The 255,068-nt window shown below is 52.1% G+C and overlaps 74 protein-coding genes and 2 non-coding genes across 84 annotated transcripts in view; 39 read left to right on the top strand and 37 right to left on the bottom strand.

Moving 5' to 3' along the window:
* The window catches only part of NCU01388 (alpha-1,2-mannosyltransferase), a 2,537-nt gene extending 1,820 nt beyond the window's left edge, over window positions 1-717 (bottom strand). The window contains exon 1 of the mRNA XM_955852.3: window positions 1-717. This exon is cut by the window's left edge and continues 114 nt beyond it. Coding sequence (XP_960945.1) covers window positions 1-31 — 31 coding nt within the window. The 5' untranslated portion in view covers window positions 32-717.
* Window positions 718-906: 189 nt separating this feature from the next.
* On the top strand, window positions 907-4,266 carry NCU01387 (hypothetical protein). The gene is made up of 2 exons (XM_955851.2): window positions 907-1,320; window positions 1,382-4,266. Exons 1-2 carry the CDS (start codon window positions 1,252-1,254, stop codon window positions 4,079-4,081), a joined length of 2,769 nt encoding a protein of 922 aa, XP_960944.2. The 5' UTR covers window positions 907-1,251; the 3' UTR covers window positions 4,082-4,266.
* A 3,643-nt stretch (window positions 4,267-7,909) lies between these two features.
* NCU01386 (hypothetical protein) lies at window positions 7,910-11,174 on the bottom strand (the record flags this gene model as incomplete). The annotated part of the gene is made up of 2 exons (XM_955850.2): window positions 7,910-10,120; window positions 10,210-11,174. The coding sequence occupies 2 exons, from the start codon at window positions 11,172-11,174 to the stop codon at window positions 8,077-8,079; spliced, it is 3,009 nt and encodes a 1,002-aa protein (XP_960943.2). The 3' UTR covers window positions 7,910-8,076.
* Window positions 11,175-13,516: 2,342 nt separating this feature from the next.
* Window positions 13,517-14,003, bottom strand: NCU01385 (hypothetical protein; the record flags this gene model as incomplete). The annotated part of the gene is made up of 2 exons (XM_955849.1): window positions 13,517-13,762; window positions 13,935-14,003. The coding sequence occupies 2 exons, from the start codon at window positions 14,001-14,003 to the stop codon at window positions 13,517-13,519; spliced, it is 315 nt and encodes a 104-aa protein (XP_960942.1).
* A 12,241-nt stretch (window positions 14,004-26,244) lies between these two features.
* NCU01383 (hypothetical protein) lies at window positions 26,245-26,647 on the bottom strand (the record flags this gene model as incomplete). The annotated part of the gene is made up of 2 exons (XM_955847.1): window positions 26,245-26,338; window positions 26,541-26,647. The coding sequence occupies 2 exons, from the start codon at window positions 26,645-26,647 to the stop codon at window positions 26,245-26,247; spliced, it is 201 nt and encodes a 66-aa protein (XP_960940.1).
* Window positions 26,648-27,851: 1,204 nt separating this feature from the next.
* NCU01382 (hypothetical protein) lies at window positions 27,852-32,198 on the top strand. Its single transcript, XM_955846.2, has 4 exons — window positions 27,852-28,135; window positions 28,194-28,551; window positions 28,606-30,122; window positions 30,188-32,198. The coding sequence occupies exons 1-4, from the start codon at window positions 28,084-28,086 to the stop codon at window positions 31,912-31,914; spliced, it is 3,654 nt and encodes a 1,217-aa protein (XP_960939.2). The 5' UTR covers window positions 27,852-28,083; the 3' UTR covers window positions 31,915-32,198.
* Window positions 32,199-32,353: 155 nt separating this feature from the next.
* On the top strand, window positions 32,354-33,549 carry NCU01381 (hypothetical protein). Its single transcript, XM_955845.3, has 3 exons — window positions 32,354-32,574; window positions 32,723-33,166; window positions 33,283-33,549. Exons 1-3 carry the CDS (start codon window positions 32,472-32,474, stop codon window positions 33,324-33,326), a joined length of 591 nt encoding a protein of 196 aa, XP_960938.2. The 5' UTR covers window positions 32,354-32,471; the 3' UTR covers window positions 33,327-33,549.
* A 2,819-nt stretch (window positions 33,550-36,368) lies between these two features.
* On the top strand, window positions 36,369-38,177 carry NCU01380 (hypothetical protein). Its single transcript, XM_955844.2, has one exon. It carries the CDS (start codon window positions 36,694-36,696, stop codon window positions 37,933-37,935), a length of 1,242 nt encoding a protein of 413 aa, XP_960937.1. The 5' UTR covers window positions 36,369-36,693; the 3' UTR covers window positions 37,936-38,177.
* A 501-nt stretch (window positions 38,178-38,678) lies between these two features.
* On the top strand, window positions 38,679-51,587 carry stk-18 (serine/threonine protein kinase-18). The gene is made up of 4 exons (XM_955843.3): window positions 38,679-38,921; window positions 39,380-39,524; window positions 39,597-50,539; window positions 50,606-51,587. The coding sequence occupies exons 2-4, from the start codon at window positions 39,473-39,475 to the stop codon at window positions 51,296-51,298; spliced, it is 11,688 nt and encodes a 3,895-aa protein (XP_960936.3). The 5' UTR covers window positions 38,679-38,921; window positions 39,380-39,472; the 3' UTR covers window positions 51,299-51,587.
* A 404-nt stretch (window positions 51,588-51,991) lies between these two features.
* On the top strand, window positions 51,992-55,276 carry NCU01378 (acetoacetyl-CoA synthase). Its single transcript, XM_955842.2, has 4 exons — window positions 51,992-52,478; window positions 52,684-52,898; window positions 52,964-54,820; window positions 54,904-55,276. Exons 2-4 carry the CDS (start codon window positions 52,788-52,790, stop codon window positions 55,060-55,062), a joined length of 2,127 nt encoding a protein of 708 aa, XP_960935.2. The 5' UTR covers window positions 51,992-52,478; window positions 52,684-52,787; the 3' UTR covers window positions 55,063-55,276.
* NCU01377 (anaphase-promoting complex subunit Cut9) lies at window positions 55,146-57,811 on the bottom strand. The gene is made up of 2 exons (XM_955841.3): window positions 57,353-57,811; window positions 55,146-57,287 (listed from the first exon to the last, which is right to left on the bottom strand). Exons 1-2 carry the CDS (start codon window positions 57,468-57,470, stop codon window positions 55,441-55,443), a joined length of 1,965 nt encoding a protein of 654 aa, XP_960934.3. The 5' UTR covers window positions 57,471-57,811; the 3' UTR covers window positions 55,146-55,440.
* A 1,116-nt stretch (window positions 57,812-58,927) lies between these two features.
* On the bottom strand, window positions 58,928-61,542 carry pho-2 (phosphorus-2). Its single transcript, XM_955840.2, has 5 exons — window positions 60,790-61,542; window positions 60,598-60,716; window positions 60,454-60,542; window positions 60,315-60,393; window positions 58,928-60,255 (listed from the first exon to the last, which is right to left on the bottom strand). Exons 1-5 carry the CDS (start codon window positions 61,313-61,315, stop codon window positions 59,062-59,064), a joined length of 2,007 nt encoding a protein of 668 aa, XP_960933.1. The 5' UTR covers window positions 61,316-61,542; the 3' UTR covers window positions 58,928-59,061.
* Window positions 61,543-61,608: 66 nt separating this feature from the next.
* NCU01375 (hypothetical protein) lies at window positions 61,609-62,225 on the bottom strand (the record flags this gene model as incomplete). The annotated part of the gene is made up of 3 exons (XM_955839.1): window positions 61,609-61,881; window positions 62,065-62,077; window positions 62,149-62,225. 3 exons carry the CDS (start codon window positions 62,223-62,225, stop codon window positions 61,609-61,611), a joined length of 363 nt encoding a protein of 120 aa, XP_960932.1.
* A 97-nt stretch (window positions 62,226-62,322) lies between these two features.
* On the top strand, window positions 62,323-62,396 carry NCU15113. Its single transcript has one exon. It is a non-coding gene; the product is annotated as a tRNA-Asn (tRNA).
* Window positions 62,397-62,626: 230 nt separating this feature from the next.
* NCU01374 (CutC family protein) lies at window positions 62,627-64,130 on the bottom strand. The gene is made up of 2 exons (XM_955838.2): window positions 63,646-64,130; window positions 62,627-63,546 (listed from the first exon to the last, which is right to left on the bottom strand). Exons 1-2 carry the CDS (start codon window positions 63,809-63,811, stop codon window positions 62,750-62,752), a joined length of 963 nt encoding a protein of 320 aa, XP_960931.2. The 5' UTR covers window positions 63,812-64,130; the 3' UTR covers window positions 62,627-62,749.
* Window positions 64,131-65,660: 1,530 nt separating this feature from the next.
* Window positions 65,661-67,233, bottom strand: NCU01373 (hypothetical protein; the record flags this gene model as incomplete). Its single annotated transcript, XM_955837.2, has 2 exons — window positions 65,661-66,811; window positions 67,041-67,233. 2 exons carry the CDS (start codon window positions 67,231-67,233, stop codon window positions 65,661-65,663), a joined length of 1,344 nt encoding a protein of 447 aa, XP_960930.2.
* Window positions 67,234-68,235: 1,002 nt separating this feature from the next.
* NCU01371 lies at window positions 68,236-70,051 on the bottom strand. 2 transcript variants are annotated; one of them, XM_011396219.1, is made up of 4 exons: window positions 69,764-70,051; window positions 69,369-69,707; window positions 69,143-69,302; window positions 68,236-68,429 (listed from the first exon to the last, which is right to left on the bottom strand). In XM_011396219.1, the coding sequence occupies exons 1-3, from the start codon at window positions 69,995-69,997 to the stop codon at window positions 69,219-69,221; spliced, it is 657 nt and encodes a 218-aa protein (XP_011394521.1). In that variant the 5' UTR covers window positions 69,998-70,051; the 3' UTR covers window positions 68,236-68,429; window positions 69,143-69,218. The 2 variants fall into 2 exon arrangements, with proteins under 2 accessions (XP_011394521.1, XP_011394520.1); XM_011396218.1 differs by lacking the exon at window positions 68,236-68,429 and having other exon boundaries at window positions 69,027-69,302.
* A 217-nt stretch (window positions 70,052-70,268) lies between these two features.
* Window positions 70,269-72,514, top strand: NCU01370 (hypothetical protein). Its single transcript, XM_955834.2, has 2 exons — window positions 70,269-72,092; window positions 72,177-72,514. The coding sequence occupies exons 1-2, from the start codon at window positions 70,396-70,398 to the stop codon at window positions 72,289-72,291; spliced, it is 1,812 nt and encodes a 603-aa protein (XP_960927.1). The 5' UTR covers window positions 70,269-70,395; the 3' UTR covers window positions 72,292-72,514.
* Window positions 72,515-72,629: 115 nt separating this feature from the next.
* NCU01369 (ATP-dependent RNA helicase ded-1) lies at window positions 72,630-76,349 on the bottom strand. Its single transcript, XM_955833.3, has 2 exons — window positions 75,771-76,349; window positions 72,630-75,696 (listed from the first exon to the last, which is right to left on the bottom strand). The coding sequence occupies exons 1-2, from the start codon at window positions 75,956-75,958 to the stop codon at window positions 73,818-73,820; spliced, it is 2,067 nt and encodes a 688-aa protein (XP_960926.3). The 5' UTR covers window positions 75,959-76,349; the 3' UTR covers window positions 72,630-73,817.
* A 2,186-nt stretch (window positions 76,350-78,535) lies between these two features.
* On the bottom strand, window positions 78,536-80,029 carry pcb-4 (proteosome catalytic beta-4). 2 transcript variants are annotated; one of them, XM_011396216.1, is made up of 5 exons: window positions 79,898-79,981; window positions 79,799-79,836; window positions 79,585-79,742; window positions 79,261-79,510; window positions 78,815-79,174 (listed from the first exon to the last, which is right to left on the bottom strand). In XM_011396216.1, coding segments are annotated over exons 2-5 (612 nt in total). In that variant the 5' UTR covers window positions 79,801-79,836; window positions 79,898-79,981; the 3' UTR covers window positions 78,815-78,972. The 2 variants fall into 2 exon arrangements, with proteins under 2 accessions (XP_011394519.1, XP_011394518.1); XM_011396217.1 differs by having other exon boundaries at window positions 78,536-79,174; window positions 79,799-80,029.
* A 344-nt stretch (window positions 80,030-80,373) lies between these two features.
* NCU01367 (rRNA processing protein RRP9) lies at window positions 80,374-82,766 on the top strand. Its single transcript, XM_955626.2, has one exon. It carries the CDS (start codon window positions 80,561-80,563, stop codon window positions 82,448-82,450), a length of 1,890 nt encoding a protein of 629 aa, XP_960719.1. The 5' UTR covers window positions 80,374-80,560; the 3' UTR covers window positions 82,451-82,766.
* A 68-nt stretch (window positions 82,767-82,834) lies between these two features.
* Window positions 82,835-88,024, bottom strand: NCU01366. 3 transcript variants are annotated; one of them, XM_011396214.1, is made up of 6 exons: window positions 87,596-88,024; window positions 87,319-87,474; window positions 87,182-87,232; window positions 87,068-87,122; window positions 85,964-87,012; window positions 82,835-85,910 (listed from the first exon to the last, which is right to left on the bottom strand). In XM_011396214.1, the coding sequence occupies exons 1-6, from the start codon at window positions 87,640-87,642 to the stop codon at window positions 83,261-83,263; spliced, it is 4,008 nt and encodes a 1,335-aa protein (XP_011394516.1). In that variant the 5' UTR covers window positions 87,643-88,024; the 3' UTR covers window positions 82,835-83,260. The 3 variants fall into 3 exon arrangements, with proteins under 3 accessions (XP_011394516.1, XP_011394515.1, XP_011394517.1); XM_011396213.1 differs by having other exon boundaries at window positions 87,319-88,024; XM_011396215.1 differs by having other exon boundaries at window positions 87,068-87,474; window positions 87,657-88,024.
* A 185-nt stretch (window positions 88,025-88,209) lies between these two features.
* NCU11280 (hypothetical protein) lies at window positions 88,210-88,887 on the bottom strand. Its single transcript, XM_001728262.2, has 2 exons — window positions 88,678-88,887; window positions 88,210-88,589 (listed from the first exon to the last, which is right to left on the bottom strand). The coding sequence occupies exons 1-2, from the start codon at window positions 88,858-88,860 to the stop codon at window positions 88,413-88,415; spliced, it is 360 nt and encodes a 119-aa protein (XP_001728314.2). The 5' UTR covers window positions 88,861-88,887; the 3' UTR covers window positions 88,210-88,412.
* Window positions 88,888-89,119: 232 nt separating this feature from the next.
* On the top strand, window positions 89,120-93,358 carry NCU01365 (ATP dependent DNA ligase domain-containing protein). Its single transcript, XM_955624.3, has 5 exons — window positions 89,120-89,840; window positions 89,945-90,537; window positions 90,586-90,679; window positions 90,736-90,818; window positions 90,873-93,358. Exons 1-5 carry the CDS (start codon window positions 89,496-89,498, stop codon window positions 92,974-92,976), a joined length of 3,219 nt encoding a protein of 1,072 aa, XP_960717.3. The 5' UTR covers window positions 89,120-89,495; the 3' UTR covers window positions 92,977-93,358.
* On the bottom strand, window positions 93,069-94,861 carry NCU01364 (oxidoreductase). The gene is made up of 6 exons (XM_955623.3): window positions 94,557-94,861; window positions 94,412-94,483; window positions 94,306-94,350; window positions 94,228-94,244; window positions 93,380-94,108; window positions 93,069-93,287 (listed from the first exon to the last, which is right to left on the bottom strand). The coding sequence occupies exons 1-6, from the start codon at window positions 94,722-94,724 to the stop codon at window positions 93,239-93,241; spliced, it is 1,080 nt and encodes a 359-aa protein (XP_960716.1). The 5' UTR covers window positions 94,725-94,861; the 3' UTR covers window positions 93,069-93,238.
* Window positions 94,862-95,392: 531 nt separating this feature from the next.
* Window positions 95,393-99,474, top strand: NCU01362 (INO80 chromatin remodeling complex). The gene is made up of 2 exons (XM_955621.2): window positions 95,393-96,862; window positions 96,924-99,474. Exons 1-2 carry the CDS (start codon window positions 96,346-96,348, stop codon window positions 98,657-98,659), a joined length of 2,253 nt encoding a protein of 750 aa, XP_960714.1. The 5' UTR covers window positions 95,393-96,345; the 3' UTR covers window positions 98,660-99,474.
* Window positions 99,474-103,626, bottom strand: NCU01361 (hypothetical protein). The gene is made up of 2 exons (XM_955620.3): window positions 101,648-103,626; window positions 99,474-101,593 (listed from the first exon to the last, which is right to left on the bottom strand). The coding sequence occupies exons 1-2, from the start codon at window positions 103,366-103,368 to the stop codon at window positions 100,093-100,095; spliced, it is 3,222 nt and encodes a 1,073-aa protein (XP_960713.1). The 5' UTR covers window positions 103,369-103,626; the 3' UTR covers window positions 99,474-100,092.
* Window positions 103,627-103,917: 291 nt separating this feature from the next.
* nuo11.5 (NADH:ubiquinone oxidoreductase 11.5) lies at window positions 103,918-105,234 on the top strand. Its single transcript, XM_955619.3, has 3 exons — window positions 103,918-104,128; window positions 104,311-104,450; window positions 104,615-105,234. The coding sequence occupies exons 1-3, from the start codon at window positions 104,101-104,103 to the stop codon at window positions 104,762-104,764; spliced, it is 318 nt and encodes a 105-aa protein (XP_960712.1). The 5' UTR covers window positions 103,918-104,100; the 3' UTR covers window positions 104,765-105,234.
* Window positions 105,235-105,253: 19 nt separating this feature from the next.
* NCU01358 (hypothetical protein) lies at window positions 105,254-107,053 on the bottom strand (the record flags this gene model as incomplete). Its single annotated transcript, XM_955617.3, has 3 exons — window positions 105,254-106,400; window positions 106,459-106,804; window positions 106,864-107,053. 3 exons carry the CDS (start codon window positions 107,051-107,053, stop codon window positions 105,254-105,256), a joined length of 1,683 nt encoding a protein of 560 aa, XP_960710.1.
* A 480-nt stretch (window positions 107,054-107,533) lies between these two features.
* On the bottom strand, window positions 107,534-108,935 carry NCU16999 (hypothetical protein; the record flags this gene model as incomplete). Its single annotated transcript, XM_011396534.1, has 4 exons — window positions 107,534-108,307; window positions 108,370-108,462; window positions 108,684-108,702; window positions 108,874-108,935. 4 exons carry the CDS (start codon window positions 108,933-108,935, stop codon window positions 107,534-107,536), a joined length of 948 nt encoding a protein of 315 aa, XP_011394836.1.
* A 1,021-nt stretch (window positions 108,936-109,956) lies between these two features.
* On the top strand, window positions 109,957-111,198 carry NCU01357 (hypothetical protein). Its single transcript, XM_955616.2, has 2 exons — window positions 109,957-110,382; window positions 110,438-111,198. The coding sequence occupies exons 1-2, from the start codon at window positions 110,180-110,182 to the stop codon at window positions 110,931-110,933; spliced, it is 699 nt and encodes a 232-aa protein (XP_960709.1). The 5' UTR covers window positions 109,957-110,179; the 3' UTR covers window positions 110,934-111,198.
* A 213-nt stretch (window positions 111,199-111,411) lies between these two features.
* On the top strand, window positions 111,412-113,452 carry NCU01356 (hypothetical protein). The gene has a single exon (XM_955615.2). It carries the CDS (start codon window positions 111,656-111,658, stop codon window positions 113,279-113,281), a length of 1,626 nt encoding a protein of 541 aa, XP_960708.1. The 5' UTR covers window positions 111,412-111,655; the 3' UTR covers window positions 113,282-113,452.
* Window positions 113,453-113,473: 21 nt separating this feature from the next.
* NCU01355 (hypothetical protein) lies at window positions 113,474-114,968 on the bottom strand. Its single transcript, XM_011396212.1, has one exon. The coding sequence runs from the start codon at window positions 114,961-114,963 to the stop codon at window positions 113,512-113,514; it is 1,452 nt and encodes a 483-aa protein (XP_011394514.1). The 5' UTR covers window positions 114,964-114,968; the 3' UTR covers window positions 113,474-113,511.
* Window positions 114,969-116,276: 1,308 nt separating this feature from the next.
* Window positions 116,277-122,701, top strand: NCU11138 (hypothetical protein; the record flags this gene model as incomplete). Its single annotated transcript, XM_001728263.2, has 3 exons — window positions 116,277-119,732; window positions 120,188-121,379; window positions 121,566-122,701. The coding sequence occupies exons 1-3, from the start codon at window positions 116,709-116,711 to the stop codon at window positions 122,699-122,701; spliced, it is 5,352 nt and encodes a 1,783-aa protein (XP_001728315.2). The 5' UTR covers window positions 116,277-116,708.
* A 1,205-nt stretch (window positions 122,702-123,906) lies between these two features.
* gh16-1 (glycosylhydrolase family 16-1) lies at window positions 123,907-127,101 on the bottom strand. Its single transcript, XM_956346.2, has 3 exons — window positions 126,444-127,101; window positions 125,876-126,383; window positions 123,907-125,811 (listed from the first exon to the last, which is right to left on the bottom strand). The coding sequence occupies exons 1-3, from the start codon at window positions 126,591-126,593 to the stop codon at window positions 124,292-124,294; spliced, it is 2,178 nt and encodes a 725-aa protein (XP_961439.1). The 5' UTR covers window positions 126,594-127,101; the 3' UTR covers window positions 123,907-124,291.
* A 2,573-nt stretch (window positions 127,102-129,674) lies between these two features.
* Window positions 129,675-130,846, bottom strand: NCU01351 (hypothetical protein; the record flags this gene model as incomplete). Its single annotated transcript, XM_956344.1, has 2 exons — window positions 129,675-130,601; window positions 130,664-130,846. 2 exons carry the CDS (start codon window positions 130,844-130,846, stop codon window positions 129,675-129,677), a joined length of 1,110 nt encoding a protein of 369 aa, XP_961437.1.
* A 712-nt stretch (window positions 130,847-131,558) lies between these two features.
* NCU01350 (hypothetical protein) lies at window positions 131,559-132,386 on the top strand (the record flags this gene model as incomplete). Its single annotated transcript, XM_956343.1, has 4 exons — window positions 131,559-131,689; window positions 131,816-131,830; window positions 132,189-132,283; window positions 132,343-132,386. 4 exons carry the CDS (start codon window positions 131,559-131,561, stop codon window positions 132,384-132,386), a joined length of 285 nt encoding a protein of 94 aa, XP_961436.1.
* Window positions 132,387-133,183: 797 nt separating this feature from the next.
* Window positions 133,184-138,383, bottom strand: NCU01349 (hypothetical protein). The gene has a single exon (XM_956342.2). The coding sequence runs from the start codon at window positions 137,471-137,473 to the stop codon at window positions 133,784-133,786; it is 3,690 nt and encodes a 1,229-aa protein (XP_961435.2). The 5' UTR covers window positions 137,474-138,383; the 3' UTR covers window positions 133,184-133,783.
* Window positions 138,384-139,859: 1,476 nt separating this feature from the next.
* NCU16998 (hypothetical protein) lies at window positions 139,860-141,272 on the bottom strand. The gene has a single exon (XM_011396533.1). It carries the CDS (start codon window positions 140,557-140,559, stop codon window positions 140,251-140,253), a length of 309 nt encoding a protein of 102 aa, XP_011394835.1. The 5' UTR covers window positions 140,560-141,272; the 3' UTR covers window positions 139,860-140,250.
* Window positions 141,273-141,722: 450 nt separating this feature from the next.
* On the top strand, window positions 141,723-144,136 carry NCU01348 (agmatinase). Its single transcript, XM_956341.2, has 6 exons — window positions 141,723-142,415; window positions 142,479-142,575; window positions 142,639-142,729; window positions 142,806-143,422; window positions 143,515-143,630; window positions 143,698-144,136. The coding sequence occupies exons 1-6, from the start codon at window positions 142,281-142,283 to the stop codon at window positions 143,818-143,820; spliced, it is 1,179 nt and encodes a 392-aa protein (XP_961434.1). The 5' UTR covers window positions 141,723-142,280; the 3' UTR covers window positions 143,821-144,136.
* Window positions 144,137-145,240: 1,104 nt separating this feature from the next.
* On the top strand, window positions 145,241-147,041 carry NCU01347 (hypothetical protein). The gene is made up of 2 exons (XM_956340.2): window positions 145,241-145,592; window positions 145,717-147,041. The coding sequence occupies exons 1-2, from the start codon at window positions 145,461-145,463 to the stop codon at window positions 146,737-146,739; spliced, it is 1,155 nt and encodes a 384-aa protein (XP_961433.1). The 5' UTR covers window positions 145,241-145,460; the 3' UTR covers window positions 146,740-147,041.
* A 5,053-nt stretch (window positions 147,042-152,094) lies between these two features.
* On the bottom strand, window positions 152,095-152,689 carry NCU01346 (hypothetical protein; the record flags this gene model as incomplete). Its single annotated transcript, XM_956339.1, has 2 exons — window positions 152,095-152,347; window positions 152,655-152,689. The coding sequence occupies 2 exons, from the start codon at window positions 152,687-152,689 to the stop codon at window positions 152,095-152,097; spliced, it is 288 nt and encodes a 95-aa protein (XP_961432.1).
* Window positions 152,372-155,954, top strand: asl-1. Of its 2 annotated transcripts, none has more exons than XM_011396210.1 (3): window positions 152,372-153,078; window positions 153,317-154,553; window positions 154,611-155,954. In XM_011396210.1, the coding sequence occupies exons 1-3, from the start codon at window positions 153,048-153,050 to the stop codon at window positions 154,927-154,929; spliced, it is 1,587 nt and encodes a 528-aa protein (XP_011394512.1). In that variant the 5' UTR covers window positions 152,372-153,047; the 3' UTR covers window positions 154,930-155,954. The 2 variants fall into 2 exon arrangements, with proteins under 2 accessions (XP_011394512.1, XP_011394513.1); XM_011396211.1 differs by having other exon boundaries at window positions 152,372-153,129.
* Window positions 155,955-156,720: 766 nt separating this feature from the next.
* NCU01344 (hypothetical protein) lies at window positions 156,721-159,535 on the top strand. Its single transcript, XM_956337.2, has 4 exons — window positions 156,721-157,369; window positions 157,473-158,387; window positions 158,458-158,623; window positions 158,688-159,535. Exons 1-4 carry the CDS (start codon window positions 157,288-157,290, stop codon window positions 159,121-159,123), a joined length of 1,599 nt encoding a protein of 532 aa, XP_961430.1. The 5' UTR covers window positions 156,721-157,287; the 3' UTR covers window positions 159,124-159,535.
* Window positions 159,536-159,545: 10 nt separating this feature from the next.
* Window positions 159,546-160,950, bottom strand: NCU01343 (TPR repeat protein). The gene is made up of 2 exons (XM_956336.2): window positions 160,538-160,950; window positions 159,546-160,450 (listed from the first exon to the last, which is right to left on the bottom strand). The coding sequence occupies exons 1-2, from the start codon at window positions 160,779-160,781 to the stop codon at window positions 160,029-160,031; spliced, it is 666 nt and encodes a 221-aa protein (XP_961429.1). The 5' UTR covers window positions 160,782-160,950; the 3' UTR covers window positions 159,546-160,028.
* Window positions 160,951-160,960: 10 nt separating this feature from the next.
* NCU01342 (endoplasmic reticulum vesicle protein 25) lies at window positions 160,961-162,562 on the bottom strand. The gene is made up of 4 exons (XM_956335.3): window positions 162,222-162,562; window positions 162,000-162,123; window positions 161,610-161,913; window positions 160,961-161,551 (listed from the first exon to the last, which is right to left on the bottom strand). The coding sequence occupies exons 1-4, from the start codon at window positions 162,423-162,425 to the stop codon at window positions 161,533-161,535; spliced, it is 651 nt and encodes a 216-aa protein (XP_961428.3). The 5' UTR covers window positions 162,426-162,562; the 3' UTR covers window positions 160,961-161,532.
* Window positions 162,563-162,838: 276 nt separating this feature from the next.
* NCU01341 (U1 small nuclear ribonucleoprotein C) lies at window positions 162,839-164,438 on the top strand. Its single transcript, XM_956334.2, has 3 exons — window positions 162,839-162,993; window positions 163,050-163,157; window positions 163,229-164,438. Exons 1-3 carry the CDS (start codon window positions 162,984-162,986, stop codon window positions 163,759-163,761), a joined length of 651 nt encoding a protein of 216 aa, XP_961427.1. The 5' UTR covers window positions 162,839-162,983; the 3' UTR covers window positions 163,762-164,438.
* On the bottom strand, window positions 164,428-165,518 carry NCU01340 (hypothetical protein). Its single transcript, XM_956333.2, has 2 exons — window positions 165,163-165,518; window positions 164,428-164,995 (listed from the first exon to the last, which is right to left on the bottom strand). The coding sequence occupies exons 1-2, from the start codon at window positions 165,372-165,374 to the stop codon at window positions 164,560-164,562; spliced, it is 648 nt and encodes a 215-aa protein (XP_961426.1). The 5' UTR covers window positions 165,375-165,518; the 3' UTR covers window positions 164,428-164,559.
* A 665-nt stretch (window positions 165,519-166,183) lies between these two features.
* On the top strand, window positions 166,184-168,129 carry NCU01339 (hypothetical protein). The gene is made up of 3 exons (XM_956332.2): window positions 166,184-166,952; window positions 167,030-167,211; window positions 167,272-168,129. Exons 1-3 carry the CDS (start codon window positions 166,537-166,539, stop codon window positions 167,784-167,786), a joined length of 1,113 nt encoding a protein of 370 aa, XP_961425.1. The 5' UTR covers window positions 166,184-166,536; the 3' UTR covers window positions 167,787-168,129.
* Window positions 168,054-169,133, bottom strand: NCU01338 (DUF218 domain-containing protein; the record flags this gene model as incomplete). Its single annotated transcript, XM_956331.3, has 2 exons — window positions 168,054-168,863; window positions 168,937-169,133. 2 exons carry the CDS (start codon window positions 169,131-169,133, stop codon window positions 168,215-168,217), a joined length of 846 nt encoding a protein of 281 aa, XP_961424.2. The 3' UTR covers window positions 168,054-168,214.
* A 150-nt stretch (window positions 169,134-169,283) lies between these two features.
* On the bottom strand, window positions 169,284-170,754 carry NCU01337 (dihydrofolate synthetase Fol3). Its single transcript, XM_956330.2, has one exon. It carries the CDS (start codon window positions 170,632-170,634, stop codon window positions 169,396-169,398), a length of 1,239 nt encoding a protein of 412 aa, XP_961423.1. The 5' UTR covers window positions 170,635-170,754; the 3' UTR covers window positions 169,284-169,395.
* A 322-nt stretch (window positions 170,755-171,076) lies between these two features.
* Window positions 171,077-173,742, top strand: NCU01336 (hypothetical protein; the record flags this gene model as incomplete). Its single annotated transcript, XM_956329.2, has 3 exons — window positions 171,077-171,510; window positions 171,730-172,312; window positions 172,403-173,742. The coding sequence occupies 3 exons, from the start codon at window positions 171,077-171,079 to the stop codon at window positions 173,099-173,101; spliced, it is 1,716 nt and encodes a 571-aa protein (XP_961422.1). The 3' UTR covers window positions 173,102-173,742.
* A 499-nt stretch (window positions 173,743-174,241) lies between these two features.
* cdc15 (cell division cycle 15-like) lies at window positions 174,242-181,540 on the top strand. The gene is made up of 11 exons (XM_956328.2): window positions 174,242-175,616; window positions 175,992-176,126; window positions 176,186-176,215; window positions 176,269-176,333; window positions 176,392-176,830; window positions 176,888-177,248; window positions 177,301-177,755; window positions 177,826-178,467; window positions 178,536-178,814; window positions 178,876-179,086; window positions 179,147-181,540. The coding sequence occupies exons 1-11, from the start codon at window positions 175,452-175,454 to the stop codon at window positions 180,898-180,900; spliced, it is 4,536 nt and encodes a 1,511-aa protein (XP_961421.2). The 5' UTR covers window positions 174,242-175,451; the 3' UTR covers window positions 180,901-181,540.
* Window positions 181,541-182,203: 663 nt separating this feature from the next.
* NCU01334 (hypothetical protein) lies at window positions 182,204-184,073 on the top strand (the record flags this gene model as incomplete). The annotated part of the gene is made up of 2 exons (XM_956327.3): window positions 182,204-183,098; window positions 183,826-184,073. The coding sequence occupies 2 exons, from the start codon at window positions 182,204-182,206 to the stop codon at window positions 184,071-184,073; spliced, it is 1,143 nt and encodes a 380-aa protein (XP_961420.3).
* Window positions 184,074-184,435: 362 nt separating this feature from the next.
* Window positions 184,436-187,965, top strand: NCU01333 (Delta(24(24(1)))-sterol reductase). The gene is made up of 4 exons (XM_956326.3): window positions 184,436-184,860; window positions 185,073-185,211; window positions 185,664-187,368; window positions 187,478-187,965. The coding sequence occupies exons 1-4, from the start codon at window positions 184,644-184,646 to the stop codon at window positions 187,487-187,489; spliced, it is 2,073 nt and encodes a 690-aa protein (XP_961419.3). The 5' UTR covers window positions 184,436-184,643; the 3' UTR covers window positions 187,490-187,965.
* vma-3 (vacuolar membrane ATPase-3) lies at window positions 187,960-190,018 on the bottom strand. The gene is made up of 5 exons (XM_956325.3): window positions 189,740-190,018; window positions 189,505-189,517; window positions 189,242-189,371; window positions 188,898-189,161; window positions 187,960-188,840 (listed from the first exon to the last, which is right to left on the bottom strand). Exons 1-5 carry the CDS (start codon window positions 189,751-189,753, stop codon window positions 188,776-188,778), a joined length of 486 nt encoding a protein of 161 aa, XP_961418.2. The 5' UTR covers window positions 189,754-190,018; the 3' UTR covers window positions 187,960-188,775.
* A 296-nt stretch (window positions 190,019-190,314) lies between these two features.
* NCU01331 (small nucleolar ribonucleoprotein SNU13) lies at window positions 190,315-191,234 on the top strand. The gene is made up of 3 exons (XM_956324.2): window positions 190,315-190,620; window positions 190,687-190,766; window positions 190,834-191,234. Exons 1-3 carry the CDS (start codon window positions 190,487-190,489, stop codon window positions 191,004-191,006), a joined length of 387 nt encoding a protein of 128 aa, XP_961417.1. The 5' UTR covers window positions 190,315-190,486; the 3' UTR covers window positions 191,007-191,234.
* Window positions 191,235-191,489: 255 nt separating this feature from the next.
* Window positions 191,490-195,292, top strand: NCU01330 (SacI domain-containing protein). The gene is made up of 3 exons (XM_956323.2): window positions 191,490-192,058; window positions 192,115-193,945; window positions 194,006-195,292. Exons 1-3 carry the CDS (start codon window positions 191,854-191,856, stop codon window positions 195,003-195,005), a joined length of 3,036 nt encoding a protein of 1,011 aa, XP_961416.1. The 5' UTR covers window positions 191,490-191,853; the 3' UTR covers window positions 195,006-195,292.
* Window positions 195,293-195,322: 30 nt separating this feature from the next.
* On the bottom strand, window positions 195,323-196,762 carry NCU01329 (hypothetical protein; the record flags this gene model as incomplete). The annotated part of the gene is made up of 1 exon (XM_956322.2): window positions 195,323-196,762. The coding sequence occupies exon 1, from the start codon at window positions 196,721-196,723 to the stop codon at window positions 195,323-195,325; it is 1,401 nt and encodes a 466-aa protein (XP_961415.2). The 5' UTR covers window positions 196,724-196,762.
* A 51-nt stretch (window positions 196,763-196,813) lies between these two features.
* On the bottom strand, window positions 196,814-197,611 carry NCU14077. Its single transcript, XR_897948.1, has 2 exons — window positions 197,487-197,611; window positions 196,814-197,362 (listed from the first exon to the last, which is right to left on the bottom strand). It is a non-coding gene; the product is annotated as a ncrg141 (non-coding RNA).
* A 1,004-nt stretch (window positions 197,612-198,615) lies between these two features.
* NCU01328 (transketolase) lies at window positions 198,616-201,779 on the top strand. Its single transcript, XM_956321.3, has 6 exons — window positions 198,616-198,961; window positions 199,210-199,256; window positions 199,336-199,431; window positions 199,521-199,605; window positions 199,668-201,326; window positions 201,398-201,779. The coding sequence occupies exons 1-6, from the start codon at window positions 198,905-198,907 to the stop codon at window positions 201,512-201,514; spliced, it is 2,061 nt and encodes a 686-aa protein (XP_961414.2). The 5' UTR covers window positions 198,616-198,904; the 3' UTR covers window positions 201,515-201,779.
* Window positions 201,780-202,028: 249 nt separating this feature from the next.
* On the top strand, window positions 202,029-204,259 carry NCU01327 (hypothetical protein). The gene is made up of 2 exons (XM_956320.2): window positions 202,029-202,271; window positions 202,344-204,259. The coding sequence occupies exons 1-2, from the start codon at window positions 202,218-202,220 to the stop codon at window positions 204,096-204,098; spliced, it is 1,809 nt and encodes a 602-aa protein (XP_961413.1). The 5' UTR covers window positions 202,029-202,217; the 3' UTR covers window positions 204,099-204,259.
* A 1,157-nt stretch (window positions 204,260-205,416) lies between these two features.
* Window positions 205,417-206,288, top strand: NCU01326 (hypothetical protein; the record flags this gene model as incomplete). Its single annotated transcript, XM_956319.3, has 1 exon — window positions 205,417-206,288. Exon 1 carries the CDS (start codon window positions 205,497-205,499, stop codon window positions 206,286-206,288), a length of 792 nt encoding a protein of 263 aa, XP_961412.3. The 5' UTR covers window positions 205,417-205,496.
* A 1,062-nt stretch (window positions 206,289-207,350) lies between these two features.
* Window positions 207,351-208,145, top strand: NCU01325 (hypothetical protein; the record flags this gene model as incomplete). Its single annotated transcript, XM_956318.1, has 1 exon — window positions 207,351-208,145. The coding sequence occupies one exon, from the start codon at window positions 207,351-207,353 to the stop codon at window positions 208,143-208,145; it is 795 nt and encodes a 264-aa protein (XP_961411.1).
* Window positions 208,146-208,913: 768 nt separating this feature from the next.
* On the bottom strand, window positions 208,914-211,764 carry NCU01324. 2 transcript variants are annotated; one of them, XM_011396209.1, is made up of 2 exons: window positions 211,250-211,764; window positions 208,914-211,164 (listed from the first exon to the last, which is right to left on the bottom strand). In XM_011396209.1, exon 2 carries the CDS (start codon window positions 211,066-211,068, stop codon window positions 209,344-209,346), a length of 1,725 nt encoding a protein of 574 aa, XP_011394511.1. In that variant the 5' UTR covers window positions 211,069-211,164; window positions 211,250-211,764; the 3' UTR covers window positions 208,914-209,343. The 2 variants fall into 2 exon arrangements, with proteins under 2 accessions (XP_011394511.1, XP_011394510.1); XM_011396208.1 differs by having other exon boundaries at window positions 211,286-211,764.
* Window positions 211,765-212,514: 750 nt separating this feature from the next.
* On the top strand, window positions 212,515-217,131 carry NCU01323 (cohesin complex subunit). Its single transcript, XM_956316.3, has 4 exons — window positions 212,515-212,953; window positions 213,037-213,130; window positions 213,196-216,844; window positions 216,919-217,131. The coding sequence occupies exons 1-4, from the start codon at window positions 212,923-212,925 to the stop codon at window positions 216,934-216,936; spliced, it is 3,792 nt and encodes a 1,263-aa protein (XP_961409.2). The 5' UTR covers window positions 212,515-212,922; the 3' UTR covers window positions 216,937-217,131.
* On the bottom strand, window positions 217,088-219,304 carry NCU01322 (transcription factor TFIIE complex alpha subunit). Its single transcript, XM_956315.2, has one exon. The coding sequence runs from the start codon at window positions 218,844-218,846 to the stop codon at window positions 217,785-217,787; it is 1,062 nt and encodes a 353-aa protein (XP_961408.1). The 5' UTR covers window positions 218,847-219,304; the 3' UTR covers window positions 217,088-217,784.
* Window positions 219,305-220,093: 789 nt separating this feature from the next.
* NCU01321 (high-affinity nickel transporter) lies at window positions 220,094-222,793 on the top strand. Its single transcript, XM_956314.2, has one exon. It carries the CDS (start codon window positions 220,533-220,535, stop codon window positions 222,339-222,341), a length of 1,809 nt encoding a protein of 602 aa, XP_961407.1. The 5' UTR covers window positions 220,094-220,532; the 3' UTR covers window positions 222,342-222,793.
* A 216-nt stretch (window positions 222,794-223,009) lies between these two features.
* Window positions 223,010-224,095, top strand: gst-3 (glutathione S-transferase-3). 3 transcript variants are annotated; one of them, XM_011396207.1, is made up of 4 exons: window positions 223,065-223,145; window positions 223,252-223,330; window positions 223,401-223,558; window positions 223,660-224,095. In XM_011396207.1, exons 2-4 carry the CDS (start codon window positions 223,296-223,298, stop codon window positions 223,911-223,913), a joined length of 447 nt encoding a protein of 148 aa, XP_011394509.1. In that variant the 5' UTR covers window positions 223,065-223,145; window positions 223,252-223,295; the 3' UTR covers window positions 223,914-224,095. The 3 variants fall into 3 exon arrangements, with proteins under 3 accessions (XP_011394508.1, XP_011394509.1, XP_011394507.1); XM_011396205.1 differs by having other exon boundaries at window positions 223,065-223,149; XM_011396206.1 differs by having other exon boundaries at window positions 223,010-223,330.
* NCU01319 (hypothetical protein) lies at window positions 223,945-227,219 on the bottom strand. The gene is made up of 5 exons (XM_956312.2): window positions 226,327-227,219; window positions 226,182-226,262; window positions 225,786-226,124; window positions 224,980-225,712; window positions 223,945-224,888 (listed from the first exon to the last, which is right to left on the bottom strand). The coding sequence occupies exons 1-5, from the start codon at window positions 226,490-226,492 to the stop codon at window positions 224,303-224,305; spliced, it is 1,905 nt and encodes a 634-aa protein (XP_961405.2). The 5' UTR covers window positions 226,493-227,219; the 3' UTR covers window positions 223,945-224,302.
* Window positions 227,220-227,636: 417 nt separating this feature from the next.
* Window positions 227,637-231,063, top strand: NCU01318 (protein transporter sec-23). Its single transcript, XM_956311.3, has 6 exons — window positions 227,637-227,953; window positions 228,114-228,409; window positions 228,476-228,606; window positions 228,663-229,437; window positions 229,500-230,597; window positions 230,662-231,063. The coding sequence occupies exons 2-6, from the start codon at window positions 228,317-228,319 to the stop codon at window positions 230,890-230,892; spliced, it is 2,328 nt and encodes a 775-aa protein (XP_961404.3). The 5' UTR covers window positions 227,637-227,953; window positions 228,114-228,316; the 3' UTR covers window positions 230,893-231,063.
* A 294-nt stretch (window positions 231,064-231,357) lies between these two features.
* Window positions 231,358-233,335, top strand: NCU01317 (60S ribosomal protein L12). Its single transcript, XM_956310.3, has 5 exons — window positions 231,358-231,469; window positions 231,541-231,574; window positions 231,680-231,800; window positions 231,901-232,225; window positions 232,329-233,335. Exons 1-5 carry the CDS (start codon window positions 231,466-231,468, stop codon window positions 232,340-232,342), a joined length of 498 nt encoding a protein of 165 aa, XP_961403.1. The 5' UTR covers window positions 231,358-231,465; the 3' UTR covers window positions 232,343-233,335.
* Window positions 233,336-237,231: 3,896 nt separating this feature from the next.
* Window positions 237,232-237,828, top strand: NCU16997 (hypothetical protein; the record flags this gene model as incomplete). Its single annotated transcript, XM_011396532.1, has 2 exons — window positions 237,232-237,241; window positions 237,470-237,828. 2 exons carry the CDS (start codon window positions 237,232-237,234, stop codon window positions 237,826-237,828), a joined length of 369 nt encoding a protein of 122 aa, XP_011394834.1.
* A 562-nt stretch (window positions 237,829-238,390) lies between these two features.
* NCU01315 (UDP-N-acetylglucosaminyltransferase) lies at window positions 238,391-243,427 on the top strand (the record flags this gene model as incomplete). The annotated part of the gene is made up of 2 exons (XM_956308.2): window positions 238,391-242,653; window positions 242,723-243,427. 2 exons carry the CDS (start codon window positions 238,391-238,393, stop codon window positions 243,425-243,427), a joined length of 4,968 nt encoding a protein of 1,655 aa, XP_961401.2.
* A 3,905-nt stretch (window positions 243,428-247,332) lies between these two features.
* On the bottom strand, window positions 247,333-247,817 carry NCU01314 (hypothetical protein; the record flags this gene model as incomplete). Its single annotated transcript, XM_956307.1, has 2 exons — window positions 247,333-247,619; window positions 247,733-247,817. The coding sequence occupies 2 exons, from the start codon at window positions 247,815-247,817 to the stop codon at window positions 247,333-247,335; spliced, it is 372 nt and encodes a 123-aa protein (XP_961400.1).
* Window positions 247,818-250,390: 2,573 nt separating this feature from the next.
* NCU01313 (hypothetical protein) lies at window positions 250,391-251,116 on the bottom strand (the record flags this gene model as incomplete). The annotated part of the gene is made up of 2 exons (XM_956306.1): window positions 250,391-250,465; window positions 250,910-251,116. The coding sequence occupies 2 exons, from the start codon at window positions 251,114-251,116 to the stop codon at window positions 250,391-250,393; spliced, it is 282 nt and encodes a 93-aa protein (XP_961399.1).
* Between the last annotated feature and the right edge of the window lie 3,952 nt (window positions 251,117-255,068).

Here is a 255,068-nt window from a genome sequence, read left to right as displayed (position 1 = left end):
CCAGGGCTCGTACTGGGCGAGCAATCGCCATTGTGATAGGAGGTTAGGAGACTGGAGAAGTCCAAGTGTCCAACCGGAATGGTTCGAGGTGTCACGGCCACGGGGTTGACTACTTCATCTATCAAACGGTGATATACCTAGGTTGATGGTGGGATCGCAGCGCGGGGCTCGGCGACGTGCCGACTCTTGTACTGCGATGGCCAAGCTCGGGGGTGGGTCGAGTGGTGATGGCCTGGAAAAAGGGGAAGACAGGAACAAGGCAGAATTCAGGAAGGTCAAAAAAGATGGAGAAGATGCCAGCGCCGATGTGAGGTGCCCGTGTTTGCTTGTCAGGCGCAGATGGGCACAGATACAGCTGCAGGCAGGAAAGGCGGAAAAGGGGATCACTAACAGTTACAGCGGGCGGGCAGCGAGGTCCCACGCTGGTGGCTCCCCACTGCCCGCCCGCCGCCACTATCAGCGCTGTCCCTATCGGTGCGTCCAGACGACCGGGATTCGCGTGTCTGAGGCGGATAGCGCTGCCCCTGTCGCATTGGACGGACAGGTGCATGTTTGCCTTGCTTGGCACCACTTCAAAGGCTCAAACAATTGTTTTGGTTCGAATAGGGGTTCATTGAAACTCTGACCACGGCCACACTCTGACTTGATACCACCCGATTGGCGACGTGGTCGAGTTGGGTGTGGCTTGTTGCTGTACCTTTGGACGGGAAGTAGTCCTGCCTGCCTGGGCTTGTCGTCGTGGTGACCGGCAGGCTACCTTATCAGGTGAAAACGAAGGGATGTGGCTGGTCCGTGCGCCTGCCTGCTGTTGTTCGGTGCTGCCCTGGAACATGGCCGCTGCAGTGCATCAGGGCAGGTGCGTGCCCGTGAGGTCTTGTCGACAACATTCACCCAACTTTTTGCAATCCCATTTCTTCCCTTCAACGAAAGCTTCTTCCTCTCAGCTGCTTCACAAAAAAGATGATCCTGCTTGAGACGTCGAATGTTCTCATTGAGTGAATTGACATTTGATTGGACTTTCCTTTATAATCGGAACTAGTGCATTACCACCTGTTCCCAACTTCACACACTGCTAATTCCCCAGCAAGAGCAGCTCGGTAAACCCAACCTGGACGTCAAGCGATGCTAGTGGATCAAGTCGCGTCTAACACTGCTTGCGACGAAACACCAGTTTGAGCCGGGCAGTAGACTTTCACTTCTCGTGTTTACTCATCCCATTCTCAGGATGCCCAGTCACTGCAAGGCGGTAGCATGTCATACCTCTCAGAGCTCGCGGCGTTGACCGACGAGCTTATTGATGCCGTTGCCGCCGTCCCAAAGGTCTGTTATTTTCAATCCCCCTTTTCCGGCCATGGCCTGCCTTGACTGACATTGCCATCAGACCCAAAAACGAAAACTCCAGTCTCTGAGGGAATCAACAGTACAAAGTCTGCTGAACCAGAACTTTCTTAGGACGAACCAGTTCGAGGTGCAGAACCGCCTGGCTGGGCTTGTGGAACGTTTCCGCATCATCAATCGAGAACCCCTTGGAGACGCCCTTGAGCAACGACTGGATGCACTCAAGCCGCACGTCAACGACTTCACCCCAGAAGTATTGCACCTCCTCCTGGAGCTGTCCGACAAGCCTGCGCAAAAGTCCAGGCTGAGCGATCTTGAGCGCCTGAAAGAAGCAGAGAAGGATGCTGTACCCAAACTGACTTGGCGACAGATTGCCAAGGAAGATGGCTGGCATCAAGAGCGCGCTCTGTGGAAAATTCTTGACCATGCTCCGAGTTCAGACGAAGAAGACTATTACGAACGCGAGCATGTGACTTCCGATGTTTCCATTGCATCTCCAAGCACAGCTTCCTCAGTTCCAGACGATGCCCCACGCACAGCACAGGACTTGGCCATCAAGCTCTCAGGCGGTGAAGAGTTGCTGAGACGGATCCTAGACAGCCAGGACTGGAGAAATGCTACCCATGATCTTGACCCCGATGGGCGACAGAAGAAGACGCCCATCACAAGTCTCCAACTTCTCCGCGAAGTTGTATTTATGCTCCGCGGCCTGCCAACCTCTCTTTTTGATTTGGCATGTAAGCCTGTTCCCGACTACGTGCTGGAGGGAGTTACATGGCAGACGTACGATGCTCTGGTGAACACCTTTTCCGAATGTGGCCGAAAGCTCGCCCCGCTGCGCATTTACGCTAGCAAAAAGGAAAAAGAAGAACCACTTCTCCAGGTGTTCCAGGACTCACTTCAAAAGGCTCTTCAGTCATTCGACCAGGAGTTGACTGCTATTCAAGGGCGGTTTGTTGCCATTCACAAGGACGTGATTGTCAGCCTAGTGGCCATGTTGGCAGAACTAGGGCCGTCATTAGCCCCCTTATATGTCCTTTCCGGTATCGTACAGCAAGTCCATCGGGAACGCAATACCAAGGCATTTCATTACCTTGAATTGCTTTATGACGCAGTCGGCATGGCACAAATGGAAGGTAGCCTTGACACATATAGGCTTCTGGGGACCATCTTCCTTGATTGCTTTCAAGTGTACCTGAAACCTATCCGATTCTGGATGGAAGAAGGGGAACTCCTCGCCGGAGATCGGACCTTTTTCATCGGCAAGTCATCTGCGAGGCCCCAGTTGCACCAAATATGGGAACAGCAGTTTCACCAACTCGTCAGCTCGGAAGGAGTCTTGAATGCCCCACGGTTCCTGAGTCCTGCTGTTGATCGGATAGTCCGGGCTGGAAAAAGTATTGTGGTCTTGAAACATCTCAAGCGATATTCCCCCGTAGCAGACCGGATGAAAGCAGAGGAACCACCCATGGAATTTGCTGCCGTCTGCTCAGATGGCACTAGCTTTGCACCATTTTCGGAGCTCTTTGGCAATGCCTTTAACAAGTGGATTCAAAGCAAATACCACTCAGCATCCATCACGTTGCTTGATATCCTGTTCGACTCATACGGGCTATCGCGGGCATTCGGCGCTCTCCGATGTCTCTACTTGATGTCCGACGGCGCCACCTCGGATGCCTTTGCTTCGACCATCTTCAGACAACTGGATAACTTCAGTACGAGTTGGAACGATAAGTTCACACTGACCGAAATTGCTCAGGAGGCATTTTCACAGTGCGTGGCCGGGCATCGCTTGTCTGCCGATATCGACCAGCGGTATATCGCCGACAGTCCAGCCGCTTCCCGGGCCTCAGTCCGCAACACCCTCCCAGCTATCCGCCTCATCTACCACTTACCATGGCCTATCCAGATGATCATCAGTCCAGCCGAGGTCAAAGGGTATCAAACAATGTTTGTCTTCCTGCTACAAACTCGCAGAGCCATATATCTTCTCAAGCACCCGCTCTTGGGAACCACCACCACGCCAGCCCGCCACCAATCTACATACTACCTTCTCCGAACTAAGCTTCTCTGGTTCTGCAACACCATGATGAGCTACCTCACCACCCTCGTCTTCGCGCCCAACATTAACAAAATGGACGAAGCCTTACAACATACGCTGGACGTTGACGACGTCGGCGAGGTGCACTCCAAGTTTCTCGATCGGATCCTCAGCGAATCCTGCCAAGGGAAACGACTTCGTCCCATCCGCGACTGCATCCTGGACATATACGACCTGGCCATCAAGCTGGAAGACAGCCACCAGGCGGAGATAGCCAGGCTGGAAGAGGAGCAGCAGGAAATTTCGAGGCTGTCGACATTCTCGGCTTCGCAGCAGCAGCAACAGCACAAGCGAAAGACTAGAGCGGGGAGGACGGCCTCGTTGTATAGCAAGACAGGTTTAGGGGTGGGAATTGATGGGGAGGATGACGGTGATGATGATGAAGGTGAAAACACTGCTTGTGCTATAAGGGAGGAGAAGTGGAAGAAGAGTATCATGGAGGACGCCCGTGCAAGGGGAAACAATAAGTCGACTGCTGCGGTCATGAAAGAGATGCACAGCGACTTTGAGCGACATCTTAGGTTTGTCGCGAGCGGACTGAGAGGTGTGGCGAGGGGGAGCAGGGAGGATGCGGCGGCGAAGTGGGACTTGCTGGCGGAGATGCTTGAGGGGGGGATCAAAGAGGCGAGGCATGTTTTCTGAATAGGAAAACAAGTACCCGGGGGTTGCTATATGGAGCTGGAATGTCATCAGTAGTTGTATGAAGTTGTTAATGCTATATAGAGCGGTTCTGCGTTTCTTCATTGTATCCTGTTCATGAGCATCGTATTAGATCCGGCTGACGTTCATAGCAAGGCCGTTCATTGAGTTATCCAAGATTGTAAACCTCGTCATCACTCAAACCCTCTGCCTCCCCCCGAAAAGCCATTAGGCCATCGCGACAAGCGATTAACGCAAGCAAGAACCGCAAAAAGGCCTTTCCAATCCCGCCAGCAAGAAGAACAGCAGCATGGTGGACTACGGGGGTGGTATGTTTCTATCTTGTCATGGACTGGAGCATCGCGCAAGGTCGTTTGACACCATCACCCTCAACACAAGCCAGCATCACTCATGACTCCAAACCCAGTAATAAGAGGCATACCATGGCACCCGGTTTCCATTCAACTCAACCACTCCCTCAAATAACCCAAGAGCACTCATCCAAGCTGCCCGATTCTTTCACAGCAACTGCGAGAACTTCTGTTCGCTTCAACTCGTATCTGCTCCATCAACAATGCATATATATGCATATGCACACCATGCATACCTACCTCTCTCTACCTTTACCTTTACCTTTACCTTTCTCTACCTACCGTAGAAACTCGCCAAGTTGGCAAACTTCTAGACTACCCCTCTTCGAGCGCTCGACAGTAGGTAAGCACAGGCAGCAGCATACTTCTGTACCTATATGATGTCCGCTAAGGTCGTGAAAATTCCTGTATAAAAAAAAAAGCACAGGCTCGGACTTGGGCGCTGCAGATCTACCTCTGTACTATGTCCCTAACCCCCTTCTTTTTCCAGTCTGGCAAGCTTCTTCGGTCTATTGGTAACATATGTAGGTACCATGGGGTCCTGCAAATCCCGACGGTATCACGCCGTCCGCAACACCCATTTAGGGTTGGATGTACACTAAATAGGTAGGTAGGTAGGTAGGTATGCTTGTGCCACTCATCTGCAGCGAATAGACGGAAGAAGTTCTATGCGTTTTCCATGCAATGCAATAGAAGGCAATGAATGCATTCGAAGGATTTCGGGCATGGGCAGCAGCATACAAGCTTTTCCAGTCTACTATGTACGCAGTACCTAGGTACTTATTCTCGCATTTCATCCATCCATCCATCCATGTAGCATCTTCCATCATCTGATCGGACCTTGTGAGTGAGTCCATTCGCAATGCCTCTTACGTTCCAGGGCATCAAGAATCATCCTTTATGACCCCAACCCCAACCCCTCGGGAAAGTAAAACCTTCCGTGCTGCTTCTAGAAGGTCATTCAGCCGCTGTCGGGTTGCGGCGTAGATCATGCATGTCAGATTGTCAGATTGTCGGTCGGGGGCGTTACACTGTATCATTATTGCGTGCGAGGATGACGGAAGCACGGCAGAAACAGAACAAAAAGGAATGGAAACTAAGGGGACAGTAAGTAATAACGGAATAATTTCCGTACTTGCATATTGTACAAGGTGCAGCGATGATGCGTCCCACCTTGGGGTACCGACCGGCAGGTATGGGGAGGGGGGCGGGCCACGGGGATGGAAGAAGGGCAGTGGAAGGGAACTGAAATGGAAGAAAAAGCAATGACAAAAAAGAGGGAAGGAAGGAAGAAAGGAAGGCTCGTAATGTGGGGGATGGCGCGCAATATGATACTTCCCTTACGGTCCCGGGTCAGCTTTGGGTTCGCGGTGTGGAAGTGAAAAGTGATTCCACATGTAATGACGGTTGTGATCTTGGCTTCAGTTTCCGGTCTGCATGTTCTATCTCTTCCTACCGACCGGTACATTCCAGTGTTTAGGTAACGTTGATCATTAATGAATGCCATGGGCTGTTGACAAGGATGAACACATGCCTGCCTTCTGATTTTAGAACAGGAAGTGATGATTCACGAGGATTGAAAGTCCAGATGATTCAAGCTGACAACGTACCTAGAGGTAGTCAAGCACTTTCTCAAGCTCCGTGCCTTCTCACTCGCCCTGTCTCAACGGCCAATTACAAACGGTACGGCTCGACCAAGCAATAAGAGACACAATATCAATATTTGATATGGCCGTGCTCGAAATGCTACCTCATCTGTCTGCAAAGGGACAGAAAGAAGCCAAGACGTAAGCAGAGAGAGCCGCGCATGACATGAATGATAAACAGAGGAAGGAACCAGGAAAGAAAGAACGACTGGGATGTCGAGGTACGGTCGGGTTACATGCATTTTGCGAGTGAGTGCGGAGGAAGTTGGAAAGTGCAAGCTGGAGTTCGTTGAGAGCGGCACTTACCTGTACTACAGTAGACGTAGGCAATGTAGCAGGTACAATGAATGGGTGGAAGTTGTGTTCTTTCCTTCCTTCAGATTTCCAAAACCCTTCTATCGCACGATCCCGTCTGCTCTGCATATCTATCATAGTATCATCGATGATACTTGTCGTGTCGTATCGTGCCGTGACACGGTGCAGTACCAAAGGTGAGACACTTCGGCCGTATAAGCAGAGGTGGATGTACGTACATTACTTCTAGTGGCTGCTGCCTGTACGAAGACCAAAGTACCGGAGTACATACCTACAGATTGGAGGGCCTTGCGAAAAAAACGAATCGGAGAAACCCAAATTATTGCCTGTCAAATGTGCAGTCCTTATCCTATGGCCGTGGTTTACCTGCCTAGAGGTATGTACATCGCCTCTAGAAATGTCTAGCTACCTACCTATGCACAACAGCTGCCGTAAAACCTCAGCTCCAACGGCATATCAACTACATATCACGGTACATATGTATTCCAATCTCGTTTAACTTTACCGAATCGAGAGCGAACCGCTCGCTGTGAATGGCGTGGAAGTTTTCTGGAAGCAGCTTAAGTGAGTGTTGCATGCAAAATGTGCGAACTGCATTGCATGCATGTGCATACATATAATGTGATGACTTGGAGGTTACATGGCATGGAAGGATATCGCATGATATTCTAGAAGCAGCCAAGAAGCGAAAGCATGAATGGAAGCCAAGAGGGCTGACGACCTTCGTTACTACCGAAACAACGCAGTGCGCAATGGCAACCTAATTGGGAATAAAATCCAAGCTAGGAAATGATGAGCCATGAACTTCATTCGGTCTGTATGCTACCTACCTTGTGTCTGCTGCATTTGGATACAAAGGGCCATCAAACGGATCGTCGGCTCGATAAGTGGCTGCGCGCACCCAGGTAAAAACAGGTTTATTGGAGGATAGATGGACAAGCAGATTGGAAAGATGAGGTAATGAGGCAGACGGGTCATCAATTCTGATCGGCTGTGTAACTGTTGATAGAGCCAGGGAGACCGAATCAGTGTCTCGCAGTTGCGAGAGCAAAGCATCTTTCTCAGCCTCTACCTCACCCCGTTGACCCTATCCAAGCTCCTGAATCCTGGTACACTCATCGAAGTGAGGTAGTCGCATCACCTTCTGCTCCAAACTCAAATTCCGGGTTATTTTACCGAGCCACACTCTAAGGACAAAAACGCCGAAACCAATTTTGCGCATGTATGTGATAATATGAAAACATGTTGATGATGGTCAACAGGAGAAAAGAAACCGAAGAAGCATCTAGCCGCCAAATACACCCAGACACAGCTGTCTTCAACAACATGCTTGAGGGAAGATGATTGTACATGTTGTGAGAAGTGATAAAGGGAAAAGTCAAGATCGAGATATCCGAAGAATGGTGACTCCGAGAAGGTCCAAATCAAATCGATAAGAAAACAACCAGAATCGAACAGGTGGAAAGTACATCGACTGAAACGCCGTTACTGCTTCACTTCCACTCACGCAGCCACCCATGCATATAAGCCGTGCTGCATAACCTTCTTCATTGTACACATAACTCATAATAAGAAAAAGTAGCACGCGTATTCTCGTTGCATAATCCAGAATACTCTGCATATCCATCATCATGGAGGAGCCCTTCAAGCCCGGTGCCTCCCTTGTTCAGTTTGTCATGATCCTCGGCGCATGGGTCGTTTGTAGTCCTGCATAGATGCAGTCCATCTCTCTTGGAAACCTCGTCTCAAGCATTTCACCCATTTGCCAGCTGAGCACACCTTCTGAAAATGTAGCCGCGACCCGTTTCTCGTCTTTTGCATCACAAAGGGTGCCATCCTCTCCATTGTAGTAGGTCCTGTCAAGGCTGTCGTCGGGATTTGCGACGTAAACTCGGGTTCCCCCAAACTCAAACTCATACTCTGACATATTCCCCCTTCCTCTTCCAGCAAGGGGTACGGCAAGAGCATCGTGCAGACCCTCAGTTTTCTCCCTAAGGGCTACCAGCCTGTCCAGTCGGTGATCCAGTATTGTCTTGTGCGCCCTTGCATCTTCCCACACCATACCCAAAATCTCCAAGACACTTCGTGCAATGGCAAGACTGTCAATCAGTTCTGGAAGATGTTGTATGCGGCCCTCCGCCGAAAGCACATCCAATGCCTCAAGGACGGCGAAGCTGGTAAAGGGTGGTGGCATACTGGTACCATCTGGGCTAGCGTTTCCAGAAGCTTCGATATGATTTGCTGCTGTACACACGATGTCCAGTAACTGATGGGCATTGGTGCGGGCTATGCGTGCATGTTCGAGTCTCTGCAGTGACGAAGTCGAGAAACATGAGTGAATGTGTCGATGCGCTTTAATCATTGTGAGATGGTAAATAAGATGCATTAGGATAAAGGATCCCTTATTTTCCCTTTGCACCTTGTCGAGAGCGGCGGCAGAGAAAAGAAAGCCTGGAGAGAGTGAACTTCTCCAGCTTTCGAGCCGCGATAGTAAGCGTTGATGGAACCCGGCCATAACATCCACTTCGCCTTCTGATAGGTGACTACCAGAATGCGCAACTCGGTATATCAAGGCCATGACCTGTCCCCAGAGGGCCACCACTTGAATCAGATAGCCCATCATCCCTGCTTTCGTCCCCTTGTCGACTGTCTGCATATCCCGGTGCTCCTGATCTGGCTCAGGAAGACCAGAAGAGTTGATATTCTCGAATGTCGAGACCGGTACAGAGACGTCCTCTTGTTCTTCGAACGAGCGGATGTCCATTGGAAGTCGGAGAAAGATATCGGCTGTATTGATGACTGCCATCCGGGTTGGAAACAGGCCATTCAGTCTCTCTAATAAGAAACATGACCAGAACGTCCTTCTTCTGCACTCGGAAAAGCCAGCCCTGGTCAATCCATATGGGAATGAGTTGCGTCCTACGTCCGGAGACTGATCCAACTCTAAATTTAACTGCAAATAGGCCGCTGCCGACATAGCGCTGCTAGACATTTCGTTGGCATCGATAGGCTTCGAAACAGCCATATAGTAGAGGGAAAGGAGAATTCTCGCCTGGACAAGCTGTATTGACATCGTTGCGTGCTCTGTAGCGTAACGGGCTACCTGAGCGTAGTGGTTGGTTTTCTCCGTCTTATGGTCGAGCCGGCTGGACCCAGCAATCGATAGGAGGGAACCGAGAGCAAGGATGCTATAGACGAGCATCAGATCTTCTGGGGACTTGTTTTTATGGTGAGCGAGGTTCTGTACCCAGATTTTGAATGCCTTTTCGGGGAGGAATCGGAAGGTCGTGGCATCGATGCACACAAAAAATGAGGCTATGGTGCTGATCACGGACTCAGGATCGGAGACATACGGGTCTGTTTGCCATGCACGGCACACTGTGTCCTCGTGGACGCGAGGAAGTTCAGGCTGACGGTGCCAGGACATGTTGGACCGGATCATGTGGTCCGCTGCTGGTGCCATAAGCGGTCGGTGCTCCCCTGCGGGAGCGTAGTTGTCGTAGCCCACCCGTAGCCGTTTCGACGGCACGGATGAGACCATCTCGGGGCTTGCTGGGCGAAAAGTGGTGCGTGGTGAAACAGATCCGCTCGAATGCACGCTCGTCCTCGCGTGCTCGTGCGGTGGTGGCCGAATTATGCTGGGCAACCGGCGTGCATCGTCGACTTCGGCGGGCGGAGTCGAAGGTGAAGTATTGTGTCCACCCCGCGGCCTGTATCACATAAGTTGAATATTAGATGTTGATCTGCTATCACACAGAACACCAGCGGTTACTGGGCGAAGGGGACTGATAACACTTACGCATTCTTGAACCTGCAAGTACGCCCAAACTTCTCACATTGCGCGCATCGAGGGTAATCTGGATCACACTTGATCTTCTTCTCCCGGCAAGTGATGCAGGCGATTGCTAGCCTCTTTCTTGGCTTCCCAGCTTTTGTCACTCCCCAGTGGGCATTGACTTTCTCGCCATCAATAACATCTTTGCAACGGGTTCCATCGTCATATATGAAATACGTTTCGCCATCGACCTTTTCCTCCCTGACAAATCTGGGCAAAAAATGCGTTCCTGTCCAAATTTTCGGGCCCAATCCATCCTTGCCCACGATGACCTCGGAGGCACCAGTACTAACTGGTGTTGGTGGTTGCGTAGCCGGTCGCTCGCTACGTAAGCCCAAGTCTTCCTCACGGCCCGGGATGCCGTTCGAAAGCTGACTATGGGGTCGCTCAGTGGGCGATGATCTATACGGTGCGTACTCCCGGTTTCCTAGCGCGTATTCTTGGCCAGTTTCGTGACGCAGCGACCATTTGTTCCCAGCGCTGAAACCGGACTGAGAATAAGGCCGTTGGAGCTCTGACTCCCTGACCATGGGTGATAGGGCGCCTGGGAGCGCCCGTGACAGTGGCGGAAAGTGGGGCCGTTCATCAAGTCTGGAATCCGGTGTACTGCGAGGCTGCGAAGTCAATGATGGAGCGGGGAAATAAGGGGACGAAGATGCCGAGTAAGGTCTATCCCAACTGCCAGCTGGTCCTCGGGGATGATCAAGCGCTGGCGACGATGTTGTGTACAATGCTGGACGGTCCGAGAAAGTCGGCGAACGCAATGGGCGAAATTGCGATGTGGATGGGCCAAATAGGCTACTCAATGAAGGCAACTGCTGCCGCCCAACGTTTTGGTTGGTGCCGACGTCTCTCGAGGCTTGTGCTTCGTCGGGACTGTTCGTGGAGGGCACATCGCCTGTCCTGGATACGTGGTCATAATAGGACATGGGCGGTGAAAGTGGAACAACGCAGTTCCGTGATCGTTCTTGGGGTATTTTGAAGTTGAATGAAGATGTGTCTGAATTCGACAGCTCGGGTGGAGTGGTGGGAATAGATAGCCGGTAACGAGTGTCGGGGCAAGAGGTAATCCCCATTGAGAATAATGTTGGTTCAACTTTGATGGATCGGTGTCCTTGTTGTCATATCACACCTCAAGAAGCAGGCGGTTAGGGGCAGCCGGGGAACTAGCGAGTCCTGATTCCTAGTGTATAGCAAGCCCAACGGTCTGCCGAAGCACACAAAGAGTCGAAGAAGGCGGCTGGTAGCTAGATGTTGGCCGTGGAAAGGTGCATAGGCGGCACAGTTCACTCACAAAGCCCTTGTATATGAGCACATGGAGAGAGCTACTTCGTCGAGCGCTTAACTGGCTGAGCATAAAGGGAGCGCGTTGGACCGTGGGCAACGATGTAGGTAGTGATGATGATGATGATGATGATGATGATGATGATGATGATCAAAACTTGCGAAAGATTGGATCGAGGCGCCGACAGGGACAAGATTCTCGGGAGAGATGTTGCTGGAGCTGATATTCAGACCGACAGAGAGAAGGAAGGATAGAGATCGAAGTGGGAAGCCGAATGGGAAGCCAGGCAGAGCGCTTGTGGCTGAGAAGGCTGTAAGTGGAAAAGGTTCGGATCTTGTATGGGGGTCCCGTGCATCTCCCGGCAAGAGCCTAGATGTCTGGTCGACCCCAATCTGGTGAAGCAAGCCGCCGCGGGATCCACAGACAAGGCAGGCTAAGAAGAGGACCACAAGACAGGGCTAAAACTGCTAGTGCTTTGTAGGGTCCACGAAGGGGGAGAAGGGGGGGCGTGGGTATGCTGGGGTAGTGGACCCAGTGTCCAGGAAACCAAGTAACGGGAAGGGATACCGACGGGGGCCGCAGTGAGTGGTCTGCTGCCTCGCTGCAAGACCTATCTGGCCCGGGGATTTATTGGCGTGTTCTATGTGCTTAAACGTCCACACGTGCCTCTGGCTTGTACCGGTTTTCGTGGCCTCTCTCGTCCTGTATGCCAACGTGGAAGCTTATTCGACGGAGAACGATTACTTGAAGCTCGTGTCCGATGGGTTCCGGCACAGCAGCGGCGTGGCGTCTTGTCCCTCTTTGCGTGCAGAAAATATGCGGAAGATGGGAGCATATAGCGGACACGTAGACCAGTCAGTGTACAATTGGTATTCGGTATTAATCTGTTAGTCTCGAGTAGCTCGAGAAGGAGCTAGCAAGGGGAAATGAGCAAGTCCGTGGAATGGTCTGATATGACGAGAAATCAAGGCTTGGGGCTTTGTCAAACCAAGGGAACAAGGAAGAGAAACCAGCAAGTTCCCGGCATCGACTTTGGCGACCCTGCCTTTGCAATCCATCTGCCTATTCCTCATCGAACTGCTAGCCGCATGGGATTATGCCGCAGTCTGTAAAGAGGAGGGGCGTGGGGCAAGCATGTAAGGGGGCGTCGGGGCAGACAACGGGACTTGCACGGACTGAAGTTCTCGGCAGTGGGTACGAAGAGTCCGCGCACGGCGGAGGGAGATGTGATGCCATGATGGGCTACCACGAGGCAAAAGAGGGTTCGGGAAGATAAGGGGCTATTGGGTGTAGTGTAGTGGTTGAGGTTCGTTAACGGGTGGTGGGAGGCTTTGGCTTGGGTGATCCGGGACGACAAGGGACGGGAATTGGGACCGGGGCCTGCCAATCCAAAGTCCAAACAGGGGACGCAGCCAGGATCAGGGGAACGCTACTGTGTAAGATGCACGTCCAATGCCCAGCCGCTAAGGAAAATGGAAGGCCGTAAGAAGACTTTTTTTTTTTTTTTTTTTTTTTTTTTTTTTTTTTTTTTTTTTTTTTTTGGGCTTCTGTGAGGTGACGCAGGATTGGAACTTGAACTAAAGCCGGGGATGGGCCGAGAGCCGGATGGAGCCACTGGCAAATACCGTACCGTGATACTAATCGCGGGAAGACCGATTCATCTCTTCAAGATGATCTATCTTGTCTCGAGTCTGTAGAAGGTGGCCCGCGTGGGTGATGAACCTCGAGATTGTGTGGGTGAGCGGGAGCAACGGGCCTTGCAACGACCCTGATGATTTCTGAGGTGTATCGATACCTGCCTGGCCCGTCTGCACTCGTACAGCGTAGCAGTGTGTGCGGTACACTACCAATTTAGTAGGTACCTCTACCATCCACTCTCTGTGCTGGCCAGGGATGATACCCTGGACCAGAAGAACAAGATGCCGGGAAGGGCAGGTAGGGTAGGAAAACAAAAAGCGCCTGCAGCTGGAGCCAAATAGCGAGTGATCATGACAATCGCCGCCTGTCTGCCCCGGTCCTCGTCGCATCAGCCTGCCACCCTGCAGTAGGTGGAGTGGCTCCCACACGCAGCTCCAACAGGACGGCACTTGCAGCCATTGTGTGCTTTGAGATGTGTTGGTTACGCAGTCGAGGTAACCGTCCGCGTTGGAAGAGCACTGAAATCTCGGCATCGTGGTTCCGCACTGTTTCGGGACGAGTAGGATGGTGTTCGTTATGCCTTGCCACGAGAACCTGAAGAAGCATGAAAGATTACCGTCCTACTGCCTCAAACACGCCACGCAGCGGCAGCGTGGCTCGGCGAACAGTGATTCAATGGACGGATAGGACAGGCAGGGCGCAAGGGAGAGGAAGGGACATGGTATGGATGGATCATGTCTGGGGAATCGGGAGACGGGGGGCATACCTTTGGCTCGCTTGGGCTTCCTCGAAAGACTGCGGGAAAGAGACCCATGAAGGAACATGCGAGGAACATGAAGGGGGCATTGATCTCTAGCGTAGGGATGAAGCCGCTTCTACCGATGAAAAAGGGCACCGTTGGTGATTACGGCCAAGTATCCCCAAGCATTCCCGTCCGGTACTTGCAAAGGAGTGTAGTCAGTCCCACCCACCACAAGCGGCGATGCTGCCTGCAACTTTGCTCGTAGTAGTGTACATCAGGCCGGCAGCAACATCGATTGGCAGCCTGTGGTTTGTTTCTCTGATGAGCTTGCTTGATCCGTGCCGCCGCATCCTCCTGCTGGAGCTGCGGAACAGTGTAGGTACCGGGACTCGCAACTGTCCCCACGCAAAGCAGAGCGGAGCCGAAACGGGATGTGGTTTCCTGAACGAGCTGACACTATCCCGACCGGCGATTATAGTGCCAATGGGGTCAATGGATGCCCCGTCCAGGCAGGCGGATAGCTTTCGTGATGATGGATTCCGCCAAGCCCAAAGCTCCTCTGTCTGTCAGACCAGAGCATTGCGGTAAGCTGTAGTGTAGTGTAGTGTAGTGTAGTGTAGTGTAGTGTAGTGTAGTGTAGTGTAGTGTATTGTATGTCTTGCCTTTGGCTGGAATAACCGGTGGCGGCTTTTCGTCCATCTTTGCCTGGTCGGCATGTCTCTGATGCCGTGCTGTCACTAGCGAGATGAGACAAGATCATGCCGCAACACACTCGACATCCGACGATTTTGTGTTGCTGGTCCAGTCTGGTCCAGCCGATGATGGGTGATCGGCTCGCTGCCATCTAGTCCCGAAATACGATGATTATGACGCTGACCTGGCTGGCGATGCCGATAATGGTGCAGCAAGCACAGTGTTGAGGACGGCCGGTGTGGCAGCCCGCCGTCTGGAGGTGGTCATTTTATGGAAGCCTGCTGCTGGGTCATTGCAACGAGAGGTTGGCTCGGTTGAAATCAATCCATCCATGAAAAGTTGTTTTTCAAAAAGTCAGCCGGGAGAAAAGAAAAGTGTCCCCGGCTGTTCCCCCGAAGAAGAGAGGGGAAGTGGAAGCTTTGGCGGGGCTCTCACTGAACCGCGCCAACAGCTCCCTTGCTAGTGTATACCACCCACGTAAAGGAACACTAGCTTAATTAGCCGTAGCATAGAGCGAGCTTTGTTAGCGTCTTGTTAACAGTTCAGTTCCACTGCTCGTGTCCGAGTCTGACCCTTCCAGTTCCATTCCGCCCAGATCCCTTCAACAAAAGGGAAGGAGAACCTCGAGAAGCCCTCACCAACCTCAAGTTACCTTCCCCACTTGGCGCACTCTCAGCCGGTAGGTGAAAGGTACCGGGAGACTGTAATCGTTAAAAACTCATCATTTCATGCATGGATCAAGTAACATCGTCAGTGGTGGAGGTACATTGCTTGCTGCAGGTGTTCCGTCCCTTCAATTCCCGAGCTGCAAGGCCAAGAGTTTCCTTCCTTCCATTATTTCCGTCATTCCATCGAGGTGAACAGATCGGCTTCCCTCCTTCCCCAGACACGCGCACAGAGAGGCCAGCACTTGCTGTTACATCACACTGAAAATGATATCCAGGACGCCTGCCTCTAGTAGTGTAGTGTACAAGGCCCTGGAAATGCTGAAGGCAATGTACCCAAGTACATCGAGGTACTAGTGTATGTATTCGGCTCTTTTTCCATCGATTCCACCTTTTCTCCCCCCACAACCCGACGCCAAGTATCGGGACCGCGCGATAACCATTCTTTGTTGAGGTACCTAAATGTACCTATCTCGACGACATGACTGCGCCATGAAGATACATCTTTCCAGAAAACCATGCCACAACAACGCATATCAGAATGGCCGACAGGTATGTTTGTGTTCAATCACGCTGGACGAGAATGCCTTGCGTCTCAAGCTGCTCTTGGATATACCCTAAATGGCGGCAAGGCGTGCTCTCCATGCCAGTCAACTCACATCTCAGCCTGGCACCCATCTGCCTCTTAGATCATCAAATCCACCTCCCGGCGGCGGAGGTGTTCCCGCTGTCGACAACAGTGTCAGCATGCAACTACTAGTGTAGAATGCCGAGGTAGGACGTCTTGCGTCTGGGTTATGTGCAATAGTCTACCTCACCATGCCCCGCGCGTCTGTTGCTATCAGCTCCGGGCTACCCACAATATTGCCGTGGTACGCTGTAGTGTACACTGCGAATGGACGGAATACGCAAAGACCCTGTCCTCACCGAGGCCCGTCCTCCCTGTCTGAGCCGCTGCCTCGAACGGTGTGCGGTCACGATGCGATGGCAGGATGGGTTAACCTTGCGGAGGGCATGGATATCCGAGGGACTAATGAAAAAGACGGGTTCGGCATTGGACGTCCTCACCAGCATCCCAATCTCCTGGGATTTGTGGAAGGCGGAGAGCCTGGATACACATTGTGTTGCCTTGCCTTGTGTGTGCACAACATCCCGGCTGGGGACGGACGGACAGTTGGACGACAGGCTCAACAAACAGGCAGGGGACAATAACTGCCGTCACCCGTGCTGGCACACAGAAGCTGTGTACTGTAGACATCACTCCTCCACCAAACACTACTGCGTACACACACGATGCTCGTGGCAGAGATCGAAGCCGGCGAGAACATGTGCCTCACTCTCGCATCACCTCTACGGCATACATAGTGTACATACCTCGTCTCGTCTTCGGTTCTTCGGTCCCCAGAGTACTCGGTCTGGAAGGTCCCTCTCCATCACGGCTACGTAGCCCACAAAGTCGTCACCAGTTCGTGTATCCTGAGTGATCATCTCGTCCTGTTATCAGTGAACAGCAGACCCATTTCGCCTTTTGTAAACTGTGGGGACAACTTTTGGCAAGTCGGCTAGAAAACCCGATCAGAGCGGCTCGTCGGTTCTTGGTGGATTAACCCTGGAGTGAAAGAAAGGCGGCAAAAACTGCGTTCCATCTCATCCGCAACAGCCTGGAACAGAAATGTTTCCGAAACATCGAAGCTTTTAAAAACCGAACCAAATGGCACCACCGACGACGACACATGACAAAAGTCTAGGCCCAAAAGCCTACCTACCAGCGACTAGCTAGCCGTCGTGTTCGTTGCTGCTTCTACTTCTTCTTTTTCATCCTCCCAAAAAATGCAGCCATTGTCGCTAACTAGAAGTACCTACCTATGTGGTCAGGTTTGGTCACGCAACCAATCTGTTATTTGCCTTCCGTATTCTTTTTCTTTTTCTTGTCTTTTATCTTTTTCCTCTTGTTTCTTGTTTTCTCCTTCTCTTGCGCCGTGGCTTGCCGTACCATGGTTGGGTTCTCCTGCTCAATTCTCCGGTTGGTGCATCCCCAAAGCCGCCGCCGCCGCCGCCTTCTCTTCCTGAATCTTGGCGTCACTAGACTAGCGCAAGCGCCGGGAGGAGGTAAGATGCGGTAGGTCTTGGTTAAAAAGAAAGGCGGATTGGGTAACAGGGAGGTGGGAGTATAAGCGCCATCCATCATCCTTCCATCTTTTCTTTTATATCACTACTACTAGGCACCAGCTTTTTGTCGGACTGGGATTCTGATCGCTGCACCCACAACAACAATGACATGATATTGATCACCGTCGGAAAACTGTACGCAGCACGCAGTCAGCCGGTGATGGGTTTTCTTCGGAAATAAATTACCAGGGCTTGTTTTCCTAGTAGGTTTACTCAGGGAGTGAGTCCATCAGCGCGAGATGTTCAACCGATCGATTAACGGCGCCGCCGCCTGAACCGGGTTCCAGTTTCCTGTCACTAGTGTACTTTATCATAGTACCATACCTACTGCATAGTATCGTCACCAATTTACCTAGTCGTGGGCGGAGTTCCAGTCGTAGGGCAGTACACTACACGTGTACCAGACTGCCTATGTACTGTGTAAACAACTGCCGGGCGGAGCCTAGAGAACTTGGGGGTTGGTTGATCGCTTTGATCTTCAAAGCTTGGACTCTATCGGAAGTTTTGAAGGTGGCAGGCTCAGCCAGGTACATACCTCTAGGGTTGAAAAAGGCGGAGACGCTTGTTTGCATATCCGAGCTTTCCACGGCAATGACTTCCTAGTCCTGAATTTGCATATGTACCGGAGAACCAGTTATGTAATATATCCACCTGAACGGGATTCTCCGTCAGTTAATTAGCAACAGGAACCACGACGGAGGAGTACATGCAATTATGTCAGGTACCATCTTGTGGTTTTTTTTTTTTTTTTTTTTTTTTTAATCGTCGAGTTACCTACCTACCACCTGTACTTTCTTTGCAACCCAATACCTATCCTACTAGCCGAGAGACTCAACATATCTATTTCCTTGTTATACAACAACGAGAAATCCTGGAATCTAAAGCAGGCCGGAGATCTCCTTTACAATTTCCGCTAGGACTCCCTCAGACCTAGAGGGCCGCATTCTGCATGATACTATCTGTTTGAGAATGTGGTTGGAAGAGAAAAGAAAAACACCGACACCGTTTTACGAAATTAAAAGAACCGCACTAACAGATTTGGCTGTGTTTTCATAAACTAATAAGGCAGTAGCACTGCCGAGTCCGAGCGAGCCTCATCGCGTACATACCAAAGTGCCGAGGGTCAAGTGCGAGGGATTGGGGTTCATTCAGTTTCACGGGACTTTACTAAACGTCCCTGAGAACGCCTAATGAGAACTGAATACGTAAAAGGGCCGTGATCTAGTACACAGGTAGGTAGAGGCAATCTATGTCTGCCGCGGGTGATAACGTAATAGATTTTATTAGTGTTTGACCGGTATTGTTTTGGCGCGCTTAGCACAGACGGGAGCCACACCACTTACCCATACGATCTAGAGGTAGGCTAATAAGGCTAGTTTCTACACTAGATAATATACAGAAGTGTGTAGAGGTTAGCAACCGCCTGGTGAAAAGTCTTCTGAGCAGTTCGTCAAGACCAACCTAGGATGCTGTGTGCTCCGTGAAAGCATCTAAACTTTGTCTCGCAGAGCTTGTGAGCCCTCTAAGACTCTGTTAGTCGCCAGTTCCGGGGTTCTTTACGACATTATTCCTTCTAAGGCTCTGCGGAGCTATGATAGCAGGTTGTCTTCGCTCTTATCAAACCATCAAGTCTCGTACCGGACTTTACTTTCGTCGGTTCAGATTGTAGAGGAAGGTGTCTTCAGTCACTAATCAGAAAACCTTGCCATCTGTACGCCTCATGCTTATTCTCGTCTTCACAACCATGCTTCCAACGTGTCTCTCCCTTCCTCCCGGAAGCATACCTTGGGTAAGAACATCAATGGTGCAGGCAGAGTAGAGATATGTACCCTCTGTAGGACAATCACTTCACCTACATGCTTCGACAGCAAGGGTAAAAAGCGCGAGGTAAATGAGTATCTACCTATCGTATCATGCCTCTTCTACTTTGTCTTCTTGTATGGCAGGCATGAGGTCTCCATATTGTTGTGCCGCTGATGAACAGGGAGAGATGAAGGTGAATAGGTATGCATAGAGTTAGTAAACATCAACAACACATGGGGATAGTGGTGTTAAGAGGCTGGGTGCTTGAACGCAAACACCCAAATACTGAGAAGTGTTTTCTTTGTTAAGAACTTGGTAATCACATCCCAACCTAATGCTTTAATAGAAAGTATTCAGTACTACAGTAAAGCTTACCAAAAGGCAGCCTACCTCGAGTAGTAACATGCCTAAATGTGATGTCAGTCCAACTGTGTATAATCTGGAGGCAAGTTAGCAGAAAGTACCTACCTATCTGTGAACACCGCATAGAGGTAGTTACAACTAGGTATGCAACAGCAACAAGCACGATCCCGGAACTTCAAAACGCAAGCAGTCTCATCCGGTCTCATTCTCTCCACTCGTCGAGTCCCTATGTCGTGTGACATGACCACCTCGGAACTTTCTTCGAGACATGCCGATGGTGGGTAACACCTTCAAGTTTTGGAGTTGGACTGTACCTACAGCACTGTGTGCCAAGTTTCATAGGCTGACAGCGGTATGTACGTAGCCTTTGCGGCTCGCAGTTAGCTAGGTAGGCAAAGCAATTCAGCAGGCAAGATCCGATCCCTACCTTACCTACAGGATTTTGCCTACCCCATGCTTTGTTGTAGCTGCTGCTGCTGTTGCGTACTTGTTTATGAAGAGTGATATCTAATTTCCGGATGTGCATTTGATGGGGTCACTGTGGCATCCCTCGTTCACATTTTGTTGCGGACGGGATGCAATGGTTGGGAAGGACCTCAAAGTTTGCCGAGTAAAATATGGTAGCGAGGTTCTTGGAAGTAAGAAAAAAGAAGGTGCCCATGCCGAGGAAGGGAGCTCAGGGATGGAATGTGAAGGTTGGTCCCGTTGTAGGCAATTTGAAAACGAACTGAGGTGTCATTGTGTACGTTTTGACCTCTTCATTGTTTCGCATAATCTCATGTTGGCTTTGTTGGCTTGACCTCACACGGTACAGGAGGCACCTGAGGTTACGTACCTGTTTTCAATGTCAGCTTTTTACCCCTTCATTTTCGTTCCTAGACGGATGCCCACAGCTACCCCATACTCATAATGTTGCTTTCGGAATGGGGACACTCCCAAGTTCCTCCCCCGACTTAGGACAAGTTGAGCGTATGCTACACTTATCATAAGAACAAATCAATGTCAACCCATGTTCCAAGCGCCGATACTATATAGATGAATGCTGGCTTATTTGTTAGCTCGAGACCTGCGACCACCAAGGGAAAAGACAAGAGATTCTGGTACCCTCATTGATCCAAACAATCCCAAAATCAGGGTCAAGAACAACAATCGATCGTGTATCGCACACATACGCCAGAACTTACTCCATTTACAGCGGGCAATAGCCGACTGGTTGCTGTTCAGGCCAGCAACCCCGCCTAGTTATCCTGAAAATGGTAAAAGAGTCCTCTGCAAGTGTGTATACCACGCTAACGAACAAACCGAGGATGAACTGTGCTGGAGTCGAGCAAGGATTGAGCTGGCTTGCTGGGTGGACTTATGACGGTACGGTTGTAGAAAGCCGAAAGGCGAGTCTGTCAAAAGCGGCTTGTTGTCAGCATGTGGTCAGCATCATGGTCAGGAATGGTGCTATTGACTAGGATCAGCTGGTAGAAATCATATGGATCTCAATTTGAACTCTCACGCGGCAACTAGGTGCCGGATAATCAGTCGGACAAGGGATGCCAAGTGAATGAGGAGCTCCCCCAGAAGACGAGGCAGGACCTAGATTAGCGTACTGGATTTGGGGGCCGCCAAGCACTGTACGTTATGCCGCTGTGACGGACTGACAGTGGTAGCCTGGTGATGTTGAAAACAACACCACAATATGTACCAGTCTTAACCCCTCAGCTGGCCACCCCCCTCAACTGGCCACATCCCCAGCCATAACCAGTAGTCGGATAACATTGAAAATTGGCCATTTTTGCAGCAATTTCAACCATTTGAAATATTTATTGACTAATCCTAATACTCATAAATAGTCTGGAGTATTAACTCAACAGCTCTCTCAATAGGTTATAGTAATAACGACGTCATCGTTACCGTAGCAACCCACTAGCGCTTAGGGGCTTACTTTAAGGCTTCACAAGCCTCAATTATACTCTCTACACGTACAAATTTATCATTACCCCCTTCTTTAACCTTCCTTTTACCCCGTAGCTTAAGTAACTCCAGCTTAGTCTATAAATATTAAAGCTAGTAATCTTTAACAACAAGCTCAACGTTCTTATTATTAAACGCCTTAGCTATTTTAATATAAATAGTCCGGATATTACAGTCAATAGCAATTAACTTATTATAAATACTTCCCAACATATCCCTAGACTTCTAGGGAGTCTTAAAAATATAATTAACCTTAAATATTTTATTTCTAAGTAGTATTTTAAGTAGTAATAACTAGAGAGGGAGGGTACTATTATTAATAATAGTATTGGGGTTATCAAACACAACAAATCTATTCATTAGCCATATCCCAATCTTTTTAAACCCTAATCTAAAGTTTCTAGAGCTTACACTTTATCGTAATACTTCCTAATAACACTAGAGGAACCGTTATTTATTTACTAGTACAAATACTAGAAAACTAGCGTAATCCTTTATTAAATCTCTAAAATATAACTTAACAGCAGCAAATACAGATTTATCGAATAGTTAAATTTTATAAGAAATATAGGGAAGTAAAAAGAGTAATTAAATATTATATTAAAATACCTCAACGAGAAAATTATTAAATAAATAATTCGAATACTCATCGAAAATCAAAAGACGCTAACTATCAATTTAAATCTCAAGAAGGTAAACCTCCTTCAACCAGCGTAAAGCAATCCCTAAATTACTCTATCCAATCAATATACTATTGTATTTCTAACTCTTAAACTTATCGTCCATATCGTTAGGGAACTACTATCCCTAGAGGTTAATACTAAAAAAAATAATAATGGGAATCAACCTCTTACCCTCAATAATCCCACACTCAATAATAGATACCCAAGCAATTGTATCGGTCGTTATTATATATACCTTCTTCATCAAAATAGACCCAAGCACTTTACTATCCTTAGATTCCAACTTTTAAAAACTATATTCATCTATATTCAATATATTAACTAGGATAATACCCTTATTACGAATCTAGACTTCCAAAAGGTCAAAGAACTTTATAAAGGCTTCCCGGGTAAACCCTCTAACTCTTACTAACTCGAACAGCTTCAAAAGCTTAATCTTAATATTAGGGTTACACTTCAGGAATCGGTCTACCCAACAGGCGCCCAACTTATCATAGTCGCCTCCTCTTTTCAATATCAACGACGCGAATCCTAACACCTAACGACAATTAAGAGCACAGCCGGCCTTCTCCTCATTCAATATCCATTTGCAAATAAAGCTCTCTTAGGCTAGCAATAACTTCTAGTAGGGGATTTTAACGTCGCGCTTAATAAGGACGCCTCGAACGCAATTACCAAGGGTGGACCGTAGAATCCCATACTTCTTCGCTACTACACGCTGGGAAAGTCCGTCGCGAATATCTTCAAACGCTTGCTCAAGCAAAGGCGAGTCCATTGCAGTAGAAATGAATGCAATCGGGCTTGATTTGATGCAAATGTGGGTGTTGGTAGAAGCAGGGTGGTGATATTACATAGGGGAAACAGCGGTATGGATGTGGCCAGTTGAGGGGGGTGGCCAGCTGAGGGGTCAAGACTGGTAGCACCTAGTGGTTCTGAAGTCATAGTATCAAGTGGCTGTCACTTACCGATAGGTAGTCTATCGAGGACATTCTTCGTTTGCAATATTTGTGGGGTGATGTGACGTTCTCACCCGGAAGGTCACTAATTGAGCCAAGGAAGAGGATATTTGAAATGTCACAAGACAACCTTTCCAGACTTCCCAAGGTACCATCCACCGTACCCTTCCTATGTATGCATGGGTCTGTCAGAGCTCGACGTCTGGAAGAAGTGGCTTACTGTCTAATTTACTGTCTGATCTTGCACTCTGAAAGTGTGCATTCTGAAGCCACAGTGGGAGAGTGGCTACTAAGTCAATCAACCTCGGATAAGGCTCGACTTAGAGGCATCGCTTTGCTGTTATGAGCAGGGAGTACCGCTAAGATCGCCATAGCGTGGTATCTGACGCAATAACCAACCCTTCGGGTCTTGCTCGCGCACAAAAACATAATCAGGCAGCGAGCTATTGGCCCCCTTTGCCCCTCATCTTCGGATCCGGAATTATTCTGGAAGGTCGTTTTTGTCAATCAAAAGATGCAGGCAACTTCCTCCGCCAACACTAGTGATAACCACACCTGTGGAAAACGCATCATAGTACAGGTCGGTCTGAGATTTTCTGGACGTGAACACCCTCCTGTAAAACAGACGACTTGGCGGTCATCATTCATTCCCAATGCTGTTAGCTTCTGAATATCCTGTCGATGAGAGCATGGACGTGGGATGGCGCATGATTTCCCTTTCAGGCTTGAGTTCCGGACTAAGCATGAGATGGCCCTAGACCCTGACAGTGCTCTGCACCCCCTGAAAGAGCCTCTTGCAAAGTCAGTGTACTATGTAAAAACATACTTACTGAGAAACACATGAAAATAGAGTACTGACCCTAGAAAATTATTTTTTTCTCACGACTGCGCACGAGACTGGCAACAGACATTGGGTTCTTTTTGTCTTCTCTTCTGGGACAGCGAATGAGACACGCATTTCTGCTTCATCGATGTGCTGCGCTATGCCATTATTCGGGGTCCAGGGCGGGGCGTGGGGCCCGGAAAGCCGGCCGGTTGTTCCATGCGCTAACCTCATGTTGAAGGCTGTACTGTGTGAGCCGTACTATGGTAACTGTTGGAGGAAATGCTGTCTGACACTTGAGCATTGCCGGTTTTGTCCAATTCCTCACACGATACCCATAACATTACATCTGCTGCGTGCCCTGTTAGTCGAGCAGAGATGCCAAACGAGTGAATAACCAGAGAAGAGGTATCCCGACAACGAGTTGTTGTGCGTGCAAGACACCGTTGACTGAACTATCGTCCGCTGAGCTATTTTTAGGGTTTCGAATTGAGTGTCTTGATCTCACCGTCGCACTGAATGTGAGGACAGTCTTCTGGGACATGTGGGTAACCGCCCTGGCCCAATCGAGAACAATGCTATCGAGTGGTTGCGAGCGACACGCAGTGGCACGGAAATGACAACTCTATTGCTCCCTTGGTACTAAATCAATGTCGACGCAGCCGCCCGAACATAAATTTAGAAGGCTGTCAGGTCCTGCGGCTCAAGATCCTGGTTTCCTACTGGCAATATCTGCATTAGACGGCAGTTAGCCTGTTCGAGAGGCCGCGAGATCCGTATTGTATGCATAAGAGCATTAACTGACGAGAAAGCAACCTTTGACGGCCCAGGACCCAGGTTTCTTTTCTCAAAGTCTTGGCATGATTTCCGTTGGATTGTTGAATGGGATGTTCACATTTGCTGCCCGCATACATCTCCGTGACAATGGTCCCAGCTCACGGCGTCCCTGCTATACTTGCCGGGTCTCAAGTCCGTTCGATCCTAACTTGCCCATACCAACAGACTTGGGGAAGCTGGTTATGTGCTTCTTGCCGTCTAGCCATTGCACTCAGACGAGTTTGGATGCCTTCGACAATACTGAGACCTCGTTCAGCGCATGCTTAGAGAGACCATGCGGGACATGGTTGGAGTGGAAATCGTACTCATTGCGAGGCTCTCATGCAACATGGTCCTAACAGGTAACGTCAAAGGTGTGTGAGCGTTTTGCCGCAACTGGCATGGTGAGAATAAAGATCCGGCCTGCATGTCATGGCTTTCAGCTGAAACGGACACATACATGTCTGTATGTACCTCGATAACTGAAGGTGTCACCAGTTGGCGCTTTGAACATTTTCTATCACCGTCAAAGTAATTCTGTCGAGGATGGAGAGAATTGCAGTGGTATCAATCGTAGGAGACAACAAAGGCCAGGTTCACCAGGCTGAGGATTGTGGCCTTTGCATGCGGCACCTCGACCAAGTTGTTGTGAGATCGGTTTCGCGGAACTCAAAAGCTGAAAATAAACACCAATCGCTTCAATCTTCCCTAGCCTCTTCGGTACTGCTCTACCACCACGACCCGTAGCGTGGCGCACTGTGGGGGATGGGTTGACAGGAAGTTTAACCGCTAAACCTCATGTAGAATTCTGAGCGGAAGACTTTAGCATCCTAGATACTGAATTCACTGATGCTCCTTTTGGTCCGAGGTTGACTACTTCGATGGGACCAGATAGCATAACAGAAACCTCCACATATGTTCACCCTGGAGATCTGGTTTGGGCGATGGAGCACCTGAATGCTTGAAAAGTCAACGGAGTCTGAGTTGTGCAATGTGAGCGTATCGATTTTATTCCTGCGAGTGGGAATGCCTTGTGTGCAACTCCGTCTGAACGGGTTGAAAGTAGCGAAAGCGGTCCTTGGCGCGCGACCCGGTGCACCGAAGCGCCGAGTGCACTCCGAATGTCACGTTAGCTTTGCCGACAGGGTGTTCAGGAGGCTGATAACAACTAGCTTTTGCCCGTTGTTGATTTCGCTAACTGCCAAATCCGCCACCTCGACGTTCCAAACTCATGACATGGTAGCTCAGTATAGCATCTCCTAGGACGATGTGCATAGCGATGCCCTGAGATGAGGTTAGGCCTTAGATCTGACGTTAAGACTCGAAAGAGAGGCTGGATGCTCTCTGACTACAGGCCCGCACAGCCGTCTCCGTTCGATGATGAATCGAGCTCCAGCAACACTAGCTACCGGACGGCACTTCACTGCACCAACGGTACATAGTTTGATCAGACCGTCGCCTGCAGCGGTAGATCCTGGCTTGGAGAAGGCGGAAACTGGAGAAAAGAGGGAGTTAACTTTAGACCCCCTCACAATGTTCCCGTTTGCGTAAACCTTCTAGATATAGTATTGGCATGTAGTAAACTAATATAGTTTACTGTGTCTCTCTGGTGGTGAAGTTGTATGCAGCTATAGCGTTATTTGGTGCACCTGGCTGGACTTCGCTGACCCCGGGTTTTCCAAGAGAGACAGACTAACCAGGAATGGAGGCTGTCGTTTCGCGTTGCGGCATTGCTTAGAGCGCGGAATTTGATCCGACTGAACCACGCAAGCCGCAGATCGTCCGTATGGTAGCGGTTTGCCATGTGAAGGGGTGCACCCGAAGCAAAAGTTTGTCGTCAAGGGACCCATCAGTTGGTGGAATGAAGAATTTTGTCGCTGGACACCAGCCACTTATATAGTGAGCCGATATGGCGACACGAGAGCAGCGACGTCTTTTCCGTTGGGACATTGCAAAGACGGATCAGTGTTTAGTTGGCGCTGGTTAGCTGCAAAGAGATGTTATGTTAGCACAGTCTGCCATGTAAACAAGGAATAGGTACGAAAGTTGGCTAATTCGGACATATCCCTAACTTACGCGGTACCCCCAAGCTGACCGTCAATGGTAAGTCGATATATAGCACGAGTTCAGCTTTGTTCAAGAAGCCATGTTTGAGGGGATGGATCAGAGCATATGTGTTACCTGGTGCTGGCCGTGGTTCTCAAGGATGTAGCGAAAGGTAGGGCGATGCTCCTCGTTTGCCAAGAAAAGAAGATCGTCTAGGCCAAAGGTGCTGGTTCAAACCCTCCATCGGGACGGATGATGAGGCTGTCAACAAAAGGAAAAAGTTCCAGGCCAGACTAAGTTATGTCGGAGGTAAAAGTTCGGCTTTCACAAATATCTAGAATATTGGTATCGGTAAACTCGTTGGGTTGCCGACTGCCGTGAAGAGACGGAACTACTGCAACTCCAAGCCGTCACGTTCATCCTGTGAGTGGCAGCGAGTGCTGCAGCCGGCAAATACGACGGGAACACTTCCTTCCATTGCTGCATGATTGCTCCTTCCCGCGCACCCTACGAACACAACTATTACCTACCTGCTGTAACTGTCCTGCCAGCTGGCATGCAGTTTTTGCCATGAACGGGAGCCAAAGTCTCTTTTCCCGTCAGTACTCGAACTCCCAACTCCAAAAGTTTGACTTCACACCGGCAAAATCGCAAAATCACCAACACAATAAGTGCCGACTGGCACCCTAAATACACAGACTCTTCACATCACGAAACCAGGCTGGCGAGTTACATGCAGTCAGCACAGTGCATCAACTCATGACAGGCGTTTCTGATGCTCTCATTGGACGGCCATGAGGTCCCTGATGGCCCTAATGTCAAGCGGCCGTTTACCGAAGCCTTCCTAGTGGTCCGTCAACGTAGCACCCCATCATGGTCCGGCCGCATCGCGACTCTAGGCTAATTTTAAGGGTGTTTTTGCGCTTAACTAAGCGCCGAAAGACGATGAACATGTCGCATAGGCGGCTATCAACATTGTCAACCGGAGCAAAACGCCATGGACATGGCTTGGGTATGGAGACTGCAATGTTTACTTATACGTTATGGCTAGCCTTATGGTGATGCATCATATGTCAACCAGTTTGAAGCTGTCCTTCCCCCTTTGTTTTTTTTACCCTTTTCGTTCACATCGCGAACCCGCTGGCGGGTGTTCATAAGGGGGTCGAGTTGCGTTCACTCAGGATCCACGGCAAGATGGCAGTAAAGGAGTTCATGCTGGAGAGACAGGCTTCAGTCTCGTTGATTGGTAAGAAAACACGCTGTTCTCCTGAACCGTTACACTGTCTAATTTCAAGCTATCATAGGGGGTTGGAAACCGGTTACCATGCAGGCGCCGGTACTGTTATCTGTAATCGTTCTGACACTCGTGCTTGCTGGTAGCATTGAGTTTCTCGCGCAAAAGAGCCAGAAGCAAGGCGGACTGTCCCTATCCGAGTGTTCCGATTGTCTTCCAGGGATTGTGACTTTTGGATATCTCTATGCACCTACGGTCATATCCGTTCTGTACAGCTTGCTTTGGTCTTGGATTGATCTGGACATTCGACGGATACAACCATGGCTGGAGCTTTCCCGCCCAGAGGGTGCTGAAGCCAGTTCCTCACTTCTCTTGGATTATCCAAGCACTTTCCTCGCGTTCATACCATTCTCAGCTTGGAAAAAAGGGCAAGTTTACCACGGTCTGCGTAAAATCTATCAATGCTAACCGCGGACTAACAGACACTGGCCCGTCTTTTTCTCTGGCATTACATCCATGCTACTCTTTTGGGCAATTACGCCACTTCAAAGTGCAATTATGGGCGTGAAGTCGGTCTCATTCTCTACTAATATTACAATGGTGGCTCATTCGTCTCTTCCATCACCCCAGGATCAGGCATTGATGATGGACACGGCAGTTTTGTACACAGCCTATGGAATAGCGTGGCTCGAACAAACCCATCCATCATTCACGACCGCCGACTATGCGCTCATGCCGTTCTATCGCGCGGACTCAGCTTCAGAAAACCATCCCGGCGAGAACCTGACCGCTGTAACGAATATGCTCACTACGGAACTAAACTGCTGGGAGCCTATCATGACTGAGCTCCCAGTTAGTAGGAGCTACAAGTTTGACAACGGTCAGGGATGTACTGTGGATGTTGGGCTTTTCCTAGCACCACAAGAACACAAGAACGAGTCTTCTGAAGTCCTTTACATGGGTTGGGACGGTAACGCAATTCTCGATTACTATCTCGAAAGCCCAAACTGTACCAGAAAGTTTTCAAACCAATTTCTCGCTGTCTATGCTCATCTGGCCGTGAGCGAAATTGGCAATCTCGAAGAATCGAATGTCACAGCCATATTCTGCGAGACTTCATATTTTAAACAACCTGTTTCCGTCACAATTTCAGCCGAATCTGGCCGTCCGCTAAACAACTCTATTGTTTCCATGGGACAGAAACAGCCACTTGGGAAGGATGAATTCAACTCAACCGCACTCGAATATCTCGTCGGTGTGGGGATGCCTCCACCTACTCCTACACGTGACTACCCAGCGGCAAACACATTCGAGCCATGGGGTAGCCTTGCCGAGAAGGATGTTGCCAGACCGGTAGTACCTATGGTCAATATTGCGCTTGGGCTTTCAGACGATCCCGCGTCGGATTTCTACAATGTCACAACGCTTGAACGAGTATTCACAGCGGCCTATAAGACCATTTTCTCCGCTGCCATCTCTCGGCTGGCTTCTGAGACAAGGGGCACTGAGTACAAGACGGGAGAATCTCATTATACTCTGAACGGAGTTGTGGTCAGCAGAACAATCTCTGCTATCCTTGAAGGGCTTCTTCTTTTGCTGGCCATTCTTATGGCTGCTACGCTGTATACTTCCACGAAGGCAGTAAGCAAGCTCACCGCGGATCCTGCTACGCTTGGTTTTGCCTTGAAGTCCGTACAACATAGTCGAGTCGTGCTTAATCGACTGGCACTGGAGGACTGTGCCGACGCTGCTTCCCTTCAGCTGAGTCTTGCCGGAGAACGATTTTTCATCGAGAAAGGAGTTACAGGCAATAATATTCTGGAGATGGAGTCCAGTTCTCGTGTCGATATCAGAACTGATAGTCGCAGGAAGGAGACTGAGTATCACCCTACACGACCCAAAGAGCTGAGCCCCTTGACAGGATGCTTACTTGTTTGCATACTTTTGACGGGAGTTGGTATTCTTATATACTTCAAGAAGCAGGAGGAACATTTGCAAGGTAAGCTCTCCATTCTGAGAGTGAATGGCTGAAGCTGTGCGAATAATAGCTAATATGTTTATCAGGACTTCCCCGGCCAAGCGAGAACTTCGAAGTTTTGCAGTTGCTGGAAAACTACATCCCGACCATCTTCACAACATTGCTGGAGCCTTTCCTCGTCCTCATGACCAGATTATTCTGCATCTTGCAGCCATTCAACACTCTGCGTAAGGGAAATTGCAATCCAGAGAAGACTTTGGAGACCAAGTATACGTCGCTACCACCTCAGCTTATCCTATGGCGCTCCTTAAGATCGAGAGACTTCCTGCTCACAGCTCTATGCATAATGTCTCTTTTAGTCAACCTCCTCACGGTTGCGCTCGGAGGCACTTTCAACGAGTTGCCTGTTCAGATCCAGTATCCGGTGACTTTTCATGCAGCTAGGGTGCCCTCACTTAGCCGCGATACCATGCTAAATGAGTTGTATCTTGCTGGCAAGCCATATCAAGACCACTTTTATGCCGCATACACCAACATTTCTGGCAACACTACCCTACCGCCGTGGGTTACGACTCAGTATACTTTCCTGCCGGTCAACGAAATCATCCAGGAGAGGTCAGGTTCAGCCGACCTCTTCCGCGCCAATTTGAGGGGATTTGGAACGGAGGCAAAGTGTGAACCTATTTCCACGTCACTCACAGCACCCCAAGCGGTTGCCAATATTACAGAACTGTTGCGAGGTGTGCCGCAATCAGGAAGCCCTGGCGCTACTTTCAACTTCCGCCATGATAATGGGACTTGGCAGACTTGCTTCCCAACTTCTTTACTATGGGGCTCGAACGCAACAGGAATATCGGCCCGAGAAGTTGTCACACCGCTCAGTAAATCGTACGGGTACACTTATGGCAACATACCCTACGAAAATAGCATGTGCGAGGACAGATTCATTGTTGGCTGGCTTCGCGTCGACTCGAAGAATCAAACAGAGTCACTTCGGTCAACTTTCTTACAATGCCAAGCAGTGATGCGTACGGCCATGTTTGACGTTGACTTTGATCAGTCCGGACATATTTTGGCGTATTCAAGGAGCGGAGAATTCGATGACATGACACAGTTCATGTCCCTGAACATGTCTCAAACCATTGTCAGGCAAGCCAACAAGCTCGTTAACTACAATGGAAGGCCGATGAATGATTACGCCTGGCACAATGCGACCATGGTTGCCGACTGGTGGAATTATCTCATGAGATTCAAACTGAACAGCACCGATTTGGTAGACCCGAGTCTGGATATTCCAAAGGCGGAGGACATGATTCCAGTCGTGCAGGATCTGTATCAGAGGCTGTTTGCAATCCTGGTCGGAAAAAACCTGGACATGTTCCAGGAACCATCCACACTACAAAGTATCAACGGTACCATTATCGTCACCGAAACACGCATTTTCTTGGACAACAAAGCGTATCTAATGAGCGTTATCATTCTCTGTTTGACCGCAGCCGTCTTGATATGGGCTTATCTAACGCAAAGCGCTGCGTACCTTCCTCGCTTGCCATCAACGCTGGGCTCCATGCTTGCCTACACTGCAGCTAGTCGAGCAGTAAGAGAGTATGGAGACAGTGCAACAAGCGACCAGGAGAGCTGGCACCAGAAGGCACCCTTCAAGCCGACATTCTCGTTCGGAAAATATCTCGGCGTGGATGGAAACATCCATGTCGGTATTGAAATGGACCCCTTTGTCACACCAATTGATGGAACGGTGTTGAGGCGTCGAACGACAGCGAAGTCGTGGTTTCGGGGGAAGGGGGAGGAGTAAAGGGTGGATATGTCCAATAAGCGATTGACTTGCACTCGTCGAATTCAAGTCTTGCGAGTGGAATTATGCCCAAAATTCCGTGCTTGAAGAGTTCCTTATACACTCCATTCTCCACCTCAACGTGATGCACCTGCGTTGGTGAATGAAAGATTAGAGATAGGCAAGACTGCCTCTAGAGGTACTTACTACTCAAGATATCCGGTACCAGCAACTGTGATCGTGTTCTCAAGATGAACCGTACAAGTCAAGCAGAGGACTGATAATAATATCACTCAACTTTCGACAGCTTGGAATCCTCCAGATTACCATATTAGGAGAGATATGTTCATGTAATGCAGCAGGTAAGACCGGGTGCTGAAATGACGCCTTTTTGTACGCTACAGTATGATTGTTATCTCCACAGCGCTGTGTACCTGTAGCATCCCAGCGTAGCGTTCAAGGAGGGGCAAACCTCAGCCCTATGTACCATCAGTCCGAGTCATTTATTGATATCACCCGACGCTACATTCTGATGACTTCTTCAACTTGTGCACTGCTAACACTCCTCGGCTTCACTCATGCTGCATCACAGGCAGCAAGCAACGGAATCTCGAGACATGGCAAACCCAGAACAGCCATCCGCTCAGAGCGATGATCCGGTGCATCGCGCCTTCTTCTACGGTAAGTTAGAGGTCGTGCCTTCCTGGATATGGCCTCATCGTGACTCATTCCGGTTGTTCTCCCTTATCTCTGTGTTCGGCGGAGGTAGGCGCAAGCCAAACCCGCCGGAAACTTATCTGGAACGAAACTGCTGATACAGCACGAAAAGGCACCCTCATGGTCCCGGAAGTTTTCTTCACGGTTTGCTACAACCTGAAAATCGTCCCAGACGTAGTCGCTCGTCAGCACGTGTTCACTCCCGCCATCCTCCATGGCTACTGCCGCCGTCGTGTCAAGTCCGCCGACTACCCAGGAATCACGGAAGACGCGGGACATAGCGTGTTCGGTATGCTTGCCGAGGGGCTGACCAAAGCGAACCTGGACAAACTGGACATCTTTGAGGGCGCCGAGTACGAACGTAGGACGGTCAAGGTGAAGGTGCTCAAGAAGGTTGGCGATGTGACAGGTGAGGGTAACATGGAAGGCGAGGAGAAGGACGCGCAGGTATATGTCTTCCTGCCGACGCAGCACTTGGAGCAGAAGGAGTGGGATCTGGAGGAGTTCAAGAGAGAGAAGTTGAAGCTGTGGACGAGAGGTGATCACATCTTTGCGGGTGAGTCTTCCCAGCCGATGCAAGGCAGCGCTTGGGTTCTTCTGAATGGTGTGGAATCTTGAAACTGGATTGTGCGAGTATGTCGCTGACCTTTGTGTATTTGCATTTACCCACAGACTGCGATCCCGAGGAGCCTGCTACCGTCGCGGCGGCTGTCTAAACTTTCTTCGCCGAGGCTAAGCATGCGCAAAGCGACCAATTGTTTGGTAGAAGTCACCCATGTGCACTCAACGGTTAGCTAGATATCGAAACATAAGTCCCAGATGTTGGTAAGCGGTGGTCGGAATGACGGTCAAGCCTTTCTGTTCACAAACATCTCCCATCTATGTGAATAAATAACGTGTGAGAGCAACAGAACCCAGATGCCCTGCCCACGGCCCTGACTGAACCTGGTGATTCGAAGCTCCTTCTCGTCAACCTTCCATGACAGTGTTGCAAAGAGTACATGGGATAATTGCGATGCGTCCAAGGCTTCGTGTTCTGGGACCCACGAGTGATGACCCGAAGCGCTGGCATCCGAAGCTTTCCCAGCGGCTTTACTCGTCCGCGCCCAGTGTTTTCGGCCCAGTTTTCGAAGGAGGATACCTCTACAGTACCTGCACGTTTGCTAGCTATCCCGTTGGATTTGGATGTGAAGATTTGGCAGTGCTGATTGCCTAGTTGCCGGATTTGACGACAGCGGAAATGAGCAACCCCGGAATGGTTTGTTACGCGCCGTGCCGAAGCATCGGGTTCGTTGCGATTGCAAGAATTGTCGGTGAGGGTGTGGAGCAGACTATAGTACCTATATGCGTATTCGATCTTGTGAGTTATATGGTGTTGGGCCGCAGGTTTCCAGGGCGCTATGTAGTTCTCATCGGCTTATCGTGGCCTCCCCTGACAGACGGATACCTCATGCGGGCTACCGAAGACGTGTCTAGTGAGAGGTAATACCTAGAAGTTCCTTGAATTTTGGCTCAATTCAATATCTCTTCTCAAGTTTTCACCCCGGAAGGTCACACCACTGCCAGATGATTCCAGTCTGGTGGCTTTTGTTGGGTTTTGTTATAGACATCCTGGGTAGTGTTATCTGGACGAATGGTAAGGTATTGATGGCGTTCACCCTAAAAGATGCGAAACGGGCCCCTCTTCGTCGTTTCAGCATCCGGGCGTTCAGCAACCAGTCAACGAGCCAGAGGCGCTGGGATCCGAATTATCGGCGCACATGCTGACCGGGATACGGATGCTACAGAAGGTACGTACCCTAGCACCAACGGATGGGCAAATTCTGGGGATGGTGCAACTTGCAAGGGAACATTCTCGCCTCGATCTCAACTGACAACGGTCCATGCTTTTTCGAGGTACCATGTCTCCGGAGCCGAACGTGGTGGTCACATCGAAACCACCCTCACCTCGGCCATTCAGCCCCAGCCAATTCAGTGTTGTCGTCAAATTGTACCTACTCATCATCGAAAGTCGACGAAACATCTGGTGTACAGTGGCTAACACTCCAAAGAAAGCGAATTGCGAGTCGCCATCGAGGAGGACTCCATTGGCATCAAGAATCACACAAGTATACTTGCTTTGTTTCATATCAAGGCCTACGCTCTCATAGTTTGAATGGTTGATTGGCTATGACTTTGTACATGACATGGTGGTTGTGCGACACAGAGTCCTCACCCTCCAGTCAATGTGGCTTTGTGGCAGGTAACACACATCTCGCATCCTCGAAAGAAATAGGGGCTAGGATAGTTTCCCAGAGTATATCTGCCCATTTACAATGCTGTGGTGACTAGTTCTATTGGTCTATTCTTTTAAGAACGGCTGAGCGGCCTTCCAAGCTTCAGGTTTCACAGGCTGACAAGCTGTCAAATCGTGCATTTCGGACAGGCGCATCTCGGCCACTGAAAGCAAGGTTACCACCTTGAGCCCCTGAAGCCCCTGCCACGCTGTTCTTGGCAGGGACCCAGCATCTTCCACCTAAACCTCATCCCGGCCGTCCATCGTCCAACTCTTCCTCAAACCCCGCATTTTGAATGGTCCTTGATCTTGTCACATCAGTTTTGGGTGTTTCAATTTTACCATGCCTTAATTCTTCCAGCCGACGTGATGCTCTTGTTTCGCTTTTCACGTCGTCGAGCACATCATTTCTGGAACGATTGCGTCGCTAGGCTCCAAATCGTGGATCTCTGTCTCGCGGCCGTCGCTCCATTGAAGGGTTGCAATTTGCCGCTCTTCAGGGATAGCTCGCCAAGAGGCTGGCCGCAACTTTGGTCACGCCAGGTCAAGTGACATTTGAGTACCGCGTCCTTGGGAAGCAACGTCGGAGACCTCATTGGGAGCCCTAAGGTAACGGCCAGTCGGGTTCGACGACATGCCGCATTCGCTGCGTGAAGACTTGCGCTGATCGCGGCATGCTATCCAGGTAGACAGAGGTACTGATTCATGCGGTAAACGCCGCCTCCTTCCATCCCCCTTACTCTCTCTTGATCACTCGAAGAGGTGCGGAAAAAAAAAAAAAAAAAAAAAAAAAAAAAAAAAAAAAAAAGGATGCGAATATGCGGAGGCACTTCAAGGCGGCCCAAGTGTTTTCAGTTCCGACATCTGACGAGCTCGACATTTTGGACACCATTCTTTCTCTGCTGTTTGCGTTTCCGTGCCAGGCCACAGATGGCTCGGAATCTTACTGCGGGCTGCAGTCTCGATCCCCGATCTACAAATGCCCATACTCTCTCCTTGACAATATCACGCCTCTTATGTGTTCTTCATATGGCATGTCTCGACTATCACGGCTACAGTCCAACCACTTGGGCGGGCTACCGCGCTGCTCCGGTATTCCATGCATATCCCATGCGCTTGAAACAAACCACGACGGCCTATCATGATCCTGAGCTGGGCTTCCGAACGGCTAAGCAATGTCTTTTGGTCCGTCTGTGTTATTCCCTCGCTCAAAAGCTAGTGGCCATGAGGTGCTTCCTGAGTCTGACTGGTCAGCACTTACCACTAAACTCAGATGACGCTCCACTGTCCAAGTGGACCATGAGATTCCCCCTCTGAGATTTGGTGCTCTCTGACCCAATGGGTTAGCTAGTCACTTGTGTTCCTGCAGGAATTTTGAAGTCTATCTTCGTTTGAGAACACCTCAGAGCCTTGCATCCGTTCATCTCTAGTGGAATTTGTGAGTCTTCGTTCTACCATGCCTCCAGATATATAGATGGTCAGGCAAGCCCATCTTTCCCTCTTCTCTTCAAACCACAACCATCTCCCGGTGCTTCGGCCTTACTCCTCTATTTCCTAAGAGGCTTCAACTTTTCCTGATCTTGTTGTCTGACTTTCTGCCTGGTGCATTACCCTCCTTCATTACCAAACAACAACGTCGGCCTTAAGCGTTCCCTCTCTACGCAAATACCCACTCGAGCCTGTAGGATCCTTACCGCAACTGCTCAAAGCCAAACCTCTATCTTTTGCAGAGAACTTGTGTCAAAGTCTTCGGCCCTTTCTCCTTCGATATCTGAAGTTACTCGTCTGGAACGGATAGCCTCAGCACAATGTTTTTCGCCCAAGCTCTTGTTGCTACCAGCGGCTTTGCTGTGCTTTCGCAAGCACACATGCTCATGAACACACCCAAGCCATTTGCTTCACCTGTGTTGCACAATGGCCCTCTTCAAACTGACGGCAGCGACTTTCCTTGCCAGAACACGGGAGGCGGCTACTCCGGAACCCCCAATGCTATGGCGCTGGGCTCGAAGCAGAGCCTCGCCTTCACCGGGTCGGCTGTTCACGGAGGAGGCTCCTGCCAGATTTCTATCACCTACGACACCAACCCAACCAAGGACAGTGTGTGGAAGGTTATCCATTCCATTGAAGGTGGCTGTCCTGCAAAGAACACGGCTGGAAACCTGGCTGACAACCCGGATCTTGCTGATCCCTTCGGCTATTCGTTCCCTATCCCTGACAACATTCCCACCGGCAACGGAACCATTGCTTGGACATGGATCAACAAGGTCGGCAACCGAGAGTTCTACATGAACTGTGCGCCCGTTACTCTTACTGGCAGTGGGGGCGACAAGTCCAATTGGGAATCGCTGCCAAACATGCTGGTAGCTAACATCCCTGCCATCAACAAGTGCACAACACGTGAAAGCAAGGACTACAGGTACCCCAACCCTGGCAAGTCGGTCGACACCTTTGCTTCAGACTTTGAGGGTGGACTTTCTCCTGAGTGCAATGCTGTTTCTGGCGGCGGTTCCGGTGGTGGTTCCGGTGGTGGTTCCGGCGGTGGCTCCAACGGTGGTTCCAACGGTGGCTCTGGATCGTCTCCTTCACCATCCACCACTGCTCCGGCTGCTCCTCCCACTAATGCTCCTGGTGGAGGTGGAGGTGGAGGTGGAATCTTCATCACAGCCCCGGTTCCTGATGCTCCCACCACTTCTGCTCCTGCTCCTCCTGCTCAAACCGGCGGCGGCTCTTCCGGTGGTGGGTCTGGCTCTGGGTCTGGCTCTGGTTCTGGTTCTGGCTCTGGCTCTGGCTCTGGCTCTGGCTCTGGCTCTGGCTCTGGTGGCTCCGGCTCCGGTGGCTCGGGCAGCTCCGGTGCTGGATCTGCTTGCAGCACTGATGGCATGTGGAACTGCGTTGATGGAAAGTCATACCAGCAGTGCGCTGCCGGCGTCTGGACGCCCGTCATGCCACTTGCTGCTGGCACCGTTTGCGATGTCGGCCAATCTACTTCTCTCAACATCAAGGCTGCTGGCAAGAAGATGAGGCGCCTTGCCGTTCGTTTCAGGGGTTAAAGCGTCAAACTCCAACACTCATTCAAACATAAACAACACTTTCTTTCTCTTCGTTCATTACACACATCTTTGGGATCTTTTTTGGGGGCTCTTGCATTGGATAAAGCAACACATTAGCAATACCCGGCGGCGCATTTTGTTTAAAAGCCTTTCTTTTCTTGACACAAACAGCTTGTAGTATTACCATGTACATTCTCTATAACACTAGAATAAACAGAATTTGGACATACCCATAATATTCACCCTGAGCTTTATGTGACCACATATGTAGATCTGAAGAAAAAGAAATCAAGTTCGTGTGGGAACAATAATGTGATAGGTCTTGAACACTTGAACCGGACTTCCAGCAAACGCAAAGGGTCAATAACTCATGAGCGTGCTATAGGATCTCCAAAGCTACTAAATGAAGAGTGCAACGCGTCCCATGTGTCGTTGTTATGTCTCCTTTTTGCTCGAACATCGCGCAGATGGTGGCCCTGAAAAAGCGTCGATCGTAAACGGCAGTGGATCAGTCTTGGCATTTCGTGTAAGTGATAAGATAAGCTCACTCGATAAGATCAGATCGACAGCACATCAGCCGCTTATACAAGGAACCGGCTTGCCTGCCGAGAGCTCAAGTTTCACGGGTGACCAATCAGAAAGTTGTAAACTTCGGAACAATATTCAAACGGATGCCTAGCGCCGTTGGATTTGGCGACCGGACGCCCCAGCTTCGCGTTCCCTGGGATTTTTCGATTTGCGACCGCGCCGCTCTGCCGCCCCAGGTTGCACTTTCCACTGGAGGAGCAACTGTCGCAACCTTCTGACAGCGGCGCATTTTTCCGCTTGAGATGCAATTCACTTGATACCCCATCAACTACTTTTTGTTTTATTCCAAACTCTCACTGCCATTTTGCGCTACCTACGATAACTATTCATTTGCCATACCCACATCCTCCGCACTTGGATGATAATAACGACGATTTCCTTCTGCTATGGCGTCATAAGTGAGTCTTGATTTCAGTTACTTCTCTCGAGCGACGAGGCCATGTTTCCACTCGCTCCATCTCCAGCCTGATGGATCGAGCCTTCCCCCATACCGACCGCATCGTTACCCCTCTACCTACCTACCTACCTACCTAGAGGTACCGACATCTACCGGGACCCTCGATCATCAATAGTAGCTTCATGCCGGTGTTTACTGCCCGACCTTACGGAACCTGCATCTATCTCCTGCCTGCCTTTCAACAGCTCATCTGCACCTGCTGGTGGCCCGTTCCGTACAGGTACCTACCTGGCCTTTGTATGCCTGAGTGGATCGAGCATACCCCCTTCCCGTCTTTTGCGACAGTCTGCCGCCGACACACCATGATGCTTGGTTATACCTCCCGCCCGTCCCGTCACCTCAGCCTTGTCGACCCGGTCTGACATGCGACCTGGCGCTCATCGTAACTAACTTGCATAGGCTGAACATAGCTATCCTTTCTCCCCTTCCTCCATGCCAATAGAGCTTTACCGACAGCTTTTCTACTACTGCCCGAGGTGAACGTCGCCAGCCATGGCGAACCTAATTGACGATGTCATCAGGAAGCTGTGCACTCCAGAAATTGGTACGTTTACTTACCCTTCCCATCCTTCTGATGCTTCGTGGGTCGGTGCTGACACCGAGTGCCTCCTTACAGAGCTTCGGCTTAAGGTCGAAGCTGCGATCAACTTGCGCGACAGCCTCGACCACTATGTGACCGGTCCAGCATACTCTCCGTTCCTCAAGCGCGTGATACCTCCCTTCATCATGATTTTGCGACAACCACCAGTGTTTCAGAGCAAGACGATGGACCAAGTCAACATGCAGAAGCTGCGAAATTGCATCCTCGAGATTCTTCATCGCCTCCCTACCTCGAACACGTCGCCCGAGCCCTTCGAACCCTTCGCCGAAGAAGTTGTAGACCTGCTCATGGGTCTTGTGCGAGAAGACAATGAAGACAACGCGGTTCTCTGCGTCAAGATCATATCCGAAATCATGCGCCACCAACACAAAGTCTTGGGTTCCAAAGTCCAGCCCTTCCTGAACCTGATACAGGAGCTATTCGAACAGATGGCATTGGTGGTAAAGGAACAGCTTGACGATACATCCACGTCGGTGGTCGGCCCCCCAGGCGCCCCTTCAACCCCCGGTAGCACCCAAACGAGCTTCATGCCACACCAACAATCCCCGAGACCAGGCTCTCCTGTCGCCCCTGGCGCCGCCGACTTCAGCGCAGATGCTGGACAACAATCTGGTCGGCCCTTGCTGAAGGGCATGCAATCCTTCAGGGTGCTGTCCGAGTGTCCCATTATTGTTGTGTCTATCTTCCAGGTCTATCGCAACAGTGTGACAGCCAATGTCAAACTTTTCGTTCCCCTCATCAAGTCGGTACTGCTTTGCCAGGCAAAAGCGCAGGAAAAAGCTCACCAAGACGCTGCAGCTAGAGGGACCATCCATACCGGCGTCAGCCCCAATATCAAGAATCGGGTGGCATATGGGGAGTTCATTACCGCCCAGGTGAAGACCATGAGTTTCTTGGCTTACCTTCTAAGATCATACTCCAATCAGTTGTCGGATTTTCTCATGGTGTTGCCAGAGATCATAGTGAGGCTTTTGAAGGACTGTCCGCGAGAGAAGTCAGGCGCGCGGAAGGAGCTGCTCGTCGCTATTCGCCACATTATCAACTTTAACTTCCGGAAAATCTTCTTGCCCAAGATCGACGAGCTGCTGGATGAGCGCACTCTGATAGGCGACGGTTTGACAGTATACGAGACCATGAGACCGTTGGCGTACAGCATGTTGGCCGACCTTATTCACCACGTAAGGGACAGTCTTACTCCTGATCAGATTCGCAAGACAGTCGAGGTGTATACGCGAAACCTACAAGACAACTTCCCCGGCACCAGTTTTCAAACCATGAGCGCAAAACTTCTACTCAATATGGCGGAATGTATTGCCCGCTTGCCGAACAAGGTCGATGCACGGCATTATCTAATGATGATTCTCAATGCCATTGCCGACAAGTTTGCTGCCATGAACAAGCAGTACGCAAATGCGGTCAAACTTTCAAAGCTGTACGCCCAGCAAGCTGCCGACAACACGCCCGAGACGTATTTGGCTGACAAGGAGCACCCCCCGCAGTGGGACGAAATTGACATCTTCTCCGCAATGCCCATCAAAACCTCTAACCCTCGGGACCGTGCTGCCGATCCGGTCGTTGACAACAAGTTTCTGTTCAAGAACCTCATGACCGGCTTGAAGAACACTTTCTATCAGTTGAAGAGCTGCAATCCGACTACCGTGCCAGATCTGGCCAATGCACCCGCACACTGGGTTGATGTTGCTTACGGCTTCACTGCTGAGGAGGTTGAGGTTATCGTCAAGCTTTTCCGTGAGGGTTGCTACGTGTTCCGGTATTACGATAGCGAAAAGCCTGCAGCCGAGTCACCCTTTACTTCCACAGTCGAATACATGGCAAACTTCTTCATGGTTTCCCTCACAAAGGAGGAAAAAGATCTCCTTGAGACCTTCGCTACGGTTTTCCATGTTGTAGACCCTGCGACCTTTCACGAGGTCTTTCAGCAAGAGATCCCACGATTGTACGACATGATCCACGAGCACACTGCGCTTCTTCAAATCCCCCAATTTTTCCTGGCGAGCGAAGCGACATCGCCCAGCTTTTGCGGAATGCTTCTGCGCTTTCTGATGGAGCGGATCGAGGATGTGGGCTCTGCCGATGTGAAGAAGTCGGCCATCCTCCTGCGTTTGTTTAAGTTGGCATTCATGGCGGTTACTTTGTTTGCGGCCCAGAACGAGCAGGTTCTGCTTCCGCATGTAGTTGACATCATCACCAAGTCTATTGAACTCTCGACAAAGGCGGAGGAACCGATGAACTACTTTCTTCTGCTTAGATCTCTGTTTAGGAGTATTGGTGGTGGCAAGTTCGAGCACCTTTACAAGCAGATCTTGCCTCTGCTGGAGATGCTCCTGGACGTTCTAAACAACCTACTCCTAGCGGCTCGCAAGCCGACAGAGCGAGATCTCTATGTCGAGCTTTGTCTCACAGTCCCAGCACGCTTGAGCAATCTTCTTCCCCACCTCAGCTACCTTATGAGGCCTCTTGTGGTAGCTTTGCGCGCCGGGACCGAGCTGGTCGGTCAAGGCCTGCGTACTCTGGAACTTTGCGTTGATAACTTGACCGCGGACTATTTGGATCCAATCATGGCACCGGTCATTGACGAGCTGATGGCTGCCCTCTTCGACCATCTCAAGCCACACCCCTACAACCATTTCCATGCACACACAACTTTACGAATTCTTGGCAAGCTAGGTGGCCGAAACAGGAAATTTATGACGGACGCTCTTCCTGTGAAATATCGCCAGTTTGCCGATGATGTGGCCAGCTTCGACATACGTCTGATTGGCTCAAAGATTGACAGAGCATTCCCAGCACATTATGGCGTCGATCTGGCAATCCAAAAGTTGATGGAGGTGCCGCGGTTCATGAAGGGAGTGTCGGCTGCACCTACCAAGCAGCAGGACGCCTACTACAAGAGGCAAGCGCTCCATTTCATCAAGACCCAGGTGAAACTGCGGGTGGGATTTGACAATCTGCCTGAAGATCTCCCTCGCCTTCTTCGACTCCAAGCACAGGATCTTATCAACAGGAGAAAGGATATCGATATCTCCGCCTTTGAAGGTTCTGACCGCGATCGCTCCATCGCCAAGAAGAACGAGGATGAGGGAGAGCTGAAGAGGCTGATTAAGGCGCTCATGTTTGCACTCTCGCTACCAGAGTTCAAGCCTGAGGTTGATGAATTCCTCTTGAACCTCGCCCGGCATTTTACCATTATCGAGTTGGGCCGTGCATGGGTTGACTCGAAGAGGTCTATCACCCCTTTCAATGTCGATTCGGGGGCTGGTCCACTCTTTGTTGACACGCGAATTCTGTCGGATGCCCTTCTAGAGTCGCTCGCTTCCGAGAAACTAGAGGTACGAGAAGGCGCTGAGCGGGTCATTCAAGAGGTCTATGATTCCGCGGCCACCATATTTGGGTCCTCAAGCCATGTTTCAAGGCTTGCCTACTTTAATAGCTTGGCGAACACTTTCTGTCACGGTTGTTACGAGGAGGAATGGTTCACCAAAGCCGGCGGTACCTTGGGTATCAAGATCCTGCTGACGAACGTCGACCTCGGCGACTCTTGGGTTGCTACCAAGCAGATCGAGTTTGTCAGAGCGCTGATGTATGTCATCAAAGACATGCCCCAAGATCTCCCCGAGAAAACCAGACGATCCGCGCAGGTGACGCTCGAGATCCTTTTGCAACGTCTTACCAAGAATGCCAAGAAAGAGGATTGCTTGCCTGCGCAGCCAGCACCTCAGCAGCCGGGACAACCGCAGCCTCAGAAGCAGTCTCGTCTTGCTCAAATCTGCATGATGCTCAACGGCGAATTGTCTCATATGAACAGACACGTCCGCAGCACCGCCAAGAGGTCTATTGAGCTGATCGCGAAAGCAACAGGGGCCGAAGTCTGGGAGCTCCTTGAACCCCACAGGAAGCAGCTTCTTCAGCCCATTTTCGCCAAACCTCTGCGTGCGTTGGCATTTGGTATTCAGATCGGCTTCATTGATGCCGTTACGTACTATATGTCCTTGAAGCCTGACTTTGTCACATTCGACGAGCACCTGCATAGGTTGCTTATGGAGTCACTTGCACTTGCTGACGCTTCGGACGAATCTCTAGCTGGTAAGAATCAGGAGTTCAGAACCCGGGAGCACATCGTCAATCTTCGCGTGTCGTGCATCAAGCTTCTCAGCACAGCCATGGGCTTTGAGGAGTTCATGAAAGGATCTGGCAATGCTACGCGTGCCAAGATTGTTGGGGTGTTCTTCAAGTGCCTTTACTCGGAGCAAGCACCGACCATTGAAGCAGCGAACGACGCTTTGAAATCGGTTCTGTCACATACCAGTAAGCTGCCTAAAGATCTATTACAGTCGGGCCTTAGGCCGGTTCTACAGAGTCTTTCGGATGCCAAACGCCTCACCGCCCACAGCTTGGAAAATTTGGCTCGGCTGCTGCGACTTTTGACCACTTACTTTAAGGTGGAGATAGGTGCTCGCTTGCTGGACCATATCAAAGTCATCGCAGACCCCAACCTTCTCCAACAGATATCGTTCACTTTCTTTGAACAGCATGCCTCAATCAAGGTCATTGCGTCGGTCTTCAACATATTTCACCTGCTTCCCGATGGGGCTAAGCAATTCAAAGAGCGTGTCATTGAGAGCGTCTTGGAGCTGGAGGAAAAGCTAAGGCGGACTCACCACAGCCCCTTCCGCAAACCCCTCTACAAGTATCTAAACCGATATCCTCCGGATATCTGGGAGTTCACATTCAGCAGGATAGATCAGCTAAGGTACGGCCGTTTCCTGGCCCAGGCATTGCGGGATCCTGAAAGCCAACCACTTAGGGACCACGGTGTCGCAAACGTGGAGGCTCTTGTCAAGGCCTGTAGCGACGTTGTCAACCAGAACAAGGAGACCAAGTTTGCTGCTATTGTCAACACAATCAACATCCTGGAAGCCCTATGCCAAAACTCCAATTCGCTAGGTTGGATGGACAATAGAGAGCACATTGAGTGGCTGAAGACAGTTGGCAAGGAGCTTGAGCAAAACCTCAAGATGAACAAGCTCCCCGCAAATGTTCGCCTTGCTGCGGATCAGGCATCCGAACAGCTCATGGTCATCTTGACCAAATCCCTAGAGCGCAATCCGAAGGACATTGAACCCCTTCTCAGTCTCATTGAGTCGATCACTTCAGATGATTTCCGAGAGACGCAGACCATGCTCTCCTATCTCTACAAGAATATCATATCTAGCGACTCTATCGATTTCTGGCGTACAACCGTACTTCGCTGTCTGGAGATATATGCTGGAAGGGGTGCCAGTCAACGCATGAAGTGGTATCTGCTGCACAATATTGTCAACCCCATTGTAGCGATGGATGTGATGCGTCACTGGAATCGTGGTGAACCGGCCAAGGGTGGTCAACGGTTCCTTGATCGGGCGGTTATTGAGTCCATTAACACCAAAATTTGGAAGGTGAACCTGGCGGATCCTCACGACGATCTTTCGCAGCCGCATATTGACCACACCAGAATGGAAGTGCTCCAGCTCTCGGCCATGCTGGTCAAGTATCACCACGCCATACTGCAAGATGCGCGCAAGGACTTCATCAAGTTTGGGTGGACGTACATCAGGCTGGACGACGTGATCAACAAGCACGCTGCTTATGTGGTGATTGGGTACTTCATTGCTCACTACGAAACTCCTGCCAAGATCGTCTCGCAGATCTACTTCTCGCTCCTCAAGACCAACCAGAATGAAGGCAGGACCTTAGTCACTCAAGCCCTTGAGCTGATGGCGCCCGTGATGCCCAAGAGATGCAATACCGCGCCCGGCGACCGGAATGCGGTGTGGGCTGTTGCGCCTCGCCGAATCTTGGCGGAAGAAAGTCAAAACGTCCAGCAGATGACTAGCATCTTCCACTTCCTCGTCAGGCATCCGGACTTGTTTTATGACTCCCGCGACAAATTCGCCATGCTCATCATTACCTGCCTGCGCAAGGTTGCCGCGCCTCCCAATCCGTCTAACGAGAGTAAGAAGCTGGTGCTGAACATGATGACGCTGATTTGGCAATGGGAGCAGCGTCGTGTCGAAGGCAAGCGGTCAGAACCTGTTCGCTCTGTTTCTGAGTCTCCCAATGCCAAGAAGAGAAAACTTGATGAGCAGCAGTCCGTTTCGCCGGCCTCTGCCAGACAAAGTGAGAGGCCGGAGTTCGAAATCCCGGCCATGGGCCGCCAGAAGATGATTAAGTATCTGGTGGAGTTCATCGCTCAGTTGAACGAGCGTTATCAGCTCCCTTCAGCGAAGGCGCGGGACACACCCGCCACCGCTGTCCCGGCTTTGGCGGCGCCTTCTGGTGAACTCTGCAAGAAGGCGATGGCACTTCTCTACAACCTTCTTCAGCCGCAATATTGGGGTGATCTTGATCTGGATCTTTTCCAAAACGTCACGGATATTGTCCTGACCAGCGAGAAGGCCTCCCTCACACTGTCCAATGAGCCGTCCGACAAGGAGAAGGCCGATGACAAGTTCCTTACCAACATTATCAACACCCTTCAGGTCATCCGCATCATTCTTCACTTCAAGTCCGACGAATGGGTTGTCAAGAATATGAGTCACATCCAAAAGATTTTGGAGAAGTGCTTGAAATCAGACAACCCAGAGATTCAGGACTGCCTCCACACGGCTGACAAGCAATGTGATGGTGACCGAGACGTCCGACCGATAATCAAGCGAATCCTCGACGCGGTCCCAGAAGATGTGCCCATGGAGGATGCTGATGCTGAAGGCGAAACGGAAGCGCCAACTTCGGAGGTTGTCACGTTCCTGTCCGGCATTGCCACGGAGAGTATGGCTGCGGCAAATTACGTTTCCGGTATCAATATTCTATGGTCATTGGGTCGCCGTCGTCCTACAGCTATCGACCAGCATATTCCTGCAATCATGAAGTCGCTTCAGTCCAAGTTGGCTAGAGACCACGTCTCCCACTATGCGGCGTTGGCACAGGGTGGCATCCCCCGACCACAGCCAGACAATGCCAATGCTGCAACCGAAATGAACGCATACGACCTTGAGATACAGACTGGGCTGATCATCAAGGCCATTGAGACTGTATCCCTTCGTATGGACATTCTCGGGGACAACCGGAGACCTTTCCTGAGCGTCCTCGCCACTATTGTGGAAAAGTCACTGCACACCGCTCTGTGTGAAAAGATCCTTGACATGGTTGAGGGATGGGTATTCCGCTCTGAGGGAACGTGGCCAACTCTGAAGGAAAAGACAGCCGTTCTTTCCAAGATGATCACGTTTGAGCACAGGCAAGATCCAACCATGCTCATGAAATTCCTCAACCTTGTTCTACGCATTTATGAGGACCCCAAAATCACACGGACTGAACTCACCGTGCGAATGGAGCACGCGTTCCTCATAGGAACGAGAGCTCAGGATGTGGATATGCGCACCCGCTTCATGGCCATCTTCGATAAGAGTCTCTCTAGGACTGCCAGTGCTAGATTGGCATATGTTATTTTGTCTCAGAACTGGGATACGCTAGCCGATTCATTCTGGCTGGCGCAGGCAATCCAGCTTCTTTTCGGAGGAGTGGATATGAATCTTCCCATTCAGCTACACCAGGACGATTTCCGTACCTTGTCAGCCTCTCAACTCATTGGAAGCTATGCCAAAGATACCAGAGAACCAGCCTTGATCAGCGATGATAAATACGAGGCGTTCATGGCAAGCCATCGCCGCTTTATTGCCGAGCTTGGGGACATCAAGGCGCGAGACATCCTTGAGCCTTTGACCCAGCTGCAACATATTGATAACAATCTGTCCAATGATATCTGGGTTGTTCTTTTCCCAATGTTCTGGTCCGCGACTTTGAAGGAGGATAGACCTGAGCTTCAGCGTGGCCTTGTCACCCTTCTCACCAAGGATTACCATTCTAGACAGATGGACAAGCGGCCAAACGTGGTTCAGTCCCTCCTTGCTGGAGCAGCCAAAGCTTTCCCAGAGTGCAGGCTACCACCCCATGTTCTCAAGTTTGAGGCTAAGACCTTTGACGCGTGGTACACAGCTCTCTGCCAGTTGGAGACCGCTGCCATCAAGCCAGGAGACGACTCAGCGATCGTCAAGGAAAGCAACCTCGACGCACTGGTGGATCTATATGCGTCTCTTGGTGAGGAAGATCTTTTCTTTGGCACATGGCGTCGTCGGTGCCAGTTTGTCGAGACCAACGCAGCGCTATCGTACGAGCAGAATGGCATGTGGGACAAAGCCCAAAAGATGTACGAAGCAGCCCAGATAAAAGCGCGGACGGGCGTCATTCCTTTCTCCGAGGGCGAATACATGTTGTGGGAGGATCACTGGGTTCTTTGCGCCCAGAAGCTCCAGCAATGGGACATTCTCCAGGAGTTTGCTAAGCATGAGAATATGCAAGACCTGCTGTTGGAGTCTATCTGGCGCAACACTGAGTACTGGCAAAACCAAGAGAACAGGGAGCAACTGGACAATCACATCAAGGGCCTGATGGATGCGCCTACCCCGCGCAGAAGCTTTTTCCAGGCCTTCATGTCGTTGTTAAAATATCACAACAAGCAAGAGAGTCTTCAGGACTTTAACCGCGTTGTTGACGAGGCGATCCAACTTTCCATCCGGAAATGGCACCACCTTCCTAAGCGTCTCACCACAGCGCACATCCCGATCTTGCAAAACTTCCAGCAGTTGGTTGAGCTTCATGATGCTAGTGTGATCTGCCAGAGTCTTTCCGCAACCAACTCGAACAACCTCGATGCACGGTCCGGTGAGCTTAAGCTGCTCCTCGGCTCATGGCGGGATCGTCTTCCTAATACGTGGGATGATATTGTCGCATGGCAAGACCTGGTCACATGGAGACAACACGTCTTTGGTCTCATCAACAACACATATCTTCAACTCTTGCCCCAACAAGGAGGACAAAGCGCTGGTGGTGCTTCGTTCGCGTACCGTGGGTTCCACGAAACTGCTTGGATTATCAATAGATTCGCGCATGTTGCCCGCAAGCATGGCCTCCACGAAGTGTGCATCAACCAACTCAGCCGCATCTACACCTTGCCGAACATCGAGATTCAAGAGGCCTTCCTCAAGCTGAGGGAGCAGGCCAAGTGCCACTATCAGAACCCAGAAGAGCTGCAAAATGGGCTGGAGGTCATTAACAACACCAATCTCGGCTACTTTACAGGTCAGCAAAAGGCTGAATTCTTCACCCTCAAGGGCATGTTCCTGGAGAAGCTTGGTCAAAAAGACGAGGTTGATACAGCTTACGGCATGGCACTTTCGCACGACATCTCGGCCCCTAAGGCGTGGGCAGAATGGGGCTACTTCAACGACAGAAAGTTCAGGGAAAACCCGGCTGATGTGCTTGCCGCCAAGCAGGCCCTTACATGCTACCTGCAAGCCGTGTCAAGCTATAAGAATCACAAGTCACGGAAGCTCATTGCACGGATTCTGTGGCTTTTGAGTCTCGATGACGCCAACAACACCATCTCGAGCGGGTTCGACGACTTTAAGGGCGAGACACCGACATGGTATTGGATTACGTACATCCCTCAGCTGCTCACCGGACTCAATCACAAGGAGGCACCGAGACTCCAGGTCGTCCTGAGCAAGATTGCTAAAAGCTACCCTCAGGCGCTTTACTTCCTGCTCCGAACCAGCCGCGAAGATATGCTGCAAATCAAGAAGGCTCAGGAGAATAAGGAGCGTCTGAGACAGCAACAGCAGCAACGAGCTCAAAGCGCAGCCGCAAACGCCAACAGGGCAAGTGCTACTCCGGGCCAGCCTACTCCTGCTGCTACGGCTACGGCTACTCCCAAGCCCGAAGGTGACTCGCGACCTGCCACCGCTACTGGCGATGCTGCTGGACAGATCAAGCCTGAAGTCAAGGCTGAGGGTGCAGTCAATGGTGTTCCTGTGGCACCTGGTCAAGGCAGCGTTCCTCCGCCAAACCCTGCTCAAGTCGCGGCAGGCCATCACGCTGCGGGTGCAGTCCCTGGTGCGCAGCCACAGGCCGTCCAGAAGAGGCCACCTTGGGAACTTACCGATGAGATCATGAGCATGTTGAAGACGGCGTTCCCGCTCCTGGCGCTGTCCATGGAGACCATGGTGGATCAGATCCAGAAGCATTTCAAGTGCCCACCTGACGAAGACGCATACAGACTCATTGTTGCACTCCTTAACGACGGCCTGTCATATGTCAGTCGTATGCCGACTTCGTATGCCAGAGACGTCAAGCTTCCAGTCGCAACCGAGGCAAATATAACACGTTTTGCTGAGACGATACTGCCGACTCACATCCGAGGTACATTTGAACAAGAGTTTGTTAAGGCCAAACCCACCATGTATGAGTATATCCACAAACTCCGGAAATGGCGCGACAAGTTTGAAGAGAAGCTGGATCGCCGTCGCACAAGCATGCCTTTGGAGAACTTCTCTCACTATACGCCACATCTTAGCGAGTTCCGGTATCAGAAGTTCGACGAGGTCGAGATTCCAGGTCAATATTTGCAGCATAAGGACAAGAATCAGGACTTTATCCGTATCGACAGGTTCCTGCCCAATGTTGATCTCGTCCGCACTTCCAATGTGTCGCATCGCCGCCTGAAGATCCGCGGCCATGATGGTAGTGTTCATTCGTTTGCTGTTCAGCATCCTGCGGCGCGACAGTCTCGTCGCGAAGAGCGCCTTCTTCAGCTCTTCAGACAGCTCAATCAGACCTTGAGCCACAAGAAGGAGAGTCGCAGGCGTGATCTCCAGTTCACACTGCCCTTAATGGTACCTCTTGCTCCTCATATCAGGATTATTCAAGAGGATACGTCGTATATCACTCTCCAGGGCATTTACGAGGACCATTGCCGCAGGTCGGGTGTACACAAGGATGAGCCATTCCTCTTTACGATGGAGAAATTGCGCGGGCTCATGGATGGAAAGCTGCCGAACGCGGTAAGTAGTCGCATGGTCCCCATGGATAAAACAGATGAGAGCAGCAATACTGACATGTCGATGCAGAAGTTATCTGAACAGGGGCAGAATGCGGCGGCTCGTCTTGAAGTGCTCAACGCAATTCAGGAGAAGTGGGTGCCGCACACACTGGTGCTGCAGTATTTCCAGGCTATCTTCCCCGACTTTGCCGAGTTCTGGCTCTTCAGGCGTCGCTTCTCGTACCAGCTCGCTGCGCTCACGTTCATGACGTACATCTTGCATATCGACAAGCGGTACCCGCACAAGTTCAACATCGCGCGCGGCTCAGGTAACATCTGGGGCTCGGAGCTCACGGCTCTCATGGCGGCCAACAAGCCCTACTTCAGCAACACAGAGCCGGTGCCCTTCCGTCTCACGCCCAACCTCCAGACGCTCATGGGCCCGCTTGCGCTCGAGGGCATCTTTACCGTTTCCATGATGGCGATCGCGCGCTGTCTGACGGACCCGGAGTTCCAGCTCGAGCACGCGCTGACGCTGTTTGTCCGTGATGAGATGATCTTTTGGTTCACGAGCAGTCACAGGCCGCTGAACCTGTCGGACAATCAGCTGAGAGAGACGGTGCAGGCGAACAGCGAGATGATTGTCAAGCGGGCAGCATCGCTGGCTCAGGCGCCGGCGGGCAACTTGCCGGCGTATCAGACGATCATCGATCTGATTGCGAAGGCGGTCAGTCCGTTGAATCTGGCGCAGTGTGAGGCGTTGTGGATGCCGTATCTGTGATGGAGGGGTGGAGGTTTGAATGGTAGTTTGAGTCGCTGAAAGTGTGTTTCATTATGAGGAAAAGATTTTACAGGAACGTTGGAGTTTGTATGCTAGGAAAGGAGGACAGAGCACAGGGTGTATGTGGTAATGATGGGTTGTATCTGCATTCATGACGGTTATTGTATGGAGCGCAAAGTTTGCATTGTTCTTGGTGTTAAGAGGAGTAGAAAAGTGATCAGTTAGCAGCAATGATTCAGATACACAAGGCCTACGGGCTGTTTATGAAATGTTTGGGCTTGTGAGACTGTGAAATAAAGTTGCCGTGGCTTGAGCTTATCCTCGATGAGCTCGTCGGTGCAACATTCGGGTGCGTAACGGATTAAATCACATGCTTGCTCGCCCTCATCCCAAACCCCGACACAGCCGCATCACGGAGTTGGCGATATCGGAGTTTGGAGCAATGGCACCACCCCCTGACCCCAATTCCAACCAAGTCCGTCCTGCATGCACACAGTTCAGCACAGTAAAAGCAAACAAACAGAGCACTAAGCACATAAGCTTCCCGAGCCGAGGCCCAACCAGGGCGGGCAGTCGGTGATACTTTCGGGAACTTGCCAGCAGTCCGAGGGGGATCAGCGCTTTCCAGCCGCACTAGATACCAAGCTAAAAGCGGTAAAAGGTTCCCCGGTTCCCCGCATTAGCAGCCATTAGGAACGATTGACCTCTTTTACTCAGAGGCACCCGCAGGACTGGACCGTCACTCAGCCAGGACTTCCACTTGACCTCGCAGAAACTCCAGCAGAGAAGGGACGGGGCCTCTCACAAGACACCAGCTCACCAACTATGTCCTCCACCGCACACTTTGCCATTGGCTTGTTGGTTCCTCACCTACGTCGAAAAAGCGGTCTCAGATCACGGGCACCAGAGTACCTGCATTCCACACTATATACATACTACCAATACTGCTACTGATCGACGTTCGTCATCGCATTTGGCGCGTGTCGCGGTGAAGGAGGTTGAAACGAACTAGGTAAGGTAGCTAACCTAGCTGACTGTTTCGCCGCATTGGTCGACTTGGACGACTTGGACGACTTGGATTGTTTGACTGTGGGCCAGAAGCAGTCAAGAGTTTGTTGGCTAAGGAAAAGTGGAAAGTGGATATATAGTTGAAGAACGACAGCCGTCCGGTTCCCTCTTGGTAAGAGATTCCTTCCAAGTGATTTTGTTTTTTTTCTTTCTTTTCCCCCATTTCGTAACATATTTTGCCTTCGATACCATTTACCAAAAGATGTCGGTGGCAGCGGAATTGCCGTTATCGGCTTTGTCGTCGTCGGCTGCGACTGGTCCTACTGCCGTGATGAACTCTGCGGATGTCGAGATGGGAGTTAACACTGAAGTTACAGGGGTTACAGGGGTTGCAGAAGTTGTTACGGAAGTCCTCAGCACAGAAACCATCACAAACTCAAAAGTCGAGGACACATTGGAAGACGAAATCAACGAAATCATCATGCGCCCAGACGTGATCCCGAGGAAACTCTGGGAGCACCCGGACCCGGAGAGCACGCCGATGTGGCGGTTCTTGCAGAATGTGAATAAGCGACATGGACTTGACATGAAGGTCAGTATTCCATGTCCGCCATTTGAACCCATTGTACCCCGGTATGTTAACAATATTCCTTTTAGACCTTTTCGGAGCTCCATGAATACTCCCTCCGAAACCGCTCGCAATTCTGGGCAGACGTCTGGGAGGAAGCCAACTATATCCACGAAGGCACCTACAGCAGAGTAGTCGACGAATCCGCCCCCATTGACGCCGTTCCCATCTGGTTCGAGGGCGTCAAGCTCAGCTACGCCGAGAACGTGCTCTACTCCCGACCCAAGGGCAGCTCTTCAAGTCAAATCCGATCCACAGTAGGGAAGGAAGACGACAAGGTAGCCGTGACCGAGGTGCGTGAAGGCGCAAGCGAAACCCGCGATGCCACCTACGGCGAGCTGCGCGAGCGAGCAGGGAGACTAGCCGCCGCGATGAAGGCGCGTGGAGTCAAGAAGGGCGACATTGTGGTCATTGTGGGTTCCAACAGCATCGACACACTGCTCGTCTGGCTGGCCACCTCGTGGCTGGGCGCCATCTTCAGCAGCAGCTCTACCGACATGGGCACCAAGGGCATCCTGCAGCGGACGGTGCAAGTTAATCCCAAGCTGCTTTTTATGGACGACGCAGCCCTCTACAACGGCAAGATCGTCGACCTCCGGGAAAAGATGGCCGAAGTGGTCGAGGGCCTCAAAGACTGCAGCAACTTTGACAACATAGTCTCCATCCGACGCTTCTCCGAAGCCCGCGACATCTCGGCCGTTCCAAAAGCCATCACCTGGGACGACTTTCTTGCTTCCGCAGGCGCCACGCCCGCCATCCCGGACTTCGTCCGCATCCCCTTCCACGAACCCTACCTGATCTGCTACTCCTCCGGCACCACCGGAACGCCCAAAGCCATCGTACACTCCCTCGGCGGCGTGATGATCTCTTACTTCAAAGAAGGCGGGCTCCACGAAGGTCTGACGGGCTCCGACGTAACCCTCCAATACACCACCACAGGCTGGATCATGTACCTCTCCAACGTTGCCATCTTGCTCTACGGCGGCAAAACCATCATCTACGACGGCTCGCCGTTCAAACCCGACTCCTCCATCTTGATTTCCCTCGCCGCCCAGCATAGAGCTACCAAGTTAGGCATTTCTCCCCGATGGATGTTCGAATTTGCCAAAAACGGCCAATCACCCCGTGAAATGGCCGACCTCTCAGCTCTGCGGATCGTCACTTGCACAGGGATGGTTCTCTCCGACCAGCTCTTCGAGTGGTTCTACGACTCTGGCTTCCCCCCTTCGGTCCAACTCGCCAATATCTCAGGAGGCACCGACATCGCCGGCTGTTTCGGCATCTGCAACCCCCTGACGCCCGTCTACGTCGGCGGCACCCAGGGTCCCTCGCTGGGCGTCGCCGTGGAAATCTACGACTCCATGGTTGGGGATGGCGAACCAGGCCGTCCCGTCCCCGAAGGCACAGCAGGCGAACTGGTCGCCACCACCGCATTTCCCAACCTCCCTTGCTTCTTCTGGGCCGATCCCATTCCCGACGGCCAGAAAGGGGGGGTGGCGTCCCCGGGAACGCGCTACCACTCTGCTTATTTTGCGCGCTTCCCGCACGTCTGGGCACACGGCGATTTCTGCGTGATTCACCCGACCACGCGATCTTTGCACCTCCTCGGTCGCGCCGACGGGGTTCTCAACCCTTCGGGTGTGAGATTTGGCTCGGCGGAGATTTACAGTGTCATTGAGCGCAGGTTCGCCGATCGCGTGCAGGATTCGTTGTGTGTAGGGCAGAGGAGGCCGAAGGATCATGATGAGAGTGTGATGCTCTTCTTGCTGATGAAGCCCGGCCAGAAGCTGGATGAGGCGCTAGTGAAGGAGGTCAAGGAGGCGATTGGAAAGGATCTGAGTAAGAGGCATGTGCCGAAATGGATTTTTGAGACGCCTGAGATTCCGGTGAGTTTTCCTTTTTCCCCTTCTTTTCCCGTGAGAGTACCTTTCTTCTGGGGTTGATAACTAACAACGGAAATGAAATACAGACAACCATCAATCTTAAAAAGGTTGAATTACCCGTCAAACACATCGTGTGCGGACGCAAGGTCAAGCCGAGTGGGACGCTGGCTAATCCGCAGAGTCTGGACTTTTACTACCAGTTTGCCAAGGTGGAGGAGCTGGTGAATCCTCATCCTAACCTTTGAGGGTATAATAATGGGGGATGATCTCTGAGTATGGGGATGTCTTTTACGAACTTACGATAATCATGTAATGTTTGATGTATGATCAGGGGATTATTAGTACGACAGTAATGTACACGACACAAGGGTTGGATACGATGATGAGCTGAATCCAAGACTTACCAACCACTGGCTCGATTCCAACCCAATACCCCGTCATGAATCATCTGCTTTTAATACTCCGTGCTTTCCTTGGCCTCCCGTTCCAACTTTTAGTTCCAGCCTTGATCAATATCCTATCCTGGACGCCATCGCTATGCCTATTTACCGTCGTGCTGATGTGCCAAGTACGGATAATTCAACAACAGTGCTAATCAATCAAATCCCCATTACCATCCTTGTTCAATCGCTCAGCTCCATGCTATCCACCTCTTCTTGATCTCCCCTAAACAATCTAGTGCCCCCCGCCGCTCCCCTCCTTCCACCCCTAGCAACGCCCTTCCCTTTATCCTTCACACCACCTTGTCCTGGCGTCTCCGCAACGGCCCGCCTCCCCCTCTCCCTAGCCAATCTCATCCTCGCCGCACCCCCCAGCAACTGCTCAAAGCTGGCCGTGATCGCCTCATCCCCCGCTTCTCCGCCCAGATCCGCATCTGCAGTCCCTAGCAGCCCTATCCCCCCTGCTTCTGCCGATTCCTCAAGCGCCTTATTCAGCAACTCCGTAGCGATGGGGTCCTGCGGGTGTATCGCCAACGCCTCATGCAACACCCGTACCGCCTCATCTGGTCTCCCTTGATCCAGGTATATCAATCCCTTGGCGCAAAATATCTGGGCATCTTTCCCGCCATCGCGAAGGACCTGGTCAAATTCCTCCAACGCCTCATCATGTTTCCTCAGCCGCCTCAGCGCATGCCCCAGGTTCGTGCGGGCACCCAGCCAAGCGTGAGGATCGCTATCGGTCTCCTCGGCAATGGCAAGGGCCTGGTCGAACATCTTGACGGCCTCCTTCAGGCGGTCCTGGTGGTAGAGCACGATGCCCATCTCGTTGAGCAACAGCGGGTCTGTCTTGCACAGCGAGTAGGCCGTCTTGAGGAACTCCTCGGCGGCCGTCATGTTGTTCATGGCGTGGTTCTGCATGCCCAAAAAGACCTGCGGCAGGTGGGTGCCTGTGAATAAGCGGGCGGCGGTCGAGTAAGCCGTCACAGCCTGGTCGTGCTCGCCTTCAGCGGCGAAGGTGTGCGCAAAGCCTATCCAGGCCGGACCAAAGTTGGCGTCCATCATGCTGGCCTTGCTGAAGTAGCGGCGCGCGTCGGCGATCTTGCCCGTGGTGAAGTAATAGATTCCGACGGCGAGCCAGGTGCAGGGTTCGTCGGGGTGGGTGTCGGCTAGTTCGTGGGCGATCAGGAAGAGTACGTTCGTTTTTCGGAGCTCGTACAGGCAGGCAAGATGAATCGGGTAGACGGCGAAATTGTATTTGTCGTCCATCAGGATCGACTCGGTGATCGCAAGCGCATCCTTAAAGCGGCATTGCGTATAGAGCAGGTCGGCCTTGGCAAGCAGAATATCGGCATTGTTCTCGAGACCGTAGTGTGTCGAGAGCGACTCGATGGCTGTGTTGAAGGCTTGTGGGTTGCGGTATTTGGAGAGCTGTGTTTGGTACAGCATATGCACGTAGTCGGCTGGTTCGTCCTCCATGTCTGGGTCATCGCCTGGAGCGCGAATCGAGTCGAAGGCGAGCGACTGCATAAACTCGTCCTCCTCATCGGGCGACATCAGCGAGTTCTTGACCAGTTGACTGAAGGCCTCGAAACACTGGACATCGATTCGCAGAGCATCTTTGTAGGCTTCCTTGGCTCGGTCGAAGGCATTCTGCTTGGCGTAACAGAGCCCTCGAAGATAGCACATGGAGGCTTCGTAGCGCCTGCTTGGTATGTCTTCCTCTGGTATATCGTCGCCTTGGTCATGGTGGCGCGATGGTGTTTTTGAACTGGCTCTTGCTGTGGTGCCGCGCAAGCCTCGAGTAGTCTTCCGTTTCGCATTAGTCGCAAATAGATGTGTCGGGGTGTGTTCGCCTAGTATTGCAAGGGCCTCGACAAAGTTGTTTTGTTTGATTAGGCAGTGCGCTGCGAGGTATCGGCAGGATGGACTCGAGGTGAGGAGGTCTTGTTTGACAAGCAGTGCCTGTGCTCGAGTATAATTTCCGGCGGCAAAGTGGACTTGGGCTAGAAAGAAGGCATCGTTGTCGTCGTCTGGGGTAACCCAACAGTTAGACATCAAAGCCGCTACCGGGGTGAGGGTGAATACAAGTGCTTACTTGTCATAGCTAGGAGCTTGTCCCCTATGAATATAGCTGACTCGTATTGAGCTTTGTTGAGGGCATCCTGGCGCCATTCGCGCAGGAACTTTTCCATGTTAGGTTGCGAAGAAGCCATGCTGAGATGCCGGCCTCTTCATCGGCCGACATGGAGTTGTGACGGGCGTCGAGAAGGTGAATCAATTTCAGTATTGGTCTGTACTTGTAGTGCGATGCGATGGATGGCTGCAGGAAGAATGCGACAGGTTGCGACAAGATGCCAAAGTCAACCAGTGCTCGGTAAGGTGTATTGCTTGAGCTAAAGCTAGTAAGAGAAGTCGGTAAATGCGCGAAATCCAATGCTTCTTGGGTGTATTACTAGGGCGTGAAAACGGATGTACATTGAGGAAGTAAGTCAACAGAGATGTCCAAGCAATACAAAGACTCCTTCTCGTTGTTGGAAAAGAATGTTTCCCGACGCGATGTCCTGCAATGACGAACGGGCACATCGCGTTGGCGGGCGGGTGGACACAAGCGGCAGGCAATGGCGGGCGGGATGCGCGAGTTCAGGTGAGGGGCTCCACCCGCCCAGACTAACTGTACCATACTAACCACAATCGGTAGTTTGTTGACTTGCTCAAGGACAGTGCCGTTCCCCCTTTCCTTTTTCTTGCTTTGCGCTATGCAAACCCGACAAGCTTCAATTTCTGGACCACCCTTCAAGTCTGAGGTGGTTGGACATACATGCATAACGGCAAAGAAAAAAAGAACGATACATCGGTACCGACACATCGCCATTGTGACCATTTGCATCATGGCCACTAACATATGGCTGTCCAGTTTCAGCTGAGTGGCTTATCTTGTACCATTTAGCCGTGACCACATAGGTCATGGGCAGTTGGCCGCGCATAGACAACAAAGAGCCTGATATTGAAAAACATGCTGCTGGATATCATAAGAGTATTAAGTCAGAACGAGAGTTGCGTCTGAGCAGATCCTTTTTATTTCATTTTATCTTTTGTTTTTTATTTTGCTTTTGCTATTCCAACTCATGGATCGAATCAGCCTGATAGGACTAATTCGAGGTTGCATACATCCACAGGTACTAGATTTACCACATGATAACTGAGATAGAGGTTGAGTCAACTCATATTAAGTTGGTGCAAAAAAGAAGAAAAGACAAACATAAAGAGAAAAAAAGGTTTAATCGCTCGAAGATGTATGTAGAACGAACGACAATGCCCCAGCTGCAGACCTGACTTGCGAAAACCGCTGCGCTTAGTTATCATCAAGGGTAGCCACTGCACCACGAGACCACGGGGCTTCTCGTTGTGGTGGAGGGGCTGGGTCACAAACCTCATTTGGCGCCTGTCAGTGGTACCTGGGCCACGTTTAGGCTAGGAAGGTACAGGGCGGGAAGCGAGTATCGCATTATCTGATCTCTGTCATGGGGAAAGGAGTGTGTTGGCCGGGGCGACGACGTCGGAAAGAAGGAAGAAAGAAACGGTGAGATAAAGATCCCGGAACGATGAAAAAAAAAAAAAAAAAAAAAAAAAAAAAAAAAAAAAAAAAAAAAATTGGTGGGAGGAACAGTGGTACGCAAGTATAGTCTAGATTGTATGTCTCTATTACGCCTCAATCCAATTTTCTTCGTTCAAGCTACCTCTCCACCTATATTTTTTAGCGAGGGAGGATCCTCCCACAATACCACCTCCTCAAACCCATCCGTCTTACCTCCCCTTCCCACCATCAGTCTTCTTAGTGGGATGTCCCAACCCCAAGCAACTCGCAATCTTGAAAAAGATATCGGTATTGCTATAAACACCCCCAAAGTTGCCCGAGCAAGGCCCTTGCGCAAAAACCGGCACATCCGTGAGCGAGTGAACGCCCTGGCTCTCAGTCGTAGGCAACGTGCCGTTGACCACAAACCCGCCCGTCCTATCGGTAGGATTAACATAATAATCATCATCACCCATACCCGGCAGCGTCACAGCAGGCGTGCGGGAGCCGTTCTTGCCGACGCCGTACTGCTCACGGCGGTCAGGGGCGGCACCGGTGCCAGCGGCAATCACGTAGCGCGGGTCCCAGTTGACAGGGAAGTTGGGCCCCGTGTTGTAGCTGATACCCGGCTGCTCGACCGTGTACTGGGATAGTCCGGATTCATGGTACACGCCGACGGCGGAGCGCTTGTGCCGGTCGTCCTTGTCGTGCTGGGCAGCGAGGTACTTGGTGTCGGCGCCGCCAAAGACGTCGAAGCCGTGGCCGTGATCGGCAGTGACAACGATGAGGGTGTTGTTGAGCTCGCCGAGGTCTTGGAGTTTCTGGATCGTGGCCCGGACAGTGTCGTCAAGCTCGAGCAGGTCGCCGAGGGCGCGCTCGTAGTCAAGCACGTGCATCTGCTTGTCGATGGAGGCCGCTTCGGACATGAGGAAGAAGCCGTCCTTGCCGCCGCGTTTGTGCAGGATGTCGATGGCTTTGAGGGTCATTTCCTTTTGGCCGGGAATGTCCTTTGCTGGACCGGAGGCGCCCGAGGGGTCGTTCTTGAGCTTCATAGTGTTTTCGGGGAAGATGTTGCGGTCTAGCCAGACGGGCAGGTTGGACTTGCAGAAGATACCGAGCGCCTTCTTGTCGTCGGGAAGAGCGAGGAGGGAGGTCTTGTTGAGGCTGACCGAGTATCCCTTCTTGGCGAATTCGGCGTAGTAGTCCTTGCCCTGGTATGAGGCAGAGCTGGGAAGGAACTGTTCGGCACCACCACCAAAGTAAACGTCCGGACCATCTTGCTTTGTCCACGAAGTGTTTGAGAATCCATTGAGTGCTTGCTCAATGAGAGCGCCATATTCATACCGGGAGCGCGTGTGGGCGGTGAGAGCAGTAGGTGTGGCGTCGGCAATGAAGGCAGTCGAGACAGCACCCCAGGCAGAACCCTTGAAGCATTGGTGTCAGCAGAGGACAAGGAGAGACGGTAAGCTTGTGAGCGACTTACCCAGATACGCTTGAGAAGCTCAACGATGGTCTCGACCTTGGGATCGTCGAACTTGTCTGGCGACGAGTCAACGTAAACACTGTGTGTATTGTCAGCATGGCTTGAACGTTGTTCCCGCCAATATCACTTCTCGACTTACCCCATAGCGTTGACAGTGGTCTTGTGTCCTGTATATAAAGCAGAAGCCGAGTTCGCGCTATCGGTAATGAACGAGTCGATAGAGTGTGTCTGTGAGGCTGTTAGTTTGTTGCAGAGACAGCAATCATTGGGCCGCAATACTAACCATTTGATGACCCAAAGTTGGGAACTTGTCAAGCTGCAAAGTGCTCTGATACTTGCCATTGATGGACTTGTGGGCGAGCAGTCGAGCAGCAGTGATCATATTGGTGGTCATACCGTCTCCTGGAAATCAAAGTTGACGGATCAGCCGACGTCCAGTGCCAGGTGATTCTCGCAAGAAAGAAAGCAAACATACCAATAAAAAGAATGACATTCTTAGCCTTCTTCTTGGTCGCAAGTGGTCTCACAACCCAAGTGGCCGTCGTCGTCTTTCCCGAGTAATAGTTCAACGTAACCGTATATGTACCGGGCTCATACAGCGCAACTTGACGATAGATCTTAGAAGCGACATTGACGACCGAGGGAGTCTTGGCATCCTGGGCGAACAGGTCCTCGTACCAAGAAAACGTCCATTTCTCGAGCGAAGGTTCCTTTAGTTCAAAGAAAGAAGCAATGCTCTGGGGCTTCCCATTGTCCTTGGCGATGGTGACGGTGAACTTCTCATCCGGCACTCCGTCGTTGAAGGCCTCGGATCCGTTCTTGGGGGCGTGCACCTCAAAGCGTATGTCGAAATGCTGTCCGGGGAGAAAATCTTGCTGGTCAGGTGGGAGGATGCAGCCCAAGGTTGGGCAAGTACCAAGCCGTTGAAAAGTCTGGCCGGAGACGACTGAGAGCGAAGTGGCCAGCAGGGCGAGGGCGCCGCTTATCCTGCTGGAGATCATGATGCCAGCACGAAGCGAGGAAATGAGAGCAGGAACCGGTTCGTGGTGGTGGTAGTGGTTGGAACGCTGGAGAGAGCCATCATGAAGGTAGAGACGGTGCCGTCCTGGTCATATATACCCGCAATCTTTTTTGGGGTGTGATGGAGTTGATGACGAGGGTACGTGTTCCTTTGCCCTAGTAGGAACGTGCCTATTCCGACGCAGGTACTGGAGTCGTGCACACATGCTTCGAGAGGCTGGGCTGCTGTCGCTCAGCCAAGGAGCCAAGGAAGCTATCTACGCCAGCCATGGCTTCAACATCCGACATCGCTTGGGGCACGAAGATGAACATCGTCGGACAAGCGGTATCCTGGGCACGTGTCCATCTCTTGAGCATCTTTCATTGGTGCTGTCTTGGTACGGTTCGGGATGCACCACGACTTCACAACACCATCGAACCATCGGAAGTCGTCTGCATATCGCATCGCAAGCGACTCGGGGAGTAGACTAGGTGCCTGGCTGAGAACCAAGGACGACAAGCTGAGCGCGAGTTGATCGTAACCATGATCAAGCAAGGTAGGGCCGAGCTATTGGCATCCGGCAGTTATGCGGTTGCATCCATCGCAACCAAAAGCCGGGGATAGTGCCTCGGTGCCATGTGTGCTATGAGCGGGAACGTCAAAGGTTGAAGCGACGATGTGAACGTGGTTCAACTCGGGAGACTGATTGGCGATTGAGCGGCTGAGGGGCTAATATTGCCCACTGCTTACCATACCCGGGCAGCTACGTAACCCCCCCCAATGTCATTTCAAAAGTGACGACAACTCCCACACTGTGTATGAGAAGACTCTCACTTCTCGAATAGCTTGACACGAATGTTCGGCCGTGTTCTTGTGTGAATGAATGCTTGCAGACTGTGGAATGAGGACATTGTTTGTTTGCAGATGTAGTCATAATCGAGCAAAACAAAGAAAAAACGGTGCAAATATAATTTTCACTTCCTAATGCATCCACAACAACAATTAAGATCCCTCGTGGCGCAATTGGCTAGCGCGTCAGACTGTTAATCTGGAGGCTGTAAGTTCGATCCTTACCGAGGGAGCTTACTTTTTCCACCCGATTCGCTTTTTGTTCTTCATCCTTATATATGTTTTTCTTTTTTCCTATTCACATAGCGTTCCTCAGAAACAGCTCCAACGAATAACACCCATAAATTACTATCGCTCTATCTATCTTATCCGTTGCTAATGTCATTTTGCCTGACACTTTCTCTTTTTTTGATCCATCAACTGAAAAAAAAAAAAAAAAAAAAAGAAAAAAAAAAAAACATACTGTAACTGCTCTTTTCTTTCTTCCCTTAACCTTCTCCTCTCTGCATGATACGGTTGTAAGGTTAGGACCGATTAAGCCTATCATGCCGTCATCAGACAAAGCTTCTCCAATTCCACTCTCCCGCTAGTTCGCACAAGCGCCCGCTGTCCAATTTTCTGCAGCTTCTTCTGCAGCGTTCAATCTCATCAACATAGTCCATGCTGTCGTATAAGGGGAGGCCTCGCCACTCAAGCACGAAGAGTGAAACCAAAAATCCCGGTGCTGCGCCAGCTCCTTCATCGCATAGCATATGTCCCACACGTTGCCATACCGTACGCCGCCACCCACTATCAACTCAAACTTGTCTTCTTCCTTTTCCTTCAGCGCCGCCCTCCCAAGTTCCCCGAGTCTTTCCAGGTTGTTAGTCGCATTTCCCCATCCTCCGGACGTCAACACCCCTTTGAAGCCATGCCCTTTCATCTTCTCGACCAGGCGCCCCATCGGGATCTTTGTGCCCGGGTAGTTCTGCGAAGTCGCGAGTACGCCGTCAAAGGCGCGGTGCAGGAAACAGGGATAAGGATGGGCCGTGGAAGTCAACCTTTTGTTGGCATGAGGATGAAGCATCAGCTCGTTCAAGGGACCGTCTAATCGTTTCTGCACCCCGAAAACGAACCCATCGCCGCGTTCCGGGCTGAGGACATCTCGACCCATTGTCTTGAAGTCTTCAATACTTTGGCACATTGCGACCAGCTCGGCATCAGAGTACTGAAAGTCCTGAACTTCGATCATTGGAGAGACGGATTTGTCGTCGTGTTTCGCACCTCGGGGCCGTATCATGATTCGTATGGCCGGTTGTTGGTCTTCCGTGAGGATCTCCGATTTTCGCAAGTGAGTAAGGAACCGAATCGCATCTTTGATGTTAGGAGTTAATCCACCGTCTCCTGTATTCATATGAGCAACTGTGTTAGTGTTGAGTGAACCCTCAAGTTTGTTCCCAAACAGCGCGTGGTGGCCAGAACAGGATGTAATGGATGGCTTACCGTACGAACCAACGGCGTTCAGTTCCAGCCGGATCCGGCGACATTCGGCAGAATTGAAGTTTTTGCAGAGCTTCAGGAGCTCTTTGAAACTCATTTGTTCAAAAGAGCGGACATCGTGTTCTTCCACCTCGGTGGTAAAGATTGGGATCTCGAGCTTGAAGGGCATCTTGGTGTCTTTCCCGATAAGTTGAACTCGTATTTACAAGCGAATAGTACTTAACTGAGTTGTGGACGTAATGGCTCGCGAATGTTGACAGAATGAAAAGATGTCGCCGTGGTTTGATGTTCAGTAGTTGTGATAAGTGGGGGTATCCGGTTATAATAAATGGGAAAGATCTGGGCCAAAAGTTGGTGGAGAAGAGCGAGGTGTGGAAAGGGGGAAGGTACCTAGGTAGGTAGGTAAAGATGAAGAGGAAGATGTCTATCTTATAAGAAAGTACACTGACTTGCGTTTGGAAGGCGTATCCCGGCGGTGTCATTTGAAGATATACAGTCGTCGTAGTTCCGGCAAGTGAAGCTGGTCTGCGGGCTCGGTTTACCCTTGCCGTTGTCATTCCGAACGTCCCCGCCTTCAGTGACACCTCATTCTTCCTTCCGGCTTCTGGAAGCCGCTTACATCAACGGTCGCCCTGTACGACGAAACATGTTCTTTCCACCGATTTCAAATTTATTATTTGGCATCAGTGACATATCTTGGTGTCCTCGTCGCCACTGCATTTTGTCACTATCAAGTAAGGACCTTTCCTTGAGTCGAAAGCAGGCATACAACAACGAAACACCTTGCTGGCCTGCCATCATATAGACGTCTCTCAATACCTCTACTATCTTTGATTTCACGCGTTTCACAGAGCAACTCAACCAGTGTTATGAAAACCAATTCTCGATTTTAGTGCATTTTATCATTGATCGCTAAGGTACACCCCCAGATATTCCTTAGGACGTAAGACACCTGTCCTGGTTTAAGAAAGAGCACTGGCTCGCCTCAATCCGCAAAGGAAAACAGCCCTAGCTCTCATCTTCCTCCGCTAAGATCGCAGATCCTCCCGAACACTGTAAGGTGATAGAAAAGACGGATGCTAAAAGATAACAGTTTGCTGGGGCGGCCCAGGACATGTGTATTCGTCACATCTTTTCCTTGCAAACTGTCTTGCCCCTTCGTCTCCTAAACAAAAATCAGGGCGAAAAAGTCCGGGATAGACTGGAACAGTAGGATGGGGATATTTTGAACCGAAACTGCTGAATGTCTAAGGAAATCAGGCCTTTGTTAACTGTCTATGTCTCCATCTACCTTTGCGCTTCCAAGAAATCCCCTTTTTTTTTTAATTTTTTTTTTTTTATTTATTTATTTTTTTTTTTTTTTCCTTCAAATTATCTCTTGACCGTCTTTGTCTTCATCCTTCCTTGTGGATCTTTTGTCTATCAATTATGCTATGTTCCTTCGCTGCCTTGGTCAACCATGCCTCCTTTCTTTTTTTCATGACGTTCGCGAAGCCTGCTCATAAGGCCCCCTCATTGCGCGCGTCTCCTCGAATGCTCGCTTAAATTACTATGTTTTTGAGAGGTAACATGATAAGAAATGCGATGCTGAAGAAAATAAGCCGAAGGATCGCGAGGGGAAAATGGAAGGCCGTAATGTAAGTATGATGGTTATCGATGCTCGAGAGGTGTAGGCGCGTATTACACCTCCGAATGAAGGTAAAGAAACTGCTGATTAAAGGACTGGGCCGAACCGAAAAGAAAAGCGCCGCGGGACCTTTTCAACGCCCTAACGCCTTTTTTGAATGCTGTTTCGAAGAAATGAAAGCTACCTCTGAGGTTGCTGATGATGATGGAGATCTCGCGAACGGAAAGACCGGAGAGATGAATGCAACCTGGAGACCAAAATAAAGAAAACCTTTACCTGACGAAGCTAAAGTGGTAAAGCAAGCAATATGTCTGTTGAGGAGATACGGTAGGATATGTCTTGAGTCATAGCCATAAGCCATGGTCCGTTGTGAGAGCTTAGCTGACCTAGTTCAGGCGCGATTCACGGACCGCTGAGGACCACGACGGCTGTATGCAGCTGATTGCTCTCCACTTCCGTTAGGGATACTGCTATTCTGGTAGCTGTTGTCACTGTTGAAACCCTGGTACTCGTTGTTGTAAGTCGCGCCCTCGTGAGCCGAACGGGTGGCATTGCTCGAAACAGCTCGGGTAGGGAAGGACGCATCATCGATGCGGTTCGGTGGATGTCCACTGAGGCTTGACTCATAACCTTGGTTGTAGCCCTGGATGCCATTGTTGTGTCCTTGGGGGCTTGAGTCGTAGCCTTGGTTGTAGCCCTGAATGCCATTGTTGTGTCCTTGGGGGCTTGAGTCGTAGCCTTGATTGTAGCTGTGAACGTCATCATTGTATCCCTGGACGTAAGGCTGGCCATAGTTCGATGTATAGTTTGGGGAGTAGCTGTTGTCGTATCCCTGGGCGAGATCCTGAACGCAACCCGGATAGTAGTTGTAGCCGCTCTGAATGCTGTAACCGTCGTGGGAAGAGCCCTGATAGGCTTGTGGCAAAGGATGTTGTTTAGCTGGGGAGCTATTCAGGAGGTCCTGAACACTCATGCCAGCACTCGCAGCTTGCCTCTCGATTACCGAATGATGGCGCATGGCTTGAGGCATCTGCATAGGCGGACTCGAGTTTACCTCAGAGTATTGTCCTGGGGTAACAGGACTATCGTGGCTGTAGGGTGAAGCCGTGCGAAGGCCCGCGAGAGAAGGAAGCTCCTCCTCATCCATGGGCGCCATGGGCATCGTGGGAGCGGCCAAACTGCCGCTGGGGTCAAGAGACATCCTACTGGGCTTAGGATGACCAAGGTGGTCGGCATATCCTCTCGAGCCTGTGTAACTGGGAGTGCTTGCCTGGTTTCCAATGCTTGCATAACCATCGCTGTTGTTGTAACCGGGAGCGAATGGGGACATCGACGAGGGAGAATCCTCTTGATGGTCGGTGTTTTTGGCCCTCTGTGTGGCCAAGCTCCGAGGGCGAGCTGGTGTCATGGGGATAGGGGGTCCGGCGTTGCCCAAAGGCTGAGGAATGTGCGATTCTTCGTTAATGCCGTTATTGTCGCTGTCGCCCGGGCCGTTGCCCTGATCGTTTGCCTCACCGTTGCCCTGACCGTGACGGACTCCATCTGCTCTCTCTAGAGACAGAACAATCACCGTCAGTATTCTCTCCAACAGTGACAGGAGTATAGACAAAAGACAAAGGGGTATCGTTGTGTACATACTCTGCGCAAGATATCGTCGTACTAATACTTCCGCGTGGGGAGAAAATTTCTCCTTCTCAGCGTTCTGAAAGTAATGCTCAACTGGTCCTGATCAGCTCACGAAGGGGTTTGAGACAACGGAAGGAAGACTCACAGAGACACAGTTCAGTGTAGATTCGTCGAGGCTCTTTGTAGACTTTGGCCATGCGTCGTTGCATCCAGGCAGCGCAGTCCTTCCAGGACATTTCGCGATTCTGTCTATCTCCCCCGACGCGCTTGGGCGACTTGGGGACGACAAACTTCCAGAAGACGAGCTCCTCTTCTTTCGCCCATTGCTTTCCACCCATTGCGTCGAAGTCAGGAATGGCAGGTCCCCGATGACAGCTGCGAGACGGAGGGTCTGTGATATGCGGCAAGGTGGCTAAAGCAAGAATGAAAACCAGTTGTAGGGCGAAGAATGATGGACGATTGTCGGCGGAGATGTGCTTAAAGGGTGAGTTCCGAAGAAGTCAGCTCTGGAAAAAGATGGCGCTGAAGGACGACATGTAGGAAGAAGGAAACTAAGTAGAGGAGAGGACGACATACCTGTGTTCCTCGAGATAGTCGTAAGGGAGGTTAGCTCTGATGGAAAAGCTTTTTAAAGGACGAAGGAAAGGGGAGAAGGAGACGACAGCCCCTCTTTTATAGGAGGTCCTGATGGCGACCCTCGGAAGCCCACAGTGACAACCGTCTGAGAAGTGATCCAGTGAAGGAAGAGTTAAAGCGGTGGAACAACAAAACCTGAACTAGTGATATTGTCGGGGCCCTTATTCAAGACAGCCGTGACACATCCAACGTTGCCGTCTATATCAGACGACAAACAAGGCTTGTCCAAATTGCTGGGGCCGATCGGGATGCCTACCACCACCTATCTCGTTACTCGCACTCGTCCGCTCCGAACGTGACCAGATCGCTCAACGGCGGAGAAAACGATGGAGGTCAAAGATTGTATGACAGCGTATACCTCTGGATTGAGATTTTACCAAAGCTGATCCGCAAGTGACTCTCCGTGGCTGCCCTCCGAATTTTGAGAATTGGGCCTCCTTTTGGGTTATGGAAGGGGATTCAGAACTTGTGCGACTGCCTTGCGCCAACCTTATCAGTTGTGCAGTTGACGTCTTCGAGAACAGATTTCGAAGCACCGAATGACGACGATGATTGGGACGGCAAACAGTTTGGAGGTTTTGCGAGAGGACGTTGTGGGTCGACAATGGCCTTTGACTATGGGTGACGGAGTAGGTGGACATGGCCACCAACGGCGTTTTGGTACCTGCCAAAACGTCCCAACAGGACCGCCCAGACCGGCCGGCAAATCTGTGGCCTCCAGATACCATTCACCGACTAACTGCTCGCTGGCCACGAGAGTGAAATGATGAGTAACCTGCTATCGAAGCCTGTAGGCAGCAAACGTACTGGCAAGGTCGTCGTTGTGGATTCAACTTATTCCGACGCACACGACTACTACCGAACACTCCTCGGTCACTCTCAAGGCCTTTGGAAGAACCTTGAACAACCTTCATCACATTAGCAACATCCTATTGGAATTGTCCTGATTTGGCCCGTTCTTTGCCAACCACTAGGTTCGTTTTCGATTCATTCATAAATCCATTGTGACGGTCGTCGGTCATGTCCACGTATAAGGTTCTCCGACATTCCCTCGACAAAGAATCAGAAAAAAAAAGGAGTCCGAACACATAGCGAAACCAGCTGCCAAAGAGATGTGACACTAGATAACGTGTTGCTTACCGACCAGTAAACAAGCTTGCGTGCTTTGTTCGCACACCCGATGTTGCCGGGAACTGGTTTTCCAAGAGGTCTGCTCGATGTGTCCAACTACTGTGTCTTTGCTAACATATCCGTTGGTAGCGTTCTCTGCCGCTATTCAACGGGACTGATATCAAACCAGCGACCAGTCGGCTCAGCCACACGACACTGTCGCTTATAATCACAACGGTATCCTTAACGTTGCTCGAGAACTCTGATAATCGCGCAGACAGACGGAAAGACAGGCCCGGCAGCTGAGAGGAAAATCTGAAGCACGCCTGTTTCCCTCGCGCCAGAAACCACTATTAAGCGAGACAAGAAACATGTTTCGTAGGCAATGGACACAACGAGCAAGACATCGGGAAAGGGCACAACCACAACGTAGAGGAGAACAACGACGTCGGAACAATTAAAGAGAATGGGGCACAGATGCGAAAGAAAAGAAGAACCCACCTCAGCTACTGGGGATATGCAGAAAACATACATTACTACACGCTGTCTTCTTTCCCTGGAGAAGCACAAAATGCAGTTACTCAAAGGGGCTCACTGGCTCAGGAGCGGTATAACCACGGGATACAAGGAAGGGCGCAACAGTCCTCTCAACTCTCGACCACTATCATATCCCAGTCAGCAAAAGACTTTGGCTTATCACGCAGCTTGGTTGCAGGGTTTCACTTACGATGCTCTTCTGCTGGTGGGGAACAACTCCATCCTTGATCCAAATACCATAGCTGCCCATCATGTTGGCAAGCATCATGTCAGTGGCCAGTCGGTCTCCCACGACGGCGATCTGGTGAGGACTGGTGACACCGGTTTCCGGGTGGGCACGGAAGTAGGACATGATCTCGTCTCCACAGCCTGGCTTTTTCACACCATGGGGGAGAACAGTGATGCCGGTGGCCTTTTCAACTGCGGATGCCATCTGGCCGTCCTTGTCCCAGCTTAGGGCACCAGCAGTGTTGGAAACGATCAGAAGACGGCGTCCTGGGTATGCTGCTCGTAGAGCCTCCATGCGTTCCTTGGCTTAATCAGTCAAAGCGTTCCTGAATGGAATTGGGACGAGAGACAACCCACCTTGTAAGCCTCATACACTTCATTGTGATCAGGATAGGCAAAGCAGTCATCTTTGTCGAGCACGACAGCCTTTATGTCAACCTTCTTCTCGCCATTGCCGGAGAAGGCTTTGTTAAGAGGGATGGGCAGGTCGTTGAACGTTGGAACTGTAGCGTGGGGCAGACATAGTGAAGGCTTGGCGATAAGCTTGAAAATGTTCAATGAGGCAGACAAATTGAGATTGAGCTTTGACATATTGGTCGCGATAGTCCTCTTGGAGTTTGTTTGGTTGAGATGACATGAGGTTGCAAGAAAGCCTATGAACTCTCCCACCTATAACCCTCCCGCGAAGTACCTAGAGGTAGCGTATGTGGTGGTAGACAGGGGCTTGGCTTGCCCCCGTTAGTAGGCAGCGAACCCTGCTACCCGCAGGTACTCTCTAGCAGGTACCTGCTGTCTTCCCATCTAGAGGTAGGTAGCGTCATCCCGGGCGTATGTACAGCTTAACGCGTCTCAATTAAGCGAGCGCGTCTTGACTTTACAAAAGTTTCCCGTAGACTTCGAATTGCAGAGGTAGGGTAAAGGTACAGCGGGACTCCAAGGCATGCCATACAACTTGGACAACATAAACCAAAGCCAATAACACAAACGGTATGCCTCCTCGTCGGAAATCAACAGATCAGCACGATCTAGTCGAACGCCCCTCTCGAAAGCGGCCACTCCCTGCCGACCCCTACGAAGTTCCAGATGAGGATGATGCGGTTCCCTCCGCAAAGCGTCAACGGCGACAACCAGAAGATGGAGGAACACCTTCAAAGCGAAACGCCACCCCGCGGAAACAGGTCGATTTCCTCCAGCGCGACCTAGCCTCTGTGCCAGAAGAACCCGAGTCACCTACCGAGCAGACACCCAGCAAGAAAAGGATAGGGCGACCACCGAAGGCCAAGACGGGAGGAACACCAAGTGGCAAGCCGAGCACACCATCCGCCCTGCGCAAGAAACAAGTCGACGAGACACCGATCAAGCTCAAAGGAATCAGTGGCGTCGACACACCCGGCAGGCGAGGAATTGCCGACCGATCGGCTAGACGGAAGAGTGCCAGGGCTCTCATCGACCGTGTGCTGGAGGGCGCCGTAAGCGATGACGAGGACGAAGAGCAACAAATCGCACGAGAGATCTACGAGTCAAGCGAGGAAGAAGAGGAAGGGGACACCCAACAAGAAAACCTCGCCGACCAAGAGGCCGAGTTAGCAGCAACCACTCCATCCAAGACAGGGAGGGGGAGAGGACGAGGAGGCAGACCCCCCGGTTTAGCACGACGAAAGAAATCGCCCACACCACCCCGAGACCTCCCTCCCCATGAACAATACTTTTACCAGAACAAGCCGGGATCCAACAAAACCTCGAACAACACGCTCTCCTCGCTCGACCTCCTCATCCACGAAGAATACTTCTCGCTTCTCCGCAACCTGGGTCAGGACCCCCACGAAAAACATATCGATGCCCTCCAGTCGCAACACGCCGCCTCCTTCCCCCAATGGGCCTTTGAGCTCTCCCAAGGCTTCAGCGTCTGCCTCTACGGCTACGGCTCCAAGCGTCGACTTTTGCACCAATTCGCCGAGTACCTCTTCTCCTCCTCCGGCGGTAATGACACAAACAACACAACAATCATCATGATCAACGGGCACACCCGCACCCTCACCTTCCGCGAGATCCTCACCACCATCTCGGCCGCCATCGACCCCACCTTCCGCCTACCCTCCGGAAACCCGCTCGCCATGATCCAAAACCTCTTCACCCTCCTCTCCTCTTTTGCTCAAAAGCCAAGAATCACCCTCCTCCTAGCCTCCCTCGACTCCCCCTTCTCCCCCCTCCGCAAACCCCAAACGCAATCCCTCCTCGCCCATCTCTCCTCACACCCAGCCATCTCTCTCGCTTGCACAGTCGACACGCCCGACTTCCCTCTGCTCTGGGACTCTAGCTTACGCTCCTCGTTCAACTTTGCATTTCACGACTGCACCACTTTTGCAGACCACAGCAAAGAGTTGGACGTAGTAGACGAAGTACACGAGTTACTGGGTAGGATGGGCAAGAGAGCGGGTGGCAAGGAAGGAGTGGCGTTTGTGTTGCGGAGTTTACCCGAGAACGCGAGGAAATTGTTTGGGCTGATTGTGGGGGAGGTTTTGGTGGCTTTTGAGGACGGTGGTGGTGGTGGTGGTGGTACATCAGGGGCAGGAGACTTTGCAGCGGGAGGAGAAGGGCCGGGGGTAGAGTATAGGATGCTTTACAACAAGGCTGTGGAGGAGTTTATTTGCAGTTCGGAAATGGCGTTTAGGACGCTGCTAAAGGAGTATGTTCTTCCCTCTGTTGTGACTTGGCTGTGGAGATGATTTTCTTGGTTTTAAAGGGACAACGGCTAACAGAACGGAAACAGATTCCACGATCATCAAATCATTACGAGTCACAAGGACTCGATAGGGACGGAATACTTGAGCTTACCTTTTAGGAAAGAGGAGCTGGAGTCTATCCTGGAGGAGTTGATGTCGTAGTGATGATTGACGACGATGTATCATGACAATGCTAAGTTTTGAATCGAGATGAATGGGACACACACAGATTTGACCTGGAAGTTATCATACACACGGCAACACCCACCACATGTGTTGGAATGGAAGCCTACACATCATATCATAGTCTTAACATATCCAAAATCCTGGAAAGCTCACCGCAGAACATCAATAGCTCAAGTCTTACGATAATTACAAAGTCGAAAATGTATACTTGCCACTTCGATGTTTTGCTTGTCATGCCATGCTCTCATGATAGGTACTCGATTACCGAAAGGACCTAGTCCACTACTTTGTTTGGCCACACACACACACACACACACACACACACATCGAATCACGAGTCATCGAGCACAAAAGACATCAAGAGTATAACGAAGTTGAAATGTTTTTGATTGGATTCCTCAGTTCAGACAATTCCGTCTCGCGCGCCACGGATGCCAAGGAGACAAAAACAAGCAGCCGCCATGTCCGGGGAACTTTTCCCAAATGCCCGAGCTTCGATCTTGGTTCAACCGTATAAACCAAGCCCAAATCCCAAACTATGTCCAGGGAAAAAACAAACATTGTGCAAAAGAACACCTCCCCTTCCCAGGCCTCTGCCCGTTTAACACTCTCCTTTTTGATTAGCCCATTCGCAGATGCCCTTTTAAGCTTTTGCCCCGTGCCCGTTCAAACCCAATTAAGAACCCAAGAAGGACGCACTTTTCCCCTTCTTCCCGGTCTCTAAAAAAAGACCATGCGTATGTCGAAAAAAAGGGTATCATGCTTCCTGCTAACCATCGTAAACGCGCGCGTTCTTTTCCTCCCGCATCCTTTTCATTTCTCATCTGCCGAAAAAACAATTACCGGTCTATGAGACAAAGGTCTCTCTGGAAAAAACAACCCCATCGAAGAAAAGAAATCCTTGGGAGAGACTGCCCAGACGCGGTGTCGTAGGTCGACCGCGGCCAGAGGAACCGAGTAATCCGCTTTTGTCTATGTATGATGTGTAATGTCCAGAGAAAAAGAGAAAACATGAAAAAGTTGGCGGCGCGTCATGACCCATTCATCTATGTGAAAGCAAAAGGCTCTCTCTGAACGGCAAGAGTAGAAACATGACATCGTGAAGGCTGACATAGAGATCTAGTTCGTTCTAAATCATGTCAACCGTGGGCTGCAATTGATGCAAAATCGCACCATCTCGCAGCTCTTCTCTTGTAGAAGGCCCAAGCTTTCGCGATCTAAGGGTATCAAGTTGTTGTCGGGAGTTCTCGGAATGAACAAAACAAGGCGAGGATGTCTATCGTGAAAGCCCGAGTGTAAGCCTTAGAAGCCTGCTCCTCCCAAACCCGGTGTGGGAGGAAAAGGCCATGTCTTCGCCGCGATAAGAAATGCCGAAGAAAAATCAGAAATCGAAAAGAGTACGATAAGAAATTCCACAAAGAAAGCGTCGAATAATATCCGATCTGACCGTTGGCCATGTTCGCAGCATGGAGTGGCTGCGGAAAAAGGTGGTTGAAGAAAATTTACCACCAAGACTGGCCACCGGCACCGCCAGGGTTGCCGTAACCGCCGCCACCATAGCCGCCGCCGCCACCGCCGCCGCCGTAGCCAGCACCACCACCACCGCCGTAGCCACCGGCGGGGGGACCACCACCACCATAGCCGCCGCCGCCGTAGCCGCCGCTAGCGGGAGCACCGCCGAAGCCACCGCCGAAGCCGCCACCACCGGAACCGCCGAACTTGCGGTAATCGGCAGTTTGAGTGCGACCGCGACCGCCGCCACGACCACCACCACGACCGCCACGACCACCGCCGAACGAGGACTCGCGGGCAATGGTCTCAAGGAAGGCAGGAACCTCCTGGTTAGCCTCCTTGAGGAGTTCAAGAAGCTCGCGGACGACACCACGGTTGCCACGGTTGAAGAAAGCGGTGGCAATACCAGTGTTTCCGGCACGACCGGTACGACCGATACGGTGAACGTAGTCATCAATGTCGGTAGGGAGATCGTAGTTGATGACGTGGGTGACGTTGGGAATATCCAAGCCACGAGCAGCGACAGCAGTGGCAACCAGAATAGGGCAGCGACCGTTGCGGAACATCTCCAAAGCGCGCTCACGCTCACGCTGAGTGCGGTCACCGTGAATGGAAGTAGCGGGGAAGTTCTGGTTGATCAAGAAGTCGGACAGCGAATCGGCCATGCGCTTGGTCTCAACGAAAATAAGGGTGAGACCTCCGGCGTGGGTGTGGAGAATGTCGAGAAGGACGGAACGCTTGTCAATATCCTCAACGTACTCGACCTTCTGGGTGATGTTCTCAGAGGTGGAACCAACACGACCAACGGACAGGAAGATGTAGTCCTTGAGGAAATCGCGGGCGAGGATCTGGATGTCGCGGGGGAAAGTGGCCGAGAACATGAGAGTCTGGCGGTCATTGACCTTGGGCATGTCCTCACCCTCAACGATACGGCGAATTTGAGGCTCGAAACCCATGTCAAGCATGCGATCAGCCTCATCAAGGACGAGGTACTTGATGTTGCAGAGGGAGATACGGCCACGCTCGATGAGATCGACAAGACGACCAGGAGTAGCAACAAGAAGATCGCAGCCGCGCTCGATCTGGCGAAGCTGGGAGCCGATATCGGCACCACCGTAGACGACGCAAGGACGGACCCACGAACGGTAGGCGAACTTGCGAGCCTCGTCGTAGATCTGAGAGACCAACTCACGGGTGGGAGCAAGGATCAAGGCGGTGGGGTAAGCCTTGCGCTGACGACCATAGGCACCAGCAGCGCTGGCGGGAATCGGAGACGGACCAGTGTGGAAAGACTGAGAAAGAATGGGGAAGAGGAAACCACCAGTCTTGCCGGAACCAGTCTGGGCGCAAGCCATCAGATCACGGCCACCCATGACGATGGGGATGGAGTACTTCTGAACCGGAGTGGGGACATTGTAGCGGGCGAGCTGAATGTTGGAAATGAGGTGGTTGTCCAGAGGAGGGTTGCTGAAGGTAAGAACGGGCTCGGGCACGTTGTCACCGGAAGCCTCAACGGGAATGTCATCGTACTTCTCGAAGTTGATACCAGTGTGCTGCTTGGACGGGTCGTCGGGGGTACCGAAGAGCTCACGCTCGACGCGGGGGTTGGCAGGGCCAGGAATGTGCTTGCCATCGCGCCACTGACCATCGCCAGAGCCACGGTTGCTGAAGCTGCCGCCACCACCACCGGCACCGGCACCGGCGCCAGCGCCAGCGTTGCCGCGGTACGCGTTGGGGTTGAAGCCGCCCTGAGGACGAGGGCCGCCCCAGCCAGCGCCCTGCTGGCCCTCAAAGCCAGGGCCAGGGGGACCACCAGGAGCGGGCCAGTTGCCGCCGCCGCCTGGGCCACGAGCGTCATAGTTGTTGTTACTGCAAGACGATGAATGTTAGCTCACGCGATCTCATTTGATGGGCAAGTGAGACCAAGGTGGGATTTGACTTACCCAGCCCAAGCGCTGTTGTTAAGACCGTTGGGGCCGGCCATGGGAGGAGCAGCGTCGCCCATCTTGCCGCGAAGGTGAGGAGGAATGTAAGAGCGCCTCATCTGGCCCTGGCCTCCCATCTGGGGGCCCGAGGGGGGCTGCTGGTCGATGGACAGGTTGCCCATGCCGCTGCTGAGTTGATCCGCCATGATTGCAATGGTTGGTCTTCTTGTCGGATAAAATCGCGGTGAAGGAGTGAGAGTTGTGTTGTCGTTAAAATCGACTTGACGAAGCTGTTGCTTTTTCGAAAGGCTCCCGAAAAGAACGAATGTTCAAAAGGAGAACCGACGAGAATGAATTGACGAGAAAAGAAGGCAAAAACCGAACAAACCGAATGCTCGCTCTTTTCTCAACGTGTGTCGCAAGTATTAAGTCTGGGAGAATGTCTCCTAGTATCCTTTTGGAAGAAAAAACAAATCTTCAAAAGGAAAAAGGAACGACAAGAGTGCTAAGGGAAATGCGATTCGGATGAAAGGGGGGATGGATTATAAAATCCTGTTGAGTGTGGTGGAAGAGAAAAGGGAAAAGAAAGTTTTTTTTAAACGGGAGCGACCTGGAGAAAAACCCCAAGTGTTTTAGTATCTGCGACTCCACTGGTAGAACCGGCTGCTCACTGCCCGCCTGCAGTTCTAACTGGTTAGATGGCAGGTGGCCCGCCGAGCCTTCCCACCCACTGCCCATGGTGGGAAGGCTCCACTCTTCTGAGGTGTCCAAGCTGGAGGCTTTGCCCACTCGCCGAAGCCTCCTCTCACTCTGTGGCACGCTGGCTGCGACCCGTCTATCTCAACCCAGAGACACGGAAGTAGAGGTACCTCTGCCAGCGGTGTTTCCGTTCTGCACGCCGTCGCCGCTTCATGGATGGGTGGTTTTGTCAGCTTTCAAATGCTTTCCTTTCTTTCCAATATACGATTAGATTCTACAGCCTTTTACTAACATGGTCAATGCTCATTTCAAGTGTCTTTGGGCTACAGAGAGGGAGAGCTGGAACTGGACCCCTTACCATAGGTAAGGTAAGAAGATGACGGAAGCGAGGGGAGCGTAATGTACTGTAGACACTGCGGATGCGTATCGAGGATGCGGTGCAGTTACCGTTGCGACTTCCATCTTCAACCGAACACAGACCAGATGAAGAAGGCAGGAAGAAAGATTTCAGCTTGCAGTGTCTTCTAAGATGAGCATACAACGAACGGGTCCCGTCCCCTTCGTTCTTTCTTCCATCCCTTCCTTCGCTCACTCATTTTCGGTTTCCTTTCGTCTTGTCTGATCCAGCGCTTGTTTGCCAAGTTGCGGCCATCTTTTACCCGGCAGTGAGCTTTTTGCCAGCACAGCACAAATCGTGACGGCCACCACTTTCCCACCAAAGCTGGCTGCTGTCACTGTCAGCCACTCAGAATCCCACCTTCTTACGTGGGCAACGTGGGGAAGTGTCAAAGATGCCAGCTGCCCCGAAGAAAATTGCCATCTGGATCATGTACGGATCTGGGCGAAGGTTACTGCAGTCTGGGCTTTCAAGAGCGACCGGGACCGTGAACGTTCATCCGCTCGTCTTCTCCAAGGTTTGTCACGTTGATGGCAAAAAAGGGTCTTTGTACCGGTACCTCTACCGTCTTAGGGGGCCAATGTTGGTCATGCGATTGGCGATTGTAAGGAAGCAGCAGTGCAGGGCAGGCAGGGCAGCAAGCGGAACGTCCACGCCTTGCCCTTGCTAGGCCTTGCTAGGCATTTCGGGTGGCAATAAATTAGCATCATTGCTATCTTTCCCATCCTCTGTTATAGATCTCGAACCTTTTGGAAAGGTCTTTGCTCAGCCTTCAATTTTTGCTACGCACAAACACACCGGTTTTTTTTTTTCTTTATTGATCTGGCTGGACCAACTGTGATTGACCATGCAAGCCCACAAACCTCAATATGCTGAGTGGACACAGAAGGGCAGACCAGGAACAACATGGAAACAAGCCATTGGCTTTGACCCCTTTGGCAGGCAAAAGGCAAATGGCACTTCCTTCGTCTAGGTGATAAGGGGCGGTTTGTCCTCTTGCCTCTTGTCGTTTTCTTCTATCCCGCGTTCAGCCGGCGGTGTTGCCGGTCTCATAAACATCCATCTATCTCTTTCTGCACCGATCTCCGCACCTTTTATCTAACCTTTGCAGATGTTGACAGCAGACACTCGGATGACAGTTGCAACAGCGACATACATAATCGGGCCGCTGATGCCCTCCGCTTTGGTGACATGTACGTTGGTAGGTATCAGCTGCAGAGAGACAGTTGTGTACTATCTTGGAAGGTTTTGCAGAAAGGCTCCGTCCTGAATTCCCCCACGTCGTCCCAAGGTATCACCAGTCACCAACCATCACGCTTGTAGCGCTCACCGCTTTCAGTGTTAATGGGCCTCGTCATGTCAGCCAGCGATCATACACTACATGGCTCGTACTACACACATGCACTTCAGCACATTCCTTCAAGTCCCTTTGCTGCGTCTTCTCTGCGTGTGCTTTTAATGATGCCGACTGAACATATGAAATTGGAATTGACCATTCACTGGCTCGAGCTCTTCTCATTTGGCTGTACAACAATTCCCTGACAATGTGAAATACTTTCTAGTTGTTTCAACGTTTACCAGTAGTCATGATTCATGTTACAGCTTGTCGGTTTCAGGTAGGTACACAATACCTCTACGGACTTCAAGTGCTCGTCGAGCCTCTGTCTCGATTGAAACCGAGTGCGGTGTGCGCTTCAATGTTATAATACTTTCGCCCATGATTGCCAGAGGACGTTAAACAGGTTCCTTAACCTCAACTGCCGTAACGATATCTGACCGGTTGGAGGAGTGTTTCGAAGAAAGGATCAAAAAGAAGCAACCCTGACGTATCGTATCGCGATGGTGTCGGTGGCAGGGTGTATGATCGGCCCAGACGCGCTCCACACGCCACACTGAAACCGGGAGCCGCAGAGACGGACTCTCGGACTTCACACCTCTAACATGATAGCCTTGTTTCTTCCTCTCTCTTTCTTTATGATCATCAAATTCGCCAGGGGTCTCCCGTTGGTGGAGGCCACCTGGACTCATGCATTTCCGTCGTATGGGTATTATTATACAGAGTTGTCCTTCCCCCGCAAGGCTTCCCAAGCCGCAAGCAGGCAAGTAAGCAAGCATCCCCACAAATCAAGCCATCTTAACCACCTTGTCGTCGTCGAACTCGATATCGATGATGCCGTCCTTCGTTACCGCCTTGACCGTCATGCCCTTGAAGTCTATGGGTAACCTCCTCTTGAGCTCGTCGGTGCACAGGTTGAGAAGCTTGATACCCTGGTGGAGGGTGATGTCTGGGTGGTGGTGCTTGTCGAGAATCGAGAGGCAGTAGTATCTGATGAGGAAAGAACCGGTCAGTGATTCTGTACATGACTCCTACGCATCAAAGACGGTACAGAGATATCGGTCGAGATCACATACTGTGCGTAGCCGTGGGCGGCATAGGGGACCTTCGCCAACGACGCAAGGTAGTCGAGCCAGTAGAGGCTGGGCTTGTGGGTGATAGGGTCGACACCTCCGAGAAGGAGGTTTACGTTGTAGGGTTTGCGGGAGCGCAAGCTCGTCGCAAGCTCGCCGCGGACAAAGTTGGCAAGGGCAGAAGGGGAAAGGTCGGTCCCGTTGCGCATGGAGTAGAGCTGGGCGTTGGCTTGGGTGTACTCGGCGAACTGCACTGTCGATGGGAACAAACAGTTGGTTAACTTGGTTTGGTTCAAAAGCGCCATCATCACGATATCGCTGCCGTACCTGTGTCGCCAGCTTCACCGGAGAATGCCATCAGTGTGTGCTTGTTCAGCGACCTTGTCTTGTCGTCGGATGCCTTCAGGATGGTCGCTCCCCGCATAGCGGCCTTGGACGCCGCAATGATGGTAAAGTCCTTGCCCGTGATGCCTAGTAAAACCTCCCTACATGCTGATCAGCTCTGATATCACCTCTCCAAGACATGACCGATGCGACGTACATTTTGGCTGATTGTTATGTGAGTGAATGGATGATATGCTGTTGTTTTGGTAAGCTTTGGCAAGTTGCGTTGGCTTGCACGGTTCTCGTCGTTACCTACCTATGGCGGGACAGGGCAGTTGGAGCTTGAACTGACGGCGACGGGGAACGCGCACTGGAGCTTCAGCCTGCAAGCTGACAAGACAAGCACGGGCCAGGCTGTTCAGGTGCCCGCTATCGTCTTCCATCTTTCCATTCCAGTCCCCAGAAGGGCTGAAAGCTGCAACCACTGGGCAGGCAAGCAGACAGCGAGAGAGACAGCCCCACTCCGTCATGAAACCTGCCAGGATGGCCCGGGGACGTCTTTTGGAGACAGCAAGAGCCTCCCCACCAGCCGACTACTAACAGCTCGCTAGCTCGGTTCCGCGTGACAGAGCCCCTATATCTGTTAGTGACGCAATAAGGTAGAGTGCACGGCACGGGGATTCCCTTCTCCGACTCGTTCAATTGTGCCAAGCCAGTGGAGGAGATCTTGACGAATCGGCGTGCTACTCCACCGATAGAAAGCCTGCAGGGTGGGCAACTTTTTTTTTTCTTCGAAGTCCATCGGGTCGGGTGTGTCTAGGCGCGAACGGCCATCCCAAAAATTTCAACTTTGATAGCCATGCAGCAGCGTTGAAGTGAAGCCGAACGCGACCCCAATTCACATTCCAGTGTCATTCTCTACCACCAGACGACTCCAGTGCATTTGCACCGACCGCCCCGGGCCGCAATTGCCAACACCATGTCGTCCTTTTTCACAGCACCCGCTGGGGAAAAGAAGAGGAAGCGTGCCTCTGCCAACGAAGCCCCCCAGAAGCGAGTTGCGACTGGCAAATCGACTGCCAAGTCATCGTCGGTCAGAGGCCCTGCCGCCAAATCACGTCCCGCAGCCCCCAAGAAAGCCGTTGAGCGCGACGAGTCGATATCCGGCAGCGACATTGACAGTGACGATGGCGACCACATTGAGAGAGAGGACGGGTCGGAAGGAGAAGAGGAGTCGGACCACGAAGGAGAGACGGCGGCTGAGAAGCGGTTAAGATTGGCACAGCGATATCTGGACAAGGCACGACAAGAGGTGGAACTGGAGGACGAGTATGCCTTTGACGCCGAGCAGATTGACCGTGATTTGCTGGCCGAGCGTCTTCAGGAGGATGTGGCCGAGGCCAAGGGCAAGGTTTACCGCCAGTTGGCTTCCAAGCTCGACTTTGACAAGGCCGCACACACACAGTTTCGATGGAATTCAGGAACGGTAACATCAGTCTCGGTTTGCGCGCCGTACGCTTACACCACCACGAAAGACGGCTACCTTACCAAGTGGAAGCTACAAGACCTACCCAAGAACCAGTGGCCACAGACGACCAAGAAGAAGCCAAAGAAGCCGCCTGCGCCGCCCAAGAAGAAACCCGAGAGAGTGTGCTTCAACAGGGCGAACCCGATCAAGGCAAAGGACAAGACATACCAGGGACACACCAACGCGGCCATCCTGACGGTCAGGGCCTCTGCCGACGGCAAGTTTGTTGTCACCGGCGGCGCCGACAAGCGAATGGTCGTCCATGACGCCGAGACCCTCAAGCCCCTCCGGGCCTTCACCCAGCACCGCGACGCCGTTACCTCGCTCGCCTTCCGCCGCGGCACTAACCAAATATTTTCTGCCTCCAAGGACCGGACAGTAAAAGTCTGGTCGCTCGACGAGCTCGCCTACGTTGAAACACTCTTCGGCCACCAGGATGAGATCCCCGACATCGACGCTCTGGCCGGCGAGCGCTGCGTGTCCGTTGGCGCGCGCGACCGGACCGCCCGCTACTGGAAGGTTCCCGAGGAGTCGCAGCTCGTGTTCCGCGGCGGCGTGTCGGAGAAGAAATCCCATAAGAACCGGGACCAGGCGGTGAACCACGATGGCACCATGGACCAGGTGGCCATGATCGACGACGAGCTCTTTGTGACTGGCGACTCGGCCGGCACGCTCTCGCTGTGGGGCATCAACCGCAAGAAGGCGCTGTTCACGCAGCCGTGTGCGCACGGCATCGACCCGCCGCTCAAGCCGACCGAGGTGTCTGCCGACGCGAATCCGGACGAGAGCGTGGTGCCCACCCCGCAGCCCCGCGCCATCACCGCCCTCCGCACCATCCCGTACTCGGACGTCATTCTCTCGGGCTCCTGGGACGGCTTCGTGCGCGTGTGGCGCCTGAGCGAGGACAAGAAGAAGATTTTGCCTGTTGGCGTGCTCGGTTCCAGCACGGCGCTGCAGCAGCTTGACCAGGCCGAGGCCCAGAAGCAGAAGGAGGAAGCAAAGCAGAAGGCAAAGGCGGAGAAGGAACCTGCAACCGCAAGCAGTGGGGAGGAGCAAGCGGACGACGAGGCCTCGGTGGATGGGTCGCAAGACAAGAAGAAGAAGCAAGAGAGCGGGCTGATTAGGGGTATCATCAATGACATTGCCATCTTCGAGCGCGGCAACCGCGGTCGCGACGGCATCTGCATCGTGGTCGCCACAGGCAAGGAGATGAGGCTGGGAAGGTGGAAGTACATGAAGGAAGGAAGAAACGGCGCTACTATCTTCGAGGTGCCCAAGGTTGCTAGGCGAGCGGGGGCTAAGGGGGAGGAGAGCGATGAGGAGGAAGAAGAGGAGGAATAGAGGAAGAAGATGGGAACCATACGTACGTTTGTTCTGTCTTGTTTTGTCTACCTCGTTTGACGGAGCGGGACATGGGAGAAACGCGGAGAATGAGGAAGAAGAGAGCCAAATAATCATCGCCTGTTGAAATTTGTTACAAAGTGCTCTGGACGTTATATCGCATTCGCGACAGCCAAGCTGTTCATAGACAAAGGAGAAGGAGAAAGTAGAAAGAGCAAGTATTGTACATACCACACTATATCTTTTAGGTAGCCTCACTGCATTTGAAGGGAGTTGAAAAGTTTCTGGTCATGAATCCATTCCACTAGATTTCCGATTAAGTTGTGCCACACAGAGCCATTAAAATACTATGGAATCTCTCACCAATATATCATCAAAGGGATGGTAAACTTCTTGTAATGTGCTCTCCGTGGAAAAAAATATCAACAGAGGATTGGTAGTTTGTTAGATCACGCTGCGCTACTTCTTCCTCCAGCACAAGGTTGAGGCTCCATCATCTAGCTCGAGACTGAGATGGCCACCCGACTCAAAGGTACTCCTCGAGGCCTAGCTGGACGTCAATACCGCCAAATATTCCGCCTGCATGATAAGATGTACAAGACTTGGGGAGTTCGAGAGTTTCAACTCCAAAACAATCAAGCAACGAGCTTCAAAAAAGACAACGCAGCCATGCTATACCAGCCATCGAGGCCTCAAGACCATGCAATGCAAATGGGCAGATGCATGAATGAATATGCTTACACCAACAATAAACATACAACAATGAACCAATTCAACGCTCTAACCAATCCACATACTCCTGGTCTTCACTCAGTTCTCATCAGTCAAGTCAATAGGCGTCATCTCCGCGCTTTGCACCGCAGGGATGTCAGACACGACCATCGCCGGAGGGGGTGAATCGGGGATCTCCTCGGACTTGGTCTCGGCCGTTTCCTTGGGCTTGCTGGGACGTGGCTGTCGCTGATGATGTTGCTGTTGTTGTTCTACACGGCGACTCTTCCCGCTACCAATTCCGCTTCTATCAGTATCGTCCACAACTCTCCTAGGTATTCTGGACTTCTGGCGGGTATGTTTATCGCTTTTTTTGTAGGTAGTTTTGTTTCCGTGGTTGACGTGATTGTTGTCCTTCTGCTCGGCTTTGACTTTGCTGCTAGTCGTCGACGGTCTTTGAGCTTCAGGAGTCGGGGGATCGAAGATCTCGATCGATTCGAGGGGTTGCGCTACAAGCTCAGGTGAAGGCGCCGTCTTACGTGCGGGTGGTGATGCCTTTGCCTTGCGTGCTGGTGACGATCTTCGCTTCCGTTCGACCAAAGGTGATTGCGGCCTTGGCGACTGTGATTTTAGCGACAGTAGCTTTGGCGACTCTGGTCTCTGCGGGGCGTTGGAGTAGAACGTCTGCGGGCTTATCTCCTGAGCAATACCCGAAGTCCGCCTGTCAGAGGCCGGAGAAGAGTCGGGCAGCTTTGGTATGAATTTGACCTCGGGGCTCTGCCTAGGAGTCCGCGAAGAGGCATGCTGTTTGGGAGAGTGCTCGTAGTCTTTGTTTTTAGACCGACGGATCTCGCCAGGCAAAGGACTGTCTGGCGAAAGGTGAGAGACCTTGTCCTTTGGTTCGGATTCGTCCCGTTCCAGATCAACAACAACGTTGTCGGCGGCTTGCTGGGGCCGAGTAGGCGGCCGTGGGATAGGTTCGAGCGGATCTGGCATATTCCTCTTTGAGCCACCACCTCTCTCGGCAGCCACAGCAGCAGTGTTAGTCACTGTTCCGGTCGCTGAAGAGGCCCCGTACGATAACGGTGACCTGAGAGCAGTTGTCGGCTTTGGAGCAGGAGCTGGTATGTTCGGGTTGGTGTTCCGGGAAACAACTGGCGGTCTAACAAATTGGGGCGCGGAAGAAACGTTGTCGGTTGCCGGATCATGGGACAAACCAGTGCGTCCCGAAGTCTGGCTCTCTGTAGCACTCATCACTGCGTCGGACGGAGTTGAGCTAGCAGCCTTGCGTCTAGCAGCTTCCTCCTTCTTTCTCTTCTTCTCCTCATCATGCTTCGCCTGATGTTCCTTTTGCTTTTCGAAAATGGTGTTCCGCCAATACTCCCGAAGTTCGGAAGGGTTAAACTCCCATCCAGGTTTTTCTCTCTGCATCAGGCAGTGAGCGAACCGGTCTGGGTCTTTGACGAACTCTTGAATGTACCCAAGCAGATAAACACCACAATCCGAGAAGTTGTTTTGCTCCGGGATGTTGGTCGCCTTGATTCCAATTTGTTTTGGAAGATCCTTAATCTTCGTTTGCTTTTTATCCTCGAATTCTGCCATAAGATACTTCTTGAGCGCTTGCACCGCTGGATAATGGCTGTTCCCCATGGAGTCCAGGGTAAGGATCTTCGTTTCTTCCGAAGGGTCCTTTTTCGGGAGCTTGGTTATCCCTTTAAGCCTTTCCCTGAGGTCATGGTCTGTGTCGTCGGCTACCAAGTCCACCACATCTTGTCCCGCGCTGTCCGCCTCGTTGCTGTCGGTTTCGATTCGGTCAACTGACCCGCAAGCTTCTTGAGCTTTGATCTCCTGCCCCTGGTCTCTAGCCTGTTCACAATCGATGTCTATCATTTCAACATCGTCTGACTTCTCGATGTTGCCATTCGATTTGCTCTCAGTGGAGTTGCTATCGCTGGTCTCTGTGCCACTAGTGCTTGAGTTCGTAGAACGCCGTGGGTGGTTTGGATCCAATTTGCCAGGGTTACAGATGATTGCCACCCACCAGTGATAGTACTCGTTGACCGGGACAATAATGTAGTCGTAAGAAAGTAGGTCCACCTTCGATGTCCATCCTTTGACGCCATCGTAGTTGATATCCTTGGACTTGGCAGGTTTGAGCTTCTCGTAAAAGAAGGTGTTGTGCACGTATACCCTTTTCTTCAGTTCGTCATGCCTCCCTGGGTATTCTTCAAACAAATAGCGTAAACCAAACCCTAGCAAGTTGTCATTCAAACACTGGCCTTCATCCAGTCGTGGAATGTCATCTTTGTCTACCGATGTCCGGTGATAGACTAAGGGCATCCGCCAATTCTTCGACCATTCAGAATGGTCTTCTGTCCACCGGCTCACCGGAGCAGACGAGATCGGTGGGGCATCTACCATGACCGTGTCATCATTTCGTCTTCTTGATGACCGCTGAACCGGAGCTTCAACCTCGAATGACCGGTGTTCGTACTGATTGCTGAGGGCTTGCTGTGAAGACAGCAATGTGTCCACAAGACGGGGTCGGCGGCGTGTTGATGCTGTAGGAGACCCTGCGGTTGCCTGCGCTATAAGGCCAGCCGGTTCAAAGGCCATATTCCTCGATCCTTCCACATCGAGAGCTGATGTGGTCCGCGTGACTCTTGAATTTGCAAGCGGTGACGGGCTTCCCGATGTGGCCTTCTTGAGCTCGGTCATGAGATTTTCGTACGTTTTTTGAAGTGTCGCACTGCCAAAGGTTAGCATAATAATACCATTGAATCCGAGAGTACATTGTAATACCTGTTCATTTCTACGACGTTCGCGCTCAAGTTTTCCTTCACCCATTGCACGAACTCTTGGGCTTCCTTTGTGTTAAAGAATTGGAGCACCATTTGACCGCCCACGTTGCCTATTTTTGACTGGCGAATCTTGACATAAGAGGACTCGGCATTGTGATGGATTGTGTTAACACTCTTGGTGATTTTGAGCCAGTCCAACTCAGGCAATAAATCCCCTTCTCCCGAACAAGCACACAACTGTGACTGCTTGGCGTCATTGGTAAACTCGCCAAGAAAGCACCATCCCTGGGGTCCTTTTTGTATATATCTGTGATTTGGCAGACAGAGGGCACTGTATAGGCGCTGGAGAAACTGCTCTTTTGGAACAGGGTCATGAGAGTTGTTTCGTTTTGTCGCTTGAGTGCTCCCCTTGGTGGTCGAGCTTGAAGCGGCTCGCCTAAGGGCGCGGGGATTGGTGGGCGATTCAAGGGCCAGCTCATCCTCTTCGCCATCAACATGATGTAGCGGACGCTTGACTGGTCTCAGGAGCTCTATTGATCGTTTCCGAGGGCTGCCTAGAATTGCAGCATCAGCTGCATCCACGATGTTCGTTGCTGAGTTGACTCGTCGGAGAATATGGCCGCTCGAGACATACGGGCTCTTCTCCGCAAGTTCGTCCCGGTCCGAATTGTCGATGTCGTCTCTTCCGGGCTCAATACTTCGCCCGTATCTTTGAGCTGACCGAGGGGATTGGCTTCCCGCGCGGGAGCGACGACGCCTGTCAGAACGGGGTTTGCCGTCCCTCAATCCCAGACCCTGAACATTTTGAAATTCGATGACACCCGTCAGGCTACCATGACTTCCCGTACGGTCCGTCCGCGCAGCATGATCTGATCCAGCATCTTCGATAGATTCCGGGAAAAGGGCGAAGTGGCTCTTCGAGTATTCGTTTGCAGCCGTAACTGAGCGGCCATCTTCGGACCCAGTCTTTTGTTTCTTGAGAGGCGGGCCTGTAGCTTGCGATGGTGAGTCGAGGGTATCGATAGCTTTCCAAGGGTTGACCAGACTTTTCTATTTGGTGAGACAGTTAGAGAAAGCCGCGTCGCAAACTGAGGTCACCTCTTACCACTCTGTTGAATATGTTCGCCATTTTGACTGCTCCATCTAGGGACTCCTTGGATCTTTTTTCCCCCAGAAATCAGCGCCTAGTTACCAAGACAGAAAAGGGTCGGGCCCATACCCATAATCGGGGAATGAATGTTGGGTGGTGTGAAAGTCGTCTCGAGGCTGTCTGCAGTTCCCAAGCTGGTCAGCCGGCTTGCGCGTCACTGGAGGAGGGTTGATCGGAGAGACGTCGGTCGGTGGGATGGATCGCACTTTTCCGGTGCTTGCGCATTCTGTCTTTTCGACAAACGGACAGCAAATGTCGATTTTGCCCTCTTGGCGTCCCCCGTACCTGCTACGGCTGCGGCAGTCGGGGTTGTCGGACTGGGAGACAAATTTTGACTTGGAGACGAACGACCGGCGAGATCTCTGTAAAGTTGCGAATTGTGGATGTTTTAGCTGTGGGGCGCTCGTCTGAACTTGTAGCGGTAGCGGCGCGAAGGGCGATGTGGGCTGGCCGGGGGGTTCTTAGGCCTGGAACTGGACGCACATGCTCGGCAAGAATACCTCTTTTCCCCTGGGGGATGGGATTGTCATCTGCGCCAACGCACCTTGATTGAGCCAGCTTGGAAGACTCACACCTGCGTTGCGAGGAAATCAGAGTACTTGAGTGGTGATGCGCTCTGTTATGTTTTCCAGGGTTTGTTCGAGCAGGCGGCTCACAGCGATTCGAGAGCCTAGAAAGTGACGGGATCAGAGGTAGTACGGGGTCTGCTGGTTAGAGACGGAACCGGTATGGTATCACGAGGTATTCGATGACGGGATTTACCCGCTTTTGGTCGTATTCTTGTCCTGCGCAAGTCGATGTTCAATCTGAAGTTGACAGTAACGGAGTTTGCGGTTGAGCCACGGCGTACACCTCAGCTACTGCAGCAAAAGACAAAGTGCCACACATCGATACTTCCTCCCGTCTTTGCTGTTTGGATCCCGTGGGTGTTATGACCTCACAGGAGAGAAAGCGCAGCGGGCATTCTGGATTGTAGCTGCCGTCCGGGGCCCCTGCCTGCCTGCCTGCCGCGAACAAAGCAATTTTACCGTATCAGCGTACACACTTTGATCAATCAACCACGGCAGCATGATGTTGCCCGGCATTTTGACGTGACATTGGCACCTCACTTTCGCTTGTTTCTCTTCAGCCCTGCATCCGTCAACTGCATGGCTCCGATGCCTGTACCTATGTAGTGTACGTTTCATCCAGCCTTATCGCCATGCCGTTCCTTAGGTTGCCGTCGTTGTCTGGGTCTTCAGCCCACTTTCGAGACTTTCTCCTCACATCCTACTCGGGCATTCCCTTCGTTGTGTACACTTCACGAGAAGCCCATGGCTTGCTGCCACCATCGGGAAAGCCCCCTCTTCTCCATGGCAGCAGCGAACTCCTTCACTGTTTCCACCTCGAACAGCCCCGCTGGGTCACTAAACCGGGCCGACTTGGTCTCTATTAGAGCAGGCTTCGAAGCCAGATGGAAGTCCTTGTATCTCAGTCTCTGGTTACGATTTCGCATCATTATCATCAGGACCACTGCCCTCCTATATCCGGATACTCAAACGCAACAAGCTAGGTAAAGGACTGACTTGAACGGTGGACACCCACCCCTTGACGGCTTCCTCGCTACCTTTGCAATACATGATGCCAGGACAGCCCCCGCTTCGGAGGAGCGCATAGCAGTTCAACTGGCCGGCCGCTTTTCGGAGGTGCGCGACCTTTTTGCGGGAGGTGATGTGGTGAGTCCGGATCAGAGCATGGAATAAATCCATTGATTATCACGAAAATCAACGACAAAGGGAAAAAAAAAAAAAAAAAAAAAAATGGGCGTATAAAGAAAGAGAAGACAAATACCGACAAGACACACTTTTGTCCAAGTGGGCGTTACAAGTACTTTCATTATTCAAGGTTGCACAATATTCATTCATCACACACGTGTTTACGTGCCATGGACCCACTCCTGGTTGCAACCCTTGAACGCGGTCGCCCATGTGTACTGTATTTGATTCTGTCCCTCCACACTGCACTTCTCCTTCCTGGATGGAGGTCATCGCGGGGCAGTGACTGTGCTGACAGAAACACAAGGCCAATTGTAACCCAAGTGGTTGCCATTGAAGCCTAGAAACTGAACTGAACAATCTTCACATGGACACATCGACCGACCTTTCTCTTTTCTTCCATCCAGTGTCACAACTGCGAATCACCATATATAAATGTTATATTATCTTCACCACCGTCCTTCGTTGCGGACTTGATCCAGCGAACACTTCAAAAGTTTTTCCAGAACAGTTCGCGGTGACCTCCTTTTCGGATCGTCTTTACATGTCGCCAATTCCCTCTGCCGACGTTGCATGCTCTCACTTACTTCCATGATTCCCTTTCGCTGTGAAGCAGCTTACTACCTACGATGCCCTTCCTTTTCTCGTACGTGTGCGACCTCCTGCAGGCGTTAGACGACAACCAACGCGCAAAGTCTGGCCTGAAGACTACTGCCAAAATCATCGAAAATTGGTTCGCCAAACACCGCTCACTTATTGACCGCGACGACCACAACGATACAGCACTCCTTTCCACTCTGTTTCCTGAAAAGAGAACCGACAGGGTCTTCAGGTATGGCCCGGGAAGGTTGGAACGCATCATCGGAAGGGGACTGGTACTAGGAATGACCCGAAGGGAAGAACTTGGGAGACATGCAGACGCTAAATGGGGCATGGATCTCGCCGAATGTGTTGAACGTATTCTGAGGGACACGGTAAGTGTTGCGAATCTACATGCCAGATTCGCTGGTTGCAAATCCGTACAACGGCAGGATCAGGACGACCCTATCTCGGAAACATGGAACTGACGTTGATATAGCCCAATCCTGATCCCATCAGACCAGTTACCGTTGAGGAGATCGACAACCTTCTTCACGACATCGCTTCGCACTGTCACTTTAGCTCCCCTGCAGTGCGTAGCTCAGCTCCCAGTTCAACCCCTCTAAGCCGAGAGAAGGCACTTGGAGATATCTATACGAGATTCTCCCCTCGAGATGCCAAGTGGTTCACGCGACTATTCTTGAAGAACTACCGGCCCGTCATTCTCGACCCGCAACTCGTATATCGTAATTACCATCCTCGATTGCCCTTGATAGTCAAAGTGCGGGATGACTTTGTGGATGCTGGCCGCATACTGGCGAGTCACAGACAGGAACGAACGGTTACTGGAAGGGACGAATTTGCCAAACACCTGAAACCCAGATTGGGTGTCAAAGTTGGCCGTCAACCATGGTTCCAGGCAAGAAGCATCAAGCATTGCTTGCAGATGGACTACGGTAGGATGAGCTGCGAGGAGAAGTACGACGGCGAGTATTGCCAGGTTCATATCGACCTCAGTAAGGGCTACGACTGTATACAAATATTCTCCAAGAGTGGAAAGGATAGCACACCAGACCGGAAAGCTCTACATGAGTGGGTACCTCTTTAGCACGTTGAACGGACACCGCTGATATAAACTAGTGCCATCCGAAAATCACTCAATCTATACCAGCCATCATGTCCTTTCAAAAAGGGATGCATCTTGGAGGGAGAGCTACTGGTATATAGCGACAAGGTTTGTTCAAAATACTTGAGCAAAACGTGTTCAAGTCACTAATCTACTCGCTCCAGGAAGAAAAAATATTGGACTTCTACAAAATTCGAAAGCATGTATCGAGGTCTGGTGCGTTCCTTAGCACGGAACAGGACTCACAGTGAGAACCCAACTGCACATACTTTTGTAGATGATCATTGCTGACTTGATGTAGACGAAACCCCTGGGAACATCTGATGATCGTTTACTATGACATTCTCCTTGTTGATGACGAGTCGCTCTTGGCTGTTAAACACTCGGAGAGAATGCAGCGTCTCCAAGAAATAGTAACAGAGGTCAAAGGACGCTCGATGTTGGTCCAGCGGCAGATCATCGACTGCAGCCGACCATCCGCGGAATCAGATCTACGGCGTGCGTTTGCGACGTGCATCACCAACCGTGGAGAAGGCCTGGTACTCAAACCCGACGCTACATACTTCAACTTTGATACGTCGGTGGGATACTCTGGCAGCATAGCAATTAAACTCAAGAAGGAGTATATCCGACGGTTTGGGGATGTGGGTGATTTTGCTGTGGTCGGTGCTCGTTATGACCCGACCAAAGCAAAGTCCTTCGACCTTCCAAACATCAAGTGGACGCACTTTTACATCGCGTGTCTGGGCAATAAGGAAGAGGTGGTGCGCTTCGGAGCAGTGCCGAATTTCGTTGTTACAAACGTGGTGGAACTGAACGAAACGCAAATGCGTGCTTTTATGACGGCCATCCAACCAGTCGCCGTGGATCCGCAAGACAATACTGCATTTTCGTTGAGGATCGAGGACGGGGTCGACGGCAAAAAGACACCAACAACAATCTTCAAAGTACCCCCAGTATTCGACATAAGATGTTTCTCTTTCGATAGACCCGGCAATACTGGATTCTGGACTCCGAGGTTCCCAATGGTAAACAAGATACACTGTGACAGAACTTATCTTGACGTTCTGTCTTTTTCAGAGTTGCAAGAAATGGCAATTCATGGGACACAAAAGCCCCCAGGTGAAGAAAGCCAGGAGCTGTTGGAGTGGGTCGGACGTCTGGAACAGGCGGATCCCAAAACAAGAGGCGTCGAGATCCAGACCCAAACCACCGCCTCGACAAGCCAAGCCCCGTCGACACCTAACAGGTCGCCATGCCGGGACGCTTTACCACCTTCGTCTCCATCCTCCTCCCTCAAATGTCGCTCAGTTGGCAGGGACTCGTTCACATCGTCAGCTTCGGTGGCCATCGCTATCAGATCACCGATAAAGACCAAAGGTCGACCTCGTCTTCTGCCCACAGTGGTTGAATCTCCGCAGAGCTCAACTAACGAACTTTCAACGACAGCTAGAGGGGAAAAGCGACCTCATAGTTCATCCACCAACCTAGAATGTGACATTAGCAAGATCAGAAAACACAACAACCCAGAAGGCCAGAAGGACGTTTCCGCATCCCGAAGGGAGACCATATCCTCATCAGTTGTTCAGCGAGAGCCTCTCATGGCCATCGAGACTACCTCGCCACGACGTAATCCCAATCCTCGCTTGGCCGCTCCTCCTCGACTCATAGGCGCGAACTCCATGTACCAGCCCACTACCCTAGACATGGAGCACCGCCAGAGTACGAATACCCGGGGACGGGTTTCTCTTCCTCACTCGATGTCATTGGGCATTACCTCTTGTGACTTTAGGTTCACTGTACCCCAACCTACAGCCAGGCCTCACGTTAGCTCTCCCCCTACCGCAATCGAATTACTGACAGAAAACAAGTGCCGCTACCTCGGCGATGCATGCACAATTGCCAATATTTCCTTCATGCTCTCCCCCTGCATCGCCGACTACCTTTGGGTGACAGAGGACTTGCTCGGTTACCACGGGATTACCGAGTTTGCACGCGATCCCAAGGAGTGGGCAGCGGAGCAATCCATTCCCCCCACGGGCACGCCCACCATAATGCCCACAATAACGGCAACAACCGCCACGGAAGCCATGGTCCTCAACAGCTCAGCACCAACACCCACCCCCTCATGCACTCCTGGTGGGACCAAGCGCAAGAAAAAGATCATGCTCGTGGACCGTAGAAGAGAGGAGGCCAACAAGGTGTTTCTCCAGAGCGTTAGGGATGCAGGCTTAAGACATCGAAACGGCGAGCCGAGACATGTCTCGGTGTATGATTGGAGGGTCTTGGAGGAGTTAAAGGAGGAGGAAGAGAGGTGTAGGGAGAGTGGCGAGTGGGATAGGGTTAGGTTTGATATCAGGAGGAGCGGGAGTATTTGGAGAAAGTACTGGGTTGGGTTGACTTGATTTCTTTTCTGTGTGTGGGAGGGGAAAGGTGTTGCATTGGGAGATACCCGGAGGAGGGAGTTGTCACTTCTTGGGTTAGTTGGGTATGAATAGGAGAGGATAGATCATATCATTTCCGGGAGAAGGTGAAGATCGTATTGATATCTGGTATGGAGTTTGATGTCTGCATCACTTTTCTGGGTTGGACCTCTGAGGCATCATACTTGTAGTTTCTGGTCATTAAGAGGTGCCCTAGCCCCATCTATTTAGCCAGCTCATCCCGTCATTCCTTCTTCTCATCCTCATACAACTTCAAATAACTCGCCTGCAGTCTACAAATACCACATAAAAACCTGTTAGCAAGTGACACACATGATCCAAGCCAAAACAGAAAGTGAGAAAAAAAATAAGAAAGAAAGCATACCTCATGTTCAAATGCTCATCAGCAGTCAACATCTTCCTCTCCCCATTAAGTACCCCCTTCCCATTCTGCTCCTCCCCAAACGCTCTCACCCTCTCACTAGGCACCGGCTCCAACTTCATGGTCCCCACCGGATGGCAGAAATAAGCAATACTATACCTCTCTTCCCCTCCCGTCTCTCCCTCCACCGTACTACTTCCTGCTGCTCCCGGGAAAACAACCCGATGAACGGTGCTCCTCAACAACCCATTGGTCCAATAACTCAACAAATCGCCAATATTCACCAGAATCGGCGGAGCCGGATCCGTTTCTGTGCCTGGGGGACAAACGGGGACAGGCACCCAGTTGCCCTCGCGCGTCTGGATCTCGAGGCCTGCTTGGCCTTTCAGCCTGAACAAGAGCGTCATACTTCCGTAATCGGAATGAGCACCCGCTCGAACGTCGTCCCCGTCTCCCTTTTTATCTTCTGCAGTTAAAGAGGACGGGGCAGGAGGGTAATAGAGTAAGCGGAGGATGGTGCCGGATGCCCCGTTCTCGCGCAGGTGAGCGGAGGTGAAGAAATCGGGAGGGGAGACGGAGAGGCCCTGGCCCAAGAGGGTGTTGAGGCGGAGAGAGAGGTGGTGGCAGAGGGTGTGGAAGCGGGAGATGAAAGGTTCTGCGGAGCGGATGGTGGGGGGGATGGGTTGTTGGAGGTGACTACCTTGTTGGGAGGGTTCGCCGAAGTTGAAGGCCCTGGAGAAAGGGGGGTTTTTGTCAGCTGTTGGAAAGGGGGGAGTGGTGGATGGATGGATCGATCGATCGATCGATGGGGGTATGGGGGTATATGTTCATGGTTGGGCTGGTTTACTTACTCTTTGAAATCACCGACCTGAATTAGGAGAGGGTGGTCAGTGAGTGAGTGAGTAATTATCACGAGTGAGGTGACTTACACGCTGGTTTTTGGGATCGAGGGTCTCGTAGTGCATAGCTGACCACTGGATATCATGTTATGGTTAGAATAGAGCGTTGGTCGTGTGGTCAATGCTTTAAACTTACACCTCGATTGTTCTTTTGGATGGTGCATGCTTGCTTCTCCTCCACGGGCGTCTCCTTGAACAGCTTCCTGGCCTAGTTGGATTTGTTTCAGCATTAGTGTTTTGTTTTTCTCGCAAAGAAGGAAACGGAATAATGATGGGAATACCAATTCAAAGGCAGCGTCGACGTCCTCCACGGGAATATCTTTGCCCGTGTTCTTTATATAGATGAAGCCATGCTCGATAGCGGCCTCGACCAGGTCCTTGGCCACTCGGGCCTGGTCTTGGTTGTCATTGGAGATGTCGATGACGGGAATCTTTGCAACGCCGGTCATGATCAGGACGGGATTTGGCAGTTCTGGGAATGTGGATGTTTTGAGGAGAGTGAGTGTTGAGAAGAAGAAAAGTCTATTGTGCTTGTTTTGTCGTAGGAACCCCTCCTCTTGGATACACAAACGGCGGTGCTACCTCCTACAGCTACAGCTACTTAATCCAGCCCCAGTTAGGCATGCCCCTCCTCCGGGCTTATAGGCCATCTTTGCTGATAAGAAAGAACACACCAGCTGACGATGGTGAATGAAGATGGCTTGAGAATTAAATGGCCTCTTTCTGTAAATCTCGGTTTCGCAAGAGACATCCAATCATGTTTCGACATAGTACGTCGAAAATACATGGACCGGACATGTGGCTCCGAAGGACGTGCAAGTGCGGCATCACGACATGTGCCCATGATGCCGATGCTTACCTCTAAACACCTAGTCTTTGTGAAAAAAGCTCAGACCATTTCAAAGGTGGGTCGCAGCACCTTGGCGTCGCGACAGATAACCGCGTTTAGTGCCCTGGTCACCCTTCGATGTGGAGGCCAAGGGTCCGGGGTCGAAACGTCACTGACCGCGATGAGCGACGGGCGGGCGACGGGCGAAGGCTCACCCACTGCACACACACGGCTCGATCGCCAGAAGCAGGCATCGACACCTGCGACACTCGGCAACACCCAATTTTTGCCGGCCAAAACAGGACGCGACGATGCACCACACGGGGCTTTCGACCGCCCACACAATTTGACGATGATGGTCCCAAATTGCGAGAATTAGGGGCACACGCCCTCAACTCAACAACCAACGAAGTCTCGATGACTTGATGCTGGAGATTGGGAATAATCAGATGGAAAAGCATCCATGGTCGGCCCAGAGTACATTTACCTTTATTCCATCCCGTCCGTCAGGTATCCCGTTGTCAGGTCACGGTCACCACGGCGGCACAAACCTGGAAGGGGAAGCTGCTAGCATCATGTCGGTTGAAATGTATTTTCTTTCTCCGTGTTCCTCGTTCTCGCCAACTCCTTGCTGCTTGTGCCTACTCAGCTATGCCAATCCCTTCATCCCTTTCCGTCTCCTCCTCCCGCCACCACTCCCACCACCACTGCACTCCTCCCTCGCAATTTCTTCGTCTGCCCACCAAGTCATGATTTGTTTGCATCGCCATCTCCCTCACCACGTGCCTCTGTGAATCAACGCACGCTTCGGCCATTTCTGCGCCATCGGCAAAAGGCATCATCATCAGCATAGTCGGTTCAGTACTCTAGACAAAATAATCGCGAGATTCATTCATCCCCTCCTTCCATATCGCGCATCAACTCCAGCTGGTTGCTGCCGTTTCCTGCGATTTCCCTGCGATTTCCCTGCGCGCGCGCGCCCAGAGTCTGCGGTCGGACTCTGCAGGCCCATCACAAGGGAAACTACAAACGGGTCATCGCCAACCAAAGCCTCCATTGCGTGTCCTGTCCTGCGACTTCCCCCGGGCGCTTGCTGTCTTGCCCCTTCGTCATACCCGCGGTACCTCAAGCATTCGTCAGCAGGATCAGACCGAGTAGCTCCGACGGGCAAACCGATTTCCATTAGGTACAGCAACCTGCGACCCGAGAGCCACCCGCGCTCTCCCAGCTAGATAAAAGCCATGGCCGCCTCACCCAGCTCTCGTGCTGCCTCTCCTGCACTGTCAGATGTCGACACTCCCAGTTCCCCCGCCCACCAACCCGGAAAGTCTTCGCACACTGCCGCCAGCGTAACCGAGGACAACGACGCTACCATGGCTGCCACCCCCGAGCCAAGCGAGTCTAGACTGCCTCGTGGGAAAAGAGGCCGTGGCCGCGATGATGGATCAGGGACCAACGTTATTGGGAAGATCCGGCATCTGAAAAAGGAGGACGGAGAACCGCTCTGGCGAAAGGACATCCAGTACGACTTCCTCAAGGCCGTGTTCGACAACGAACAAAAGGTTTTCACCAACAGCTACGAACCCGACAAGATTGGCAAGCAGTGCTTTGCCGATCTCTACATCGACACAATGTCGAGGAGTAGCAAGACATCAAAAGTCCTTCGCGACAAGCTGCTTAGTGATCGTGATGCCGCAAAAGGAATGGCCATGGTGTGTCTCCTCGTCAACATTGGTCGTATGAACACGACCCTTAACTGTAAGTTTTCTCGAGGGTCATCCGCCTTGCTCTTCTTTGTTGCTGACAATTTCCTCCGCAGTCTTTCCCGAAATGCGTGCACAACTCCGTACATACCACGCCATCCCTTCGCTCCAGGCCCAGCAGGACCCCCATGCGTACAAGCAACTGCAGGACGCACCCCGTCTCAAATCTATTCTGAAAGGAGGCGCCGAAGACAGGGATGAGCCCAACTCCATCGACGCCATCAAGGCGCGTGCCACCCACGTACCCAGGACAAATCCCGTCAACCTCTTGTTCGTCATCTGCCAACAGGCTAGCAAGATCGCCGAGCTGCATTTCCCGCCTGGTCGAGAGTTCCATGACTTGATCATGAAGACCAACTATTCCAGCACCAGCCGCGCTCGTGCCTTTCTATGGCTCATGTGGTTCTACCTTGAATCTGACTTTACTGAGGAGGGCTGCGATGAGAATCCCTTCGGGGCAGGTGTTGACTACGGGCTCGACGTTGCAAACCAGGGCGTACCGCGCTTGGTAGAGATGACGAAAGAAGAAGAGGAGGCCGAGAACAAGGATCCCGACGAAGAAATCAAGTTCGGCTTGGACAAGCAAAAGATGCGAGCCAAGATCATTGAGGCAGACCAGCAGTTCATGGTCGAGAGCCAAACTAGAAAGGGTGGCAGAGGCCGTGGCTTCCCTGCTGGTGATGAGATTGGTCCCACAACTGGCATTCTTCCCCGAATCAGGCCTTCCAAGGTTGATAGCGACCTGGACAGCATCAGATCTACTCCGCCGCCTAGGGCTCTGGTCGGTAGGCATCCTGCCGCTTTTCCACAGACTACTAACCGTAGGGGTGGCAACTCCCTAAAATATCAGATCTTCGAAGGCTCATCGCCCGCCGGTGGCCAGATGCTCGAAGGTGTTGTGCACAGGAAACCTCGTCCACCGACCGCTCATCAGCTTGCCGTCGAACGTAATAGGTCCCAACGCGTTGAGTGGATTCTGGACAGAGGACTCACGCGAAGCCACCATCGCAGCCGAAAGCAGCGTCGCGTCGATGGCTCCATTATCCGTGTGGTCAACAGGCTCGACAAAGCCAAGGAATGGGCTGACTTCAGCGATAGCGAGGACGAGGAGACTGTTAACTATAATAAGCAGGCTCTCCTCGCAGGGGCCGTGAACTACACCGGATTCGGAGAGAATTACCCCTTCCGAGAGAAAGGCTACGTTGGTCTCTGCCAGCTCAAAGACGAAGATGATGACTTTGGAGAGGAATTCGCCTCGTACTCGGCCTCCCTAAGGCGCGCCCAGCGCCGACTCAGCCGGTGGGAGGAGTCCAATGATCCGGACCTCGGCGTTATCAGGCCGATTAAGCGGCCAAAGCTCACTAATGGAGATGCCAACGGCGATGGTGAAGGCCACGGTGACGAAGACGACGGGGAGGGTTCGCCGTCCAAGCACGACATCGATCCGGCGGAAACTGAGGACGAGGCCGAAATTTTGGAGCGTAATGCCCGTCGCCGTGCTTACGTCCCCGCCAACAAGCCGGTAATTCTTCGCACTGGCAAGATGAACGGTATCCAGAGACAGGACACCGCTGATTCCCACGATGCCGATACGCCCATGGACGATGTCGATGATTTGGATGACGATGACAAGGCGCTACTTGGCCTAGGCGACGGTGAAGGCGAAGGTGATGACGTTGAGGATGACGCCGATGGTAACGATGATGGTGAACGGGACGCCGAGGACCAGGAAGACCTGGACGATCTTGACAAGACATTGTTAGGCATGGACGGTGATTCAGAATCAGAGTAGAGTCATACTCGGGAGATCACCCATAAAGATACTGCCGATCAAACTTTAGGTACCTCCCTACTCGGCCGAAACAATGATGACGGACCCAGGCCGACCCGTCTGAATGGCAAGTTGGATTGTCCGGTCTGTTAACGCATTGGCTATCCATACTCGCTTTCAAGCGACATCTGTCCTGCGCACATCTGGATCTCGCCCAAGATAATGCTACCAAGTATGGCATTCTTCTCTGTCAGATGTTCTAAAGGCCATTCGCGAACAAGATATGGCTAAAGCGACATCTACCCTTTGTACGTCTGGATTTTGCCCATAACAATGCTACCAAGTATCGCTTGGTTCTGTGTTTACGCTGCAAAAAGCCTTTCGCGTATCAGTCAGACATGCGTGATCATGAAACACGATGCCTGGAAATACAACGGCGGATGCATTCAGGACAGGGTGTTCCGACTGCTCCTGACTTGGCGAAACAAGACTTTCACGAGGAATGAAGAGCGATACCTACCTTCTCGGCTTGGCCACTACCTACATATGGCAACAACAATAATACGGCTCGCATTGGCACTTGATTTTCTTGTACAACTTTTACTACTGCCATCAAAGCAGTAGCTTGATTTTCACGGTTGCATAGAGTTATATGAAGTGTCTTTTCTGGGCAACAATGGCTTGTTTAAAAGGGATAACGAACGGAGGATTTGGTATCACATGTTCAGACTAGAGAGGTATAATTAAGCAATAAATGAATCAATCTCATAGATTGAAGGATGAAGTATGTGCATTGCTTAGTGGAAGTGACTTAGGTAGTCTTACGTCTACTTCAGGAGACAGTAAAAAGATGTTACATAAAGATTAAATTGGAGTTCAAGCCGCAAAGGTGGTAGCCGCTAGGGCTAGAAGCACCTCTTTGGCAAGCCATTGATGGGGTGAGAACCTCTTGAACAGTCCCAACCAATGAACAAGAGTAATTCGCAGATGAATAAAAGTTATCTAGGTCGTCCAAGTCTACAACCTATCTGAATAGACTGTAGATAACAAAGAAAGGGATTGATCCAAGATGGAACTTGACCAAACCTTTACTGTCAAAGGTCAATCAGCGATGATGACCCCTTCCAGTAGTACTCTCAAACTTGCGGTTTCTTTTTTTCACAAACTGACCAATTTGGAGATCACAAAATTCATCTCGATCCGCCATCACCTCACCTCATCTCAGTCAGCTCCTCAACTAGTCACCCCCCCTCTCCCCCCTTCACGCAGCCAGGACCGTTTACAAACCACCCTAAAGTACGATGACTAGATGAAACAACAGGTCAACACTGTTCCATTTCATCATGACCTTCTTTTGTACAGTACTCAAACGCTAAAAAAAAACAATTATGCAATCCCTCCCCTATCCAGAAACTCAAAAGAGAAAAAAAAAAAAAAGATTACCACACCTGCTCCTATTCTTCTCTCCTATGCCCATTATTATTCCCATTGCCCCCATGTGCTTGTGCTTGTGCCTGTGTCGGCGCCGGCGCACCCACCAACCACCCCACGCCCGACACCAACGTACCCATGGCCGCTTCTCTTAGTTGGTCTCTCTTTCTTACTCTCCCCTGTTGACCACCACCTCCATTACCTTCCTCCCCTCCAGTTCCAGTTCCGTCGCTGTAGAAGCTGTTGGTCATCCCGCCACCGGCGGTAGACGTACTACCTCTGCTACCCGGCCTCATCATATCCCGATCACGATCACTGCTGAGGCTATTCCTACCAGCAGCATTTGTGGTAGTATTGGAGGAAGAGGAGGAGGTGAACCCACCAACTAGACTGCCTACACTACCGCTTAGTCCACCAGCTACACCACCCAGATGACCACCGAGTCCGCCGGCGACGCGCTGCAGAGAGGACAGAGCTGAGAGGTTCTTTTGCGCGGAGAGGACCGAGGCGCGCGAGAGGTCGAAGAGGGACATGGGCGCTTCTTCTGTTTGTTTATGCTTCAGCTGCTGATGACGCGAGTTTGATGATGATGATGATTTGGCTGAGCGCGCAGCAGCCGCAGCGGCGCTTGATCCACCACTCCCAATACCTGTAGCGGAGATATGTTGCCTAGTACCACCACCACCACCACCAGGTGGTGTACCAAACGCCCCTGGCACCCGTTGCCCACCACCATGATGACCATGCATCGAGTCCCCTGCCGCATCCCACGCGTCTTCGGCCTCTTCTTCGGCTTTGAGCGCGGAATCAAGTTCCTCTTCTGCTCTTCGGAATGCATTGAGGATCTCTTGGAGTGTGGGGGTGGGGGCGATGCGTAAAGCTGTGGAGAGACACTCGATACGCTGCTCGAGATGGCGGATCTCTGGGTTGGCGGAGGCGTTGGTGCCGATGTGCGTGGGCCGGACGGTGCGGCTGGTGCGTCGGTACTTGCCTGCTTGGAGGGCGGCTTTCCAGGAGTAGTCGTCTTCTATGACGACTGATGATGGGGTAGAGGATCTGTTCCTGGAGGATGGTGGGGAGGAGAGCCGATTGAGGATGTAGGAGTAGGCAGTCTCAAAGTCGTCTTCGGTCAGGGCGGCGTCAATGCACATGGCGGTTATACGGCGCTCGGCTGTTAGGCGTTGCTTTTCTTCCTCCTCGGAAGAGAGGGTTGCGGTCGTGTAGCTGCTGTGTTGCTGTTTTGATGCTGGAGTTTTGGTGGTAGTTGTTAATCCGGCTTTGACCATTCCGGCTCCAATATCGAGGAGGTCATGAAGTCGGGTGTAACTCTTGGGGTTCTGTTCGAGGATTCTGTCGATGATAGAGATAGGGTCGGCGTGAACTCGTAGAACAACCGGTGTGAAGGGTTCACCTTGTTTTAGTACGAGGCGGAATTCACTGAGGGCATGCGTGGCTTGGAGAAGAGCCTCGATCTTTTGGGCAACGGGATCAGACTTTGAGATTGTGTTGGGGAATGCTTTGATGCTGTTCCTGGAGTTAGTGTGATTCGTACAACGTCACGGACGCTAGAAAACTCACATATCATCACACTTCTTGAGCCCACCCCTTGTGCGGTTGGGATTGGAGGCGTTGTCGTAAGCGGTCATGGCCGTAGAGAAAACGGCATCTTTCAGCACCTTTTCGTCCAATGGCCGTTCAACCGAATCTTCATAAATCGACTTTGCCAGAGCGTAACGAGTGTTAGTGAGCAAAGCCTTGAGGAACTCAACCTCCAAAAACTCCTTCTTAAGCTGGCTGAAGATGCCCTTAGGCCTCGAGTCGGTGGCACCCCAGGCATCTTCAGCACCCCAATCACGAAGCCACAGTATCTCATCGCGGGCTTTCATCCAGAACTTGTCGTCCGTCTTTGGTCCCTGGTTAGCCAAAGAATGAATGAGCTTGAGGGCTTCCGCTTTTTGCTCCCGCTCATCCTGCAACAGTGCGAGCTCACCCACCCTCCTAAGGGTGCATGGAGACCCAGCTCTGGTGAGGATGAAGGCACTTATTATTAGGGCTTGGCAAAAAGCAGTTGACGTCTCCGTTGGCCACGTAAGAATGTTTGATGAGTCCAAGAGGTCATTACGCAAGTAGGTCGCGTTCTTTGGCGAGGCCACTATGCCATCAACCTGCTCGGCAAGTGGTGCTAACAAGCCCACCGCATTCTGCAGTGGTGGAAGAGGGTCCTGGTTGGTGACGATGACAGCCCTGTTAAGAATCGCATAAGCCCCCTCCAGTGCTTCAACTGATGCATTCGAGATCAGATATGTAGATGCCAGAGCAGCTTGAGCGTACGTCCAGTCGAGATGGCGCCGTTGTTCGTCGTTCAATTGGGCTTCCTCTCCTCCTCCTAGAATCCCCCCAAAATCCACGGATTGGGGACCCTCCCACTGGTCGAATGCATTGGCCGCCACCCTCCAGTTTTTCGAGGCATTCGAAGTGAGCCAACGCAATACCTGATTCCATCCTGGACAAAGATCCTCATTCGTGTCGGGACCTCTAGGCGTCAATCCCTCAGCCGAACCAGATTCCCGATCCTTGTTATTCCAACGCTTCCTATCCAGTATCCACGGCGCGATCATCCCCTTCAGGTCCCGTCCAATCTGTCCATAATCCTCCTCGCGAGCGCCTGTCTGCGACAACAACACGTTCGCTATTGTTCTTTCAGGCAACCTCTGGAATGCCGCCAGCGTGTACGGAATCGGTTCGTTAGGGTAATATTCGCAGTTGCGCCGCAGAAGCGGCACTATCGTCGAGACCAAAAGCCACCTGATTGCGGGGGAATGATCCAAGAATGGCGCCAACAGAGCGGGTAGCTCAGTGAGTAATCCAGCCTCTTCATCCACCTTGTAGGACCTGCGCAATAAGAACAGAGATGTTGTATCGTCGGCGGCGACCTCTGCCGTGGATGGAGCCTCGGGGGAGGACAGGGGTAGCAGCCGGAGCTTCTTGACCTTCTTGATAGCTTCCTCTTCGGTAAGCGACTCGACCGAAGAAACGTCAATTTCATGCTTCTGTTCGTTCTCGGTGGAATCAAGTTGCGATTCTGGAAACTCTCCACGTTCGATATGTTCGATTAGGGTGACGTAGTCGCTCGATCGTAAAGTCTCGGGAAGGTATGTGAGCAGGATGCGTAGAAGTAGTTCTTTGCGAAGAACGGAGCCATGGTGAGCGGCGAGGGAGGTCAAGCTATCAATGTCGGCCTTGACAGCAAGGTGCACGGCGAGCAACACAAGCTTAGGGGGAGAGAGGAAGAGGGCCATTGTCGCGGAGTCTTCGTTTAGAGGGATGCGATGCTTATAGTCGATTGGGCGTTGGGATGCCTTCAGACTTCATGGCTAGTCGTGCCGATGGAAAAACTATTGTAGTGGTATATTAAACTGGTTTTCCCTTGTTAGAACTAGGTCTTGGTCAATAAAGGTACTCATGTGTCGCGGTACAGAGAGTGGGATGAGTGTGAAGAGGAAATGTGTGGATTCCGGAACATTGTTGATGAACACATTGCCTGCAGCGCAACAACAGCTCCCCCGTCACTTAGCCTCCACTTGCAGTGACAACCCCAGGCCCGGCTGGGGCCCTGGAGCTTCTTAGTGGGCCCCGCCAGTGCCTGCCGCCAAAAGCTCAGCTGAAGCCCTGTGTAAGAGCTCCCGCCAAGCTGCTTGTAGCTGCCCCTCTGGTCTCAGCTGCGAAATCTGGGGACAACTGTGGCTTACCATACACTCATGTCATGAAAGTGTGGCTCACCACTTTCAAGGCCCACAGTGGACCGGTGATACTAGCCACATCTTAACCTGAAGCTTGCAGTGGTGGATCGCATTCGACCGAGCAGTTCAACCTCACGTCGCCGTTGTCGCCGTCGTCGAGGAGACCCGCGAAGAGACCCGCATCACGACCGAAGCTCATCCACTTCCAACGCGAGTCACGACTCAGGTCCTTCCCCGCAATTTACAACCCGCCGAGCCGACACCCATCGCAGCGCATACACACAGCCCGCCATGTCGTCCGGCTATGGCATGAACGGGGGTATGTTATTGATTACCTATTCCCAATTCCATCAATTTGGACAGTCAGTTGCTGGAAACGACGTGCAATTGAACTTTATGCTTTGTCGCCAAACCGATGCGATTATATCGCCCGCTGCACATATCATCAACGTGAACCTGGAATGCTAATGAAATGCCCTGTCATTGCTTGACAACTACCAGGTCCATCCCGGTGCTTTCCCTTTTGGCAAGAAGTGCTCGCCTGCTACGTGGTCAACAGCAACGAGGAGGACGCGTCGGGCAGAAAGAAGTGCTCGCCGATGCTGGAGGATTACTACGAGTGCTTGCACCACAAGAAGGAGGTCCGTACAGCAACCAAACCCCAGATCATCACCATTCAAACCTTCAGGAAACCTTACATACGATGCTCCACGTGGAGGGAGGGGATTAAAGATCCACATACACCAAAAGAGAGAGTGTCCCTCATCACTAACACTTATGATTCCATCTTTCCCCGTTACAACAGGCCGCCAGAGTCCAAGCCCTCCAAGCTGCCTATCGTAAAGCCGAAGCAGAAGGCGGATACAAGGCCAACCCACCGACGGCCGGACAGATACGGAACTTGGGAATCTTGGGTAAGGAGGAGGATTCCAGGGCGGTGTTGGGGTCGAAATAAGGGCATGGCACTGCAATGTTGATGATGATACGCACATACTGCTAGGGATACGGCACTAGAACTATTACAACAGCACGGCACCGCACGAGCGAGCCGGAGGGAAAACAGAACCAATTTTTTGACGCCTCTCGATATACGGAGTCCTGAATGTTACCAATGCTGGAAGATTGGGAGAACGAGGCAACGATATTAAATGCGGGCTTGCTAATGTCAGACCTTAGTACTCAAATATTGCTGGAACATCAGCCTACTACCACAATCATTGCGCTTGCTTATGTATAATTACCTTGTATACCAATCAGCTCCCACGCTATGCGGCTGAAATGCGAGCCTCTGAAAAAGTACCGATGGAAAGAGAACAAGTGTGGGATATAGATAGAGGTAATGCGCAACCTACAACTTCTTTCTCAACCTTGACTTGCTTGAAATGATGAATGACAAAGCCCAGATAGCTTCGTAATCAGGCGAGGGATGGTAAAAATGGCCGATTCAAATCCAGTTGCCCACAATTTCCGAACGGACTTCCTCCTTTTCCAGACTCTCCGAACCCTTCGAAGACTTCTTCAGAATACCCCCAAGCCGGCCAGTGCGTGCCGAGGTGCTAGGAGAAGGGCTCCATAAACGTCTTGCGATATTCGCTTGTTCCCTTTCAGCAGGCGAAGGTGTTCGGCTCATCCACTCCGCTTCCGACAACTTGATTCTCGTAACCCGGGACAGATCTTGCTCGGACCTGTACCAGGGAGGCAAAGCTTGCGTTGACAATTTTCGACCCGACTGTGTGTGAGAAGCTGGGACGCCATCTTCCTTTTGAGGGGTGAGGGTGAAACACTCGAGGCCGAGAACGTAACTGCTGCCGGTTGTTGGTAAATACCGGCCAGGTGATGAAGCCATGTTTGGGTAGTATTCACTGGTTGAGGCTGGCGATGTCGCGTAATCTGACATGGAAACGTCCTCGAGTGTCTCCGATCTTGGGCCCTCTTTGTCCGGAGTGCCGGAAGAGTTGGGTTCATGTTGCGGAGCGGCCCGCGCTACGCCAATCTCAAAAGCATCATCATCGTCAAAGGCTCCATCGTCAACGAGTTTCTTGAGCGAAGGGGTCAGAGATGGACAACCCGACACGGCAGATGATATAGATGCACGCCGTGACACGACGCCCGGCTCTTCGCGTGGGAGTTCTGGTAAGGGTCGCTGGAGATACGAGTCGCGATAAGCATCTCGGAGTGCTTTGCTTGGCTGAGGGATGTTCTCGGAGAGGGAAGACAGAGGGAACACGATCGGAGGGCTTCTAAGAGAGTAGTTGGCTTGGTTCCGTCTGTCACTGTGGATTTTACTTCCTTCAAAGATTGACTCTTCGTCACCATTGTCATCGTTCGTGACCAGTGTCGCTTGACTATCGTCCGCTTGGCGCAGCATGTCTTCGGTAAACTCCATTGTCGTGCTGCGGCTTAGTGCGTTGGTAGAGATGGATCGTACAAACTTAAACTCCCTCTGGGGTATCAGGTTCAGCTGCTCAAGGCTATCCCACGAGCGGTAGTGGAATCTGAATGTCGCAAAGGGCGAGTCCCTAGCATCGATGAGATGCCAATGATAGAAGCAGGCATGCTGAGGCTGATCCATAAGGCCGATACTGGGGGAACTATGACATTGATCAGCCTTCCACCACACGACAGGCTTTCCATGCTGCAGTCACCTACGCGATGCCATAGTTCTTCTGGGGGTGAAAGTCCTCCACTTTCGGTGCCCGAGCCTTTCTGTCTTGTGCTCGGAAAACCTTCACTTCAATCAGGCCACCGTCTTCAGCAGGGGATCTGGTTTCTTGTCCCGGGAGGAACACGAAATTGCGACACTCGAGACCTGCTTGTCCGTTGTAGCTTGGGTCTGGTGCCCACAGTGACTTGACAACGTTGCCATGCTGTCTCTCGGTTGGGTTGATGCCCCAAGAGGTGATCGCTCGGCCGTTCAAGAATAACTTGAAGAAGACATATTTGCAGGGTGGAGGAGGGACAACGTTGATGTTGTACTTAATCGCAAAGCAGTGGCCTATAAACGTACTAACAGTTAACACGCCGGACATGGCCAGTCGGAAGAAGATCTAGTACCTGGAACGGACGGTATATACGTCGCAACCGTGGGGCCAGTTTTGCGTGTAGAAACGGATTCCTGCTTTGCTGAACCGCCATGGGAACTGATCAAGCGGGCAGATGACCCCTCGGGATGCGGAAACTCGGGGATACGCTCGTTGGATGGGTCGGTCACGAGAGAGATCTCAATTCCTCGTAGGCACGGCATCGTGAAAGGTAAATTGTGGAGTAGGTGATGGCTTCGTCGAGGCCGAGTGCGGAGTTAAAGATATACTTTAGACAGACATGTCTTGCTGGCGTGAAGGTGCCTTGTCTGGCGCACGCACAAGGATAGGTATCGGCCTCGATGCGCTGTCGAGAGCGTAATCGAAGGGGAGGTCGGGCGTCTCGAGACCTTTGGATGGTTCGTTGCTTTCTGCACTCGTCGGACAAGAAAACCCCATTCACCATCGATCCCAGGCGCGGGGTGAGTGACGGTTTGGGAGTGGGAAGGTGCATACGTCAACCTCGAATCCCAATTCACCTGAAAGTGGAGGTTGGGATTCGGTGCCGTCGGAACCCAGACTGAAGGTTTTCGTTTGGTAGAAATGCCGTCACGTTGTCTCCGTTTACATCCTTCAATTTTCTCCCCGCGAACCTTAGTCGCCATCTTAATCTACTCCTCGACGGCCAGTTGAAGCAGTGCAAATCACCACCACTTCTCGAACAAGATTCTGTCGCGCTTCATGCCTAGCCCATCATTGGAGACCAATCTCTCTACCATCTCATCAGTCATGGTAGGAACACCGCAAACATATACCACTGCTGAGTCTCTGTCATCCCCAACAGATGATGCAATATCAGATAGTGATATTCTTCTGCTGGCGAACTTCACTCCAAAGCCATGGCAGTTCACAATGCCACCCCCAATATTGGAAACATCATTCCTTTGCTGGGTGTCAAGGGGTCGTGTAAGATATAACCGAAACGTCCCTCGAACCATGCTTTTTGCGAAGAGCCAGGCAAGCCTCTCCAAAAACAGCATTTTCGTGACATCTCTCGGTGGCCCGGGGTCCTTCATCGAATAAAGCATTGTCACTTCACAAATGTCAGAAACTTTTCCATGCTTCACGTCATCCGCAATGGCGGAGAGTATACTCATCAAGGGGTTGATGCCTACACCACCAGCCACAAGTACAACCTTGCGAAGTGACGAGACGTCGATGCCGGCCGGCGGCCACACAAAGCTGCCTCCAACGCGGACCTTGACTTCAGCATTCATGATTTCCGGAACAGGCTGCCAGAGCCAAGCAGCTGGTGGATTATTTGGCGACTTCTGGATAGCCAGTTCAAGATAGGCCTGTGGTGCATGGTCATCTAGCCCCTGTTGCGCAACTGCAGCTGAGGGCGCAGAGGTTATGGTAAAACCTCCGGCCTTAGATACGGTCGGAACATAGACATCGAGCCATTGCCCCGCAGAGAACTGGGTAATGAATCAGCACTCTGCTGGGAGTGAAGGTGATCGATCCTTTGAGTGATGCTTACTTGGATTGTCGTCTGGTTGGGGATCATGAACCGAAATACTCTAATAGAATCGTTGACTTGGTTGACATCTTGGATAATAACGGTATGCAGTGCCTACACGAGTGTCAGTTACGGTGCAGCTATTCACAAGTCTTGGGTGAACAACCTCATGACGGGGTTCCTTTGCAGTTCTTTCCAGATGGCTTTCTTTCGACATTTTCTAGAACAGAGAACACCGTACTGTTGCAAATTTGAGGAGTCTATATGAGACTTCCGACCTCCTGAAATTTTTCAGCTATTACGCAAACGAATCCTCGCATGCATCGATGACGAACAGGAATGTCGTCGCCGACCCTGGGTTGAAGTGGTAAATGGAAGCAGTTAGGGTTAGGGTGTCTTGAATGACACTAAACATCATCCATCGACCCCACCTGGCCTGCCGCTTAAAGGGATCCGTCACGCACCATCTGTTTGTTTGTCTTCTTCAATTGACTTCACCCATTTCATCACAACAGCGTCTTCAACCGGATCCCGATGCGCAATCTGGGGAACCGGTCCACCTCCGCTCGCAAGCGCGTGGCAGCCATGTTGTGTCCCTGGCCCTTAACTTGGCGACAGTTATCGTGAATTCGTGGGATTGTCTCCACAGCTATTTCGGTGATATCCAGGTCCTAACATCATGTTTTGAAATGTGCTGGACAAGCTGGCTCTTCTGGGACTTATACTTTTGTTGACAAGAAATTGCAGATCACACAAGCTGTTCTATCGGAAAGTCAAAGACAACAGCACGGGTATCGTAACTTATGTATAATCGACATTACGTTGTCTCTTCCACCACTCTGTCTCAGGTCAACAAGACACACCCAACATGTGTGAAGTGTGCTGCTATGGCTCACGGCAGTCTTCTCGGGTACAAATAGGTATTCCAGCGAATGACCTATCTCAGCTGGTTCCGTCATCACCATCGTTGTGCTCATATCGATCGCCCTGAAAGGGTCTTGCAAACGGTTGGCTTGGCACCTTGGACAACGTCAAGCCCGAGATGGGTTACCTTGTCATCCCCCATTCAACTAAGGACTTCCTCGGCTTTCTGCTAGGCTACCCTGAAGTTTCAAGTTACCCTGCAGCCGCACCCCGAGCCTAGGATCGGGATATTACCCCCCTTACAAGATTTACGTCAGTCCCGTCAGAGCACTGCCGGGGTAAATCAGGCTTGGCGACACCACCACTTCTAAGGTCGTCTCACCTCCAAGGTCACACATACACTACACAGCAGGTTCTCATGCCCGGGCCGTTCAACATAGCCAGGGCAGCAGAGCTTCAGAGCCGTCACAGCCGATACCCATGGAACAAAGGCAGCTTTGTCAAGGTAGCCAGTCACCGTCTGAAGACAAGATGCCAAGTCTGATGGAATAGGGCTGGTCCGCAGGGCAGGTCACTCCAGCTGCCTTGCACTGAGTGAAGGGGGCAGTCTGTGTCAAGCAGGAAGGGGACACTGGGGGCTTGGAATGACGTCGCAGGGCTGCTTTCCCATGTGGGATGGCATCACACGCCAAGAACCGGAAACATGTTAGACACTTTCCGTCTATGATTGGCTGCCATCGTCCCTTCACTCGCACCGTCCATTCAATATACCAGAGCTTCTTTAAATCAGCCTTGGTCACCCACCGTCACCCAGTCGAACTCTCCTCCTTCCTGTGATTTACATGCCAGCAAGCACCTTCTACTTGTCTTTATACGTGGAGGACGGCATACATCAAACGGCTTCAACTTGCCTACTTCTCTTCGCTAAAAGGTATCTCAGCTATCACGACTCAACCACACCATCACAATGGCGAGGACAGGCTTCTTCCACCACTTCGGCACCTTCCTGCTACTAGTAGCAACGGTACTGCTCATCGTCACCTGCATTTCTGCGCCTGTCATCAATGACATCTCAATCATGAAGGTCGATTTCGGAAGACTTCACGTGGGCGGTTTCAAGAGGGTAACCTTTGGTACCTTTGGCTGGTGCGAGATTGCCGATGGCCAAGCGTGAGTTACCTTTCTTACGATATCTGGATATGCATCATACTAACCTTCTGGACAGTGACTCCTGCTCTTCCTCCCACGTCGGCTATAACCCCGCCAACGTAATGCGCATGATCGAGGGTACCTCCTTCTCCAACTACGCTGAGAGAACCACCAAGGCACTCACCAAGGCCATGATCCTGCACCCCATCGCCTGCGGTCTCAACTTCATCGCCTTCCTCCTCGCCCTCGGCGCCGGCCTCGTCGGCTCTTTCCTCGCCTCGCTTGTTGCCGCTCTGGCTTTCATCGTCACCGTCGTCATCATGATCATCGACTTTGTCACTTTCAGCATCATCAAGTCGAACGTCAACGACGACGACAGCGGCTCTCGCGCGCACTGGGGCTCCGCTGCCTGGACCACTCTTGCTGCCGCCATCTGCTCGTTGCTAGGCATGATCATTCTCTTCATCACCTGCTGCTCGGCTAGAATCCACAAGAGGAGGAACAGGGACCTCGAACCTAAGAACGACTACGGGATTGCCGCTGCTCCTCCTCGCCGTAGGAGGTGGTTCTAAGTCACTGATTGTGACTAAGATGAACAACAGTCAAAAGACCAGTATTTGGTGTTTTCAACAGACAAAAGCAAGAATGATAACACATTAATGAGCAACTTGTGATATCAGTTTAGTGGTTGGGATGATTTTATTGGAGGACACGATTTGTGATGAGGAATGATACCAAGGTTCAGGGCGTTCTTTTGTTATTTACTTCAAGGGCGGCTGAGCGTTCGATTGTAATATTATCATGAATGAATGATGAATGAAAATTCTTTCTTCTTTGCATCTTTGCATCTTAACCCTTGAAGCGTTGTGTGCGACTTGCTACAATTGAGTGTCGCACTTCCGAAAGCATCGTATGTAGCACCGTCTAATCGACGACTTTCCTAATTGGGCGATGAATTACTCCACCAAATTTTGTTTCGTAATTCGACGACAATCAATGAGAGCGGGGGACCATCCTATCCCCTCAACATCATCGATCCCACATATCCGTCTCTTGAACATCATAAAGCTCATTCTCGCAACTTACCTCCAAACCTCTCACAATCAACCTTTAACCAATTTCATTCCATCCTTGAATATCTATCTACATACCTATCTTACTGTCAGCACCACACAGCATGCCCCACCAACGCCAACCCACCCGCCTCATCACCACACAATAATCCTTGAACCCTCCCAAATCTGAACCACAACCATCCCCGTCACCGATCAGTATAAATTTTTGAAAAAACAAAATGTTCTTCACCAAACCCCGCCTCCACCGTATAATAACTCACAATCTCCACCACCTCCTCTCCCCTCACCTCCTTCTCTCCGAAATCTCCGGCTCCCTCGGGGACCTAGGCACCCTCCTCCCCCTCCTCCTCGCCCTCTCCCTCCAAGGCTCCATCGACCTTCCCTCCACTTTACTCTTCTCCGGCCTATTCAACATCCTGACAGGGCTGGTATTTGGCGTCCCGCTACCGGTTCAGCCGATGAAAGCGATTGCTGCTGCTTCTCTCCAGGAAAATGCAGACTTGGAAACGACGGTAGCGGCGGGCGCGTGGGTGGGCTTTGCTGTGCTATTGTTGGGCGGGACGGGAGGGCTGAAGAGGGTGATGAGGTGGGTGCCGGGCGCGGTGGTGAGGGGGGTGCAAGTGGGAGCGGGGATGAGTTTGGTGGTGGCGGCGGGGGGTGGGATGGTTAGGCCTTTGGGGTGGTTGTGGACGCCCGAAGAAAATGAAAATGGGCATGGGGGATTAGGAGAGTGGTTGGATAGTAGGGCGTTGGCGGTGTTGGCTTTTGGTGGGTTGGTTGTTGGGTTGGGGCAGCAGCAGCAGCAGCAGCAGCAGTCTGGAGAGAAACCTCAAGAAAGGAGGAAGAAGAGGAGTAAGATGCCGGTACAGGTACCGTACGCGTTGGTGTTATTTTTGGTTGGGATTATGTTTGCTGTAGTGAGGGTTTCTCTGTCCAAGGACTCTCCTCAGTCACCACCACCACCACCCCACGACCAACCGACGAACTCGGCTCCTCCCTGGACATGGATCTGGAACCCCCTTAACCACATCCACCCCAAAGTCTTCCGCTCGCTGCTCAACCCGCAAGCTTTAAGCATGGCGATCGCTCAACTCCCGCTGACGACACTCAACTCGATCATCGCCGCTTCAGCACTCGCTTCCGATCTCTTCCCTCCGGACTCCTATCCCCAGCTATATGCTGATGATGAATCGTCTGACTCGCCCCTATCTCCATCCCCTTCGGCGTCCTCTTCATCACTATCATCGGCACCCCCGCAAACCCCCTCGGCAGAAACCCCGAAACCCCTCTCCTCTCCCACCTCAGCAGAAGAAGGACCAGTTCCCCTAACCCCCCTCTCCCTCTCCATCTCGGCCATGAACCTCCTCTCCGCCCCGTTTGGCTGCATGCCCCTCTGCCACGGCTCCGGCGGGCTCGCCGCTCAACACCGCTTCGGCGCACGGAGCGGGACCTCCATCATCTTGCTAGGTCTCACAAAATTCCTGCTTGGACTGTTCTTTCCTGGCCCAGGACTGCTGGGGTTGTTGGGTAAGTTTCCCAAAGCGTTTTTGGGAGTCATGGTTTTGGGTGCGGGGGTGGAGCTGGCGAGGGTTGGGGTAAGAAATGTGGAAGGAGAAGAGCAGGACAGGATGGTCATGTTGATGACTGCGGGGACGATTTTGGCGTTCAAGAATGATGGGGTTGGGTTTTTGGCGGGGATGGGGTGTTATGGGGGGTTTAGGGTTGCTGCGTGGTTGGGTGGTGGGACGGAGAAGGGGAGAGGAGGGGAACAAGGGCTGTTGGGGGAGGAGGAGGAGGAAGAAGAACAGGGGAGAGTTGATGAGGAGAGTCCGCTTTTGAGGTGAGATATTGGATATTGCGGTGGTGGTGATGCGAATGGCCGGGAACTTCAAGTTGGGTTTGCGCTGATTTGATACCCTTATATTAAATTATTATTATTTCGTGTTTAAACTCATCTGTCAAGGCTGCCTACTTATACATAGCACTTAAACATCTATATACGATTTCTCTTTGACTTACATCAGGATACACTCCCACTCCACTCCTATTCGTCCTAATCTTCTACACTCACCATCTACACAATACTTCCCGGTGCATGAGGCGGCGCATTCCATCCCCGACTCTTGAACCTTTCCTCTTTCTCTCCCCCCTCCCAGTCATTTCTACCCCTACCATAATACCCATTCTCAAACTTCTTCACCCTCCTCAACAACCAAAAATTATACAACCCAAGCGACACCACCGACACAACCATCAAAACCCCTTCCACTGCCATCGCCATCACTGCCGGAAAACACCACCCCCCTTTATGCTGCGCATGCACACTCACCAAAGTAGCCAACACACCCGCCAGTCCATTCAAAAACAGAGGCATATACAGCCTGTTAATCAACCAGACATAATTTCTCCGCCACCGGATGCCGAGCCAGAGGCAACCTAGGATGCCGAGGGCCATGCAACCTAGGCTGACGGCGAACCACGATTCCATAAGATACACGACGGATCCAGAAGGGGTATGAAAGGATCCGGTAACGATGATAAACGCAACGAGAAGGATCCAGGTAAAACACGAAACGAGGATGTTATGCAGACGGGGTATTTTGTCAAGGGCGAGAAGCATTTGCATGTAGGGCGTGTTGAGGCGCATCGCTTGGCGCTGGTGATGACGGCAGGGATTTGGAGTCGACGGGACGGGACGGGGCTGGGTGTACAGAGCGGGGCCTTTGATGGGGTTTCTCATGGAGGCATCGTCGCTAGTAGATAGAGTTTGTGAGGGTACTCTGAGCGGTGGTAGAGAGGGAGTGTCCTTCCGGGGAACGGGTGGTGGTCGAAGTGAAGTGTCTTTCGGGGGAACAGGTGGTGGTGGTGGTGGTGGTGCTGCGGTCAAGTGTCTCGTGCTTGAGACACTAACTGCTGTGCTTGATGCCGGATTATGGAATGGTATTGATATTTCGGGTGCGGAATAGGAGGGACATGGCGTCACAGCTGGAGTATGATCGATCCTGGGAAAGAGGCTGACTCTAGAAGTTTGGCGATGCATGAGAGGAACGGGGGAGCTTCGTGTTCGGCCTTGAGGGCGAGCTGTCTCGACAGGCCTTGAGATCGGCACTGAGAGAGGCGGTGGCTTTAGGTAGCCTAAGTCTTGATGGTTGCGGAAGGCATCGAAAAAGGTGCCGGTACGGGGAGAAAGACGTGGACTTGTTGGCTTGTTGCGTGGCTGGGCTCCTGTAGACCACTCCTCCCGTTGTAGTGCCGGCTGGGAAGCGACATTCCGAACAGTTGAAGAGAACCCTTCTTGGTGTCTTTTAGGTGCTGTGTCGCTATAGCTTTCGACTATCTCGTCATATACCGAGGATGACCGAGAGTTGTCTTTGAGAAAGGCGGAATGTCCGGCTTGATCTCTTTGCCTTATTTCGTGTTCGAAGTCACTCATGGCATGCGTGATGTGTGCCTGTGGGCGAGAAACTTGGGTATCCATTTCGAGGGCAGCCAGAGGTTGAAAGTACCAGGTGATGGTCATACACATAGTCCATGTCAGAATTAAAGAGTCGATAACACACGCAAACACACACACACACATATATATGTAAAAAGACACTATTCACCTGATCTCCCACGGCACCGTAGAGAGAAGATTTCAAAGTCTCAGAAGTTGCACTTGCAACGTCAGTCTCACCAGTGCTGAACAAGCGGCGCAGTGAATACGCAGATGTCAACATTGCGGTGTTGACATTTCTTAAACAGGCAAATACAACCTAGGGGCTATCGCTAAGGGGAGTTTGGGTGGTGGTGTCTTTCAAACGCAGGCTTCCATGCAGGCTCAGCTTCCCACTTGGTTGAGGCTGGATTGGGGGTGGCACGGCAAACTGGTGATGATGGTAGCCATGGTTGCAACCCTTGAGCTTTCATCAGGTTCAAGCCGGTGTGGCTGGCACGTTTTCGCTTGCGCGCAACAGTGGCGCTGACAAGACCACGCATGCAAGGCACTCGCCGCCTGCTTCCTTGCAGTCTGTTTGCAAGATAGCCGCTCGGATACCTTTGTACCTAGTAGTTGAAGAATAGCTAAAGGCACAGAGCGGACGGAGGTTGTGGTCGGTTCTCGATGAGTGTCGGACCCGGAACGGAAGTCACGGAGGATGGGCCGATCATCACAACGGTCCAGTCCTTGGTGGATCCGGGGAGGGGCCGAAGGCACTGTTCAATACTGTACAAGGTGATGAAGCCCGGGTATGATGTGTAGAGGTAGTTAGAACTGATCACTTCAAGTTCATAAAGACAGGCTAGTAAGTAGTTACCACTGCAATCAACAAAACACAGAGCGAGAGAGGATAGGAAATCGGGTGACAACCTTTGACTTTTCAAAGCCAAGAAGGAAGTGAAATGTCCAAACACCGACCAGAATAGTGTACACGACAATACAGTAGGAAAGCGTCAGTGAGAGTTTGCGTTCAAAGTGGAGAATTGTGAAAAGGACGATGGAGCTCAGGTGGTCGACGCTGCAACGGTGCGGGGATCCCGTGGCTCGATTAGCCAATCAGAAATCTTGCCCGCTTCCTGTACGACTTCAAAAAAAGTTTGGACTCCACAGCAGGCAAGGGTGGAAGGTCCGGGTCAGCCTTTTTTTTTTTTTCAAGAAAGTTACCTACGCCAAACCGCAGGACACTCCGCATCCAGAAGCACTGGCAATTGCAGCGCAATCGTGACAGGCTCAACACCTTCTGAATCCGCTGGGGGAACTGAAGGGACATGTACGCAGTACCTCTACATATGGGACTGTCCTTACACCCGATTCGCCAGTCTGTCATTGACTGACGCTCTTTTGTCCCACTTTGCTCACTTTGAACCAGGAAGGCAAAGAGCAGTCGACACAAGGCTGGACTATCACAAGGAAGTGGAAGATTGTACCTACCCATCTTTCGTCACGTAGAGAGAGAGCGAGAGCGAGGGACGGACGCGCTACGGATTGCGAATTGCCGGCGCATTAGCACAAGGCCCCGTCCAGCATTGGTACGCGGACCCTTCCCCGTCCAGTCGCAGTTGCAGTCGGCTTGTCCAGCCTGGGTGGGTGTGCTAGCAGCGGTCCCGTCTCCGGCTCCAGTCCCCGTCCCGCCAACAGCAATCTTTCCCGTCATTCCATCTTCCGCCCTGGGCGCATCTTGAACCCTCCCCGTCACCCATCGCATTGCGAACTGGCAGATTGGCACACCGCGGAGCCGGCCTCGACCAGGGCACCACTACCACTACCTCGCGCTGTAGGCGAAGGAGCTTGTTATGTCGGAGCAAGCGATGACTTCGTCCGCACCCTCAGGCGCCGGGAGCGCTCAACCGCAACCGCAACCGCAGATTGACCAACAACAACAACAACAGCAGCAGCAGCAACATCAAGAACAGAAACAACAACAACAACAACCACCACCACCACCCCCTCCTCCTCCTGCTTCTCCTCCTCCTCCTCCTCCTCCTCCTCCTCCTCCTCCTCCTCCTCCACCTCCACCACCTCCACCAGAGCCAGAGCCCCAGCCGGCACCCCCTCCACCAGAAACCCCGTCCCAGTCGCAACCGCAGCAGTCATTACTACAACCACAGCCACAGGTCCTCGATGCTCCTGCTCACAAGCTCGATTCAGTTGCCCTCGAAAACGGCATCAGCTATACCCTCAACTCGCCCCCACGACCGGCCATCTCTCCCCTAACCGATCCAGTTCCCGACCCTCGTACTCGCGAACCTTCCGTACAACCCCTTGAAAGCGAGCTCGAAACGAATCATGCCGCCGACCAGCCCAAGACGAATGGAATTGCGCACTCCAACCCAACGAACCGACCGAACACAGACCTCAAAGGTGGCAGGGACACCCCGCAGGTCACGAGCGTCGGGGCAACTGCAGGTGCAACAGTAGGAGGAGCAGCAGCAACAACAACCGTACCAGGAAATTCTACAAATTCCACCTCGCACTTCTCAGGTCTCGCCATGGACGGAACTCCAATAGCTCCCTTCAACACTCAAGCCCCCCCAGCGGTCGACGGTATGGCCAACATGGATTTCCCTTCTTCCACCATGGATCTCTTACAGTCCCAGAGTGGCCATATTCTCATGAGCTTCCTCCAGTCGCTCTCTGTAACCACCCAGCAACAACAGCTACAGCAGATACCTCCCCTCCCGCCAAATACCGTCCGTCCGTCGCAGGTCTCGCTGGCCCAGATGCAGCTCGATCAAGCCAATGCCACGCATCTGCCACATCTAACAGCCCAGGGGGGGATCCAACCACCCCCCGCCGCCGCCGCCGCTACTGCAGCCGACGCTTCGCTCGAGTCCTTTGCCAGACTGGAATTCGCCGACGGTGTCTTCCAAATGACAACCTATGCCCTCATCATCGGTCGTGACCAACGTGCCTGGAGGTTAGCAAAGAAAGAGGAGCGTCGTGCCGAGCAATACCAGCGACTGAAAGACGAGTACGAAGCTCAGGGTTTAACCCCACCGGCTCCCCCTTCTGAAGACGCTCGCCGATTTTCAAAGTCATATATTAGTGAGGAGGGCGGCATGTTGGGTCCCGAGTCGGATGATGAGGAAGATGAGGAGGGACGCCCGTCAGATAACCGGGCCCCGAAGAAGCGGAAGATGAACGGCGGTGTTTCTTTACCTGTGGATTCGTTTGGTGAAGCGGAGAGCAGCTTGATGTCTGCTGACCAGACCGTTGATGATGGAAAGGGTCCTGTGTCAAACAGGCAATACGTCTCGCATACCCCAGGAGCCGCGGCTGTTAATCTCAGCGCTCTCCGACCCTCTCCACACCACACACCTTTCCTGGGCATTCATTCTCCAGGTCCCAACATTGCTGCCAAGACAAAGGCTATCTCCAGAGAACATTTGAAGATTCAGTTCAACTCCCAGGCTGGAGTCTTTGAAGCCATTCCTCTGCACAAGAACGGATTCTTCTGTGAAGATGTTCACTACAGCCACGACAAGGTGGTTCTCAAGAGCGGGGACCGTCTTCAAGTCAAGGATGTCGAGTTTGTCTTTATCATCAACGGCGTAGCTGAAGGCAAGACCGGTGCTGAAGAGTATGAACCAGAAGAGACACCCGCGAGGAGATACTCAGAAGGCGGAAAGGAGATGAGTTTCGATTTCGAGAGCATTCACGACGTTGACAGGCGTAGCACCAGTCCTGAAGACAATGAGGTGCCCATGTCCGTCGATCCTGACCGAGACGACAGCCAAAGTGAGCTATCAGAACCTCCGGACGAAGATATTCTTCTGCCCGACGCGCCGGATCATGTCATGGAAACGGTTGAGAAGGAAGAGGCCGAAGAAGATGACGACGATGAAGCCCGGTCTCAGTCTCAGTCTGTGAAACCTGAGCCAAGGCCAGAATTCCCCGACATGTCCAGCGTACCACTGATGGACCCGCCCAAGAAACGAGGTCCCGGAAGACCGCCCAAAAACGGCATCATGTCCAAGAGGGAAGAGCGACTTCGGAAAAAGCAGGCCATGGAGCTCGCTAAAAAGAACCAACCGCCTCAGCCGCCTGGCGAGCCGCCCGTCAAGCGCAAAGTCGGTCGACCGAGGAAGCATCCCCTTCCTGAGGATGCCCCGGATAGACCTGAGAAGCGCAAGTATAAACCGCGCAAGAAGAATGGGGAAGAGGGCGATGCCTCTGACGCCGAAAAAACCATCAAGGAGAAGCGGCGCGAGAAACCCAAGACGCCTCCGCTCGAGCTGCGCAGGGAGGACTATACCGAGGAACAGCTGCAGAAGCCAAACAAGAACTACGGCGTCCTGATCGACGAAGTTTTGTCTGCCGCACCGGACGGGCTCACACTCAAGCAAATCTACAAACGTATTCAGCTGAAGTACCCTTTCTATTACTTCAACGTGGATACCAAGGGTGGGAAAGCAGTGTCCGGCACAATCTCATTGGGAACGATGCGTTCAAGAAGAACGAGGAGACTCACCTTTGGAGCCGCGTCCCCGGAATTGATATTGATGCTGGAAAGAAGCGCAAGGCACCCTCCCCTGACCACGCCTCCTCATTGCATAACTTCGGCCAGCACTACGCACCGCAACCCATGCCTCCTCATCCTGGCATGTACCACGGAGAGCACGGGGTCCAACAAAGCTATCATCCAGGTACTGTGGGCCAACGCCAGAGCTATGTCACTACCGGACAGCCAGGAGCCAGCCAGCATCCGCCTCAGCATCTTCAAACTCCCCAGCCCGGCGTTCCGCCTCAGCAGCCTCCCCGGCCAGCCTACCAGGCTGCTGCTCAAACAAGTCCACCAGCACAGGCCCAAGTGTATGGTACGCCGCCGACCGCAGCACGCCAAATGTCAGGTACACCAGCCGCGACATATTCGTCGCCATACGTATCAAGACCTCCCATGCCTACTGTTGCGGCACAGTCTGGTGCCACTCCCCACAGCATGGCCAGGCAGCATTCTCTCCCAGTCAGCGGTCCAAGTCAGGCAAACGGTATCCCGCGGGTCAATCCACCACCCGCTACTGCAAACACCGGAGTACCGGTTGCCGGCGGGGCTAGGCCGGCTCAGCAAGCTACGCCAACAGCGAATACTACGGCGCCAGTGCGGCTCAATCCAGTTATCGCGCCAGAGCTCATCTCGTGGCTTGAGAGCTTCAAGGTAACGGTTGAAAAGCTGGAATACATCCAGAAAACGTCAAAGTTTCCGCAGATCCTTGCCATGTCTGTCATCAATCGTGGGTTGAAGTTAACCACGAAAAGCATGATACCTGATGAGGAATCACTGGAGTTGGTTGTGCTCCGTGTCTTTGAGGAGCGGATTCAAGGCACCAGCCACAAGTCGCTTGATCCAGATTTGCTGCAGACTCTACTCACCTTCAAGGCCACTATGGTGAGCACTTTGGAGGCCAAACTGGACTCACAGAAGGCCGAGTGCTTGGTTCTCTCAGCTATCGATCAAGTTCTCGGCCTGGCTGACAAGACTATTACGCGAGGAACGGAGTCTGAGATGCGGGAGTTCAATAACGCTGAAAAGGTTTTGATTCCTGCTATCAGAATGAAGGTGGCAGAATGGCAACGGAAACAGGTAGCCGCAACACCAGCAGCACCAGTTCATGCGACAGCAACGCCAGGCGCACTACCCGCAAACCATCATACAATGGCCCCTGCGACAGCTCCTAGCGCGGCTCAAAGAATCGCTACACCGAGCGCGACCCAGCGAGCCAACCCGCCGGGCGGCAATCCTTCAGCAGTACCCCGAACCATCACAGCCGCAGCTCCCGCTCCCACTCCGGCCCCATTGCTTCCTAGGGCTGCACCCATCTCTGGGCACCCTATCGCACCCTCAACGGTTAACAACACGAACGCCGCAATGGGAGCTCGACCTGTGCCCGCCGCTGTCCCGGGACCCCAAATAGGTGTTCACTCGGGTGCTGCTATAGGAGTCACTGCCCCTGTTTCTAGAAGCCCGCCCGTCACTCATGGTGTTGTTACTGCAGCTCCCACTACCACGCCCCGGAGCAATCTGGCTGCCTCTGTCCCAGCAGGCTCGATGGCCCAACAAACTCATTCCGGGGCACCAGCGGGGTCAGGTAATGCATCTATCTCCAGAGCTCCTCCTTCCACTGCGGCTCCGACTGCGCCGACGTCTGTCCCGCCGGTGTCTTCCACCGTTCGTCCAATGTCCTACGTGCCAACCGGCCCTCCGGGCTTGACAGCGCCTCCCACAGCTTCCTCGGGAGCGAGCGCCGGGTACGCTAGACCTGCCAATGCTTCCACAATGCCAGCGCCCACCTCTGGACAGGCGGCGATGACATCGGCTGTCCCTCAAAGTGTACCTTCTCCAAGACCTTCGTCTTTGACAACTGGTCAAATGGGTGTTCCTGCAATTGCCGCTGCCTCAACCTCAAGGCCTGCATCTGGGGTCTATAATCCTCCAGCATCATCACTTGCGCCTTCCACCCATAAGAGTATGCCATCAGCAGTTCCCACAACTGCTTCTGGAGCCGTCTCATCAACTGTATCTAGCCTTGCGGCGACTCCTTTGCCGCCATCAGCTCCTCGATATGGCCCGTCCAACAATGCCACACCGACGACTCCAGCAACAGCTATTCCTCGAGCTCCTTTACCAGCCGCTTCATCAGTGTCTGCTCCAGTCACCGGTCAGCCATCATTCTCTGCACCGGCATCGGTACCCACACCACCGACAAGTGCAGCCTCTCAAGGAGCTCAGCCACTCTCTCAGCCAGTCGGTCCAGCTCCAGCTATCTCTAGCTCTATTGGGGCTACTCCGGCTGCTTCGATTCCCTCTTCGGCGCCTGCTGCCTTGGCCCCTGTCACTTACCCAGTTCCACAACAAGCTTCTGCTGCTGCTGCTCGGCTTCCTGTCACTCCAGCTCCTGCTGCACATACGATTGCTCAGTCGGTTGCTCAGCCGGTCGCCCGGCCGGTTACCCAATCCCCTGTCCAGTCGGTTGCACAGCATGTGACTTCTAGTCAGGCTTCCACCACGGCTGCTCATCCAGTCGCGCAGTCGGTTCCTCGGCCTGTTAATTCTAATCCTACTTCAGCTGCTCCGGTGGCGGCTGTCGGTACGGCTCAAGTTGCTTCAGCGCCTACTGTTACACAGCCAGCTCCTCACCGGGCTCTCTCATCAGTTTCTCAGTCGCTTCCTCAGTCGGTTCCTCACGCAGCTCAACAGGCAGCCCACCAGACTCCCCACTCAGCTTCTCGGCCAGTTCCTCAGTCAGTTCCCCAGTCGGTCCCCCAGGCAACTCCTCAGGCGGTACCCCGGCCGAGCACTTCAGCTCTTACCCCAACTGCCCAACCAGGCCCAGTTTCTCCAGCTGTTTCTGGGTCTGGAGTCCCAGCTCCTTCTGCCGCTCAGTCCGTTGCTCCGGCTCCGGTTAGCTCCACTCCGGTTCCAGCTGCGACCGTAGCTCCGGCTTCCACGGTAGCTGCTGCTCCAACTCCTACTCGCGTTACAGCTGCACCTGCTGCATTGTCTGCGGCTACGAATCCCGCTCCTGTTCCCAGTCAACCTCAACACCAAATAACGGGTCAGGCTCCAGCACAGCAGCAGAGACCACCAGCACAGGCTCAGGCCCCGGCTACACCGACTATTACCTCTGCGGCACCTCCCCGGCCTCCTACTCTAGCTCCTCCACCTCCTCCACCTCCTCCGCCGCCTACTGAAGATCCACCTCCACCACCTCCTCCACCTCCGGCGGAAGCGCCTCCCCCGCCGCCACCAACTCCTCTTATGCCGACTTCGGCAAGTAGCGCTTCTTAGTGATGGGTCTCTAGGTAACAGGAAGATGCATGTGTTATTTCTTTTTGTTGTTTTGGTAGGGCGTGTAGCCAAGGACGCTAAGCATGGTTTCCGAAAGATGAAGACTGAAGAATGAAGGACAATAAGGGATATAAAGGGGTTGCTAGCATCTGTTATTGTGATCATGTAGCGTTCTTTCATCATACGCATGGAACACTTGCGGGAGGCGTTATTGTGTCGCTTAGTGCATTGATACCACAGAAGGAATGGAAATTGGAACGGAAATGGTTTTTATCATGAAGGAGTCATTGGTACACACTTGATATTCGTTACTTTTCTTATTTCCTATTGCTCGTTTCTGTGATCAGACATATGGATAAACACATACACACACTCACACACACACACACACACACACACACACACACACACACACACACACACACACACACACACACACACACACACACACACACATGTGATTGGGATTATGAAACAAATCGTGGGGAGTGACGCGTGGGATATATCGGGGAGTAATGAACTTATGCTGTGGTATGGTAAGGTATGGTATGATGTCGGACGCTATGGTAGACAAAACAAAACAAACGCAGAAGGGCCGGGACCACAATAATAGAGGCTATGAAAAGAGGAGAGTTAGATACAATTTGGTATCGAGGTGTTATAGGGTGGGGGGTTCACGCTTATAGATGTCTATCATTATCATTCCGTCATAACTTTGAGGCAAACCTGCACAAGTCATCATTCTTGTTCCGTAGAACAAAAGTCAAACCAAGAAGTACTGGCTTAAATTTTACGGTATGTTCAAGCAGGGGAATATATTTTAGTGTAGGATTTTGCAATGGAAGAACACAACTATAAGCGGAGGTTTAGCGTTGATGAAAGGGCACTATAGAAAATGTAGATTTTTACGTAGTGCATAGTCTTAAAGCGGACAGCATAATCAAGATATCATCGTCATAATCAATGGCCTGGGCAATCAATGTTTGGCTGCAATATTAACGGCTTAAACACATCATGTTCAGGCTTAGGAGGTTACACAAGAAAGGTGGAGGTACCTAGGTAGGTATACGACTTCAAGTTATAGTCGTCACTGCCGGATGATCATGTTACAACACTCACTACTCCCCACAGGGATATTTCTACATCTCGGTCAGCCCAATCTTAGGAAGCATCAAAATCACATCACGTCTTGAAGCGTTCATTGTTGTAGTCTCAACTCCAAGGGAATGAATATAAATTCTTCATATTCTTCTTCGTCTCAGTTTCTCTTCTTCATCTCCTAGATATATTCAAGTCTAGACATCTCATCTGTCTTCCTTGCACACACAACACAAAGACATGTACACATATCCTCCTCATTCCATTCCACATTGCTCCGTCGCTCCGTCCATTCGCAAGACCAAAAACCAAAAACCAAAATCAACAACATCCAAGAATTATGTAAAAACGACCAAAAAAAGGTAGGTATCCCAACAATATCAAAAAGAGCAAACCAACCCCAATATGTGCACACACACACGCGTCCCTTTATCTCATACACTCACTCTCTCTCTCTCGAACACTCCCCCAATTTTTGGTTTGCATTTTGCTTTAAAGAGCAAGCAAAGCAGCAACACCAGCGACAACACCAGCCACACCGACACTCATCAAAGTGTTCTTCTTGCCTGCACCAGCGGTCATCACGGGCGCATCCTCAGTAGCAGTAGCAAGAGGAGGCTGGGCGATCGACAGGCTATAAGGGGAAGAAGAAGAAGAGCTGCCAGGAAGGCCGGTGTTGGAAACGAGAGGAGCGGAGAAAGTGCTGTCGAGAGCGCCGTTGTTGTTGCCGGGGAGGGTAACGGTCGGGAGGGGGCCAGTGGCGACAGGAGGGATGGAGCCGTTGCCGTTGCCGTTGCCGTTGTCGTTGTCGTTGCCAGAGCCAGGAGCGCTTCCGGAGGGGACAGGGATCTCACCAGAGCCGGAGCCGGAGCCGGAACCGGAGCCAGTGCCAGTGCTGGGAGCGCTGCCGGTGGCCGCAGGGGGAACACCCTCACCATTGCCATTGCCATTGCCGTTGTTAGAGCCGCCAGAAACAACAGGGACACCGTTACCGCCGCCGGGAGCGTTGGTGGGAGCGGGGTGCTGGGTGACGGGGCAGACGGTGGTGGAGATGGCAATGACGGAGGTGACGACGCGAGCAGGGCAGTTGGTTACGGTAGCAGCGCAAGAGGTGACGGTGTAGTAGCTGGTCGCGTAGACGGTGGAGGTGGTCCACTGCTGGGGAGCAGTGATGGTGCTGTTGGGGAAGAGGCCGACGCCAGAGGAGGAGTTGCCGTGGAAACCGGCGGAAGGACCACTGGGGGATGAAGTGATCATGGGAGAACTGCCGGTTCCGGTGGCACTTCCACCGGGGGCAAAGATGCCAGAGTAATCGTCACCCTCACCCTCGTCCTCGTCATCGCAGTCGGTAGTGCCGTCAGTCCCAGTAGGGAGAGCCGCGGAAGAGGTGGCGGTGATAGAGACTACGTCAGAGCCGGAGGCAACAATGGAGGTGGAGGCAATGTTGCTGAAGATCTTGGTGCCGGAAACGACCTCGGGGCTGCGGATGGCGGAAGCGGAAACAGCGGCGGAAGCGGAAACAACGGCGGAAGCGGAAACAACGGCAGAGCTAGAAACAACCTCGGAGCTAGAAGCGGCCGAGCTAGAGACGACAGAGACGAAACTGGAGGTAACGGTAGAGCTGATGGCGGAAGAAGTGGTGCTCGAAGAGATGGCAGACGAAGTGGTGGAAGGCAGGGCCTGCTGGAGCTGGTAGACGTCGATGTACTTGATCTTCCAGTAGACATCCTCGAAATCCTGGGGGTTGTTCGAGACATATGCGTCGCAAGTCTTGGCCTTGGCAGCGCACCTGGGATCATTACCGAACTGCGGTCCAGCAGCATCACCGCAGAAGTTGATGTTGAGGATGAAACGGAGGTCCTTGAAACCCCTCTCGACATCGCAGGTCTTGCTGGTAACCGACATGTGCGGCTTACCCCAGGTCGCGGGGTCGGGAGTTCCGTTCTCGATGTCGGCGGGCTCGGTGGCCCAGCTCCAGACACTGAGATGTTCGTCGGTCCATTCGAAAGCATCTAAACGTGATGATATTAGCACACTTCCTAATACCTGGAGTTCATTCAAGACGAGTTTACTCACAAACACCACCCTCGGGGTTGCCCCATTGGCCTGTACTCTCCATCACACCACAGCCCTGGTTGACCCACTGGCCTAAAGCGGAGTTGTCGCAGTTGGAGGTCTGGGTAACCTCAGTGTGTGTATCAGGGGCAAGCAGGCACTCGCCAACCTTATCAGGCTTCCCGGTGTGGTAGGTGATCATGTTTCGATCGGACAGTGACCACATCTCGTAAATGTCGACTTCACCGTCCTCGGGCCAGTTGTCGCCGACCATCCAGAAAGCGGGCCAAGCACCACATACAGGCTTGGGGAAGTGGCTGAACTTGGCAATGAACAGACCGTTGTTGTATGTGGCGGTACTCTCGAGACGGACACTCTTACGTCCGGCGACACCGGAAGTCGTGCTATCGACACCAATGCGGACATCATCGCCTTCGGCCTTGAACAAACCCGAGGACACTGCCGCATCCTTGCCCAGGTATTTGACAAACCCACTGTTGGGATCCTTCGTCTTCTCATCGTGGCCACCCTGTATTTCAAGATACCGTCAGCAATATCCTTGTCATGTAATCGTCTCATAGGTTCTCACCTCAAAGAAATTGAACTTGTCGGCAAAGTTAGCCGAGTTATAAGACTCGGACAGCTGATAGGTCTTGCCGGAGGCAGGAGAGCTAAGGGCAGAAACACCAAAGGTATAAGCCAGGGCAACAGCACCCAGCTTGAACATAGACGGAGCCATGACCGTCGAAAAGAGTGACAGTGATTACTGAAAAAATGAGTGGACTTGACGTACGATACGTCAGAGGACGAGCAAAAAGAAATGCTCTGAGAATAGAGTAGCTACTGAAGCAGCAAAGAGATAGTCTTGGCTGATGGGGCACCAAAAGAAGAGAAGAAAAAGATCATCCATCTTGGGGGGCTTTGGGCCTTTTGTTCTGACACGCGCGGTTGTACGTTCTTACCCATCATCACATTGGAGGGTTGGGAGGGCACATCTAGCCGAGCGGGACCTAGGAACCGAGAGGTCCTCCCCAGGCCTGTTGAGGCTGATACGGTGGACCAACATGGGGCATCGCTAACCGGAGATTCGTGCTGAAAAGGGCAACACTGAGGTGGATGGTCCAGACTCGGGGTAGTATTGTCAGGGGTAAGCTACGGATCCGCCCACGGTACCTGGGAGCATATCGGCGGCTCATATAGGCCTGTTGAGGGATGGCGCTGCATTGTCGTCAGTTTTCACAACGAAAGCGTCGTCAGTCAGACCCTGGATGGCCCTTTTGCCCTGAATGGCTAAGCTGGTAGACAGAAGAGCACAGGCGAGCAGGCAACAGCAAGATGCCAAGAGAAGCATCATGGTCGACACGGGCCATCTTTTCAGAAGAAGAGGCCGGCTTCCCTTGACGGTCATTCATGCCTGGACAGAGGCTCGGTAGGTTCTGTCAGAGATATGATGCTGTCTCGCCCATCTTTTCTCTCTTGAGTTTCAAGACCAGGAGATCTTTTCCAGATGGATGGCCATCATGCAGTGAATGCATGTCAAACTTTCTCATGCTCTGATTGGTTAGCCGACGTTCCTAGAAGGGAAGAGGAGGAGGGCCGGGAGTGGACAGGAAGCTAGGGAACGAGATGGTCAAACTGCAAGAACAGGGTCTCATGGAGGGGGAAGCCGAAAGGCGCAAGCAAAAGTTGCTCTTGTCCCATTGGCTGTCTGTGATAAGCTTTGATATGTGTACATATGTGAGTGCCAGCATCTCATCACCAACTGGCGGCGCCGAGAAAAGGGGAGAATGCAACAGTACAGTGGTGAGTGAGTGCTCAGTCATCGAGAATACCTACACTACACTACCTAGTGTGGTGCCATTTTGGGTACTGTACAATGGCCATGTGGGTATGGATCGTATGGGACCTAGGTGAACCTGGGGCATCGAGAGAAGGGAGTCCCGGATTCACAGCTCGCTCTCGGGGAGGCGCAGTCAAGATTGGAACAACGGAAGAAGTTCAGGACTTGTGAGCAAGGTCTGGCGTGAAGTCCTTAATTCGTTTGGTGAGGGTCCAGGGGCATCTCGGCGGTCCTGGTGAGTCTCGCCAACGGCGCCCACTGCTACATTAGTGTACGAGCGTAGCCCCACTAACGCCCGGTGGGCCCATCAATAAAATGATTGTTAAGTGGAAGGTTCTCAAGGAGAAGTCAATGCAACGCATCGAAAGTGATTGACTGAACATGTTTGTGTTGATTGATGACTTCCACACTGCTCGGTGATGTCGGGGTCTTTCATGTGAATGTTGATCACTGCCTCCCAAGACCATTTACAAGAAGAGCCGCAACCGGCACGCCAAAGCTGTTAGTTAAAGTTGTTCGCTTATCAGAGTCGATCACCAAGGCGACCGGGTAGCCATGATGAACCGAACGCTGGAGATGTTGCAGATCCGGCACCGTCGCGTTTCATGGACTTGTGAAGAAGAGGGTGAGTGCCGGAACGTGGGAGCTGACCTAATCCAGACCTCCATGGGACCATCTGCCCGGGGACAAACAGCGGCCCGGGGGGAAAGAGGGTTGCAGCGGCAACAACGCCGCCTGGGCCCGGCATCAGGAGGAGGAGGCGCTCAGTGGCGTTCAGGGGTGTTCCTTACTGGGTGTTTGTTTACGCCGACCAGCTAGCCGAAATCAACGTCAGCCAGCCATCACCACCACCCTCCAAATGGTAACCAAGATCCAAAAGAAAACACATCAACCATACCTACCTTACCTATCACGAACACGGAGGATATGGCCGATATTACCGACACTACTTAGGTACGTATCCAAAGGCTCTCCACCGTGACGACTTTGGACTGATAACGACTATAGGAAATTACCATACACTATTGGCTGACAGGTCCCTGTTATTAGCCCGTTGTGCCGGGTCCGAATGCGACCCCCCTTTGCACTACAGCACCTCATGCATCCATATTTAGCTCCGGATAGATTACGTGTTGACTCTATTGGAGTTGAGTACGAAGGTGACGGCGTAGACCGGAAAGACTCATCAACTTCTCACCTTGCAGTTCCTCTCGCCATAGACACCGGCGAACAATGTTTGTTTGATATCGTGGAGACTGGTATCACATACTCCTAACCCTCAAGCACTGAATGGTTCAAGTGAACAGCCGCCAACAGACACCTTGTCGGGACCGCGGGAGGGATGCAGGTCTATGCCATCGTGGGGGCATCAGGTAGGAACGTGTCTACGGAAATTTACCTCTGCAGAAGGAGATCGCTCGCGTGGAAAGAGGCTATCCCGCGTGGAAGGATGCCGCCTTTGGAACAAGAAGGAACCACTTACCCCAGGGAAAGCAGCTGTCGACAAAGAGTCAACCTGGAACCCAGATGTCTGTTCGGAAGTCTGGTAACTACGAGCAATTCATGTTTGAACCTGGCCCTCAGCCTTTCAACTGCTTTCTTTCAACTAATCTCACGGCCTCCTCACTCTTTTTCCCTCGAAAAAAAAACGAATTTCCTCGGGGCAGGCAAGTCATTTTCCACCAAAACCCAAAGAGACCAAGCAAACTCACGTTCACACGAAGCACTTGAACCTTGGTTCGTCTTTTCATGTTTTAGAAAGATTACCTGATCATCTGATCTAGACTAGTCGTTCCCTTTCATCTTCATTCTCCTCCTCTTTTTACCATTAACAATTATCACACCCACCACAATATCTCACAAGCAGCGCGAACAACCCATTCATATCCTCCGTTACAACAAACAGAAACAAAAAAAAGACAAAACCCCAAACGTTTCTCTCCCATCCCATTATTCCATCATATCCAACTCGGCAGAAACTCAAAGAAACCAAAACATAACTCCACCGACAATCATCAACCCCGCCGTAGCAGTCTTCTTCATCTTCTGTGCACCAGCCGTCACCACAGGCGGCGGCGAGACCCCAATAGGTGAGGAAGCCGACGTCTCGCTTGCTGGAGGTGTGGTGGGCACAACAACAGGCGGGCTTGGAGGCGTGGGAACAATAACAACAGGCGGGTTCGGAGGCGGAGCCGGAGCCGGAACCTGAGTTGTCAGAGTAGTGGGAACCGGCACCGGCACCGGCACCGGAACCTTGGTAGGCAAGGTGGTAACCGGAGCAGCGGTAGCGGTGACAGTATCAGTCTCGCAATCAGTGGAAGTCTCCACCCACTTGGTCTTGTGACTAGGCCAAGGCTTCTTGGTCCAGGGGCCGGGATGGGGAGCGCGGGTCGGGGCGGCGGAGGCGGATGCGGAAGCGGAGGCCGAAGCGGAGGCCGAAGCAGTGGTGGTCCACTCTGGCCAAGGGCCGTGGGACTTAGTCCAGTGGTAGTGGTCCCAGGTTTTGGAGGCGGAGGCGGTGGTGGAGGGTTGGCTGGTGGTGGTGGGTGGCGGGAGGGTAGGGGCGCTGTTGGTATTGGTATCGGTGTTGGTGTTGGAGGCAGTGGTAGTCCCCGTAGTAGTGGCAGTGGTAGTAGCAGTGGTAGTGGCCGTAGTAGTGGCAGTGGTAGTACCCGTAGTAGAGACAGCACCAGTGGCTGTAGTAGAGGCAGTGGTTGGAGGAATGGTTGGGGCAAGGGTCGTAGTCCTGGGGAAGTAAGGAGTACACTCATCAGGCGCCAAGTTGAACGGGGCCGGGACAGCATAGACGCGGCAGTTCTTCTGGCAGGCGGCATTGCCGCTGACGGCGGAAGACTCCCAGCAGGTGGCTTGACCGTCGTTGCCAGCGGGGGTTGCTCCAACCAGAACCTGTCGTTTCTCATGTTAGTTGATCGAGGTACCTAAGCATGGAGGGTGCAGGTGGCACTTACGGCGTTGCAGTCCACTCTATTAAGAGCAAAGGTTCCGTCGCATTGGACAATGGAAGAGCCGGAACAGTAGGAGGCGTTGGGAATGGTGCATCTGGCTCGACCTTCGAGGTCGATATAGAGTCCCTGAGCGTTGGCGAAAGTAGCCGAGGCCACCAGTGAGGCGAGGGTAGTGAACGTCTTCATTTTGGCCGGGATCCTGACTTTTCTCTTGGGAGTTGGGGTGCTTCAGAAGAGTGCAAACTCAGTGATGTTCAGAAGGAAGACAATAGCCAACAAGCGAGTGATGTTGACGAGATAGGTAGATCGGGAGCAGCGAGCTGGGTTAGACAAGCATATGACAGTAAAGGTCAAGATGATGAGGAACCTGATGTGTCGATGAAGAAGGAAGTTCAAAGTCGGAGAACAAGATCACCCTTTATAAGAGGGAACCTTCCCCTCTCGAAGACCACTCTAGGTATGGGCCCCAACGAGAGAGCTCCCAGGGATGGACGACCATGGCTGCTATGATGGACGAAGACGGCATATTGAAAATCCTCGATGCTCCTCCCCGTTTCCGAACGTCCAGTCAGCCACTGGCACGACCTCGAGAACAAAGCATTTTTCTGATTTTCACTATCGTATATAGCGAGCAATCAGTCGGATCTTTGCACGGCATACTATGACACTACGTTACATACCCGAGGTAAGAGGAGCAAGTAGATATGTATGTACGCAATAGGCAGTGTGCTACTGTCTTGAAATCTCTGCAAACAAAGGCCAAGTGCACTCTGACAACTACCCTACCAGCACATTGTACGTGCGTGCGGACGATTCCTAACCCGGCACTTACCTGACCTCGGCCGAACCGAGCTGAACGATTTTTTTTTCGTCTTTCGATGCTAGAGCGTCAGGCTCCATGGAGGCCGTTCACAACTCATTAGCGACACCATCAGCATGCCCTGAAGAAGAAGAGGTCGCCGTTTACGGAGGGTCCATATTTACAAGAATAGAAATCAAAACTCGATCAAGCTCTGTGGGGTTAGAAAGGTAAGTAGTTCCAAGACCATGTTTTGCTCCCGGCAGTCAAGAGTCAAGAGCGGGCGGCCATTTGGAGTGTATCCCCTCTGGTCACTCGACTATAGTGCGTTCTTCAAGTATTTTTTTTTTTACCAGAACCGGTGCTCGACTGTAAGAAGTCATGAATGCTAGATTACTGTCTGCGGTCTTCAGGCAGAAATTGCTAAAGTTGCTAACGGTTTTCGTCTCAAACTGGGTAATATTCGTGATGCTATCGTCAAGTGTCTTGCAAGTTGCAATCTCGGGCGGTATCTTTCCGCCATCCCCGTCCTCGAATCTTTTTTTGACCGCAATCGGAGCATGACACTACCTACGCATTGCTACTACCACTACTGTCATAACTCTGAGTGTGTACCACCTACTATCAGCTATCCACCACGAATGGGTATGCTCATGTTAGTTGATTGGAATGTACTCGTCACTATTGCAGGACTTAAGACCCAAAAGCAACTAAAAATACCAACGGCAGCGGCTTGATCTTGGTCTTAGTTATGGGCGGCGCGCTCGGTTGCTCGGCACTCACCGAAAACGGCCCGCGAAGGCATCAACATGCCGATGACGTTGGTACGTACCTACCTACGGTCCGCAAACGGACTGACTGACTTTGGGACTTTTCGCTGGAGTTGTCCCTCTTTCGCACGCACCCGTCCGTATAATCAACAGTTGAGCAGCTCCTTTCTACTTGATATTTTCTTCACATGCGTAAGTACCTGAGACGGTCTTTCTTCGGGGTATCTAATTTCGAATTGGGATCTTTCTCTTTTCTTCCTCGAAAAAACAACAACAACATTTCTTTGTGATAACTGGGATCTTGCTATGTATGTATGGGAGGTCGCTCGCTACAATATGCCTACGGGAATGGGATCAGTGTCCAATTCTCTTCTTGTCACCTCATATCCACACACTAAGAGGGTTTCGCTCCCTCTATAACCGCTCGAGCTATGTTTCCTAATCACCCGATGTGAAGGATATCGTAACTGTGAAACCGAGAAAAAGAAGAAGAAAAAAATACGACGACACTTGGAAGAAAACAGATCAGACAAAATCATTTTGAAAAGCATCATTTGAAAAAAGAAAAAAAAAAAAAAAAAAAGAACTTGAGTTACCTAGATTAATATGAATCGGTCGGTGCATTTCATGTCCAAACTTTCCTCTTCCCCCTAACCAATCATGTCATTACATGTCGTGTTCCATTTCCTTATACATAAATATGGTTGGTACCACCTAGAACCGTCGAAACCCTCAAATACCCCTCCCTCCTCTATCAACGTTTCATTCATGATCATCATAATCTGATAACTGCCATCACAAGGAAAAAAAAATTGTCTTCTTAGTCACCCGTGCCACCGTCATTCATCGCTTGAACCAATAGAGAGAGCGAAAAAAAAATAAAAAAATAAAAATAAAAATCAAGAAAAGAAATTTGAGAGAAACATCAAGAAATCATACAAGGATATATATAAAAGGTATGTAAACGTTGAAAAATCACAGCCCGCCCGCTCGCCCAGTTCTTCCCTTATGCTAGATTGCAAGTAGTGTTCTTGTTTTGTCGTCGCTTTCCCTGCACCTAGGGTAAGCGCTGAACGGCTAGGAAAATGCGTGGAAAGGAGCGAGCTACAAGACAACGATGAGAGAAGTGGTATATGTAGCAATGTTTTGTGAAATCGAACTCCGCCCTTCGAAAACAAAAAGGGAAGACATGCCCAAGAGAGAAAAGGAGAAAAAAAAAAGAAAGGAGTGTTGCCGTTTTGGATGATGGATGTTGGTACTATGTGTATGTGGGTGTGTATGAGTGTAGGTGTCTTCGTTCCTGGTCTCATCAGGTCATACTCTCATTGCCGTGTTCTCTTCTTGTTGATTCAGTTGTTTCGTTTCGTACCGCATAACAAATTCGTATCGTAACCATGATCCTTCTTCTTTTGGTATATTCATGATCAACATGATTCTGTGACCTCTTGTCTTCTTTGTTTTCGTGGCGTTGGTGGTTCTTTTTTGTCAGCTCTGGTGACAGCTTCGTGCATTTGTGTTTCTCATGCCCAATCAACTCCAAAATCTTGAACAAATTCAGATAGGTGACCCCCTCCCTAACCTAGGCGGCGACCCCCTGACAGCAGGCGGTGACTGCCCCTGTCCCTGCTGCGGCTGAGGCTGACCCTGACTCATCGCAAAAATCTCTCTCCCTGTATCATGCTTGATCACCTCCCCCAACCCGTCCCTAACAACTCTTGGGTGACTTATTGTCTTCCGCATCTCATCCCTCTTCTTCTCCTTCCGCTTCTCGCTCATCCTCCGCACAATGTTGACCTTTTCGTTCAAGACAGGTATAATCTTCTCGCTAAGACTGCCGCGTCTTTTCACGGGCGGTGGTACAGGCGCGGCCGTAGTAGTAATGGGTGGGGATACAGAGTGGCCGGTCGCAAAGGTGGATACAGATGAGGGGGTGAGGGGTGGCGCTGCTGACATGGCAGGAGCGGGAGGAGGTGGTCGTTGGCGCTGGAAGAGAGCACCGTAGTTTCGACGGACGCGGGGCGGGTAGAAGCGTGGGTTTTCGGATGACATAGAGGGCCGAGTTGAGCTTGAGTCGGGCGAGATGGATGGTCGAGGAGGTGCTTCGGTAGAGATGGACGGTCGGGATGTATCCGATGGCGAGGAGATGGACGGTCTGGTAGGTCTTTCGGACGAGATGGATGGCCGTGCCATGGACTGTGCCATAGACTCGAGGCTTTGCCGGATCTTCATGACCCGCAGGTTACCGCTCGGCGTGCGTCGGATGGTCCGCTTGTCCCGTTCGGGCATGTCGCCGCTGTCTGTTGAGTATGTGGCGTCGTACTTTGAGCCATTGCGCAGGGGCATGATGGCGAATGCCTTCTTCATCCGCTGGCTCAAGCTCCGCTTGGGCACCAGACCGGGCCGTTGGGGGCGGTTGTCGATGGGTGGGTAGTCCCAGTGCTCCTCGTCTTCACTTCCGCTGTCGGAGAAATCAGACTGGTAGGATGGTCGCCAGTCGGGATGCAGTTTGTCTGGCTCGACGGGGGCGTCATCGGCCGTGAAGGACCTCTTCAGGTGGGGTCTCTTCAACCTACCGCTGCTGCCACCATCTGACTCGTAATTTTTGGTGTACTTTGACAAGGAAAATGTGCGAGTAAGGAAACCCGGACGAGTGCCAGTTGTCTCGGAGGTTCGGCGGCGGCTCAGCTTCCGGCGGAGCATGGCGAATCCGCTCTCGGGTTTGGGCTCGTCTGACTCGGGCATGTCATCGTAGAAATTCCCAAGCTCCTTCTGTCTTTCCGTAGTAGGTGTCAGGCCAGAAGGCGTTGCCGGGATGAAGTTGATGGCCGGCGGCGGTTTGGGGGGTGCTCTCGGGTTCCTCAAGGGGGAGAAATTGGCATCTTCCCTCGAGAGGTCCTGTGGCGGTGTTAGGGGGTTTCCTTCGGCATCTGTTGCGGCAATGGCGGGGGTGGCCGTTGGAGGAGACCTCTGACGATCCAACGAAGAGGCCTTGGACGGCTTGGTCGAGTTGTCTACAAGCATCACAGACGTGTTCTGATGCTGGTGCATGACTATCGCCCTTGCTTCGGACACTTCGGCATGTGAGGCGCCCGTCTCTACAGAGGCTTGCGAGAAAGGTGTGTGTTGGACGGAATTCCTCTTGTTGTATTCGTAGCTATGACGAGGACCTCCATCATCATTGTGATCAGCAGGAAAGCTACGCGGCGTTCGCGGGTCACTGTTGTCAAAGTTGCTTGACTGAATGGAAGGAGAGAACTTGATATTGATAGTTCCAGATTGGCGTCGCTCTGGCTCCAATTCATTTCCGTCAACCGTCTTGCGGTAGTGTCTGGAGGTATTTACCGGCTTCGGAGGCGGTCGCTTTTCCCTCTGTAGTCTCTCCACTGCCCGTTCAACCGTCTGCGAAGCCTTGTGTTGCTCATAAAGCGCGTCATGAGCTCGGAGGCTTTCGGCGGTGAGAGAGCCGGTCCTCGACACGTTGCGACTGGTAGGAGCGGAAAGAGATGATGACCGTTTAGGAATATACGGCGGAAAATCGGCCGTTCGTGGGTCGCCGGCTCGAGATCTGTCGGACTCAGAGATGGTCCGGCTGCGCCGCGGCTGGTCCATATATATGTCTATCGTAAAGTTGCTTGCGGATGCATACGATCGTCCAACAGAGCTCAGACTCTGGCTTCGCCGCGATCTCCGACTGCTCATCGACCGGAGAGAAGGAGGTCTTCCGTTGGACTTGAGAGAGGTTCGACGCTCTGGGACAATCACCACAGGAATTGACCCAGTTTTCCACACATCCCTTCGGGCTTTCCGGCTCGAGATCGAAGTGGTGGAAAAATAGCTTTCGCGGGGGGCGGCACCCGACTTTGGTTCTAGCGGTGGCGGTCGGCGTTGGAACACATCTGATGCCGGAACCAAAGCCGGAGCCGGAGTACAAACAAAAGAAGTAGTTGATGGAGCAAGATCGGAAACGGAATCGCGCAGAGGCAGAGTAGGCTTGCGTACGTGTCGGAGAGTGTTGCGTCGCTGAGAACCCGTGTCATCACCGACGACTATTGTGCCCATAATTGTGGATGTGCCGGACTGGTTCGAGGTCGTAGAAAAGCGCCGTGTGTCCCCGCTCGTGGATGGCTCCGAGAGAGGGAGGCCCCGTTGCTGTTCCTCGAGGTTCATGGCGCGCAAAGGCAGTACTATCGTTGTCGCATTGGTTGTTGGTGTAACTGTCGTGGTGGTCGGTGGTCCCATAAACACTGAGTTGCGGTCCTTGGTGTTATTCGAGGCGGGTGCAGCACGTCGCCTGCTGACAATCACATTCCTTTCCAAGTTTTCGTCCCATTCCTCTTCCACGTCTTCATCAGAATTCAAGTTCCCTCCCTGCGTTTCCTCGCCGCCCCACCCGCCGTCGTACGCGTCTCGCCCAAGCTGAACTTCCCTCTCTGTTGCTGGCGTTAATCCATCTCCAACGCTTGAATTTACCCCGATATCAATGCCCAAACCTACAGTCTGCGGTTGCAACTTGGCTCCTCTGTTAGCCTGACGAATGGTACTTTGCGATGTTCTTCTCGACGATATCTCGGGCCGCACAGTATCTTCATTTCCTGGAGTGATAGGGACTTCAGGCGCTGTTTTGAAGGATTCCGATCTTGAGTCTATCGTTGTCGCATTGGACGGCATCCGACCACCGACAGCGAGCCGTGGCCGGGGCCGGGACTGGGCCAAGAACTGAGACTGAGACTGGGCCTGGGCCTGGGCCTGAGTTTGGACCTGTAGCTGGGGCCTGGTAGGCCGTCTGGGTGGTTCTGGAGCGGGCGGAGGAATTCTTTCAGGAGTCAGATTCGGAGTTGGCGGAGTACGTTGGTTCGGCGGCGTGGTCGGGAGACGTGGCTCAACATGCTGGACATTATCTGTGCTTTGCAGCGGACTGCCCGAGTTTGTTGGGCTTGACTGGTCTATCGACTTCATCGACTTGGCCGACGACGAGGCACGTGAATGAGCAGGCGGCGTTGGCGGCGGTTCGGGGCCGGCTGGTCGATGTCTTGACCGCCGTAGCTGGGTAGGCCGCGAAGGTCGAGCGGGACTTGAGCTTCGCGAACCAGTCGACGACGCTGTACCCGGACGGGGCAAAACCTTGTGCCTTCTGAAAATGCGCTGTGGGCTTTCCGTTCCATCCGCATTTCGAACCATGACATAGTCGGCTTCAGAGTGAACCATATTGGGCACCACCGGCCCAGCATCAACATTCCCTCTCATGACAACTCAAAAGGAAAGTGAGGCGAGTCTTGAAGATGTAACGAGTTGGATGTAACTTTTCTTCTTTTCTGTCTCTTCTTCTTCTTCTGCTGCTGCTTCTTCTTCTTCAGTGTCAAGATCCGAGCCAGGGCGCGCGCATGTTGTGTGTGTATGTGTAACTACAGGTGTGGACTTGGTAAGGCTTCGAATAACTGGGAGACGTTTGCTTCTCGGGCCCCCTCCGGACACGAAGACCCTTGAGGCTCAGCAGCAATGCCGAGTGGCTACTACCTCTGTAAGTCGGCGTCGGGTACCTTGCGTTGGGTACGGGCCTTTCTGAAACACAGACAAGTGGCTCTGATGAAAACCTTCCCGGCTGGTTTGTGCTAGCAGGCTGGGCGCAGGAGAGACGGGCACGACTTGGGAGACTGGGGATGCTGGTGAGTGGTAGAAACAAGCAGTGGCCGCAGTTTCATGACCGGCCTTTTTGGTGCAAAGCCGGTGGAGGCAACGGCTGCCGTCACCAATCGCGCCGTCAACAGCGGTGGCAGTGGGAGCAGCGGCAGTATGTAGCAGCAAGCAAGCACTCAATGGGGAGAAGACTCCACGAGACAAGCTAGACCCTCTGTGCTATCAGGTCCCGGCGCATGGTTCAAAGGGGGAGGAAAACAAATAGGCTCGATTCCAGCCTCTTGAGTGGGGCGGGTCCCGTCCTATGAATGGTATACAAGATCTGGCGTCTGATTGCTGCGTTTCGAATTCTCGGAACGGCAGACGGGTCGGCGATGAGTGGCAAAGTGTTGTTGTGGCTCGTCGTGGTCGAAGCAATGGAGGGACTCGAAACTCGGGAGATGTGGAAAAGGGAAAGGGCAGGGCACGCTGGCTTGTTTGAATGTTTGGCACCGAACGGGCTTTGATGGTTTGAATGGCCTGGATGGATGGATGCGCTTCGCTGGGCCCAGGCTGGATGGCGATGAGGCGGCTTGATGGTCGATGATTGGCTGGGAATATGACGCAGCAGGAAATACGAATAGGGATGGGGATATGGAAATGGAAATAGCCACAGCAAACTCGATCTGGACTTGTGTTTATTTTTTCCGCTGGACGGGTCTGACGGGTCTTTCTGCAGGTCGCGAGATGGAGCAGCTGTCTAGAGCACGCGGTCTAAACTGGCAAGACGTTCTATGACTGGCACAGCTGGCAGAATGGATCCAGATCATGAAAATCAGACAGTGATAATTCGATGCGAGTCGTTGACCGTACTTTGGGTTTCCTGTGATGCTGACCCTGGTTGCCTGGCTAACGCTGTTTTCTCGGGAACTGAATCGTTGTTGGAGCTGTCGTCGTTACGTGGTTAGAGTTGCCAAGAGGATGGAACGACGATGATTTGGAACGAAGACGGAAGAGAAACAAAGAGGCAAAAACAATGACTTGCACATGGGAATTTCGTAGGGCGATCAGAGACCCTGGTCCGGGTCTTTCAGTTCCTTTCGTTATTTTACAAGCAGGGAAATGGTTCCGTCTGCCGCCCCAGATTCCAGATTCTCCGTCCATCGAGCGGCACCACTTTACCACATGCAAAGTGCCTGAACTTCCTGTGAGGTACGCATGTATACAGAAATGACAATCCAACCTCGAGAATGGAACAAGTGTTGTCAGTCAGTCAGTGGCACCCCCTTTTGGTGCAACGGTGGATGCCCGGAGACGGATGGACAGATAGATGGTGGACCACTGCATGTCCCATCCGCGCCATCCACACATGGGATGGGATGGGACGAAAGCGCCCGTCTCCTCTCGTCTCCTCTTCCGTCACGGTCCTCTTGTTCTTCTTCTTTGCGGCGTCGCGCCTCAACAAAAAAACTGGCACCTGCGCCTCCCCTTTTTCCTCCTGCTAGCTGCTTGTGCATCTATCTGTACCATTTTCTGTTGAAATTCATCATCATCATCATCATCGTCCTCCTCTTCTCCGTTCCCCAGCCTCCTCAGACCTCGGTTCGGTGCTGGCCGTCCGGGTCATGTATTGCCGCCCTCACCGTCGTCGAGCTACCTCTAGGTCGGCTCCTCGAGCTAGTACTATACTGCGGTAGCTTGCTAGGCTCTTCAGGTACCAGATGGATGAAAGTCGGGGTATGTAAAGACTACTGAAGTCTGAAACGAAACCTTTGTCGAATCAAACCACCCAGGTGGAGGTACCTAGCCCCCACAGCCCCTCCCGTCGTCTGTGCGCAGTCTTGGAAGCACACATCGATGTATGTACCTGTAATGGTCGGCAGGCAACCTACAACCCGACCGCTATAAACCTCCGGTTCAAAAAAGGTAAAACACCACTGACAAAACCAACACAAAACAAAACCCAGCTGTGCGCATCGGCCAGACCGTCGGGTTGCCTTGCAGGCTAAAGCAATCAGGAGGCTCATGGCGACCGATTCGATTCGATGCCGTGAGACGCAATATGCCCGACCATGTCCCGGCCAAGGTGAACAGCCCCCCGGAACAAAGGTCCAGACCGGGGCGGAGCACCTTACATCGATACCCGACCTGCCGGTTTTCCATCTTTTACCATGCCATGATCGCGACGACCAAGGCGACCGCGGCGACAGCGGCATCGACAACAACCATCAACGGTGCTGGAAGCCATACATATCTCCAAGAGCCCCCAGGTGCTCCAGTCTAGTGAGACAATGACTGCGTCTTCAGCTGGCACAGTCCTCCCTCAGACACTTACCTGCACGCGTAGTGTAGAGATGGTGCAGATCATGAGCAACGAATGAGATATCAACTCCCATGTTCGACTCCGTTCAGATGCTGCTGCTGCTGCTGCTGCTGCTGAGGACCCGAGGTTGGGAGCAGACGGTTCGAATGGCGGTCGAATGGCCTGGCAGATTTCCTGGACTGGTGTTGCAAAGGAAGAAGCTCCGAGGGGTCAACAAAAGACGAGTGACATGAAGGTGGGCTGAGGTGGGGTAGTAAATCAAGGAAGGGCCCGAGCCCGGTGGAGGTGTTGGCAGAGTGGTGACGCCGTTTGTTCGGGTTGCCCTCCAAGTCCCAGCTACACTACAACCTAAGCCAACCTCCAATCCATCAGCAGCACCTCGACTCACAACCATTTGCCATTGCTCCCGCTACGAGCTCACGAGATCTCGAATGTCACCAGTTCGAAAAGAATTGGGTCCTCCTTGATGGCTGGTTTGGGAAACAATTGTGGCTCCGTTTTTCTTCGGTTCATCCCATCCGGCACCCTCCTCCTTCGCTGTTCCATTCTCATGGTACACCTGCACGACATTGCACAGACACACCAACGCCAACGACACCGCGACACCATCTCAGCTCTGTCAGCCCGTGGCTTGGATCTCAGCTATCCCGGAACTTCTTGTCGCCTTCTCCCGGTGTCGTCTAGTGTCAAGTGGCACCTTGACACTTAGGAGTGTGTGCTGCTACACCCGCTCTCGAGTGCTCGGATTGTGTCGTTACCTGCGTAAGACGCATGATCTGATGTTTTCAACGTCTCTGCTTATGTTGATCGCCGTTTGACTTTTTGACATCGCCTGGAGTCTAAACAGTCATGATCCAGACGCCGTTAATAAGGCCTAGTTGGCTCGCGCCACATCAAATCGGTGCAGTCCACTTGAAAGAGTCGATGGCCTCGAGATAGGGCATGGCGAGCGCCCAAAGTCTCCTCGTCAGCGAACTTGGCCAGTCAAATATAGAAAACCCTGCCACTCATGATTTGTTGGTAGCAGCATGAAATGCGTAGTGTAGCGCGCTTTTGACAGGGAGTGCTCTCTATATCTTCAAACAAATTGATAACATCTTTCACAAGATGCCGGTTCTGCGATTGTGGCAATCGAGGCCTCGTTCTGGTGCTATGGTTGCGATAAGACGATGAAACACAGTACCAAGATCTCAGTAAAAGTGTTAGCAACATTAACTACCGGAGTATCAAGATTCTGCCTGTTCTGTTAGCACACTATCTCGCTCTATTCAAGTATGCCCAAAATGGATATAAAATGACATCTCCTGCAGAATGGCAAAGATCCTTCGATTCACATATCTCCAAAGATGGGCGAGAAATCAAACCAACGGGAATTCGCATTTCCGGTAGATAGCTTCTCGCCCTTATCTCAACCCCGCAGTCATTAAGACGCAGCTACGATGCTCAAGCTCAGTCTACGACTGGATATCTCGTCATCCATCATGCCGTTCCACGAGATTTTGACTTGAGATGTCCACGATCGGTGGCTGCTGCACCTCATCCGGAGATTTCCATCAGTGATACCAATGAACTCGCATGTCGGCGTGGGAGTGACCTACATATACTCGTCGACGACGAGCTTGCAATTGGCTCAGTGTCTTAATACGTCTGGCTCTTATCTATTACGTATCACGTCCCTCCCACTTACGATGACTCTGCTTCCTCATCCTCGAGTTGTATTTTACATAACAAGATTTCTACATCGCATTATCCGCTTCATTCTTCAGCAGCAGGCGGGTCGCATGAACGGACGTGGACATGTTTTCCCGTTGGACGATCGACAAGCTACCCTATCAGTGACGAGACGTCGACCGCGAGCCTCCCATTCGAGATAAGTGAAGCTCTGGATGGTGAATAATGATAACACGACATAGTTCTACAACATGTCGCGCTGCTGCAGCGAGGAACGGGATCTATAATGCTGCCTGACCCAATTGATGGCGATAGATAACTTTCCACCGAGACACTGCGGGAAATTTCAATAAAAGCTCATGGTGCCAACCCCCTTTCAGACCTCAAGACTGCCACTTGTCTCTGGTCTGTCGTTAGGACTTATCATCAGCAAACTCGCACACGATGTTGCGCCCAACTTTCATCGCTTCTTGCCTTGCTGCTGTTGCGGCAGCACATGGTGACCATGATCAGAAGGTCGTCGCTGGTCCTCATCAAGGATTGTGGTACAACACGTTACCGGGGGATGGAGGCACTCAAGTATGCTTCGCACCCGAACAAAACATAGCGATGTTTAGAAGTTGAGACTGATGCTCTCAACAGGCAGATTCCGTTTTCTCTGGCATCTCGACCTTTGGCCGTCTCCCATACCTACCATGTCTAGCCAGCAAAGACATCAACTACGACATAGCTTTTATTGGTGAGTGGCCAACCCCAGTTCTAGACCCAAGACACTATATAGTAACCAATTGTCTTCATAAAGGCGCCCCCTTCGACACCGGCACTTCGTATAGACCTGGCGCTCGCTTCGGTCCTTCGGGAATCCGTCAAGGGTCTCGTCGACTAAACCTCTAGTACGCCCCCTTCGTACAACTAAACCACATCACCATATGCAATGGACACTAACCTTCCCTCTCCCTCCCTTCACAGCGGCGGCTACAACGTCCCCCTAGCTACCAACCCCTTCAACAGCTGGGCCACCATAATCGACTGCGGCGACATCCCCGTGACCTCGTATGACAACACCTTCGCCCTTTCGCAAATCGAACGAGGCCACCACTCCATCCTTTCCCGCAAACCCACCACCGATTCTGCTCTGCCAGGTCCTTCCCTCCAGGGTAAAACCCTCCCACGCGTGATCACCTTGGGAGGCGACCACACCATTACGCTCCCCCTTTTACGGTCCATCAACCGGTCCTACGGCCCCGTTTCGGTCATCCACTTTGACAGCCACCTCGACAGCTGGCGACCCAAAGTTTTTGGAGGGTCTCCCTCAGAAGTCGCGTCGGTGAATCATGGGACTTATTTCTACCATGCGGCGCAGGAGGGCTTGTTGAGAAATGATAGTAATATCCATGCGGGGATCAGGACGACGCTCAGTGGCCCGAGCGGCTATGAGAATGACGGGTATTGCGGGTTTGAGATTGTGGAGGCGAGGGAGATTGATACGATTGGGACGGAGGGAATCATCAAGAAGATTAGGGAGAGGGTGGGTACGGAGAAGCCGGTTTATTTGAGTTTGGATATCGACACGTTGGATCCTGCTTGTGAGTTCTTATTGTTGCCTTTTCCCTTTTCACTTGTCTGGTCTGTTTGATGGTGCGAATTGAAGCTGATAAGTGAACGTTGTTTACGGCAGTTGCCCCAGCTACTGGAACCCCTGAAACTGGCGGGTGGTCGACTCGAGAGCTTAGAACGATTTTGAGAGGGCTGGAGGGAATCAATATCATTGCTGCTGATATTGTTGAGGTTGCAGTAAGTTCCTCTTCCAGTTGTCTCCTGGTTGTTTCGAAGACTCATTGACCGTCTCTTTCACTTCTAGCCTGCCTACGATACCAACGCCGAGCATACGACCATGGCGGCAGCCGATGCGTTGTATGAGATCATGAGTATCATGGTCAAGAGAGGACCGCTCAGCCTAGTCAGTGAGCCGCACGATCTTTAAAGTGTTGGCAGATGATGGACAACCGAACACGAACAAATCGCCGACCAACGCATCATGAAGTGTGTTTCTGCGCTTGGAGATGGTGAATTTAGGGGATGTGGTGAAAGCAAGTTTACCTAGGCACTGACAACCTTCCAACACCATATAGAGTGAGCTTCTATGGATGAATCCGAGTTATTTATTGAATGCTGATTCATAATGATTTTTCCAATGCCCTTTTCAAGTCTCCCCATTCGTTCCTTGTCTCGGACTTTCACTTATAATATCCTTCACATTTTGACGGTACACCAGGTGCTAATGAATTCTGGTTACTTTCCATTGAGCTTTTCTGACAACAAAGTATCAACAAGTACGAAAAGAAAACACTTGAGTAATCCAACCCCAAACATCCGCTCCACCACCTCATAAATCTCCTCTCCACCCACCTCGCCAGCACAAACACCACCACCGCGCGCAAGTACATTACTCCAATCAGAACTTTATGGGAAGGTGCTTCTTGACTTGTGAATCAAACGACTTCAACGGTGTGTCCAAGGGTGTCCGACTCATTGAGTATCTACGCTCCCGGCCACACCACACCACAACTACACAGCCGGATATCTGCACGCGGAATGCGGCTCACGAGAAGCGACATCCAAGATAACGGCATCCTACTGTTACCATGCCATTGGCATGCTCCATAACTTTAGGTTTGTTCGTGTGTCTTGATCGGTGGCGTTGTGCACGGGATCTCACATCGTCTGAGACTGTAGATGTAGTATACGCCAAGTGACCTGATTGAGGAGGATGACTGCCCCCTGGTGTTGATGGATGTCAACTATGATGGGAATTGCTCCTGCGTCAACAACCGTATATTGTTTCTTCTTCTTCCTCTTTGTTCTCCTTCTCTTTAGGAATGCCACCATAGTAGCGTGGTCGGCGTCAAGACTGGCCGTCCTGGGAGGCAGGAGCGATTGTGGCAGACTGCAGTAAAAACAAGACGCTCTCACTCAGATGACTCTTGGAAAACTTCCACTTCCGTTGCAGCATTGAAGCTTTTCTGAGTAGCTTAATACAGACACGACCTAGTTGATACGTAAATTTCAGAAGTTTTCAGGTATGTTCAGAGTTCTGGCGATGGACGAACTTTTGGTTTTTGATAGCTTCGCTTAAAGTCGAGGCTACTCCAACCCCCTGAGCATACCACAACACCAAACCTTCAGCATCACAACAATTACCTGGGCAAATTCCCTGGGCCTCGCACTGATGACTGAATAGCTCATACCAACTTTCAAGACCCCACAGTCGTTCGATTTCAATGACCAATCCACAAGTTCGCTGATCGAACCAAAGAAGCGAGGGGACTTTTGAAACGAAACATGGGGGAGAGTTATTGCCCCGCGGTTGCGAGCCGAGGTACGAAAAAAGTCTCCGCCATCCAGGCAAGTATCCCGTGACGACAAGGCGGTATAAGTCCATTATCAAAGACGACGCAACACCATAACAACAACGACTTATGCTAGAAACCAGTCTGGATAATACTTAGCTACCTACTTAACCAAGTGGTGCCCGATAGACGTGTCATTCCACGACAATTCACAACACTCACTAATCCTTTCTTTGAAAGATAGACTGACAGACCACACACTTACTTCGTAATCATGTTGTCGTCGTCGTCAACTTCCGGTTCGCAGCAACAACCGCCCATTATCCTATACCACTACCCGTTCTCGCCCTATGCCAAACGGATAGTCTGGTATCTTCACCTACGTGGCATTCCGTACACCCAATGCGTAAGTTCCATTCCATCATCAGCGGATGTAACTCGCAAAACCCCTAAATCTACGCGCTCCTATTACTTTGCCACATCATTCTCACATCACACACACATCCACTTACTTACTCACACTCCCACAGCTTCAACCAATGATCCTCCCCCGCCCCGACCTCTCCTCCCTCCTGGGCATCAAGTACCGCCGCATCCCCCTCCTCTCCATCGGCCGGGACGTCTACCTCGACACGCGCCTGATCCTGTCCAAGCTCGAGGACCTTGATCTTCCCTCCTTGAACCCCAAGCTCTCCGCCGCCCCCGGCACCGATGCCCTCGCCCTCCAGAGCTTACTCTCGCACTACTCCATCGACGGCGGTCTCTTCAGCCGGGCCGCGCAGCTTTTGTTTTCTCTCGATAACCCCTTGCTGCGCGACCCCCAATTTTTGGCTGATCGCGCCGACTTCGTCGCGGGAGGAGGAGCGGGCAACGCGCCCCCCTCCCAATTTTCTTCGAGGGAGGAGATGGCAGCCTTGGGTCCCGAGGCGCTCGCGGACCTCAGGGATTACTGCCAAATGCTGGAGACGACGGTGCTAGCGGATGGGCGGAATTGGATTTTGAAGAACAGTACTGACACTGACAACGACAACAACAACAACAGGCCAGGGCTGGCGGATATCGAAGCCGTGTTTGTGCTGCACTGGGTTATGAGTTTGCCCGGGGCGTTGCCCAAGGAGCAGTTTAACGACGACAAGTTCCCGAGAGTGTGGAAGTGGGTCGAGAGGTTTCGGGTGGCTGTTGGGGAGACTACTACCCCCACACAACAGACAGCTGCTCAGAAGAAGGGAGATGGTAACAACAAGGTCGCAACGATCAAAGGGGATAAGGCACGGGATTTGATCTTGGGCGCGAGGTGGAATGAAGATTCAGAAAAGAAGGAGGTGGAGGCCGGGGAGGCGATTGTGCAGTTCCATGGCCTGAAGAAGGGGACTTTGGTGGAGGTGTGGCCGACGGACAGCGGGTCGGCGCCGGCTCATAGGGATGTTGGACGGTTGGTGAGTTTGGATTCCAGGGAGGTGGTGATTGAAAATGAGAAGGGCGTGAGGGTGCATGCGCCTAGGCATGGCTTCCGGGTGAAGCCATCTTTACAGGCGGTTGCGAGCAGCTTGTGAAGTTCTTCCCAAAGTGCTTGATGTCCACCAGAGATCTGAAGCATCTCATGAATGATGCTGGTTGTTCTGGTTGGTCAAAAAGATCAAATCATGGATGGCTTGAAAGTCATCGGTTTTGAGGAAGGGGGGGCGCGCTCGGAGCCCTGTCGTGGACTTTTGAAGCTCTATCCTAATGGACAGGGTCAGTGAGGCCAATAGGCTAGGTACGTCGTGAACGATGAGCTGGGTTAGTGTTCTTGCCTTAGTACAGGTGGTGTAGCACTAAAAGTTATGTGATCAAGAAATGTCGATAATCTCTTCTCATCTCTATGGCTGCGATCGAAACGTACTTGGACCTACAGAGTCCATTTGTGACAACACAAGTTACGACAAACATTGGGTAAATGGTATGCTTGACGTTGCCAAAGATGGAGATGAGTAGGTACAACACCCAGGAACAGAGTGCTTTGAAACTCCAAGGAGTTCGGCTATGGGTCGTAACCGCTAGGATCAACCCGTCACCACCGAGACCTGCAGCAAGATGTTCAGCCCTAATGATTACCTCTAACGGCAAGTGGTCTTTAGTCTCGAACGGTCTTCTTTGATTGACGACGGCGGGCCTCAGCTTGGTGCCTCACACTGTCTTGAATGTGATGTTTGATGTTATCTCCCAGCATCTCCGAAAGAAACGACCTTGAGTTGACTGCCGGGAGCTTTCGACTTTCGGCGAGGCCACGGACGGCCCGCCGCAAGTTCGTTGGCTTCGTGCTTGTGTTACCTCAAAAGGTCTTTGGCGCTATTTGTTTTGTTTGTGCGGCTATAGCAAGTACAGTTAGTGAAGTTCAACCGTCGCTTGGACGCGAGAACGCTCGCAACGAAATCACAGAATGATGCTGCCATCAACAATGCGATTTGGCGTCAACTAGCCAAAGAGCCTCTGCATGTCAATCGTGAGCTCGTGGTAGGCTTCCAGCCTTTGTGCTGCAGTTTAGTTTTGCGCTTCTGGGGCATGAAAGAGAAGCCGAGGGAAGATGGAGAGATCGACAGCGGCCAACAGCACCTGCAGAGCACTATTGTTTGTGCGGCTGGACTTCCCCTTTTCCCCTTCCCCCGCACTCTCGGTCGGTGACTTCACCACACGGTACGGTGTCAACATCGGGGAGCCGGCCTCCGTCTCCAGCGCCGCGTCCATCCCCGCACCGGATAGAGGGCGAGGAAGATGACGAAATCGGCACCCTCTACCAAGCGCTGCAACCCTCAAGGCTGGAAGATGATGAGAAGAAGGGCTGCTCGTGTTGTGTTTGTCCGGATTCCCATAACTACCGTGACCACCCAAAAGGTCGAGTTCGGAGGCTTATGCTCAAAGAAGGCATTTCTCCCACTGTTTTTTTCCCATTTCGTGTTGGCGTCTCTATTTCCTACTGTGTGGCTATAGTTGAAGAGTTATTTTAGGTGCCGTCAGAGAAGGTGGTGCGAAAAGGGAAGCTGATTCGCCCGGGGACTAGTGTACACTATTCCAGAGGTTGACCATGGTGAATCTTTTGTACCGGTTCGGCGTACTTGTCGTACTGCTCTCGAAGTTGTCGACCCGTTGGTTCGTGTACACGACCCTGAACCAGTATTTTCCAAGAGCTGTTGACCAATCCTTCATCGCCAGAGGGGAGCAGCGAGAAGACGCCACGGTGCGGGATCCAGATCTCTCCAATCACTAAGCAGAGGCCATGATGAATGACCGATTTTTCGAGAGGAGGCTCGTTAGTAACGGCGCGACAAAGCAAGAGTCAAGATCTGTCAAGAAATCGTGGATGGGCGTCTTGCGTGTTCATGTTCCTGGAGCGTTTGGTCTTGCGGTTTTGCGCCAGTGCTGGCCTTGCTGGATGCAGGAAACAAAGTGAAAAAAAGAAGCCAATGAAATGTCTTGTGGAAGTCTCTTCACTTCAAAGTCGTGGTCGCGCGGACCAAGTGGCGGCCCTTGGTGCGTCCATGCAGTGCAAGCGTGCATGCCCAATTTCTACACTACCTTCGTAGAGGTATGCAAGTGCGTCATAGGGGGCACAGGGGGTCTAACCTAACGAGTACATGGTCACGGGGGTACGCGAAAGCCAGAGTATGTAGGGGAAGGAAAAAAAAAAAAGAAAAAAAAAGGGGTTGACTGCGAGACTGCATGGTTGACTGAACTGAGCAGAGCACTACACCCAAATCAGTTTTATCCCCTCCAAATAATGACCCAACCGTGAACGATATGGGAATGAATGCTATTCCACAGGGCTGGCTGCTTACGAACAGCGCAGGGCGCGAAATTTCCCGATGACCGCGCCAAAATCCGATAACAACTGCGGACCTCCCGTCTGTATGGAGCACCCGAGCGAGTCCACTTTGGTGATGATATTCATAGTATATTTTCCCAGAGCCGCGCGACGGATCTGTTCATCCGTCCAAACTTGGATTTCAGCCTGGCAAATAGGCGACGGCGAGGCGAGGAGAGACAGATCGGGAACCACGGCAACTGGCAGCTGGCCTAGGCCAGTTGTTGTTCAGTTGTTGTTGTTGTTGTTGTTGTTTCTGGCAGAAGGAGTTGGGAAATTCAGTGGTAAGAAGTTGGGAACTTTTCAACACCGTGCGAATTCGCCGGCTAAGAAGACCGACCTCATTCAGTTTTTCCAAGACCACTCACCAACTGAATTCCATCATTATTTTGTGTCGCCCACCGTTACGTCATTGATGCCAATGAAGTCGGACGAAACCAGCGCCACCCCTGTTCCTCTTGCTGGAAATCTGACAATGAACGCCTACGCACTGGAATAGGGCACGGTGAAATCGACCGATCGAGCACAGAATGGAATGCTTCTGACGATCGCTAATTGACTACATGAGACGTGCTGCAGCGCACTATCAGAGTGTATAGTGTAGTTTGTGAAGCATTGACCGTTAGTTGGCTGCTTTGTCGAGGTGTCTGAGAGCGCACCGTGAATCCGAATCGTCCTGATCTGGCCTGACAAGACAACAAGCGTGGGCAAACGAAGCAGGGCGTACTGGGTTGGTTTGGAAAATAAGGAGCGGCAAGAGAGAGAATGGGGGGGCCGTAAATAAGAGATAAGATGTCAAAAATGCGAGCCCTAAAAACATAATAATGTTGGAAAGAAATTGCGCGCCAGTCTAGCGTCTGACGCAATGTCCCTTTCGCGTGACAAGTTTGGGGTGTCCGGGAGCAACCTACAATACCGACAGGGCCTCGTGAGGAAGAAAGCGGACGGCATAATGTTTGTGGTTGTGAACTTTGAAGGGTGGGAATGATAGAGATGCGATGGAGGTCGATGATTGGGCAAGAGATGAAAGCAGTTTGCCACTGAAGTCCCACTTTTTCAAACCTTCTCGTCCTGCTCACTCCGCGACATACCGTGTGGTGTGGTAGCCGTCGTCCATGCAAGCCATGAGACGGGGCCCAGAGCGGTGAGGTTGTGGTTCCTGATTATCAGTGATTCGAGACCACTGGCTGTTGACACGCGAGCGGCTCTATCGTGATCGTTTCTTCAGGTTTGTTCAAAAAGGTCGAGACTACTTGCCACAATGTCCATCGTTGCTGACCATGTGACGGGCTTTGTAACCCAAAACTGCGGATTACAACTTCGTCCCGGAGATATGTATACATGCTTCATACAGTGATGAGTGAAGGGGATTGTCCTCACAACGGGCACCCGTAAGTGGGTGTGTTGTTTTGTGGAAGAGGCACAAAAGTTGCTAGCAATCTGCTCTCGGCGGTCGTGTGTCGGTTGAAACCATCAGGAAGCATACGGCAACCATCCTGCCGTCGGGCGAGTCAAGCACACAGGGGTCCCGCTGAAGGCTTTGGGCTGGCTCGCGCCCCGGGACAAGATTGATAACACCCGACGGAGTTCATATTTTGACCCGGCATTCAGCGAAAAGCTGGGCGGCTTTAACGCCAGAACCATGACCAGAGCCGGCTGATCATTGAGCATTGGATATATTCAAGTTCGTTGATGTGCGATGTATTTGGTTGAGTTTTGTGTTTTGAGTGGTGGTATTCGGGTGTCATCAATCTTTGTTGTGGGCGAGGTTGCGTGTTTTCCGTTCTGGTCTGCAAGCGCACGATGCAACTTGAGCGCCTGAAGCTCGTGTACGGTGGATCTGATACCTCAAAGCACCGTGTTGAAAAGATTGCCCCATGCTCAGATCCGTGTCGCCGGTTGGGGAGCATCACCGGAGTTAGGGGGACTCGGTATGTATCCAGGTCCTGACAATGTTTGTGCATCCCAAAACCCGGAACCGCGCAAAAACCACAACCCTCCAACCGCTTTCCTCGACAGCAGACGTCTGGCTGGAATGCTCCTTTTCGCAACTAAGCCTACCACAAAAGGGCCTTTTTGAGTGATTTGCTGGATCCAAAAATCGTGCATGCAAAAATCTTTGCAGCTTTCTGTGTCAAAAAGCATAGAAAGGAACGAGAAGTCGAACGAAAGATCGGAACCTACCGGTAGAGGCACTTCTATGCACTAACAATTTACGAGTTTTGACCAGGTTTTTTTGGGTCTATTTCTGCCCAAATGGGAAAAAAAGTGCCAAAAATGTAACAGAATATTTACCACCTAGTTGAGAGCCCTCGGCCGACATCTCTTGCGGCTTTTCTTATGATCAATGCCTGTGGTGGAACTCAAAGATGTAAAGAAAGATGCAGCGTAAACAAAGTATGAAACAGTTTCCAACAATTTGGGAAAGACAGGTCGGGCAATTGGCAAAATAACGACACGCCTGCCATGGCAGACATGCCGCAATTGTGTGCCCTGGCTGGCTTCCAAGGCATATCCCTGTTCACCCACGACTTAAGAGACATTTTGCCCACCTCAACGGTTTATGACATGGAACGCAAATGTCTCAATCAATATGCGCTGCCGGTTTGCGATTGCAGATGTACATACCAGCATCCTCTTGTTGTCGCAAAAAACGAAGAACCAAACTCGACTGCTCTCGGGTTTTGTGAGGACTCACCACAAGAGCCATGCTCTTGGGACTTCCTGGAAGCCTTCCATCATATACTCGTCAGACATCAATCCTCGACTGTGTGCGCAGAGGTATGCTGACCCAAGCAGTCTTCAGGCAGGCTGAATCCATTCCAAAGTCGACAAGTTACTCCATTCATGCACTACCGTACACGTTCTAGAGCCGACAACACATGGCTAGCTTCGAGCCGAGACGACACTTCAAGAATACATCCAAATGAAAAGGGAAGGGACAAGATCAGGTACCTATGGAATTACCCAGTTTATCCAGCCTGTTAGGTGAGTTAATCCCGTTTGTCGAGATGGAAGAATCAATGTATGGGAAATAACACCGAAGTCAATACATACTTCGAGGTACAGTTCAGACTTTCAGCTTGAGACTGTGCTTGCTGGTACTGCCGTGGAGTGTGTCCCACTCAGATCCCGGTCGGTGGTTGTTTCTTGGAGCCTCCTGTTTGGCTGTCTCGATACAAGAACCATTTTCTAAGTCTGCAGCCTCCACGGGGTTGACAGTGCGCAAAATGCCGGCCCATTTCACACCTTTCTGACGGGTATCCATCCCATCCATCATCCACTTTTCCCTCCCACCAACCGAGTTTTGTGCGGTTTCTTTCCTAGCCCCAAAGATAGCGTTCCGAGCTGCCAAAACTGAAGCCCCTTCGATTCTCGCCTTGTCGGAATTCTTTTTGGGACTCTCTTGCGGTCCCGTCAAGTTCTCTTTTCCTTGTCGCGCGCTTACTTTCACCCCCCCAAACCGAGAAGGAAAGGGAAAAAAAAAACAGACCCCTTGGCCTTTGTTTAGTAATACCTCTAACCGGCGAACAGGGGGTCGGGTATCTTCAACCCGGCGCTCAGTCCTCGGTCGTGGCCCTCTTCTGGCTGCCCTGATTGGCACCTGGCAACTAGCCACTCAGTGCTTACTCACTGGGCCTTGGACGGGGAGCGGGCCCCATCATTTTTATTTCCCTTGCGCCATCTCTTTTCCCACGTCATACCTGACGTCTGTCCCAAGTCCTGACCTTCGACTTTTCTCCTTCCACACACACACACATACGAAACACCTTGTTGCGAGGAACTACGTAAGGTATTTACGATCCCCGATACTAGCAACGCAGCCGCGAGGCGGACAGGACGCTGCATTACGAACATAGCGTGCAGCCCTCTACCTACACTTTCTCTCTTGCGCCTTTGTGACCTCATAGTCGTCCGCAACTTTCCCTTCCCACCCCGTCGTGTCCCTCTGGCCTCTGGTCGCTCGCATCCGCACCCGCACCCGTTGCAGCACGAAGGCGCCGCAAGTTTTGGATTGACATCATGGGGTCGTCTACTGGAGCCGCTGGCCGAGGTGAGTCCAAATCACCCAAGCAATCCAACAAGACATCCCCACCGCGACAAGGTGAGTAGAGTCGCTTCTTCCCTGTCACGACCGTCATCATCTATTCCCGTCGTCGAGCACCCTGTCGTCCCGTCTGCTATCGCGTTACGTCCCTGCAGAGGGAGGATAGAGAGATAGAGAAAGAGTCAACGGCTCGTACCGTATATCAAGAGAGACATCGTTGCCAACTCAATTTTTGCACATCTAGATGGCCACCCCGAATCGAAGCATGAACCTCCCCTGAAGCCATCCGAGTCGACGACCAATGCCGAACCAGCCAAACCACTCGCGCCTCCGCCCCGTCCCGCTGCGCAACAACAGTCCACGAACAGCCCTTCCGACTACTTCTCGCAGAACCCCATCAGCGGCTCCCTGAGCCTGGAGCCGAACCCATTTGAGCAATCCTTCGGTGGTGCCCCCGAAACGCCCGGCGGTACTAAACTCCCGCCCGTCGCCGCCCTAGCGTCCCCATCATCCATCTTGCCTCCTGGCTCAACACCTTTCCCCTGGGGCGGTAGCAACTCGTTGCGATCCGGCCCATTGAGTCCGGCAATGCTGTCGGGCCCAACGACCTCTGATTATTTTGGCGACCACATTCGCGGAGGTTTCCCAACGCCAAACGAATCGTCGCTCAGAACAGGATTGACGCCTGGTGGTAGCGGGTCTATGTTCCCTGCCCCGAGTCCTAACTCGACTCTCTTTGCACAACTTGCCGGCCCTGCTGCCACGCCTGGAACCATCGACTTTCACCGAACCGCCATCAGTGCCGCTGCCGCCAAGGCCCAAGCTCAGGCCCAGGCCCAACAACAAGCAGCACATCAGCATCAACAACAATCGCAACCGCCATCGATTACGTCACAACCCGCCTCCGATCTCCCCAATGGCATTCCGCCTCTGAAGCCTGAGACGAAGCCACCGACTGGACCCTTTGACCCGCATGATAACGACGCGGCAAATGGTCTTTTCATGTTAGCACAGGGACGAAACGCATCTCAGCCACCAAGCCAATCATTTAACGTGGTGTCGGCACCTCCGCCACCTCCATCAAGTCACCCGCACACTGTGCCGGCTCCTCCTGTGCAACCAGTTAACACGTCACCACAAATGAATGGGAACGTATCCATTGCAGGAAGCTCAGCACGTGGTGTCAGTGAAGTTAGCATCGGGTCAGACGACAGTGAACTTGCCAGGCCTAATACCCGTGGCAAAGGGAAGCGTAACTCCACAAGCGCAGCGACGACGGGTTCCCGTCGCAAGGCTGAAGAAACTCCGGCCAAGACTCCAGCCAATAAAAAGACCAAGACAAACGGATCTGTTTCTTCACTCAACGGTATGGACTACTCAGGCTCGGAAGACGAGTCGAAGCCAGGCAAGGATGACGGAACGGGCTCAAAGTCCAAGATGACGGAAGAAGAAAAGCGCAAGAACTTCCTGGAGCGGAACAGGTATGTGAAACTCGTTATGTTAGCCATTGGAAAACACTTGATACTAACAGTTTGCAGGGTTGCCGCTCTGAAATGTCGGCAGCGTAAGAAACAGTGGCTCGCTAACCTCCAGCAAAAGGTGGAGATGTTCAGTTCAGAGAATGACGCCCTTACTGCAACAATAACACAGCTTCGGGAAGAAGTGGTCAATCTCAAGACACTTTTACTCGCACACAAGGACTGTCCAGTGACGCAACAGCAAGGTCTCCATGGTGCGTTCATGCAGCAAGCCATCGAGCCATTTAGTCACCAGATGAACCCCTACGGTATGGGAGCTGGCATACCTAATCAGCCCGTCGGCATGCCGCCGAATGTTGCTCCTCGCCGATTCTCATAGCGATGGGGTGCGGAGGTTGAGACAATATTGGATGATGAAACAGGCAACGATTCCCGACAAGGAGGGTCGTCTTCTTAACCTACTTGACCTTTCGGATGTCACCCACGTTGACGATAATTACCATCCAACCTCAACTGGGTCCGACCATTCGCGGGCTGTCCTTTCTGTTAATAACATTGGGCGGCGTGCAAAACGGGGGGCGCGACATTCTTACGACGTTCGGATTCTAGAGACTGCACCATAAACAACAAAGGACAGTCATTTCCATTCTCTGCATTGTATGAGTTCTAGCCAGTAGGCATCTTGCTAGTCAAGTTCATGGAAACCCAGGGGTGGCTAAGGGTCTCCTGAATCGGTGCAGCACCATTACCTCTGGCCATTAGTCTGTGTATCTATGTGGTGTCTTGAGGGCATACAAAAACCGGCGTCACTGGTGTTTCGGGCTGCTTTTTTGTTAGCTTTTATTTTTAACCTTTCTTTTTATCTTGTCTCTTTTTGGTGTGGCAGGAGAGGAGGAACCTGGACACGGCTGGACAGGAAGGAGGGCGGGAGGAGGAAGGCAATTTGGTGAGGCGTTTTTCCTTCAAAGCGATTTGGTAAAGCGGTTATCAAGCGGAAGACAAGGGCGTGAGTTCGGGGTCTGCTTGCTCTCTTAATTCTGGTCACGGCGAAGACCACAAGAAGCTGCAAGTTTAGTGATCCTGGATTGATGCCCCTTGTCTCAACCGGGAACCGATTATTATCCTTTGTTTATATGGCGTGTACATCATTGGCGTTTGCCGTGAGGCGCCTCTCACGATACGAGCAGGTTCATTATGACGGTGTATTTTCAGGTAACGGTTAGCTAGTAGCTGGTAGGCAACAAGGGAAACTGGCATGGAAATTTCAAGGCGCATAAATACACTGAGACGCTTGGTAATTGTGATGATGACGGATTGAATCATCTTGCGAGATACGAGACAGGAGAAATATGACAACCATACAATAATCAATCCCTGGGCTTGTGATGGGGGAAAGAAGACCGCACAAATAACTGCTTGAAGTCCGAATTTGTATGGAAGATCGTCATCGAAATCAAAGCAATCTGTAGAGCCGTCTTACATGACAAGATGATCGTTACATCCTACGGATACTGGCTAATGTTGAGGCACGTAGCACAACCCGGAAGACGAAAGGGTAGGCAAGACAGGCGACAGTATTTGCTAGGTCGGTCATGCCCGAGGCACCACAAGAAAAATCATTTTGCTGAAAGTACGGCAATGAGCGTGTTAGAATTATACGCGGCAGCAGTTTCTGGCGTCCATCAGGAGGATAGTTCGGGGCAGTGGCGTCGGAGAGAAGTTTTCAACAAACGGACGCATTGAAGGATAATCTATACGCGATATAACAGATGAAGTGGAATAAATGAGCATGTTAACGTCTGGTATCTTGAAGATTAGGTATAAATGAACCGCAAATGAAGGAAGGGTGGTCGTGAGTATGTGTATGGACAATTGAGCCTCGATCTGAAGATTGATCTGAGCGAGCGGAAGTCAGACGACGATAGCACCAGGCGGGCCACCAGGCGTATGTATTAACTGCCAAGAGCTAGACATTATAACCCAGCCAATGGTGTGTCTGTCGTCAGACGAAGCGAGAGAATGAATGAGTTGTCAAATGCACTATTTTTCAGCCTCGCAGGATGTGGGGTAGCAGTGAAGAAACAGCACTGGGATTGAGTATGCGGGATGTGGTCCAAGCGTTTCTTGGAACAGCCTGCCCGCGATAAACAAACCAACGAAAGGGTCGCAACTTCGGTTCGCGCCCGGCGCCCAAGAAACACGTTCAGACCTGCGACCATGCTTTGCAGCACAGCGACAAAACTGAATGCCTAGGACGGCGATACGACGATACGACCAATTGCACAATACCAGCATACCTTAGACGAATTACCCGGTTTCAGTCATTTTTGGTAACGCCTGATCCTCATAGCATCCCCGCATCGCGACACACACTTGACCGACCGGTCCAACTGCTCCCCAGGTTCCAGATCCAAAGCCCGCCCGAATTGACGCGTCCGTGACCCGTGCTCCGTGGCCCGCTTGCCCACCCAGCCGCCGCCCAGGCCCCCTGGTTCCGTCAGATCGCCATTTGGCACCATTTCTTTGAGTGTCATATTCAAGTTGGGGAGGAGGAGACGCGCTCCGTTCACGTCGGTTTGGCCCGGTCGCAACCCAACATCAAACATCACCATCACGATTCATATCCACCGCCGTCCAACTCACGATAGGATCTGCGAAGCAAGCGACGACCTTCTCAAACCTCCCGGCCTTCTCTTCAGCTCCGACTCGAGTTTATGTACTTTAAAACCCGCCATCCATGACGACTGTCGTACGGACCCGTCAGCCGCTACAAATCCTGAGCATGAGCAGCAACCAGAGGCGCAGCAAACGCCTTGCGGGTAAGCTGCAATCCGTCCTTCAATCCAATGCTATTATGTGATTGTTCGGCCCTCTGGGAGATTCAAACATGCAAGCTGACATCAAACCCGAAACGTGACGCAGCCGAATATGACGAGCAAGACGGCGATTTCCTCTTCACACGCGGCTCAAAGAGAGCCAGAACCACACTAATAGCTCCAGCGTCTACGTTAGAGGACGCCGAAAATGAACAAGTGGTGATATCTGTGCCTGCGAAAAAGCCCGTCGGCAGACCCCCAAAGAATAGCGCAAGGAAGCGCGCATCATCCCCTGTGCAAGAGTCGCCTCCGCCGCCACCACCACCGGCCGCACAACAGCAGCAGATCTCCGGACCGATACCGAGGAGAACGTCGAAACGAAAATCAAATGGTGGTGCTGCTTCTGCTGCGCCTCCGCCCGCACCCACGCCTTCAGCAGCGGTATCCGCCGTGAATGAGGAGGATGCTGCTCCTAAATCGAGAGGTCGTCGGAAAGGCCTCCCACGAAAACAACAGAAGAATGACGAGGTACCGCGACCAGTAAACGGCATGCGCGCGGTGCCAGAACCGAAGGACGAGGAGGAGGAGGATGGACCAAATCTCGTTGGGGCGACGCCAATGGACATCGATGACACAAGGGATGTGAGGACCAAGGGCCGGAAAGGAACAGGAGGACGGGGAGGGGGGAGAGGAAGCTCTTCAGAGGCACAGCAAATTGTACTACCACTCAGCGACACGCCAATCATCAACCGGAACAAAGAAATGCGGAAGAAGGGCGGTGCAAGCGGCAGTCGGCGGAGCAGCCTAGGGATGAGGGGAAGGCGAGCGAGTTCCTTGATCGAGAACGGGCATAGTGCGATACCGCATCGCGAGGTCGACCCGTCCGAGTTCTACAAGCATATCGAAGCCGAGGGGCTGAGCGAGCCAAGGCGGATGAGGCAGCTTTTGACGTGGTGCGGCGAAAGGGCTCTTAGTGAGAAGCCACCGCATGGGAGTCATGGGTCTAGTGCAATTCTTGGAGGTAAGGAGAGCCGAACAAGTTTCTTAAAGCTGGGTGCGCGTGGGGCAAAAATAGCTGACGATGTCTACAGCGCGCGCGATACAAGACCAATTACTCAAGGATTTTGGAGCGAGGTCAGAATTCTCGGATTGGTTTGCTAGAGAGGAAGCACCGAAGCCTCCCGTGGTGCTACAACCAAACCCGCGGAATCTCGAGCACGACGCCAAGATTGCCGAACTCGAAGCGAAGATCAAAAGGTACGGGCTTTCTTCGCTGACACCCACCTGCTGATATCTTCCTTGCTAACCAATTCACAAACAGACTAAAAGAAGAGAAAAAAGCCTGGCAAGCCCTGGCCAAACCTCTCCCAGACCTCGAACCGCTATACCCCGACTCCGACCCAGCCAAAGCACCACTACCCGAACCGTCACTTCTCGACGCCGAGGAAGCCAAAATCCTTGCCTCTCTGATTGAGCCCGACACAGCCTTCAGCTCCTTCCGTCGTCGGACGCGATCACGCCTGCAGAATGTGCAGTCCTCGCTCGAGTTCAAGATCGACCACCTGGCCGATAGCGTGCACAAGCTCGACATGCGGGTCTCGACGGCGGGCCGCGAGGCGGATCAGGTGCTTATGCTGAGCGCGGCCCGGCTGAAGGAGCGGGAGGAGAGGGAGAAGGGAAGAGTGGGAACGAGGGATTTGCCGACTATCGAGGTGTTAAGGAGTTTGGGGAGGATATTGCCTGCTGAGGGGGGTTGAGTCTGGGTAAAGCAGAGGAATTCAAAACGGGAGTTCTCCCACGTTTTGCGGATACCCTTTTTGTTTCTCTTTTCTATGTGTTCCTTGTTCTTATTCAATGACCTCGGCGATAATTCCTTCGGGACCGGAAGTACGGGCGGCAAGGGCGGGGAGATTTGGTTTTGAAGGCATATGCGATGGCGTTCACAGAACGCATGGGGTACCATTGGGCTTGCAGTTTTGGCATTCAGGTCGGGAGTGGGGAAGAGCATTGAATTGAAAGCGTTCTTGGGGGCGTGTGGTCTGCCCAGCATTTGCCGTCTCCGTGGCGCGGTACCCAATATCATGTCTGCTCCATGTAGTACATCAACAACCACATCATTGACAGTCCAAAGTGACTGTTCGTGTTTTGCTTTCACCGGCTCAGCCTTTGGTCCCAGTTCGACATCTAACGTTGTGTTAATACGTACTGGCTTTGGTATGTTATGTTACCGGAGCCCATGAAGTGACGAAGAGAGCAAAGCTGAGCGAGGCTGTTACCTCGAGGCCAGCTCGTTCCTCCCAACCCATGGATATAGATATCCCGCCCTACGCCTCATAGGTAAAATTCACACGCTTGATATGCTCGCCTCGTCCTTGTATCCAGAATCTACCTGTAGTCCATCTTTTGTTGACCAATATAGTGGTACACAACTGTACTGAAATACAATATCGTACACTCCCCTTCTTCTGCTCCTTTTGCTCCTTCTCCTCCTCGTCCTCTTTATCTGTAGTCGGGCTTCAGCTTAGCTCAGCTCGCAGACATCCGACTAGGCCGTTTCGTCACTTCCACGCCCACGTCCAAGAGCCTCTCCCACATCTCGCTTTCCACCTTTCCCATGTTCCGCATCTTGGGTTGGGCCCATCCATACTCTTTGCTGGCGATTTCACTTATACTCCTCCAACCTCGGCATGAACGCCATCCCCCCCTTGCTTCCCATCCCCTTTTCCTTGACATGCGTCCTCAACAATTCCAGAATCTCACTGCCCTTCCACCTAGCCGGGACCGGGCGGTACGCCGGCTTGAAGGTGCCGACCGTCTGTGCCCACTCGCCCGCGCGCGGGTTAGGCGGCAACTGTTCCTTCTTCTCTGACAAAGAAGCCTCCTCGGAGTTTTGTTGGAGATGTTGGTTCTCCTGGCCGGGCAAGGGGGGTTCTTGCGTGGCCCAGTAGTAAATGTCCCAGTCGTTTTCGTCAAGAAACAAGTCGTATTGCTTCAGTTGTTCGGGCGTCATGGAGCCGAGGTGGGCGGCGGCGAAAGTGGAGAGGATCAGGTCGGATTCGAGGGTGCCGCGTTTGCGAGATTGGTCTAGAAGGAGAGGAAGGGGAGTTAGTTCGTTGGGTTTACATGTAGGTGATGAAGATAAGGATTAGCGAAGGGAGAGATAAAACGTACAAAGGAGACGCGCCCGCATGGTGGCGGGGTCCTCGCCGACTCTCCGGAGCGGCTCGATCTTGAAGGTGGCGCCTTGCAGTTCGCCGACGTCGAGGTCCTTCTTTTGCTGGTTATCTGTGCTGTCGTTGCTGGCCGATCGCGAAAAGGCAATGACGTGTCTGCTGGCGACGGAGGCGGGGCGCACAGCGGCAGCGCGCGCAAAGGTGGCGGCCGCGGGCCGGAGGGCGCGAAGAGAGGAAGCCATTGTTGCGACGATTTGTCTAGGTGCTTTTGGCGAACTGACTGAAGACGGATTGTTGTAGCCGAAATAGAGCGACGGCCAAGGTTAGGTGTGTAAATCGCTCGGATGAAGCGGATAGTGTGGAGAGGGTGCCGTTGCGCGAACTAGGTAACTGCTCCGGCTTATAAATGAGGATGTCGAAGTGATGGGAATTGTTGTAGGATTCCGTTCGGGGCCGATTACAGACGCTACAATACCCCGTCCCTTACACTAGTTCGGCGGGCTTGGCAAGTGATCATACAATGGGGGCCGAGGCCGAAAAATTGTTGCCGGTTCCGGTTCATCCCTCCGCATCTCCGTTGTCAATCCATGACATCGCCACCGTCTCCAGTGCCTCTATCGCCAATTGCTCATGTTTCGACTCATCACCACAACAACGCCCACGACGCCCATAACGCCTTTTGGATGCGACTTCTCTTGGTATGCACCGGGCAGATTTTCGCTCTCAAATAGTCTTGAACTTCCAAAAGTAGACGGCTCACTCAGCATGCAGTCAATTCTCCTTTTTACTCCATAACTTTTTGGTTGAAACACATTACCGTATATAGTTACACCAGAAATCTCCAACCTATTGTATGCCATTCGCTCGCCTGCGTTGCGTGTAGTAAAGAGTTCATAAAACCTCCCGCCCGTCGTTACCATGAAGCCGTATAATAAATAAGGTAGTTTGGACAGTGGTAGTTGTGGGTCGTCATCGTAGGTTGCGCCCAGCCCATTAAATAAGATGCTTAGATCTAAGCAGATTTATGTTAGTAACTGAACCCATTTGCTCCGCTAGATGGGAAAACGAACCTGAAGTACGCCCTGAGGTACATAATCTGCCACCCCCAGAGAGCAATGAGGAGGAAAGTGGTGGCCATGCCAAACCACTTAACACGGTTGTTGGTGCTCTCATTGGTATCACGGAGCTTCTGCTCACGAGCGCGCAAGTAATCCATTTCGTTAACAACCTCGCCGACCAGCTCCTCGATGCGGCGCAGATCGGTTTCAAGTGGCTTAAGCTTCTCGGTGGCCTGGATGGCGGACCAGTCCTTGGCATCGGCACCAATGTCGATATCGAGCTCGACGTGGCGGCGGGGGTTCTCGACATACTTGGCTGATCATCGCAATCTTGTCAGTTTCCCATCCGAGCTTTTGCTGGTTGTTTTGCTAATTTTCGTCATGGCCAAGGAATGTACGTACAACCAGTAAGGTAGTTCTCGAAGCACACGTCGAAGGCTGCGTCGTGATGCGAGGTGAAGACGATGCGCTGCTCGCCAGCAATATCCTTGGCCTTGCCGTACTCGTTTCCGTGGCTATCGGAGATCTGTGTCGCGTCCAAAGTCAGACTCGTCCATGTAATTGACCGCCCCATAATCCATCCCCTAGCCCCTTTAACTTGCACCCAGGAGGGAGAGCACCTACGTGCATGTTGACGTTCATGCCATCGCCCTTGTATCCGTCAAGCGTAGCCGTTACAACCACCAATGTGTCCTTGTTGACAAAGTTCCGTATGCATCGTCGCTGGTTGCTGTGGTGTGAAGAGGTAGCCTCAAGGTCGAACTTGAGAGCTTGGGCGGCACCGGCGAGCAGCAGGAAGCCGCTCAGCAGCGACTTTAGGGATGCCATGATCGCTGATTGATAGGATGATCTAGAACGTGGGACGGCGGCCGGGACAAAAAAAGTTTGAAAGTGTCGTCGAGTTGTCAACACAGTCCGGCGAAGCTATGCAGTGCGTGACCTGATCGTATCGCGGAAGGTGGGCTGTCTGTATTAATGGGAATAGCTCCGCGACTTGGATCTAGGGGAAATCTGGCGGCTTCTCTTTGGGCAGGCAACTTAAGGACAGCTGAGACAGGTCTGGAGCATGTCCACAACGGCTTGACAGCAGGAGTGCCCTTGTTGTGCCAATCAGCAGCCGCGAACCGATCAGGGGAGCTCTTTTTTGGGGAAGCCTTAGAGGATCCACTATTGCCAAGCACCTCGAGGACCAACCTGGTCCCGCTTTGGTCATCGCGTCCCATTGTGTGTGTCCAGTGCACTTCAGCCTTGCAAACCTTCTTTTGTCTTCGTCGTTGTCGCGCGCCGTATCATTGTTGCCATCCAACTTGCGACTTTCTCCGAGGGCAGCCACAGAGATTTCGAATAACCCCGTCTTGAAAGGTTTCGCGATCACAATCTACCAAAATGCCAAAATGTGAGTACTGCTTGGACCGCTCATCTTCAACTCGATGCTGACGACATCTTGTACAGTCTTTTGCGACTACTGCGATGTGTACCTCACGCACGATTCCATGAGCGTCCGCAAGGCGCACAACAGCGGTCGTAACCATTTACGAAACGTTGTTGACTACTACCAACGTACGGCACAATAAGCCCCCAATCCACCATTTCCGACTTCACCGCATAACTAATGCGATTTTGTTTTACAGAGATTGGTCACGAGAAGGCCCAATCCGTTATCGATTCGATTACCTCCTCGTACGCCGCCGAAGGCCAAGCCCACGCCAATCCTATGCTCCCGCAGAACCAACCCGGCGGAGTCCCTCCCGGCCTCGGCTTCCCGCCCCCGGGCGCCGGCGTTCCCCCCTTCCCGCCTTTCCCTGGCGGCATGCCTCCTCCGTTCCCAGGCATGCCCGGTGGCGCGCCGGTGCCCCCTCCCGGAGCCTTTGGTGCCCCAGGCGTGCCCGGCGGTATTCCTCCTCCTGGAGCGCCAGGAGCTCGCGGAATGCCTCCAATGCCCCCATTTCCTGGTATGCCTGGCGCTCCTGCTGGTATACCTGGCGTACCGCCTCCGATGCCCGGTCCTGGTGGTCTGCCATTCCCGCCCCCAGGAGGTCTACCCTTCCCCCCACCTGGAGCAGGAAACTTTCCCTTCCCCCCTCCCGGTGCGCCAGGTGCGTTCCCCGGTATGCCACCTTTTGGCGCCCCTGGTCAAGGGCCTCCGGGTGCCGACAAGAGGTGAAGTAGTTTGGTGTACGATGAGAGTAGCTTGAGAAAGGGCACGACAACATAGCAACCTGGGTCAGGCCGCCAAAACGAGCATAATATTCACAGCTTTCAGTTTCGGATTTCATTCAATTGGTGTTTACAATTGGGTTTCATTTTCTCGGAACACGATACCAAGATTCTACGGCGGCGCTGAAGGCGTTAATCTTTTTTTAAACCAAAATCGGGTTAGGTCAGTTCAGAAGGGAGGAAAATCATAGCGCAGGTCACATAGCCTGGTTGAAGGTCATCCTTGCTCGAATACTTCAGCTATACAGCAACCGGCGAGCCACCCCGGTTTGCTTCAATCCGACACAAGGACATACGATGAGTGGACTAAGTCGCTCTGGCCTGTCATTGATACTGGAAAGGAAAGGCTTTCGAAGGCTGCAGAGCGTGGTAGGTATGCTGCTTTTGCTCCTGATGAAGCCCGATACGATTCTTTTTTATCCAAGCTGTTCAGTCATGCATTCGTTTGACTGACAATCGGCTGAGCTAAAGTGATGCGCAGGTGTCTGGTAAGGCGACGGAGTGGCATCCGTGCACACCAAACATGATCAAGGGATAATTCCCAAAGTCTACTTAAAGTCTACATGAAAAGCGAACATCATAGAAGTAGCACATCCAGAAATACAACAAACATCTTGAAACTTGCTTTTCATGATCAATCAGTAAAGGAAGTCCGCTGTCTAAAATCAACCTTAACCTTCTATCGTCTTCAACTTTCCCGTCGTTTCAACAGCATCTAAATCGGCACCCATCACCCCCTCCCCTCTCAAACCCTCCTAACAAACCCAACCTCCTCCTCCCACCACCCTTGAAAAACCCTCAGTCTCTCCGTCCGTTCTCTCATCAACTCCCTCCCCACGTCCGTCTTCGCCAAGTCCACCAACCTCACCAGCTTCTCGTCCACATGCTCCATACTCCCAGCCATGTCCCTCCCCGTCTTGGCTCCGCCGAACGTGAACATGCGTCCCAACCCGACCGCGCCGACGGCGTCCAGTCGGTCCGCGTCCTGTACCACGGCTAGCTCTGGGTATTTCTCAATGAGCGAGTTAATGAAACCTGGATTTGCCGGGTTCTTGGTCTCGGTGCTGTAGGAGACGTTGAGGCAAATGGTTTGGATCTTGGAGGCGAGGGGGGCTGGGCAGGAAAGGGATGTGAGGAGGGTAGCGATGAGAGTGGTGGGGTCTTCTGACTCTTTCAAGTATCTTGTACCCAATATGTTAGCAAGGTTTTTGTGTAAGTATGTGAATTGAGGCTGGGGGGAGGCTGTCCATTGAAAGGTGAGATCAAGGTTGGATATAAGGTTCAGATTGGCGCGAGAAGGCATGTGAGGCTGAGAGGAAGGAGAGGAAGAAGACAAGGAGAAACTGACTTCTTGTCGCCGACGTCATGTAAGAGGGCTGCAAGGTGGATGGTGCGAAGATCGAGTGAGTCCTTGTTGGCGGACTTGGCGTAGATGTAGTGCGATAGTCCGACGACACGCTCGATGTGGCTCCAGTCGTGAGACGCGTCGTAATTGCTCATGTAGTTCTTTACGTAGGCCGTGACGGCCTGGACTAGGGGATCATCTTTGAAGGTGTCCATTTTGTACGGTGAAACTCGCGAGTGATCGGTGTATATCTGAGAATCAAAGAGTTGGATTGAATCAAGTCTATCACTACGGAGTTGGACAAAATTTTGAGAACATTTTATAGCCACATTGATGCGTAAGAAGTTGTTTAGGGTAAATTACGATTAGTACAGTAAACTTTCAACAAACAACAAATAGAACTACTTTTCTGAAGTCCATGGCTGCCTGCTGTTGCCTAGATGCCTTTCTGTGGTTGGTTGGGAAAAGCAACGCTGTCACCGGAACACGGAGCGGTTACATTCGGCCGGAGTACCGAAGCATACCCCGAAATAAAGTGGGACCAATGCCGGGTGGGTACCCATCGCTTCGTTCATGTTTTGGCCGGTCCTCATCGCCGATGCCATCGGTATCGGGCGACATAGAACATCTCAAGAATGGTCATTAAAACATGTTACATTCTTCTCTAAGCTGGTACTCATTCACTGGTATGATGAGCTTCTACTGACCAGCAAATGAACAGATGAGAGACCCATGTTGCTGTCATCCTGCAAGATGCATGTACAGTTAAACACTATCGAGAAACGGTACTGGTATCAAGAAAATAACAGGATGCTTATAGAAGAGAAATTTCATGTTGGAAACTCGATATAAACTAGCATTCATGACTATCGGGCAGTGTTACCGATACTATGGCCGAGTGGATAATCTCGAGATGGAATTCCCAAGGGTTCTCCGACCCCGCCTGTAGAGCTCCTCTCCCGTGGGCCGTACCCGCACCGGTGCCGTTCGGGTGGGGTACCCTACTACTAGTAAGCACTCACAACGGGACCTCCCAACCGCACCTCCTCCGCTAATAACAACGTCCGATGCATCGGTACAACGCCACCGAGTGTCAAAAGTGATCTTTGTGTTTCAAGTAATTGAGTTCCAGCTTTCACTAGTTGATCTCATCTTCATAATTTTCTTGCCTATCCATTGTTTAAGGATTCCACTCAAAACCTCCCATCATCTCTCCTCAGTCACTTTTAGCTCCCTCCGTCCGTATCTCCCAGGCCGTAGAAATCCTCCTTACCTGTCCCCAACGCCTAACATCTATCCTTGATCCGAACACACCAAACTCTTACACCTCAAACCCTTACCAGAGGAACAACGTCGACAACAGCAACCACCGCAACAATGTCTCAGACCGCCGCCAACTCCGGCGGCATCTCCAGCGATGGCCTGCCTCCCGTCTCCTCTATCTCCCTCAAAACCATTCCCATGGCCGGTCTCCTCGTCGACGTCTACGGCCTCGACGAGCTTCCCGCGAGCGTGTCTCGCGTCTCCTGTCTATGGCTGCACCACCAGCGGACGCGGAACAAGGACCACATGCGGGAGATCGCGGCTCGGTGTGTCGGTGCTTGGAACGAATCTACTGGAAGTGAGAAGAAGAAGGATAGGGGGTTGATCGCCTTGGCATACGACCAGCGCAATCACGGGACGAGATTGGTGCATGATCCGGCGAACGGAGCGTGGAGGGAGGGAAACAAGACGCATGCGCAGGATATGCTAGGGGGTATTGTGGGGATGGTGGGGGATCAGACGGTTTTATTGTGAGTTTGTCGATATGTGACCGGGTGTGCAAGTTGGAACTGTGACACTGATGAAATGATTTTTTTACTACCTCTAGGGATGTCGTGGAGTCGTACCTCTTTCATGATAGCGGAGAGGAAGAAGGACAGCAGAGGAAGGTGATTGACCACCACCTTGCCTTGGGCATCTCCCTCGGAGGACACAGCGTGTGGCAACTCATGTTTGCGGACCCAAGAGTGCGCGCTGGTGTGGCGGTTATCGGATGTCCTGATTTCATGAGTAAGTCTGTTCTTATTCTTCTCCGTTCTGAAATACCCATAGCAACTAACCACCTGATAGACCTCATCACCGACCGTGCCCGCCTCTCCAAGCTATCAACTTACTCTGCCGACACCGGCGCCACCACCTTTCTGGGGAGCAAAGACTTCCCTCCTTCCTTGGTCACGGCTGCTTGCAAAACGGACCCGAAGGGAATCCTGTTTGGCACCGCTCCCGTTCCCTCGTCCACGTCGTCATCGGGTTCTCCCTCACCCAGCACAGTAGATGAGGATGAACGGCAAAGACGGCAAATCCTTCTTGAACGTCTGCAAGGAAAGCAGTTTCTTCTTTGCAACGGCGCAGAAGACAAACTCGTGCCCCCTCGGTGCGGTGAGGCGTTCACAAGGTGGTTCAAGGAGGCCGCAGATAAGTATAAGGAGGCGAGGATCTCGGTGGATGAGAGGACTTATGCGGGAGTTGGGCACACCTTCAGCGTAGGCATGGTCAAGGATGCGGTTGAATGGGTGATGGAGGTGGTTAAGAACGCTGATGCGGATATAGTCGCTCAAGTGAAAAATGGAAAGTCGAAGATCTGAAGTCACTGATTAGGAGAGTATGTAGACATCACCTGTCGGGACCAAGAGAATGGTTGCGCTGCCAGATCAGCCAACCCTGCCTTCTCACTGGCCTCACAATGTGGGAGGGCAGCGATGGACATGTAGAAAATGTGTGTGCACGGGGTGTAGAAAGAGGCCATCGTGACAATGGACAGCAATGTGGAGATCAAGATCACAAAGGAAGGAGGGCATTCCCAGAGGATGCGCCCAGGGCTGATAGGGAGCCCTGTTGGCACGGCAGAACTTGTATATAAACCTCGGGCCTTAGGCCCTTGACGTGGTATTTTCCTCTCCTCATCAGAATCAACAATTCTACCAGATCTTTGAGTTCCCCAGTTGCCTTGTATGATTAGATGTAGAATTGCCATTCCACAGATTTGTAGACCACACAATCATGACGCCATCCCTCACCTTGCCCAAGGCCTTGGCTTATCCCCATCAACCAGCACTTCGCTCCCATCTTCCAAAATCCTCGTCTCAACTCCGCTACTCCTCCTTTCCTCCTCACTGAAAAACAACCGCTGATCCACCCCCCAACAATTCCTCGCCCTCCTCTTCTCAGCCAACTCCTCCCCCACCCCATGTGGATCCTCAGCCCACTGTCCCAAAGCCAACTGCACCCCTTGCATAGCTTCCTTCTTCTCGTTCGACTCCTTATCCATTTCAACAACTCCATCGCCACCAACCCCAGGCGGATTAATACCCACAAACCTCACCCTCTCCTCCAACTCCAACGAGGAGGAGTCCAAACCGAAAATGGCAGCGCAGTGCCCGTCCACCAGCCTGTTCCGCTTGAAGGCGTGGCTCACGATGGTGATGCGCTCCGGCCAGGCGTGCTGAGGGTGCTGAGGGTGGACGACGCGCCAATAGTGGATGAGGGAGAAGAGGATGTTGTAGTAGGAGTCCAGGGCGCGTTCTTCCAAAAAGATGCGGTTCGAAAAGGGGGCGGCAGCGGAAGGGCCGGAAGAAGGCGGAAGGTCGAAGAAGGAGTTGGCGAGGGCTAGGTTGTAGTAACTTTGGGCTTCGGAAAGGCGCGTTTCGGGGCGGGTTGGGCCGCTTTTATTTGTGTGGGAGTTAGTCAGGTCATGTGCAGACACGGAGGTCGAAAGTGGGCGGGGGAAGGACGAACCCAGAGAACATCAACACTGCGCGGTCATCTTTTGCGAGTTCTTCAAGACCTGCTTTGATGTGGGCAATAAACGTGGGCGTTTCGCCCTTTTTGTAAGGCTCAATGAGCCATTCGGATTCGTCCCAGCCGTTTTCTGGGCCGCCGAGCCAGATGGCGTGGCCGCAGACGATGATGAGGTGGTTTGGTGGTAGTAACATTTTGATGGTGACGGTGAATGTGAGATTAAGGAAGAGATATGAATGGATCTACTGGCGAGACTGACCGCCTTTTTGTGTTATATGACTGATCATGTGATTCTTGTTGGCTTGGGGCAGTCGCAGTAGACATTGGCAAAGTGATGAAGAGTCGGGTATGAAGACATTGCTTGATTTATGTAGGGGGGTGTAAAGAGCCCCTTTTCAATCAAAACAAACACCAGCCCAGAAATTTCGACATCCAATTTTCTCAGCTGACCACGCCTCACGCCTTTTGGTAAGATTCCGCCTCACGCATGAGACGCAGGACACTGGAGACCAGGTACAAACTTCCAGCAACAACAATCGGCTTATCTCCTGCAGCCTTGGATGCCCATTCGAGGGCAGCTCGTACATCATCTCCCGAGTTGTGCGTATTTTGAGTCTCAACGCCATAACGGGTTGCCTGGTTGATCAAGTTGGCCGGGTCCTCGGCTTTAACCCACGGCATTCCATCCACTTGCCCAAACTGCACAGCCGTGACATGATCGCTCGGCTGTATGATGTGGGACATAATACTGTCCACATCTTTGCCCTTGGAAGCGGCCAGAACCCAAGTAATTGATTGACTCCGCGAGCGGTAGTGCTTGTTGACATACCCAGCCAAAACTTCGGCCGACTGGCTATTGTGGGCTCCGTCCAGCAGAGCCTCTTGATGCTGCCTGATGATGGGAAAGAGATCAATTTTTTGCAGACGACCGGGCCATTGCAGCTGCTTAACGATGGGGAGGAGACGACTCATCGAGTGGTCAACATCCGGACACGCTAAGCGAAAGGCCAACAACGCGCACGCCAGATTCTGAACTTGATGCGGCTCATAGCCTTCTTTGGTGAGAATCTGCAACAGGGCGGAATCTGATGAGGGATAGTGCAGCTCTACGCCGCCGACCTCCTTCGCATGGTCTTGAATCACTTTCAGGACCGAAGACTCGTTGCTGTCATCGACGACACAGGGAACGCCGGAGCGGATAATGCCTGCTTTTTGCAGCGCGATCTCCTCAACCGTGTTTCCTAGGAAGGACTGGTGATCAAGACCAATTTTTGCGATGACGGTAACGGACTTGTGCTTCAAGATGTTGGTAGCGTCCAGCTTCCCGCCGAGACCAACCTCGATTACGCCATACTCAACTTTCAGACGGTGAAAGATCTCAAAGGCGGTCGCAGCAAGGAGCTCGAACTCGGTGGCCCCGATCTTCTCGTCCTGATCCCGTTGCTTGACCAAGCCCTCGACTTGACGGAATATCGTCTCGGAGACGGGCTTCTCATTGATAGTGATGCAGTCCCAGCGGTCGATGAGATGGGGTGAGGTGAACCTCGCACACGAGACACCGCTGGCACTGAGCATAGCCGAGAGATAGGCGCATATTGAGCCCTTGCCGTTGGTGCCGGCAACGTGGATGGCCTTCCAGGTCTGCGGCGTGTGCTGAAGAAGACGCCCGATGCGGGCCAGTCCGAGATCGATCATGGCGATGGTGAAACTGGTGATTAACTCACATGCACACAAACAATGTAGAAAACACACAGAGTGACCTGTGAAGGTGATTGGTGGCGATGCGGATCGATCTCAGTCCTGGGGTCCTTGGCCAAGTCCCGTCATCACTCTCTTGAGTTCGAAGAAAGCAGAGCTCAATTGAATGCAGTGAGCACCCAGAAGGGAAGCTGTGGATACTGCAGTGGCCCATCAGCGGCGGGGGGATGCTTATGGCGGGGCGTAGAAAGTCGATCTGCGTGGGCAGGAAGCGAGGCAAGGAGGACCCCTGATTCACATATCCTAGCTGAGTGAGATAGGAAGTCGCAATTTTCTTTATGATGCATAATTCGAGGACAAAATCTCCCTACTTGAATGGTTTAAACGCATGGGCTCTTGTAAGCGCATGGTTTTCTTGCTGGCATGCAGTCAGACCGAAATGTCTCAGCGCACTAAGCCCTATCGCCCTGGGGCCGGGCATGTTGCAACCTGGAGAAGATCCGCCCAGCCGCTTCATCTCTCCGTCCTGTCAAAACCGCAATCCCCTGAAGCCTGCAATCCCGTCCTCTCCCCTTCCGTTCGCGCGTTGAGGTTCCGATCAAACCAAACCAGACTGAAATCATCCGCCGCCACCGCTATCCGCAAACCCCACGACCGCCAACTCCCGTCGGGCAAGGATTCCACAACAGAGGCTGGGGCGCATTCTTTATCGCAACATCAAGATTCCTTGACCATTGACCTACGAGACCCCCGCCATCACCAACCGTCACGCTCGTTAATATCTTCTCTTGCTTCCAGCGTCGCTCTATCGCTAAACCCCAAGCGGACCGTCTGTCGCGACATCGCGACTCAAGTTAACACCATGGGTCTCCGGTAAGAACACCGCGTCAGGGCGTTTCGCGTTGCGCTTGCGCTTATCCCCCCTTTGCCATATGTATCCACCGCGATTTCGTCACTTTCATCTGTCGCACATGCTCGATATGGTGCTTTCCATCAAACCGATGATGTGCCCCATCAGGGCAACCGATCCAGTCGCATTCCCCTATTCCACTCTGTAGGCCTGCGCTGACCTGCCCCCGTCCTCCCAATCAGATTGTACCAAGCGCCTGTTGAGTCCGACATCCAATTGAAGTCGGCGGCGGACAAGAACTCTGCCGAAGCTCGATCCTCCATCAGACGCAGCCGCCTTCAAAACTCCGAACGAGTGCAGCAACGCCGACGTCGCCTCGCTATCACCGCTGCTATCAACAGTGGCAATGCCGCCGCTGCTGCTGGTAACAACCATGACAACCTCAGACGCCGATCCCCTCCAGCCGAACGATCAAGCGGTTCGAACAGCGATAGTAACAGCAACAATGCGCCAAACAATGCGGAATCTAGTCGCGACACCACGCGTGACGGACCTAGTCGTATAGGTGGTATGCTCGATGACCAGGTCATTGCCTTGTTTGGCAGGCGGTTGGCTCACCTGCATTCACTGTCCCAGTACCCAGGAGCCCTAACTGACAATGAGGATCCCGAACCCAACCCTTTCCTCGCGCATATGACCGCGGAACCACCTTTTGCACACATGGCCGTTGAACCTGGCTTTCTATCTCGTAGAGTGCCACCACCGCCACCACCGCCCGTAGAACCTCGTACATCGTCTCAGATGAACCGGGGCCCACCTCCCCCGGTATGCGCTCATCCTTTTTTGTTTCCCCCTCCTACACACCGTCTGAGCCAACCGGATAGCAACCGAATAACAAGAACTAACAATTAGCAGATCCGAGAACGCGCAGCTTTGCGCCGCATCAGGGATCGGACTGCGGACCGGGCCTCGTCTCTCTATGGCACATGGGGTAATCCTTACCCTAGGCCTGACGCAATTTCAGGTCGCCGCCGAGGTGAGCAGGCACCGTCTGTTGACGCGCCGCAAGTGGATGGTTTGGGAGATCGCAACCGGAGTTTCAGTCCCGAGGATCTCAGTCCCGAGGATCGCAGTCCCGAGCGCGATCACGTCTGGGACATTTTCACGACCACCCTGACGCCAGACCCGCTAACGCCCAGCTCTGGCTCTTCGTTTGCTTCCGTTTCGGCATCTGCGGTTGCCTCGCAGAATGCGGCGGCACCCTCTGTCGGGACTTCTGTCACCGTCCCGGATGCGCCCGTAGAAGTTGCAGAAGCGGAACCTCCGTGTGAGTCGGGAGGTGAAAACTCCGACACGGAAGGTGATGAGGAGGACGAGCTGGACGTGAACCCGCTTACTCGTTTTCCTCTAGCTCCTAGCTTGAACAGCATTCGAAGGTCGTATGCGGATGTTACCCGCAATGACAGCAGTGATGATTCTCTGGAGATTTTGGGCGGTATGGGAGGCCTGCAGCGCATCGTGCGCAATCTTGCTACGCGCGAGGATGTCCCCGATGAGTGGTGGGCTGAGGCTGGGCTCAGCCGGATGCTTTCACGGGGTGCATCTGGAAACTGAGAACAGTCATTGCAGTGTCTGCGTGGGTGTTTTGAACTCATGGCATTTGCTCTCAAGAGCAAAACTGCTCGTGCAGTTAGTGATGCACACTTGATTCCCTGGATTTTCTCTTCTCTTCTTTTTTTTTTCCTTGTCCTTTGGCGCATACGGTGAGCGGCGTCATGGTTTATTTGGGTCTCCTTTTTCCTTGCCCACTCATCGTCCTCATTATCGTCATGTGACTGTTCATGATTTCATCTTTTGATTCCATCAAATTGGATGAAAAGGAAGTTTCCTGATAGGAAGACTTTGATGGAAGATTTTACGGCTGGGAGCGACCAGGTTAGACAGCAGCGTTGAAGCGGCGCTGTGCTGATGTACTACATGATTTCCCGGTACAAACTGAGCGGAGGGCTTCCAACGGATTGGGGAACCCAAAAAAAACAGATAAAACAACAATAGATGGTACTGGTTGACGAATGTCAGAGAGAATTTCAAAGATGAATTTTTGTGGTTTATATCACTTGAGATTGCTCATACAGGTTGTGCGAGGCCATGTTACAGATCAAGGGCCCGTGATTACAATATCATACTTTTTGGTTGGTGCTACACACAGAATATCTGGCATAGGGAAACAATCTCGACAAACCATGTGCGAAATTATCCTAGAGGTTCCAAACTGAAACACAAAGAAACAGCAGTGCCATGGGTGAAGCTCTTGTTGTGCTGGCGGTGGATGATGGATGATATAGGTAGGTAGGTATCCAGCAGAGGCATGTCGGGGATGGCGATTTCCCGCCATGTATCCAATGTAGCTCTATACACTATACTTACATAGCTGCACCTCCGCACTAGAGCAGCTGCATGCAAGTTAGAATTGATCCCTACACCACTTCATGCAGGCTCTCTAAAGTGCACTGCGTGACTGGATAGAAATGCCTACCGCCGGAAGCAGGTGAAGGTGAAGATGAGTGTCGTCGCATTGGCGCGAGTCGACGGGAAGAATTCGAGGATGGGATCCTGTCATTTCTCTTTTTGTGATAAGCGACCTGACACTCACTTACTCCATCGTACCGTGGTTGAAATGCCTAGGCCCAGCGCATACATACATGCTAAACAGTGATCCACTCTTTTTCATTCAGCTGTTGCAGTGTTCTCGAGGCGTCCAAGACATCCAGGGCTGCACTGCAGCGTTCGACACTTACAACATTTCCGTTACATACCTCAACCAGCTCTCTGCTGTGGTGGATGTGTGAATGCTTGGTTGTTTCAGCGCAAACAGTTCCGACCCATTTACGAATCATACATTCCACTTTGTCAAGTACGTTTTCCCCTCCTCTAGGGGTAGTAGGTAGAGGTAGCTTCTTTCCTCTGCTCTTTCTCTTTTCAAAACGTTCCGCCAACCACCTAATACCGGATGAACTCCCACGTCAAGAAACAAGGATATCAAGGTACCTTTCGCCTAGTACTTACTTTTACCCCGCGGTACGCCATCTCGAACGATCTGACACACGACAACAAGCGACCAGCGCCCAGCATTCAAGAACTACAACAACAACAACAACAACAACAACAATAACATCCAGCATCTGGTGGTTAACGGCGATGCTGCCCACTTAATCTTCCAGAGCGCCGGCAATTGCACAAGGGAACCATCTTCGTCTTGTCCCGCTGGACCTTTGGCATTTTTCTAGGCGCCTTCGTATATCGATACCTCTGCTTTCCCGTCTAGCTTTCGAACGCTGTCAACGTCTAGTCACAGAGTTTCGCATAGACAAAAAGAACACGAAACGCCGGCCGTATCGAGCAAGCGTTCACGCTAGTCGCCAAAACATTGGGCTCTACAATCCGAGTCATCAGCTTCCACTTCACGGATTTCTTCCCGTCGCGCTTTTCAACATTCTCTCGGCTCCATACCCCACACGGACCCGATCTTGTTTTCGCATCGACATTTCCCGGCGCATTATCACATCCGTAGCAGGGCACCCAACACCGACGCCCACTTCCATTTTACTACATCTTGGGTCGACCGGCGACCAGCCCGGGTTTCCATACTGCGAATCACAACAGAAAAGCGGACCCCTCCTCCATTCCTGGGCCTGGATTGGGAATGGGATACATCACGCTACTACCCCGTCGATATTCACCCACCCTATATAAGGTCTCTAGGCAAGAACCCTTGAATCGCCAGCTAGCCAGCTTCGGCTCTCTCACAGAATCTCCAGGCCCCCGGGCCCCTTCGTACACCTATCTGCCTACCGGCGGCAACCCCAAAATTTCGGACATATTGACCTCTGCGGAGAGAGGGTAAACAAAAGTGGGGGGAGTTTTTGACTGGATCGGTAAAGCCTCCCGGACCGGGGCCGCAGGCATGGCGCCGAACCCGCCGGGCTCCTTCTCCACCGAGCGCTCGTATCATGGCGGGAACGGCAAGGCAGCAGCAGTCGTGGCTACCAAAGTGCCGGGGACACCGCGTCGGGAGGCTGGCGGCCATGGCCGAGAAAAGGCGGTCCAAGATCCGGGCCTAAAGGACTATGTACGTCGTTCTTCTTCCCTCCTTCTTATTTTCCCCTGTTGTCTGCGTTTGAGTGCTTCGCCGTAAATATTGTGTGGCATGTCGTGTGTGAATGGTTCTGAAGCTCAGTTAGGTCTCTGTTTCATCCAAGTTCTACCTTCTAGCCGGAGCAGAAGGGTCGTGACGAGGTGGCTCGTACCTTACCTACACTGTTGACATATGCACCTCTCGGCATGCTCAGTGGCTTGCATGAGCCTGATTTCTTTGTTCAGCAGTACCGGCATGGGGCCACAGTGACCCCGACTTATCAAAAAATCAATGAATCAATCAAACGATATCACACACTCAGTTCTTATGAGACATGGCTGACCTATGACCACATACGTGGGTGTTTAGCGACTCGGTGATTGCATCGGGAAAGGAGCCTTTGGATCGGTCTACAAGGCCTTCAACTGGGGAACCGGCGAGGCCGTGGCCGTCAAGCAAATCAAGCTCGTTGATGTACCAAAAAGCGAGCTTCGGATGATCGAGGTGAGTTGGTTTGATGATTTCCAAGATACATCTGATTGCTTCAAGCTGACATTGCGTAGGCCGAAATCGATCTCTTGAAAAATCTTCATGTAAGGGGAGACGGCAGCTCTTTGCTCAAGTTAAAAGTACTAACATTATTTAGCATGACAATATTGTCAAGTACATAGGTTTCGTGAAAACGGCGGATTGCCTGAACATCATCCTCGAGTAAGTGAGGTCCTTGAGCCGGGAAGTGACACTGAGAGTACTAACACGAGTTGGACAGGTACTGCGAAAATGGCTCGCTGCATTCGATATGTAAAGCCTATGGCAAGTTCCCAGAAAATCTTGTCGGTGTGTACATGACCCAGGTCCTTCAGGGGCTGCAGTATCTGCACGACCAGGGTGTCATCCATCGAGATATCAAAGGTGCCAATATTTTGACTACCAAGGATGGCACCGTCAAGTTAGCAGACTTTGGCGTGTCAACCAGCACCCTAGCAGGCCCAGATAAGGAGGCGCAAGTGGTAGGGACTCCTTACTGGATGGCCCCTGAGATCATTCAACTGTCCGGCGCGACCTCTGCCTCGGATATCTGGAGCGTCGGATGTACGGTTATTGAGCTTTTACAAGGAAAGCCTCCATATCATCACCTGGCTGCGATGCCGGCTCTTTTTGCTATTGTTAACGATGACCACCCACCGCTTCCAGAAGGAGTCTCGCCGGTTCGTCTCTCCGTGTTCTCAAGCTGCGTGGATTTGATATGCTGACCACGAGAATAGGCTGCTCGTGACTTCTTAATGCAGTGTTTTCAAAAGGACCCCAACCTTAGAGTATCGGCGAAAAAGCTTTTAAGACATTCGTGGATTCAAGGCTGCCGGAGGAGTGATGCGCCGATATCGAAAGCACCATCGAACTTTATTCAGGCCGTCGAGGAAGTCAAGCAGTGGAACAAGGCGCTCAAGTCATCGGAAGCCACCCCTAGAACATCGATTGGTTCAGATCACGGAAATCCTTCCACGCAGAATAGAAATGCTTCTGGCCAACATCGTCCAAATCTCTCTATTTCGACAAAGGTGCCCCCACAGCAAGCGAAGCCGAAGGCGAATGCAGAGGTCTTTAGGTCTCCTGCGGTAGAAGCTGGTGAGTATCAAAAAATCAGGACGTGAAAGTTCTAGCTGACAGATTGTGACAGATGATGATAACTGGGACAATGACTTTGCCACTGCAATTTCACCTAGTGCGCTTCACCTCCCTCACATCAAAGGCCAGGATAATTTTGGAGGACTACTTTCCAGCGATCGGCTCAAAGCGTTTGCGTCCATTGACAGCTCGCGGGAAGATACGGAGAATTGGGACGAAGACTTTGGCGGAGAATTTGAGCAGACGATTCGTCCCTTGCCGAAACGGTCAGATAGGGTGTCCGATTCCAAGTCTTCTCAGCAAGGACATAGGCGGCAAAGGAGCAGCAAAACCACGATTTCAAGCGCCTCCCAGACTAAGTCGCCTGTGAGGACGCAGTTCGGAAACAAGTTTGAACTTCCACCCCGTCCTGAATCAATCTATCGTGAGCAGTCTACCGAGGATTACTCTGATCTCTTTGGCGATACGGACTCTGTCTTCAGTAGCCGGCTTAATGTTGCTGTCAAGGTAAACCTTCTCTCTCCCTCTTTGTCGCCTGATCCCTGTCGCCAATTTGCTGACCGTCTTGCTTTTGTAGGACGCCCCGCAACTATTTCACCCTTCTGATCTCACTAGTTTACCGCGCTCTACGGCATCACCTGTCAATGGCAGCAGCGGGCGGAGACAGTCAGCTTCCGCGCGGTCACCATCAGCCCCTGAGAAGCCCGCCGTCCGAAGGACAAGGATGACAGTAGAGATCACAAAGTTTGCTGAAGACGAGGGTGATGAGGACTTTTCGGACATTTTCGGGGCCGAACCGGAAAGCTTCACAAAGCCGCCCAAGAGCGATGAGGGATCAGAAGATGGCCATCAACTCATGCTCCTTTCCAAGTTGTCCAACAATTCTTGGCTTGGGGACGACGAAGATGAAGACGACCCCTTTGCGATGATGGATCCAGGCTGGGATGAGATGGATCTCGAGGCCAATATTGCTCGTGATAGACATGCTAGGTTGGCCGAGAAGGTGGAAGAGAGGGTCAAATCTTTGAAGCCGACGGAGAGTGAGGATATACTTGCTGATCTGGCTGAAGACTTGCTCAATCTTCTATGGGAAAACAGCGAGGTCAAGGATCTCATCATCAGTGCACATGGGTTGCTACCGATCCTGGAGATCTTGGAGCCCTGCACAGTGAAGAGTCGTCAGCACATGATCTTGCAGCTGCTGAAGATCGTCAATGCGGTAGGTGCCAATATCAGTGTCCATATGTGAAAAAACTCTATGGCTGTCCGAATACTGACTGCGAGCAGATCATATTGGATGACGTCGAGCTGCAAGAGAACTTGTGTTTCGTTGGTGGTATCCCTATCATCACCAAGTTCGCTGCTCGGCAGTATTCGAACGAAATCCGCTTGGAGGCCGCAGCCTTTGTTCGGCAAATGTACCAGACTTCTACCTTGACGCTGCAAATGTTCGTCAGTGCAGGCGGTCTCAATGTCTTGGTAGAGTTTCTGGATGAAGACTATGACATGTCGCCAGACCTTGTTCTTATCGGCGTGAATGGCATTTGGAACGTCTTTGAGCTTCAGGTAAGCCTTGTCCTTCAACACATGTCTTGATGTCAAGAAATCGTGCTGACTGTCACTCTAGGGCCCAACCCCAAAGAACGACTTTTGCCGCATATTCTCGCGAAGCAAAATCTTGGACCCATTAGCTGCAGTGCTGCACAAGGTCTTGGATGAAGATGATAGGGATGAGCTGTCCGAGCTGATTGAAGCTCGCATCGTCAACATTTTTTATCTCTTCTCGCAAGCTGAGAACTATGTGAAGGAAGTCGTTGCCGAGCGCTTTGTACTCAAAAGTATGTACCCCTTATCATTATAAGGCCGGGTCAGTTGCTAATTACCATCACTCAATATAGCTGTCCTAAAGGACCTCAGGCGGATGACACCTGCTCACCAAATCACTATGCTCAAGTTCATCAAAAACTTATCCATGCTGTCAACCACGTTAGAGTCATTACATTCCGCTGATGCCATTGACTACTTGATCGACGTTTTGAGCAACTCGATGAAGAGAGGGCAGCAGCATTTCCGCGAGATCTCCAATCAAGTGCTCAACACCATGTTCAACCTATGCCGACTCAGCAAGGAGCGTCAGGAATACGCTGCCAGCAATGGTATCATTCCACTGTTGCTCAAGATCATGAAGACTGATCGGCCGCCCAAGGAATTCGTCCTCCCTATTCTCTGCGACATGGCGCACTCGGGCAGCAAGGGCCGAAGATATTTGTGGCAGAACAATGGGCTGGAATTCTACGTTTCGCTCTTGGCAGATCAGTATTGGCAAGTCACCGCGCTGGATGCTATCTTTGTCTGGCTAGAAAAGGAGACGGCCAAGGTTGAACACCATTTGCTCGACGGCAACTTTACCACGGCGATCACGTCTTGCTTCAACACTAACAAGGCAAATGCTTTCGACGCCAACCTTCTCGAACCGCTTCTGAAGCTTGTACGACTTAGTCCCTCTGTGGCAGCATCACTTGCCAAGGTGGAGATGTATGCTGGTATCGCCCAGAAACTGAGCCACAAGAAGGCCGTTGTGCGCCTCAACTTGCTCCGTCTCGTGCGCAGTATCATGGACGGCTGCGAAGTCAACAACACTCCCATGGCGACCCTAGCCACTTCGACTGCGGGCCGTGCGCTGCGTGTTCTCTTTGACGATATACAAATACTGGCAGATAAGGATCCAGCAGTATTGGTGCGTAACTTGGCATCGGAGATCGTTAGAAGCCACATCGACATCGACCTACAACACGACGTAGCAGCCTTGGGCGCACTAAATATGGGCGCTGGGCCCTCGGCCATCCCCAATCCGCTCAACAACCTGAGTTCTGGACCACGCTCGCGGTCTGGCCCCCGGCGCAATACTAGTTATACACCGCCAGGCTTACATGCCAGCATGTCCATGCCGCCCACACCCACGCACGGTCACCGAGCCTCGCATTCGTCTTCGGCCGCATACATCGAAGTAGCATCAACGCCGAAACGCTCCGGAATCTCCCTAGCCCAGGAGCGCGAAGCAATGTATCGGCCGCACAGCAGAGACGGCGGCGTCCCGCTGATCAATATCCCACGCCGAGTTAGCCAAGACACCTCAGCGGGCATTCCTTCGTTGTCCTCATCCATGGGCTCGGCCGGTGGCCTAGGGACGCCCTCAAGGATGCGACTGCCCCGCATGTCCATGACGCAGTATAGTTCTCCTAGACCGAGTCTATCATCTGCCGCCACGGCGCCCGGAGCGGTCTCAGCGACGGGCATGGGGATAGGTAACTCAAGCATAGCGAGCAGTCGTGCCGAGCGTGAGCGAGAGCGAAGCGAAAGTTCACTGAGTAACCATAACAAGGAGAACTACGGGCGGATAAGGTCCGGATCATCAGTTGCGGGTCCCGAGGCGAGGATTCTCGGAGGAGGAGGGCTGTACTCGGTCTCGCCGACAGGGAGTGCAGTGAGCTTGTCCAGCAGTTTTCAAGGTAGTGGAGGAGGAGGAAGTGAGGGGTTCTCACGCAGCTACGGAGCGAGGGAATCATCGTTCTCCGTTATGGGTGGTAGTGCGGGCGCCGGAAACGCTAAGCGCAGAAGTCGAGCACCTAGTTCGGACATGAGGTGGTCGTAGGACGGTCATCCTCTGTTGCCGAATAGTAAGCAGACAACTGTTATTGGTGATGGCTCTGAGTCTGGTGATAACGAAAGGCAGCGTCTTGGTAGTGCTCGTGGGACTGGGAGCGAGGCGGGAGTTTCTACTTCTTCGTCTACGGCGCCGAGTACACCTACTAGTAGCGGTGGCAGGATTATGGGTGGGAAGAGTGAAGTTCCGCTTAGTGCTTGCGGGAAAAAGACTGCTGGTGGCAATATCGCTTCTGGTAGTAGTAGAGAGGGCGTTGTTCGTCCTAGTTCTTCTGGCGCTGGCAGTAGTGGTGGTGATGGTGGTCTTCAGCATGGTCATGTTAGACAACCCAGACGGGGGCTATTATTGTCTGGTCGAACGAATTCGTATCCTGTTCCTGCTTCGGCGGTTAGAGATGATAGGAGAAGAAGATAAAATAGTGTTATGGATAAAAGAACGATCATGACCACTCACTGAAATAAAAGGGGGAAAGAGGAAGAGGACGGACGGAAGGAGGCGTTACTTTGCTCATTTTTATTGTGCAGGATATCTTTACAGGGCATGTATTTCATCCAAGATCGTTAGAAGACCTTCACAAGAAGTAGAAGTATCCGTGTTTGGGAATTGGTGAATATATCATCATGGGAGCTACGAAGAGCATTTGACGGATGATGGGTAGATATGATGTACCAGTCAAGCAGACGGGATGTCTAGGTACGTCTTGCATGGGTACGGGTGCCTGGGTAGCGTATGTACAAATGCAGGGACGTCCGCAGCGTTTTATACATCTTGCATCTTGCGCAGATATTGGAGAACGAGTGCACGAGCGCTGTTATCAGCAGATGCCCCCTCACAGTGACGGGATGGTGGTGACATCTGCTCTTATTGATGGGGAGTTTGGCTCTGTTCGATGCCAGGCGTCTTCATATCCCTTTGTCCACCCAAAATAGCTTGGATCATCTACACGTTTTTGTTCATAACATTGCCCCATCTGTCAGTCATTGATTTAGGAGGCTCTGATACCCAACCTCCCAACCCGGCGCGACGACGGCGACATGTACACTCCTCGGTTCAATCCAGCTTAGTGTTACCCTTCGCAAACGCAAGATTGCCTTTGAGCGCAGACGGTTCAAGATGATCCGACGAAGCGTATACATCACGGGACTAGCAGTTTTTCTCGCCGGTGAGCCTCGTCTCTCTCATCTCATCTCGTCTGACCCGGTCTTTCTGCCTACCCGCCCGTGAGGAATCAAGTAGCTGACGAACCACAACCAACTCCTTACACCCACCCCAACCAACAACAGTGACAACAATGACTTTAACCTCCATCCTGCTTCCCCGGTGGATTACTTGCTCCGTTCCCTCCCCCCAGACCTCTCACAACCATGGCCGCCACCACAAACACTACCACATCATCATCCACGACTCCTCCTCACCTGTCCATGTGGCAGCGGTCTCCGGCGGCTTCCACGATTATATCGGCCTCCACCAGCGATGTCAGACGCCTGTCGTCAACGACTTAGTGCAAGTGTTCCGGGACTATAATAATCCCAGCGACAGTGCGGCGAAATCCGTCGTCTCCTTCGCCCCCATCAAAGACAGGCACGCCAAACACGCCAAACAGCAAACCGAACAGGAGGAAAAATTAAAATGTATCCCCTTCCCCGATCCCCGATTCTGCTCCTCCGGTGGTCGTCTCCATGCCAACTCTACTACTGGCCTTGGTCCTGGTCCTCCTTCCTCTCCTCCTCCTCCTTCGTTTCCTCCCAACAATCCCAACAACCCCATTCCCGACCCTGTTGATCCCTCCAACCCCAAACCCAAACCCGGCCCCGATATCCCGGACCCCGGCAGCAGCAGCCATCAACAAGAGGAGGAGCCGCGCAGATTCTTCTGCAACATGTGGAAGTCCACGGCCTTTTTGATGAATCTCTTTGTGGTTTTGGAAGTCGCGACGCTGGTGGGGTTCGTGGTTTTGTTGGTGTTGGGTGATGGTGGTGGGCATCATCAGGACGTGCGAAGAAGGAGGAGGAGGGGAAGTAGGGGAAGTGGAAGTGGACGAGGTGGGAGAGGAGGGCAAGGAGGGCGAGGGGGGGAGGAAAGCTTACTTGGTGGGCAACATGGTGGGCAACATGGTGGACGAGATGAACAAGGTGGACAGGGTGAACAAGATGGATCAAATGGACCAAATGGGCCAAATGGACAAGGTAGGAGACGGAGGAGGCTCGGCTTGAGGATCTTGAGAGAGAAAGGAGAGAGGTGGAAGGTGTTGGCTTGGATGATGGGGGCTGTGGGGGTGGGTTTGGCGATGGCGGGGGGGTTAGTGGTGAGTTCTTCTGTTTCTTTATTTCCTTTTTTTTTCCTTTTTCTTCTTCTTCTTGTTCTTCTTTTCTTTGCTCTTGGGTAAGATGATGAGAGTAGCGGTGGTTAGGATGATGATGAGGCTGAGGATCATGATGGAATATGTGGACAACAGGCTTTGATGGTTGCCCCGGGTGACGGCCGGGATGTTTGGATGGATGGATGGATGGAATGGGGATGCTCGCTGCCCCTTGTCGTTTTCAAGGTAGGGGTAAAGAGGCAGAAACAGAGGCTAACATTCGCTCGCTAAACTGGCGAGCTGCTTGCTTGCATAGGCCTACCTCTTCCATCATGATGATCAATTTAACCGAATCCCGGGGTACCGGCTGGGGGCCTCTTGGTATCTTTGCATGTTTGGGGCGCTGATTTCGATGGCGTGTATGGCTGGGCTGGTAGCTTCTGCTTTTGTATTACCATTTGAGGACGCTTTGGTGGTGCCCTTTGAGGATGAGTGTGATGAGGATTCGGAGGATGACAATGGTGGTCAGAGAGAGAGGGAAAGAATGCCCTTGCTTGGATAAGTCAAGTCAAACTTCAAGTTGGGCTGGTACTGGGGCTGTTTTGTTGTGATAGGAAACGGGTTTATGTCCGAGCGTCACTCGAGGCTAGTAACGATAGTTCGGAGGGCGCTAACTATAGGCAATCTCTACTCTTTACGCGCTGAGGATGCCGGCTACCGTCAGACAGAGTCCATGGGAATATGTGTTCATTCATCTCAAGTCCGGAACACCGACACCTTGAAGGTCATGGTCGATCAAGGAAATCGGGATTTGGCCGACCAAATAGGGGTATGCATAATCCACTTGCCGAAAGGAATCTGATGAATGGCTCGGAACAAGTGAGCCACTTTGAAAATGCCGAAAGATGCGCACTTGAGCCATGAAAGCTTGGTTAAGCCGGCAATACACCGATCCCACAGTCGTGATCTAGCATTGCCCTCGGGTTCCGAAAATGTATGTGTATGTTCGCACTACGTGGCTCCCGTTGTCAGGGAAGCAGAAGGGAAGTCCATGCTCGTTCTCGCAAAGAATCGACTGAGGAATCGAGCGACTGTGGGCAATTAACCCGGAACCTGATACGCTAGGCTGAATCCACAGGATATGGAGACCCCAGGGCGACGACAGCTCTGAGCTCACTGACTGTGGAATGTTGCGTTCAATTCCAAAGAACACAATATTTTGATGTTTTGTCAACAAATGGACCTGACTTCAGGATGACTTCAGTGCCCCTTGCAATCGTGGTAGCTCCGTAGGCCCGATGTGAGCTGCCGTCAGCAATCCCGGTCCCGCCCATCCTCCCCAGATCACGCACTCTGTGTGTGCTGTGTGGTGCCGTGCCTCTGTGCCCCTGGATCGAGAAGCTAACATCAGTTCGTCGGGTCTCGGAAGTGGATGCCAGGGCAACAGGGGTTCTTCAGGTCCCATCTTTACGAACTCTCCGGCTTTCTTGTTCCTGGGTGGTCTTTTTCGTTGTGCTTCTGCTCACATCACCATCTCTCTCTCACACACACTTTCGTTCATCACACTCCGAGGGAGATTGTTGGTGACAGTGATACACCCTCCCAGCTTGGACTTTCCACAGCTTTTACCAACTTTGCTTGGACATCCAGTAAGATTACTTTTCTCTCATACGTCCGATCGCCTGTACCGGGGTTCGCGCCAAGGTTGGGATGCGCGCGTTGGATCTTATACAGCTCTTAGCCTGTCTTTTCCATCTTGTCCCCCCGTCCCTATGTTTGATCCCCAATAGCGTTTCGTGATCGGGCAATCCAGGTTGCTGTTCTTTTTGTTGGACTTGCTTCTCACCGCCCGTGACTTTAGGCGCCGGTCTTACTTGTCCAGTCCCATCATTTTCATACAAGGACAACGCACCATCGTCGTTGGGTGGTGCGCCAGAAATCTCCCTTTTTCTCTTTTTCACAATGTCGTCGTCAAGGTACTCGCTACGGCAAACTCCACGGTATGTGTAACACAAACCCCCCTTGGTGTGCTTCCCCCCCGGCTTCAATCCAATCAAAAACCACGTTGCGCAAGATGTAGTGAAGATCCATCATCTTCGCGTGGGAGTTCATCCCAACTTTTTCGTGGCATATGCGCCTAGAGACGCGACTGCGTCTGTGCTCGGAAGATGGCGCAGGGAGGTCAAAGGCGCGCTCCAGTGCCTCAGGGGCGCATTTGACACTGCGTGAAAGGATCTTGGAGAAACGCAGAAAAGGTTGGAGATGTTGCTGCTCCAAGGAGAAGGCCGGTGGCGGGTAGTGCAGCCTCCGGAACACACTTTCCTGCATCTTCCCACAGACTAGACTTGGGCCACCACCATGTCACTTTCTCAACAACACCACTTTCCCTGCTACCGGGGCCATGCGAGGCCGCCTCCCGAGTCAAGTGCGGATTGCTGACATTCCATGACAGCAAGAAGGAACTCTTCCAGGGCATGGTGGAGACCCCTGTACGCCGCAACACCCGTCGCAGCAAGTCCCAAATCCCAGAGTCCTCCGACGGTGAATCGAGCGCCTCGGCCACCGAGACCGTGTCGAAACAAACATCGGCCAAGGCAAAGAACGATACCCTCCGGAAGCGCAATTTGAAGACTACCGGCAAGTTCTTCGAGCACATCGACGAAGAAGAAAACACGATGCAGCCCACGCCGCCCTACACATCCTCGGATGAGCCCGATGTCGAGAACGCCCCTCTGCTGAGCGGAAACTCGAGCAGCAGCAGCCGCAGCAGTCTCGATGCCAACGGCAAGCCCGGGGCAGAGAAGCTTATCGACGGATGGAGGCCCGGCATGGACCCCAAGATCGACACCTCCGGCCACTTCGAATTTGGCGGTTCGTTGGGCACCGGCGCCATGATGATCTTCTTTCCCATCCTCATGTGGTACATGTGGATTGGCGCGACCCAATACAACGGCGGCATCCCCAGCCGCGAGCCCGGCCAGAGCTGGGCCGACTTTGCCGCCCACCTTTGCGACCTTGTCTACACCAAGGCTTTCCCTCACGCCAAAGCGTGGCTGTGGTACTGGACCTTTCTCATCTTCGAGGGCGCCTTCTACTGCCTCATGCCCGGCGTCACCGCCTACGGCAAGCCTCTCCCCCACGAGGGCGGCAAGATGCTCAAGTACCACTGCTCGGCCTACGTCTCCTTCTACGTCACCTTCGCCATCGCGGGCGTCCTACACTTCACCGGCATCTTCCCCCTGTACCAGATCATCGACGAGTTCGGCCCGCTGCTCTCGGTCGCCATCATCTCGGGCTTCCTCGTCAGCATCGTCGCCTACGTCTCGGCCTTTGTCCGCGGCGCCACGCACCGCATGACGGGCCACCACGTCTACGACTTCTTCATGGGCGCCGAGCTGAACCCGCGCATGTTTGGCGTTCTCGACTTCAAGATGTTCTTCGAAGTGCGCCTGCCGTGGTACATCTTGCTCCTGCTTTCTCTGGGCGCCGCTGCCCGCCAGTGGGACCGGTACGGCTACGTCTCGGGCGAAGTCGGTTTCCTGGTGATGGCGCACTACCTGTACGCCAACGCTTGCTCCAAGGGTGAGGAGCTCATCGTGACGACCTGGGATATGTACTACGAGAAGTGGGGTTTTATGTTGATCTTCTGGAACCTGGCTGGCGTCCCGCTTTCGTACTGCCACTGCACCATCTTCCTGGCCAGCCACCACCCGGACGAGTACCGGTGGAACCGTTTTGCACTCGTCGGCCTCTACGTCTCTTATCTGTTCGTCTACTGGGTTTGGGATACGTGCAACAGCCAGAAGAACCGGTTCCGCGCCCAGGAGCGCGGCAAGCTGCTCTACCGCAAGACCTTCCCCCAGCTGCCCTGGCAGACGGTCAAGAACCCGCAGAAGATTGAGACCGAGACGGGCGACAGCATCTTGGTCGACGGTTGGTACGGCCTCGCCCGCAAGGTGCATTATACCTGCGACGCCTACTTTGCTATCTGCTGGGGCTTGATTACCGGCTTCAGCAGCCCCTTCCCTTGGTTCTACCCCGTCTTCTTCTGCTGCATGATTGCTCATCGCGCGTGGCGTGACATTACTCGCTGCCGCGAGAAGTATGGTGATGCTTGGAAGGAGTATGAGAGGAGGGTGCCTTATCTTTTCATTCCGGTAAGTTTTTTTTTTTTTTCTTTTTTTTCTCTTTTTTTTTTCTTTTTTTTTCCCTTCCGTCACTCTTGTTGGGGATGAAAACAGTATGACTGACTTTGATTTTCTCTAGTACGTCATTTGAAAACCGACTTACCATATCACCCTTGGCTCTCCCATACATATATCAGTGTGTAATAGGCTCTCGCCTAGCGGAGCCGCGGAGTTCATAGACCTTTGGAAAGCACTCCTTGGGGACGCTTAGATAGAGGAAGAAGAAGAAGAAGAAGAAGAAGAGGAACGAGACTTACACGAAATGATCAAAATACCCTCTCATAATCAAAAGAGAAAAAGATGTTGAAGATGAACAGCTAACGCAGAGGAAAATGAAGAAAGAAGAAAGAGACGGTTTCACCTACCTACGATGTACCATAGTATTAATAGCGTGATGAGATGAGAGGCAAAAGGAAAAGGACTACGCATGGGGGGAGTACGGTTGCAATTGCGATGCATCGTCGGCGAGCGAGCAAGCGATGGCAAAGCATTCCTCTTACCTTAACCTACCTACTATCTACCTAATCGTAATAAGAATCAAGATGTGCAAACACATCATATCCCATACTCGGCATTGAACTCTAGTGGTGTGTTGATGCGACTTCCTAGTCTACCTATGCCAGTCTATCAGGTGGAATTACAAGGACACGAACGAGACAGAAAGATAACGCACAACCAAGCAAGCACAACTTCTTTCCTCTCAAATTCATAGGAAATAGAGCATTGTAACACAACTCAACCTACAACAAAGTCTTTTACCGTTCATCCCGCCCTTCATCCTTCCTTCATGCGTGCCTCCTTATCTCCCTTCGTCCCTGTCTATAGTGATCAGAGTCGAAAACCAAACTCTTTACAGGAAAGCAAAAAAACAAAAACAAAAAACAACCAGCCGTATAAAAGTGAGATGTAATGCTTTGCGTTTGACCACACCGTAATTGTGACAATTGTACACATGTGACATGCTTTCCATAATAAACGCAATGCCCGTTGAGAAACTCCGCGAGTGACGCCTTTCCCCTTCCGAAAGATATGCGCCAGCTCTCCTGTGTTTTCATAGTCTTCCCCCCTCTCTCTCTCTCTCTCTCTCTGTTGTCGTTGTGTTTTCCTCCCGACTTCAGCTTCCAGCCCTGAAGTGCCGCCCACCATGTCACCCACCAAAACAAGAAGAAAGCCCTTGTTTTGCGTGATTAGCCGGCTGAGCGACAAATGGGAAGAGCTGAAGGGTGTGTGCGGTGAGGATATGAGAATCCGTTCGTGTTCTTTAATCATTCGTTGTTCAGGTTCCAGGTATGGGGCTCTATGTAGTTCGTGTGCACGTGCTTGTCACACCCATACCGGTGGGGAGACCTAGACCGAGTTCTTTGCGTATTCAGGCATCTAGCATGAGGTGTTGAGCGTAGCCTTGGAGTTCATCAAGAGAGCAACGATCAAACCGTAAAGACCTAGACAACGGGTTAGTCGTCAATGGGGATGGGAGGCCAATATCACAGAGGACTTACCCAAGACTTCGGCGAAAATGAGAATAAGAATCATGCCGACGAAGAGTCTGGGTTGTTGAGCAGTTCCACGGACACCAGCATCACCGACAATACCAATCGCGAAACCAGCAGCAAGACCAGCAAGACCGACGGCGAGACCAGCACCGAGTTGGATGAAGCCAGTGTAGAGAGCGTAGTGGTCCTGTGTGAGAGCATCGGAAATCAATACGGAGACGACGAGACCGTAGATACCGATGATACCAGCCATAATGACGGGAACAATGTCTGAGGGAGAAGCCAAGTCAGCATATTGATGTACGATACCACGCCAGAACTCAGCTTGACTCTTGGGAAATTCGACATACTCTTGACGATGAGGTCAGGGCGGAGGACACCCATGGCAGCGATACCAACACCAGACTTGGCAGTACCGTACGAGGCACCAAGGCAGGTGAAGACGATGGCTGCTGTGCAGCCCATGGCACCGAAGAAGGGCTATCCAAGCACATCATGTTAGCTATATACGGACGTTGTCTGGGCCAGCCTGCATTGGCGATTCGGTGGCGGATATTCAGAGGACGTTGACGCTGCCGCCAAGGTTTGTGAACAGAGCGGGGAGGGTACTAACCGCGTAAACAGGGCTATATGACAAAACATTGTTAGCTCATTTGTCTTGTATAGGTAACTAGCTGTAGGCTATATTATTGAAGCCGATGTATATATTGTGTTTGGTGATGCCCAAACGGCACGCAGCCTAGGTGTGGATTGGAGCTTGGGCGAGCTCGTCGCGGGCCTCCGACTCCTCTTCCTCCTCCTCCTCCTCCTCCATCATACACGGACCGGGGTGGGTGCAGATGACCTACCAGAGATCGGACATTGTGGATGTGTGGTCGCGCGAAGCTGTATCAATAAGTTGGATATGGAATGAATTGGAGATTGCCGTGCGGAACGTGCAGTGGTGGTGTGGGATGATGCGTGTTGTTGGGAAGAGTCGGGACTCGCGACAGTGATGGGGTTACGGTTCGATGGGGTTGAGTTGGTGACGGATCGAGTGGTGTCAACTGTGTTGCTGGCTGGCAGGCTGGGAACGAGGTGTTTCCAGGTTGGTGCTTGACTGGCACTGCTGGGGCGCTGGGGCGAGCATCATATTCCTGCCGCCAATCAGGTAGCGCTTGCGAAGGCGGCTGCAGTTACGTAATCCGGAAGCGGACCAACCCAAGGCCGCAGAGGTCACTGCAGCCCGCCCGGGCAGCAGGTGCAGTGAGGGAGTGCAGGCCCCGAGTGCAGTGCTGAATGTCAATGCAACTGCAGTGAGCGACAGCAGCTTCGGGTGACCACGGCAGACAGTGGCTGTCAGCAATTGTGGCTGACCTGGTTGTGGCTGGTGACGAAATTTTCCAGTCTGAAACTGAGTCGGCTGCTGGGGTCAAGCAGCCGCGCGCAGTCAATTCGTTATCGCCGTTTTTTTTTTCCTCCAGCGAAAACGGTCCACCTTCAACCACTTTTTCGCCCATCTCCGAGCAGTTGAACTCCCCAGGGCGAGCACAACGCAGTGAACCCTGGTGTCTAATTTCCAATCAATCATCCAAACAACAAACACTCCTATCAAAATGTCTGGTCAAAACGAATCTGCTGCCTGGCCCAAGGCCGAGGACGGTGCTCTCGTCCAGGAGCTCCTCGACTGCGTCCAGCAGGCCAGCCACTACAGACAGCTCAAGAAGGGTGCCAACGAGGCCACCAAGTCGTATGTGCACTTCCAACTTCGCCTATGGCTTTCTGTCCATCGACATGCAACTAACATCTACGATAGGGTCTCTCGCGGTACCAGCGAGTTGGTCATCCTCGCTGCTGATACTCAGCCTCTGAGCATCGTTCTTCATATTCCTCTGCGTACGTTTATACCCAACCTAGGGAAAGCCCACCGACTAGATAAAAACTCGGACTAACGGATTTTCAGTCTGCGAGGACAAGAACGTCCCTTACGTCTACGTTCCTTCCAAGACCGCTCTTGGCCGTGCCTGCGGTGTCTCCCGCTCGGTCATTGCCGTCTCTCTCACCTCCAACGAGGCTTCTGATCTTAACTCCAAGATCCGCGCCCTCCGTGACAAGGTTGAGCGTCTCGCTATGTAAGCGCAGCACTAGTTGGAAAGAATATAGTGGAATAGGAGAATTTTGTGTGTTAGATTGGTAATACCCCGGGTCCCGTACTAGCTGGAAGGCAGTCACGGCGACTATAGCGGGACAAAAAAAAATTGGAAAACGTTCAAACTGCACATATGGCTTGAACGTCGATGACCTTGTTCATGTGGGACTGCAGTGGTGAGACTGCGTCTGGTGTTTGGCCACCGCGCCGGTGATACCTATGATACAATACTAGGTGGTCAACTTTACAGCATGACCTCGAGATTCCAGGGTTTGGGTTATGGGTGGGTGTAAAACTTTTGGTCGTTCGCGACACGTCAAAGAGTCCCTTGCTGGCCAGAACCATGAAAGTGGGGGTCTGGAGTCAACCTTCAGACTAACCCCCCTGGCTGGAAAGAGAGGAAATGACGTCGGATTCCATGCGACGCGCATGTGTGCCCCACGCCCTGTCAGGACCCGACATCATTGGCACCAGTCACTTTTCGACTCAATGACTGAGCGAGGGATGACCCAGGAACTGCCCGAACCCAGGGCGGCTGTATCCAACCCAAACCGACGGGACAGTGATCCCGTTCCTCTTTTCTCCAAACTTTATTGAAATATTCCAGACCCTCCTACCTCGAGTTTCATCCCAAGTTTCGGCTGAAAGACAATCCAAGTTCCATATTATTCCATTCAATACGACGCTTCTTCTCGACAATCGATTCCCTGCGCGTCGCTCCCTTTTCCGCTGTGCGCAGTCTGGGTATCCGAGTTCAACCTTGGACAGAAACACACAAGGACCTAGAAACGCGGCGAGTACCAACTTCATGGGTAGAAGCATAACCGAATCAAAATGCCGGGTCTCGCGCGAAAGGTGCTGATATGCGCCGCTGTTGACGGCCTCGTTCTACAACCTCTCCACTCCAAGAAAGATCAGCAACGAAATTCACCTCTGATCAAGATCAAGTACGGCACTGCCTCGGTATCGCAAACTTCGAGAGATTCGGTACCTGAACTATCGAGCCCCGACTCCTCCTTCGAAGCCTTTGGAATTGTTGGTCAGTCTTTGCGTAGCTCGAGGACTCTTTGCGACGTTGTGACTGACTTTTTACAGGTATCCTTACCGTCTTTCGATACAGCTACCTCATCTCTATTACCGGCCGCCAGCAAGTCGCCCAGATTCGCGGCCAACCCATCTATGTCGTAACCGAAGTCGCCCTTACGCCGTGTACTTCGCAGAACGATGCCGCCGAGGCAGTGGCCAAGACCGCGCTAGCCCTCAGTAACCGTGAGGCAGCTCACTCGGACGATGATACAGCGAGCGAGGATGACGCCCCGCGGGATTCAGGGAGTAACGACGAGGCCATCGACGATGTCCTGGATCACACAGAGGGAGAGGATTCGTCAGGAGAAACAGGCCCCAGCGCCATATCGCGGAGCAGTATCGCACAGGATGTCATCACACGTCGTGGAAGCTATGGTCGTTTTGCAAAAAGCTGGTTTAGTCGCTCAGGTTGGACTATGGATCAGAAGAGGAATATGGGCCTCAGCGCAGAACAACTGGAAAGGGCCAATGCCAGCAAAACCGAGGCCAAGAAGGGCTCGGATGCTGCAAAGCGTGTCCCTCGCAAGTTTCCCTTGCCGAGTGACGCCGTCGAGGATGATTCGGCTGCAGTGAGCCTCTTGCCAAAGCTGTTACGGACCACCCAAATCCTGTTTGGCTCGAGTCGCACTTTTTACTTCTCGTACGACTACGATATCACCCGTAGCGCAGCCAACCCGGCGCCTCCTTCTACGCCCCTCATACCGCTGGTTAACCATGTCGACCCTACATTCTTCTGGAACAAGAACGTCATGAAGCCTTTTATCGACGCTGGTGTGGACTCCCTGACTCTACCCCTTATGCAGGGTTTTGTAGGTCAGCGTACCTTCACTGTCGATAGTAATCCACCACAGGTCGACGATGCTGCTAAGGACTCACTCGAGCTCAAGGACATGGATTGTGACAACAAAGCTGCGGCCAGTCTAGCTTCCACCAATGCAGGGGTCGACTCTGAAGAAACCCACCCCACGGAGAAAAAGTTTGACATCACGGTAATTTCCAGAAGGTCAATCAAGAGAGCAGGATTGCGTTACCTCCGTCGCGGTATTGACGAGGGTGGCAATGTTGCCAATTGTGTGGAATCCGAGCAAATCCTGTCGCCTGCTGAAGAAACATCCGTCCCTAATGCCAAGATCTACTCGTTTGTTCAGATTAGGGGAAGCTTCCCTCTGTTCTTCTCACAGTCTCCCTATTCACTGAAGCCCGCACCAGTACTGCAGCATTCACCCGACACCAACTACGCGGCACTGAAGAAGCATTTCGAATGGCTCAGGCAGAAGTACGGATTGGTACAGTGCGTCAACCTCGTGGAAAAGCATGGTGTTGAAGCGCCAATAGGACAGCGATACGAGGAAAATATCAAGCGACTCAACGAGGAAGAGTCAAGGCCTGAGGATGAACAAATCGCTTTCGAGTGGTTTGACTTCCATCATGTCTGTCGCGGGATGAAGTTTGAAAACGTGTCTGTTCTCTTGGACATTTTGGGGCCCAGACTTGAGAAATGGGGAAGCACAGTCGTGGTAAATGACAAGGTCGAAACCCAACAGCTCGGAGCTTTCAGAACCAACTGTATGGACTGTCTTGACCGCACCAACGTTTGCCAAAGCTCTTTAGCCAAATACATGCTGGACATGCAGCTCAAGGAGCTGGGCTTCGACATGAACCTGCAAAAGGATCAAGAGAACGCTTGGTTCAACACTCTTTGGGCTGACAACGGAGATGCAATCTCGAAGCAGTATGCCTCCACGGGCGCAATGAAGGGTGACTATACGCGGACTCGCAAGAGAAACTATCGCGGAGCTTTGACCGATGCAGGGCTATCTGTGACTCGGTTGTTCAATGGGTACGTTAGAGATTTTTGAAGTCATGACACCAAGGAGGCATACTGACTGCCCTGTGCTAGCATGTTCAACGATTTCTTCCTCCAGACAACGATCGATTTTCTCCTGGGCAATGTGACCTCCCTAGTGTTTGCGGAATTCGAGGCCAACATGATGACCAAGGATCCCGCAATATCGATGGAGAAACTGCGCGAGCAGGCCATCGAACTTTCGCACAAGCGCGTCATTGCGGATGAGTCCGAAGAGTTCATAGGTGGCTGGACTCTCCTGACACCAAATGTGCCCGATACTGTCCGCTCTTCTTCATTCGAAGAAGCAGTCCTTTTGCTCACTGACAAGGCCCTGTATCTTTGCAGGTTCGACTGGAACCTCGATAAGGTCTCCTCGTTCGAACGCGTCGACTTGGCCCACGTTACGAAGATCAAGTTTGGCACGTACATCACATCGACGATCTCAGCAGCCCAAGTCGATGAGATGCGTAACGTAGGACTCATTGTCGAGTACAATCCTGGTGTTACAGACATCACCCGAGTCAACACGCGGTCACTTACTACCTCGGTGTCTGATGCATCCAAGATGGGCCGTGAGCCTACCTCTGGTATCGATGCCGCAGAACAGGAACCTCAAGCGGCGAAGGAAGCTGCTGCTGCTGCTGCTACTGCTGCTGCCTCTGAAGAAAAGCCGGCATCTGTCGCAGCACCGATAGCTGGCATTGCTGAGGGCATCGCCGGGTTCTTCGCTCCCCGTTCTCAAGAACCACAGGCACGCAAGATTGCTCTCAAGGCGCTGCACAGCATCACTTCGGCGGCTGATCCCATGGCCAAGAGTAAAGAAGATGAGCCTGGGGCGATCACGAGACTCTCCGAAATGCAGCAAGTCATTCTTATTGCCTCCGAGATTGAGAGACTTGCAATAAGGAATCAGCCTAAGCTTCAGGCCAAGAAGGATGAGGAGTCCGGACTGATCGAGAAGGGGGACATCATCTCTCTAGCTGATGCGAAGAAGAATACCGGGTTGCTGGAGCAACTGGGGCATTCTCTCAAGAAGATGGTCTGGGCTTAACGACGTACGGTATAGTAATTGGCCCATGGGTTGTTAGCGATGGTGTTGGAGATTGACGAGGGCGTGTTGAAGCATACATACACTAATTGTACCGGATACCTTTTTTTTCCCTTCTTCGTTGTTTCGAGAAGGAAGGGTTCTTTGAAGGATATCCAGTTCACGAAGACACGGGCAGGATAATTAGATATCATAACATACCAACACAATAATCTTTTGAAACTCCCTGAATGCCGACTGTTGAGTTAACCACCAATACTTTTCCATCCAAATACATTCCCATTTTCTCAAACACTGACCGGCCCATCTCACCACCCTTATCACTCCTCATCACTCCCCTCACTCCCCTCGCCCCCTTCCTCCTCCTCCTCCTCAGGCGCATTCTCATCCACCAATCGATACAAATGCAACTGATACCTCATATTCTCCAACCCAATCGGATAATCCAGTCCCAGTTCGCCCCCTCTCCCCTCCGCCAACCTAAACCAACTCGACTTTCTCGTCTCCAATTTCCTCCACTTCCTGCCCTCCACTACCGCCGTTGCTCTGCCGTGTTTGTCAGTGGCCAAAAGCACCCGATCCAGAAGCCACGCCATCGGGTATCTCTTCTCTTCTTTTCCCAGCGTCGTCTCCGAGTACGAGCCCGGGCTGTCGACTACCAACAGGAGCGATCCGAGAGAAAGCGAGGCGGTCAAGTCCAGAAGGAAACGCGTGGTTTTGCCGATGCCCGAGGAGGTGAAGAGTTCGTTGAGGGTGAAGAGTAGTGTCACCAACGTCGGTACGTCTTTCTTGTCCGCCAACAAGCTGAGAAACCCTTCCTTCCCCAGGTCGAGCGCATCGTGCTGAATAAAGTTGGACGAGATCCGCGAGGCGGGGGACAGGAGCGGGACGTTGGCGGCCTTGGCTGCGGCGCTGGCGTATTTGGAGATGGGAGGGGTGGAGGTTAGGGAGGTTTGGAGAGCGGACAGGAGAGGGGAGTAAGGGGCGGAGTCGAGGAGAGTTATGGATCCTGATAAGGAAGAGGACTGGTGGGAAGATTGTTGGTTGAGGAAGGAACCGAGGGCGACGAGCTCGGCTGGACCGCCGCCTATGCTTAGGATGTTAAGTTTGGGAGTTGTTCTTTGAGGAGGGGAGAGGGAAAGGTTGGCGGTTTGGGAGGCGAGAGATTCTTCTTCTGTGTTGTCTTTTGGTGTTTCGGTTTCTTCTTCTTCTTCTTCTTCTTGCTGTTTTTGTTCTCCTTCTGGGGTAACCTCGGTCTCCTCCTCCTCCTCGACAATGATAGAATCCAAATGTCTCCTAATTCCACCCAGGATGGAAGAATAGCACAACGCCCTCGTGGGACTCCAGCGAGCGGCATACACTGCCAAATACTCGGGATCACCAAATGCCTTTGCGAACTCGCGCTCATAGAGGGCTTGCTTCACGGCCTGGAGAGTGGAGGTGAAAGTGTCGGAAAAGAGGACATCGGAGAAAGTATCTCTAAAGATATTAAGGATAATTTGCTGGTGTTTCTTGTCGAGCACCGGAAAAGGCTCGTATTTTTCGTCTTCAACTTCTTCCTTGATCGACTCCTGCTGTTGACTGGCCTGCTGCGGTCGTCTCTGTTGGTTGTTGTTGCGGTTGAGATTGCATTTTCGAGATCTGTGGGATGAGGGCCTACGAGATCCTCCGCCGTGATTGCCTTTACCATTGCCTTTGGCGGCACAATTTCCATGAACCATTTTCAGTAAGCGTTATTGACTCTTTTTGTGAGAATGTTTTTATGGTTGATATCACACTAGTTTTTCACACGTTCGGAATTGGCAACCCTTGAAGTGTAAGTTTGTTGATATCTCCATATCAAATGCCGGCGGCATCGACGAGTGCAGCTACCGTGCATTTTAGTTTGCAGGAACTACCTAGTGTGTGTACCTCTACCACCTAACCCCGCCAAGATTACCTGTTTATCTTATCGGGAAACAATCTTATCGTCACCCTAACCCTGAGACTTGTTCCCTCTGCCCCTCTGACGTAGTTACATACCCTTTTTGTTGACCCCGATGACGCAGGGACCTCCATTGAGTTGGGCGCATTCGACACCGCACAGAGCGTTGGAGCAGGGTCCTTTTCTCTCTCTATCTGATTGAGACGTGCTAGATAATATGCAAGGCGTGGCAAGACGGACTAGGCTGGGCTGAAGAACTCTCTCATTCCGCTCGTTATGTCCGTGGAGGGGCAGAACCTCGTGGAGACGGGATCCATACTTAATCTTAATGAGGGTTCAATTGCTTGAGAAATCCGAAGCCCCAACAAGCGGCCAATCATTGTCCTTTCGAGTCAAGGGTGTCGCCGTTCTCGCAGCCTTTTGATGGCGATATCGCCTATGACGATCGGTTAGGGATCTGGATGAAAGAACAGACCAAAAGAAGACAAAAAAAAGGACCTGGATATTAGTCCTCGACTCATGAGATGGAAGATCTGATACGGGATGAGGATTTGTCGTACCTGCTTTCATTGCGCAAGGGACGTGTGGGTGATCCCAACTCCATCAAATGCATGGCTTATCCCGACTTACAACGCAGCCGAGCGCAGCCATACAGTAACCGTTTCTGGAAAACAATGTGGAATTTGTCAGGCACCTGGAACGGCATGGCTTCTGTGGCTTTGATCGGTCCATGTTCCGGCCACCGAAGGTTCCCGTCTCATACCGGGAGCACCGGTTCTCCAAGGTAACAAAGCGAGGTCTGAGAGCGATCGAGACAGTTCGCCGCTTGGGATTGAAGAGTGTGTGCTTGGACCCAGTTGTTGCGGATGGCGGATGGCACGGGAAACAGAAATGGCAAGGGCGAAGACAAGAGTCGGAGGTTACATCCCAGCGTCCCTTTCTTATCGCGGCAAAGTTGCCCGCCATTCAGTTGAGATCTCCGGCTTTTACCCCGGTGAGTGGCACTCTTAAGTGACGCAAGCGATTATCAAAAAGGAAAAAAAGTAACCCACCAAAGCGCTTCAGAGCTGTTATGGACCACTGAGCTCCGATGCTAGGGAGAAGCATTGTGTATCCGTTTCGGTCTAGTGTACACTAACACTCTTGGGACGAAACGGTCCAAAGAAGGCAGAGTTCCAATGTAGAATATTGGTTTTACAATCGAAACCCAAACAAACAAAAATGAGGTAAAAGTTCCAGTTGATATTTCAAAAAGCCAGGGGACCCTGATGTCGTCCTAGCTGATGCATCGTAGCTCGATTCCAGGGTGTCGGGGCCTGTCTCGGCCTGCCTGTCAAAGTTGGATCTGAATTCGCCGGGTAAACTGGCGGACTCCACTAAATAGCACATCCGAGCGAACCAGATCAGCCGAAAGCGTGCAGCACGGCACCCGGCCAGAAATGGGTGGGTTTCAGGTGGGCACTGTTCATGGCGAACCGTGAGCGTTGCTGACAGTAAGTTGGTAATGAAGCCGACAAGAGGGCGGTGGTGATGGTGATGATGATGATGCTGCTTGATGATATTGAGGATAGAGGCTTCAAACTATGTATTTGGGATTCTGTACTCCCGCGTAGAAGTAAAGAAGCGACAAAAATACCTCGTGCAGTAGTACCTCACCAAACAGCCAAGTCCTACCTCTGGAAGTAGTTCCGGTGAATTACTAACACCTACCCCACCACCGGTTCAGCAAGTGTCGAATAATCTTCCACCTGGATGAACGCTCGACTGCTCGTCCTTGGATCTGACCCCCAACGTTCTCTTCGTTAGCCTGTGGTGTCCCAGGTGTCCCTGCCAGGTGCTCGTCTGAAACGGTTTAAACTTGACCCCGCCTCCCAGTTCCTGCCTTTATCTTCTTCTCTTGTCTTCTGCTTCTGCAAATTCTCTTCCCTGATACCCTTCTCCCATCCCATATTCGACATCTTTGTCCAGAATCGCAAACATGTCGTCCTTCACCGAGACTGATCAGCTCGCCATCAACACCATCCGTGTGTTGGCTGTAAGTAATACCCTTGACACTCTGTTTTGCGCCCTCGGTGTTCTCCAAAAATCCCAACAAAGCAGTCTTGCAATTCCCCGCGCCTCGTCATGGGGAGCAGCGAAATTTACCCCACCAAGAGTTATCATCGCAAGAACCAGTTTCTCGAGCCTCAACCATGGGCTACGGGCTTGCGATGTGAACATCAGAAACATCAAGGGATCCTCAATACGACATGAAGCAGTTATGCTGACAGCTTTCCTGATCAGGCCGATGCCACCGCGCATGCCAACTCCGGCCACCCTGGTGCCCCTATGTAAGTTGCGCCGACATCTTAGCTCAAGTGGAAGCAGCATGCTTCTTCCCAGCGTAATATTCACTGACATCTTTTCTAGGGGCATGGCTCCCGTTGCCCACGTTCTTTTCAACCGTTTCATGAACTTCAACCCCAAGAACCCCAAGTGGCTCAACCGTGACCGCTTCGTTCTCTCGTAAGTGCAAATTGCCCCGCACCGAAAACGGAGCTCAGCAAGCCCCATGGGAGGAAGCATTTGACTAAAACGCCTGCCTCTTTCCATAGTAACGGCCACGCCTGCATGCTCCAGTATGCTCTCCTCCACCTCTACGGCTATGCCCTTACCATCGACGACCTCAAGGCTTTCCGCGTAAGTGCCCACTCTTTCTTGGCGGAAGGATACACAAGGCTGACACAGCACCGCGCAAACAGCGTATCGACAGCATCACCCCCGGTCACCCCGAGGCCCACGACACCCCCGGCGTTGAGGTCACCACTGGTCCTCTTGGCCAGGGTATCTCCAACGCCGTTGGTCTTGCCATTGCTCAGGCCCACACTGCTGCCGTCTTCAACAAGCCCGGCTACGACCTTGTTAACAACTACACATACTGCTTCCTTGGTGATGGTTGCTTGATGGAGGGTGTTTCCTCTGAGGCTTGCTCTCTGGCTGGTCACCTCCAGCTTGGCAACCTCATTGCCATCTGGGATGACAACAGGATCACCATTGACGGTGACACCAACCAGGCCTTCACCGAGGACGTTCTCAAGCGCTACGAGTCCTACGGCTGGCACATCGTCACCGTCTTGGATGGCGACAACAACCTCGACTTGATCGCTGATGCTATCAAGAAGGCCAAGGAGGTCACTGACAAGCCTACCCTCATCCAGCTTAAGACCACCATTGGTTTCGGCTCCAAGAAGCAGGGCACCCACGATGTCCACGGCTCGCCCCTCAAGGCTGACGATATCAAGCAGCTCAAGGAGAAGTTCGGCTTCAACCCTGAGGAGAGCTTCGCCGTTCCCCAGGAGGTCTATGACCTTTGCCACAAGGCTTCTGCCAAGGGTGCTGCTAAGGAGGAGGAGTGGAACCAGCTCTTCGCCAAGTACGCTGAGGAGTTCAAGGCTGAGCACGACGATCTCATCCGTCGCCAGAAGGGTGAACTCCCTGAGGGCTGGGAGAAGCACCTCCCCGTCTACACCCCCGCTGACCCCGCTGTCGCTTCCCGTAAGCTTTCCGAGAATGTCCTCAACAAGATCTTCGAGGCTGTTCCCGAGCTTGTTGGTGGTTCCGCCGATTTGACCGGCTCCAACCTTACCAGGTGGAAGGGTGCCATCGACTTCCAGCCTCCCGCCACTGGTCTTGGTACCTACGCCGGCCGTTACTTCCGCTTCGGTGTTCGTGAGCACGGTATGGGTGCTATCATGAACGGTATGGCCGCCTATGGTACCCTCATCCCCTATGGCGGTACCTTCCTCAACTTCGTCTCCTACGCTGCTGGCGCCGTCCGTCTCTCTGCCCTTTCTCAGGTCCGCGCTATCTGGGTTGCCACCCACGATTCGATCGGTCTTGGCGAGGACGGCCCTACTCACCAGCCTATTGAGACCCTGGCCCACTTCCGTGCCCTCCCCAACTGCATGGTCTGGCGTCCTGCCGATGGCAACGAGACCAGCGCTGCCTACTACGTCGCCCTTACCTCCAAGCACACCCCCAGCATCCTCGCTCTCTCTCGCCAGAACCTTCCCCAGCTTGAGGGTTCCACCATCGAGAAGGCCATCAAGGGTGGCTACGTCCTCCACGAGGTTGAGGGTGCCGACGTCACTCTTATCTCCACCGGTTCCGAGGTCTGCATCGCCATTGATGCCGTCAAGGAGCTCAAGGAGAAGCACAACATCAAGGCTCGTGTCGTCTCTATGCCCTGCATGGAGGTCTTTGATGCCCAGCCCAAGGACTACCGCCTCAGCGTTCTTCCCGACGGCATCCCCTCTCTGTCTATTGAAGTCATGAGCACCATGGGCTGGGAGAAGTACTCTCACGAGCAGTTCGGTCTCAACCGCTTCGGTGCCTCCGGTGCCTACCTTGATGTTTACAAGGCAAGCATTCCCCTTCCAGTTCCGTCTTTGTTTTTGAAGGGCGTGTTTGCTAACACTTTTGCGATTTACAGAAGTTCGAGTTCACCCCCGAGGGCATTGCCAAGCGCGCCATCGCTACCATCGACTTCTGGAAGGATGTCCCCAACATCCGCTCTCCTATCAACAGGGCTTTCCAGCAGCTCATTTAAGGGAAGAAAGAGTGTCGTTTCGGGGTTAATGGAAGGGAGCGAGGAAAGGATCGGGAAATCTTGGTTCGGATTTATAAATAAGGCAATATTAAGAGCGCGGGCAACATTCTATCAGGAAAGAATGTCAGTCCATGCTTTAAGAGGGTCAGGCGCGGCAACAAAAGCCGCCGCCCTCATGAGACGAGTGTTATGAAAATAGAATCCATTTAAAAGTTCACATAGCGTTATGTTAAAGTATCGCAGTTCGCTGATCCCGCTGGACAAGCAGACGCGCAAGGTATCGTGTTTGATGCTTTGGTGTTAACAGTCATAGTTACACGCTTCTGGTGAGGTCAGTTTTATCGTGGTGTTTGGTGCCGTGACAATGAGAACCCCTGTGGCTCGCTAGTACATGCGACACCCCTGCCGGTCGATGTTACTGGCGGCAACCAGATGCCAGCTGGCCGCTCAAGGCACTGTTGCAGCTCCCTAGCATGTGGCCCGCGATGCGATAGCTTGGGCGCCCCCCAGGAAGCGACAACAACCACCAATCCAACGATAACTTGACCTGCTCTGTCCTGTTCTATCCATTCCGAAGCGCGTCCATTTATAGTGACGGTTGTCATCTATCAAAAATCTCCATAATCACTTCCAAGCTAGTTGAATTCTGGCGTAACTGCTTCTGTTTCACCAAATACCAGCAACAATTTAGAGCTAGCTAATCATGACGGACGAAGACAAGGCCAAGGCCGAGAAGGTCGCCGCCGCTAAGAAGAGGGTATAGTACCGTGCTTGTCTATGTGTAACACTTCGAGGTTTAGCCCACATGTACTGACAATCACTCCTTCAGCTCGAAGCACTGAAGAAGCAGAAAGCCAAGAAGGCTGGCGGCGCATCCAAGAAAGAGGAGAAGAAGGAAGACAACCCGCCAGCATCCGATGAGGCCCCTGCCGATACTCTCTCGAGCCCCAAAGATTCAGCGAACGAGACCGAAGAACAACCATCCGAAGAAGTCACATCCCCGACAGCTGGCGAACCGACAGCCGAGGAGCCCGCGGCGACTGATACAACCACCGCTGAAGAGGAGGAGGAGGAGAAGGCCGAATCCCCGGCTCCTTTGCAAACACCAACACTCTCCTCTCTTGCCGAACAATCGCGAGCCCGGTCAACTTCCTTCCGCAATGCCGCCATCTCGGGCGCCCCCGGCCCGCTGTCCCCCAGCTTCCTCAGCCCAGAAGGCGAGACCGCCCCTGACATCTACCGCAAGCACGTCAGTCGCATAGAAGAGCTAGAGAAGGAAAACAAGCGACTGGCCAAGGAAGCCGCCGACGCAGAGAAGCGGTGGCAGAAGGCCGAGGAGGAGCTAGCAGACTTCCGCGAGGCGGAAGATGGCAAGCAAGGCGGGGAGGGGGCCGAGAACGTGGAGAAGCTTAAGAACGAGCTAGCCGCGCTGCAGCGCCAGAACACACAGCTGCAATCGCAACTAGCGCGTGCAGGCGGAAACGGAGCCGGAGGCGGCGCCCACGGCCGCTCGCCGTCCATCTCGGTGGGCGGTGGCGGGTCACCGTCGGCTGCGACAGCGCAGCTCGAAGCGCAACTACAGAGCAAGTCGGCGACGATCGAGACGATGGAGCTGGAGATGTCCAGGCTGCGCGCGCAGGTGGAGAAGCTGTCTGCTTCGGCGTCGGGGCCGTCCGAGCAGATTGCGGCGCTGGAGGAGAAGCTGGCGAGGGCGGAGAAGGCGGCCGGGCTGGCGCAGCAGGAGCTGGCGGATTTGAAGCAGAATTTGGATAGAGTGTCAAAGGAGGCGGTCAAGGAGGGGTCGCAGCGCGCGTCGGCGGAGACGAAGCTACGGACGCTGGAAAAGGAGGTGGAGGAGGCGAATAAAACCAAGGACGAGTTGGCGAAGAAGGCGGAGGCGCTGGAGAAGAAGGTCGCTACGCTTACGACGTTGCACAAGGAGCAGGATGGCAGGACACAGGCTCTCAGGAAGGATAAGGAACTTGTGGATAAGGAGGTGGCCGAGTTGAAGCAGACGGTTGAGAAGTTGGAAGAGGAAAACCTGAAGCTACGGAAAAAGGACGCTCGGGAGGGCGGCGGTGTAGAGGAAGGTCTGGATGAGCTTGAGGAGGAGGGCCGTCTCAAGTTGGAGAAGCGTATCAGAGAGCTTGAAGCTGAGAACACCGATCTCAGGAGGGGCATCTGGCATGAGAAAAGGAAGGAGCTGCAAGTCGGGCCTGAGGCGTTCGAGACTGTCGACCTCAGCGGTGGACTGCACTCGTCCGCACACGGCCACCAGCACCACAAGAGCCGGGGTGGGCTGGGGGACTTCTTCACGAGTGGCCTCAATGCGCTCACTGGCGCCGCGGGTGGCAGTGATCATCATCATAGCCACGGCGGTGCTCTTGATGAGCTGCTCGAGGATGACGACATGGAGTTTGATGAGGAAGCATTCCGCCGTGCACATGAGGAGGAACAGAAGAAGAGACTTGAGCGAATCAAGGAGCTCAAGAGGGCGCTGAAGAACTGGGACGGCTGGAGGCTCGACTTGGTGGAGAATAGGCGGGGTGGTGGTGAGGGTATTGGTGAGATATTCGAGGTCTGAAAAGGAGGGACCGGGTTTGCAATCATTTACTCTGGAATATCAGTTTCTTAGCCTTCGTATGATGCAGGCTGTGAATAGACAACACTCCTATCGTAATGTGCTATGTAAACTCATATTGTACAGCTAGCAACGATTCCGAGTATGTCATATTTGTTCGGTCGTCTATCTTCTTCCTCATCATCTTCTTCTTCTTCCACGTCTCTTGACATGTCTTGCGAACTATCAATCGTCGACATTCCGCAATTTATCTATTTCTGAGAACTTCCCAGTCTTTTTTCCAGTCTCGAGTAAGACTATCTTTTCGCCATCGCATAGTGTCATCTTTTCCATCAACACCGTCTTCTCCAGTCTCAACCCCTCTTCAATGGCAAGAGTCCCTCTCTAGCCATTCTTTCTTGTGACTACATCATAAGCCTTACCTGCTGGTTCCCATTCATCCTGCTTCGTTCTTGCCTGTGTTCATATCAGCTGTCTTCCAGCGCACCCTCGCCTCCTCCTCAACGCGACAGTCGACACGCGGTTACGCGGCTACGGAAAAAATCGGGTTTCCTGAGCTTATTTCTCCGGCATCGTTGCTGTCGGGATCGAGCAACGCATGTCTGCCCCTACGGGCGTTCCCAACTTCTTACATCTACCTAGCCGTAACAAGGGAAGAGGGCGGATACTTCGTAGGAAGGTGGCGGTTGATGTATAGGTAAGTACCCATAGGATGCTCCTCAATTCCCAAGAAAGAGCTGCCGCCAGTGTAGAAGGAAGCTGTTGTAAAAGGGCATCATGCGATGGCTGCCAAGGAAGGCACATGATGTTAGAGATAGGTCGAACGGAAGGTTGGAAGTCTGTAGGCTGCAATGGATTGTGTATATAAACCCAGCCCCCCTCCTCAAAACACACTTGTTGGTTCCATCTCCTCGTCACAATAACCACATGACCGATTTGCTTTTTTTTTGGCCTTTACTCATTTGCCTTATATTCACTTTTTCGAATTTACTGACGGCTTCTCCTCCCCACCAAGATCACAAATTCTCTGGCTTGAAGCACTTTGCGAGCTTGCTCTGGCGAGGTCTCATTCACACTACAACTGGGTTTGTATGTTGTCCCTCTAAGGCGCCAAAGGTCTACGTCAGTGAAGACAGAAGTCTTAGTCATTTCATTCGGTGAGTTTCCCCCAGAATCGATGCATCTATCGTCCATCAATTTGATTTATGCGTTGGTGCCGTCCTTAGCAAAGGTACCTAACTATCTGTCGCTAACACGTTGATATAGGGAAGAGCTGTGAATTTACATTGACATTAGGAGGGACCAAAGAAGGTCTTCTTCGTCTTCCGCGTATCGGTACACGGTTCATCTTGAAGGGCACCGTGCAATTCACATAAGTTTCTCGCATCCATTCGGGGCAAAATGAACCCTGCCAACAACGTAGCTGAATCTCTACGTCGTCTCGAAGAAGAGGTGGAGCAACGACAAAGTATTCTGCGTCTCATCAACCTACCCGACAAGACGGCCGAGAAAAACTACACCAACAGAGCCCAACTCCTAAATGGACTTCATGCCATTCAACAACTGGAATTACTCGAAAGCGAGTTGCTAGACAACTTTTCCATCGATCAGTTTGGCAGAATTCAGGTTCACACCCCTGGCTCGTTGTGCAAAAGCTTCGCGAAAGAGTTCATACGTGTCAGAAAAGTAAGAGAAGCCCGGTCAATCTTGATGTCGCTTGTGAAGGAGCTCCTCCACGATATCAAGGAAATCTGGCGTGCAGAAGGTCCCAGATACCCCGAGCAGTTCCCGTGGTTCACGCTCTTATGGGGTGTCCAGGAGCTTGGGAATTCCGACCATCCCATCCCCGAGAACGTATTGGATAACACCGCAGAAATTATTGACACTTTCTGCCACAAAATACAAGGAATGAAAGTGCTTGCACAAAAGACGTTGCTTGAAATACAATTGTCAGAACTCAGGCTTGCGAGGATCTATGACATTTGTCATGCCTTTGGGTTACGTGAAGATGATTGGCGAAGCATAGAGGCTCATCTTTTACGAGGCGACCGACCTACTCTGGAGACATTTGTTGAGGAGAGGGTTTCTCTATCGGGGAAGCTTGAAAAGTTTCTTCAGACTGCTTCTCGCGTTCGTAGCATTCTCGAACATCACCGTGTGTTGTTTATATTTGGCTTCAATCCCGAGCAATGATAAAGCTGGGAGTTATGTTGGACTGGGAAGATCAGTATCCTTTCGCTCCGAGAAGTGTCGTTTCCGCTTTGAGAATTATCTGCTCGGAACGAAGCATCTTAGCTGCCACCGTTCGGCAGTGTTCGTGTATTTGCAAAATCATCGGTACAGGCAGACAATGAGAGGGAAATACATAGGTAGCACGAGATTAAGAACAAGACCAAGTCTATCAAACTTGTGGTGTCAAAATCGATGACACGGGGTTTCCCGTGAGGGACCCGTTGAGGGAAGGAGCTACCTCTGGGCATGAGCTGCATATAAGGCCCGTCAACGGAGCCTTCAGCTCTCTCAACAGTTTGAGCATCAACATCATCACATTCACCATCCATCGGGTGCTACGCTGGTCCACGTATCAATCAAAGCCTGGTCAATTAATGTCAGCGTTTAAGACGAAGCATGATAATGATTAGACGCTCCAGGGGAGCAAACGTCTTGTTTCTCGTTCATCTAAACTTTGCGACCTCGTCTGAAGGTGTACTATATAAGGACCTCTTCTTCCTCGACCCGGAACGGAAACTTCTCTCCCTTTCCAACAACCATCTCGAACTTTGGTTCTCGCCAAGGTAGCCTCAGTTAGCCATAGCGGTCCCCTCCGCTACCTACTACATCAGCCTTGACAAGACCCTTTTATTCGCACAAGCCTGGTGCTCTCAAGCCACTCATTTTTGCTGCTTCGGCAGCAGGCGACGGGAACCTGATTACCACGACACACAGACCTCAGACCTTCGGCTCCTTAATCCTCGTTCGAGAGGATACGGAAGGTATATCGCGCCGTAAGACTGCATTTCAGTGACATATTCTGTTATCGGTAAGTGTTTTCTCTTTCGCCTTCGTTGTATCTCCCATTCGGCGGGTCAAGTTCACCCTCGGTAACTTTTCGCGACCAAAATTTTTCGAGCGATATCAGACCTAACTCAGACTATAGTATATCAAAATCATACCTTCTCCACGGCTAGGTTGTCACACAGAGCAGTAAACACTCGTTTAATCCTCTACGACGTGCTCCTGATTTATGTCGCCACCATGTCGTCCTCGTCACAGCATGGTGCTTCTCAGAAGCGTAAGCGTGACGCAGCACAAGACTCCGAAAGCCAGGGCATCCACGACGCGACGAGAAGAACTCGTGGTCTTACGCAGATCTCGGAGGAACCTGACTCAAATCGTATCTCAGACGAAGCAATTCTTTTCAATGCCACCAGCGCCATTGAATTCATGCACGATTATCAAAGACTTGTGACGGAGACGGACAGTTCTATCTCCAATTCCAGGGACATCCTCAACGACATTGGGATGGACGCTTTTGGCCGCCTTTTCATTGAGAGGCGGAAACAATCGGACCGCACCTACCACCAGGAGTTCCGCTTCATTGCTTCTTTCATCGGCACTAGACGGACTATATTGAAAGCCATCAAGGAGCTTCTTGATCAAGTTCACCAATTGCCTGGGATTAGTCCATGCATCAGCATTGTATGGGACTTGGCGTCATTTGCACACACAGCCGCCGAAAAGGAAATGGAGAATGTGGATCTCCTGGAGTTTGATGAACTTCGTGGTGAAGCCCAGGAAAAGCTCGGGCAGAAAATCTCGGACGTTGAGCGCATGATTCAGTTGTACTCGGAGCTAGACATCAGGGATGCATGGACGGTAAACGTATTGAAGAGCACCTCAGTCTTCGAGCTACTTCAGTTAAGGCCCGATGATGTGAAGGCACTGAACGACCTTCCCAATGTTCAAGATATCACCGAATTTCTCAACAAGAAGCTAGAGCCTTTCAAAAAGCTTCGAGGGCTAGTTGAAGCTCTTGGGATGGCGTTCTGAGTGTTGACCATACTTGACGGCAAAGCATCCAGGAAGTTTACCTGCCACTGGAATTACCGAAAGCGATAGTGTCCAACTTCCAGATTCGATCATCGATAGCCATATCGGTTCACCAAGCAACACATCGACTCTCAGATCCCGGGGTCTACAAACAGACAGCAGCATATGAGGTACCCAAAATCACGCCTCATGGTTACGGTCATCGATACATGTAGCCATATCAGTTCACCAAGCAACACACAGACTCTCAGATTCCGAGGTCTACAAACAGACAACGGCATATTACCCAAACTCACGCCTCATGGTCACTTACTTCTAGTTTCCCCCAGCCTGGTTTTTTTTTTTTTCTTCTTCATTCATCCCCGTCGGTGTCTATCCCAACGTTATCAACGACCAAGTCTGATACAACATACACTCTCTTTTCTTCCCAGTTCAGCTGACGACATGACACGAAAGTCTGATTCAATCAACCCAGCCCTTCCTTTATCCAGCCCAGCTGACGACAGTATACGTACCTCTTCGTGCCTAGTCATCGGCACCTTTCGGGCAATAGACACAGGAAGATGCGGGGCGGACCTTACAGAACCATCACATCTCGGTATAGAAGACGCAGTGGCCTGGAATTCTGTAAATACTCGGCTATCTACATAACGAACCCGGAGATATGATTGAGTGGTTGACATTTGAGGCAAGCTATCTTCGCAGTAGTTGGGCCGAGGTTTTCGCAGATAGCTAGGTAGGCAGATAGTCAGCTACGTCAATAATCTGATTTTGTCCATCAGCTTTGGGGAACAAGCGCCCTTCGTATTTTCATTGCTGTGTATCATGGTGGCCTCAGTGCTCAAAAGAGAAGAAGGGAAAATGCCATGCCGAGTCCGCATGATACACGACATAACAATCATACATCATCACCTGGTAGTCAAACTGAGAACGGGTGGGTGTAAACAGATAGTGGACAGTAAGGATATCAAAACGTAAAGATATGGGTGATTTGACCTTCACTCATGCAATCCTGCTGCACCAAGCCATTTATTTCCATGAACGTCAACACGGCATGCAGTGCTGCCTCGCTATTCATGGCATGGAAATAGGTACCCATCTGTACATGAAATCAAAAAGAACAGCCGTATATCGACCCAGATCAGATCATAACATGCTCGGTTTTAAAAAAAAAAAAACAAAAAAACACAGTAGTATATCAAGACGGCGCCGCCCCAGCACCAAACAACTCCGCACCCGGCCTCCTCGCCCTCGCCACATCCTTCGCACCACCATCCACCTCCGCACCAGTCGCGGTCGCGGTCGCGCTAGCGGGCAGTTCGCTCTTCTCCTCAGTCAAAAGCGGAATGTTATCCAAACTGCTTGTGCTCGAACCCGAACTGTCATTGCTGTCACTGTTGTTGTTGTTCTTGGTCGGCTCACCAAGCCTCTTATTCTCCTCCTCTTGCGCTCCGGCATGCGGCGTCAACGTCGGGCTATGCACCATGCCATCAGGGCTATGCTGCCACTTTGCCACTTCGGCCTTCATGGCCTCGAGCTCCTTCTGGAAACGCTTGCCGAAGACGTCAATATAGTAGGTAGACCCGTTGTATACGGACCATGTAAACACGCCCATGAGAAAGACGGCCGACAGCCAGCGGTAGTAGAACCAGAGCGGGCAGGGCAGCATGGTCAGGACCGCGTACGTGTACTGGATCAGCATGAAGGCCGGCTCCTGCAGGGAGTCGGGCAGGTTCAGGATCGCCTTGCCCAGCCAGTTTTTGGAGTACGACTTGCGCAGCCATGTAAACGAAGTGGGGCGGCCGGCGGCGATCTTGTCGCGGCGCCGGACCGTGATGAAGAAGTAGTACGCGAGCTGCCAGATGGCGTACGGGATCGTGGACCAGGCCAGCATGGAGATGACGTTGGCGTAGGCGGTCGGGGAGCCGGGCGGAGAGGTCTTGATGGTCCAGATGGACGGGAAGCGCTTGCGCTGCTCGGCTGGGTCGAGGAGGTGCACGATGCAGTGCAGGGTGGCGCAAGGCATGATGTGGATGAAGAGCGACGTGACCTTGTCGAGACTGTGGAAGACCAGGGAGTTGCGCCACATGATGATGGCTATGGCATTGTTGCCGTAGGCTAAGCAATAGACGGCGGTGAAGAGACGCTTCGAGCCGGGGAACACCCACAGGCTGAGGAGCAGGAGGAAGTTGACAAAGTAACAGAGGTCAGCAAGGAAGTAGTGGTAGCCTTGCTTGTGGTAGCGGTAGAACCGTATGGGCATGAAATAGAGGATCTGAACAGTGTACCAGATATGGAACCATTCGGGGAAGGCGCCGATCAAGTAACCGCTGATGAAGATGTTCATGACGCCGAAGATGAAGGCTACTTTCTCGCGGAGAGTGATGACCTTGGTGTCGTTCCAGCGCTTTCCTAGCTTATCAACGTTGACGCGCATCCGCTTCTTGTATCGCTCCAGCTGCTCCTCGGCCGTGGGGACCCGTTTGCGCCATTCATCCACCATGCGCTCTCGAGCGATCGCACTCTTTTCTTTCAGGGCCTCGCCGGACTTGCGCATCTTCTCGGTTCGGGCGTGGATGCCTCTTTGCAATTTCTCCAGCTGCTGAGGGAGCGCAAAATTATCGAGAAGGTCGAGAACAGTCAAGCGATCGAGAGGGGGGAAGACATCCCACTCGTCGTGAAGAGTGCTGCTTATGCTACCCGAAAACGACGAGTTCCTCGATAATACGGCTGGACTTTTCGGGGTCGTGACATCGAGAGTTGGGGTATTCGGATCATGTTCTCCGGGCGAAGAGTTTAGGGGCGGTGTTGAGGGGGTGTCTGGGGTCAAGATGGCCTCGCCATCGGTAGATGGTGCGCCTTCTGACTTGTGGCTCAGTCCCGAGACCGGGAGACTGATCTCCGGTTCCGCCAGATCGGCCATGGTTGGTGTTTTGTGTTCAGTATGTTCTTGCTCAAATGTTCTTGCTCAAAATACGACAATGTTATCCAAATGGGTGATACGGAAGGAATAGGGTTTCTGTGGAGGGGCAATGGGTCAGATTAAATCCACAGACATGATAGCCATGGCAGGGAAAGATGGTATGTTCATGTTTGAGACGTACTAGTCGAAACCCCTCGTGTGGTGGAGATTTACTTACACAGCCATCAAATGGCGACGTCAATGGATGGAGAAGGCTTGTACCATAGGTAGCGAATTGGCAGAAGTGAAAGCGGCAGCAGGTGCTTCTGGGGTCGAGGGGATGTCGTAGCTATTTCTAGATGATCAAATGTGGAGCACCAAGCTTGAGACGAAATGATTGTCGTCAAGATTGGGCTGCAGCGCGTTGCAAAAGTTGTGTTGTGTTTCCGGCATGCGGGCAGTGGCGGGTCGGGGATTCTTGTTGGCTCCCGTCAAACAGCTTTGCAGGGAAAAGAAGAGACGGGATGCACCGGGAAAATGACATATGCACACGTGAATTATGGTGATATCACTGCAGATAGACTTCACGATACTGAACTCGGCGTGGAGGATAGATAAGAGACTTGGATAAGATGGATACACGTGGTCTGAATTTGATCGGATTAAAGGCTGGGGAGATGAGGAGAAAGTAGATGATAAAAAAAAAATTGGACCACGTGTGACTCTCATTGTCTCGGATTTGAAGCTGGAAAAGGAAGACACCTTGTGACGACGGACGACGACGGCGTGTTAGTGTCGTTGGTGCAAGGTCTCCAATGACGGTGTATGGATGCAGCTTCTCCCAGCATGTGATGCAAGCAGGCCTAACATTGGCAGAGAATGCGATCATTGGCGCGCTGACGTTATGGCTGCAGATTTTAGTGTATCAGAACTTAGAACCCTGGAAAACTGCCACAATCTGTTATGTCAGTCGGCCATTTACGCCACATCTTGGTCGTTTTGCTATCAACCGATGGGAGGTCACTGAACTCTAGTGTATCGAGCACAGAAGGTCCTCGTCAAGAGATCCAAGAAGATCCGGAACATCGAAAGCTTGATTTCGGTTGTTCCGTAAGGCTGGAAAAGACCCGTAGCATCCTTGGCTGGGTGTACAAGTTCCACAAAGGCAGGTCCAGAACATCGCTGCCTCTTAATTCTCGCCGGTTAGGTGTCCTAAAGCATGGATAATTTATGAGCAAAACAAACTAACAACCTACATGTGTTGCGAATGCAAGCTCTACCGAGGAAGGTATCCTCGTGTTGTCATCAAACCGTCTGGAATTTGATCTCCTTCCGCTTCCTGTGGTGTACTACTCAAAAAGACAACAAGGTGGACATGGCTACTTGTTAGTCATGGGCTATAACCCTAACCCGTATTTTCGTCCCCCGCCGTTGAAGCGTGAACTGAAGCATTGGATGGTCCAAGCGCCCATCTGTCTGTCCTTCAATCGCTCCGAGTGCCTGTGCAGCACTCCCCCACCTCCTGCAGGATGCGACAGATGCTCTACCTTGGCGACCTGCGCTGCCCTGGGCAAATTATTGGGGAAACGAAGTCGCGACACTGGATTAACCCGGTCGACCTTGTTTCCGCTACCGCGCCCACATCTGCCTGCGATTACAAGCTTGGTTGCGATTCCAACCCATCGCACCACCCTCGACCTGTTTACGCGCCTTTTGATGTTCCCCGATCGCGCCGTCACCGCGGATCTCTGTTGGAGCGCGTCGAGTCTCCATTTCTAGCGAGTATCGTCTGCGCTAGCTCAACAACACTATAACCGGTATTCCCATTCGCATACCTTCGGCGCGTCCTCCTGCAGGACATCAACAACCGCAAACATGGGCAAGCTCATCCGTCTCGAGCTTTTCAGTAGGTCTTGAATTCTGCTCTGCGCGAAGCACGACACCTTGGTCGCGAGCGTGCCGAAACTCACCATGTTTGCCGTAAACCAGACTTTAAGTCCTACAAGGGCCACCACACCCTCCTGTTCGGCGACTCCTACTTCACCTCCATCATCGGTCCTAATGGCTCGGGAAAGTCAAATTCGTAAGTTGCACCGGGTTGCGGTCGCTAGGGACTGCTTTCATATTGACGGGCGCGCGCCTTGCTAGGATGGATGCCATCTCCTTCGTCTTGGGCATCAAATCGTCACACCTCCGATCGACCCATCTCCGAGACCTGGTCTATCGTGGCCGTGTTATGAAAACCTCGAAAATCCAAGAAGATGGCACCGCTGCCCCCGCTACTAACGGCGTCAATGGGCACGAAGACGGCGAAGACGAAGACCCTTCCCAACGGTCATCGAGGAACGACCCCAAGACGGCTTGGGTCATGGCCGTCTACGAAGACGATGCTGGCGACGAGCAACGGTGGAAGCGAACCATTACAAACAGTGGATCCAGCGAGTACCGCATCAACGATAGAGTGGTTACCGCCCAGCAATACAACGATGCGCTTGAGGCTGAAAATATCCTGATCAAGGCGCGTAACTTCCTGGTTTTCCAGGGAGACGTTGAGGCCATTGCCTCGCAGTCGCCTCAAGATCTTACACGCTTGATCGAACAGATATCCGGAAGTCTTGAATACAAGGCCGATTATGAGAAGTTGCAGGCCGAGGTCGAGCAGGCTGCTGAGAACCAGAATTTCCAGCTGCACCGGAGAAGAGGCATCAACTCGGAAATCAAGCAGTATCAGGAACAAAAGAAAGAGGCCGAAAACTTCCAACGGAAAACCGAAGAACGAGATGAGGCCGTCATTACCCATATCCTGTGGAAGCTATATCACTTTCAGAAGGTCATGGACGAGTCTAGCGCGCAAATCCAGGAGCACCAGGAAAACCTTAAAGAGTTCCGTCGGAATGTTGAAGCCTTTGAAAACAAACTGGATGCTGCTCGTAAAGAGCAGGCTACGGTAGGACGTGAGGTGGGCAAGGTTGAGAGGAACATCAAGGCCAAGGAAAAGGACATTGAAGACAAGGAAAACAGTCTTGTGCCAATCGACGAAAAGATTGCGCAAAGCACCCAAGATATGGGTGTGCTACGGAAGCGCATTGTCGAAGTGAAAAAAGACCGCGACAGCCAAGCATCTAGCATCTCCAAATTGCAAAAGGACCTCGCCACCGTGGAGAAAGCGCAGCAGCAGTTCGAAAAGCAATGGGCCGAAACACTCAAGAAGCAAGGCAAGGAGCTTAGTGATGAGGACCGCAAGGAATATACTAGTCTTCAAGCCGAAGCTATGAAGAAAACTGCCGACAACCGGGCCAAGCTGGCCAACCTCACGCGCCAGCTCAAGAGTGACGAGGTCACCGTCAACAGCCTGAAAGGGAAAATCGACAACTTTGAGGCCGCTATCGAAAAGCTGCAGACGGAGGTTCAGTCGATCAAGGATAGAAAAGACGCCAGCGAGGACGCGGTACAACAACTCCGAAGCGATATCGCCGCCAAGAAGAAAGAGTATAACAAACTCCAGTCTGAGCGCGTAAGGATAAACCAGACCAGAACCGCCCAGGAGGAGAAGCTGCGGGAAATCCTTCGCAAGCTGGAGGATGCGGAGTCTGGCCGGCGTCAGAATGAGAAGGAGACAAGATTGAGGAACATGATCAGCGACCTCAGGCGCATCTACCCAGGTGTCCGAGGCCGGGTTGGAGATCTTTGCAAACCCAAACAGAAAAAATTTGACGAGGCGGTCATCACAGCCCTTGGACGTGACTTCGATGCAGTTGTGGTGGACACCGAGAAGGTTGGGATGGACTGCGTGCAGTATCTCAAGGAGCAGCGATTTCCTCCCTTGACGTTTATTCCGCTCGACAACATCAAGGTCAACAGCTCAGTTTCGGCAGTTAAGGGCATTTCCGGAGCACGACTGACCATTGATACAATTGACTTTGATCCTTCCCTCGAGCGTGCCATCAGCTACGCTTGTGGTGGATCTGTCGTCTGCGACAATCTCCATATCGCAAAGGACATTGTATACGGTAGAAAGATCCAGGTCAAGGCTGTCACGCTGGAAGGTTTCGTAATTCACAAGGCTGGTACCATGACGGGTGGCCGTTTGCCTAATGAGAAGGGCGGCAAGCGTCGGTTTGAGGAACATGACATCCAAAATCTGCAACGGATGGCACAGTCATTAAAAGACGAGGTGGCAGCTTTGGCGCACTCTGGGCGACGAACCGCCAAGGAGGATGCTTTGTTGGTCGAATTTACGGCGCTTGAACAACGCCTCAAGATTCAGGAAGGTGAACTGGCCGCCTTTGAGAAGAACCTCAAGAGCAAACAGAAAGAGCTCGATCATCAGGAGCGGCAGCTGGACGACTACGAGCCCAAGTATGAGGAAAAGCACGGCGAGCTGGAGCGGACGCGGGCAACGGTACAGAAGTTCGAAAAAGCCATCTCAGACGTCGAGGATAAGATCTTTAAAGATTTCTGCAAGAGACTGGGCTACGAGAACGTCCGTGCCTACGAAGCCCAGCAGGGCACTTTGGAACAAGAAGCTGCCCAGAAGCGGCAAGACTTTGATATCCAAAAACAACGCATCCAGAGCAACATCACATGGGAAATGTCACAGCACACGGCGACCAGCGACAGGATAGCCTCACTAGAACGGACCCTACAACGGCATGAACGAGATCTCGATACATATCGACAAGAGAAAGCATCGATCGAAGAGGAACTGGCGGAAGACCGGGAGGCGCTCGAGGAGCTTGAGCAGAGTCTAGAAGAGCTCAAGGTCTCCCACGCAGAAAAGACCAAGAAGGTCCAGGAGGCCAAGCAAGACCTACAGAGGAGGAGCAGAGACATAGAAGTCAGGTTGAAGGAGATCAGCAATCTGGAGGCTACAGTTCAGCAGAGTAGTGCTCAAAAGCTTGCCCTGCTCAGGAGATGCAAGCTTGAGCAGATCCAAATTCCTCTTCAACAAGGCTCTCTTGACGACATTCCAAACGAGGACATGTTACTCCAGAAGGACCAGGATGCCATGGATGTTGATGGCGAGGATGAAGACCAGGAAGCCGAGCTTCTCGAAGCTGCCATGGACGACTACGGTGTCGAAATCAATTACGACAACCTCGATGACGCACTACTTCAAGACCCGAACGACGAAGTCGAAGAGAAGCTGCAAGAAAAGATCTCGGCCCTCACCGCCGAGATCGAGAAGCTCAACCCCAACATGCGCGCCATCGAGCGTCTCGAGTCGGTCAAGTCGCGCCTTGAGTCCACAGAAAAGGACTTTGAGGACTCGCGCGCCGCCCTCAAGGCGGCACGGGATGCCTTCAACCAGGTCAAGGACAAGCGGTTCGAGCTCTTCAACAAGGCCTTTACGCACATTCAGGAGCAGATCACGCACGTGTACAAGGACCTCACACGCTCAGACGCCTATCCGCTCGGTGGGCAGGCGTACCTGGATATCGAGGAGGACACGGACACCCCCTACCTGTCGGGCATCAAGTACCACGCCATGCCGCCGCTCAAGCGGTTCCGCGACATGGAGCACCTGTCGGGCGGTGAGAAAACCATGGCGGCGCTGGCGCTGCTGTTTGCGATCCACAGTTACCAGCCGTCGCCCTTTTTCGTGCTGGACGAGGTGGACGCGGCGCTGGATAATGCCAATGTGGAGAAGATCAAGAAGTACATCCGCGAGCATGCGGGTCCTGGAATGCAATTTATCGTCATCAGTCTCAAGGCTGGGTTGTTTCAGGATAGCGAGAGCTTGGTGGGCGTTTATCGCGATCAGGACGTGAATAGCTCCAAGACTTTGACGTTGGACGTGAGTTTCTCCCCCCCCTTCTTGTTGTTGCTAACCATTTGAGGATCGTATACTAACATGGAATATCACTACAGCTTCGCAAGTACAACTAAGTAGTCATTGGTAGTGGAGGGCTCCGTGTAATGCCATGTTATGTGTGTGAACTGGGTGAAACCACTTCGGGCGGGCGGGCGGGCAGTGTAAACAAATCGATCGGAAGGAGTTCAAAGGAAGGTACCATCAATCAAGTATACTTAAAGGGTAGCTCAACTGCATAATGGTTTCAAGTATAGATGTGCTTTCTCGCGCTTTTAGTCTGTTCCTTTCAATGACCCCCCTTTGCCTCCCATCCTCATTTCGTGGTATCTTTCTGCTTGTGTTCATCAGGTATGTGCTGCATTCGTTCGTCTATGTACAAATTCGTTGTGCTCAAGGGATAGAAGCAAAGCAATGACGGGTCCTTCTGTCTCCAAAGTGGGAGCTTCAAACCTCGAGTTCCACTTCCTTCTCTATATAATTTATGAAGTTTTCCTTTCGTGTGAAGGAAGTAACCATGCCCACTCGGTAGATTTCCCCCCCCCCCCCCCCCCCTACCCCAATTCCCGGATGCTTCAGATCTCTAATGTTTAAAGGAGCAGTAGCTGTTCCCACGTGTTTCTCATATCCCTCTTTGACGCATGCTTGGTTGCTTTTTTTTTGGCTGTGCGTATCATACCCAATCTTATCTGCCGTAAAACCAGTCTGTGGTAGTTTGTGGTTCCGTGCGGTGATTTAAACGTCCAAGGACCGCATGAGGCGACTCTATGGCCAACCTCATATCACAGTAACCATCGTGATCATAGAGTGATCGATGATGTTCCCGCCAATGCATGTTAAACTTCGTGTCTTTGGCTAGGCTCCTTAGAGCCTTTCATTCTCGTTCTTTTCTCCCTTTGAGTTGTGCCAGACCTGTTTACTCTGCTCACATGACATCTTCAAACTCGAGATCGTCCTCCTCCTCATCGCCGCCCTCCATCTTGAAGCTCATAGGCATGTGCTCTTCATCCTTGACAGAGATATCGCCCTGGATCTCCATCTTGACCTTCTTAGCTGGAGGTTCATCCTTAACCACCGCTTCATCCTTGACCGCCGACGACGAATCAAGCAGCGACGCAGCAGCCGGACCACTGCCCTTGAATCCGCCCGTCGTCGGCACCGAGCTGGAGGTGATCCATTCCGGCAGCGCGTTCTGCCTCAGCAGCTCCTCCTGCCTCTTCTTCTCCGCCTCCGCCTGCTCCGCATCATCATCACCGGTCGAGATGATCACCTGCATCGTCTTGGGGCCCGTGTTGGCCAAACCCTTGACGGCGCTCGGCTTGTGGAGCGCCGTGTCCACCGGCACGCTAGGCGCCACCTCGTGCGTCTCCAGTCTGACAATGGGCCTGGCGTTCGCCAGTGCCAGATCAAAGTTGCATTCGGGTATGACTACCTTGTCGACCTCCTGCAGCATATCCGTCATGAACTTGAACTGGTTGTTCATCCTCGACAACTGCTGATGCCCGGGGGCCTCGCGCTCTTTAGCCTGCTCCAGCACGGCGCCGCATCTCTGACAGGTAAACCCGCGCGAGGAGACCGAGTCGAGAACCTCCATTTGGCTCCACTGCGCTTCACAACCCACGCGCGGGCACACGTACTCCTTGTTTTCCTCGGACGGCTTGGCAATCCCTTGCATGTCCTTGTCGGTCTTGTACACCCGCCACTTGATGGCGTCGATGGTCTGTCGGTAGTCGATGTAGTAGTATGTCTTGTTCTGCGGGCGCGTCTTCCCCGCCTGGAGCTCGGGTCGCGTGTGCACGACCAGGAAGCGGGCGTCGCGGAGGCCGGCGCACGCTTTGTGTAGGTCTTTGTTGCCCAGCTTCATCAGATGACCGAGGTCGTCGTCGCGGAGGCACGAGTGCTGGACAAGGGCGTCAATGATCAGGATCTCTTGCGTGCTGTAGAAGGCGCGCATGACGCAGCGGATGAGGGTTTTGGCGATGTCCATGTTTGGCGACTGGCCCCGTTGCGGGTGCGCTCCCTCTTCTTTGTTAATTTCCCTCCAGGTGGTGGTGGGTGTGCGGTGTATGTTGGTTGATCAATGGATGAACTGCTGTTGTTGGGTGACGAGGAGTGACCAGCGCTGGGAGTGACAGTATGGGACGAGAGTCGACGACGAATAGACACCCGGCCGGCGGCGATAAGATATATTGGTGATAGTGAGTGAAAAGAAGGATGCCCGGGCCTGCGATGTCACAACTTTGATATTCCAGGAATGGATTCGAAGGATTGCCAGTCCAGCGAAAGATTCGCAGTCACAGTCCGTAAAAAGAAAGGCCAGTCGTCCAAGAACCTCGAGTTCTATGATCTGCCCAAGTTACGTTGATGGTTAAGGCCCTAGAGTATAGGCCCGTGGGCACAAATGAATGACGCCGGTTGATGATGAATCAAAAAGTCGAAGTCAAGTGAAGTGAAGTGAAGGTTGAGGTTGAACCTTGAGGCGGGTCTTGTTCCCGCTGTTGTCTAACAGCGCCAAGCAATGCTAGTGTTCCCACACTCAAACGCCTGTGCAGTCTTGGCGGACGTGTGCGTGTACACACACACACAACTTTTTGGCAAAACGGACCATCGATGAGATTTCATTTGCTTATATCTCTACTAAACAAAGAGATAAAAGAAATCCGACTTGAGATTCAGAATTAGCGTACTTAGGATTGTTAAGAGAGAAGTTTTTTCCATAGGATAATTGAATTTATTCATCTTCGTCTTTCGTTTCAATAGTCCATTTTACCAAAAAGTTGTGTGTGTGTGTACACGCACACGTCCGCCAAGACTGCACAGGCGTTTGAGTGTGGGAATGGACAGTCCCGCAGCGCTACACTACATCAAATGCCCGTTACGGTCCTGGCATGCGAGTGGTACGTACCGGGGATTTCACATCTAGACATTCAGTATCTGCGGCAGCGTGATCTGACTCAACAATGTTGAATATATGATTATAAGTTGTATCGGTGATAAGTTCTGTTGGCCTATCAGAAACGCACATACAATGGAAAAGGCGGCGGCGAGGCCATGTAACAGATTCGTAAAATACGTACACATACATGAAGTTTCTCGAACAAGCGCATGGACCGCCTCCACCAAAACTGTTAAGCACAGTGCGCAGTTGTGCACGTCTCTCCAGGCCGTTCAGTTACACGTACTGCTAAGTACCTCCTGCACCCCGAGTCTTCTTGATGCTTTCAGTTCGAGACTCGAGACTTGAACCAATTCATTTCGTCATTTGCGGTCCCCAAGCCAAACAACCAGAGCCCCAAAGCGTCCATACACCTCCAAATGGATATTTGACCTTCATCGGTGGCTTCCCGATTTTTGCTTTCATATCTTTGTGTGGCTACCATTCATCTCTCCTCACCCCATCTTCAAGTTGTGCGCATGGTTGACACGAGGCGGCAAAGTTCGATGCACGTCACGGGCTGGCATCGATTCAGACTACAGATATCAAACCTGGGCTTGCTGGCTGTCCTGTTCTAGACCTTGGTGTTGATTCGGTATCAGCCGTTTTGTGCTGGCATTTTTGGATATTGCGGGGTGTGGTCTTCGGCAGCGAACAATCCTTCACCATTCCGAGCTCTTTAGACAGTTGAATAATGCCGACCTATTTGGATATTGATATTGTCGACATTTGGCCACAATGACACTGGACTTCCCGGTCATCTTTCTGCTTCCCACCAATCTCGGGGCGGACGAGCTCCACGAGTTGGAGGAACAAATACCAACCCTCACTTATGACATCAATGAGGCCGAAGTCATCCTGGGAAACGTGCACCGGAAACAACGGGTCTTGTTCGAGCTTAGGAAACACAAACTTGTAACAGAAGAGATATCGACAACGGAGACAGACGAACCTACGTCTCCCAGCCCGAAGCGAAGGAGGTTCCAGACACCGGGTTCCGTTATCACAGAAGACTCTGACACTGCCTCAGATGGCGACTTTCATCCTCTCCTAACCCAGTCAACTCAGTCGACTCTTAAAGCAACCCCCACAAATGTCAAGGTGGTCAAGCTCGCCTGGTTTACCGAGTCTCTCAAAGCCGGGACAGTCCTCCCCATACAAGACTATACCTTATACAGAGGCCGGAAACAGCAGAGCAAACCCGCCAAGCCGCAGCAAGCATCACCAACAAAGGCCGCGAATATCATCAAACGAGCCCTAGCAGACCCGAAGCCTTCTTCCCACGGCTCACGGCCTGGATCTTCTCACAGCACTACCAGCCACGGTCGACGTGATCACTTCATCACCAAGGCCCCGGCATTGCTTCATATGACCACTTCAGAACATGAAGTAGAGCTGCCCCCCATCCCTGCCTACCTGCACACCACCTATGCATGCCAGCGTCCTGCACCCACGCATCCACCCAACGAACCCTTCATCGAGGAGCTCATGAAAATCAGAACAGCCAGGACGCTACTAGGTGACAAGATTGGAGTGCGCGCTTATTCCAGCGCCATAGCCGCTCTCATCTCCTACCCCTACCCTCTCCAGAGCGCCTTCGAAGTAGCGAGACTACCAGGCTGCGGCCTCAAGATCGCCCAGCTGTACCAAGAGTTCCGAGAACAAGGCGAGCTGCAGGAGGCCAAGGAAGATGAGTCCGACCCCCGGCTGGCCGTCCTCAAGCTCTTCCACGAGATCTGGGGCGTCGCCGAGACCACTGCCCGCGAGTTCTACAACAAAGGCTGGCGCGACCTCGACGACATTGTTGAATACGGCTGGGACACCCTGACGCGCGTCCAACAGATTGGCGTCAAGTACTACGATGAGTTCCAGCAGAAGATAGCTCGGGCCGAGGTCGAGTCTATCGCCAACATCATCCTCGAGCATGCCAACAAGATCCACCCGGGATTTCAAATGGTCATCGTAGGCGGGTACCGCCGCGGCAAGCTGGCGAGCGGCGACGTGGACGTTGTCCTGAGTCACCCGGACAAGGCCGCAACCAGGGGTTTTGTTGAGCAGATCGTAGTGGCACTGGAACAGTCAAACTACATCACGCACACGCTGATCCTGAGCACGGCCAATACCGAGCGCGGGCAGGAGCCTGTGGCCTGGAAGGGGAACGAGAAGAAGAGCGGGACGGGGTTTGACACGTTGGATAAGGCGCTCGTGGTGTGGCAGGATCCGCACTGGACGACGGACGAGAAAAAGAATCCGATTCCGCACAGGAGGGTAGATATCATCATCAGTCCGTGGAAGACGGCCGGGTGTGCGGTGTTGGGTTGGACGAGCGGGACGACTTTTCAGAGGGATCTGAGGAGGTATTGCAAGAAGGAAAGGTCGCTCAAGTTTGATAGCAGTGGGATCCGGAGTAGGGCTGATGGGACTTGGGTCGATTTTGAGAGCGGGCCGAACGGTGAGCCGGCGCCGGATATGCTCACGGCGGAGAGACGGGTGTTTGAAGGGTTGGGACTGGAGTGGCGGCCGCCAGAGGAGAGGTGTACTGGTTGATCGAAATCGGGGAAACTAGAGCTGTTGATACTGTATACCTAACCTTCAACCTGGTTATATAATGCTATAATTCAAGCAAAGGGGTCTTCTTTTGTAGGGCCGAAATGATGATATCCTTCTCACAGATATCGCTGTCTGGGATGATTGGTTGTGAGTTGTCTTTTCGGCGCTGTGCCGTATCCGGGGGTCTGGATGGCCTGGAATCGCCTGCTTCCCGCTCAGTGTTCAGGGGAGGGGGAAATGGAGTTAAGGTGGTTGCGGGTAATAGGCGGTTATGCAAATCATGATGCTGTCTTTAGATGCATCGTTACCATGTCAGACATGTTGCCTTCAACTGTTTGGGTTGATCTCGCAACTGAAGTATCGGGGCGAGGTATGAGTCCATAATTGACAAGACACATTCAGATGGGCACGCATGATCGGCGATGAGAAGAGTGTACGATTTTGAAGAACGGAATGATATCCTCGTAACCGTCGGACAAGGAAACAAGTCACAACAGTCGGTCGGTCGGTCGGGGCAACAAACCTTCCATTTAACGGAATAGGTGCACAAATCGTACCGTGTCCTTTCTGCCACCGGGGTGATGCAGAGTCCGAGGTCACACATGATTGGCCAATGGCTAGCGTTGGCCGTTGGAAGCAGCTGGAAACTCCACAGATGACCTCTTCTTGATGAGGGTTCATCATAGCATACGGTTTGACTAATCAAGTTCGGTTGCTATGAGTGAACTCTCAATATAACTGGAGAGGAAAGAGGGTTGCAAATAGACTGAGAGAAACTATTTAAATATTCAGGAGACATACGTGAGTGAGTGATCTTTCCCTCCTTCCCTCCTTTCGTAGAGCATCATCTCGATTGATTTGTCAATCATAGAACACACTTGCCTTTGCTTACTCTCTTTTCCATCAGCTTCACAACTTTGACGAACCAACAACATCACACCACCAAGCAAAATGGCCATCACCTTGACTCTCCCCGACGAGTACGGGTAAGTTAACATCACCATTATTCTCCAAATTACTTCCCTTATAATCTCGTACTAACACATCCTCTACCAGCTACGTCCTCTTAGCCACCGTCTCCACCTTCTTCGCCAACAGCTTTCACTCCATCAACACTGGCAGGCAGCGCAAGGCCGCGGGCGTTAAGTATCCCCTCGCCTACGCCCCCCAGGAGGTAGCTGAGAAGGATCCCAAGGCTTTTGCCTTTAACTGCGGTATGTCCTCTTTACATCTCTCCCCTTCCTTTTCCTTTCCTTTAAACCTATGTACCCTTGTCAATGAAAGCTAACATTCAAATCCCTCCCCTTCGAAAAAGCCCAACGCGCCCACGCCAACTTCACCGAAAACCTTACCCCCGCCATCGGCGCCATGCTCATTGCGGGACTCAAGTACCCCGTGCTCGCCGGCGCCCTGGGCGGCCTGTGGAGCTTGACCAGGGTACTATACACCATTGGCTACACCAAGAAAGGACCGCAGGGCCGCACCAAGTTCGGCATCGCCAGCTCGTTGAGCTTGTTGGCGCTCAAGTTGATGGCGGCGTATACGGCTGTGCAAATTGCTTTCCATTAGTGCATTAATCGGAGCTGAGGCATAGGGGTGTGCGAGGTGGTAAGAAAGGAAAACGAGTGAGTGGCTTGAAGTAAATAAAACGGCAAGATAGATAAAAGTGAAATGATCAAATGACCAGGAAATTGCAATAGTAGTCAGTCAGCTATGTCGTGAACCATAATCAACCACTCAATTCACCATTGTAAGTGTCTGTGCGTCTCATTTGAAGGGTGTAATCTCTAATTAACAGAGCCATTATCGAGACCTCGGTCTTCATCAAGTGCTTCGTCAATGGAAATGCATAACCGAATAATAGGTGGTATGCCGTCACACCAAATGTACACCCATTGCTCGTCTCACCTAGTTTCTTCATGTTGATCACCATCCTTTCAACTGTCGTTACCATAATCTCAAGGCATCTCACTAACGTTTCGCCTCTCAGGCATCTCATGAACAACATGATGTGGCGGGAGCTCATAAGCCTGCTGATGTTGGTATCCAGCTGCATCGTACCCACGACCATCAGTGTATGGTGCCTCGCCGCCGCCGCCGCCAGCAGGATAAGGTTCGTAACCCCCCGGCTGCCATTTGACTTCCTGTACTTGTTGTGGTGATTGTTGTTGCTGTTGTTGTGGTTGTGGTTGTTGTTGTTCCTGCGGCGATTGTGGCTGCTGCTGCTGCTGGACTTGCTGCTCCTCGTTCTCCAACAGGCCCTTTTTCTTGGTACGTCTTCGAGCGAGGAAATAGCCCAGTGCAATTCCCGCGGCAATGGCTGCGACACCGCCTACTACGCCGCCGGCGATGGCTCCTGCATTGCTGCTACTCTTGCTCCCAGTGTTGCTAGAGGGGTCTTTCGAGCCTGAGGGAGATGGTGAGGAGGAGTTGGTGGGAGTCGAGGGCGAGGAGGCGTCGCTGTTGTCGGTGGCTTTGAAGTTTTGGTTGGCGAAGACGGACTCTAGTTGGCTGTTGGTGAAGCCGGATTCGGGTTTTCGGCCTCTGTTATTCGATGCAAGGTGGGACTGGTTAGTGATTATTCTAATTTGTTTGGGTGTTGGTCTTTTTTTGAAGGAAGTTGAAGGTTACTTACTTGTCGTTATAGTATGACTGAATCGCAGAGGCAGGCGAGTACGAGGTTTGGTTCGCTTTGTAAGTGTCTGTGATCTTTAAAGTAGCAAGATCAAACACCGCGATGCCTTGTGGGAATGGATCAGTAGTCGTGAAAACGCCCTTATACAATGTTATGGGCCCTTCTCTCGTAGTGTCGACGCCTCCGATTGTTATAATTTGACCACCGCCGACGGCGTTGCAGCTGAGGGAGTGTCTGGGATTCCGCGCTGTGTAGGGCGCTTTGGTCCAATAAAACCCAGGCAGGGTGAGCACGTAGGCATCGTCGAAGGGTACGGATGCGCCGCCCAAATGACCACCCCAGCCGGCGTAGATGAGAATCTCGTAGGTCTGGTTGTCCGATGCCACTCCTGCCATACAGTATTCCTGCCTTGGTGCGGGGGGAGTGCCTGATGTGCTTTGTTCGAACCAAGCTCTGCTGTCAATGTCGAAGATGCGTGCTGTGCCCAGGGAAACGCGCTTGTCGTCGTCGTTGTCTGTCTTCAATTTCGCGATGAGACCTCCCACGGAAACGAGGATGCCCTTTTTGCCAAAGTTGGGAACGTAAAGCATGCTTCCAAATTGCTCCGACCCCTGTGTGGAAGCAAGGTTAACGGTTTCGTTGGTGACCTTCTTCGATGCAAAGTCGTACGTAAGAAGGCTGCTCATCGGTGCCTCGGTGAGATCCGACGCATTGGTACCGAACCTCTCATAGCCTGTTGATCGAGGTCAGCTTCACGGATCTCCTACAAAGAAGTCTCCAAGGCCGCTGATAGTAAGCTTGCGTACCTCCGAGGAAGTAGCCAAAACCATTGCCACTGGCTGTTTTGCCTTTGTATGGTCTCGGCTGTTCCGTAAACGTCTTGTCTGCAGTGTTGTTCAGGTTTTGCCAGGTTCCGCCTCCTGTGCCATCTGGTTTGAATGACCATAGGCCTTGAGGCTGATCGGCGTTATCTCCAAAATTAGACTTGGTGCCGGCGAATCCCGTGTATAAGACACCATCCGTCTCATCTACCCAAAGCCCTCCGCCAGCGAGGTTGGCGGCACCGGGCGGTTTGGATGTTGAGTCGAACCGAACTGAATCACTTGTCCAGTCCTGGGACAAATCGATAGAAAGCAGGGAGTTCGCTACGGAAGAGTTAGGATATTCCATAGTTTCAAGAGTTAATGCGTGGAGAGTCTTACAGTATTGAAAGGTGATGTCAGTACCGCTGTAGTACGAGACCTCACCGCCGTCAATGTACACGCGCCCGTTTAAAACCGCGGCTTTGGTTCGATTAGCCAGATGGTCATGATGCACTGAGAAAAAGACAATGACGGCAATGCTCACACGATTGATAGCCTCTGCGCAGAAATGTCGAGGGACTGATAGCACCGTTAACCTGTCGTGGAAGGATGATTGATTCATCTGCCTTGGGTAGGGTGATAGTGCTACCCGCCTGGCAAATCCACGGCTGTATTACACAGCACAGAAGGGAAGTCGACCTCCTGACCATGATGACTGATTTCAGAGGGCAACAAGAGAGAGAAGAGAAGAATGGGAGAGGAGGAAGAAATTTCTGAGCAAAATGCTACGCGTGTCAGCTTTCTACCCACGAAAAGGGCTAGCTCCCCTGAAGCGCCATCGAGACATGGTGGTAGGTGATGATCCTATAGGATCCGACTGTAATTATAAACGAGGTCGGGAGAGGTGAGCCACGGTAATATCACCGTGGACTGTCAATGGTGCCTGTTGACTGCTACCTGGCGGCTGCTCGGCCCCTTTCGTATCTTAGCGTACCCAAGGGTTGCATCAAGTCAGCACTACAGTAGGAGATAAGGCTGATCCCTACTCGTCGAGTAACAAGTAAAAGTGAGCCTGCTCAGAACAGAGAGGGTGATCACCGGAGAGCGGGCGTTTGTGCGATGCAGCACAGCCGCGAGTTTACCATCTGCTGGCTTGACTGACTGAGCCTGCGAGCGAGCGAGTTGTTTGATTGAGTTCCCCCGCGACAGGCGGATTCTTCAGGATAACCCGACGGTAACACAAAAAGGTATTTTGGTCGTGCTCGACACAGTGGGCTGAAACAGGATGGGGCGAGCAGGGTACGGTTCTTGAAGAACACCAAATGCTGGCATGAGTGGTAGGATCGACACAAGACCGAGCATTAGGACAGAGATGCGAGCAGGCTAATCAGAGCTAGCCAAAACTCAACGGCCAGCCGGCCACAGGTCGGAATCATGACTGGAGCCCAAGGGTAACGGAATCAAAGCTTGACGTCTCCCGAGGCGTCGATGGTGAGGGCAAGCATACGATGCTGAATAGGTACCTATTCAATTTCCATGTCGAGATGTCGCGATTCGCCAATGTTGTTTTTCATTCATGATCCGACGCCGCGGGAACATCACTGCACCGGGAAAACACTTGGTACATCCGACAATTTCGTGCTGACGGAACAAAGGTTGCAACTTGCAGCTTGGAGATGCAGTTTACCACGGCGGCCGCGGTGGCACGGTGAGGTAAGTGGTGATTGGCGTCAGCTCGTCGGCTACGCACCAGCTGGCAAGCAGCCTCCCGTCGTCTGTCAGCAGAGCTGCCCCCTGCCTTTCGATGGAGGGGAACGAGGTACCTGTCCTTTTCAACAACTGGAGGGGAGCAAATGACAACAGAGCCGCAAATCAGAAATTGATACTATCGCCTGTTGCAGTCGGCTTCCATTGCAGTAGAAGCGATTGGGGTATTTCTGAACATTTTGATCCCATCACCTTGTCGCAAACGACTTGACCGATTGCAGAAGAGCAGCGCGTCGTTAACTCTGTGATCTTGCGCAGGGCTTCCTGGACGACAGTCAACACTTTAAAGTGGACCTTGAATTTTCAGGAGCGTCGAAAAAGAGGTTCTTCAGTTCAGTTGTTGCATCTTCCTGGCGACACACCACAACTGGGATCCCGTCCATACCTTATTGCCTCCCCCCGCGGTATGTACTCGCACGGAGCCCGCTTTTCCCCCTAGCTTCCACATCTAGCCTCAGGTCCCGCCTGCCGCAAGACAGCTGCTGTGGACTGTGTGGTGGACGGTGGATGTCTCGAGTGTCTCGTGCGTTCCAGGTCTCGGAGCTAATGACACCTTGCACGTAGCCGCCCGACGACGTTGCCCGTTGCCCGCCGCCCGCCCCGTACCTATCTCTGGAGCTACCACCGCGTAGACGACGGATCATCCACATTAATTCCCTTAATCTTCTAATCCAACAAACCGCCGACACCACCATCACCCCTCTCCAGCTGTTCCTCTCTATCCCCGACTGCGACCATCGACCGAGGACGCCGCCGCCGACATCAACATGGATTACGAAGCCCTCAAGGAGCAATGGGGCGAGGTCGAGGACCGTGATGGCGTTCGTCTGAGCTGGAATGTCTTCCCCAGCACCCGCATGGTCAGTTCCGCTCTTTCGCATACTTGCTACTTCGCGTCACCCCTTTATCGCTGACCCTTTCTTCAGGAAGCTTCGAGACTCGTCGTCCCCATCGGCGCCCTTTATACCCCTCTCAAGGAGAAGCCCGACACGCCTCTGCTGCAGTTCGACCCCGTCAGTTGCAAGCAGCCCTGCCGCTCCGTGTTAAACCCCTACTGGTGAGCCATCTTCGTCGCCCCGACTTGTCGCGCCCATTGCTGATACCCTCGCCCAGTCAAGTCGATGTGCGCGCCCGCCTGTGGATCTGCCCCTTCTGTCTCTCGAGGAATCCTCTCCCGCCACACTACAAGGACATCACCGCAAATGCGATTCCACCCGAGCTGCACCCTTCCAACACTACCATCGAGTACAGGCTCTCGCGGCCCGCCCCCGCCCCTCCGATCTTCCTCTATGTCGTCGATACGTGCCAGGAGGAGGACAGCTTGGCTGCTCTCAAGGAGTCGCTCATCATGAGCTTGAGCCTATTGCCCGAGCACGCCCTTGTCGGCCTGATTACATACGGCACCATGGCCCAGGTCCACGAGATTGGCTATACCGAGTGCCCTAAATCATATGTTTTCCGCGGTAACAAGGAGTACGCGGCCAAGCAGGTCCAGGAGATGCTTGGGCTCGTACAACCTGCCATGCGTCCGGGCATGCCTATGCAACAGCCTGGCAGGCCCTTCCCGGCCGGCCCTGCCTCAAGATTCTTGCTTCCGGTCTCTCAGGCCGAGTTCCAGTTGACCAAGGCCATTGAGCAGCTTCAGAAGGATCCCTGGCCTGTTGCCGGTAACCTCAGAGCCTTGCGCTGCACCGGTGTTGCGTTGTCCGTAGCTGTTGGCCTGCTCGAAACGTCGTTCCAGAATGCCGGTGGTCGCATTATGCTCTTTGCTGGTGGTCCGGCCACTGAGGGACCTGGCATGGTTGTTGGCCCCGAGCTGAGGGAACCGATCCGCTCCCATCACGATATCGACCGTGACAACATCAAGTATTACAAGAAGGCACTCAAGGTACGTTCATCTTCAAGTTGTGGTGCAGGAAACAGTCTGTGTCATGCTAACATTTATTATAGTTCTACGACAACCTCGCTAAGCGAACGGCGCACAACGGCCACACTATTGACATTTTTGCCGGCTGTCTTGATCAAGTTGGTCTACTTGAAATGAAGGGTCTGTGCAACTCGACGGGTGGCCACATGATTCTGACGGACAGCTTCACCTCATCCATGTTCAAGCAGTCATTCGTCCGCATTTTCGAAAAGGACGCGGATGACAATCTGCTCATGGGCTTCAATGCGGTTTTGGAAGTACTTACAACGAAGGAACTCAAGGTTACTGGGTTGATTGGTCATGCAGTCTCTCTCAACAAAAAATCGACGTCCGTCGGCGAAACCGAGTGCGGCATAGGTAACACTTGCACGTGGAAGATGTGCGGTATCGACCCCAGCTCCAGCTACGGTATCTACTTCGAAATCGCCAACCAAGGCGGCCCGTCCCAGAACATGCAGAGTCCCCAAAAGGGAATGATGCAGTTCTTGACTTATTACCAGCACTCGTCTGGCCACTTCCACCTTCGGGTGACCACCATTGCCCGAAACCTCAGCGGCCCCGCCGGAGACCCGGCCATCGCGCAGTCATTTGACCAGGAGGCAGCAGCCGTGCTTATGTCGCGTATCGCTGTTTTCAAGGCGGAGGTTGACGATGGGCCTGATGTGCTCCGGTGGGTTGACCGCATGCTCATCAGGCTCTGCGCCAGATTTGCCGATTACCGCAAGGACGACCCGTCATCGTTCCGCTTGGAAAAGAACTTCACGCTGTACCCACAGTTCATGTTCCACTTGCGTAGGAGTCAGTTCTTGCAAGTCTTTAACAACTCTCCCGATGAGACCGCATTCTATCGGCACGTTCTCAACCATGAGGATGTTAGTAACTCGCTCATCATGATTCAACCAACGCTCGACTCCTACACCTTCGACCAAGAAGGCGGTGTCCCCGTTCTGCTCGACTCTACCTCCATTCAGCCTACCCACATCCTCCTGCTCGATACCTTCTTCCACATTCTGATCTTCCATGGTGAGACGATTGCGGAATGGAGAAAGGCCGGCTACCAAGACCAAGAGGGATACGAGAACTTTGCTGCGCTTTTGGAGCAGCCCAAGGAAGATGCAAGGGTAAGTTGTCTCCTGTTCATCTCTGATCGAATTATGTTGGGGCTTTTTTTCTGACCGTGTACAGGATCTTATTACCGACCGTTTCCCTCTCCCTCGTTTCATTGTTTGCGACCAGGGCGGTTCCCAAGCTCGTTTCCTGCTTTCTAAGCTTAACCCTTCCACTACCCATACATCAGGTGCTGGCGCCTATGGCGGTGTTGGAGCTCAGAGCGCCCAGACTATCTTCACCGACGATGTTTCTCTCCAGACCTTCATGGAGCATCTCATGAAGCTTGCCGTGAGTGGAACCAACTAAATGTGAGGGCAGTGGACAGGCCGAGTGAGAGGCTGGAAGTGAGTGATGAAGTTAAATGCAAGCCCCGGAAACGGCGGACGACCTTTTTGGAATTGTCTAGCGTTAGTTTTATGTGGACTTATACGAGCACACAAATAGATCACATCATTAATATAAATCCAGTGTGCTGTGTTTGATGATCTCCAGGTCCATTTGGAGTTTTGCCACTGATGGGATGTCGTTGTGATCCTCTGGGCGGCAGACTGGAGGCCTTGGCCTTCTGTCTTCATCAGACTCAGGGGGTTTGTTTTGCCTAGTTTGGCAGGTGTTGGCAGGCGAACGTAGCGGTTGCAGCACAGCGCTAAGTAACGGACCATGAACCGGGCTAGATTGAGTTGTGGCTGAAAGCGGTTATTTTGTGGCTAGTGCCCCGCCAAAAGCACCAGCCACACACTGCCAAAATCTTAGGGCAGGCAGGTCCAGATCCCACAATTGGGATTTTTTCGATTTCGTTGTTGTCTTGGATCCTCGGTACGGTCTCCTCCTTCCCACGAACACCATCCAAGTGCATCTTGACAATCACCAGCCGTCACCATGCGTAAGTTATGGCCCTACTATTTGCCTGTCATCGACCGAGTACTCAAAACTGACAATATGCCCAATTTGCAGCTCCCAAGTTTGATCCTAATGAGGTGAAGGTTATGTAAGAACACACCCGACGATCCGTCGCTCGAGGCGACTCGATGCGACACGATACGCGCGACGAATGCGAATTATAAACATACTGACGGGCGGTTTCTGTGTGCAGCACCCTCCGGGCCACCGGTGGTGAGGTTGGTGCCTCGTCGGCTCTTGCCCCCAAGATCGGTCCTCTTGGTCTCTCCCCCAAGAAGGTCGGCGAAGATATCGCCAAGGCTACTGGTGACTGGGTACGAAATTCTGGCTCTCTATCCGACTTTACATGAACGACGCCATGAGCGAAACGAAGGGGGAATACAGTTCTGACAAAGCGATTTTCAACGAATACAGAAGGGTCTCCGCGTGACCGTCAAGCTCACCATCCAGAACCGTCAGGCGGCCGTCTCCGTCGTCCCTACCGCCTCCGCGCTCGTCATCCGTGCGCTCAAGGAGCCCCCCAGGGACCGCAAGAAGGAGAAGAACATCAAGCACAACAAGTCTGTTTCGTTTGATGAGATCGTCGAGATCGCCCGCACCATGCGCTTCAAGTCCTTCTCCAAGGAGCTTAAGGGCACCGTCCTCGAGGTCCTCGGTACCGCTTTCTCCGTCGGCTGCCAGGTTGACGGCAAGAGCCCCAAGGCCGTCCAGGAGGCTATCCACGCCGGCGAGATCGATGGTACGTTGCTCTCCCATTGCGCTTCATACGCTGCCATTATGGGCGCGTCTTGCGCTTGTCTCCCTTGGCTTCGGTCTTGAGCGCCCCTGCTGACTTGTTACAGTTCCCGAGGAGTAAATGTCGGCCAAAAAAGGTCAAATTGGGATTCTTGGCATGTGTTTAGGAGTTCAGGGCTTGCTTTACGATCAGGCCTGCCAAACGACGGCAAATCAAAGATCACCAAAGACGATTTGAAGGCCGAGCCGTCGTGTTCCTCGCCTCTTTGATGTGTGCACTTGTATACAGCCGTCCATTACGACACTTGGGCTTGGTATCTAGGTTTGCGAGACACTCGAGGAATAAGCGCAGCGCCGAACCCCTACTCATTGCCTCCATCCGTGCCCCCCTTTGATTTCATGTGTGATGTGTTTCTGCCTCCCCCACTGACTACGCAGTCCCTGAAGTTCACCCGAGTTTGACCTCTTCTCTATGGTCACTCCCGGTTTTTCTTTTTTCAATTCAGGAAGATTAAAGGTCCTATTACTCACCACGGGTTCCGTTGGCTATTGCTGTGGAAGATCGAGGTCCATCATTTAGGTCTACATCTCCCCTCTCGCCCTTTGTCGCCTTGTCGATCGATTCACTCCAGCCACGATGACTGCTTCAGCAAACGATTATGTCGAAACCGAGATAGCAAAATACAAATACAAGATTGTTTCGGAGAATTACGGTCCCAATGTATGTTGCTGTGACAATGAGATACGATCTTGCTGCGGTGGGAATGACGGTCGTACATCTATGATGATGGGCTGGGTTGATGTTATGGCCTCTGTTCAACATCAAGACTGCCACAGGAAGTGCTCGTCTTCGCGAGCTTCGGAACCATATCAGGGGATAGATAGCCATAGTCCATCCCCGTCTTCGTGCCGTCCCGTTGGGCCGCTGTGCACTTTAAGTCGGTTCTGTCGTCGATAAAGCGGCTCTCACCCCAACTGAACTTTGTTTCATGTCTATTTTGTCCAGCATCTATAGATCATGGCATGGCATCAACACTCTCAGAAGCTCTCTGTCGTCCTTTGAGCACCCTTTTTCACTCACTACCCGTAGTCTCCTTCTTACAAATCACTCCCGTTTGATCAATACGGAACAAGAAGTGATTGAGTGTTGATCTCGAAGCCAACAATTCCTCTGACAATTAGGAGTAGGTATGTTGAAGTTGAGTATTCCAATGCTTACACCATCGCACGCCCATGTAACTGTTTGCTGGCACTTCAACATCACTTTTTCATGAACACTACTCTCTTTTCGCAAACCACGATTCGTTTAATTCGATCCAAGGTTTACCCGGCCATTTCAGCTCAAGTGATTGCAACTGGTCAGACATCCATTAATCGGTTTGTCAATACCATTATCAAACGCTCTTATCAGCACAGACTTGTCAAACTGGGCTCAGCTCAATTTTTCCTTTTTTTTCAAAGTTACCTCTTATAAGGAGTTCTTCTCTCCATGTTGACCGCACCGCCAACCAACCACTTTCTTGATAGAGGTATCAAATTGGTTCGTCGTGGTGTCTACGGCACCAATTCGAAAAGTCCCAGACGCCGGCACCTAAATAGTAGGTATCTATGTACGTACGGGTTGATGAATGTGCATACGGTGAGGCGGGGGGGGCTATGCAATGCGAGCATATCTTAAGTAAGTACGGGTTGATGAATGTGCATACGGTGAGGCGGGGGGGGGGCTATGCAATGCGAGCATATCTTAAGTAAGCGATGTGATGCCATGTAGAGTTAGTTGCAAACGTGAGTTAGCTGCGCTCATCCGTTGTTTTGTTGCAGTCTATCTAGGACACGGCCGGCCAGGGAAGGTTTGGGTAGGTAGAGGTAGGTAATACGATATGGAAAAGGATCGGAAGAGTTAAAGATAGCTGTGGTTTTTGTTGATGTTGGACGCTCGTGATTTGTACTCTAGTTGCTTGGTTAATCGAAAGGAAGGAGAGAGGGAGGGAAGATAAAAAGACGGGTAGTAAAGGTGATAATTTGGAATGTGTGTGTCATTCAAACTTGGATGGATAGAGGATAGAGGCAGAGAGCTAGGTGAGGGTGGTAGTGAATGCATAACAGCGTGTGTTAACAACGGCAATTCCCGTCCAAAAGACAAGCACTGAGAGACGGTCTTGTGGATGTCATCATCACACAACTTTCATGAAGGCCTTCTTTTGAGGTCTGAAAATATCATCCGTATAAGTAGGTAGCCAAAGATCTGTCAATTTTTTTTATTTTTTTTTTTATTTTTTTTTTTTTTTTCCTTTGCTGACACAGAGGAATAGAATCTCTTGGTCTGTTTTATCCACGCTTCCTCTTTCGTACACTGTCTATGAACAAGACGTTTCGGTCTTCGTCCATATGAACCTCATATAATGTGGGTCGATATGTTTCGTTTTGGAACATTATCTCTTTTACTGCACCGCTGGTGAGAACATATAATCCAGATTCTCGAAATTTTGGGACATCAATGGCGACGGTAGGGTAAGTGGCTTAACCGTCCACTTGTCCTGATGTTTTCGATTGCCCGCTTTGCGGCTGTGTGATACCTACCTGTGAGAATCCGGATCACACATTGTGTGTGTGGATACACATATGTGTGCGCAGCAGCTTGTTTCCATATATGGGTAGTACTCGGTAGCGATGTATGTCGGCAGGTGAGTGTAGACATCGCCGTCCTATGCAGGTAAGATCAAGTTGGCGTGCCCTATCTACACTGCACTGCTTGGTGCTTGCTACTTTAGTACTGGTTACAGTACGAATTTTTTGATGGTACAGCATTTTGAATGGTCTCAAAGGTGTGCGGCACGTACTAATAGCTTCGGTGGTCCGCCCTGTATAACGAAACGTTCCTGAGAGGTGAGGCAGGAAGAAGTGCCCAAGCTTACCATGTTCCAAACAGGAAACAAGAAACTCGGAAAAGAGAAGCGAAGTACATGAAGAGCCCTGGACTGTCAACATGTGTTAAACATCTTCAAACGGCCAGCTCATCAGGCAACTTCGGATGAATCGTGGTGAAAGCGGCGATTGATCGATCGGAACCCGTTCAGCTGGTTCAGGGAAGTGCTCGTGAATTGAAAGTACCTGTCGATGTCAGCGATCCACCCGATTGAGGAGGTGATATGGCAGGTGGATTAGTTACTCGTCTAAATAAAATGGCGGCCGCAACGGGATACTTGCGAAGTTATCTCATGTCACAAGCTTCTCCGCCTGTGTAAAGATCCGACTTGGCTCTTCATCTGCGCCTCGTGTATATACTACGTGTGTGACATGTCGGTTGCGCGTCCGCTGAATAGGACCCTGGGCTCTTGGCCACCGTTGGCTGGCTGCAGCCCAGGACACCGCCGGGTCCGGGTTATGTGACCGGACCACCCTTTCTTGCCAAACCCACCAAGATCTGACCAGAAAGGTGGGGGGAGGAGGGGTATCATAAGGCCTGAGACAGCTAAGCTCGCCTTTTTGGTTGTTTGAACAGGATGATGTTTCTTTCGCGGCTGCTTATTCCCAAGGCATCTCATCGGAAGAAGCAGCGAAGCAGAAGCAAGTTTGGGTGCGGCGAAAGCAACTCAACTGACAATGGCGGTAATGGGAATAAGCAAGCATGACTCCCTCCAAGTCACCCGATAATGGGCAATGAAAAAGAGAAACGAATGTGATAAGACGTGCTGCACCATCTCGACCATGTTGACTTTTGTTCCCATGGCTCCATCCATTCAGCATATTCATTCAGGGCGCCATAGGGCGCCAAGGGGTAAGCTCATTTACACACTGCCGAGGTGCCGAGAAAGATCTAGCGTTGTGATGGAAGTGATGGGCTAGCCTGTCCAATGTCGATGACGGGGAGAAGGAAGAAGATGCAGGTTTCTGGGAGGATGTGAGAGCTTTGCCCGCTGCTTCGATCCTAACCTACCCCCTGTTCCCGGTCAGCATTGTGCTGATGACAATCAGAGGCAGGAGGGGTTGGGTAGCTTTGGAGGGGAGAGAGAAAAGACCCTTTTGGTCTCATCAAGGACCGATGTTCACGGCTTCACGCCCGTAGGGTTATTTGGGGTTGCTTCTGCTCATGTCGTGCTATGTAGTTGTACGAGAGCAAGAGAGATACATGCCTTTTCTTGTATCGCTCTGGGTAGTGGGCGCAGTTGCTGGGCGGGCGAGGCCACCGATGGAGAGGCAAATCAGATGGAGTGACAAGATGCAGAGTGCAACCCTGTTTCCCACCCCATGCTGCCTGTTGGAAGGCTGCATACGTCTCGCATGGCGCTCTATTGGTGACGGCTTTCCCGTTGCTGATGCTGAAATGATTGATGGTGGTGGTACAGGATGTGAAGGTGCTTCGACTCTGTCCGCGTGTACATACGTAGGTAGTGATGTCTGTGTGCCTTGTGCATTTATCGTCCTTGGTTACCTATCTATCAAGAATCGCGACCATTTAATACTTGCAGGACACCCGGCGATCTTCCTGTTAGTAGGTAGTATTTGAACTCGACGGTACCTATCATAGTAGAGGTAGTGTTGAGAGGAATACAGGCGTACATAACAGCCCGGTAGTACGCTCGGAGTGCTCATATGAATTGACATGTCGCAGTTACCGTTCCTGACCCGCTAATTACCACCTAGCGTCCCCCACGCCCTCTATGCAGTAGTCGCAGGTTCGTTCCCACCCAGGGGCGCTAAGTGGAAAGCGACAGGGGTGCAACAACAGGGCCCCCGGGCTGATACCATCCCAGGCGAGCCAGGCAGGAGGGTTCCGTGTGGTTCCGTCGGCAGGCCGCAGGTGCGAATGTGCACCGCCTGCCGGTGTCTTTTGGTGCCCCCTGCCTCTTGGTCGCTCTTGGTGCCTTTTGTTTCGGCTGCTTGACCTGGATCGAACATCAGTTGGCTCTTGCCGCGTACTAGGTATAAGGTAGGGCAGACACGGCACAAGGCACATGGACACCGGGCGTAGCATGTAGTCCTTCCAATCTTCCATTGTGGTGTAGTGTAATGCAGTGGAGTAAGTAGGTGGTGTAGGGGAACTCGTCCTTCTTACCAGCTCCGGTCGACATCTCAGCTCCGACTAGAACTTGCACCTTAACAACATTTCTTCTGCTGCAACAAACCTAAGCGATCTTCAAACCGCTTCCTCCTGCAATCGCCTCCACCCGGTCCTTTTCCAGTACTCGCTCCAAAGCAGCTGTACATTACATTGCAGGAAATTCGCTGTCTAACGGGTCGCAGTCAGTGTCGGCCGCAAGTGACCTGCAGTACAAGTCGACACACAGTAAACGCGCGTTAGACGTTCGGATTTCGGACCAGATTGCTCCACCTTCCGGCGCTACTTCTACATTCGAGTCCGGAGTCCCGCCGAGTTCGAGCCCCGTCCTCGCCGTCTCCATTTATACGTATCTTTGGACGTCGCCGCCGCCGTCAGACCTGATTTACATTTGTTCGCTCCCGCTCGCCGAAGGTCCCCGCACCCGCACCCATATCCGCACCGCACTCAGACCGTCAATTCGCGTTAAGAACCTCACGCTTTACTCGGCGCTATCCTTGTCTGTATCTCTCGGCCTCTACTACGAGCGTGCAAGGCGCTGGAACTGACAATCGGGGTTGGTTGATTGGCCAAGATTGCTGGTTATTTGGCCATCACGGATCATCACAGAATTTTGCTTCAAACCCCCAAACGTGCGGGGCCGTTCTTGACAGGAGTTTTGACAAGCGAAAAGTTGAGGAGAAGGAAGACAGGACTTGGGGCCAAACGGAACAGGAACTCCCATCTCAGTATCACCACGAGCATCAGATGATAACGGGTCTTGCGCCTGGTCCGACGGATTCGTTGACGTTCGAGTGCTGGATGGCCGCTCGTTAAATCCCCATCACCAACATTATCAGGATGCGCTGACCGGCGAGCAACCAAGTATTCGGCCTGATCCAACTCGACAGGCAAGCTCTTCGCCAGCTCAACTTCTCGTCACTCCTTTCTGATCTCGCGTGTTTTCCATGATTCGATCACCTGCTTAACCCGGAGTTCTATACCCATCCTTGGACTTGTTTTTTCGTTCTCCCATCTTCTTCGATATCGCGCTTGCAACTTACTTACCAATCCTGATCAGCTTTCGCAAAGGTTTACACGCGTTTGGTCTGGCCATTGCTAGATGATACAATGACACATCTGGTCCAGATGCACCATATGGTGCCGCCATCGTTCAACCATCGCGCCTCCTTTCAAGCACAACCTGGGCATGGCCATGGGCCCTCGCACGGACAAGACTACTTCACTTACCATCAGGGCTTTTCGCACTACCAAGAGGGGCATCAACCAGGCCACCAACAAAGCCACCAACCGCCGTCGAACCTCCATGACCATCATGTCAGCAACTTGAACGTGACACCCCGGTTGTTCCCTTCTCGCCGCACCCAGCCGGCCTTGCATCGCATCACGACCACCTTTCACCGACCCCACGGACCAGACCACAGCGCCGAACACTCACTTCGACGGAAAACTCCGAGAGGAACTATTGATAATGGTTACGATGGCTCACTGACACACCTGGCATCCGGGCCACCTCCCTTGAAGCAGATGGCCCTTCCGCGCCCATCAAGGCTCTTTCCCAGCACTGTCGATCAGGGGCTCTCTGGCTCATCTACGTCAAGCAATCTTCAGCATTCCGTACCCGCCGGTTCTTGGCCGTATCCTGCCCCACTGACCTCAGGAAGCCTCGCTTCGGCTACCGAGACACTTTCGCTCAAGTCGGGCTCCGTGACACCGCTGGGCTGGGGAGCTGGTCCATCAAACGTGGGGCAAGGTTTTGGTGCAGCAGATTGTAACCTCCTTGCGCTGCCCATCCCCCAGTTTGGTCATCATACCGTGTCCAATCTGCAACCACTTCTGGGGCCTGGCTATCACGCCCAGTCCATGACTCCAGGAGTGTACAGTCCCGCGGCGCTCTCACAACCTGCGGTGCACAGAGAAGGTGTCTATCCTGACTTTCGAAACTCATTCAATCTAGGGAACCATTACACGCAAACAGGTGCGGTCGTTGACAGTGCTTTCGTTCCACCGAACTCGGCTATCCAGCAGTGTCTTCCTCAAGTCTATGGGCCGGGTCACGCACATTCGCTCAGGTTGCCATTCTCAGCCTACCCCCTTGACGATGGCTTCTCACGCTATGGTCAGGCACATTTCACGCCACATGCCACATATGTCGGCGGTAACAATCAGTATATGAACTCAAAACCAGGCGGGAGTCTTCAACAAGGCATGGGGGAGCCCTCGTCGCCAGTTCACTTCAAAGATCGGGCATTACATTTAGCCCACAAGACATATAACGATCTAGTCCTGTATTTGAATCATCTACATCGTTGCGAACCGACTAAGCCTGGAAGTGGGCATCGGATTGCCTATCCAAGACCGCCCAGGACACTTACTTTTTCTATTTCCCAATTCTCCGCCCCTTCCACGCGTCCAGGCGCAACCGATGGCCACCCCCAGCACTCGAACCAAAATGACGCTGCCTCACGGCCTTTGAGTTATACGTCCGGCCACTCTAATCTTCACTCACTTTATCTTGAGAACGTCAACAGCCATCTAAAGCCTGGCTCACAAGGGCACTATTATCAGGCCAAGCTGCCTAAGCGTTCATTTGAGCTCAACTCGCCCATTGGTGCAGCAAAGACTGCCTTGGATGTGTTGTCAAACCTGTGTGAGCAGAGTGGGTGGAAGTGGGTGGATGGTATGTTGCTTGGTGGGTGCCTTCATTACGCTCTCGAGCGTTACGATCAGGCACTAGAGTGGTTTAGACGGGTGCTCAGCATTGACGAAAGCCATGTTGAAGCCATTTCCCACATGGCAGCAACACTTTACTCCATGAACAGACCTGATGAAGCCGAGCACCACTGGATGCAAGCCGTGAAGAAACGACCGAGCTATTTGGAGGCGGTGGAGAGCTTGGTGAATATGCTAATCTATAGGCATAAGAGTCCAGAAGCGGTCAAGGTGATCGACTTCGTTCAGCGCTCTTTGAGGATGTCCAGTCCTGGTTCAGCGCATGATCAAGTCAGTGACACTGGGAGCGAAACAGACACAACATCGACGGCAACCATCAGAGAACCTAGCCCTGACCCGTTTCTGCATGATGGGGATAAAACCGATAGCCCCGAAACATTCTTTGCCTTCACTGCGGAGAACAGCAGGCAACCGGGCTTTGGTTCGAGTGGTTATGCTATTCCTGGGAGCGAGAATGGGCGGATGATCAGCATTATCCATGCCAAAGGGAACATCCTCTACTCTCTGAAGAACATAGATGGCGCATCCAAAGCTTTCGAGGAGGCTGTTTTAGTTAGTGCCGGAAGACAGGTCAAGGGACTCCAGTCACTCATCCGCCTGATACAGAGTGTCCTCAACCCAGGGAATGGCGGGATGGTATCGCTGCAGAATCCGACGAGAAAGAATCTATCTGCACCGCTATTGCTCCCTCCTGAGAGAGCAAAACACACCGCTAAGCTCGTTTTTGCGGCTAGCGGTGGGCATCTCCCTGGGCTTCAATACGTTGTATCGAGTAGTCAGAGGAGGTCGGCCGTATCAACGACAAGCAACGCTCTGCTTTCACTGGCCAAAATCTTGCAAGATGCCATGTCCAATGGAGGTTCTGGTACAGGCGTCCCACAGCAATCACCCAGTGTTGGTGATATTCTGGCCCTTTACTACTTGTCTCTTTCTCTCCAGGAAAGTCCATCCACAGCTAATAACGTGGGGATTCTTCTTGCGAGCGTCCAACTCACGGCATCACAACAGGTGTCTGTCCCAGATGCCTCTGTGGCGGCACCGATTCCTGGAATTGTACCTGGGAGTGGGCTTGCTTTAGCGCTGGCTTATTACCAGTACGGGCTCACGTTGGATCCGAAGCATGTACATCTTCATACGAACCTGGGCAGTCTCCTTAAGGATATCGGCCAACTCGATCTAGCCATCTCCATGTACGAGAAGGCAGTGGCTTGTGATGGCACTTTTGACATTGCCTTAACAAATCTTGCAAATGCGGTCAAGGATAGGGGTCGCACTAACGACGCCATCATCTACTACAAGCGGGCCGTAACCTCTAACCCGGATTTCGCTGAAGCAGTCTGTGGACTTTCTACTGCTCTCAACTCGGTGTGTGACTGGCGGGGCCGTGGCGGAGTCCTGCTTGCCAATGGCAGGTACGATCGGTGGCATGTTGGTGAAGATGGAATGCTAGAAGACGTAACGAAACAGGGTAGGGGAAGCGGCCTCATGCAGCGCGTGGTTGACATTGTTGCCCAGCAGCTGAGGGAAGCGTCTGCCTGGGGTTGCGGTGTCTTGCAAGAACAATCCGCTATGCAGTTGATGGCTTATCTCAAGACTGCCAAGGCTGCCATCGCTGATGGTACACTGGACCTGGATGCGGAGTTGCGGAAATGGTCTGGTAAACCATGGGAAGGTTCCCGGGTGTTACGGCTGATCGAACGAGCTACAAAAGCTACCGTGCGGCGTTGGTATCGTGACAGGTACATCAACGGCCAAGAGTCGGCTTCTGGATACGCTCGGCCAAGGGTTCCCGGCACTCTCACGGTTCCAACCGCGCCAACAGTCCTACCATTCCACACCTTTACATGTCCTCTCACAGCCAAGGATGTCCGAATGATCTCTCAGAGGAATGCGCTTAGGATCTCGTGTTCCACCCTCAGATCTTCCTGGATCCCCGCCACGGTATATGAACCTCCGAAACCACCAAGTCCACAACTCAACATAGGCTATATATCTTCCGATTTCAACAACCATCCTTTGGCACACTTGATGCAATCTGTCTTTGGATTCCACGACAAGACACGGGTGAGGGCTTTCTGTTATGCGACTACGGCCAGCGATAAGTCGATTCACCGCCAACAAATCGAGCGCGAGGCACCAGTTTTCCAAGATGTGAGCACCTGGTCATCCGACCGGCTGGTACAGCAGATTGTTGCAGATGGAATTCATATCCTGGTGAATCTTAACGGCTATACCAGAGGTGCTCGCAACGAGGTCTTCGCAGCACGACCTGCACCGATCCAAATGGCCTTTATGGGATTTGCAGGGACACTGGGGGCTGAATGGTGCGACTATCTGCTCGCAGATACGACGTCAGTGCCACCATCAACATTGCGTCCACACCGTGACAACCTAAGTCTGGAGGATGTATTCCGCGATGAAGCTGATGCCGAGGCCGACGATTGGGTATACTCGGAGAATCTCATATATTGCAAGGACACATTCTTTTGCTGCGATCACAAACAGTCTGCCGATGGTTCGGATGAGAGAGGGATGACGTGGGAAGAGGAACAGAGGAGGCGATGGAATATGCGCAAGATGCTGTTTCCCAACCTCCCAGACGACAGGATCATCCTCGGTAACTTCAACCAACTCTACAAGGTACGTTTCCTCAATTTTTTTCAAGGAATTGCATGTGCAGCTCCGCTGACTAACGTCCTTGTACAACAGATCGATCCTACCACGTTTCGAACCTGGCTTCGCATACTAGCACATGTTCCCAAAGCTGTCTTGTGGCTTCTGCGGTTCCCCGAGCTCGGCGAAAACAACCTCCGCCGGACAGCAAAGCTCTGGGCAGGTGAGGAAGTTGCCAGCCGCATCATCTTTACCGACGTGGCTCCCAAGCAGCAGCACATCGCCCGTGCCCGCGTGTGCGACCTCTTCCTCGACACACCCGAGTGCAACGCACATACGACGGCCGCCGACGTCCTGTGGTCGAGTACACCGCTGCTGACCCTGCCACGGTATGAGTACAAGATGTGTTCGCGTATGGCGGCGTCGATTCTCAAGGGAGCGTTGCCGAAGAGCGAGGCGGGAAGACAGGCGGCTGAGGATCTGATTGCTGGCGATGATTATGAATACGAGAACAGGGCTATCAAGCTGGCGAATGGGTTGACGTACGAGTTGGTTGTGGATGGGTTTTCTATGCCAGGGTATAATGGTGCTGGTGGTGCTGGTGGTGGTCACGGCGGTTACAGAGCTAGTTACTATGGTAAACCGGTCGGAAGACTCGCCGAGCTGAGGAAATTGCTGTGGGAGAGCAAGTGGACTTGCGCGTTGTTTGATACGCGGAGATGGGTCAGGGACTTGGAGGATGCATATGAACAAGCGTGGCAGAGGTGGGTTGACGGCGTTGGTGGGGACATCTATCTTTGAGGGCTGGGTGAAGGGCCACTTATTGCCAGTTCCACTATCTTTTAGTAAGACTAGATTCTCACGTTTTCTTCTTTCTGCTTTTATCGTGGCTAGGCGGGAAATATCAAGTTAGATCTGACGGAGTGATGGGAGGAGGAAAGCCATTTGCGCAAAATTTGCGCAAATTTCAAATCAGGCGATTGCTTTCTCATTTTTTGGTGGCAAGGGAAGACACAGCGCGAGCTGGACTCTCTACGGACAAATGATTCAATGCTCAGTACAATGACAGTTTTTGACAGCCATAATCACGATGGATCTGTTGCCAATACAGTTAGCCGAGGATTTGGTTGGCTCCCCAGGTCGACTCTAACGAGTGTGTAACGGGCACGCTGCTCCTTTTCACATAACATTGTCTGCAGTCTCTTGTGGACCTTTCATGCATTTGCTTCTCTGCCCATTGGCATTTGTTGCTATCAAGAGCGAAAGTGTGTGTCCTATAATTGCGGTCGGTCAGGCACTCGTATCGACTTCTCTCTTTTCTTTTTTTTTTTTTCCTCTCGAATCGGAGAATACTACCTATATACCTAGGCTTAGTTCCCTGCCACTGTGCTTCATAACTGAACTAGCAAGTTCCGTGGAAGGCCAATGACGACAGCGAGTAAAGGAGGAGCTGATTACTCGATGATGAGGAGTAGGTAAGTACCTAGAGGTACCTAGCATGTACAGGGTAAAGTAAAACTCAGAGGCAGAAAGCGTAGGTAAGCTGTTTAAAATGTCCAAAAATCTCACTCCGAGGTGGTAACCCATCATTGGAAGTGCCAGATGCTTGGTGGAAATATGCCAACGTAAATGGAGTGAAACCGGTCAGGAAAAGCGGACGATGCCACGGAATATGCGTGTTCATAATTCGTGTTCATGAGTTAGCGAATGAACAGCAGAGAGGGGGGGATCAGTGAGTGTTTAAACTTGCAATTTTTTTTTTCTTCATTTCAGCTGAGTGTCCGTGGTGATTAGTTCGCCAAAGTCCAAGTCATTCAAGCTCCAGTCGTTTTTGCCGCGTCCCCAACCAGTCGGCCAGTATAGAAAAGCCCTTTGTACGCCAAACTGTACCTCTATTCAAGCAGGTGCATAATTCAGATGCCAAAAGAGCATCGCGGCCAGAGGTACCTATACAGTAAGGTGATTGAGTGATCTAGTTTGGTTCTCACCATTGTGCACCAGCAGAGACAGGCACTTGGAACTTGAAAACCCGGCCTAAAGTTTGGTATTGGTTCCGTCCTTACCTACAGTTTGCGTCAGCCAGACTTGGTGTAATGATGGGCCATGCCGCACGAATTGCCACGAGTGCGTGGTAATAAGTGAGTGAACTCAACAAGGGAACAAAAGCCGAGTGTCTTGCAAGCCTTAAGGGGAACCCAGGTTCATGAGAGTTCTTCCATCCTTCCATGGCACCCGCCGCTGTTGTAGCCTGATCTTGCACGTACTGCGTAGCATCATCCCCTTTACTTACCTGTTCAATTGACATGGACTTGCTTGGTCGGCACTCGTCAGTTGGGTTCAGTGCGGCACCAGCGTAATGAACCAAAGTCAAATACTAGGTACTTGGAGCACCGGCCTCCGAAGACGAACATTCTAACACTGCAAGTCATTCGTTGACACTCAGGTTTCATTCTCTGAATGTCGTCCTTGTGTGTTCATTGTGACCACTCTGAAGAGCTTTGAGGGATGGACTCAGCTGTTGACCGCGGCAGTTCAACTCAAGTTACCTCTACTTGAGTTCTTTCAAGGCCGCAGTAACACGGAACTAACAAAGTTGGAGGGTTGACATTAGCAATCGCCCGGTCGGCAACTCCCTTCGGCCACGGCACTTCAGTGCCAGCCAGCACTCTGGCAATTTCGGGTCCTCATTCAGTCCGTCTGCAGTGACATGGTGTTGTCTTGCACGCGGTGGCGAATGGTTGAAACCCCGTCCACCGCGGCACTTGCAACTGCCCGCCATGTAGTAGTAGCCCAGCGAGACTGCAGCTTTTATGGGACCCGGCCCACGGAACAACCTGAAAGAGTGAGGCCTCGTGTCGCTCTTTCTTTCCCGGGCTGTCCTTAGAAGCCGTCGTGAGCTCACAGGTCATATCAAAGGTGGAGCAACCGTCTTTTCCTTGCCGCCGCAACAAGTTGTGCCTTCCTCAGCCGGCCGGGCGCTTAGCAACCGCCAACAACCGTCAAGCTTCCGTCATTCACTACCTCTAGTCTCACTCACACGCAGGGTCCTCAGCTTGCCAAGTCGGTTCGTTTCGGACTCGCTCGGCATTCAGTTCTCAGCTCGCTCCTTCCGTCTGCTTGCATCTGCCTCCGATGGGATCCCTTGCTACGAAGGCCAGAACCTGAACCGGAAAGAACGAACCCGTAATTTACGAGATCAAACTACTGGCGTAATTGTCCACTGCAGCGAGGTACATGCAGGCTGTTAGTGACGGCCATTCTTGATTATGTGAAATTTGATCGCTCTACTACCCCTCTTAACAGGGTGTTGTGTAATTCAGTGGTAGGTACCTACCTACTTACACAGCTCGCGCGTATCAGACGGTTTTGTAAACCACTCCGTCTGCTTCGGCCTAGTACTACTAGTACTTACTGGAAGGTTGGACTGAAACGCGTAGGCAGGAAGTACGTACCTCTAGCAACGAAGACTTAACCTCGCGGCGTGAACCGATTCATCCAGTCTTTTTTCTTTGCAGCCCGGCCCTTCGTTGTGCAGTGCAGTGCAGTGGACCAAAGCAGGCGAGGAAATGAGTAGTATGCCGTCCGCCTGCGTTCTGGACTCGGACCGTCAGTTTTCATCTTTTACTATGACGGTCCACTAGTAGCACTCAGTCAGCAAACGCACTGCACTCCCCACAGATGTCAACCCTCCCGTTATGCTGTCGGAGTGTCCTCCGTCCCTCCTTCCGGCCCACTGGCATGAGTCGCTCCGCAAATACGAGACAAGCACTTGGCCCAAAGTGGTCAGAGCAGAGACAGTAGTGTATTACTACCACAAAAGTACCTACACTCTGCGCAAAGACTGTAGAGTAGGTAGGCAGGTACCTCTACCTTGGGAGTCACGGTGGGCGAGGAGGCCAAGAATACCTACCTACCGTGACCTCCACGGCCACCTGGTCCATCCGGCTTTACTGCGTAGTGATCGGGGGGAGTTGTGACGCCTTCCGGAGATGATGGATGGATGGGAGCATCAAACCTATGGTAGTAAATGAGGCAAGGTTGGTTGGTAGAGGTTAGTAGGTAGAGGTGTATGCAGCCGTCTTGACATACATCACAAAGAGGCTGGCCACTTGATTAGAACGGTTAGGTTGGGGCTCGCTAACATAAACGGGTAAGGGGGGGAGAGAAAACCAACAGCAATGTTCCCTGACCCTTCGCCTTCACCCTCCCCGCTTCCGCTTTTATGCTCCTTTCCTCCTCCTGGGTATCACACTACTTATCCCAGTCATTCCGGATGTCGGATGTGCTTCCCTAGGTACCTATGTCTCGCTCACTACAGACTTTGGTGTAGAGCGAAACCCTGATTAATCTTTAGTTCACGACCAGAACCGTTGCACCCGAGTTTCATCCGTTCTACCTTTTACATCATGAATTTTCTTAGTCGCCCTTCTTTCTTTGTGGGGCCTACGGCCTGTATTAACGGTACCCACCACCATTATGATGACCATATATTATTCATTCATTCAGCCCAGCCCTGTCATATTTCTGGGATGGGCTTACTTCATAGTACTACCGAAGTTATGCGTTGCTTGTCGTTGCTCACGAATAGCATCCTTTTTTCAGAAAGTGCAATTTCCCTCATTAATCTGGTCTGACCAATCCAAACGCTCATACACACTTTCGGGACTTGATTGCCTTCCTTTCGAACTAACTAACTACCTAGGTAACTAACCAGATTCCGAGCCTTCGACTACTAGACCCAGAAACTGAGAGATGGCTGAGATGGCGTCAAGTGGAGGATTCTTACAGAGTTTCAGCCATAAAGCATCCATTGGGCAAAGACTCGTCATGTAGCTCCTCGTCACATCCCCCGCTTTGAAATCAGAATAACATATCGGGGCTCCTGTTCGTAGCCCTTCCATGAAAGCAAGATCGTTTTTGATACGCATTGTTTGTGCCATCGCCCTTCCGCATGGCGCATTACTCACGGTTTGATACATCTCGTCTGAACAGACTCAGTTCCGTCGGTACGTCTCAAGCATCCACTACCGGTCGTTAAGTACCGTAATAGTTAAGTGAGCGGGAAGGCACAGTCCAAGTGGACTAGTACGGCAGTCGGAAACTAACCGAGCCCAGCAACATCAAGATCGTTGACCAGGCTCCCTGCTTCATCAACATCTCCTAACCGAATACTGATCTGGATTCTTGCCATGTTCTGGCAAGTTTGCTAAGCCGCACGTCAGGAAGAAGTGAGTATGCGTTGGCATCCATATCTTTCCCCTCCTCTACCCATCTCTTGCATTAATACCCTGGTCATGTCTCACTTTGAGGCATCTCTCGGCGATAGTGGCAATAGAAGAAATATCAATGTCCAGTGGGCTCTCACACCATAAGAAGTGTCGAAGATCTGGACTCCGGCCGGGGACCAGAGAACGAAGAAGAAAGGTTGCGACATGAGCTGTGCTTGGCCGGGCGGGGGTCATGGTATTCGAGATGACCTTGATGCAGGCCACACGCTGACTTGATGCCTTTCTGGGCATGTTGCAGCAAGGACTTTGATCAGGTCGCCGACCTACATCCCTCTGGTTCATTATCAGCCCTGGAACTGCAAGTTGATTGTGGGTCTGCAGGACGTACAACGTCAGCCACGGAAGTGCCTGGTGTTTCTGTATCAGTTCGACCATATACGGAGTTTTCCGTGTTCTGGCACCGACTCCCTCATCGGTTATCATGTCGACAGTACCAGCAGCTGCCAAAGGCTTCCACAAAGCTTGATCTTTGCCCTTCAAGTGGGCCAGCCAACACGTTAAAAAGACAGTAGCATTGCATCTTCTTCCCTGATGTTAGGTCGTACTGATAGCAGGACTTCCTTCGCCGTGCAAAGGATCCTGCTGGATGGACCGGGCAATATCTGGCCATCCGAAAACGCTGCTAGCCAAGCTGACGAACTGCCTTCAGGCATTTAATCAAGCGCCGATTCCATTGAGTGTCTCGGAAATGCGGATGCAGCGCATAGGATGGAGACCCCGTTTACCAAAAGGCCGGATGAAAAACTAGGTAAATGGAAGGTGCCGTGATGGCACTGTCTTGGATGTCTGACAGCCACTATTCTGAAGTACGCTAGGAAGGAAAAGCAGAGTCGAAAGGTAGCGTTGATTGTTGACGCTTCCTTAGTCGAGTGGATCCATGATGTGCCATCAAGAGCATGGCAATGAGGCGGATCTTGCCAATGATGTGCGTAAGCTAAGGTAGTCGACAAGAGGCCTATGGAGAACGGTAGTGTCTCGGTCCAAGTTCGAAACGGGGACTCGAGTCCCAGCCACAATGAATGTGTGAACGCCTTTCATGCCATCTTGCATAGAGCACGTCAAGGAGGCTCTGGGTTTGAGCTGGACAGGGGTTTGGGCATTACAGGCATCCAATCACTGACAGAAACGGTCCGCCGAGAGTCTTCTTGGTGAAGGTCATACCGCTAGCCAAGCGTATCAATATTCGTGCGACCGCTCCTGCCTCCAGACTGACAGGGTGGGATGTCCCTCATGAAATTATCTTGCTGATAGGGTAGGGGGAATCGCATGGAGATAAACCTTGTGTTCGGTGTGGAATTGAACACCCACCAGCTAACTGAAGTTCGATCTCATCTTGGACTCGTACATTCGATTGAGGCTTTCGGGTACGGTGGGTGAAACATGATCAGCCACTATTCCGTGTTAGTCAATCTTGTTTTCACTACCACTGTTGGTTTCGAGAACTAGGGAGTTATACTCACCTATGATTACAGTACAGTCCCCTGAAACTGCATGTACATAGCATTGAAGACACTACACGTAGGGGGGAGCGCCATGTGTGTGTGCCGAAAGGGGTGCTGGCTTCTGGTGGGAGCTTCTGGTGGGAGACAGGCAGTTGTGGCCGCGCCCACAATCATGATGTAAGTGTACACTACTAGAGGTAGGTAGGTACTGTAGAGAAATTTTAGCATGTAAACAATGTACTGCGTACATATGCAATTGCTGGAGTATGCGCTCAGGGGTTAATACTGTACACTACTTCCAACATGGTGCTGCCGTATTCCAAGGTTACATTTGCATCTCGCTCCTGCCCCACACTTCGCAACCTCATCGTCAAGAAGGTTTAGCGGAAGACCAGGGTGACCGTCAAAACGACTGGGGGATAACCGTTGCAGTCGATGACGGGGAAGCCCCATGGAGAGGAGCAGGCGTACCCCCAGGCCGCTATTGTTGAGGTTCCAGGAAACTGTCTCCACCAGTACTGCATACACAGTACCTATATAGCGACATATCTTGTCAGCTTTCGGGGTGTTTTGGTAGCTTATTGCATCTGATGCGGGATAGAACTTGCTTATACCATCATCTTGCTGAGATTAGTTTGCCTTTATGACCTGCTGCTCTCGTTTTCCAGTAAAGCGTAATACAATAGCCAGTTGATACCGTACTAGGATGATAATGGCTGAAGTAACGTGCCCAGGCGACAAGGGTAATGAAGATCTTCCTATTTGGGCACGAGGGCGCCAAAGCTTCAGCTGGACGCTCGCTAGAAATCGCCAGCCAAGGTTTAGAGGGGCAGGGCGGGTTGGACGGTACGCGACGGTAGGGATCGATGGGCGGGCAAGGATTTGGACAAGGGGGCTACGGCAACAGTCAAGGAACGCCACCTGGAAGATCTTCCTGCCACAATTGGACGCCTCTTGACCCGAAGCTGTGTGACAACGGTTTTTTGCGTCAACGCTAAAGAGTTTGGCGAACGGATCGCTCCCCTTCTTGGGTCTCAGGTCGCCGAGTCGGGCTTTAGCCACATGGTATGAGGGAGGGTGGTGCCCGAGCCGCTGGCACGCAGCCGCATCTGTACATACCAGTTTTGTCAGTGTGGCTGATGTGGTTCCGTTTGGACCGTTTTCCCGGACTACTGGTAAGTAGGTTCGGGTCCCGAGGAGGGGGAAGCCCGTGGCTGTGGAGTAGCGTAAAATGGCACCGGCGACTCGGCGACTGTTGCGAGCCTTCGACTGGAGTGGGAAGACTATACACTAGTAGAATAGACTCGTTCGAAAGACGGTCAGTGCACGTGTAGTGGTGCCGTGCCCAAGTCCGTCCGGGAATTGACCCGTGGTAGTGTAGTGGGGTGACCTTTTTGCCCGGTTCTCGTCTCGCGCAGTCCCCAGTTTTCAAGCATGCCGATGGCATTCCATGCGCTGGAGCTGCGACTAACACGTATGAACACTCCAACGCTCCGTCTGTCAGGATGTTAGCGACATATGTATTGGGGACGCACCTAAGCACGTCTAAGCACCCGCTCGCTCCTCGGCATCTCATGGCTTGGATGGAGACGTGTGGAGCGATTATTCGCTGGCCTGGCCGATTCAGTCCAGCATGCCCAGGTGTGGTAGTTGTACGAAAGCTCAGCAGGATCGCGACCATCCGGTATTCGGTGCAAGTTGCAGCCAAGAACTGGGTGCTTTCTCGTCGACACGGAATCATTCCATCGTTGTTCCGCCATCTTGGCGGCCTTGGATCGAAACTAGTGTGGTTTATATGCGTTTGCTCCCTCTAGTGTACCGTCGTTATCTGCAGGTTGTGTCTGTACTGGGGTCATCGTGGATATATTGCAGGGCATGACGACAAGGTGATCGCGGGCAGATGAATTTGGAGACGGAACGAAGTTCTTGAAGGCCAACCACTACTTCTCCCAAGCAGACCTGGAGCTGACGGATGGCGGGAGGATGATCTGTATTGACAGTGGGGCAGTAGACGAGACGCAAACCATTGTTGCAATGCGGCTGCAAGTCATTTTTGTTCACTCGGCTGCATCGACGACTTGGAATGCCCGTCAGACTGTGCCCTGCCCCGTGTCCATCGCTGGGCCGGTCTGGTCCCAGTCTACTACACTAGAGCAACCTTGACCCGAGTCCTCAGGCTACCATTCGACTGGGAAGGAGTAATTGGAGCTGGGTTATAGTGTGGTAAGTACCTACTGCTAGAACTAAATATGACTGAGTGGTTTGCCAGATTACACCGGTTTCACTGGCTGCAGTCAGAGTGACCACAGTGATACCGTACTTCGTAAACAAGGAAGGGACGACTTGCCCCATATGCCATGGTAGCCAGAGGTAGTAGTACTAAGTGGAAGTTATGAGTGAGATAGCCCCAGAGAGATAGTCGATATTATAGGGAAGGTAAATTCCATATTGACCGGCCCCTTCCCGACGAGTCGGGACCACTGCGGGGTAAGGGCACAGCAACTTCCATTACGTTGAACGAATCGAAGAGGGAGCTTGACTCGGGAGCTCAAGGCAGCCGTAATTGCTTCACTAGGTGGCTACAGATTTGGTCAACGTTCAACGCGCCGCGGGGTGTTTGTTGCGTTTCAGCTACCATGATGTGAGCGGGAGTACAATCGATCTTATGTGTAGTGTACAATATAGGGCCGTTGAAGATGGTGGGGATGGGTTGCTGCTTAATCCGCTTAGTAAAGGGCTGAACTTGCCCTGAAAATGCAGTGTACGGCATTGGGATAACCACAGTACATAGGATTCTCATGTCTCAAGTTGGAAGCCACGCAGCGGAGATATAGCCATGTCGAGGACCGCAGACATGTCTCCTCCGGCGCGAGCTTCGTTATACGGGCCTGGGACTGTATCATCTTTACATGACGGCGCGGGTTCGGGGTGCTCCGTCCGGACATCGCTCCCAATCACCATGTAAATCTGCTCGCTTGTTCGTCCCTTTTTCGTCCGATTTCTGTCGGTACAGTATGCATCCAAGCGTTACGATCTCTGGCTCACTGACTGAGACACTGCCTACATACTGTGCGTCAACCGTTGAGCCTGGTGAGATGGACACGCCGTTGTGTCCTCCGAACCCCTGCTCCGATGCATTTAACCGGTCGGGAACCCAAGTTACTGGATCGCTAAGATCCCGTCCGTCACGCTGATGACCTTTAAAGCCACTGCTCACAGAACCCTGGAGCTAATCAATCCTGTCCAGATTTAGCAACAAGCGGACGGGAAAACAGCGGAATCTCCCTCTCAAGCCGAGGCACGGAACTCGCAACACACTCAGACCCGGGCTTGGGAGACCTGTAGTCTCATTACAATACTCGCATGTTTGTTGTTTTGGTTCTTTTGAGTTTAGTAAGATGTGGCCTTTTTCCTACCAACGAACAAACAAACTAGACATAGGGCTGGATGGTAAAGAAGCCAAACACCGGTACCCCAAGTGTAAAGGCCTACTTGGTGCAAGGGGAATAACCTGCCCGGATTGTTTGCATTACCTATCAGGGCACACGGCTATAATGTCAAGATCGGTACGATGGGTTACCAATTCCCTTCATGTTACCCAACTCACTCGAGTGCTTGGCCAGTCAGCGTTTACCCTGCCATCTGTTTTCTTTCCTTTTTTCCCCCTCTCTTGGAATTGGACCGAGCTGTCCACCGCCAGTTCGGTCTCGGCCAAGGAGAAAGGGTTAGCTTGACTATTAGCAGAGGGAATCACGGCGTCAAGCATATCCGTCCTTGGGCGTGTTTGAAAGACTGGACATGCAAGATAATCTGCGGCAGCAAATCCCGGCCCTCTATACCGTGCTGTGGTTGCGAGCCGAAAGAACCCTTGTCAGGTACCGAGCACGAGCCACTACAAGCAAAACTTCGTAGCTTTGTATAGGGCACTGTGTATACGATAGCGCTGTATAGTTAGGTAGATACCGCACTATTGGCATATTAGGTGCAACCGACAGTTTGGGTGGGCGATGGACTGGACGGATCACGGACGCGGAGCGGATCGGTGTGGATGGGGCCGAGTTCGAGATTTTCAGGTGAGCGCTCCCGAGTTCAGTGAATGCCTCGATCGAGTTGGTTTTGGCGATCCTGCCTTCCCTGCTATTCTTGCTGTTGTGTTCCTGTTGAGGTATCGACACCGTAGGTAGGTAAGGGTTCCTTTGGTTTCCCGGTCCTGAACTGGGTTTTCTGCGATCGCTGAGTTGGGACTGGACAATCGGACAGCGTCTGGTCGTCACTCGAGGTCCCAGGCAGCACACAACCTTCGGCTTTGGCAGTTCCCGGGAACGCCATGGTCAGGGTTTGTGCTGGACGGATGTGCTAGCAGTCATTCTTATTGGATCGAGCGAGTTGAGGGCTCGGACATCAGGATACGACCAAGTGCTACCTACCTCTTCGCAGCAGACACAAACCTAGGCACACGCAAATTGTTGGACGCAGATTGGCACTGGTTGGTCACTTTACTGCGGATTCATTGATCGAACAGACGGGAAAGGGTAGAATCAATCTTGCGCGTAGGTCCGTCGATCCAGGGAAATGGCGTGGCTTGTCTTGGGATTCATCGTGGCCGCGACCGGAAAGGGTGCTGTGAATAGAAGGCTTGGAAAGACCACAGGGCAGTGGTTCGGTTGGCTGCCAACGAGGGACAACTGGCTGCCCGGTCTGGACAGCTTGACCGTCCAGCCAATCAGACCCATGCAACACTAACAATTCAACAAAGTGCACGGGCTCCGGCTTTAGATACTGAGGTTTCTTACGTGCCTCTTACCTCTTGGCCAACTCACCACTTTCTGGTCGCTTAGACAAATTTTCATTCAAGTAGTGAGTGAGATGAGTTGGAGGCTCTGACTGTCGATTTTTTTCCCCCTTTCGAGATATGCCACCTCACCTCAATCCAGGGGCAGCTCGAATACGTGCCTTCAAAAACCTCCTCGACGCACGGATATCAGTTCCATTGGCATGGCAATTAACTCCCTTGTACATACAAAGCTGCGCCAGGGGCATGCTGTCAAGCAGAACCGGGTCAGCATTCCCCCCTGCCTGAGCGCACTCACCGTTTTTATTACAGGCTACCCCGATAGACGTCATGGTCTGACCGTTTTGGTCTTTGCTCGATTTCCGTAACCGGTACCGACTGCGCTAAAGGTGGGTATCCCAGTGCTTTCAGGTTGCATTAGCTTACAGTAGCATATCAGACAAGGGGCGGTCCTTGGACTCAGACATCGAATTAGGTTAAGGAAGCCACTGGCATTTTTTTGAATGGCACCTGTCGTTTCGACACAGCCAGCAAGGTATCTACACAGTCTTGTCGACCGGAAGTAGATACACAGCGACAAGGAACGTCCAGTGCAAGTATACTTGGTACCTCGCCAGGCTCAGATGGGGCATTCATGGTATCCTTCTTTCTGGGAAGTAGCTTGTTCATGCGAGCCATCGGCCAGGTGCACATACTGTGTAGTACGCTACGAGCTGGGCTATACGAATACTAGACACGATAAACGATTTGTAAGGGGCTGAGAAGTGGACTGCCTGGTATGCGGAATCCCACCTTGTACTATGTACACCAATCGACCCCTGGCTGAGACGCGACCAGAAGTGGAAATCCGTTCTTCCAAACGGGGGGAGCTCCAGTCATGGACTAGCACTTGGGTACCTGCAAGTGAAATACTGGGCTAG

This window comes from Neurospora crassa, linkage group V (assembly GCF_000182925.2).
Source record: "Neurospora crassa OR74A linkage group V, whole genome shotgun sequence".
Taxonomy (NCBI): Eukaryota; Fungi; Ascomycota; class Sordariomycetes; order Sordariales; family Sordariaceae; genus Neurospora; species Neurospora crassa.
This window is presented reverse-complemented; position numbering and strand designations above follow the sequence as displayed.

Excerpts from the sequence above, each read along its gene's own strand:
- NCU01344 (XM_956337.2), top strand. The coding sequence starts at position 157,288 with ATGACGACTGTCGTACGGACCCGTCAGCCGCTACAAATCCTGAGCATG. Across the intron at positions 158,388-158,457 it reads GTCTAGTGCAATTCTTGGAG|CGCGCGCGATACAAGACCAA; the intron begins GTAAGGAGAGCC and ends CGATGTCTACAG. Across the intron at positions 158,624-158,687 it reads CTCGAAGCGAAGATCAAAAG|ACTAAAAGAAGAGAAAAAAG; the intron begins GTACGGGCTTTC and ends ATTCACAAACAG.
- pho-2 (XM_955840.2), bottom strand. The coding sequence starts at position 61,315 with ATGATCTCCAGCAGGATAAGCGGCGCCCTCGCCCTGCTGGCCACTTCG. Across the intron at positions 60,543-60,597 it reads CAACTTTGGGTCATCAAATG|ACACACTCTATCGACTCGTT; the intron begins GTTAGTATTGCG and ends ACAGCCTCACAG. Across the intron at positions 60,394-60,453 it reads ACCACTGTCAACGCTATGGG|TGTTTACGTTGACTCGTCGC; the intron begins GTAAGTCGAGAA and ends CAATACACACAG.
- NCU01317 (XM_956310.3), top strand. Across the intron at positions 231,575-231,679 it reads CCTAATGAGGTGAAGGTTAT|CACCCTCCGGGCCACCGGTG; the intron begins GTAAGAACACAC and ends TTCTGTGTGCAG. Across the intron at positions 231,801-231,900 it reads CCAAGGCTACTGGTGACTGG|AAGGGTCTCCGCGTGACCGT; the intron begins GTACGAAATTCT and ends CAACGAATACAG.
- NCU01337 (XM_956330.2), bottom strand. The coding sequence starts at position 170,634 with ATGATCGATCTCGGACTGGCCCGCATCGGGCGTCTTCTTCAGCACACG.
- NCU01327 (XM_956320.2), top strand. The coding sequence starts at position 202,218 with ATGACGGACGAAGACAAGGCCAAGGCCGAGAAGGTCGCCGCCGCTAAG. Across the intron at positions 202,272-202,343 it reads TCGCCGCCGCTAAGAAGAGG|CTCGAAGCACTGAAGAAGCA; the intron begins GTATAGTACCGT and ends TCACTCCTTCAG.
- NCU01339 (XM_956332.2), top strand. The coding sequence starts at position 166,537 with ATGTCTCAGACCGCCGCCAACTCCGGCGGCATCTCCAGCGATGGCCTG. Across the intron at positions 166,953-167,029 it reads GGGGATCAGACGGTTTTATT|GGATGTCGTGGAGTCGTACC; the intron begins GTGAGTTTGTCG and ends TACTACCTCTAG. Across the intron at positions 167,212-167,271 it reads CGGATGTCCTGATTTCATGA|ACCTCATCACCGACCGTGCC; the intron begins GTAAGTCTGTTC and ends ACCACCTGATAG.
- NCU01342 (XM_956335.3), bottom strand. The coding sequence starts at position 162,425 with ATGGCATCCCTAAAGTCGCTGCTGAGCGGCTTCCTGCTGCTCGCCGGT. Across the intron at positions 162,124-162,221 it reads GCATGAACGTCAACATGCAC|ATCTCCGATAGCCACGGAAA; the intron begins GTAGGTGCTCTC and ends GACGCGACACAG. Across the intron at positions 161,914-161,999 it reads CGAGAACTACCTTACTGGTT|CCAAGTATGTCGAGAACCCC; the intron begins GTACGTACATTC and ends TGCGATGATCAG.
- NCU01366 (XM_011396214.1), bottom strand. The coding sequence starts at position 87,642 with ATGACAATCCCATCCCCCAGGGGAAAAGAGGTATTCTTGCCGAGCAT. Across the intron at positions 87,123-87,181 it reads CATTCATTCCCCGATTATGG|ATCCAAGGAGTCCCTAGATG; the intron begins GTATGGGCCCGA and ends GGGGGAAAAAAG. Across the intron at positions 85,911-85,963 it reads AACGTCGTAGAAATGAACAG|TGCGACACTTCAAAAAACGT; the intron begins GTATTACAATGT and ends AACCTTTGGCAG.
- NCU01377 (XM_955841.3), bottom strand. The coding sequence starts at position 57,470 with ATGGCTTCTTCGCAACCTAACATGGAAAAGTTCCTGCGCGAATGGCGC. Across the intron at positions 57,288-57,352 it reads CAAGCTCCTAGCTATGACAA|ACGACGACAACGATGCCTTC; the intron begins GTAAGCACTTGT and ends GGGTTACCCCAG.
- NCU01356 (XM_955615.2), top strand. The coding sequence starts at position 111,656 with ATGTTCTTCACCAAACCCCGCCTCCACCGTATAATAACTCACAATCTC.
- NCU01319 (XM_956312.2), bottom strand. The coding sequence starts at position 226,492 with ATGGTCAGGAGGTCGACTTCCCTTCTGTGCTGTGTAATACAGCCGTGG. Across the intron at positions 226,263-226,326 it reads GCGCAGAGGCTATCAATCGT|CCGCGGTTTTAAACGGGCGC; the intron begins GTGAGCATTGCC and ends ATCGAACCAAAG. Across the intron at positions 224,889-224,979 it reads CAGTCATACTATAACGACAA|AGGCCGAAAACCCGAATCCG; the intron begins GTAAGTAACCTT and ends ATCGAATAACAG.
- vma-3 (XM_956325.3), bottom strand. Across the intron at positions 189,162-189,241 it reads CCCTGACCTCATCGTCAAGA|ACATTGTTCCCGTCATTATG; the intron begins GTATGTCGAATT and ends CTTCTCCCTCAG. Across the intron at positions 188,841-188,897 it reads CATTTTCGCCGAAGTCTTGG|GTCTTTACGGTTTGATCGTT; the intron begins GTAAGTCCTCTG and ends CCCGTTGTCTAG.
- gst-3 (XM_011396206.1), top strand. The coding sequence starts at position 223,296 with ATGGCCATCACCTTGACTCTCCCCGACGAGTACGG. Across the intron at positions 223,331-223,400 it reads ACTCTCCCCGACGAGTACGG|CTACGTCCTCTTAGCCACCG; the intron begins GTAAGTTAACAT and ends ATCCTCTACCAG. Across the intron at positions 223,559-223,659 it reads GGCTTTTGCCTTTAACTGCG|CCCAACGCGCCCACGCCAAC; the intron begins GTATGTCCTCTT and ends CCTTCGAAAAAG.
- NCU01321 (XM_956314.2), top strand. The coding sequence starts at position 220,533 with ATGACACTGGACTTCCCGGTCATCTTTCTGCTTCCCACCAATCTCGGG.
- NCU01347 (XM_956340.2), top strand. The coding sequence starts at position 145,461 with ATGTTGTCGTCGTCGTCAACTTCCGGTTCGCAGCAACAACCGCCCATT. Across the intron at positions 145,593-145,716 it reads GCATTCCGTACACCCAATGC|CTTCAACCAATGATCCTCCC; the intron begins GTAAGTTCCATT and ends ACACTCCCACAG.
- NCU11280 (XM_001728262.2), bottom strand. The coding sequence starts at position 88,860 with ATGGATTTATTCCATGCTCTGATCCGGACTCACCACATCACCTCCCGC. Across the intron at positions 88,590-88,677 it reads GGTGGGTGTCCACCGTTCAA|AGACTGAGATACAAGGACTT; the intron begins GTCAGTCCTTTA and ends AATCGTAACCAG.
- NCU01364 (XM_955623.3), bottom strand. The coding sequence starts at position 94,724 with ATGACCGGCGTTGCAAAGATTCCCGTCATCGACATCTCCAATGACAAC. Across the intron at positions 94,484-94,556 it reads TCGACGCTGCCTTTGAATTG|GCCAGGAAGCTGTTCAAGGA; the intron begins GTATTCCCATCA and ends AAATCCAACTAG. Across the intron at positions 93,288-93,379 it reads GATGAGCATTTGAACATGAG|ACTGCAGGCGAGTTATTTGA; the intron begins GTATGCTTTCTT and ends TGGTATTTGTAG.
- NCU01357 (XM_955616.2), top strand. The coding sequence starts at position 110,180 with ATGGCGAGGACAGGCTTCTTCCACCACTTCGGCACCTTCCTGCTACTA. Across the intron at positions 110,383-110,437 it reads GAGATTGCCGATGGCCAAGC|TGACTCCTGCTCTTCCTCCC; the intron begins GTGAGTTACCTT and ends CCTTCTGGACAG.
- gh16-1 (XM_956346.2), bottom strand. The coding sequence starts at position 126,593 with ATGGCTCCGTCTATGTTCAAGCTGGGTGCTGTTGCCCTGGCTTATACC. Across the intron at positions 126,384-126,443 it reads ACAAGTTCAATTTCTTTGAG|GGTGGCCACGATGAGAAGAC; the intron begins GTGAGAACCTAT and ends CTTGAAATACAG. Across the intron at positions 125,812-125,875 it reads CAACCCCGAGGGTGGTGTTT|ATGCTTTCGAATGGACCGAC; the intron begins GTGAGTAAACTC and ends CATCACGTTTAG.
- NCU01324 (XM_011396209.1), bottom strand. The coding sequence starts at position 211,068 with ATGGCCGATCTGGCGGAACCGGAGATCAGTCTCCCGGTCTCGGGACTG.
- NCU01340 (XM_956333.2), bottom strand. The coding sequence starts at position 165,374 with ATGGACACCTTCAAAGATGATCCCCTAGTCCAGGCCGTCACGGCCTAC. Across the intron at positions 164,996-165,162 it reads CATGACGTCGGCGACAAGAA|ATACTTGAAAGAGTCAGAAG; the intron begins GTCAGTTTCTCC and ends ATTGGGTACAAG.
- NCU01382 (XM_955846.2), top strand. The coding sequence starts at position 28,084 with ATGGCAGTAAAGGAGTTCATGCTGGAGAGACAGGCTTCAGTCTCGTTG. Across the intron at positions 28,552-28,605 it reads TTCTCAGCTTGGAAAAAAGG|ACACTGGCCCGTCTTTTTCT; the intron begins GCAAGTTTACCA and ends GCGGACTAACAG. Across the intron at positions 30,123-30,187 it reads GCAGGAGGAACATTTGCAAG|GACTTCCCCGGCCAAGCGAG; the intron begins GTAAGCTCTCCA and ends TATGTTTATCAG.
- cdc15 (XM_956328.2), top strand. The coding sequence starts at position 175,452 with ATGGCGCCGAACCCGCCGGGCTCCTTCTCCACCGAGCGCTCGTATCAT. Across the intron at positions 176,216-176,268 it reads ATCTCTTGAAAAATCTTCAT|CATGACAATATTGTCAAGTA; the intron begins GTAAGGGGAGAC and ends AACATTATTTAG. Across the intron at positions 176,334-176,391 it reads TGCCTGAACATCATCCTCGA|GTACTGCGAAAATGGCTCGC; the intron begins GTAAGTGAGGTC and ends CGAGTTGGACAG.
- NCU01343 (XM_956336.2), bottom strand. The coding sequence starts at position 160,781 with ATGGCTTCCTCTCTTCGCGCCCTCCGGCCCGCGGCCGCCACCTTTGCG. Across the intron at positions 160,451-160,537 it reads CATGCGGGCGCGTCTCCTTT|ACCAATCTCGCAAACGCGGC; the intron begins GTACGTTTTATC and ends CTCTCCTTCTAG.
- NCU01365 (XM_955624.3), top strand. The coding sequence starts at position 89,496 with ATGCCCTTCCTTTTCTCGTACGTGTGCGACCTCCTGCAGGCGTTAGAC. Across the intron at positions 89,841-89,944 it reads AACGTATTCTGAGGGACACG|CCCAATCCTGATCCCATCAG; the intron begins GTAAGTGTTGCG and ends ACGTTGATATAG. Across the intron at positions 90,819-90,872 it reads AGCACGGAACAGGACTCACA|ACGAAACCCCTGGGAACATC; the intron begins GTGAGAACCCAA and ends GACTTGATGTAG.
- NCU01318 (XM_956311.3), top strand. The coding sequence starts at position 228,317 with ATGGATTACGAAGCCCTCAAGGAGCAATGGGGCGAGGTCGAGGACCGT. Across the intron at positions 228,410-228,475 it reads TCTTCCCCAGCACCCGCATG|GAAGCTTCGAGACTCGTCGT; the intron begins GTCAGTTCCGCT and ends CCCTTTCTTCAG. Across the intron at positions 230,598-230,661 it reads AGCCCAAGGAAGATGCAAGG|GATCTTATTACCGACCGTTT; the intron begins GTAAGTTGTCTC and ends GACCGTGTACAG.
- NCU01323 (XM_956316.3), top strand. The coding sequence starts at position 212,923 with ATGGGCAAGCTCATCCGTCTCGAGCTTTTCA. Across the intron at positions 212,954-213,036 it reads CATCCGTCTCGAGCTTTTCA|ACTTTAAGTCCTACAAGGGC; the intron begins GTAGGTCTTGAA and ends GCCGTAAACCAG. Across the intron at positions 213,131-213,195 it reads GGCTCGGGAAAGTCAAATTC|GATGGATGCCATCTCCTTCG; the intron begins GTAAGTTGCACC and ends GCGCCTTGCTAG.
- NCU01371 (XM_011396219.1), bottom strand. The coding sequence starts at position 69,997 with ATGTCAAAGCTCAATCTCAATTTGTCTGCCTCATTGAACATTTTCAAG. Across the intron at positions 69,708-69,763 it reads AAGTGTATGAGGCTTACAAG|GAACGCATGGAGGCTCTACG; the intron begins GTGGGTTGTCTC and ends GATTAAGCCAAG. Across the intron at positions 69,303-69,368 it reads CCCACCAGCAGAAGAGCATC|TGGTCGAGAGTTGAGAGGAC; the intron begins GTAAGTGAAACC and ends GGGATATGATAG.
- pcb-4 (XM_011396217.1), bottom strand. Across the intron at positions 79,511-79,584 it reads CGGTGAAGCTGGCGACACAG|TGCAGTTCGCCGAGTACACC; the intron begins GTACGGCAGCGA and ends TCCCATCGACAG. Across the intron at positions 79,175-79,260 it reads GCCGCCCACGGCTACGCACA|ATACTACTGCCTCTCGATTC; the intron begins GTATGTGATCTC and ends TTTCCTCATCAG.
- NCU01387 (XM_955851.2), top strand. The coding sequence starts at position 1,252 with ATGTCATACCTCTCAGAGCTCGCGGCGTTGACCGACGAGCTTATTGAT. Across the intron at positions 1,321-1,381 it reads CCGTTGCCGCCGTCCCAAAG|ACCCAAAAACGAAAACTCCA; the intron begins GTCTGTTATTTT and ends CATTGCCATCAG.
- NCU16998 (XM_011396533.1), bottom strand. The coding sequence starts at position 140,559 with ATGGTTGTGAGTCGAGGTGCTGCTGATGGATTGGAGGTTGGCTTAGGT.
- NCU01341 (XM_956334.2), top strand. Across the intron at positions 163,158-163,228 it reads CGTTGTTGACTACTACCAAC|AGATTGGTCACGAGAAGGCC; the intron begins GTACGGCACAAT and ends TTTGTTTTACAG.
- NCU01330 (XM_956323.2), top strand. The coding sequence starts at position 191,854 with ATGCCGGGTCTCGCGCGAAAGGTGCTGATATGCGCCGCTGTTGACGGC. Across the intron at positions 192,059-192,114 it reads CGAAGCCTTTGGAATTGTTG|GTATCCTTACCGTCTTTCGA; the intron begins GTCAGTCTTTGC and ends GACTTTTTACAG. Across the intron at positions 193,946-194,005 it reads GTGACTCGGTTGTTCAATGG|CATGTTCAACGATTTCTTCC; the intron begins GTACGTTAGAGA and ends GCCCTGTGCTAG.
- NCU01367 (XM_955626.2), top strand. The coding sequence starts at position 80,561 with ATGTCGTCCTTTTTCACAGCACCCGCTGGGGAAAAGAAGAGGAAGCGT.
- NCU01374 (XM_955838.2), bottom strand. The coding sequence starts at position 63,811 with ATGCCCTTCAAGCTCGAGATCCCAATCTTTACCACCGAGGTGGAAGAA. Across the intron at positions 63,547-63,645 it reads GAACGCCGTTGGTTCGTACG|GAGACGGTGGATTAACTCCT; the intron begins GTAAGCCATCCA and ends ATATGAATACAG.
- NCU01322 (XM_956315.2), bottom strand. The coding sequence starts at position 218,846 with ATGGACATCGCCAAAACCCTCATCCGCTGCGTCATGCGCGCCTTCTAC.
- NCU01355 (XM_011396212.1), bottom strand. The coding sequence starts at position 114,963 with ATGTGTATGACCATCACCTGGTACTTTCAACCTCTGGCTGCCCTCGAA.
- NCU01362 (XM_955621.2), top strand. The coding sequence starts at position 96,346 with ATGGCCGCCTCACCCAGCTCTCGTGCTGCCTCTCCTGCACTGTCAGAT. Across the intron at positions 96,863-96,923 it reads TATGAACACGACCCTTAACT|TCTTTCCCGAAATGCGTGCA; the intron begins GTAAGTTTTCTC and ends TTTCCTCCGCAG.
- NCU01328 (XM_956321.3), top strand. The coding sequence starts at position 198,905 with ATGTCGTCCTTCACCGAGACTGATCAGCTCGCCATCAACACCATCCGT. Across the intron at positions 199,257-199,335 it reads GGCCACCCTGGTGCCCCTAT|GGGCATGGCTCCCGTTGCCC; the intron begins GTAAGTTGCGCC and ends CATCTTTTCTAG. Across the intron at positions 199,606-199,667 it reads ACGACCTCAAGGCTTTCCGC|CGTATCGACAGCATCACCCC; the intron begins GTAAGTGCCCAC and ends CCGCGCAAACAG.
- NCU01378 (XM_955842.2), top strand. The coding sequence starts at position 52,788 with ATGCGCCCAGACGTGATCCCGAGGAAACTCTGGGAGCACCCGGACCCG. Across the intron at positions 52,899-52,963 it reads GACATGGACTTGACATGAAG|ACCTTTTCGGAGCTCCATGA; the intron begins GTCAGTATTCCA and ends TATTCCTTTTAG. Across the intron at positions 54,821-54,903 it reads TTGAGACGCCTGAGATTCCG|ACAACCATCAATCTTAAAAA; the intron begins GTGAGTTTTCCT and ends AATGAAATACAG.
- NCU01370 (XM_955834.2), top strand. The coding sequence starts at position 70,396 with ATGCCTCCTCGTCGGAAATCAACAGATCAGCACGATCTAGTCGAACGC. Across the intron at positions 72,093-72,176 it reads TTTAGGACGCTGCTAAAGGA|ATTCCACGATCATCAAATCA; the intron begins GTATGTTCTTCC and ends GAACGGAAACAG.
- NCU01348 (XM_956341.2), top strand. The coding sequence starts at position 142,281 with ATGTTGCGCCCAACTTTCATCGCTTCTTGCCTTGCTGCTGTTGCGGCA. Across the intron at positions 142,576-142,638 it reads CTACGACATAGCTTTTATTG|GCGCCCCCTTCGACACCGGC; the intron begins GTGAGTGGCCAA and ends GTCTTCATAAAG. Across the intron at positions 142,730-142,805 it reads TCTCGTCGACTAAACCTCTA|CGGCGGCTACAACGTCCCCC; the intron begins GTACGCCCCCTT and ends CTCCCTTCACAG.
- NCU01331 (XM_956324.2), top strand. The coding sequence starts at position 190,487 with ATGTCTGGTCAAAACGAATCTGCTGCCTGGCCCAAGGCCGAGGACGGT. Across the intron at positions 190,621-190,686 it reads GCCAACGAGGCCACCAAGTC|GGTCTCTCGCGGTACCAGCG; the intron begins GTATGTGCACTT and ends CATCTACGATAG. Across the intron at positions 190,767-190,833 it reads CGTTCTTCATATTCCTCTGC|TCTGCGAGGACAAGAACGTC; the intron begins GTACGTTTATAC and ends ACGGATTTTCAG.
- NCU01349 (XM_956342.2), bottom strand. The coding sequence starts at position 137,473 with ATGAGAGGGAATGTTGATGCTGGGCCGGTGGTGCCCAATATGGTTCAC.
- NCU01381 (XM_955845.3), top strand. The coding sequence starts at position 32,472 with ATGCTGCATCACAGGCAGCAAGCAACGGAATCTCGAGACATGGCAAAC. Across the intron at positions 32,575-32,722 it reads GCATCGCGCCTTCTTCTACG|GCACCCTCATGGTCCCGGAA; the intron begins GTAAGTTAGAGG and ends CAGCACGAAAAG. Across the intron at positions 33,167-33,282 it reads AGGTGATCACATCTTTGCGG|ACTGCGATCCCGAGGAGCCT; the intron begins GTGAGTCTTCCC and ends ATTTACCCACAG.
- nuo11.5 (XM_955619.3), top strand. The coding sequence starts at position 104,101 with ATGTCGTCCGGCTATGGCATGAACGGGG. Across the intron at positions 104,129-104,310 it reads CGGCTATGGCATGAACGGGG|GTCCATCCCGGTGCTTTCCC; the intron begins GTATGTTATTGA and ends GACAACTACCAG. Across the intron at positions 104,451-104,614 it reads GCTTGCACCACAAGAAGGAG|GCCGCCAGAGTCCAAGCCCT; the intron begins GTCCGTACAGCA and ends CCGTTACAACAG.
- NCU01333 (XM_956326.3), top strand. The coding sequence starts at position 184,644 with ATGCCAGGGCAACAGGGGTTCTTCAGGTCCCATCTTTACGAACTCTCC. Across the intron at positions 184,861-185,072 it reads CAACTTTGCTTGGACATCCA|GCGCCGGTCTTACTTGTCCA; the intron begins GTAAGATTACTT and ends CCGTGACTTTAG. Across the intron at positions 185,212-185,663 it reads TCGCTACGGCAAACTCCACG|CAAGAAGGAACTCTTCCAGG; the intron begins GTATGTGTAACA and ends ATTCCATGACAG.
- stk-18 (XM_955843.3), top strand. The coding sequence starts at position 39,473 with ATGGCGAACCTAATTGACGATGTCATCAGGAAGCTGTGCACTCCAGAA. Across the intron at positions 39,525-39,596 it reads GCTGTGCACTCCAGAAATTG|AGCTTCGGCTTAAGGTCGAA; the intron begins GTACGTTTACTT and ends GCCTCCTTACAG. Across the intron at positions 50,540-50,605 it reads ATGGAAAGCTGCCGAACGCG|AAGTTATCTGAACAGGGGCA; the intron begins GTAAGTAGTCGC and ends ATGTCGATGCAG.
- asl-1 (XM_011396211.1), top strand. The coding sequence starts at position 153,048 with ATGGGGTCGTCTACTGGAGCCGCTGGCCGAGGTGAGTCCAAATCACCC. Across the intron at positions 153,130-153,316 it reads GACATCCCCACCGCGACAAG|ATGGCCACCCCGAATCGAAG; the intron begins GTGAGTAGAGTC and ends TTGCACATCTAG. Across the intron at positions 154,554-154,610 it reads AACTTCCTGGAGCGGAACAG|GGTTGCCGCTCTGAAATGTC; the intron begins GTATGTGAAACT and ends AACAGTTTGCAG.
- NCU01380 (XM_955844.2), top strand. The coding sequence starts at position 36,694 with ATGTTTTTCGCCCAAGCTCTTGTTGCTACCAGCGGCTTTGCTGTGCTT.
- NCU01361 (XM_955620.3), bottom strand. The coding sequence starts at position 103,368 with ATGGCCCTCTTCCTCTCTCCCCCTAAGCTTGTGTTGCTCGCCGTGCAC. Across the intron at positions 101,594-101,647 it reads CTCAAGAAGTGTGATGATAT|CATCAAAGCATTCCCCAACA; the intron begins GTGAGTTTTCTA and ends CTCCAGGAACAG.
- NCU01369 (XM_955833.3), bottom strand. The coding sequence starts at position 75,958 with ATGGCGGATCAACTCAGCAGCGGCATGGGCAACCTGTCCATCGACCAG. Across the intron at positions 75,697-75,770 it reads AACAACAGCGCTTGGGCTGG|TAACAACAACTATGACGCTC; the intron begins GTAAGTCAAATC and ends ATCGTCTTGCAG.